The 288,358-nt window shown below is 42.5% G+C and overlaps 5 protein-coding genes across 5 annotated transcripts in view; all 5 read right to left on the bottom strand.

The window, feature by feature from the left end:
* Positions 1-18,758, bottom strand: part of LOC149455643 (cytochrome P450 2K4-like) — a 62,456-nt gene extending 43,698 nt beyond the window's left edge. The window contains exons 1-4 of the mRNA XM_089686034.1: positions 18,624-18,758; positions 10,912-11,104; positions 4,485-4,647; positions 3,308-3,457 (exon numbers count right to left, since the gene is read on the bottom strand). Of these exons, the coding sequence (XP_089542160.1) occupies positions 3,308-3,457; positions 4,485-4,647; positions 10,912-11,091 (493 nt within the window). The 5' untranslated portion in view covers positions 11,092-11,104; positions 18,624-18,758. The remainder of the gene's footprint in view (positions 1-3,307; positions 3,458-4,484; positions 4,648-10,911; positions 11,105-18,623) is intronic.
* An 8,762-nt stretch (positions 18,759-27,520) lies between these two features.
* Positions 27,521-84,158, bottom strand: LOC149455642 (cytochrome P450 2C5-like). The gene is made up of 10 exons (XM_089686032.1): positions 84,077-84,158; positions 76,021-76,217; positions 69,952-70,114; positions 47,157-47,306; positions 46,181-46,341; positions 42,044-42,220; positions 35,041-35,182; positions 32,015-32,199; positions 30,131-30,272; positions 27,521-29,405 (listed from the first exon to the last, which is right to left on the bottom strand). The coding sequence occupies exons 2-10, from the start codon at positions 76,201-76,203 to the stop codon at positions 29,227-29,229; spliced, it is 1,482 nt and encodes a 493-aa protein (XP_089542158.1). The 5' UTR covers positions 76,204-76,217; positions 84,077-84,158; the 3' UTR covers positions 27,521-29,226.
* A 37,785-nt stretch (positions 84,159-121,943) lies between these two features.
* LOC149455641 (cytochrome P450 2C29-like) lies at positions 121,944-200,551 on the bottom strand. Its single transcript, XM_089686031.1, has 10 exons — positions 200,394-200,551; positions 180,640-180,836; positions 178,794-178,956; positions 170,760-170,909; positions 160,533-160,693; positions 159,261-159,437; positions 154,057-154,198; positions 144,673-144,857; positions 123,551-123,692; positions 121,944-122,592 (listed from the first exon to the last, which is right to left on the bottom strand). Exons 2-10 carry the CDS (start codon positions 180,820-180,822, stop codon positions 122,414-122,416), a joined length of 1,482 nt encoding a protein of 493 aa, XP_089542157.1. The 5' UTR covers positions 180,823-180,836; positions 200,394-200,551; the 3' UTR covers positions 121,944-122,413.
* Positions 200,552-206,554: 6,003 nt separating this feature from the next.
* Positions 206,555-258,018, bottom strand: LOC149455640 (cytochrome P450 2C5-like). The gene is made up of 10 exons (XM_089686030.1): positions 257,888-258,018; positions 242,840-243,036; positions 237,733-237,895; positions 233,969-234,118; positions 229,390-229,550; positions 221,326-221,502; positions 218,019-218,160; positions 216,006-216,190; positions 214,486-214,627; positions 206,555-211,522 (listed from the first exon to the last, which is right to left on the bottom strand). The coding sequence occupies exons 2-10, from the start codon at positions 243,020-243,022 to the stop codon at positions 211,344-211,346; spliced, it is 1,482 nt and encodes a 493-aa protein (XP_089542156.1). The 5' UTR covers positions 243,023-243,036; positions 257,888-258,018; the 3' UTR covers positions 206,555-211,343.
* A 14,496-nt stretch (positions 258,019-272,514) lies between these two features.
* Positions 272,515-288,358, bottom strand: part of LOC149455639 (cytochrome P450 2C29-like) — a 23,613-nt gene continuing 7,769 nt past the window's right edge. Inside the window, exons 4-9 of the mRNA XM_089686029.1 lie at positions 284,872-285,032; positions 281,606-281,782; positions 281,018-281,159; positions 278,919-279,103; positions 277,545-277,686; positions 272,515-276,552 (exon numbers count right to left, since the gene is read on the bottom strand). Of these exons, the coding sequence (XP_089542155.1) occupies positions 276,380-276,552; positions 277,545-277,686; positions 278,919-279,103; positions 281,018-281,159; positions 281,606-281,782; positions 284,872-285,032 (980 nt within the window). The 3' untranslated portion in view covers positions 272,515-276,379. The remainder of the gene's footprint in view (positions 276,553-277,544; positions 277,687-278,918; positions 279,104-281,017; positions 281,160-281,605; positions 281,783-284,871; positions 285,033-288,358) is intronic.

The following is a 288,358-nucleotide window of genomic DNA, read 5'->3' as shown; positions in this document are numbered from 1 at the left end:
GGCTTTGTGTAATAAAAAAGGTCAGGCTTGATCCACTCAGTAGCTTGTTGACAATGTTTGGGCAATTTGGGGCAAAGTTTAGGCATTTTGCTAAGCCAACTCTGAAGAACCCAAACAGCACCCTGTTTGAAAAAGGCTGCTATATACTGTACAATAAAAGTAATACAAATCTGCTCCATGCAAAAAATCTAACCTGTGTAAAAATCTTTTTTCTTTGTAACATTTGTAATTATTTAAAGCTGAACTACACTGCATCTGAGCACCACAATTCAAAAACTCTATATAATTCACATTTAATATTCACTGCAAGCTCACCAACCCATCCATGTTTTATTTTGCTGAGAAATCACTATGTCATTTCTGGCAGTGGCCATCTTAGGTAAGGGCAGATGATTAATGTAGCATTTACTTCCTGGAATCTATCTGCCCTTGGCTTAGGCATACAGGCAGAAAGGCGTTCTTAACTGAGAAAACCCCTCCTCCCCTCCTGAAGACTCCTGTGATATATGACATAATTTGCCTAGGCATAGAAACCAGGAAGTAACTGAAGAAATGTAAAAATGAAAAAAGTTTAAAACAAGTAAATATAATATACTTTTTAATCTATTTACTAATGCTAGCAGCATAAGGATTAAAAATACTCTGTGTTGACTGAGAGAATGAAGTTCCACTTTAAACATAAGGAGCTGGCTTTATTTGCTCCCTAAATATGGAGACTCTGCTTGGCGGCCTAAAGGATACTTTCACCTTTCATAACATGTGTAGCACAACCCCCTTGGGGGTTGCTGTTCAATTTGGGTCTCCCTATCGCCCTGCACAGCCAGTCAATGAGCATTCTCCACACAGCATTCATCCACAGACAAGAAATCAGGCCTTGGTTTTTTTTCTCTATTTAGGGAATTTGAACTTGGATAGGGAATAGAGGTGTATAGGATGCCCAATGGACTGAACTTCGAGGACAACTTACTGACTATATACAGCTTCTCCTTTAAGGCTTTGAAAGCATGGTTGGAGTGCTAGCCAGCACCTCCAAAAGACAAAGTCTCTTTCTAATCCTGAGCAGGGGATCCGGATCCCTGTCTCCTATGTAAGGTGGACAGTCACTAGCAAGGAACCAATCTGGTTTTCCACCAGAGTGCACCTTCTCCAATCAGCCCAGGGGTTGTAGGTGTACTCACTCAGGGTGCTCTCCTATACAGCTCCACCCGACCATCTCCATCACCAACATCTCCTCTCCTCCTCCTTTAAGCCAGCAACTCCAGTTGTAATACCCCACACCCCAGATGAACTCCTCTTCCACCCAGCAGTCTGTAGGTAGTCTTTCCTTTCCTGAGCAGGGGATCTGGCTCCTGTTCCCTTTAGTAGGTGCGCAGTCACTGGAAGGTGGCTAATCTGGGTTCCCGCCAGAGTGCTCCTTCCCCTATTCACCCAGGGGATGTAGGTGTACTTATTCAGGGTGCTCACCTGTACAGTTTTTGGATGGCTGCAGTTACCAAGCTTGATAGCTGGATGGCTCCTTCCTGCCATACAGGGGATCCTCTCCCAGGGAACCAATGAGTCCTGAGTTTTCCTCCTCTCCAGAGCTAGGCTTGCAGGCAGACCCATCCGAATGGGCCTCCTGGCAGTCCTCCTCCACCAGCCTCCTCCTTTACTCCCCAAAACCTTCTCCCCACTCTCCTCCCACTCCACTACTCTCTCACTCATTCTCCTCCTGACTTTTCAGGCTCCAATACCTTTTTAAAGAGTCCAGCTCTCTTCCAACCCCATGTTTGGGCTTCGCTGAAGTCCCTAAAGAGGTGCAGCCAGCTACTCTTTAGATCCACCCACTGCCTCCAAGGCCTTCTTTGAGAACCTCAGAGCAGGGAAGAAATTCCAGAGAAGCTGGCCTGCAGAGTCTCTCAGTCCTGACCAAAGTTTGACAACTCTGGCTATTACACCTGAGATGCTAGCAGCTCCTGACTGACCATTAGGGATTCTAACTTCCCTTAGTGTAACTAGGAAGGTGTTATACATGTTACATGTTAAACCCATATTTACAATGTAACATGTAACGAATGGACTGCCCCCCACTCCTCTCTGCTCCCCGTTGTGACAGCTAGAAGAGGATCTTCTCCCCCCTACTAGTTGTCACAATTTAAAAAAAACACGGCTGCCCTCCCAGACGCATCACTCATTCACAGTATTGTGTGAATGAGAACAATACAAGTCCCAGCAGCCTTTGTGCTGTCGCCTTGTAGTTTGATTTGGAGCACTGTGGTAGTTCATTAAGCCTTCCTGTCAGTATCTACTTGCCCGTACTAGATGTATAGGCACACAGATGCACTGACAGATCTGTGGGAGATAGTGATCTGCTGATTGCTGATGCAAATGCTTTAGAGGCTCCAGAAACAAACGATAATAAATGCACATTTTTTTTACCTGCAAAACAAGTGCATTTATTATTTTTTGTTAAAAATTGAACTTATCCTTTATTTTCCAAAAAAGTATTTTATTGAAATATGAAAGTCATATCAAGTCATATACAGATACGGAGCACATTCTGCACATAGACATCTTGCATGTACTCCCGTAACGCAGACGCATCATAAGATGTTTGTTTAAAGTGCGATTCATCTCGAGGCAAGATATCATAATATAACAAATGAATAATACAAACCAGTAGATATAATGATTATAGTAGGTAAACTAGATAAGTATAATGGACAATGATCCACTAGGTAGGGAGTTCTCAGATTTACAGGACATTGAATTGCAAGGCAGAAATATCATCTGAAGGCTTGTATGTCATATCCATGTCTGGAAAATGTAGGTTACTTTTTGTAAAGAATAGTCACACCTGTATGTGAATAGATGCTCTGTTCCTTATGGAAAATATGATTATTTAGGGTATGAAAAAGGTGTGAGATAAAGAGAAGGGAGTGCCAATTGAAGAGAAATGTGAAAAGTAACCTCGTAAAGGGGAGGGGGAGAGATAAAAAAAAAAAAGGGAGAGGGGTGGGGGGGTGGGGTCAATGATTAGGTAATTGCAGGAAACCCAATCACATTAATAGATATTGGCCAAACTAACAACGACTCTACATCTAATTTAAGATACAGTCCAGTTAGACTCAATCCATGGAGTAATTCCTGAGGTAAAAGCCTTAAAGGTATTCCGTGCCACCAAATCTCCTCTCATTCATTCATTAAAAGGCGATAAATATTAGTAGTTTGGGAACTTATCCTTTAAGTTGGAATCAGGTTTACTTAATCATTAGGCAATTAGTAGAACAATGGCATCTTGGTTGGAGTGTACCTTGTGAATACATACCTCCATGTGATTTAATAGTCTGTACCAAGCATTCCGCTTCTTCAATAATCTTGTCTTCTATAGTTCTCTTCCCCATCCCATAATCCCGTAATGTTGAAAGTGCAAATCTTCTCATCACCTTCCAGGTTTCTCCATTGGTAAAGACAATGCCTAGATACAGAACACAAGCACTTAAAGTTTAACTCCACTCCAATCTTTAGTACTGCAAAGTAGTACAGGCTCTTCTCCTATACTTAAAATGCTTAGATACGCCATACTGAAAATGCTTAGTTCACATCAGGTACGCTGAACTGTAATGGTCAGTGCTGATCAACTTTTTCTAAGTGCCCTGTTCACATCATATATAAGCAGTAAAAAAGCAGCATGTATGCAGTGCAACACAAATCACCACATGTCAGCATACTGAAGCATGTTGCAACGTTCTGTGATGCATACAGTTAAAATGTAATTTTATGAAATTTTGATCACGCTAAAACAAAAAATGTTAACAGTGCAATTCATTGTAATAATACATCACACCGGCCCTACCAACGCAAAACAGACCTAACTGATTTCATTGCATATTGTACAACGTCCATTAGAAGTTGCAACAAGTCAGACAGAGCCTGTCTCATTTCCTAGCAGGAGGATGCCCAGCGTCTTCTAATTCTTTTTATCCTCAGCCTTGTCCCTGGCCCATCCCTTTCATTCACTGGCTTTCATTTCTTTCATGAAGTGTCAGCATCACATATTGTCATTATCCAGGGCAGTTGACATGCAGGTTTAGAAAATGTCCCCTCCTCCAGACCAATATCCACTCCTTATGGCACTTGAATATCTTCTCCCAAGAGCCAGTCCACTGCTCCTCAGGGGATTACTGAGGCAGGTGTGCTGTGTTGTTTTCAGGAAATTATATGTAACACCTTGCCAGATCCTCCCACCGACCATGGTCTACTTGCATTGCATAGAGCATAGGACATCACATAGAGTAGCACAGAAACTCAGTGATGATGTTACTAGATTTAAAATAAACTATGAAATGAAATGGGAAAGGCTTTATTTAAGGGGATTGCATATTCAGGGTTGCAAGCTGTTAGCATTATTCATCCAGTCAACTTATTCATATTCATTTTTTTAATGTTTATGTACTTTAGGCAATATGTTTTCATGTTGCTTCATTAAATAAAAGAACAGATACCATTTTCCCTTTGGAGTTTATTAAGTATTGGTGCCCTTGGCCTGTCAGAAAATTCCTCGGCATGATTAATTAAGGCATCTTTCACAGTGTCATATCCGCAGAGGGCAACCATCTTCTGCATGCCTATTTGAACACCTATCACCGGACCGTAAATTTTGGATAACTGAAAATAAAATAAACAACAGTAGATAAAGTGAAAAAGTTATAGTTTAATTTTAAAACTGATGTTTGAATAACAGTATTCAAATTTTTTTAAAGTCTCCTGTTGAAAGTTGAGGTCAGCAACTGTTGTTCTCCTAAAGTTGAACTTCCCCCTAAAATGGAAGTTTCCCTTTAACACCTCCTTCCCCCCATCCTCTCCAATTTTTGAAAGTTTGTTTGGGGGGTATTGCAGTATTTGTAGCTGCTGACTTTTCATTTTTTGTTAAGACTGAAGTATCGCTTTAAATATGAGTTCCTAAAAATATAACACCTTTTTAATAATATAGCATATAATATGTATGTAAATAAAAGTAAAAAAGACAAAGGAGTTAATTTATTAAAACTGGAGAGTGCAAAATATGGTGCAGCCCTACATGGAAACCAATCATAAATAATAAATGCGATTATACAGCAATGGTGTCTAGGATAGATGAGTTTTGCCTTTAATTTGTTCCTCTGGACTAGTGCATATATAATAGAAAATCCAGTAAATAAACAATAAATTACAGTAGGTGTAGCACCAATCAATATTTCAACAAATTATGCAAAACCATACATACAAAAAAAAACATAAATTCATAAATACTCCAAACCCCAATATTAAATAAATGGTGACAGTGATAAAATCATGCAAACAATGAGTCCTTTAATCTTCCTAAATTAATGTGCATCTAAAATTCATAGTGATCTGCAATTTATAAAAATTAGAATTCTTCTTCTAACACCCTCAAAATATTCAGAGAGTAGTGGTTAATGATTCATACTCTGAATGGTCTAGGGTTGTTAGTTGTGTACCCCAAGGGTCAGTGTTGGGACTCAACTGCCATCTCGAGTGCTCTCGTCCCGCCGCTGCCAACCAGTTGTCACCAGTTGAGAGCACACAGAGACAGATTGCACGGAACCCAATGTGCTTTTATTGGGGAGGTTTTTGGGGCACAGACAACAGTTCCTTTAGTCCATAGGTCCACACCAGACACAGCAACACAGTACAGTTCTCTGGAAGGCAATATGGAACACCAGGGGTATTGTAATCCACAGGGTTAATCCACACAGGAGGCTCCAGGCAGGGATGGGTTAAGTCCAGGCAGGTTCACAGAGAACAAGGGGTTAAGCCCAGGCAGGGGATAGATCCAGGCAGATTTACGGGGACAGCAGAAGATTCCTCCACAGTGCAGGGATTCCAGGCAGCACAGACAGTCCAGGAGATGAGGAGGAGGACGGGGGATTGTCGGATGAGAGAAGCTGGCACTCAGCGCAGCCTTCCCTCACACACACAGCCAGGAGAACACAGGAGGGTTTTCCTTGCTCTCTCTTAAGTATAGAGCTATGCGCCTTGTTGGTACCCGGATACTTCCTGTCGGGTTACCATGGCAACGGGCCCTGTCTCCCAGGTCTCCAGACCTGCCCAGGGAGCTCAGGAATTTGTGCATGAGGGGGAAGGGAGGAGGGGGCCTGTTTATGGATTCCTTTAGCAGGAGATCAGACTGCAAGCCAGGGGGGTGAAGGGCTGCCTGTGTCAGGGACACGGAGGACTAGAAGTCCCAGCATGGACGGGACAGAAGAGTGAGGGGCTGCTGAGGGGTGGGAGGCTGCAGCCAGCAAACCTGGAGTATGGGGAAGGAAGGACCAGCTCCGTGACAGTTTGGGATTAAAAGTATCATTTTAGTGTCTGTAGATGACACCAAGCTGTGCAGTGGAATAACGTCCTTACAGGATGTCTCCAATTTACAAGCCGACCTCAATGCACTGTTTAATTGGGCAACTATGTGGCAAATGAAGTTTAATGTGGATAACTGTAAAGTTATGCCCTTGGGGGCTAAGAATATGCATGCATCATACATACTAGGGGGGGTACAACTGGGTGAATCAATGGTGGAGAAGGATCTGGGAGTTCTGGTATATCACAAGCTTAATAATGGCATGCAATGCCAAGCTGCAGTTTCCAAAGCGAGCAAAATCCTCTCTTGTATTAAAAGAGGTATAGACTCCAGAGAGAGATATCATATTACCCCGGTACAAATCATTAGTAAGACCTCATGTGGAATATGCAGTTCAGTTTTGGGCACCAATGCACAAACAGAACATTGGGGAACTGGAGAAAGTACAGAGAAGGGCAACCAAACTGATAAGAGGCATGGAGGAGATCAGCTATGAGGAAAGATTAGAGGAACTGAATTTATTCTCTCTTGAGAAGAGGAGATTAAGGGGGAATATGATTAACAAGTATAAGTACATAAGTGGTCCACATAATGAACTCGGTGTAGAGCTATTTACCTTACGGTCATCACAGAGGACAAGGGGACACTTTTTAAAACTATAGGATGAGATTTTTGTTCTCCAAATACGGAAAGGCTTTTTCACAATAAAAACTGTGAAAATGTGAAACAGACTCCCTCAAGAGTTGGTTCTGGCCAGCTCAGTGGATTGCTTTAAAAAATAGTCCTGGATTCTTTCCTAGATACACAGAATATAACTGGTTACTAACATTTATAGGCAAAGTTCATCCAGGGAATATCTGATTTCCTCTCAGTGATCAGGAAGGAATTTTTCCCCTGCAAGAGCAAATTGGATCATGCTTTGCTGGGGTATTTGCCTTCCTCTGGATCAACTGCAGGAATAGGATTATAACATTTGTAGTGCCACCCCCAAAGGAGCCACTAATAGCTTTGGGTTCTCTGTTCTACGCCTCAATTCCAAAAACTATCTCGGACCCCCCCAATACACCAAGTCAAATAGGAAAACTGCAGACACCACTGCTAGAAACTTTCAGAAGGGTAGCTTTATAAGACAGTGCTTTACTACAGATAAATCAGCAGAAGACACAAAAGAACATTAGCTATGAATATTCTCAGCTTGCACAATATAAGATCAAATAAAATCACAAAGATATACAGTGGAGATAACTGTGTCAATAGACTCAATAGCAGGATCAAGCAACTCTTAATTGACCCTATGACTACAGGAGCAAGAGAGGGAAGAGGAGACCTTTAGTCAGTCAGCTCCCTTCACATTCTGCCACCACAGGCAAAGAAAGCAATACAACAACATTTTGGAGACTAGGGTAAGAGTTCCCTAATAATATAACTAGTACTATGCAGTCCCAAAACAACCCCAGTCAGTGTCAGGCTCTGTAGATTGATCTTTTTGATTGGAGGAACTCCTGAAGGTGATGTATCCATAGCACTTAGATATGAAAGTACATAGAGGTATCACTGTGTATCACGTACCTGGTGAAAGAGGCCAATGGAGAGAGGGCTTCCCTTGCGGTCCAGACTCCCCTGAAGGTGGGACAGCAGGAGTCAGGCCCAGAGCAGCACAGGTCACCTGTGTGAGTGCTTGTTTGGTGGTTCACCCAGGAGCACAGCTGATGCGCTGAGATGGGGTCTGCAAGCAGGGGCATCTGTGTGAGGTATGCAGGTCTTCCAGAGAACAGAGGATCACAGGATAACCAGTTCGAGCCAAGGTCGGGTGCCAGGTGGGGATCAAAGCAGATGTAGTCAAAAGGGATAGCCGAGGTCATACACAGAGAGCAGGAGAGAGGATCCGTTAGACCAGCCGGGGTCAGGTTGGGGTTAAACAGAGCAGACAGGTCCAGGAGCAAGTCGAGTCATTAAAAGGAAATCACAGATCACAATAGCACAGGAACAAGGTACTGGGAAGCCAGAGATCAACCAGCACCTGAGAGTAGTGCAGGGCTTCCTTATAAAGGCCATTTGGCGCCAAATTTGAGACAATGTGAACTTCTGCGGCCATGCAAGGTACTGGCAGGGGTGGATGCCATGTCTCCTAACACCTCTGCTGAAGACAGATCCCTGACACTGTGCTATGGCCGCTGACGGTGAATGGGATAACACAAATATATTCTCCAACAGAAACCTTCAGACAGATGAAGAATGGTGTCTGTATGCAGTGTCTCTACTGTATTAGGGAGAATGTTAGGCTCGCACTCACTCACCAGACCCCTGGGGTATGATACCACCATAATCAGCTGTGAAGGACCAAGCTCTTGTAGAGTGAAGTAGCTCTGGGTTCCCTCTTGACAGGTGACAAAGACCAAGAGTGGTAACACCTGCAGTGTGCTCACCCACAACTGACCCGATACCTGTGGTCCAAGAAACGTTGGAAGTTACTCCATAGTGCTGAGCAATAACGCATTGCTGAGCGGAGTTACTGCACTGGATGATGGAGATGTGGCCTAGTATTACAATGGAGGAAAGAAAGGCACGTTCACCTCTATCAGCATCCAGGTCCCTGCACCAAGAGCCCCAGCATGACTGCTGCAGAGGGATTGTATCTGCCTTCCCAGGATGCCCTTTGGTTTCCTCTCCTCTGGTAATTGTAGTCCAGCCTATGCTGAAAAACACAGTGTCCTCATGCGGTGGGACTACAGGTCCCAAGATCCTCTGCTTCTTTGACACACTCCCCATTCTATCAGCAGGAAATTATGTGTTTACTTTGCACTGAACACTAGAGGGGAAGAAGGGAGTGTCAGTCTGTGCAACAGATGTCCTGATTTGCAGAATGACCCTGCTTGAACCTAGCTACACTTTTTTTTTTTAATGGTTGAACTAGATGAACTTCTGTCTTTTTTCATCCAGACTAACCATGTAACTATGTAACATTAAATGTAATCACATTCCTGGAGATCGGGAACAGCCTTAAGCAAAAGCAAGTATGGGATCCGCTGCACAGCCGAATGTCACTCCTTTCATTCCACCCTTATGGGTTGAGTTCCTGGGTGGGGACCAGGGGCAGACTGACAACTCATGGGGCCCCCGGGCAATAGGGGATCATGGGGCCCCTGTGTCCTTGCCCAAACTCAAAAAAGCCTATGAAAAAGGTACCAGGGGCATCTCATGGGGCCCCCTACTGACCCCTGGCCCTCGGGCAGTGCCCGAGTTTCCAAATGGTCAGTCCGCCCCTGGTAGGGACTTCATTAGAGGGTTATTGCTATGGGAGCTAAATATGCTCTGAGTATTGCCAACATCTTTATAGCAAAATGGGAAGCTAAGTGTGTTTTGGGAGTTAGACCTAGGGAGCTAGTGTGCAATAAATGCTATACTGACAATATTTTGATAATTTGGACAGGCAGTGAGGTTTCTTTAAATAATTTTATGGCTGAATTGAACAGAAATGATAGACATATAGTACTAACATGGAGAAAGTTTTTAAAGACTATAGACTTTTTAGTTCTATCTATTAGAACAGCAGGGAGGAAAATTGTAACTAAGACTTTGTTTAAAGCCATGGATAGAAATACATACATTCCGTGGGACAAAAACAATAAATATCCTACACTTATATGACAAACCATTAAACTCAATAAGTGCCAATTAATGCTGCTGTTCACAAGGTGACAACACCATGACAAATAAATATAATAAATAACAAAGCGCAAACATGAAATAAATAAATACAAATAATTTTTATGTGATAAAGTCCACTGTCCCAAAAAACGGTGATTAAGTGCTCCAATCAAAAAATATATGCCAAAACGAAATGTGTCCTTTGAATATTTTCACCAGACAGTGCTCCGTGACCACTTTACAATATGATCCACACTCACTAGATTTGATGGACTCTTAGCTTGTAGGGCTTAAGAGTCATCAAGGCTTTTGAATGTGTTCCCAGGAATATCCCGGATTCAGAATGGGATAATGGTGCACTTCCTCAATACCTTCCAACAATCCTCAAGCAGGCAGAAGGAAAGCAAAAAAGGGGGACACTGATTGTGCAATACTGTAACACTCCTTTATTTAAATGAAACCAAAGTACATATTGCACTCACATGTTGTAAACAATAGAAAAGCCTTAAAATAGTACGTGCTCCGTGAATTCGTAAAGTATGCAGTAGGCATCCCGAAGAAGCAAATTAACAGAAAAAAATGTCGATCCTAAACGCCATTGCGGGATAATCCCATATATTACAGTCTGTATTGTCAGAATTGTTTTTAATATGGGATAACCATGTCTTTAAAACAAACAAAAAACAACCAGAGGCTTTGGCTTTTTACTTTTATTTATATTATAATAAAATTGTTAAATTTTTATGAACTTTTGTTTCCTCTGCATGGCATATTAAAATCCCACTTTTCCATCATCCCATTTAGGGTGTGAAGGGATGGTGCCTACAGAGAGTATTTGACATGTATGCACCCACCCTTTCTATCATTGTTGTTGGAGTTCCTATATTGCCTCAGATGATATAGGACAAGAAACATATTACCTCTATAAATGTCCTATGAGGTTTCTTCATGTCGATACTGAGCATATTTCCAATGATTGGCCATGGTTTGGGTCCAGGTGGGAAATTCTTGTACTTGTCTTGTTTCTTGTTGTATGCATAAGCCAAGAAAAGGATGACAACAACAGACAGAAGGATCGTCATAGGGTCAGCTGCAAACATTGTCCTGTGATATCTGCAGAAGAGGAACACAGACATTGTGGGTAATGGAGGGAATATTAAAGTAGGGTATATTAAATCTAACAATGAGTTTCACTTATTTGCTTCATTTTGGTCTGTTAAATATACAAGTGAAAGCATTTTGTTATATCTGTTTGCAAGAAGTGGAAACATACCTGTTGATTTTGCCAGAAATCCACTGCTGATATATCATATCAACTCTGCAGTGTTATCTTGAACAATGTGATCAGCCATGCAGAGTTCAGTAAACTACAAAACACCTTTATCCTATTTTGTGTGGATGTGGAGGATGGGGGGGGGGAGTTGTAGTCCTTACACAGTTTCTGTCCAAAATTAATGCTGCCCCTCCATAGATTCTGTACAGTTGTGAGCATTGTCACCATAGGGTGTGTTAGTAATAGGACCACCAGGTGAAAATAAAATGGAAACAAGCCTGCAAAGGAAGACTAATGCAGACATGGCATCCAAGGACTGGTAAGCTGCAGTACTGTATATTTCATTTTTGACATTGGGTTTAGATATTTAAACACCTGAAGACCAACATGTTAAATTCCTTTCTTGTCCATGCCCTTTTCCAGTTTCAGCACTGTTTTACTTTGAATGTCAATTACTCTGTCACTGTACCCAACACTGTACCCATGTGAATTTTATATTATTTTTAGAGACAGATAGAGCTTTTTTGGTATTTAATAGCCACTTTTTTTTTTACTATATAAAGGAAAAAAGACTGAACATTTTGAAAACAAAATCTTGGTTTCTGTTAAAAATAAACAAATATTTTTTTCATAAATTTAGACCAAATGTGTGTGTGTGTGTGTGTGTGTGTACTGTATACAGTTGTGACCAAAATTATTCAACCCCCACTGAAATTGAGTGTTTTGGCCAGTTTGACATTGCTTTTGATCATTCAGTCATCTTGCTTACATTTACATTAAAGAGGCACTTGTAGGTCAGACAAATATAACATAACAGTTATAATGAAATAACCACAAATGTCTTTTCTGTGCTCACAGCATTATCAGTTTTATTCAACCCCCAAGTGACATTCAATCTTAGTACTTAGTACAGCATCCTTTTACAGTTATAACAGCTTTTAAACGTGAAGCATAGCTTGACACAAGTGTCTTGCAGCGATCTACGGGTATCTTCGCCCATTCTTCATGGGCAAAGGCCTCCAGTTCAGTCACATTCTTAGGCTTGCGCACTGCAACTGCTTTCTTTAAGTCCCACCAGAGGTTCTCAATCGGATTTAAGTCTGGTGACTGCGATGGCCACTCCAAAATGTTCCAGCCTTTCCTCTGCAACCATGCTCTAGTGGACTTGGAGGTATGCTTGGGATCATTGTCCTGTTGAAAGGTCCAACGTCTCCCAAGCCTCAGGTGTGTGACGGACTGCATCACGTTTCCATCCAATATCTCCTGGTACTGAAGAGAATTCATGGTACCTTGCACACGCTGAAGCTTCCCTGTACCTGCAGAAGCAAAACAGCCCCAAAGCATGATTGACCCTCCACCATGCTTCACAGTAGGCAAGGTGTTCTTTTCATCATAGGCCTTGTTCTTCCTCCTCCAAACATAGCGTTGATCCATGGGCCCAAACAGTTCTAATTTTGTTTCATCAGTCCACAGAACACTATCCCACAACTTTTGTGGTTTGTCCACATGGCTTTTGGCATACTGCAGTCGACTCTTCTTATTCTTTGGAGACAGCAAGGGGGTACGCCTGGGAGTTCTGGCACGGAGGCCTTCATTACGCAGTGTGCGTCTTATTGTCTGGGCTGAAACTTCTGTACCCACATCTGACAAATCTTTTCTCAGTTCCTCAGCAGTCACACGGGGACTTCTCTCCACTCTACGCTTCAGGTAGCGCACAGCAGTCGAAGTCAGCATCTTCTTTCTGCCACGACCAGGTAGCGTTTCAACAGTGCCCTTTGCCTTGAATTTGCGAATGATGCTTCCTAAGGTGTCTCTTGGTATGTTTAACATCTTTGCAATCTTCTTATAGCCATTGCCCTTCCTGTGAAGAGAAATCACCTCTTCTCTTGTCTTCCTGGACCATTCTCTTGCCTTCACCATGTTTGTAACCACACCAGTAAATGTCTAGAAGGAGCTGAGTATCACAGTCATTTTAAAGCTGCCTAATTGGTGCTTATTATGCTTGATTGCTGCTCGGTGACATCCACAGGTGTTTTCAATACCTGATGGAAAGCACCTGTATGAACCTCTGTTCTTCAGAGTGGTAGTCTTTAAGGGGTTGAATAATTGTGGCAATGAAGAAACCACATAAAAACCATTTACTACTGTATTACATAAACAATTGATGTCATTTTAGTTGCATTTGGGTAGTTACAACGTCCTTGTAGGATTTGATTCTGAATACAATTCCAAATGTACACTATAGTCCCTAAACCCCTTTACAGCATTGGGGGTTGAATAATTTTGGTCACAACTGTATATGTGTATATATATATATATATTTATCCATTTTGATGTACTCAAATTTTTTGAGGTCTTAAAATGCCAGCATAGTACAAACACCCCCAAAATGACTCATTGTAAGAAAATAGACAGTCCAAAATATTTTGTAAAATGCATGGTGAGTAAGTTGTAATTGTTTTGTCTGGTCTAATGACATTCAGATTAGTGTGGGGGTGATTACGAACACTATTGATGGTTGCACTGGTCAGGTGCCACTGGGATTGGTGTGACAATGATCAGGAACACTGTTGCTGACTCATAATGGTCTGGCGACATTAGGAGTGGTGTATCAAAAATCCAAAATGCTAATTCTGGCTTATACTGATCAGGTGAAACTGGGACTAGTGTGGTGGTGATAAGGAATACTGTTACTGATATACTTTGGTTTGGTGACACTAAGACTGGTGTGGTGGCAATCAGGGACTCAGGTGCTGGTTTCACTTGCTGTGGTGACACTGGCACTGGTGTAGTAGCAATCAGGCTTACACTGGTCTGGTGAACTGGGACTTGTGTGGCAGTGATCAGTAACACTGTTGCTGGTATATACTGCTCTGGTGACACTGGGACTGGTGTGGTGGTGAACAGGAACACTGCTGATGGCATACACTGCTCTAGCAACACTGGGGACTGGTATGGCGGTGATCAGGAAAACTGTTGCTGACTTGCATTGGTTTGGTAACACCAGGACTGGTGTGATAGTGATCAGGAACACTGTTGCTGGCTTGCACTGGTTTGGTAACACCAGGACTGGTGGGATAGTGATCAGGAACACTGTTGCTGGCTTGCACTGGTTTGGTAACACCAGGACTGGTGGGATAGTGATCAGGAACACTGTTGCTGGCTTGCACTGGTTTGGTAACACCAGGACTGGTGTGATAGTGATCAGGAACACTGTTGCTGGCTTGCACTGGTTTGGTAACACCAGGACTGGTATGGCGGTGATCAGGAACACTGTTGCTGGCTTGCACTGGTTTGGTAACACTAGGACTGGTGTGATAGTGATCAGGAACACTGTTGCTGGTTTACACTGGTCTGGTGACACCAGGACTGGTATGGTGATGATCAGGAACACTGTTGCTGGCTTGCACTGGTTTGGTAACACCAAGAATGGTGTGGCAGTGATCAGGAACACTTTTACTGGCTTACACTTGTCTGGTAAAACTGGAAATGGTGTAGTATTAATCAGGAAATCTGTTGATTGTGAGCACTGGCCTGGTGTCACTGGGACTGGTGTGGCAGCAATCAGGAACAGTGTTGCTGGCTTACACTGGTCTGGTGACACTGGGTCAGGTGCGGTGGTAATCTGGGACATTGATGCTGGCTTATATTAGAGTTTGTTCACACTTGGCTAAATTTCTAACTCTTACCAAATACTCCTATAGCTTTAGTATGGGCGTTAGACAGGCATTAATGAGTCTTAGTATGGGCGTTAGACAGGCATTAATGAGTCTTAGTATGGGCGGTAGCCTGGTTTTTACAAGTGTTAAAAATTCTCTCCAAACTCCATATGTTAAGTTTTGAAGCATTTTATAAGCATTTGACAAGTGTTAAAACCACACCACAAACTAAATAAATAGTAATAACACTCTGCAACCACACCACAAATGCCCCGCAAATGCATGTCAGTGCGTTTATGGAGCTTCAACGTTGATTTAAATGGGAGGCGTTGAAAGGCTTCAAACTTCTCCTGACTCGACATGAGGCTTCAATTTTGAAGTGATGCAATGCTAACACTTCATGTTTTGATAATGTGAACAGCACTGTGTGCTGCCCATAGTATATTTTGCATAGGCATTTGAGGAGCATTAAAAAATGCCCCTCAACTGCCTGCTTTCAATGCCAGTGTGAACTAGGCCTTAGTCTGGTAACACTGGGACTAGTGTGGCAGTGATCAGGAAAACTGTTGTTGGCTTACACTTGTCTGGTGACAATGAAACTTGTGTGGCCGTTATCAGGAACACTGTTGCTGGCTTACATCGGCCTGGTGACTTTGCCACTGCTGTGGTGGTGATAAGGAACACTGTTGCAGGTTTACTCTGGTCTGGTGGAACTGGAATTGGTGTCGTAGTAATCAAGAACACTGTTGAATGTGTGCACTGGTCTGGTGACACTGGGGCTTGTGTGGGGGTGATCAGGAACACTGTTGCTGGCATACACTGGCCTGGTGACATTGGGACTGGTATAGCAGTGATCAGGAACATTGTTGCTGATTTATATGCTGCACAGTTAGGGGCACACTGGTTGCTATACTGCTGGAGGTTAATTATTGTGCAATGCTGGAGGTTAATTACTGTGCTGTGCTTGGGATTTATTATTGTGTTGAGCTGGGGGTTTATTATTGTGTCATGTTGCAGATGTATTCTTGTGTTGTTCTCAGGGTTTATTACTGTGTTGTGCTGGGGGATTATCACTGTGCCGTGCTGAGGTTAATTGTTGTGACATGCTGGGGCTTAACTATTGTGCAATAATGAGGGTAATTGCTGAGAAATTTTTAAGTTAACTGTTGTGCAATATTGGGAGTTAATTGTTGTTCAATATTGGGAGGTTAATTGTTGTGCAATGTTGGGGGTTAATTATTGTGAAAAGTTTGGGAATAATTATTTAGCAATGTTGGGGGCTAGTTATTGTGCAATGCTGGGGGTTAATTACTGTGTTGTGCTTGTAGTTGATTACTGTGCCATGTCCTGGTTAATTACTGTGTTTTACTAGGGGTTAATTACTGTGTCCTACCATGGGTTAATTATTGTGAAATGCTGGGAATTCATTATTTTGCAGTGCTGAGGGTTATTGATGAACTTGACACAAGCTGGGGTTATCATTTCTGGACCCAACTGGGCTTATTTTATTCCCACAATCTCTTCAGTTCATCCCCAGGGTCTTATTTGGTCTATACAAAGGAGAAAAGAGTCACACTACAAGCCATAGACCATGAAGAAACACTTACTTGCTGGCCACACCCACAGGTGTAATAGTACCCCCCCCCCCCTTGGAGCTGCCCCTGCGTAGTGGTAGCGCACTAAATCATTTGCCTCCAACACTATGACTGAGCTGTCAACAGGGCCAGTAGGGCAGGCTCCCAATCAGTTGACCACTGTGAGAGCCAGGAAAGAAAGTTGTAAAATAACAAGCTTACTGGCAGGATCAATAGGTAATGAAATTATGCTGCAGTTCTGACTCAGAAAAACAAAATCGGATTTATTAATTCTATTAACATACTGCACCATATGTAATTTTTTATTTTATTTTACCTGTAGTTCCACTTTAATTTCTCCACAGCCTAAAGCTACAAAGGTGAATGAGGACTTGTTCTGAATATTTAAATACTTTAGTGTTCACAGTCTGGGTACAGGTTCACTTTAACCACTTACTGTGGTTAAAGTGAACATTTTTTTTCACTTTCATGTTAAAATCAGCATTTTTGATAGAAAATAACTATCTTTTATCAAATGCAATTTCTTTATGGAAAAATATGCTAAAATGATTTTAAGTGCACACAAGCACAATATAATATCCAAATCTTATGTAAAGTATAAAAGATGATGTTCTGTCAAGTAAATACAGTAGATACCAAACAAGTCGAGACTCAAACTTGCATGCATTTGTGAAACTGTGACAAAATACGGTACCTACAATTTTTCATAGGTGATGCTTTAAAAGCCTTTGCAGGTTATCAGTGTCGAGTTAACTATGAATGATAGCCCTGGAATGATTGCTTTCCCTCTGATATTCACAGCAATATCTTACATGTGTAGTGCAATAACTGTTTACATACTTGTGAGGGATCTTACATGCATGTTTGCATGCATGTGTGCATGTGGAGAGACAAGTGTGCTTTTAATTTTTTTTTTCTGCTATTACAAGGGGGCAAACAATGTGATATCATGGGCAGATGACAGGTATTACTTTTGGAGACAACAAGAGTTTATTAGACCCCCAATTTCTCTCCCACTGTTAACAACCGCCTGGCGGTACCTCTAGCAGTCCACAGGACAGGATTCCCCAGAGTGTGGGGTCTAAGCCCCAGTCTGCTTGTTCACCAGGGCCCCTGATGGTGGGGATGGACTTGGAGCAGACAGGGACCAGGTTGCGGCCCCTGAGTACACCCGCCTGTGGTAGAGGGATCCGCCAGAGGTATATGCAGGTAGAGAGCCTGACGTGAAGAGGCAGAAGGCTGGAGCAGGGATGGCTGGATCCGTGCAGGATGGATGGATGGCAGAGTAGTGAGCGTGGTCAAACAGGCGGGGTCAGTAACAGTGGGGTCAGCGTAGTACAAGGCAGCAGGCAAAAGAGTAGTCAGGTCACTCGCCGGGGTCGGTAACAGGAGTTCAGATCAGATTAGGGATATCCAGGAGAGAGGTCAAACGAGCCAGGGGGTCAGAGCAGGAGAAGTCACCAGAGGTCAGGATCAGGCAGAGTCAGCAACAAATCACAACAGCAGGTATACAGGAACACAGGATAATCAGACCATACGGCAATGAGAATCTGTGCAGGGCAGGTTTAAATAGTGCGCCCTGCCCTGTCATTGGTGCCAGGCGAGTGTCCTCGATCGCGAGTGTCCTCGATCGCGAGTGCGCATGCGCGGCCACCGCCGCCCAGGTCCTAGTGCCCGCCGGCTAGTATGGATCAGCGTTCTGCGCATGCGCAGACCCGTTTGTCGCCGCGATCCCTGACACCCGCCCTTTAATGCAGGTAATCAAGCACAGTGTATACTTGATTAGCTTCTTACAGCCAAGCAATAAGAGCTCTGAAACTGGAAGCTGCAGACATGAATTTGTTTTAACCACTTAAATTCAGGATGGTTTTATACATCCTATGGAGAGAAAATATCTCTGTCCCAGTCCTAGGCTATTCAGTTGACCGCATGATGAGAGAAATGCAATAAATAATTAACTTCAGTTAAAACCACATGTTAAAATGATCTGTAGATTCAGAGATCAAAAGAAATAATCAGTGAGAATGCATGATAAATTCTGTTTCCTGTAGATCATTTATACAGAATTACATAGAATGATATACAATTTTATGAAAACAACTTACTGTGTCTTACTGCTGAAGATATCCCTTCTGGTTATCAGGTCTTGCCTCTCCTGTTATCCTTCAGTGACTCTTATACCTTTACTGTTATGGGAATAGTTGAACCTTGTACAGACAATGGCCTTGCGAATGTTCAACCCTTCCTCCACCCACATATATGATGAATGTGAACTAACTGCTTTTGAACTGCGATGCTTAGAATTGAAGATATACTTTAATCTCCTGTAGGTAAAAGATGATTCTTATCACAAGCTTGATTTTAAAGTGAAAACCTATAGATTTTAAATCATGATAAGGTGCATTTGATGGCTTCTTTAATTAAAATGTAACTCCAGTATTCTTTTCAGTCTTGCAGAGTTTTGCAGGCTCCTCTTATGGACTGCATATTCTTATTTCACTGCACACTGTGAGCTTCTTGAAGTATGCATTAGAAGCTGCAGCAAGTAAGACAGAGACCAAATCACTTCCTGGCTGGAGGACATCCAACATCATTGAGACTTTCTTCTACAGTCTCAAAGTAAAACTAAAGGCAAAACTTTTTTTAAAATTTTGTTTAGAGTAAGGGAGGGTTATAAACCTTGTAAGTCTTTTTTGCCATCTGTATTCTTCCTGATTCATAACAAAACAGGAAGTGAGGGGAAATCCATTCAAAATGAGGGAATTTCTGGCTGTTACTAGGGTCACTAGAACTAGAAGATTTGTCTGGTGACATCCCATAATTTGGAAATGTTATTCAGTTTCACTGTAGAAGATGATGGTAAACAGAACAAATAGAGAGGGAAAATCTCTATTACAGGGGCATAGGAAGCAAAAAAAACCTGACAGATGTTCTACTCCCTCTTTACTCTAAAACTAAGTGTTGCCTTTGGTTATACTTTAACCTCCCTAACGGTATGATTATTTCAGATTTTTGGTGCTGAAAGCGGTACCATTATTTTGCATGGAAATATGTATTTTTGTATTGTAGGCCTGTCATTTTTAGGAATAACTCACTGAAATCTGTCCGAACAAGAGTGTAGTAAACATCCCGGGTATGATAAAATTTGAACACGAAATCATAAATTATAATATAATAAATAATCATAAAAAAATATAATATTAATAAATTTAATTCAATAATATTATCAAACCAAAAACACTGAAATTTGAAATATAGCGCCAAGTTCGCACATCACTGAGCTTAGTTGCAAAATCGTTTTCAGTGTCTGATGATGAATTTCCCCACGAATCATTATCACTCAATTCTGCAAGTGGTTCTGATTTACTATCGCTGTTCTCTAGCTGGTCTAAACCCACTTTTGACCTAAAGGGACGCTTTTTGGACGCCATGGACGTTTCTCAGTTTCCAGGCAGAAAGAACAGTAAAAATGCAGGCAGGGCACAGGACAAAGCACTCGGGACAAAATGTATGTGAAATGGTTTGATACAGTAATGTATTACTATGTGATTTTAGTGTATTTAGTGAATGTCACTTTTTAACATTTTTAAATTTCCCTCCGGTCTCCGTACGTCCCGTATGTCCCGATGCTCTCAGGGACCGGAACCCGGAAGACGGATGCCGGCATCGGCCGGAGGAGATGGCCGGGGACGCTGCAGGGGGGACATCGCGGGAGCGCAGGACAAGGTAAGTGAAACAGGGAATCCCAGAGCAACGCCGCATGGTAATCCCGAGTGTAGGTCAGGGTTACCTCTTTTGGTACTGAAATTTAACCCCGAGCTACTGTCGGGAATACCCCCAGGGGGGTTAAAGTGGTTGTAAAGTCTCAAGGTTTTTTACCTTCATGCATTCTATATATTAAGGTAAAAAACCTTCTGTGTGCAGCAGTGCCCTCAGCCCCCCCTAATACTTACCCCTAATACTTACCTGAGCCTCATCGCAATCCATCGATCTCATTGGCTGAGACTGCAAGTGGGAGCCATTGGCTCCCACTGCTGTCAGTCACAGCCAGTCAGCCAATGTGGATAGAAAGGGGGTGGGGCCAAGCCATGGCCCATGTGTGAATGGGCACATGGAGCAGCAGGTGCTCATAGCAAGCTACTTGCTGTAGGGGCACCCTACAGAAAGGAGGAGCCAGGAGAGCATGCGTGGGACCCGAGAAGAGAAGGATCCAGGCTGACCTTTGCAAAACCATTGCACACAGTAGGTAAGTATAACATGTTTGTTATTAAAAACATATGAACCTTTAATATCGCTCTAAGCTGGCCATATACTAGTAGGACATAATGTGTACTTATTTACTTACCAATTGTGCATTCACATATACTTTAAGCATGATCTAATATTATGTTCAGTAATAGCATGCCTTAATCATGAACTAATGTGTTTAGTAATACACACCTTAAGCATGATCTATTTTGTTGAAACAGTTTAAACAGGTTTTTTGTAATGATTAGTGTGAAATTGTTTTATGTTGTTCTGTAGATAGTCCTACCCCTATGAACCTTTCCTTTAACTAGTTATACATTAATCTGAACAGTTGTGGTTTTTGCTTTGCTATTTTGCTTAATAGGAGCAGAATGTACAGCATGCTTTACAACCTCAAGGCAGTTTGAAGGCATTAAACAACCTGCATTTTCAGCTAGAATATGTTAAACACATATTAATGTAGGATGAAAGTTTAGTGTAACCCCCTTCTCACCCTGAGACAACCCTACCTGGTACTAAAATACCAAAAAAACAAACAAAAAAAAAACAAATCTATCTACACAAGGTGCATACCTGATCCCTAACCTTCCAGTGCCATCTACTGGAATATGTCCATGATTCCCAATGTAGAAACATGCAGGCAAGTTGCCAATTCAAAATGATAGTATTACAAAATCCCATAGGGAATAAATACAGTACATACAGATGAGCCATCATTTTTAGTCCTGGCCGATCCTTCTTCAAGACAAATCCTTACACAGTTATACATAATCTCATTGACCAAATATCTACTATTCTGTTGTGAGCATGAACAGAACAGTGCTGCAACGTCCTTGCTATAACTGGCCTGCCTGCAGCCCAGACCTTTCACTAACTGAAAATATTTGGTGCATCTTGAAATGAAAAATATGACAAAGGAGACCCAGAACTGTTGAGCAGTTGGATCTGATATCAGGCAAGAAAGGGACAACATTCTTCTCCTAAAACTCCAGCAACCGGTCTCCTCAGTTCTCAGATGTTTACAAAGAAGAGGGGGTGCTACATTGTGGTACACATGGCCCTGTCCCAACATTTTTGAGACTTTTTTTCTTAAAATGATATATTTTCCAAGTTTAAACATTTGATATGTTTTTTATTTTCTCTTGTGAATAAAATATGGGTTTATGAGATTTGCAAATCATTGCATTCTGTTTTTTATGTAGATTTTGCACAACGTCCCAACTTTTTGGGAATTGGGGTTGTGTATATACCATCTATATTTTTTTTTTTCAAAGGACTCCAGACACGTCCAGTGATGCCACTGTTTTTTCATCTTTTTTCATCATGCGATATTGTTGATGATGGGCAGTAATAATGTGTGAGTGCCCTGCAGTACAGTAATATTGTGAGCTATGCCATTCTTCAAGTAAGACCAAGGACGTTTAGTGGCAGAAAATAAGTACTGTGGGTGACAGCCAGGGGCGGACTGACCATAAGGAAATTCGGGCACTGCCCGAGGGCCCGGGGTCAGTAGGGGGCCCCATGAGATGCCCATGGTACCTTTTTCATAGGCTTTTTTGAGTTTGGGCAAGGACACAGGGGCCCCATGATCCCCTATTGCCCGGGGGCACCATGAGTTGTCAGTCTGCCCCTGGTGACAGCTTTTTTAATATTCATCTTTTAATACATACACTTTAAATCATTTATTTATTACCTATATTGTTATCTTATGCAAGGTTTTTAAATTTTCTAGTCCAGTCCTGTCGAGATTCTTCAGATTTAGTTTGTTGCCATGGTGTTAGTCTCTATCATTTAAAGCGTTACTAAACCCACAACAGTAAAATCAGTCTGTATTTGCAGTAAAGCATGCTTGTTATACTTACTGTGGAACCCAAGGGGTTAATCCTCTGCATTGTGTAACAATTCTGTTTGATCCTGACATCTCTGGTCCTCCTCTCCTTCCAGTCTTCCCCACTTATCTTCTGATAAGACATATTGTGTGGAGACACTCTGCACATGCTCAGTGTGTATTGCTTGAGAGGTCTTTCTGATGACGAAATTCATTGTGAAGAGCTTCAGCTTATGACTTCACCATGTTCTGGATTGACGGTGGCCATATTTTTGGTTTGAAACATTTCCTATTCAATGCTGGTTATTTTAAATTCTTGGTGTATGTGAATCTTTTAATTAATCTGCCAAAACTTTAATAAATTACTGGACTATGAGTTGCTTTTGTTCTTTATTCCTTATTTGAATATCGGATGGGAGTTTCTTCAGCTTTTGGAGATCTTTAAAGAGGAGGAACCATCCTATATCTGAGAGAGGATTTTCATTGAAGATTACCTGCCATACTGATTCCTTATCACACTGTGCATATTGACCTGTGTTTTACGGTATAAATGTCTGGTAAGGGGCTAATTTCTTCAGGTGTATGGTGACGGCTTATGACATCAGAATCTTCTCCTGCAACTTGTTTCAGTTACTTGAGGACTTATGTGGACTTTTATTTTTGATATTTCTATGCAATTTAATTAGCGCTGCATTTTTGTCATTTATTTTTAACCAGTGCTCGGCTGGACACTGATAGAAGTCACAAGACTGCTCTAACTGCTGAGAAAAGGTATTTAGTAGTTTATATTTACTAAAATAATTGCACTGCCATGTTGTGTGTACTGTGGGAGACCAGATCTAGTGAACTCAGGGTCCAGGGTTTAGTAACAGTTTACTGTGGAATGTTCAGGCAAACATGGCAGTACTGTGTATGTATCTGGAATCAAAATTGAAATAGTCTCAGCTGGCCACAGAAGAAACATCCAGATTCCATGTAAGTGTAGTTGAACAATATACATAAGCTGTAGTAAACTCCAACAGTAAAAAACAAAAGGGCTAGTATGCACCACAGGCCAGCACATTATGGTAGACCTACCTTAAAACGAAGCCCTCCGGGAGTGTTCTGTCACAGCCGTTGGAGCTTCCATCTTCACTCAGTCTTCCTTCCGGGTTCGTGCTCTCAGTCCATTTGAATGGCAGGGTCATAAAGTCAAAAAGTGGAGTTTGCTACCGATTTATTAATATTATTATTATTATTATACAGGATTTATATAGCACCAACAATTTGCTCAGCGCTTTACAATATAAAGGGAGACAATACAGCAGCAATACAGTTCAATACAAGAGGGTTAGGAGGACCCTGCTCCTTGGAGCTTACAATCTAGCTTTAAGGTTCATTGTTTTGCTGTCCTTGTTCAGAATATCAACTTCAGCAGACAAAAAAAAGTAAACATGGAATTACCCTTTAAAATCCTGGCTGCAGAGGTGGTAATGTAAACACTGTAAGAGGGGGTGAAATTACAAAATGATATGCCATAGAATTGGTTTCACTTTTAGGCTAGGTTCACATCTGTGCAGTTTGCATTTAATCAGTTTCTGCCGTGCTTTTTGCATTTTTGCCATGTTTTTCATTCGTTTTTTTTTTAACCTGTTGATGGACAGAATAAAACACAATACGCATAAAAAACGCATCAAAAATGCTTAAAAATGCATAAAAAATGCACTACATGCTTTTCTGCCCTCCATTGAAGTCTATAGAACCAAAAACGCAACTTATTGTGTTGAAAAAAGTCCCTGACCCTTTCCAAAAATACACCGAGTGAAAAAACGAAGATGTGAACCTGTCCCATTGGAAATCATGTTAAATAGACTGCTGTGCATTTCTGCAAAACGCAGCGGGAAAACGCAAAGGTGTGAACTTAGACTTAGGGTCACATGTTATAGAAAGGGACTGTTCTGTGCAATATCATTGCACAAAGCAGGTAAGTATAACCACTTTTTTATTTTAAAGCAAACAAATTACTTTAATTATTACTTTAAGCTACTTTTCCTCCAGGGATCGAATGTTAGGGGTCCTTACTACACATATTACCTGGATTCAGTTTGACTATGGTTTGGTAAACAGTGCCAAAGGCCAACTGTTGAATCTGAAGTTGATAGGAGCCAAATGTTAAAAACAGCTATGGCCATTTTCAAGGTTAATAGGTAAGGGCTTGTCAAACAGATAGTATGGGGGGTAGGGGGCTGCCCTAGGGGACATGTACTGAAGCTCATTTTTTTTTGTGTGGTTTTTTTTGTGTAAAAATGTATTTAATTAAGTTTGATATAGATGTTAATGAGGGACCACTAGACACAAAAATGAAGTAGGGTGCCTGTCAAATTTTAAACCAGGTCTGGGAAGAATTTGGAGGAGGAACCCCAGTCCTTTATCCTAGCAAGCATCCTGACAGGCCAGGCAAGGGGTAAACAAGCATGCATCACCCCTCCTCAACTATACAAGGCCATATGCCCTTAGTATGGGGTAGGGTAGCCTTCCGCCACTCATTTACAAAAAATGTAAAGTGTAAATAAAGACACATACACAAATATTGATATTCTGGCAAGCCCTTAAAGCAAAAAAGTCCCATAATATTCATCTGTCATCAAGGTCATCCAGTGATGCAGATACATGTCTATCATAATGCATGGAAAAAAAAAAATTCCCCAACTACCAACACACATCTCATCCATAGCTTCCCTTGGCCAAATGACAGCTCCTGTTCCCCAGGTAACATAATTTACCATATAACTACATTGCTATTTTAGGTCAACAATCTCATTGCAGTCCCCATTACATCACTGACCAAAATATGGTCATGTCTATATTTTGTCAATGATATCACCAGGAAGACCTTGCCCTAATGTTTACATTTTATTGGTAGGGACCCAAATGCAAAACTTTACATTTCTCAATATTTAACCTCATCTGCCGTGTAGCTGCCTAACCCCGTATTTTGTTAAGGTCTTCCTGTAATAATGCTACATCTTGCACCAAATATATTTTCCTGCATAGTTTGGTATTACCAGCAAGCAATGAAATTGAGCTCATGATCCCAACAACTATATCATTAATAAGCACATTGAACGACATTGGACCCAAAAACAGAACTCTGGGGCACACCACTTACAATTTTAGGCCATTCACGGAATGAGTCATTTCTCACTACTCTCTGAACATATTCATGTAACCAGTTTCCTATTCATGTACAAACACATTCTTCTATTCCAACAAAGCTTCTTTTTTTTTTACATTAAATGTTTATGAGGTGCAGTATGAAATCTAGCAAAATCTAGATAAACTAGATAAACATGGGCAGCGTGGTGTCTATATGGTTAGCACTTCCACCTGGCAGTACTAGGGTCATTGGTTCAAATCCTAACCACAGCACCACTTGCCTGAAGTTTGCATGTTCTCCCTGTGCCTGCATGGGTTTCTTTTGGGTACTACAGGTTCCTCCCACACTCCAAAGACATGCTGGTAGGTGAATTGGTTCCTGTCTAAATTGGCCCTAGTATGTGTATGTATGCATGTAATTTAGGGACCTTAGATTGTACACCCCTTGAGGGTTAGGGACTGATGTGAATGTGCAATATACATGTAAAGTGCTGCAAAAATTGACAGCACTATATAAGTACCTGTAAAAATAAACTATGTCCATTGGACCTCCACCGTACAATATCTCACTCAATCATAGAACAATAACAGGTTGATCTTACAAAAACAATCTTTCATAAATTCATGCTGGTTGTCACTTTTGAAATCTTTATCGCAGACATTATTCTACATATTACAAAAATGCTGGAAGTTTGTTTTTGCCTTGCTCCAGTTTAGCTTAGTAACAGCCACTCTGTTTAAACTGTGCACATGCACAGTGCGTGGTCTCCTTCTTGGGCTGAGCTCGGCTAGAGAAGAAGACTGCACACTTCCCAAATGCACAGTTTGAATGTCCTTCTGTGATCTGCTACTAAGCTCAGCTGGAGCCTGGAAGGGACGTACATATTTGAACAACCTGGGAGGGCAGCTAGGGGGTGCATAGTTGTGATATTCAGTACGCAAACAGCAGTACGGAGGAAAATAAGGTCCATTAGTTTTTCCTGGAGAGAACTGCCATCAGCTGCACCAGTAAATCAGCATTTAGAACAGGAGGTGCTCTGGTATGTACCATTCATTGGATGCAGAATTGCATAGAAGGATTTCTGGAACTCTTCCTGAAGATGGACATTTTACATTTCTCTTGTCTCTTTTGTGCCTGTCAGCTACAAAGGTACCTTTGGTAAAGCTTCATTAGTTATTGTTTCGTCCTAAGATGTAACAATAACTAATGTTATTCCTATCCAATGGAATACAATGCCTAATTTATTATTAAAACCCTCCCATTGGTCTTGTGTGCTCTTTGTAGTGTTGTGCAGTAATGAGAATTGTGCAATAGTACCATTGAGTGTTGTGCAGTAAGGATTATTGAAGTTGGGTCTACAAGGTGTCCCAAAAGTCTCAATACATAGGAAACATTAACAAAATTATATTGTATGTTATATTGTATTTTTATTACTTTTTATATTTATGTATTTTTTCTTTTTTGTGTTTTTTTGTTAATTGAGTAACAAATAATTTGTAAATAAAGGTATATTTAGCTTCAATCTCCCATTTTCCCTATGTATGGTGACTTTTGGGACATCCTGTAAATATGACATCTTCTGAAGTTGCATGTGGAATACTTCCCAGTGCAATATCTCCAAATATCGATATTTCATGAATGGCAGCATCTGCTTTCTGTGCTCAATTTGGGGTTCAGCTTAGTCCAGTACCCTGTTCTGCACTTTATCTATTAATACATTAATACTGATTAAATGTAGATACTATACAAGGTTTTGGCTATATTTGTCAAATAATAGTTTGAACAATTCATATTTTTTAAACTTTGTTTATTGTAAAAATACAATTTTACAATGGTCCAGCAGGACATTTATAAACAATAAGAAAGTCAAGCTTTAACCATAACAGTCTCTGGTGAATTATGGCATATATAAACTATAATTACACAATTTATATCACAATGCATATTCATGCAAATTTCAAGATATACAAAAATAGAACCTGGGGTGATGACCTGGGATCCATTGTAGATGTAAATTCTTAGTCCCATATTTTGTAAAATTTTGGGGGGCAATTTTTTTTCCATATATACCTTTTTCCTATGGAATGACCTGTTTTGCAAAGGCCTTCCATTGGAAAGGGGGTTGGGTTCATTCATCTAATGGGTTTGGAAGCCAAAAAAATTTAAAATTCTTGTATAGCTGGACCCGCTCTCTTCATCTAAGAGGACAAATTATAGGGTGCATGGAATCTGCAAGTTTCACAATGCAGTAAGAAAAGTTATCACCTGTTTCCAATAGTTATCTATGAGAGCAACCCCAAATTAAGGAAATTAAGTTTGCTTCAACACTCCTATATCACACCTCTGAGCTCATTTGATTGAGTGAGGACAAGATAAGTGACACTACGCTAGAAGGTCCACAAAAGGCTACTTCAGCTGGCCAGGGCAAGTGATATACCAGATTGGGATTAACTGCTTTGAACTCTACACTGCCAGAACCACAAATCAGGCAAAATCCTTGTTTAGTACTCTTCACTTTTGTTACCCTTTATTTTACTGTTGCTGTTGTCTGTATATTTTGTAATATTTTGTTTTCTGTAAATATTTTTCTTGCACTTATTTTCTTATCTCTTCATAAAATGAGATCTAAAAATCATTAGGCTTTTTCTCTAAATGCTCTCAACCAGAGCTTAAAGAACTCTTGCTCTTTGAATAAGTTTACTATGTTTTAACTTCAGTCATATTCCTATCTGGTGTGGCAGTGAATATTACAGACACAATTCTTAAAAATAGGAATTGCTACAGCAAATATCGGCAATGGCACATGTTTTTGTTACATTCTATGTTAACCAAATCCAGTGATGATCACTCTCAGTCTGCTGGCCATAGATTGTTGGCCAGTGCACTGGAAAATCTCTGCCCAGGGTGAGGCTGAGAAAGCCATCATCACATTTTAGTGGCTGTGGTGGGATAGTGAGACTACTATCATCACATGAATATTATAATTAAAACAGGTAGGTACAAAATGTAAAAACAACATTTCATAGGTGCTTTTGGAAGAGGGAGAGAAGAGTAAGGAAAAGAGAACTAATTCAAATTATGGTAAATTGTCTGCTTTGCATAGCTGTAAAATGACTTAATGAACTAATGTTAAAACCACTGTTAAAGTGTACTGTAGGTGGTTAAGATGTCTCTGTCTTATGCAGTCCTTTTACTATCTTCTGTGAGACGTTTCAGCCAAGAGACGTTTCCAGACACAGTGATCATCTGTCTTTTGAGATTTCTCCAGCTATACCATAGTGGCACAATAGTAAGAAGCAAACCCAATAATTAAATCAACAATCATCTTTTCCAAAGAGCAGTGCTGGAAATGCACAGAAATATCTGCAGAAATAACATTGTCTTATAGTGAAAAAAAAATATTTCACAACATTTGTTGTATAGACAGTGCTGTCTTTCCTGTTGTGTGGATGAAGAAACATGACATCATGATATCAGATTATCTTGGAGGAAGGTTTTAGTTGCGAGGTATAGCACATATTTCCTGAGGAAAAGGCGCATTTGTAGACCCCAGTGCAGGAGTGAGGTCCACAACAGTCCCGGGTGGAACCTGGAAGGTGAAGTTTTGCAGCAATGTGGTAAAGAAGAGGAAGAGTTCCATTTTGGCTAAACTTTCTCCTGCGCAACTTCTCTTACCTTAGAAAAAAAACCAGATACAATTTATTGAAATAAGTTCTTTAATGTAAAAATTAGCTTGCACCATGCCTTCCTTCCCACCTGTGGAGTCATCCTATTGGTCCTCTACTGTGATGGCGAGTCTCCCTAACCAATAGGGAAGTTCAAGCTCAATTTTTACATTATAATTTTTAATAAAGGTAATCTCTCTTTATGTGTTTGTGGCAGGTTAACTTTTATATACAGTATATTGTAAATATTCACAGGCCAGTGGTACTCTGAGTTAAATGAGAATGTGTCATTTAGCAGCTTCAGTATATGTGCTATCATAGGCAAGGTGTAACTATACCAGAACACTTCCTTAAGGATGGCCAAACAATAAATTTGCTCAGGTTCCATGGGTTGAATGGCCATGATTATTTAAACAGATACTCAACAAGATGCTAGATTTTGCAGGTTTCAGGGGTGCCATCCTTCTTTTACTACCTAGTGAGTGACTGACGTGGAATGAGCATGCAATCAGTAAAGTTAAAAAATTCTGAACTGCTGCCCTGTATATTCTCATATATTCTCATATACTCTCTACTCATTAGATAGAGAAGCCAAGATCAATATACCAGCTCCAAAGACTGCACATTTTAAAAACAGGTTAAGAATAGCAAGATTAAGGCAGAATAACAGATCCTATATTTTGTCCTTACAGATTCAATCTACGGTTAGGTCTGGAAAACTCAGTTTTAAATTACCTGCTGAGAAAGGTATAAATGCCTCATTCTTCTTGAAATTCCCATCAGCATCAAGGAAATGTTCTGGGTAAAACTCTTCAGGCTTTGTGAAGTAAGCTTTGTCTCTCAATATGGAGGACAGCAATGGAATAATAGTGGTTCCCTAGAGGAAAGTAATTACAAAGTAGATTAAAAAATATTGTGCAGTATACAGCATTTTATTATTACTTAACATACATACATACATTTGTTTGATCAATCAGCAGGGATTGTCAGAATTCCACCGTGGTCAACTGACTTAGAAGTCAAAATTGATCAAAAGGTCAGAAAGTCAATTGAATGAGGCATCTTTGCTTTGTGATTTTTATTCAGTCAATCAGATTAGATTTAGAAGCACTGAATTTGAAAGAATATTTTGATATGTGTGTAGCCACTATAAAACAGACTGGGACCAGTGAAGAGGTATGTGCCAAACTCACTCATGTTTACTTAGATAAAAACCCTTTCTGCCAAAACTGACTCCCCCAGTTTCACTTATTATATCTAATAGCACAACCTATGACAATCTAATATACAATATATAGTAACACAGTCTGTGCTAAATGGCGGAAACAGTGTAATTCGGCAAGTATTTACCACCCAGAATGTGAATTGGGGCAGTTGTGGGCTCTAAGCTAGACTGGTGAGGAAAACAGGTCAATTTTCCTTTAGGAGTTTGATTGAAAAATTCCTCTATTGGGATTGAAGTTCTGGCTACAGAAGAGATTGGGTGGGTCTGGATCGTGACCACCCCAGTCTACAAGTCCATCTGCTTGTCATAGAAGGGCACAAAAGCTTCACAATAAGGGAGCTGTGCAAAGGACTTTTGAAAACTGTGCATGTGAGAGGACATGGAGGTTTCACCTACCAAACTGTTTGTTCAGACTGAGTAAAGCCAGGGGTCCAGAAACACTGCTTATTTCCACATAACTAACACATGCATCTGAGTCTCCACCCCTCCATAAAGGTTGCAGGGCATCACAGATTGCTTAGCCCAAATCACATGCTGTAACATGCACAGATGCTGGTCTTAAACCTTCTCTTCCCATCCTGGTGGTCACCTCACAGTTAACCCGCCTGGAGTACTCACAGACATAGGCCTATGGTTGATAAAGACCGAGGCTGCAGAGACACAACTGTTCACCTGGGGCCAATGCAACACGAGAGCATTGGTCCCCTGAACCATGCTACATAAGGGGGTTCTCTCTCACTGTCAGGCAGGGACTCATTCTTCTCCATCATTACCCACTCCAATGCTCACCTGTAACACATGTAACCCACTCCACTTTCCAGGCATTGGCTGCACTTAACACACTCAGTAGGTCATCACACAGAGGCTTGTTGTTGCAATAAAGTCCTTTACTTGCATAAGTCAGCAAAACAAAACAGTCCTGATCATAAAAACGGTAACTACCAAATTATGGCTTGCAGTAGATTAGCATCCGATGTTTCATTAGCATGCAGGTACCTTGTGGTTTCAGACTTGGAGTCATATCTCTTTCTCTTAGTTCCTTTTTGTTAAATTCCCTCACAATCTCTGTCCACCCTCCACCAAAGTGGGGACACCAACTCCCAAATTCTATACAGGTCACACTCCCAGCTGTATTATCGCTCCACCCACCTTAGATAGGGGAACCCACACAACCAACTCCACCAGCAAAAGGGGCAACCCTTAAAGGGAACCTCCACCTGCTCACATGTAGGACTTTGTTTCTACTACTGAAGTGTAGTTTTTCTTTAATACGCTTCATGGGAATACATATGGGACTAGTAATCCCTCAAAAATGTTCCTGGTCACAATCTACAGTATATACACAAATACACATACACTCACTCAAACCCACAGATTTTATTTGAATCACTGACCTTTGGAATAAAATAGCCTCTGAATGTGATATCATGAGCCGTTGCATGTGGAAGACTGGCTGGGGCGATATCACCAAAGCGCTGAACTTCACATACAACAGCATCTGTATAGGGCATTTGCTTCCGGTGCTCTATCTTAGGTTGAGCCGTGCCTATAACTTTTTCAATTTCTTTTTGCACTTTTTCTGTTGGATATTTAAAATAAATATTCAGTATTGGTTTATATACTAACAATGTCTTCTGCAGCAGTTTACAAAACAATGACATCTACTGTATCAGGTCAATAATACAATTATGACATACATAATATATAACAAGCCAAACAAAACTAAATGAGAGGGGTCTTGACAAGATAGGGTGTCAGAGCCTCGGTCTTCTGCGGTGAGTGGCAATGTTTCTTCTTGCTGAGCCACCTGGAATGCTGAACAGCTACCTTGACAATTATTTGGATGATCCTACCCTGACCTTGTTTATCATGAACCTTGAACCCCTTGCTCCTCCCTTGAACTTCCTGATATAGGCCATGTCTCTGCACTTCCTGTTTGCCAGACTACTGTGCTCTCCAGCCAGTATCGTGCTCCTTATTGTCTCTGCTGTTATCCATATTTTGCTATCACTCGTTATTGACCCTTGGCTTGTTCTCAACTATGCTTCTGCCTGATCCCAACCTGCGACTGCTCCTTAACGATCTTGGCTTGTTTACTTACCATGCTTCCGTTTGATCTTTCCTGCTTATATGCTACTGGACCTCCGCTTGTTCACCTCCTGATGGGGTGATCCTGAGGATCGCGACCTGGTGCTAACATGCAGAAAAATCCATCTCCACCATCAGGAGCTCTGGTGAACACCGGTTGGTGCTTAGACTCCACACATCGAGTGATCCCACTCCTCTGCTACAGTGACCTGCCTGTGTACCTATCCTGCTGGTTTCAGGTAAGCCTTTCCACTGCTATAGCAACTGGTCTTTGAGCCTGACCCCTGATCGTGACATGGGGTGCTTTCCACATATATTTTCAAATGTATGCCACAAATACCTAGTCTTTTAATGGAAATTGTCAAAACCGCATATAATTTGTTTTTTGCTGGCTAGTTGGTATCAATATTGTGGTTTTTTGTAATCCATTTTTCTATAAAATGTCTTTTTTGGTGTGCACCTTACTTTAAGGTCTCTTGTACACGGCTGTCTGAGCCCATGCAACAAACTCTGAGATATTTCTCCCACCTGGAAAGCCCAGGTGCTGTGTACAACTGCCTATAGACATAAATAACTGTGTTCAGGGAAACAATGGAGGTCTTCAGTTGCCACTGAGCTATGCTGGGCTTCTGATGTGTCTCTGCTCATCTGCCTGGGCTACCTCTAGGCATGCCTGCTAGCAATGTATTAATTGCTATATTTGTACCAAGATAGGAGCATTGTTAAACTACAGTTAGGGATCACACTTCACAGAGGAGCCTTGACCAGGCAGTGTGGCTTCCACATAGGTTTGCAAATGTGGGCACTCTACAGGTAACTCTGATGCTAACCCTAAAGGTAATTGTAATTCCAAGGGTAAACCTAACTAACGGTAGCCCTAACGCTTTGTTTTGTGAACTCCACCACAACAAGGCTTTCATCTAGATCATATAACTTTCCTGATAAACAAAGCCATATGACCACTGTGCTCATCAATGGCTTATTCCTCAACAAAGCCATGAGACATAGTGATTGAACTATAAGGCTCAGAGCACTGCTAAAATCAGTGACCAGTATTGGCAAACATGAAAATACTAATTCTGCCTTGAAATCAAGTTTATTGAAAGCATTCTGCATCTCCCTAATCCTGATGAGAGGATAGAAAAATTGGTTAGACTTTGTCATATAATAAAGGCTTTGAACAAATCTTTCAATTAAGTAGCAAACTGTAATTCTCTGCAAACCAGGCAGGTTGGACAAATCTGATACTTCTGGGCAGGGGTGGACTGACCATTTGGAAACTCTGGCACTGCCCAAAGGTCCAGGGTCAGTAGGGGGCCCCATGAGATGCCCCTGGTACCTTTTTCATAGGCTTTTTTGAGTTTGGGCAAGGACACAGTGGCCCCATGACCCCCTATTGCCCGGGGGCCCCATGAGTTGTCAGTCCGCCCTGCTTCTGGGTAAGTAATTCCGTGATTTTTCTAGTCAGGTCACAGTGACAGTGTCTCCTGATTGACTATTCCTCCCTGGCAAGTGAATGCTTACCACCACCATTGTGACTTCCCTGCCACTGCAAAGCTCAGATGATTCTCTCTGGCAAATTATGTCACAGCTTGTGACTTGCCCTTTAGACCTGAACACTGTCACATGGGGGTAGTCACATGCTTCCTTTTACCTGGATGCCTTGCTCCATTAGTGCTTTGGGCTTATGTCAATGTCACTAGATTGAGTTTCTCCTATAGAATGCATTGACATGTGAATTTGAGCTTCTTCAAGATAATTTAGCATTCTCATGGACATACATGGGAATGCAAAACCTCCTTGAAGCAAAGAAAGGTACCTTGCTAGGTGGGTGTCCAGTGCATCCCCTCACCAATATATCAACAGTGCAAACAACTGGCCACCGCCCCAGTCTATCCATTATGATACATATGCTTCTATGATGGAGGCTCTCAAAATTTATAGAGTTGGTCGATAAGTTGAGCTGGGAATTTTTTCTTTTTTTTGTTTGAAATGCATTGCCCTTCCAGTTGCACCATGCTGTGAAGGCCAGTTACAGATTGGGTAAGTGGCCATTTGTTTGTTTTGATATATTGGTGAGGGGGTGCACTGGATAGCTTGGCTGCCATTGTGCTATATGCTGGGTACCCCATGTGCCCCTGTGCCTTTAAGGAGGGGTGGTACAAATAGCTCTCTCATGTGGTTGGTATATATATGTAGAATGCCTGTGACTTATAATTCAGTGAGATCTTATTTCCTATAAACTCTAGCAATATAAAACAATTTTGAACAGATCAAATAATTAACAGAATGTAAGCATACTCCGAGCCACTAGCATTTGTACTGCTCTTACTTTGGATTTCTGGGTATTTAATCATGATCAGGAGGCTCCATCTCAGAGTGGTGGATGTAGTCTCCATTCCAGCAGCAAACAGTTGGGCCACCAAGGCAGTTAAGTTTTCATCATGGTAATACAGTGTAGATTCTGGCTTTCCCTGGATAATAGAAAAAAAATACTTTTTTTGTGATCATTTAGTGTCCCATTGCTGTATCAGCTGCATGTACATAAAGGCCCAATTTCGGGCTCTGTAACCACCCCTCCTCCCAGAAGGTTCCCGAATAAGTATTGTATGCTCTTTATTTCTATACTTACCTTCTCTAGAAATGATAAGGTCAGTGGTGTACTTCCACAAAGTCCTTCTCTTCTCTGGGTCCGTCAATGATGCAAAAAGATGTCACAGCATGTTGAAGTCATTGTGGATTTCTGCATCATTGCACAGCAAATCCAAGGAGCCACACCTGTACATATTGCACACACAGTATGTCTTCTGTGTCTAGGACATTTTGTGGCCTCAGTTTTTTCTTTTTTTTTACATCTGCTGGGGGACATTAAAAAAAGCCTGGATTTGGGCTTTAAAAGATTGTGCCTAGATTCAGATTAGCAGACAGATCACAAATTATTCCAAACCGCTCTGCACTTTTAGCTGTAGAGTGATTAATTTAAACTTATTTACATTTATTTTATTTTATTTTAAAATTCAAATAGTATAATTATATAAAATATATATTTTTATTAATTTCCTTTCTTCACCGCACATCAAAAATCAAGCTTATTGCAATCACAGTGAGCAAGGGATTTTTTGTTATAACAGTACGGTTATCCTATGATTCAAGTAGTGGGAGCTGGAGGTGGTGGTATTGTAGTTTTACAGCAAAGGGAGTACTTCTTTCCAGTGGGGCAAAAGTATATCTAGATCCAAATATTTCATTTACATAGAGTACAGAATGGATAAAACACCTGTTTTTTTTTTTCTTTTTTTGCAATCAGTGTTCCTTGGGAGAGACTTCCCACCTATTCCCTTCCTTGTTGTAAAAAAACTTCCATTGTAAGATTTCTCCTCTATTCTCATTTTGACCAACAATGCAAAATTTTGGATTTTCCCCTTGGTAACATTGTACACCAGAGCACTTAGAGAAAGTAATTTCCCTTTAAGGGACACACACAGCAATAAAAATGTCAATGTAAAAAACAACCGGAGCACCACACCAAATGTTTAAAGTAAGTAGCGATAATAATTTATTGATTAATGGTTATATGATCACAAAATATCCAGTGCATTTCTGGGCTCAAAACACTACCCCCTACATCAGGGAAATAAAATAAATACAAAGAAGAAATAAAAATTCATAGTTTCACAAAAATGTATAATAACGTTCATAGTAAGGCTTCATGCCCATTGGGCTTAAAAAAAAATGCCAGTTCCCTTGGCAGAAGAAATGCTGATATAGAGCGTTTTTTGTACACAGTTTAGGTGACTTTAGACTAGTTTAGGAGAGTTTATCGTTTTTGTTTTTTTTACCACTAAAATCTCCAATCAAAAATGCAAACCAGAAGGATTTTCTTTCTGCCTCTAAACGTTGATCTTAAAATATGCCTCTAATTATCCTAATGTGCATGGACACATAGGATAACACTGAGCTGCTTCTACAGGCAAAACACAAAATTCCTGTAGAAGCAACAATTTTTACACCAGTGGGCATGGAGCCTAATACATTTAGTGAATATTTCTAGTGTCCATTAATTCATATAAAAAACTTTTTCTTAAATAATAAGTAGATAAATAGTTTGAATAGATATATATAACCCATAAATAGGATGATTATGGATCATTTAGACTCATAAAATGAACATTTGAAAAAAAAACAATTCATAAATAAAATCAAAAGCAAATGGATAAAAATAAATTAAAATCATAAAATCAATATGATTTAAATGAGAAGGTTGGGATATATAAAATAATATATAAACATCTATACTCACCTCTATGATTAGTGTGATGCTGCAGCTGTCCCATGTCAGCTCTAAGCCTGATAACTGAGCAATCACATGACCGCTGATCACTCAGTTCTCCGTCTGCTCAGAGCAGAGAGTAATGACAATCACTCACTGCTTTCAGCTCTGCTCCTCCAGCATTCACTGTAGCACTGGGTTGGGGAGGGGCAGATAAAGCTGGCTTCAGCTCTCAGCCATATGCTGAGAGCCAGAGCCAACTGTCAATCAGGCAGCTGGGTAGATTCCAACAACATGATTGGGATTCTTCTAGAGCCAGTAGCGGGTCTTTCCCATCATTTGATCAGCGGAAGTAATCGAATTCTTGTGACCCAGGAGACAAGTATGGCCAAATTGTTTTGGCCATGCTTCTCCTTTTAGCAGAATAAACTACTATTAAAAAATTACATCATAAGTTAGTTATAAAAGAATAACATGATCCTAAATGATCACTTTAAACCTATTTCTTGATCGAATGAGCAGAATGGAGGTGGAGCTGTAAATCTGCTGACTCTGAATAATGGTGTATCCATATAGTATGGAAATGTTTGAGAGTGGATTTGATCAGTTTGACTGTAATTCCACGTTTAGTTATCCTTTGATGTTGGGTATACCATAAATACAGTACATCCAGCCCATACATTATTCCCATATAAATCTACAAACAAGCTGGATGACTAAAACCACTGACAACTTTACAATGCAGCTGGCAATGCATTCAAGATGCAGCCACCAAACAATCTTTCTTATAAAAAGATCTGTCTTCAACCATTTACGTTCACCTTAGTGTAACATACGTGTGTTTGCCTATGGAGGGGTTGGTGCTGTAGTCATTCAACTTTCTTGGGAGTATCAATCCAGATTGGTGTGGAATAGGAGGAACTTTCCCCAATATGAGCATTAGAGTTGGGCTTGATGTTCAACTCGAACATTTATTATTATTATTATTATTATTATTATTATACAGGATTTATATAACGCCAACAGTTTGCGCAGCGCTTTACAAAATGAAGGTAGACATTACAGTTACAATACAATTTGGTACAAGAGGAAACAGAGGGCCCTGCTTGTTAGAGCTTACAATCTAGGAAGAAGGGTTGAATGATACAAAAGGTAATAGCTGTGGGGGTATGAGCTGATGGAGGAAATAAATAACGGTTTACTAGGTAGAAGCAGGATAAGCTTCTTTTAAAGAGAGAGGTTTTTATGTATCATCTAAAGGTGGATAGATTAGGAGACAGCCAGACAGATTAGGGTAGGGAGTTCTATAGAATGGGAGAAGCTTGGGAGAAGTCCTGGGGGCGAGCATGGGAGGAGGTGACACGGGAACTAGAGAGCAAAAGGTCTTGGGAGGATTGACGAGAGTGGTGTGGTTGATATTTTGAGACCAGGTTGGTGATGTAGCTGGGGCAGAGTTGTGGATGGCTTTGTAAGTTGTTGTTAGTATTTTGAATTTTATTCATTGAGTGAGTGAAGGCCAGTGGAGGGATTGGCAGAGAGGTGTAGCAGACACTGACCGGATTGGTAAGGTGGATCAGCCTGGCAGCAATATTTATGATGGACTGGAGGGGGGATAGCCTATGTAAAGGTAAGCCAATGAGGAGGGAGTTGCAGTAGTCGAGGCAAGAGATTACCAGGGAGTGAATTAGGAGCTTTGTGGTATCATTGGTTAAAAAGTGGCATATTCTGGAGATGTTGTGGAGGTTGAGGTGGCATGATTTGGACAGGGATTGGATGTGGGACTGAAAGGATAGTTCAGAATCCAGGGTTACACCTAGCACCTTGGTATGCAGGGATGGGTTGATAGTGGTGCTATTGATCCTGACTGAGAAATCAGGGGAAGAGGCATATGGGGGAGGAAATATTATGAGCTCAGTTTTGGATAGATTGAGTTTTAGGAAGTAGTGTGACATCCAGTCTGATATGTCTGTTAGTAAATCGGTGATACGTGTGAAAACTGATGGGGTGAGCTGAGGAGTAGAGAGATAGATTTGTGTGTCATCAGCATAGAAATTTTATTTGAAACCATGGGAAGCTATCAGCTGACCCAAGGAAGAAGAGTAGATCAAAAATAGGAGAGGTCCAAGGACAGAACCTTGGGGGACCCCGACAGTAAGAGGAGTAGAAGAGGAGGAAGTAGTGTTGTAAGTGACACTGAAGGTACGGTGAGATAGGAAAGATTCAAACCAACGGAGAGCATAGTCACAGAGACCAAGTAAATAGTTTTTTCAGGAGGAGCGGGTGGTCAACTGTGTCAAAGGCAGCGGAGAGGTCCAAGAGCAAGAGTAAGGAATAGTGACCATTGTTTATAGCGGTTAGTAAGTCATTTGTGAGTTTTAGGAGAACCGTTTCTGTGGAGTGTTGTGGGCGAAATCCAGAATAATTGGGATCGAGAAGGTTATTTTCAATAAGGTGGCAGCTCAGCCGGTTGTAGACTAGACGTTCAAGGAGTTTGGAGGCAAAAGGGAGTAAGGAGATGGGTCTTAGGTTGCCAAGATTGGTGGGGTCCAGTGAGGCTTTTTTAAGTATGGGGGTGACTAGTGCATGTTTTAGAGAGTTGGGAAAGATGCCAGTAGAAAGGGAGAGATTGAGATATGAGTTAAAGAATGAAGGATTGAGCCAGAGGGTGACCGTAGTATTTGTGAGGGAACAAGGTCCAGGGGACAGGTGGTTAGGTGGGCTTTAGAAAACAGTTTACCAGCCTCCTCTATAGGAGGTTGGGTTAAACAAGGGAAGTATAGATTGTGCAGGTGAACAAGGAGTGTTGGGTGAAGGAGATATCTGTACAGTGGAGATCTCATCAAAAATTGTATCAATCTTATTTTTTAAGTGATTAGCGATCTCCTGGGCAGTGAGTGAGTTAGTGGGTGGAGTAAGTTCGACTCAAACATCTGCCATTTGTGTGTTCGGCAAACACATGAATGGAAAGGGTGTTCGGTGGGCTATTCGCCCTCCGCGCCCCACAGTGCACTGCTCCTTGACAGCGTATTGTGATTAACCAAAGAAATGCACCTGACCACAAGTCAGGTGCAATGCTTTAGCCAATCACAGCACATGATCACATGATCACAGTAATTAAGAACCGTCAGGTCAGTGCAGCTGTCAGAAGGTGGGAGCCAGTGTCAAGAGCAGAACCTTTTTTTTTTTTTTTTTTTTTTAATCCGGGTTGGTGTTGGCAGGGGGGCATTGTGATTGACATGGATCTACTTTGGGGGACTTTTTCTTTTGTTTTTAATAAAGGACTTGTCAAAGACTGTCTTCCATCATTTTTTATACTACACTTTTATTTTTCTGAATGAGTAGCGGTACCATGTACCCCATATTAATTCACATAGGGGGGGCCAGGATCTTGGGCCCCCTTGTTGAAGGGGGCTTCCAGATTCTGATAAACCACCGCTCACAGACTCCCACAACCACCAGCCATGGTTGTTGGTAAAAGGCCCTTGTCCCCATCAACAGGGTATGGAGCCCCCACTATGTTGAAGGCATGTGGCCTGGTATGGTTCAGGAAGGGGGGACTCGTTCATCCCCCCCCTTTCCTGACCTGCTAGGCTACATGCTTGGATAAGACTGGTATAGACTTTGGGGGGCCCCCACGTCATTGTTTTAAGTTTGGCATGGGGGTTCCACTTAAAATCCTCACCAGACCTGAAGGGCTTGGTATGGATGGGAGAGGGGACCCCACACATTTTGTTTTACATTCAGCTGTCAGAGGGGAACCCTGAGACAGCTGAAACATTAAAGAATGTTTTCACTATTAAAATGCCACATAACTTAATAATACAACTCATGTGGTATTTTTGTAGCTGTGCAGTATCTTACTGCATACTCGAATGCTGTTTAGATACCCCTTAGTGAATTGTTCCAGTTCAAAGTTTGTGGTCAAACTTTCATTAGGTTCAAATGCTCTCCCACGAACCGAACAGGGGGGTGTTAGGCCCATTACTAATGAGCATCATCCAGGGATGGACTGCCATCTGAGCAGCCTCTGCTGTTTAGAGTTCCTCTTTTCACTGCCATTTTTTTCAATTTATACACATCTAAGACAATTGAATGCCATATCTATTTCCCCACACTTGTCTGTTCACCCTTGAAAGGGTTTGAAGAACTTTTAATCATTTTAACAGCTTTAACAATATGGACCTTTTTTTAGATCACTCTGCAAAAAGACGTATATGATCTAATCACAAGTGAAAGCCCCCAAGGTGGAGAAATTCCTATTTCTATGTGGAAATTGATCCGGTGGTCTGATGCTTACCTGGAGGTGTCCCTGAAAGCTGAGAGTGTCCTGTGAGTGAGATTGGAGTTACCTTGTGTGCTTACGGAGTGCCAGATTATTCCACCATCCTCACCTACACCCTGATGACCATACTGGGATATTATATGTATATATATATATATATATATATATATATGCGCATATCTTTTGCGCTTCTGGTGAGTGCATTCACATTATTGGTCTACATCAGAGATCACCAGCATGGAGCATGAATCCCCTTGAATTTTGGACTTTTTTACCCTGTTTATTTATATTGCACTTCAGTCACTTTATTATTGTTGCTTATAACAGGCACATGCGTTCGTTTATGACGGTTCACCATTTGCATTTTAATCACTTTTAGCGCTTTTCAGTGTCCACATTAGTACTATATATTATTGTTTATCTCAAGCGCTGCATTTATATTTATGAGGGTTACAGAGGTGCTTACAAACATATGAACTTTGTACATATTGTAGTGCACAATGGGGTTGATTTACTAAAGCTTTAGAGTGCAACATCTGGTGCAGCTCTGCATAGAAACCAATCAGCTTCCAGTTTTTATTGCCAAAACATAATTGAACAAGCTGAAGCTAGAAGCTGACTGGCTAACATGCAGAGCTGCACCAAATTTTATACTCTTCAGTTTTAGTAAGCCAACCCCAATGTGTCAAATCAGTTTGACTGTTGTTATGTGTTTCTTTCAATAAAAATTTCAGATCTTGTTCACCATGCGGACTTTTCATATAAAAAAAATCTCATCCTCACCTCTTTCTGTTTTGCCAGGTAAGCATCAATAAGATTTCTCTGATTATTCACATCCAGGTCATTCCTCTGCTTGGTAAATGTTTCTCTCATGAAATTGTGCATTTTTTTACTGTTTGCAGCAATTGTTTTGTGGGCTCCTGGTAGAGGATCTATCAATGTAGGAAACATGTTGTACAGCTGAAAAAAAAGAGGTCACCTTAAAGGGCATGAATATTTTATAAATGCCACTTAAAATAAAAGGGTAGTGAACATAAAGCAAGGAAAAAACTCTTTGGAAACTGTGATAACTTCTCATGGAACTCCCTGGAAACTGCGATAACTGAGGCACTTTGAAATAGACAAGGGGTTTGACAGGCTTAACCCAAACAATAATAGTTCTGACATGGATTGTTAAAAGTATTAAAAAAAACAAAAATAATCACTACACTATAGGAACTGCTTTGTCATGTCCATATATTTACTTATTGTGCACTACAATTGTTAAAAGCCATGGTAATTACCCATAAAATACCCTGTGCCCTGTGGATGGTGGTTTATCATTAATCTCAATAGTCTGTGTACAGTCTGAAGGTTCATTATTAAATAATAAACAGTGTTTAAAGCAGTAGTAAAGTTCGATTTGAATTGTATGTATGGGTACAATACCTACCTACATACCTTTTATAATAGGCCTCATTTATTTTTATACAGTATAGGCCTACCTATAATAGGCTTCATTTTAAATAGGACTGCTATCAGTCATTTTAAAATCTAGAAATCTTCATTGGAGTATAATTAATTTGAGGAAATGACAGCCCCCAAAATATTGCATATCTAGTGTGCATTATTAAATCAATTGTACCGGCTCCCCAGCTGTGAAGTTCATATCTTCAAACTACAGTATGCTGCTAGAACGGTATTCCATTCTCTCCTTGTTGCTTGGCTCACCACCAGACCTAATACTACCCAACCTAAAGTGTCTTGGAAACTCAATCCATTTTGGCTCCATTTATTTCCAGACCCAGCCGCTATTGAATTCCACATTGCTGATTACTTTCTCTGGCATGTAGTTTTCAGAACACTTTTCTTTCTTGGGATGCCTTTAAATGTTACCTTAGGAACCTTTTTATCTTAGAAATTTAAGTGGTGCAAAATGCAACCAGGGAGCATGAGCTGCAGGTTACCCAACAGGTTAGGGAAGTGGAGTGCCTTTTACATTTTAGATCCTTCTCCAACACTCCAGGAAACATGGCTGGAAGCCCAAAAGGTGATCAAACAACTATGTGTTTTTTTTTTTTTAAGATTAGATTTTTTAGGAATCAAGCATATTATGAGGAAGGCAAGCAGACAGGAAGCCTTTTGGCCAAAACTGTTAATGCACAACAAGTGGTAACTCCTATTTCTGCATTATGTACCTCTGATGGCACATTGCACAAATGCCCAGAGATGATCATGACCGAACTGGTGTGTTTCTATGCTGATTTATACCAGCCTAAGGCACAGACCTCTCTGCCCAAGCTCCAGGATTTTCTAGACCAGGTTTATCACCCAAAACAAGTGCTCTCTGGACTCCCCTAGCAAGAAGGAGGAGATAGTACGTCACAAGTTAGCCTGCAGTTTCGTTTGTGTTCTTATCTTCTTGCTGCAGCCCTGTTCCTGATTCCTTCTCATGTGTTTGTGCTCATCTATGGGTGTTGTCTGCTGTCCTCTGGGTTTTATTTCCTTCCCTTCCATCACTTCCTGGCCCACCTCCTTGTCTGCCTGTCTATATAAGATGTGCTCAGACTAGACCACTTTGCCTGAGCAACTTCTTAGTTGCTGGAGTTCCCATATGTTCCTGCTGCGAATCCTATATTGTATTCTTGTGTACCGACCCCGGCTTCGTTCCCGACCTTGCTTGCCTATTGGATTCCCTTTGTCTGCTCCCATTATACTCTGCTCCCATGAGTGGTCTCCTCCACCTCAGCCGGGTGTACCTGGGGGCCGCGACCTGGTCCTAGCCTGCTGCAAGTCCATCCCCACCATCAGGGGCTCTGGTGAACAAGCAGGCTAGGGCTTAGACTCCGCGCCCTTGGGAACCCCAAGTTGAGGATCAATAGAGCTCACTACCACAGGTGCTGACATAGTAACTGCCATTTCTTTCTTTCTCAAATGGCAAGGCTCTGGGGGAGGATGGCATTATCCCACAACTCCTCATCCAATGGATCAACACCTTGCTCCCACTGTTTTTTAGCTTTACAAGGTGTCCTTCCAGATAGGATAGGAGTAGCATTTCATAACATCTGGAGATGAACCCCTTTCTGTTTTGCACTGAACATAGTGAAAAATAGGTGTGGGAAATAAAGACCAATCAGTTTTGCGGCCTTAAGCGCAAACAGCATGGTGCATTGCTCTGTTCCCTTAACACCAACCAAAGGCTCTTGCAGTTATATATTGTTCTTTGTGTCCACCATACACCTCTTAAACTCAATCATATGGGTACTCTGCAGTCTTCTCTATGTGCCAAGTGTGCTGCTGAGCAAGGTGACCTTGTTCACCTTATATAGCATTGCCCCAAGCTCCACTGTTACTGTCAAACATTGTTACTACCATTAATGTAGTTTTTCAAATAGATATCCCTGCTGAACCTATCCGTTGCATTTTGGGTATACTGAATACCCTCCCACTAACTGATTTCAGAAGGCAGCTATCAGTAGAGCTTTGTTTCAAGCACGTCGGCTTATCCTTCAACAGTGGAAATCCAATAGGGCTCTCACTTATAAAGAATGGATCTCACAACATAGGGGGTGCCTGGGAAAAATAAACAAACTCTGGGAGGACTGGCTGGCTGTCCCAGGCCTTGCACCTGCTGATTTAGTGCTAGATAGAATTTTGGACTGAAGCTATGGTTTACCCAATAAGGGTACTGATGAAATCTACTTTAAGAGTGAATATATTTTTGCCATTAATGTATTCTCCCTCTGCTCTTTGCAGTATTGATTATCCTATCAGAGTGGATTTTTAGAGAGGACCGCTGCTGCCTAGACCTGCTATATCTTCTGTATTTTATGATTACCTCGTAACACCATTACTGATGTGCACAAAGGTTGTGAGTATTTTGTTTATTGGTTGTACCTCAGACTTTATTTCTGATTTAAAAAAGAAATGTACTGGCTCCATTTTGAACAAGACTCCACCTGCCATTTTAAAATCAAGAAATAAAGAGTGTCATCTATTCACAGAAAAAAAGTCCACAAAATAGTGCAGTACTTATGTGCGTATTATTAAAGCCCCCTATTATGTGCGTATTATTAAGTCACCCTATTTTGAACAAAACTCTCACCGGCCATTTTAAAATCTAGAAATCCAAAGTGTCATTTATTCAAACAAAAAAGCCTCCAAAATATTGCAGAATCTAAGTGTGCTTAATTAAATCACTTGTACTAGACCCTATTTAAAACAGGACCCAACCAGTCATTATAGCAATAAGAAATCAACTTTAGGATAAATTAATATGCTGAAAGTCCCCAATATGTGTGATGTATTACATTATTTGCATTAGACCAGTCAGCTTCTGATTAAAAATAATCAGCATTATACTGTACTTATTTCATTGTAAAGATGCCTCAAAATATTGCAGCCAGAATGAGTACTGTCTATGAAAACAATCAGTACCTTTGTTAACAGAGCAATACCAGCCAGCTTTTCAAATCAATATTTTCTGGAAAAGGGGCCCCATAATGCTCCAGTAAGTACATACACAGTCATGAAACACTTATTGAACACTAGATCCCCACCCTCTTTTTTTTGTTTAAGCCTAACTGATAGAGGAAAAAAAATGAAAACCTGAAATAAAAAGCCCCCCCACCCAAAAAAATAAAAAAATAAAAATAAAACAGCGGAGGGGGGTACAGCAATGAGATATGATTGGTAATTTGTTGCTTAGGCAGAGTAGTTTGCTATATTTTTTTAATTGAAAAACTACTTGGCTTCAGGTTCACATCAACCATGGGTTTGACCCAAAACTAATTCATAATGGTGTCTTTGAGGCGTAGAGTTATGAGAACATCTCCTTATGTTCATAACAGTAACATTCTAATCCAAGATATTTAAAACTAAAGTGTACAGCAAATGGTGACCTCACCTAGACACAAATATATGAATAACAAAACAGCTTACCCTGGCCATAGGTGTCCCCAAGAGTCTTATATTTTCTGTAACATGGTTCATAAGGCTTAACAGGGTTGGATCCTCATATTCAAACCTGTGATTTAGCAGCAAGGAAACTATTATATTGGCCACGGCAGCATTCAGGATGATCCGATTGTCAAAGGGCTTCCCTTAAAATGAAAGGTGAAATTCAAAATAAACAATGTTTTTAATAAAAAAAAAAAAAGACATTGAGCTCGAAGTTGCTCACTTGCTCACTGAAGTTTTGTTAAAAATTGATATAACTCATAACTGCCACACAAAATGAGGTACCATTTGTAACCATTAGAAAATTACTTTTTTTAGTTTGCAGCAATTCCTACTTATTGTTTATAGAATATGATAACTCAAGGTGAAATTTATGGTTTCAGAGAGACCGTGTGCCTGAATGGAAGTGGTTACTGCTATTCTGTCTTTTAGGCTAGCATATTATGCTTTGGGAATTCTTTGCCATATATTAAAATGTATGTCCCCCCCAAATATCTTTTGTTCTCTGTGTAAGTTCACATATGTGTATTTTATAACTCATAGCCTCTATCATTTTCATGTACTTCTTTCATCTGAAGTACCTGGTTGATCCTGCCAGTCATCTTTCTGGCAGGATCAGAACACAAAGCACATGAGCTATTTTGTACTTGTGTGGTCAGTTTACATCTTTTGTCTGGCCTTTCAGAGGTACAGGACACGGTGCAGTTACACAGCATGCCTGTATTCAGTAGTCTGCTTAGCCACCACACCCCTGTCCAATCACACCTGCCTCTGGAACACACTCCCTCCCAATCACAGCCTGCTATATGCACACGCCCCCTGCTCAATCATGTTCAGAACATGTTAAATGTTCATTTGTATATATATATTGACTCTTCACCTGCAATTCAAACCATTTTCTTGTTTTCATTTATTGAAAATCAAATAAAAACTATTGAAAAAAAGAATACCATCTTACCTCCATAGGATCTAAAGGTTTGCACTAAGCATTCAGCTTCTTCATTAATCTTGTCTTCTATTCCTTTCTTCCCCATTCCATAATCTCGTAGAGTTGATAGAGTGAATCTTCTCATTGCCTTCCAGCTTTCGCCATTGGAAAATACGATGCCTGATAAAATAAGTTGTCTATTTAAAGTGTTACTAAACCAAGGACCCTGCATTCACTATATCTGGTCTCCCACAGTACACAAGACATGGAAATGCAATTATTTTAGTAAATACAAACTGCTAAAGACTTTTTCTCATCAGCTGTATATAGCAGTCTTGTGACTTCTATCAGTATCCAGCTGAGCACTGGTTAATAGTGTAGGAGCAGTTTTCCTTCTACTCTGACTGTCCTATAAGGCTGCATAACCCCTGACCCTCTATCTGGACAGCACTGATTGACCCTGTGCTGATCACATGCACCCTCCCAAAGGAAAAAAAAGACTCTCTAGCAATACACACCAAACAGAGCATATGCAGACTGACTCCTAGAGTTTCTGTATCAGCAGGTGGATTGGGGACAATAGAAGAAGGGGAGGATAAGAGAAGAAAGGATCAAACAGCGTTTTTACACAATGCAGAAGATTAACTCCTTAGGATCCACAGTGAGTATAACAAGCATGCTTTACTGCATATATAGACTGATTTGATTGATGTGGGTTTTTTAACACTTTAACGTTAAATAGAGTTCTGAGCTAATATAAAACAAACCAAAACCTGTAAAGCTATAAATACAGATGAAAAAAACACCACGGGTTATAGTTATCAATAATATTGCCCAAAAAGTTCCTTGGTGAACATTTATCCAATGTACAGTATCAAGCCAAAGTAAAGTAAACACCTAATATTTATCAGTGAATATATTGGTGTACCAATAGTGTCTAAATAACCCCGAAGTCCAAACTATACAGTCCAAGTCTTTTAGCATCGAAATGTGCAAATGTCCTAAAAACCGTGAAAATGATTATTTTCTTCTTTAATAGTCTTCCTCCAAAGTGTAAGAATTCTTCTAATTTCAATAAACCTCAAAAGAAAAAATTACATTTGCACATAGTGCATGGAGATGAACCATATTCTGAGTGACGGAGACACATATGTAAAAATTGGAAATAATCCCACTAAAAAGTTCAAAAAACAATTTAGTAAAATAATTGTGGAGGCAAAAGATTTAAAAATGAATAATGAGAAAGAAGCAAAATATTTGATCCCCTTTTAGTTGTAAGGTCCCAATATTCTACTACTTGCCGAAGAGCCACAAAAGTTTAGATCGGCCCCCAGTTTAGCAATCATTTTTATGGCTAAATGGGAGCACACTGAGATTTTCGGCAAAGAATGGAAATTAGTTAAAAGCATGGAAAAGGTATATCAACGATATGCTGGTTTTCTGGGAGGATGACATGGAATTGTTACAAATGTTTTTGAAACATGTGGAAAATAATCAATATGGATTGGGTTTCTCACAAACTATAGATATGAAATCAGTTAATTTTCTACATTTGTACATTTTTCAAGAAGAGGGCAAATTATATACCAAAATATACGTTAAGACTACTGATCGGAATGGATACTTTCCTATCTCCAGTTGTCATCACCCACAGTGGATCCAAGGAGTGCCGAAAGGACAATTTTGGTTGTATTAAACGAAATTGCTCAAGGCTTATAGATTACATTGAACAATCTGAGGTGATTAGACAAAGAATTATTAAAAAGGGCTATGATCCAGTGAGGTTAGAACTATTAAGATTTGATATCAGTAGGGAGTATATAGGAGATGGTAAGAAGGCAAAGGCTAATAGGGTTAGACAAATCAAGGAAGGGAAATTTGAGTTTGCTTTTATCTCCAATTTTAATTGCCAGTATAGAGCTATGGAAATGATTATTAACAAATATTGGACTATAGTGAAAGAAGATAGAATTTTGGGCCCCATGTTGCCTAATAAACCATTTACAGAAAGGCTAAGAACTTACGTAACAAATTGGTTAAAAGTATCATCTCTCCTCTGAAGAGAAATAAAAATAACATGTTCAACCTTAGAGGTTTTTTTCCATGTAAGAAATGCAATATTTGCAAAACAACAAAGATAGGACTTAGAAAAATTGAAAGTTTTAAGTCACAGGTGACCATAAGGAAATATCAGATTAATCAATTTATAACATGCACTACTCTCTGTTACCTATCTGTTGGAATGTCCATGTAAATTCAATATGTGGGGTGGACAACCAGATCATTGTTCAAAAGGTTAAGAGAACGTGTCTCAAATATTATGAAAGGAAAGAAGGACCACAGTCTGTCCAGGCACTTCAGAGATTTCCACAAATGTGATCCATCAGTTTTCACATTTTGTGGGACTGATAGGGTAGAGGAACACTGGAGAGGTAGCAATAAAACCAGAGAGGTCTCTCAGAATTAAACTTTTTGGATTTTTGAACTAGACACGATGAAACCCAAGGACCTGAGTGTAGAGTTAGATTTTAACCGTTTTATTTCAGGTAAGTATAGGAGTTAGAGTGTTACTATCCCCTTTCCATTCTATTTTTACTACATCATTTTGGGTAGGGGGCCGAATATCTGTTTTATTTTATGTAGTTCATCATTAGAAGATTGTATAGTTAATTTATGATAATCCATGGTACAATTGTCTGCACAGGGCTATATTTCCGACTCTGATTGAAGGAATTTATTTTAGTGGCCGCACATAGTTTATTCCATGTGATTTTATATTGATATTTTATAAAGGATAATATAGTCAATATATGTATTTGCTCCCCTTAGGGCTCATTGTTATTGTGAAAGGAGAAAGTTTTTTATATGGGATAATATAGTCATTATTTAGTTTTTTTTTCCCCTTGATAATCTTGCACATGCCATTTTGACACAATTAAGCCCAAAAGGTTTTTAATATGGTCATATTTAGGTTTTAATCACACTTTGTTCCTGTCCTTATAATGTGTTTTCATATTTCAATTGCAATCTGATCCTGTTGTGAGACGAGCCGTCTGCTCTTGATTATCCCTTTGATTATCCCCTTGGTTGTTAAGCCGGCCCCTTCTGCCGTGCAGGTCTCCTATAAAATGGCCGATTGCTGGACTTTTCACAGACTTGACAAAGCGCATGCGCGCGAAACATGTTGTCCCAGCAACCGGCCTCTTCCTTCTAAAGCTGCGGCTCCAGCAAGAGTTCCCCCCCTCTGTCTCTCCACATCGTGGTGACGTCATCCAGGACGCTGGGACGTCGGGTAAACGTGGTCCCTGCACTGACAGGCATTCTACTCCACTGCTTCCCTCTGAGCGGACGGGCCGTCCATCTTGGAACCTGGCTTCCTAAAGCCACAGGCTGGTTATTTATTATTGTTTTACCATATGACTTATTAAAGACACACCTCCATACAAGGTGTATTATTTCTATCACAAAACTACACAGCGCCTGGCTCCTGTTCATTCATTCAGTCATTATTTAGTCACTACATTTATTTGCTCCCCCTAGAGCTCATTATTATTGTGGGAAGAGAAAGTTTTAAAGTCTTTATATTCTCTTAGGGGCCACTCATTGGATTTGAGGGGAGAACTCTAGGGTGGCTTGGTTGATAGGGGATTTTATGCCACAAATTATTAATTGCATAATACACTGATATCCACCTTTATTATGAGGCTAATATCATAGGTGAAATGGCCTCTGTGTACTCACACCAGCAATAATTCAGCTGGTGGGGTATGTGTTTATATACTGCCCTAAAGTATTTAAATTTCCTTTATGAGCTATTGACTATATGAGGTATAAAAATATAGTTTTAGTCATATATTTTATGTATATATATATATATATATATATATATATATATATATATATATATATATTATTGACATAGCAAGTCATATATTTACAGAGTCAGCCATATATATTTTATGCACATATTTTATTCACATAATTTTTCCATTCAGTCTTAGAAAAGGCATAATACAGGTATTTAATTTTAGAATAGTATTGATTTTATTTATTCGCAAGATATATTCAGCCATTAACACAGAAAAATAATAATATCTTTCCATTCATTGGAGCAGATCCACTATTTTACCACTAGATGGTAGTGTGCCGAGTGTATACACATTAGGTTATGATTATATGTGTAGAATCCGTATGTTATAGCCTGTTAGAGATATAGTTACATTACATCTCTTTGTAATCACATTGCAATGTTCTATATTGTCAATCAATAATCAATCATCAATCATTAATCAATAAAAAATGCAGTGCAGCAATAAACATAAATATAGTGCTAAAATATTAAACGTGCATATATAAATAGTGAAAACAGAAACTGTGCCAGTGACAATCAATATGTGCTTCACCAAATATCTTACCAATGCATACACATAGGTGTCCCCATAGAACTGCACATAACCAGGGCTAAAATTGAATTGTGCACACAAATACCAAATAAAATGTCCTTAATAGTGGACTGTCACTTTAAATCTAAATATCTTCACGTGAACTTGTGTGGTATATCTCCGATAGATTGTGATCCAAATACAACAGCAGCGAGTGTCTTATAAATATTGTCTCAAAAAATGGTGAACCGTCCCTTTAAATCCGCTGTACTTCAAGTGGACCAGTGTAAACACACTATTGCATAAATGTATATGGTGCTCCTGTGTCACCCCTTAGTGCTCATCCACCTCTGACACTCTATTGCGCTCACACGTAATGACAGGTCAAACTGCGATTTTCCCTTTAACCCGGGAGGGTATACTGGTACACAGATCTTCACCACCGTTAGCCAGCACTTTAAAATATCTCCAGATCGCTTCACATCCATGTGAAAAGAATGCTCAATATATTATAGTATTGCCAATAAAAACAGCCTAAATTTAAATAATCTAGTAAACTCACATTTAAAAGTGTCCTCCTGGGAAACTACAGGGTTAAATCTCACTATACAGTGTATTCTGTAAGCAATGTGCAGAAATCCCTTTTCCAAAATGGCGGCACGTGCACTTCCGCTTTGCTGTCTGACGTCATCTGCGTACCCTGTAGTACTTGGCGCTATATTTCAAATTTCAGTGTTTTTGGTTTGCTTATATTATTCAATTTAATGTTATGATTATTATATTATTATTTTTTATGATTATTTATTATATTATAATTTATGATTTCGTGTTTCAAATTTTATCATACCCGGGATGTTTACTAGACTCTTGTTCGGACAGATTTCAGTGAGTTAGGCTGGCCATACATTATACAATTATCTGCAGATTTTTGGTTTAGATTTACCAAAAACCATATAATAGGAGGACAAACCTAAACAACACTTTCAGTTGTATCCAATTAGGCAGGCCCTTGCACTACATAGTTGAAGGTAAATCTAAAGGAAATTGGGCAGAAAATCTGCAGATAATTGTATAATGTATGGCCAGCCTTATTCCTAAAAATTACAATAAAAAAAAAACAAATTTCCATGCAAAAAAATTTACCACTTTCAGCACAGAAATATGGACATAATCAGACCGCTAGGGAGGTTAAAAGTGGAACTGATTAAAGCTTTTTCCAAGTTTAAATAGGGTAAGAGTAAGGAAGACAGTTATTTAGAAGTGGTCACAAGATGGAATTTTTGCACGATTTGTCATGAGTTTGGAAGTGTGTTTTGTGAAACATATCACATGTTGGGAATAATGCATTATGTGCGAATATAATTTTTTATTTTGAGGTTTATTGAAATAAGAAGAATTCTTACGCTTTGGAGGAAGACTATTAAAGAAGAAAATTATCATATTCACGGTTTTTAGGACTTTGCACATTTAGACGCTAAAAGACTTAAACGCTTAAGATTTGCCCAAGATTCCCACAGTACAAATAACATTCCCTGACATCTGGTAACATCTGTTCTTCAATAGTAAAGGTCAAAGTTTCAGGTCCCAATCTGGAATCTGACCTGTAGGCAGATTGTAAAAATGACTGTGCTACCCAACCTAACCTAAGCTGTTGTCACATGATATTAGCCCTCCTATTCCTTCTCTACTGAAATGTATTCCAATTGTATTGTCTCCCTTTATATCGTAAAGCGCTGCGCAAACTGTTGGCCCTATATAAATCCTGTATTATAATAATGATAGCTACTGTATTGAAAATGCAAATAGTGCCGAAAAATATACACAGTGGAGTTGACTTACTAAATGCAAATGAACTGTTCAGTTTTCAAGAGAAGTTGCATTTCCCAAAGGAATTTTCCCCAGAGTTTAGCAAATTATGTGAAAAATGCTGTTTTTATTTTCTTGTATGTGATTGAGTATGTTTTGCAAAATGAAATTTCACCACGCTCACTAAGCTCTAGGGAAAATTCTCTTGAATGGTATAACTTCCCTTGCAAAGTGAAGAACCTATTTGCCTTAAGTAAATCAAACCAAGTGAACCAAATACAGACCTTTTATACATAAACATCTAGCAAAAGTTGATGTTACAAAGTGCAAAAAACTTGCTATCATAAAACAATTTTGCAAAGTGCATAAAATAAATCATCAAATGTTACATCAGGGACTCGTAAAACATAATAGCCCTATTCTAATGTGGTAAACATTATCTGTTCACAGCGGGGAGTAATTTGTGGATTTCTCCTTAAAGTGGTTGTAAACATGTCATGGAATATAAACAAAGCATATTCCTCTATAATGTGTACTTGTCTCAGTTAAGAGCACTAAGGGGTTTGGCTTATTAAAACTGGAGAATGCAAAATCTGGTGCAGCTGTGCATTGTATCCAATCAGTTTCTAACTTCAGCTTGTTAAGCTTTATTAAAAAAAAAAAAAAAAAAAAACCTTTTTCTACTGCTACAGTGTAACAAGACAGAAAAATTTGCAATGTTTTGATCTAATCCCCAAAGAGAAAAATGGTGGAAGAAAAAATATATATGTAATAACTAGAGATGAGCGAAGTATTCAAAAATTCGATTCGACTGATTCGGCGAATTCGTAGAAAAATTTCGATTCGAGTCGAATATATTCGCTGTGAATTTAACTTAAAAAAGGGTGTTTCTAGGCTTCAGAGAGACTTAATATTAGTGCTGAACACTGTACCTTTAATTTAAATGCCCTTGGAGTCTGCTGGGGAAGAGAAATAATACTGTCAGGCAGTATGACATGCAGATGAGTGCCGTCGATCTTAGAATCACCGCACACTTCACTCATTTGGGCAGTCACGGGGCCAAAACCAGAGTGTGGAGCCACAGTGTGGCGGTGGAGGCAGCAGCAATGGGAGGCCATACAGCACCCTATGACAAAAATGGAAACCACCAGCAGTGTGAGGAGACCTGAAAGTGGCACATGGCAGAGTGTGGCGATAGAGACAGCAGCAATGGGAGGCCGTACAGGGACCCATGACACACTCTGGACCTGGCAGCAGCATGAGGAGGCGGTACAGGGGCCCATGGCAGATTACGGGCCTGGCAGCAGCATGAGGAGTCGGTACGGGGGCCCATGGCAGATTACAGGCCTGGCAGCAGCAATGGGAGGCCGTACAGGGACCCATGACACAATCTGGACCTGGCAGCAGCATGGGGAGGCGGTACAGGGGTCCATGACAGATTACGGGCCTGGCAGCAGCATTTGGAGTCGGTACGGGGGCCCATGACACACTCTGGACCTGGCAGCAGCATGAGGAGGCGGTACAGGGGCGCATGACAGATTACGAGCCTGGCAGCAGCAACTTGGACAGGAGGACGTTCAGTTTCTGCACCGTCTGGTGCGTGCTCGCAAACTGTTGTCTCTTGGAAACGGATTCCAAGAAAGACTGCTGACGGAATCCGTGAAGAGGAGTAGCAGGAGAAGGAGCATCTGAACGAGCGGAATATGCCAACAAGCGACAACAGGGGCCCATGGCAGAATAGGGGCCTGGCAGCAGCTATGGGAGGCCCGTAATCTGCCAGCACCCTATGACAAAAAATGGAACCCACCAGCAGTGTGAGGAGACCTGAAAGTGGCACATGGCAGAGTGTGGCGATGGAGACAGCAGCAATGGGAGGCCGTACAGGGACCCATGAGAGACTCTGGACCTGGCAGCAGCATGAGGAGGCGGTATAGGGGCCCATGGCAGATTAGGGGCCTGGCAGCAGCTATGGGAGGCCCGTAATCTGCCAGCACCCTATGACAAAAAATGGAATACACCAGCAGTGTGAGGATACCTGAAAGTGGCACATGGCAGAGTGTGGCGATGGAGACAGCAGCAATGGGAGGCCGTACAGGGACCCATGAGAGACTCTGGACTTGGCAGCAGCATGAGGAGGCGGTATAGCGGCCCATGGCAGATTAGGGGCCTGGCAGCAGCTATGGGAGGCCCGTAATCTGCCAGCACCCTATGACAAAAAATGGAACACACCAGCAGTGTGAGGAGACCTGAAAGTGGCACATGTTTGGGGCATGATTCATGGCGGATTTAGTCAGTTGTGTCAGGAACTGGTGGTTTGAAATCCAGACTAATCCACGCCTGATTCATTTTCACAAACGTCAGTCTCTCCACACTTTGGGTGGACAGTCGTGTCCTCCGCGGAGTTGCAATACCTCCTGCCGCACTAAACACGCGCTCCGATGCCACGCTACTGGCCGGGCATGACAGCCTTTCAAGGGCAAATTCAGCTAGTTGGGGCCAAAGGTCAAGTTTCGTTGCCCAGTAGTCAAGGGGATTGTCTACCTCGGTTGGCAGGGTGCTGTCCAAGTAGGCCTAAGCCTGTTGTTTGAGGTCCTGCTCCAGGTCCACCTGATGCTGCTGCTGCTGCTGCTGCGGCTGGTTAGTAGTTTCCTCACTGCGCTGGTGAAGAAAGCTACTCATCATCGACTGCAGACTGAGGCAGCCGCTGCTGGTGGAGCTGCCACTGCTCCTACCACCCCACCCCTCCCCTGCTGCCATGGCAGCGGAACGCGAGCGCACAGGGCCCACAGTGTCTGAGGATGGACGTTGGCGCAGACAGGCAGAGACCAGCTGACTACATAGGTGGTTTTTATAGTACGTTATTTTGGCCTCCCTCTCAGCAGGTGTGAAAAAGGCCACCATTTTTGAACGGTAGCGAGGGTCCAACAAGGTGGACAGCCAAAAGTCATCCCTCTGTCTGATGGTTATTATTCGGCTGTCGCTACGCAAGCAAGCGAGCATGCTATGGGCCATTTGTGCCAAGGAATGCAAGGGACTCCCTGCCTCCATCTCCACAGCATACTGCCACGGTGCGTCTGGGTCCTCTGTCTCCTCCTCCTCCTCTACCAGATGCTCCTGCTCCTCCACTCCTGTCCGCTGAGTGGAAAAACCACCCATTTCACTCAATAATTCCTGAGCACCAATGTCCTCCTCTACCTCCTCCTCTTCTTCCTGTCCTGCCCCCACAGGGGTCATGTGGCGTTGAGATCTGTGCGCCACGTCTACCGCACCCTGACCAGCCATTGTTAACAGCATTTGTTCCAGGACGTGCAACAGAGGAATGACGTCGTTCATCCCATAGTCCTGCCGACTCACGAATAGCGTGGCCTCCTCAAAGGGCCTGAGCAAGCGCAGGTGTCACGCATGAGCTGCCAATGGCTGACATCTAAGTTACATAGGGAGTACCTTTATCCGCTTTTAACATCAGGAAATCGGTGATGGCCTTTCGCTGTTCGTAAAGGCGGTCTAACATATGTAGGGTTGAATTCCACCTTGTTGCAACGTCACAGCATGAGGAGTCGGTACGGGGGCCCATGGCAGATTACGTGCCTGGCAGCAGCAATGGGAGGCCCGTAATCTGCCAGCACCCTATGTCAAAAAATTCAACACACCAGCAGTGTGAGGAGACCTGAAAGTGGCACATGGCAGAGTGTGGCTATGGAGACAGCAGCAATGGGAGGCCGTACAGGGACCCATGACACACTCTGGACTTGGCAGCAGCATGAGGAGGCGGTATAGGGGCCCATGGCAGATTAGGGGCCTGGCAGCAGCAATGGGAGGCCCGTAATCTGCCAGCACCCTATGTCAAAAAATTCTACACACCAGCAGTGTGAGGAGACCTGAAAGTGGCACATGGCAGAGTGTGGCGATGGAGACAGCAGCAATGGGAGGCCGTACAGGGACCCATGACAGACTCTGGACCTGGCAGCAGCATGAGGAGGCGGTATATAGGGGCCTATGGCAGATTAGGGGCCTGGCAGCAGCTATGGGAGGCCCGTAATCTGCCAGCACCCTATGTCAAAAAACTGAACACACCAGCAGTGTGTGAGGAGACCTGAAAGTGGCACATGGCAGAGTGTGGCGATGGAGACAGCAGCAATGGGAGGCCGTACAGGGACCCATGACAGACTCTGGACCTGGCAGCAGCATGAGGAGGCGGTATATAGGGGCCTATGGCAGATTAGGGGCCTGGCAGGAGCTATGGGAGGCCCGTAATCTGCCAGCACCCTATGTCAAAAAATTCTACACACCAGCAGTGTGTGAGGAGACCTGAAAGTGGCACATGGCAGAGTGTGGCGATGGAGACAGCAGCAATGGGAGGCCGTACAGGGACCCATGACAGACTCTGGACCTGGCAGCAGCATGAGGAGGCGGTATATAGGGGCCTATGGCAGATTAGGGGCCTGGCAGCAGCTATGGGAGGCCCGTAATCTGCCAGCACCCTATGTCAAAAAACTGAACACACCAGCAGTGTGTGAGGAGACCTGAAAGTGGCACATGGCAGAGTGTGGCGATGGAGACAGCAGCAATGGGAGGCCGTACAGGGACCCATGACAGACTCTGGACCTGGCAGCAGCATGAGGAGGCGGTATATAGGGGCCCATGGCAGATTAGGGGCCTGGCAGCAGCAATGGGAGGCCCGTAATCTGCCAGCACCCTATGTCAAAAAATTCTACACACCAGCAGTGTGTGAGGAGACCTGAAAGTGGCACATGGCAGAGTGTGGCGATGGAGACAGCAGCAATGGGAGGCCGTACAGGGACCCATGACAGACTCTGGACCTGGCAGCAGCATGAGGAGGCGGTATATAGGGGCCTATGGCAGATTAGGGGCCTGGCAGCAGCTATGGGAGGCCCATAATCTGCCAGCACCCTATGTCAAAAAATTCTACACACCAGCAGTGTGTGAGGAGACCTGAAAGTGGCACATGGCAGAGTGTGGCGATGGAGACAGCAGCAATGGGAGGCCGTACAGGGACCCATGACAGACTCTGGACCTGGCAGCAGCATGAGGAGGCGGTATATAGGGGCCTATGGCAGATTAGGGGCCTGGCAGCAGCTATGGGAGGCCCGTAATCTGCCAGCACCCTATGTCAAAAAACTGAACACACCAGCAGTGTGTGAGGAGACCTGAAAGTGGCACATGGCAGAGTGTGGCGATGGAGACAGCAGCAATGGGAGGCCGTACAGGGACCCATGACAGACTCTGGACCTGGCAGCAGCATGAGGAGGCGGTATATAGGGGCCCATGGCAGATTAGGGGCCTGGCAGCAGCAATGGGAGGCCCGTAATCTGCCAGCACCCTATGTCAAAAAATTCTACACACCAGCAGTGTGTGAGGAGACCTGAAAGTGGCACATGGCAGAGTGTGGCGATGGAGACAGCAGCAATGGGAGGCCGTACAGGGACCCATGACAGACTCTGGACCTGGCAGCAGCATGAGGAGGCGGTATATAGGGGCCTATGGCAGATTAGGGGCCTGGCAGCAGCTATGGGAGGCCCATAATCTGCCAGCACCCTATGTCAAAAAATTCTACACACCAGCAGTGTGTGAGGAGACCTGAAAGTGGCACATGGCAGAGTGTGGCGATAGAGACAGCAGCAATGGGAGGCCGTACAGGGACCCATGACAGACTCTGGACCTGGCAGCAGCATGAGGAGGCGGTATATAGGGGCCTATGGCAGATTAGGGGCCTGGCAGCAGCTATGGGAGGCCCGTAATCTGCCAGCACCCTATGTCAAAAAACTGAACACACCAGCAGTGTGTGAGGAGACCTGAAAGTGGCACATGGCAGAGTGTGGCGATGGAGACAGCAGCAATGGGAGGCCGTACAGGGACCCATGACAGACTCTGGACCTGGCAGCAGCATGAGGAGGCGGTATATAGGGGCCTATGGCAGATTAGGGGCCTGGCAGGAGCTATGGGAGGCCCGTAATCTGCCAGCACCCTATGTCAAAAAACTGAACACACCAGCAGTGTGTGAGGAGACCTGAAAGTGGCACATGGCAGAGTGTGGCGATGGAGACAGCAGCAATGGGAGGCCGTACAGGGACCCATGACAGACTCTGGACCTGGCAGCAGCATGAGGAGGCGGTATATAGGGGCCTATGGCAGATTAGGGGCCTGGCAGCAGCTATGGGAGGCCCGTAATCTGCCAGCACCCTATGTCAAAAAACTGAACACACCAGCAGTGTGTGAGGAGACCTGAAAGTGGCACATGGCAGAGTGTGGCGATGGAGACAGCAGCAATGGGAGGCCGTACAGGGACCCATGACAGACTCTGGACCTGGCAGCAGCATGAGGAGGCGGTATATAGGGGCCTATGGCAGATTAGGGGCCTGGCAGCAGCAATGGGAGGCCCGTAATCTGCCAGCACCCTATGTCAAAAAATTCTACACACCAGCAGTGTGTGAGGAGACCTGAAAGTGGCACATGGCAGAGTGTGGCGATGGAGACAGCAGCAATGGGAGGCCGTACAGGGACCCATGACAGACTCTGGACCTGGCAGCAGCATGAGGAGGCGGTATATAGGGGCCCATGGCAGATTAGGGGCCTGGCAGCAGCAATGGGAGGCCCGTGATCTGCCAGCACCCTATGTCAAAAAATTCTACACACCAGCAGTGTGTGAGGAGACCTGAAAGTGGCACATGGCAGAGTGTGGCGATGGAGACAGCAGCAATGGGAGGCCGTACAGGGACCCATGACAGACTCTGGACCTGGCAGCAGCATGAGGAGGCGGTATATAGGGGCCCATGGCAGATTAGGGGCCTGGCAGCAGCAATGGGAGGCCCGTAATCTGCCAACACCCTATGTCAAAAAATTCTACACACCAGCAGTGTGAGGAGACCTGAAAGTGGCACATGGCAGAGTGTGGCGATGGAGACAGCAGCAATGGGAGGCCGTACAGGGACCCATGACAGACTCTGGACCTGGCAGCAGCATGAGGAGGCGGTATATAGGGGCCCATGGCAGATTAGGGGCCTGGCAGCAGCAATGGGAGGCCCGTAATCTGCCAGCACCCTATGTCAAAAAATTCTACACACCAGCAGTGTGTGAGGAGACCTGAAAGTGGCACATGGCAGAGTGTGGCGATGGAGACAGCAGCAATGGGAGGCCGTACAGGGACCCATGACAGACTCTGGACCTGGCAGCAGCATGAGGAGGCGGTATATAGGGGCCCATGGCAGATTAGGGGCCTGGCAGCAGCAATGGGAGGCCCGTAATCTGCCAACACCCTATGTCAAAAAATTCTACACACCAGCAGTGTGTGAGGAGACCTGAAAGTGGCACATGGCAGAGTGTGGCGATGGAGACAGCAGCAATGGGAGGCCGTACAGGGACCCATGACAGACTCTGGACCTGGCAGCAGCATGAGGAGGCGGTATATAGGGGCCCATGGCAGATTAGGGGCCTGGCAGCAGCAATGGGAGGCCCGTAATCTGCCAACACCCTATGTCAAAAAATTCTACACACCAGCAGTGTGAGGAGACCTGAAAGTGGCACATGGCAGAGTGTGGCGATGGAGACAGCAGCAATGGGAGGCCGTACAGGGACCCATGACAGACTCTGGACCTGGCAGCAGCATGAGGAGGCGGTATATAGGGGCCTATGGCAGATTAGGGGCCTGGCAGCAGCTATGGGAGGCCCGTAATCTGCCAGCACCCTATGTCAAAAAACTGAACACACCAGCAGTGTGTGAGGAGACCTGAAAGTGGCACATGGCAGAGTGTGGCGATGGAGACAGCAGCAATGGGAGGCCGTACAGGGACCCATGACAGACTCTGGACCTGGCAGCAGCATGAGGAGGTGGTATATAGGGGCCCATGGCAGATTAGGGGCCTGGCAGCAGCAATGGGAGGCCCGTAATCTGCCAACACCCTATGTCAAAAAATTCTACACACCAGCAGTGTGAGGAGACCTGAAAGTGGCACATGGCAGAGTGTGGCGATGGAGACAGCAGCAATGGGAGGCCGTACAGGGACCCATGACAGACTCTGGACCTGGCAGCAGCATGAGGAGGCGGTATATAGGGGCCTATGGCAGATTAGGGGCCTGGCAGCAGCTATGGGAGGCCCGTAATCTGCCAGCACCCTATGTCAAAAAACTGAACACACCAGCAGTGTGTGAGGAGACCTGAAAGTGGCACATGGCAGAGTGTGGCGATGGAGACAGCAGCAATGGGAGGCCGTACAGGGACCCATGACAGACTCTGGACCTGGCAGCAGCATGAGGAGGCGGTATATAGGGGCCTATGGCAGATTAGGGGCCTGGCAGCAGCTATGGGAGGCCCGTAATCTGCCAGCACCCTATGTCAAAAAACTGAACACACCAGCAGTGTGTGAGGAGACCTGAAAGTGGCACATGGCAGAGTGTGGCGATGGAGACAGCAGCAATGGGAAGTCTCCCATTGTCCCAACATGGCCCAAATAGTCCCAACATGGGCCCCCTGGCCACGCTTGACTTTCTGGCCACATAGTCGACATATGGCTACGTTTACTTCCTCGGGCGGCTTGACGAAAAATTGCCACACCGCCGAGTAGGAAACTTTGCCCCCGATACTCCTCACTGGCTGACTGCTGCTTCCTCCGTGCACACCGGCACCACTACTGGCCGTGGTGGTAGGCTGCAGTGGAGCTGGTGCTCTACTCCGTGGCCGTTTGGCTCCACTGACACTGCTTCCACTGACACTGCTGCGACCCTGCTGCTGTCTCCTGGGCAACCCACCGACTGTTTCACTCACTGCCAAGCTGCCACCCTCTTCTCCTGATGATGCGGAAGAAATTGCCTGATGACGACAAGGCTGCCAAGTGCGATCAACCTCCTCATCATCAAGTAGGGTCTCCGCCTCACTACTAGCCCCCTCGGCTGCGTCTGGGTCAGGAGACAGACCTGTCTCTAGACTGGCTACCGGGCCACTCTCCTCGCCACTACTTCTTCGCCTAGCTGCTGAAAAGGCGGATGTCTCCCCCCGTTCCTGACCGCCCTCTGTTAGCTCTTCCTCACTGTACAGTGGGGCTGAGCCCACAGCATGCGATACTTCGCTTGGTGAGGGAACACCAAAGGACAGGGGCAGGTAGAGGACACGTGATTTCAGTGGGCTAGGTCCCGGGCCATGCCAACTAACGGTTGTGTCTGACGTACCCACCGACCGTTGGCTGTAGGTGTCAGAGGTGACCTGGGAAGAGGAAGACGACCGAGCCAACCAATCGACGACGGCAGGGTTGTCGGTGGAGACACGACCGCTGGATGACACCGGGAGCACTGGCCTCTGGCTGCGAATAGTGCTGCCTCGACCCCTTCCTCTGCTGCCACGTCTGCTCGCTCCTAAAACATTGCCTCCTCTGCCACTCCTCTGCATGTTGTCTGACATACTCTTTAATTAAACGATTATGTGTCCCTGAGTAACAATTCTGTGTCCCTGAGTAACAATTCTGTGTCTGTGCGAGTAACAATTCTGTGGCCCTAAGTAACAGTTCTGTGGCCCTCAGTAACAATTCTGTGTCCCTGATTAACGTTTCTGTGGCCCCAAGTAACAGTTCTGTGGCCCTCAGTAACAATTCTGTGTCTGTGCGAGTAACAATTCTGTGTCTGTGCGAGTAACAATTCTGTGGCCCTAAGTAAAGTTTCTGTGGCCCTAAGTAACAATTCTCTGGCACTCAGTAACAATTCTGTCTGTCCCTGAGTAACAATTCTCTGGCACTCAGTAACAATTCTGTCTGTCCCTGAGTAAAAATTCTCTGGCCCTAAGTAAAGTTTCTGTGGCCCTGAGTAACAATTCTCTGGCACTCCGTAACAATTCTGTCTGTCCCTGAGTAACAATTCTCTGGCACTCAGTAACAATTCTGTCTGTCCCTGAGTAAAAATTCTGTGGCCCTAATTAAAGTTTCTGTGGCCCTAAGTAACAATTCTCTGGCACTCAGTAACAATTCTGTCTGTCCCTGAGTAACAATTCTCTGGCACTCGGTAACAATTCTGTCTGTCCCTGAGTAACAATTCTCTGGCACTCAGTAACAATTCTGTCTGTCCCTGAGTAAAAATTCTGTGGCCCTAAGTAAAGTTTCTGTGGCCCTGAGTCACAATTCTCTGGCACTCCGTAACAATTCTGTCTGTCCCTGAGTATGAATTCCGTGGCCCTAACTAGCGTTTCTTTGTCCCTAAGTAAAGTTTCTGTGGCCCTCAGTAACAGTTCTGTGTCTGTGCGAGTAACAATTCTGTGTCTGTGCGAGTAACAATTCTGTGGCCCTAAGTAAAGTTTCTGTGGCCCTAAGTAACAATTCTCTGGCACTCCGTAACAATTCTGTCTGTCCCTGAGTAACAATTCTCTGGCACTCAGTAACAATTCTGTCTGTCCCTGAATAAAAATTCTGTGGCCCTAAGTAAAGTTTCTGTGGCCCTGAGTAACAATTCTCTGGCACTCCGTAACAATTCTGTCTGTCCCTGAGTAACAATTCTCTGGCACTCAGTAACAATTCTGTCTGTCCCTGAGTAAAAATTCTGTGACCCTAAGTAAAGTTTCTGTGGCCCAGAGTAACAATTCTCTGGCACTCCGTAACAATTCTGTCTGTCCCTGAGTATGAATTCTGTGGCCCTAACTAGCGTTTCTTTGTCCCTAAGTAACAGTTCTGTGGCCCTGAGTAACAATTCTGTGTCTGTGCGAGTAACAATTCTGTGGCCCTAAGTAACAGTTCTGTGGCCCTCAGTAACAGTTCTGTGTCTGTGCGAGTAACAATTCTGTGTCTGTGCGAGTAACAATTCTGTGGCCCTAAGTAACAGTTCTGTGGCCTTCAGTAACAATTCTGTGTCTGTGCGAGTAACAATTCTGTGTCTGTGCGAGTAACAATTCTGTGGCCCTAAGTAAAGTTTCTGTGGCCCTAAGTAACAATTCTCTGGCACTCAGTAACAATTCTGTCTGTCCCTGAGTAACAATTCTCTGGCACTCAGTAACAATTCTGTCTGTCCCTGAGTAAAAATTCTGTGGCCCTAAGTAAAGTTTCTGGGGCCCTGAGTAACAATTCTCTGGCACTCAGTAACAATTCTGTCTGTCCCTGAGTAACAATTCTCTGGCACTCAGTAACAATTCTGTCTGTCCCTGAGTAAAAATTCTGTGGCCCTAAGTAAAGTTTCTGTGGCCCTAAGTAACAATTCTCTGGCACTCAGTAACAATTCTGTCTGTCCCTGAGTAACAATTCTCTGGCACTCAGTAACAATTCTGTCTGTCCCTGAGTAACAATTCTGTGGCCCTAATTAAAGTTTCTGTGGCCCTAAGTAACAATTCTCTGGCACTCAGTAACAATTCTGTCTGTCCCTGAGTAACAATTCTCTGACACTCCGTAACAATTCTGTCTGTCCCTGAGTAACAATTCTCTGGCACTCAGTAACAATTCTGTCTGTCCCTGAGTAAAAATTCTGTGGCCCTAAGTAAAGTTTCTGTGGCCCTGAGTAACAATTCTCTGGCACTCCGTAACAATTCTGTCTGTCCCTGAGTATGAATTCCGTGGCCCTAACTAGCATTTCTTTGTCCCTAAGTAAAGTTTCTGTGGCCCTCAGTAACAGTTCTGTGTCTGTGCGAGTAACAATTCTGTGTCTGTGCGAGTAACAATTCTGTGGCCCTAAGTAAAGTTTCTGTGGCCCTAAGTAACAATTCTCTGGCACTCCGTAACAATTCTGTCTGTCCCTGAGTAACAATTCTCTGGCACTCAGTAACAATTCTGTCTGTCCCTGAGTAAAAATTCTGTGGCCCTAAGTAAAGTTTCTGTGGCCCTGAGTAACAATTCTCTGGCACTCAGTAACAATTCTGTCTGTCCCTGAGTAAAAATTCTGTGGCCCTAAGTAAAGTTTCTGGGGCCCTGAGTAACAATTCTCTGGCACTCAGTAACAATTCTGTCTGTCCCTGAGTAACAATTCTCTGGCACTCAGTAACAATTCTGTCTGTCCCTGAGTAAAAATTCTGTGGCCCTAAGTAAAGTTTCTGTGGCCCTAAGTAACAATTCTCTGGCACTCAGTAACAATTCTGTCTGTCCCTGAGTAACAATTCTCTGGCACTCAGTAACAATTCTGTCTGTCCCTGAGTAACAATTCTGTGGCCCTAATTAAAGTTTCTGTGGCCCTAAGTAACAATTCTCTGGCACTCAGTAACAATTCTGTCTGTCCCTGAGTAACAATTCTCTGACACTCCGTAACAATTCTGTCTGTCCCTGAGTAACAATTCTCTGGCACTCAGTAACAATTCTGTCTGTCCCTGAGTAAAAATTCTGTGGCCCTAAGTAAAGTTTCTGTGGCCCTGAGTAACAATTCTCTGGCACTCCGTAACAATTCTGTCTGTCCCTGAGTATGAATTCCGTGGCCCTAACTAGCGTTTCTTTGTCCCTAAGTAAAGTTTCTGTGGCCCTCAGTAACAGTTCTGTGTCTGTGCGAGTAACAATTCTGTGTCTGTGCGAGTAACAATTCTGTGGCCCTAAGTAAAGTTTCTGTGGCCCTAAGTAACAATTCTCTGGCACTCCGTAACAATTCTGTCTGTCCCTGAGTAACAATTCTCTGGCACTCAGTAACAATTCTGTCTGTCCCTGAGTAAAAATTCTGTGGCCCTAAGTAAAGTTTCTGTGGCCCTGAGTAACAATTCTCTGGCACTCCGTAACAATTCTGTCTGTCCCTGAGTAACAATTCTCTGGCACTCAGTAACAATTCTGTCTGTCCCTGAGTAAAAATTCTGTGGCCCTAAGTAAAGTTTCTGTGGCCCAGAGTAACAATTCTCTGGCACTCCGTAACAATTCTGTCTGTCCCTGAGTATGAATTCTGTGGCCCTAACTAGCGTTTCTTTGTCCCTAAGTAACAGTTCTGTGGCCCTGAGTAACAATTCTGTGTCTGTGCGAGTAACAATTCTGTGGCCCTAAGTAACAGTTCTGTGGCCCTCAGTAACAGTTCTGTGTCTGTGCGAGTAACAATTCTGTGTCTGTGCGAGTAACAATTCTGTGGCCCTAAGTAACAGTTCTGTGGCCTTCAGTAACAATTCTGTGTCTGTGCGAGTAACAATTCTGTGTCTGTGCGAGTAACAATTCTGTGGCCCTAAGTAAAGTTTCTGTGGCCCTGAGTAACAATTCTCTGGCACTCCGTAACAATTCTGTCTGTCCCTGAGTAACAATTCTCTGGCACTCAGTAACAATTCTGTCTGTCCCTGAGTAAAAATTCTGTGGCCCTAAGTAAAGTTTCTGTGGCCCAGAGTAACAATTCTCTGGCACTCCGTAACAATTCTGTCTGTCCCTGAGTATGAATTCTGTGGCCCTAACTAGCGTTTCTTTGTCCCTAAGTAACAGTTCTGTGGCCCTGAGTAACAATTCTGTGTCTGTGCGAGTAACAATTCTGTGGCCCTAAGTAACAGTTCTGTGGCCCTCAGTAACAGTTCTGTGTCTGTGCGAGTAACAATTCTGTGTCTGTGCGAGTAACAATTCTGTGGCCCTAAGTAACAGTTCTGTGGCCTTCAGTAACAATTCTGTGTCTGTGCGAGTAACAATTCTGTGTCTGTGCGAGTAACAATTCTGTGGCCCTAAGTAAAGTTTCTGTGGCCCTAAGTAACAATTCTCTGGCACTCAGTAACAATTCTGTCTGTCCCTGAGTAACAATTCTCTGGCACTCAGTAACAATTCTGTCTGTCCCTGAGTAAAAATTCTGTGGCCCTAAGTAAAGTTTCTGTGGCCCTAAGTAACAATTCTCTGGCACTCAGTAACAATTCTGTCTGTCCCTGAGTAACAATTCTCTGGCACTCAGTAACAATTCTGTCTGTCCCTGAGTAAAAATTCTGTGGCCCTAATTAAAGTTTCTGTGGCCCTAAGTAACAATTCTCTGGCACTCAGTAACAATTCTGTCTGTCCCTGAGTAACAATTCTCTGGCACTCAGTAACAATTCTGTCTGTCCCTGAGTAAAAATTCTGTGGCCCTAAGTAAAGTTTCTGTGGCCCTAAGTAACAATTCTCTGGCACTCAGTAACAATTCTGTCTGTCCCTGAGTAACAATTCTCTGGCACTCAGTAACAATTCTGTCTGTCCCTGAGTAAAAATTCTGTGGCCCTAACTAAAGTTTCTGTGGCCCTAAGTAACAATTCTCTGGCACTCAGTAACAATTCTGTCTGTCCCTGAGTAACAATTCTCTGGCACTCAGTAACAATTCTGTCTGTCCCTGAGTAACAATTCTGTGGCCCTAATAACGTTTCTGTGGCCCTAAGTAACAATTCTCTGGCACTGAGTAACAATTCTGTCTGTCCCTGATTATGAATTCTGTGGCCCTAACTAGCGTTTCTTTGTCCCTAAATAACGATTCTGTGGCCCTCATTAACAAGTCTGTGTCCCTGAGTAATGGTTCTCTGTCCCTAAGTAACTTTTCTCTGTCCCCAATTATCGTTTCTGTGGCCCTAACTCTGTCCCTGTCCCTAGTACAGAGCGGTCTGCCTCTGTTCAATAACTGCAGGCAAATGAAGAATTCCAAAATGGCCGCTATTTATAGCTCGACCATTACACAGTGCTGGCTGGCTGGCTGCTGATTGGCTGATGCGATCACATGTAGTTGAGGAATGCATTATGGGTCAGCGCGCCTTGTCTGCGCGCCTTCCCAGACATCCCCGCTCCGTCGCCGCACATGTCAGCCGCCATTTTCTGAAAAATTTCGAAATTTTTCCGATATTCGACTCGAATTCCACTTCGGATACTTCGATTCGCTCATCTCTAGTAATAACAATAATCAAACTGTGCTGGATCTATGCCCTTGTAGCGGTACCACCGTAAGGGCCGCTGTTTAATAATGATGTTGATAAGAGTTCTCCCTCACTGGTGCATAGGCTACAACACACCAAAGCATTGTTCAGGCACATTGATACATGAAGCAGTCTAGGGGCATGTATTTTTGTGATTTATTACTAAAGAACTTAAAAACTTAAGAGGGTATAGGGTATCGGATACTACAGATTGTAAAGTTTACCAAGAGGACACTCCTCAGAAACAGTTGAGTACTGTCAGATACTTTTTTTTTATTTACACTGACATTCAAATGTTTAGGACAAGCTTTCAGGGTGTATCCTCTTCTTTAAGGTCCAAGCAGCACTAACACCTTATTACTATCCTCAGAAACAGATCTTCTGCTAAACTTGAGAGTAAAATCCCACAGGAGTAGAACTGCTTGGCCCAGCTATCCCAATATTACATAGCCACCAGGATCTTCTAACAAAGTCAGTACTTACGAGGCCAGAGGGAAGCTGTGCCCATTCAGTCTCCTCCAGATACCTTCCAGTGAGGCTCTGTGGACTGGATCCTTTACTCATATGTCTATAAACTCTTGAAAATGCCTATAGTGTGCATGGACACCTAGGCAAATATGGAGGGGCATTAACAGGCAGAGAAAGGTAAAAGCTCAAAACAGCTCAAACGCCTATAGGAGCAGCTTCTTTGAAATGCAGTGTGCATGGGCCCTTAAGATGAAGTCTCAGGGTGTTGGAGTTTCCTTTAGGTGTAGGCCCCCCAGTTCTGCCACAGCTCAGACCATGGTGAAAAAACAACTTGACTCAGTAGAACTGCTTGTGGGGGTAGTCACTTAAAAAAAAACAACTGGTGGAATCCCTTCAAGAGGAAGCCCCTGCTGTTCTAAAATTCAGACTATTTATGTGCCCTCTCCTACTGGGCCCACCTCCCTAGGAATTGGCTGCAGCACCATAAATGTTCATGCTGCCCATTTGACTTGCCCAATGTCATATGTTCTAGAAGCCTCTAGAAGGCAGGAAAGAGCAATCAAACCTACAGTCTGTGAGATCCAGAACAGCCCAAAGAAATTACCAGCTGCTACAATGATTACAGAAGGGCCAAAAAAAGAAATACATTTGACAATCATCCTAGCATGCTATCTATAAAAGTTCTACACACTGATACCCAGTATCAGCATGCACCACCCACACTTTAGCCTGGATCACATCACCTGGATCTCCACATAGTTTCCTTATAATGATGATCAATTGAAATGATAAAGACTAGACTAAGGGGATAAAAGGCCAGAAAAACATAAATGGATTCTAGAAATAAACATCTCATGCTTTGTTGAGTTCTGATTTCACTATATGGAGGAGAGGTGCTGTGAAATTAAATACAGACACTGAAGGAGACACCCTAGCAGCCACTCCAGGCCATTCAAATGGCAGGCATGTGCAATCTCTTTCTTTCATGTACATAGTCTGAACATCCTGAAGTGGCTACTAGGCGACACACAATTGTAGTGTTCAGTCCATCCCACTAATAATAGGATGGAGGGTGGTGGGTTGAAGGGCCTGCTGTTTTTGTAGAAGTCTCCCCATAGCTGCATGTGTAACGAAGCTATGGAATAGCATAGGGGGCAACTTCAGCCAAAACATTTCTGTGTTCTAAGAAACGTTAGGCAGGGTTAGGTCTCCTGACAACTATTTACTTCTCCTACAATTACAGACCATTAAAAATTCAAGCTACAACTGCCACTGGTCTGTGAGTTCCAATGTACTCAGTACAATATAATAATAATGACAGTTTTACATTGCTTGAGAACAAGATATTCTAAGACAAAATTCTTTTATAAAGAAACCCAGAAAGATTTACCGTGATCCTTTTGGATCTTATAAAATAATGGTGTTTTTGGTCTGTCAGCAAATTCATCTGCATAGTTGACTAGAGCTTCTTTTACAGCATCATATCCACACAGGATAACCATCTTAGACATTCCTAAATGGATGGTGTATACCGGACCATACTGCTTGGACAACTGCAAGGACATCAGAGAATAAGAAATTGGGTTAATCAAACTAAACAAATAAACTGTCAGTAAATGGCAAACATACACATATGGGGATTTTATTTTTTGAGAGCTTTAGCAGTTTATTTAGAGTTTCTTTTAGGTAAAACTACTGAACATCACACAGTTTTCTAAACACTAACACGTTCCTAAATAGCATTATAAAGTTGCTGATTAGGTAACTTGTAGCTTCCTTAATGTAGGTATTTACTGCATAAGACACATACTATGCCTCTTCTGTAACAAAGGATTCCTACATGCCTGTTCACATTCTACCTGACAATGTTTGCTAAGCTGTACGTGTGCAGATCAGTGCAAACGTTCGGCATATGCTAGGAAGATTGCACTCAAACGCAAAGTTATGTCATCCTGGCACAGCCAACCAAGATGGGAGAAGATCTCAAACCTGGAATAAGACTAGGTGAAGATGTTTGCACAAGGGAAGGAGCCCAACAAAAGACATTTCTTGTGGGGAATATAGTAAAACTTCAAAGTAAATATGTACAGTTGCAAGAAAAAGTATGTGAACCCCTTGGGATTACGTGGAGTTTTGCATGAATTGGGCATAAAATGTGCTCTGAACGTCTTCTAACTCACAACAATAGAAGAACACAGTCTGCTGAACATAATACTGCACAAACATTAGATGTTGCCATGGTTTGATTGCACATAACATGTAAACATTCACAGTGCAGGGAGGAAAAAGTATGTGAGGCCCTAGCTTAATGACTTCTCCCAGAGCTAATTGGAGCCAGGAGTGAGCCAACCTTGACTCCAATCAGTGTGATGATATTGGATGTGTTGCTGACAGCTGTCCTGCCCTTAAAAAACACACACCTGTTTTGGGTTTACTGGTTTCAAGAAGCACTGTCTGATGTGAACCATGCCTCGCAGAAAAGAGCTCTCAGAAGACCTACGATCAAGAATTGTTGACTTGCATGAAGCTGGAAAGGGTTACAAAAGTATCTCCAAAAGCCCTGATGTTCATGTGTCCACGGTAAGACAGACTGTCTACAAATGGAGGAGTTTAGCACTGTTGCTACTCTCCCTAGGCGTGGTCGTCCTGTAAAAATGACTGCAAGAGCACAGCGCAGAATGCTGCATGAGGTAAAGAAGAATCCCAGAGTGTCAGCTAAAGACCTACAGAAATCTCTGGCACATGCTAACATTTTTGTTGACACATCTACAATAAGGAAAACATTAAACAAGAATGGAGTACATGGGAGGACACCACGGAGGAAGCCATTGCTGTCCAAAAAGAATATTGCAGCACGTTTGAAGTTTGCAAAAGAGCACCTGGATGTTCCACAGCACTACTGCCAAAATATACTGTAGACAGATGAATCCAAGATTGAGTTGTCTGGGAAGAACACACAACACTATGTGTGGAGAAAAAAAGGCACAGCACACCAACATCAAAACCTCATCCCCACTGTGAAACATGGCGGAGGGAGCATCATGGTTTGGGGCTGCTTTGCTGCCTCAGGGCCTGGACAGATTGTTGTCATTGATGGGAAAATGAATTCCAGAGTTTATCAAGACATTTTGCAGGAAAACGTACAACCATCTGTCCGCCAAGTGAAGCTCCACAGAGGATGGGTGATGCAACAGGACAATGACCCAAAGCATACAAGTAATTCAACAAAACAATGGCTGCAACAGCACAGAATACGCCTTCTGGAGTGGCCCAGTCAGAGTCCTGACCTCAACCCGATTGAAATGCTGTGGCATGACCTTAAGAGAGCGATTCACACCACACATCCCAAGAATATTGCTACACTGAAACAGTTTTGTGAAGAGGAGTGATCCAAAATTACTCCAGATCGTTGTGCAGGTCTGATCTGCAACTACAGGAAACGTTTGGTTGAGGTTATTGCTGCCAAAGGAGGGTCAAGCAGTTATTAAGTCCAAAGGTTCACATACTTTTTCCTCCCTGCACTGTGAATGTTTACATGTTATGTGCAATTAAACCATGGCAACATCTAATGTTTGTGTAGTATTATGTTCAGCAGACTGTGTTCTTCTATTGTTGTGACTTAGATGACGTTCAGAGCACATTTTATGCCCAATTCATGCAAAACTCCACGTAATCCCAAGGGGTTCACATACTTTTTCTTGCAACTGTATGTCATTTTAACTTTCTAAATTTAGGCCTAAACTCAGACACCACCAGAGGCCTAACATTTAATTTAATAGGAAGAAAGCATCTTTTGTCCTTTTCATTGCATTTGAATCACTTTGTCATTGGGGCCTGAGTATCCCTGATGTCATGGTTAAGTCCTGACAACTGGCATTCGACTTTCCAATCAGACCCTCTAAGTGACCAACATGAGCACTGTCATTGGGCAGGGGGCATGAAAAGACAGGAAGATTTGGCCTGCTGCCCTAAGATAAAGGGAATTTTAGGTGGTATTTGGACAGACTATATATGGAGACTAGAAGGTAACAGCGAGGAGGAACTTAAAAACTCCCTAAGTGGTTGAATTGTAGAGCATCTGGAGGCATGGGTGTAGAAGTGTTCACCCCTCCTGAAGATATCTCAGCCAAGAGCAAAAAGTCTAAACCAGAACTTGTAGACCATATGATTACAACATCAGTTACGTCTCTAATGGCAGCTGTTCCAGAAATCTGGCCTAAACACCATACATAGGAAAGGCAAAAGGGAAGGGATAAAGAACACAGGGTAACAAATGAACATTTGAAAATTGCACCTAGGTGTACATGTAATTTTACAATCCATGCATACCTTTTAAAGGCACTAGTTTTTATGAGCATTCTGAAGTAAAATGTTTATTTGTCCAAAGAGTTAGTTATGCCTGCTTTGGCATACCATTCAGTGTATTTGAAAGAATTCATAAAAGACATCAGCTCTGATATTGCAGGGGGTGCTCCATGAACTAACGCTTGGTGGGAGTGTAGTTCTGTATCTCTGCATCTAATGTAGTTCTGATCTCTGCATCCCTATACATAAGCAAATTTGAGATCTTCATATCTGTAACATTTGGGGCTGACAAAACTGTCTATGTTTTTAGGATATTTTTATGAGCAGTTAATAAACAGATATGCATTCACTTAGGAAGCTTTCCACACAGTCAAGGGGGTTGCTGAACAGATATGTATATCCTTATTGTAGCTAAGTAGTAGCAGAAGTGGATCTTTGAAAATAATTATGCAGGTCACACCAAAAATAAAATTTATAACTTGATACCAAAAAGTGGAGATACATGGGCAATGCCAAATGCAATGGGATAAGGAAAGTCTATGGAGGTCACAAAGATGGTGCATGGAAAAAATAGAGGCGGGTGGGTCGAATTGACAAGTAAAAAGTGGGGCATTCATATGTAAATATCGACTGCATTCATATGTATATAATGCCCCCCTGTGTGTGCGCCTGCATGTGTGTGTGTGGTGAGTAGATGTAAGTCACCTATATTGCAGGCTATCCATTTCAATTGGCTGTTCTATGTGCTAGAAATGTGAAAAAAAAGTCCTTTTTCAAAATTACACCGAACCACAGCACCGTGAATTTTGGTGCATGTAGAAACGCACACGTCAGCAGATGTGTGAGGGTGTCATTAACAGTTGATGGCACTGCTGTGTATCTGCTAAAGGGCATCAAATTTCTGTGATGTCAGGAAAGAGATTTTGCATGGGTTCCCAACACATACAAATGTGAACATAGGCTAAATGACTTAATTACATTGGTGGTCAGTGTATATCTTATGATTACATTGGAGCTTGATGTAGAATCCTTTAATTCACACTAGTGGTCAGTGTGAATCCCTCCTCACATTTGTGGTCACTGTGAATGGTCCTATTTCATTAGTGGTAAGTGTAAATCCCCTTTACATTGGTGGCCACTGTAAAAGCTCCTCTTTATATTGATAATCGGTAAAAAAAATCGTAACTTGCATTTCTGGTCAGTGTTGAATCTTCCTTTACATTGGTAGTCCATGTAGAGGGCTAACTTAAATTGGTTGCCAGTTTAAATTCCTCCTTATATTGGTGGCCAGTGTAGACATGTATTGGTGTAAAAATTATTATTATTATTATTATTATACAGTATTTATATAGCGCCAAAGGATATGCTCAGCGCTGTACAGTAGCAAGGGGGACATAACATGAGACAAGACAGTAACAATACCCTACACGAGGGGTTCGAGGGCCCTGCTCTTTCGAGCTTACAATCTAGGAGGGAGGGGAAGGTGGCACAGGAGGAGATGGCTGTGGGAGATGGAGTGGTGGGTGGAGTGGAGGAGGTTAGTTGTTAGGTGAGGTCGGGTGTTAGGTGAGGTTGGGGTAGGCTTCCCTGAAGAGGAGGGTTTTCAGGGTGCGCCTGAAGGTAAGGAGGGTAGGTGACAGTCTGATGGATTGGGGTAGAGAGTTCCAGAGGATGGGGGAAGTCCTGGAGAGGTCCTGCAGTCGGGCGTGGGAGGAGGAGACCAGGGAGCTAGAGAGCAGGAGGTCCTGTGAGGAGCGGAGGGCACGAGTAGGGTAGTATCTAGGTATCAGGTCAGTTATGTAGTTCGGAGCAGCATTGTGAATGGCCTTGTAGGTCAGGGTTAGCAGCTTGAACTTGATGCGTTGGGCAAGCGGAAGCCAATGAAGGGATTGGCAGAGGGGGGAGGCAGATGTGGAGCGCTTGGTGAGGTGGATGAGTCTGGCCGCTGAGTTTAGGATCGACTGGAGTGGGGATAGCATTCGTTTGGGTAGGCCAGTGAGAAGGGAGTTGCAATAGTCCAGGCGTGAGATGATGAGGGAGTGTACGAGTTGTTTGGTGGTGTCTGGGGTGAGGAATGTGCGTATCTTGGAGATGTTGCGGAGGTGGAGCCTGCAAGATCTAGATAGCAGTTGGATGTGGGGTAGGAAGGAGAGGTGGGAGTCCAGGGTGACACCCAGGACTTTGGCGTGTGGGGTGGGAGAGATGGTGGCGTTGTTAGTAGTGATGGAGAGGATGGGGGGGGCACGGGGTGGGCACAGGGTGGGGGGAATACCAGGAGCTCAGTTTTGGACAGGTTAAGTTTGAGGAAATGGAGCGACATCCAGTCTATGTCGTTTAGGAGGTGGCCATTAGATGGAACTGATGATCATACAGACAAAATACAGGGAACATTTTTGTAAATAGGCCTTTTAAACCTTAACCATGTGCCCTCCAGAGGATTTACCCCACTTCCCGATCAGGCCATTTTTTGCAATACGGTGCTGCATAACTTTAATTGACAATTGCGCGGTCATGCAGTGCTGCACCTAAATTAAATTTATGTCCTTTTTTTCCCACAAATAGAGATTTCTTTTGGTGGTATTTGATCACCTGTGCATTTTTTTTATTTTTGCGCTATAAAAAAAAGGACGACAATTTTGAGAAACAAAAACAATATTTTTTACTTTTTGCTATTAAAAATGTCCAGTAAAAATTTTTTAAAAAATCAAATTTTGGCATAAATTTAAGCCAAAATGTATTCTGTGACGTCTTTGCTAAACAAAAAATCCCAGTACGTGTAAATTAATTGGTTTACGTGAAAGTTATAGTATTTACAAATGGTGGTATATATACTGAGCTTTTTAATTTTTTTAAAATTTTTACTAGTAATGGTGGCATAGCAGTGTGTAGGAGCTGACTGGAAAGAACTTTATTGTTTACATACAGTTCTCTCCCTCCGTCGGTAATGCTCCTCTGTCACCGGGTGCTGGTGAGTAATCACCAGCCAGGACCCGGTGATTGCCAGCTGAAGCCGCGAATAGCGGCGCGGGTAGGGTTCCTACCCAGAAATGCAAAATCACGTATATATACATGATTTTGCGCATCCGTGCCACCCTGTAGCAGTATTACTTCTATAGGGCAGATGGGAAGCAGTTAAAGATAAGTAATACATTACCTCCATAAATGATTTATAAGGTTTCTTCAGGTCAATTAGGTGAATACTTCCAATGAGGGGTAAAGGCCAGGGTCCTGGAGGGAGGTTTTTGCTTTTCTGCTGCTTCTGATTGTTGTAAACTTTGGCCAAGAAAAGGATGACAATGATGGAGACAAGAATCGTCACAGGGTCCATGGAAAACATGTCTGCAGCAATACCTGGAGCAGGAAAACAAATTAAATATTTATATTTATTTCTGCTTGGAAGGTGTCACTAATATTTGTGGAATTAAACACTTAGAAAAAATAAATCGCACCTTTGATCAGTTAATGCCCCTTCAATAAATGTCAAAGACTCAAACAGAAACATAAATTTTGTCATTGCTATGTGTGTAACTCCTCATCCTACATCATAATCTCACTCATGCAGGTCAATGGAACAGGTGTGCTTTAAATGTGCTCAAGGTATCAGATGCAGTAGATGTCAGTACTGCGGCGTACATAGCACCAGACGATGTCTACACTCCATCTCCTGCACTTTTCCCCTGACAGGACACATACAGCATCAGAGTGAAATGGGCCTCTACAGGTTACAATTCAGCAATGGTAAAACAATATGTTGTACAACAACCATACAGTAAATAATTAAATTATTTGACTGTTTAGTATGTGATATATCTAACATGTATAGCAGCAATATTTGTTATTATGGGAACAAATATTTTTTTTCAAAACAAAGCAGTCTTATATAATATGTGGCCAAAATACAAAGTAAATGAAAAGAATATACTGTAATACAATCTTCTGTGCAGTACACTAAGGGTTCTGTTTATAAAAAATAAACACCATATAATGAAAATGCACATACACTCATTCTGTGCAAACTAACTGGCTATTATGAGAATGAAGCAAAATCGAATGTTCTTTATTTTTTGAGTATTCTTCTACTATTATATATAGGCAGGGCTTTCTTTCTGCCGGAACGCGGCGGTACTGCGTTCCGCCACCTTTTTCTTCTTGTCCCCGCTCACCGACTGCCTCTGCAGAGCTGACAAGCTATGCAGAGCAGCGAAAGTGACAGGTGCCGGACGCGGCTTGTTTATGTCATGCTTGCGCGTGCCCGGCACCTGTCACTGCCGCTGCTCACAGCCGGTGAGCGGGGACATGCACGCTTCACCCCCCCCCCCTCTACCGCCAGCGTGTAAACATCGGGGGCGCGGACGATGGGCGAGGACACTATGCACGCTTCACCGCCCCCCCCCGCCGGCGTGTAAACATCGGGGGCGGCGCGGCGACATCAACGGCAGTGACAGCGTGGACGCAGGGGCCGTACAGCTTGGAGTAGGTAAGCTGCGCTCGGCTCCCTGTCACTGACTGCAGTATCATGTATTGCTCTAAATTTTTACTCTCTCCCCAGCCTGTGCCCACCTAAACTATCCCAACCACCTGTGCCCACCTAAACTATCTGAGCCCACCTAAACTATCCTCACCCACCTGAGCCCACCTAAACTATTTCAGAACGCAATTGCTCAGCGCTCAGCGGCGCCGATCGAGAGCGCCCCTCCTGTGCATGAGGAACAGGAAAGATAAATTCAGTGATGGACGGTATTTTTTGGAGGAAAAGGTGGCAACCCTAGGGGAGCCTGTAGGAGCAGGCACATCTACCAGACAGGGTACACATGCATGCTAGACTGATTTTATATCTATGCTGGACGTTTACAAACGGCCTGCCATGATTTTATATCTATGCATGTGTTCCTGGTGTCAGTACGGTACTGATTTTATATCTATGCATGTGTTTCTGGTGTCAGTACATTAGTCATTTTATATCTATGCATGTGTTTCTGGTGTCAGTACGGTACTGATTTTATATCTATGCGTGTGTTTCTGGTGTCAGTACGGTATTCATTTTATATCTATGCATGTGTTTCTGGTGTCAGTACATTAGTCATTTTATATCTATGCATGTGTTTCTGGTGTCAGTACATTAGTCATTTTATATCTATGCATGTGTTTCATGCAGATCATGCAAGAGGCAGCCGGGGGTCCGATGACATCATTTCCCTTATATGGTATGTACGGGAAATGATGTCATCGGAAGCCCCTCCCAAATTTTACTTGCATTCCTGTTCTCTAAAGGGGTGGTCCTAGGGTTTGATGGGGGCGTGGCCAGGTTTGGGTGGGGGAGTTCCACCACCTTTCCTCTGAGAAAAAAAGCCCTGTATATAGGGTGTGAATCATTCAGTGCTAGCGGGCTATTTACATTGTTTTGTTTAGGGTGGATGTGCAGACTGTTATTCTGTTATTAGTTGTTACAATCTATCTTTTCTAAGATATAGTTATTCCTTATGATCCTTTGCTCCATCAAGTAGCCATCATACAGTATTTTCAAGATTTAATGTTCCCTGTGTAGAACAAATGCACAAGTGTTTTTTTCTGAAAGAATAGCAAGGGTTTTTTTTGTTATAAATACACCCTAACATCTGTTAAGTTTTCCCCAGTTAAAGTTTGTACCCTTATTTTATATTAGCTAGCAGTTTATGTGTTTAGCTGCACTTTACTGGGAAACCATACACCGAAATATTCAGATGACTACTATAATACAACAATATAAAATGTACATCATAGTTTACTTTGTTAACCTCTTCTTGCCTGACCACTATATTAGACACAGCAGATCACAGATCATGTTCCATAGTGTCCCTACTCACTGCCACATCAGTCCTAGTGTCTCTGATCACTGTCACACCAGTACCAGTGTCCCTGATCACTGCCACACCAGTACCAGTGTCTCTGATCACTGCCACACCAGTACCAGTGTCTCTGATCACTGCCACACCAGTCCCAGTGTCTCTGATCACTGCCACACCAGTCGCAGTGTCTCTGATCACTGCCACACCAGTCGCAGTGTCTCTGATCACTGCCACACCAGTCCCAGTGTCTCTGATCACTGCCACACCAGTCCCAGTGTCTCTGATCACTGCCACACTAGTCCCAGTGTATCTAATCACTGTCACACCAGTCCCAGTGTCTCTGATCACTGCCACACCAGTCCCAGTGTCTCTGATCACTGCCACACTAGTCCCAGTGTATCTAATCACTGTCACACCAGTCCCAGTGTCTCTGATCATTGTCACACCAGTCCCAGTGTCTCTGATCACTGCAACACCAGTTCTAGTGTCTCTAATCACTGGCACACCAGTCCCAGTGTCTCTGATCACTGCCACACTAGTCCCAGTGTCTCTGATCACTGCCACACCAGTCCCAGTGTCTCTGATCACTGCCACACCAGTCCCAGTGTCTCCGATCACTGCTACACCAGTTCTAGTGTCTCTAATCACTGGCACACCAGTCCCAGTGTCTCTGATCATTGTCACACCAGTCCCAGTGTCTCTGATCACTGCAACACCAGTTATAGTGTCTCTAATCACTGGCACACCAGTCCCAGTGTCTCTGATCACTGCCACACTAGTCCCAGTGTCTCTGATCATGGCCACACCAGTCCCAGTGTCTCTGATCACTGGCACACCAATCCCAGTGTCTGATCACTGAAACACCAGTTCTAGTGTCTTTGATCACTGGCACACCAGTCCCAGTGTCTCTGATCACTGCCACACTAGTCCCAGTGTCTCTGATTATGGCCACACCAGTCCCAGTGTCTCTGATCACTGCCACACCAGTCCCAGTGTCTGATCACTACAACACCAGTTCTAGTGTCTCTAATCACTGGCACACCAGTCCCAGTGTCTCTGATCATGGCCACACCAGTCCCAGTGTCTCTGATCACTGCCACGTTAGTCCCAGTGTCTCTGATCATGGCCACACCAGTCCCAGTGTCTCTGATCATGGCCACACCAGTCCCAGTGTCTCTGATCATGGCCACACTAGTCCCAGTATCTCTGATCACTGTCACACCAGTCCCAGTGTCTGATCACTGCAACACCAGTTCTATTGTCTTTGATCACCGGCACACCAGTTCCAGTGTCTCTGATCATGGCCACACCAGTCCCAGTGTCTCTGATCACTAGTATACCAGTCCCAGTGTCTCTGATCACTGGCAAACCAGTCCCAGTGTCTCTGATCACTGGCACACCAGTCCCAGTGTCTCTGATCATGGCCACATCAATCCCAGCATCTCTGATCACTGCCACACCAGTCCCAGTGTCTCTGATCACAGCCACGCCAGTCATAGTGCCATCATAAGGCCTTGTACACATGTGCAATGCTCTTATGTGTGGAAACAGTCCCATTCATGTATTATCCACATACTTGGGAGGAGTAGCAGAATGTGTTTTTTTCAAAATTTTCAAAAAATTCATCATGCCTCTTACTAAATACCATTTCATAAAAGGATCATCGGGGTGTATTTATACTGCCTTGGCATTTTAAAATATATATATTCAGTACATTACATAACAATACAGTAATACATTTATAAGAAATATTATTTACTTGCAAATTTTTGCAACAAAATTAAGAAAATTTTTTTTTCAAAAATGTTTTGTTTTTTCCCTTTTATAGAGCATAAATAAAAAAAACACATTGGTGATTAAATACCACCAAAAGAAAGCTCCATCTAAAATAAATGTGCACTGAAGTCTAAAAAATGTCCTAGGCAGGAAAGGAGTGACACAACCGGTCCTGAAGTGGTTAAAGTATGTTTTTTTTTTATACTGAAGCTTGAAATTCTATCATATACATTATATGCATGTGCAGCCATATTTCCTTCTTTCATAGTCAGCCTGTTCTTCCTGCTGCACAGTGATTGTGATTTATTCGTTTTTCTAACTCTTTCATACCAGACCTCATTTCATGTATTTTTAAGGGCAAGTGTTGCCATATATTTTGCAGGACATATCTATCAGTCAGATTTGACTAGTAAAAAATACAATTTCTAGTTCAGCAATCTGCTGTCTCAGCAATCCTTTGTCAAGTTGCTATCAGAACTTGTCTGGCAAACTGATATCCACTAGAGTGAATGTCACAATCTGTATATACATTACCAATGCAAACAAACTAAACTACAGTTGTATAAAAATGCACCAAATAAATCAAAACCTCATTTTAGGTATATACTAAAATTATTATAACTTTCTTAAGCACTTTAAAAGGAAAGCATAAACTGGTCAGGACTAGAAAACATAGTTCCCAGCTGTCCCTGATTGTGAGGGACTGTCACTGATTTGGATCAAAGCCCCTCTGTCCCTCTTTCCTCCTCATTTGTCCCTCATTTTGATCTGATCTACATAGTTGTATATACAATGCACTATTTATCTTTTAAAAAGTGTTTTGCAGGGCTAAACCGTTCATCCAAATTTTAAATTTCTACACTTGTAAATTTCCAAAGCCAGTATATAAGAATGGTAGTGGTAAAAAAAAGCACTTGTGGGTTTAACTAATAATTTTCTTTGTACAATTCTTCTTTAAGGGGGCGTGGCAGGAGGTGTGTCCTATGCCTACATACTTTTGCTAATAGGTGTCCCTCTTTCCCATCTCAAAAAATTGAGATAATACAATTTTAAAATAATGTTTTTTCTAGTGACGTTTATATGAAATAATGAATACAAATATAAAATAAATATAAAATGAAATATTAAAGTGTATGTAAAGTCATTTCTTTGTGTTCTGGATAGAGTAGAGAAGAGTTAGACCAGGGGTTCTCAATCTTTTGAAGAGTAAGGGCCACTTAATTGATTTGGTAATTGGTCACAGGCCACAATGAAATTCAAAAGTTTAGAATTTCTGATTTTTTTAAATTTTGAATAGCATAATGAACATTTTCCTCCTGGAACCACTAAATGTCGACAGGGAGGAGAGGAGAAGTTGTCTTTCAGCAGTTGCAGGAGGAAAATGGAGAGGATTGGTTCCTGTAAATGCCACCCCTTCTGTCCAAGTCTAAAACAGAATGTGACAGGGTGGCCACACGGCCCCCCTGGAGCATGGGGTGAGATTTTCATTGCGACCTATGACGTTACATCAGTGGTTGGGGGTGTGTGGTAAAAACACGTCTCAACTATGGGGTTTTGCCACCCCCAAATGTAAGCAAACCTTTACTGTCCTGAGAGCCCCCTATAAGTCTGCTTTCACACTGATGTGCTGCAGTTTAACCACACTGCTGGTGAAGGTCAAAGGTCCACGTCAGAGGATTCTGAGTGCAGATGTGGCCCACGGGCCACAGGTTGAGCACCCCTTAGTTAGACCCTCTACCACGTTTTTATGTTTGTGTTACCTAAGGAAAGATTCATATTTTCTGTTTGTCCTGGTGACCACTGACCACTGTCAAGAAAGTTTTTGCTTTACATACCATCAGCATGGGCATCTCTCATAGTATACTTTGAAATTATTCTCAAATAATGTAAAACATTGTCAGATTGGACGAGCTGGAGATTGAGATGTTACCTCCTGTCCCCTCCTCCAATGATAGAATGCCTTGCATTCATTGAGAAAAATTCAAGGCATTCTGTAAAGTGGGTGGGTGGCCCTATTGGCAAGGGGCTCAGAAGACAGTGGTATCAGAGACTACTACAATGACTTGCAGCTTCCACAGTGGACCATCAGGTATGGCATAAGTTGGACAAATATAACTGTACAAAAAATCCATGCTCGGAGTTCAGATTTAGGGAGAATAAAGCATTGCAAACTAAATATGAGTCTCGTCTTATATCAATAAGCAGTGCAGTAGTGTTTCCTAACACGAGCAATGCATTCTGTGAAGGAAGTCTGTGCTGAGCAGGTAACTCTTTGTTTAACCATTTGCCTACTGGGAACTTTTACCCCCTTCCTGCCCAGGCCAATTTTCATCTGTCAGAGCTGTTGCACTTTGAATGAGTATTGCACGGTAATGCAACATTGTACCCATATGAAATGTTATCATTTTTTGAGACATATACTGTAGAGCTTTCTTTTGGTGGTATTTAATCACCTCTGGATTCTTTATTTTTTGCTAAACAAACGGAAAAAAACAAAACAAATTTTGAAAAAAATATTTTTTCTAAGTTTCTGTCATTATTATATATTTTGCAAACAGTTAATTTTTCTCCTTCACTGATGTGTGCTGATGAGGACACTGATGCACTAATAGGCACTGATAGGCTGCACTGATGGGTACTAATAAGGCAGCACTGATCACTGAAAAACGGCACTGATGGACACTGACTGGCGGCACTGATGGAAACTGACTGGCAGCACTGATGGACACTGTTGGGACTGCACTGATGTCCCCTTGGGGCTGCAGTGATCTCCTCTGATGTGGGATGAGGAAACTGCAGCCAATAACCATAGGTACATTGTGATCAGCTGTGTCATTGGACACAGCTGATCACGTGGTACAAGGGCGCTGTGATTGGCCCTTTACCATGTCATATGATCAGCTGTGTCCAAAGGACACAGCGAACAGAGCTCACTGGGTGTGCACCTCAGAGCTCGCCAGGTGCGTGGGAGGCTTGGTTCTGGAGGACATCCTATGACGCCCTCCCTGAACTAGACAACTGTGGTGTAGCTGTCATTTGGCTATAGCCTGGTCGTCAAATGGTTAATATGCAGCAAGGCAATTGCTCGCCACGTGACCCAGAAGACACTGGTGATCACTGTAGTAATGATGACTACTACAGTAATTTCCAACTTTAGGGCACACACATACTTTATATATGCTGGTCCAAGCTGGATCAATGTACTGTAACCAGGGGCGGACTGACAACTCATGGGGCCCCCAGGCAATAGGGGATCATGGGGCCCCTGTGTCCTTGCCCAAACTCAAAAAAGCCTATGAAAAAGGTACCAGGGGCATCTCATGGGGCCCCCTACTGACCCCGGGCCCTCGGTTTAGCCCTGCAAAACACTTTTTAAAAGATAAATAGTTTCCAAATGCAAAAAACTATGCAATGCAAACATATCTGAAATTCAGCTTTAGCTCAGTCATATACTGATTTGTATGTTTATTATATTTGTGTACATCTGTGTCCTGAATAACTGTGATTGTTCTGAGTCATAAGAATAAAAGAATTTTCCAAAAAAACTCTTCACTCTGCTATGCAATGTGTACATTTTCATTGAATAAAATGAATTCAGCAGCTACTTACTTTCAGTGGTGTCAGTATTGTGGTCTTCTCTTTTCCTTGGTGTCAGAACAAGTTATTTGTCCTATACAAACCTAGTCTTTACTGCAATCTGTTCAGACCAATTGTTACTTGGCTTTATTATTACAACAGTCACAACTTTGCTCCACCCTCTGATACAAAGAGCAAAGTCAACCGAGTTCTTCTGAGCACTGCAGTCTGCTCACTGGAGAGATTTATAGAGAAATTATAGAGAAGTTTCAATGAGGATGTACGTGTTGTTCTCAGGGTCCACTTTATTAAATGCATGTAAACCTGGCCACACATTACAATTTTTAAAGTGAACTATACTTACCTCAACTCTACCAATGTAATATCCAGGAACTCCTTTGCCAGCTGTTGACATCTTTGGCTGGTCTTCTTCTGGGTTTCAATCTTCAGCCATTTTGTCTAAGATGCCTTCAGTTCATTTATTTTGGCAATGAGTGACAGGCAGGTAAAAATACCTTGACCTTTACCAAAAAACTGCCCATGCAGGTAAGGGGTGCCTGTAGATAAAAACAAACATTCTATAGGTGTAGGCAATTTACTTACCTCCTGAAGCCTGGCTAAAGAACTCCCAAAGAAGTTTTCTAAGCAGTGGCATCGCTGTGGAGGTGCGGGCGTGCGGACCATACTCAGGTGATACCCACCAGAGGGGTGATCAAGGAGGTATATTGTGGGCTGTGACTGGAATGAGGTGACAACACCAAAAGAGGGGCAGTGAACCCCTGAGGAGGGAGGACATGAATTTTTGGTTTTCTGTTTGCCCCTCCTTCCCTCCCTCATTGCAGGACAAGTCTGGCTTGCTCCTCTTCCTGAATGTAGTGACATCATCACGCTTCATATAGACCCCAGTTGTTCTGGTAATGGGTGGTTGGTTACTATCCAAAGCTTTACGGAGTGATGGCTGCCAGGGGGAAGTGAGAGACAATCCTGGGGGAAGAGGGTGAGGGGAATTGTATGCAATGTAAGATTGTGGGGTGCGGGGGGAATTAAAATTTAGGAATTATGATTGTGTAGAGGAGGGCAATTATAATTATAATAATGAAGTGGGGGAGGAATTACAGGGTCATTTTAATGTGATGGGGGCGGGGGAAGTACCATGGGGTAAATATAGTAGTGGAATGGTTTTATGTTGGGGAAGTATGTAATTGTAAAGGAAGAAATACTCTGGGGTAATTATGATGGGGGAGGAGGGTTTGTGGGGTAATTAGAACTATGAAGTGTGTGTGAGGGGAAAGTGAAGTAATCATATGTAATGTGGGGTAGTTATAATTGGGGAAGAGGTCCAGGGTATTTATAATGGGGAAGGAGAGGTTTCAGGGTAATTATAATTGGGGGGTATTGCACAGAGATTATATGTAATAGAGGAGGATGTGGAAGATAATTATAATGGGGGTGGGGTCTTGTGGGGCAATTATAAAAGGGCAATAATAAAATTATTAGATGGTGACACCATGTTTTACCACACCAGGTGACACCAACCCTAGTGATGTCACTGTTTCTAAGGATGTTGCTAAGACACTTCCAGCCAATTCAAACACCCCTCTGTCTCAAACAACCATACTTCTCTCTCTCCCCCCTATCGCAGTAGCTCTGAACTCGGTGAAGCTGCTGCAGAAGAGATAGGGAACCATACATGTGCACGGGCTTGAGAACCCAGTCCTGTGATAATGGAGTAATATCTTAAAGTGTCTTCTCTGTTGCAAAAACATTTAAAGTTCTAGTCACTCCTTCAGCCTGTGACTGGACAGTGGAAGAAGAAGCAACAGACTGATGAGGTCATTTCTCTGTTACTTTACTCTCCTCTCCCATCAGCTTGTCCCTTGTTAGTGCATGAGCACCGGAGCAACCCTAAGTGGTTCCTTGGACTGCTTCTCTCTCTCTCAGTCTGAGCCCTGCCATTCAAGGGACTGCAAGATGCTGATCCTAAATTAAATTCTGTTATTTACATTGCTTGCATTTAACCACTTTCCAACCGTGCTATAGCCAAATGATGGCTACAGCGCAGTTGTCCAGTTCTAGGAGGGCGTCATATAATCAGTGCCCTGCAGTGCCGCCCAGCAGTGCCACCCACCAGTGCCTAGCAGTGCCACCCACCAGTGCCCAGCAGTGCCACCCAGCAGTGCTGCCAGTCAGTGCCATCAATCAGTGCGGTCAATCAGTGCTGTCACTCAGTGTCGCCCATCAGTGTCGCTATCAGTGCCAATCATTGCTGCATATCAGTGCAACATCATCAGTGCCTCCTCATTAATGCCTCCCAGTACCATCTCATCAGTGCCACCTCATCAGTGCAGCCTATCAGTATCCATAAATGCTGTCTATCCATGCCAGTCATTAGTGCCCATCAGTGCTGCCTATCAGTTCCCATCAGTGTTGCCTATCAGTGCAGTCTCATCAACGCACATCAGTGAAGGAGAAAAATTACCTGTTTGCAAAATTTTATAATAGGAACAAAGAAAAACCTTTTTTTCAGTATTTTTGCTCTTTTTTTTGTTTATAGTGCAAAAAATAAAACACCCAGTGGTGATTAAATACCACCAAAAGAAATCTCTATTTATGTGAAAAAATGATAAAAATTTCATATGGGTATAGTGTTGCATGACTGCGCAATTGTCATTCAACGTGTGAGAGCGCTGAAAGCTGAAAATTGGCCTGGGCAGGAAGGGGGTAAAAGTGCCCGGTTGGCAGATGGTCAAAGAAGAATTCCAGGCATGGCATATGGTCCAGCTTGGACAGATGTAACTATGCATATACCATACTTGGCTGATGCCCCTATGAGCTGGAAATCACTGCAATAGACTGCAATTTGACTAATCTCCACTTCTTGGTCCCATGCTGAGTAGGGACTTCTATGCACAATTGCAACGCACTGCCACGGGCATGTAATGTGTTGTTGAGAGTTGCATTTCTATAAGATGCAGACATGCTGCTTTGTTTACAATGAACACCAAACATCTTGTATAGGTTGAATGAAGTCATAGCAAACAACAGTTCTCTTACCCTGGGTTCACACTAGTCTGCAGGCTGCGGGCTGGTTGCTGGTGCAGGAATCGTATCTTTTCCCACACCCATAACCACCAGCCGAATCGCATTGCTCTTGCCAGATGTGTGGGGTTGCCAATCTGAATGGCAACCCCATACATCTTAGCCCACAGCGCGATCGCTGGTGTGGGAATCGCAGGAAAACCGTATGATCAAAAAGAGCATGCGGTTTCCCTTCGGATGGGTTTTTGAAAAGGTGCATGCATTTTTTTTGTGCAGGACACGCGGCACAGCAGCACATGGTGTGCACTGGTGTGAACCGGGCCTTAGTGTTTTTTGCATTGATCTAACAGGTCAATGTAGCGCAATGCACCTAGTGTAATTGACCCTTATGTATAAAACCCACAGCTTTAATGAATATATAGAGGCAGTAGTTTTATGTCATCTTATCTGCTTGAAGTTCAGCTTTAACCTGGTCAGATAGAAAACTCACTTTACCTCTTAGTGGGTTGATTCTAGTTACATATTATCACCAGCAAAAACTCACATGATCTTTTCTCTACTTGTGTTCATTGCGTGTTATAGTTCATCTCCCTTTTAATCCACAGGTAATGCAAAACTTCAGCTGCAGAGTCTGTTCAGGTTTTCTATACAGTCTACTGACACTTAAAACCCAGTCCAGCCTCAGAGCTAAACACACAACATATATAGGACCATTCTATCAACCACAAAAACTAATTTAACCCATGTACTCAGTTGTTTTCTGAAAGAGGCATTTCAGATATTCTCTGTGTTGTGTCTTTGTTGAAAAATTTCAGGTTATGTCTATAGAAATAGCTCAGTATAGCAAAAGACAAAGGGATTTAATATTTTGCTGCAAATAGTATGTAGATAAGCTGATTTTCTAATATGAAAATTATAAATAAAAACTCAAGTGAATACAAAAATATATAAATAAATAAGTCTGATAAGTGAAATGCTGTAGCTGCTAGCGCACACAACTCATGTCTTATTGGGTTAAATGATAATATATATATATATATATATATATATATATATATATATATGTACGCCCCTTGAGGGTTAGTGACTGATGTGAATGTAAAATATATATGTAAAGCGCTGCATAAATTGACAGCGCTATATAAGTACCTGTAATAAATAAATAAAAAAAATTATATATATATACAGTTGCAAGAAAAAGTATGTGAACCCTTTGGGATTACGTGGAGTTTTGCATGAATTGGGCATAAAATGTGCTCTGAACGTCATCTAAGTCACAACAATAGAAGAACACAGTCTGCTGTACATAATACTACACAAACATTAGATGTTGCCATGGTTAAATTGCACATAACATGTAAACATTCACGGTGCAGGGAGGAAAAAGTATGTGAACCTTTGGACTTAATAACTGGTTGACCCTCCTTTGGCAGCAACAACCTCAACCAAATGTTTCCTGTAGTTGCATATCAGACCTGCACAACGATCTGGAGTAATTTTGGACCACTCCTCTTCACAAAACTGTGTAGCAATATTCTTGGGATGTCTGGTGTGAATCGCTCTCTTAAGGTCATGCCACAGCATTTCAATCGGGTTGAGGTCAGGACTCTGACTGGGCCACTCCAGAAGACATATTCTGTGCTGTTGCAGCCATTGTTTTGTTGATTACTTGTATGCTTTGGGTCATTGTCCTGTTGCATCACCCATCCTCTGCGGAGCTTCAGTTGGCGGACAGATGGTCGTACGTTTTCCTGCAAAATGTCTTGATAAACTCTGGAATTCATTTTCCCATCAATGACAATAATCCGTCCAGGCCCTGAGGCAGCAAAGCAGCCCCAAACCATGATGCTCCCTCCGCCATGTTTTACAGTGGGGATGAGGTTTTGATGTTGGTGTGCTGTGCCTTTTTTTCTCCACACAGTATTGTGTGTTCTTCCCAAACAACTCAATCTTGGTTTCATCTGTCCACAGTATATTTTGGCAGTAGTGCTGTGGAACATCCAGGTGCTCTTTTGCAAACTTCAAACGTGCTGCTATATTCTTTTTGGACAGCAATGGCTTCCTCCGTGGTGTCCTCCCATGTACTCCATTCTTGTTTAATGTTTTCCTTATTGTAGAAGTGTCAACAAAACAGCAGATCATCAGCAAAAGCTGCCAGTTTATGTTCTACACTTCCTATCTGAATTCCCCTTATATCTCTATTTTTCCTTATTGTTGATAGAAGAGGCTCTAATGACAAAACATATAATAAGGGGGACAAAGGGCATCCCTGCCTTGTTCCATTTGACATCCCGATGGGCTCTGTTTTTTCCCCATTTACTATTACCACTGCAGAGGGTTTGCTGTACAGTTTTCCAATCCATTCCCTCATTCTACCTCCAATTCCCAGGTCTTCTAAGGTGTCCATCATGAAGCCCCAGTCTACTCTATCAAAGGCCTTTTCTGCGTCAATTGAAAGGGCCACCACCGGTACCTCCCCTTTTTTACTTCTCTGTATCAGCATCAGGGATCTTAGCCCATTGTCCCTGCCCTCTCTTCCTGGGACAAAGCCCACCTGGTCTCGATGTATCCATTCAGACATAAACTCCTTCAACCTATTCGCTAGGACCTTTGCATATATCTTAGTGTCTAAATTCAACAGTGAGATGGGCCTATAACTCGAACATTGCGAGGCGTCTTTCCCTTCTTTATGTAACAGTACCACATGAGCCTGTAAAGATTCTCCCGTCATGTCCATCTCTCCTCCCAAGGCGTTCATATATTTTTCCAATTTGGGGTTTAATATTTCACTAAATTTTTTATAATACCCTGCTGTATAACCATCTGGTCCTGGACTCTTCCCCATCTCCATGCTTTTTACTACTACCTTTATCTCTTCTTGTGTAATCTCTGCTTCAAGGGAATTTAGTTGGTCCTCTTTTATTTTCGGTAATCCCGCATTTTTTAGGTAAATCTTCCTTTTTTCCCTTTTTACCTTTTCCATAATATTTACTTTATCGTATGGGGTGATGTTATATAACTTCCTGTAATACTCCACAAACATCTTTGCGATCTCTTTATTTGAGTGGACCAATTCTCCCTTAGGGTTTTTTATTTTATCTATATAATTCCTATTTTTTTTTTTCCTTAAGGTTCTCATTAGATATTTTCCCGGCCTATCTCCCCATTTATAGTTTTCACTTAACACTTTGTTATACACTCTCCTTCTCTCCTCTTCCATCAGAGTTTCCAATTCCTCTTTCTTTTTTATTATCTTCTGCTTAATTTCTTTTAGCGTTCTATTTTTGTGTATCTGTTCTAGCTCCGATATATCCTTTAGGAACCCACTAATTTTTTCTCTTCTTTCTCTTTTCTTTCTTGCCCCAATTGCAATCAGAATTCCTCTTATATATGCCTTGTGAGCCTCCCATACTGTTGCCTTAGACACATCCTCAGTCTCATTCTCTCTAAAGAATCTCTCAATTTCCTTCCCAATCCTCTGTACAATATCCTTGTCCTTAAGAAGTGCTTCATTCAGCCTCCAACCTACCCCTTCTGTTCTCCTCTTTCCCCATCCCATCCTCAGTACAACAGGGGCATGATCCAAAAGAGTCATTACTCCTATATCTGCTTTAACCATTGAGTCTATGAAGTGATGTTCTATCAGTACATAATCCAACCTTGAGTACATCTGATGTGCATTTGAGAAGAATGTGTAGTCTTTATCTTTCATATGCAAGATTCTCCATGCATCTATCAATTGGCATTCATGGATCACCTTCTTTAATAGTCTCAAAGATCTACTCCCCTCTCGCTGCACATTAGAAGTTGTATCATTTTGTGGATCCATACAAAAATTAAAATCTCCCGCCACAATTATACACCCCTCTTTAATATCCATCAACTTTTTTAACACACCCTTCAAGTACTCCTCTGGTTTTTTATTTGGACAATATATATTAGCTACTGTACACTCCACCTCTTGTATTTTACCCTTCAAAAACAAATATCTCCCCTCTGGGTCCACTTTCCTGTCCTTCAGTTCAAATCTTATATTTTTTCTGAACCCTATTGCCACCCCTTTAGCTCTCTTAATCGGGGAATCTGCATAATACCATGTTGGGTAATCTCTGGATTTCAGCTTCACCTTAGATTCTATCTCAAAATGTGTCTCCTGCAAAAAAAACACAGAAACTGCTTGATGATGTAATTCCTTAAATAACCTAAATCTCTTCCCAGGACAATTTAACCCCTTTACATTATAAGTGATGACTTGTAAATCTTCCATCCTTTTTATATCCTTCTTTTTTGCTTTTTAACTAGAGACCTCATAGCTATCCTTCTCTTTACCCTTGCTTTGAATACCTCTCTCTATCCTACAGAGTATTATCTTTATCATCCATTTCCCTCCCTCCCTCACCTCTCCCCCTCCCCCACCCTCCCAAACCCTCCCCCCCACCACCTCCCCCTCCCCCTCTCTCCCGCCACCCCACCCCCCTGGCCTGTTATGCCTTTGGATCATAATCTGCTTTTGATCCCTCTATAGGGGTTCAACTCTGCTCATGGCCGCTTACCTCCCCCCCCTCCTCCCCAAAGTCCCCCTATCTATTGATTCTCTATTTCCTCTTTTAACCAGCTGCCACTTTCCTGATCCACAAATGTCCAGCTCTCCCTCCTCCACTTCCCAACCAGGTATCACTTGTCTCTGCAGTCGAAATTTATCACAAAATTCTTCTATATCCTCCGGGAATCTTAAGATAGCTGTAGTTCCATCCCTCCACCCAATTAAACTTAAGTCACGGCCCCATCTGTATTTCACACTTTGTTTTTTCATCTCTTCTAGTAGGGGTTTCAGTGATCTCTTCCTTCTCAAAGTCTCTGCTGTCAAATCTGCAAAAATTTGGATATTTTTCCCTCCATATGTAATATTTGTTCTTCCTTTAATCTTTTTCCATATCTCTTCTCTGTCTCCATAGTTATGGAATTTAACAATTATATCCCTTGGTTTTTCTACCCCTTTTCCTTGATGATACTTCCCAATCCTGTATACTTCATCCAGTTTGAACATCTCCTCATCCGATTTATCCATTATAAAGTTCAAGATTTTACCAGATAGCTCTTTCAGATCTTCCCCCTGTGTTAGTTCCGGAACTCCTCTTACTCTGATATTACTTCTCCTTTCTCTATTTTCTTGTTCTTCCATCTTATAGAGCAATCTCTTATGTTCTTTTCTATCTTCAGTTATCCATTTCTCTAATTTTGGGATGGTCTGAGCTTGAGCTTGTACCTTCTCCTCCATTTCCTCCACCCTAATTAACAATTGTCCCAGATCATCCCGGATCATCCCCATCTCTTGCTTTATTGAATTTTCCAAACCTTTAAACATCTCCGCCATTTCTTTTTTATTGGGTATTTGCATATCTCTTTCCAACTCTCTCGGTTCAATACCGTCCATTTGATTATTGTATACTGGGCCCAGGGATAGTCTCGGGCTATTATCCATACTTATTTCCAAATCACTTTTTTCACTTATTCCCTGGGTTCTTTCTGGGGTAACATTTCCTTGTGACACATACTTCTTAATCGTGCTAGTTTGGGTGTTCTTAGACGCGCCCCCTTTGATATTTTTGCCTTTCATCTTCAGCTCTTCCAGGCCCTCCCCAGGGGACCACTTTTCTTTACTTCCACTTAGCTACTATATGTATATAGTGTCTTATTACAGACTCAAGGAAATCCAATGCATATGTCCCATATATGTGAGAAAAAAAGTAAAAAAGAACAATAAAAAAAAAAGAAACAAAGAATCCAGCAAATATATCCAGTGCATAAGGAGAGTTATGAATAAGGAGTTCAAGGAGACCTACTAAGAGGTCCCAGTTAATCACTCACCCTCCACGTTGGGGTATACTGACCTCTCCTATCTTCTCTTGGTGGGATTCTTATGATAGTTTCTTTAAACCGTATTCTCCTGGGTTATAGATGGTAATATAGTTGGAGATGGGTTGGATGTGTTGGTATGGAGGTGTTGGTATGAGAGCAATCTGAGAGTAATATGAGAGTAATATGGAGGTAATATGGGGATGGTAGTATAGGTATGGAGGTAATATAGAGGCATATAGCGATGCTGGTATAGGGGTGAAGATAATATGGAGGCAATATGGAGACGTTATTAATGAGTATAGGTAGAATGCCAACGCTATTGTCAGGGATCTCCTCGATCCCTGCCGCGATGGTCCCGGCGCAGGCGCAGTGCACCGCCCTGTGCAGGGACACGGGCACTAGGTCCGGGCCGGCCGCGGCGTTCGAGTTTGAGCATGCGCAGTAGAAGCCGCAGCCGCCCGCTGGGCACCAATGGCAGCGCAGGGCGGGATATTTAAATGGCCCTGAGCTGTCATTCAGTGCCTTCTGGTCTTCCCTGCATCCTGTGAACCTGTGATCCTGTGCCCCTTGTAAGTTTTGACCCGGATTGTACCTGACCTTGCTGCTTTCTCCTGCTCTGACCCTTGCTTTGCCTGACCTCTCTCCTGAATGCCCCCTATTGGATTTGACCTGCTGTTGCTGACCTGGCGTATGACCCGACCATTCTATGCCCGCTGCCTTGTACCTTGCCGTCCTCTCTGTTACCGACCCGGCCCGTCTGACCTTGCTCATCCATCCATCCCTTGCAGCGGGGTCTTCTGACCTCCTCACATCAGACTCTTCCCCGTGGGAGCCCCTTGCGCATACTACTACCACTGACGGGCGCACCCAGTAGTCACGACCTGGTTTCAGGGAGCTCCAAGTCCATCCCCACCATCAGAGGCCCTGGTGAACAAGCACCCTGGGACTTAGACTCCGTGCGCTGGGGACGCCTATTCAGTGGAGTGCTAGTAGTACCGCCGGGCAGTCCCTTACAGTACCAGAAGGCCATGACTGAGTCTAGAGGAGGTCCCTCACCGCTGGAGGAGATCTGCAGGCACCTGTCCAATTTGACACAGGCCGTATCGGCCCTGCAGGATAGATGCCAGCAGATTGAAACTCAATTCCAGACCTGCACTATATCCGTTCCCGCCCCACAGGCCACGGCCCCCGCACCTCCAGCCGTAGCAGCCCCTGTGCTGGTGTCTGGGGCATCCGCACCACTCCCGGCGGCCGACCCCCGAGTACCCTTACCGGAACGTTTCCACGGGGACCGCACACGCTTCAGATCATTCCGCGAGTCCTGCCTCCTCTATTTTGAGCTACAACCCCGAACCTTCGTGACTGAATCCGTGAAGGTGGGGTTCGTCATCTCCCTCCTGCAGGGTGAACCCCAAGACTGGGCCCATCGATTACGGGGAAAAAATGACCCTCACCTCAGTTCGGTTGACAGTTTTTTTGATGCTATGGCCATCCTTTATGATGACCCGCAGCGGGCAGCTTCTGCTGAAGCTACTCTGTACACGCTCCGGCAAGGCCGCCGAGCGGCCGAGGAGTACGCATCTGAATTTAGGCGGTGGATGGGGGATACTCGCTGGAACGAGTTCGCACTCCTGCATCAGTTCCGTATTGGCCTATCAGATGGCCTGAAAGACGAGCTCGCCCGGGTGGAGGTACCTGAGACTTTAGAGGACTTAATAGCACTGACCATTAAAATAGACCGTAGACTGCGGGAACGCAGGTTTGAGAGGTCCGGCCAGGGTCATGGAAATCCCTGGGGATCATTTCAAGGTCCCAGTCAAACACCTAGGCCAATCATCCAAAACCGGCCACCTGGAGACAACCCCGAACCCATGCAGCTCGGCCTGGCACGGCCTAAACTATCCCCAGAGGAACATCTGCGCAGACGATCCCAGAACCTGTGCCTCTATTGTGGCGAAGCTGGTCATATGGCACGTTCCTGCCCACAGAAAATGAGTAAGTGCACCTCTTCTTCCTTATCCATTGGCAATGTTGGTCCATCCCAATACTTAGTGGTACCCCTTTCCTTTCAGCTTCCAGAAAGGACCGTGGAAGTATCGGCCATAATTGACTCTGGGGCATGCAGCTGCTTCTTGGATATTAATTTTGCTCACCAGCAGGGTATTCCCCTTCAATTGAAACAGAAGGGGTTCAATATTTATTTGGCCGACGGTTCCCGGATAAAATCGGGGGTAGTGAACCAGGAAACCCCCTCCATCACCACTGTCATTGCCGGCCAGCACCAGGAACTCCTCCGCCTGGATGCTATAGCTTCACCCCTCTTCCCAGTCATTCTGGGGCTCCCATGGTTACGGGCCCATAACCCCCAGATTGACTGGGAGACCGGAGTAATCACGTTCCCTTCCCCATACTGTCGGATATACTGCCGCACTCCGGGCCCGGGGGCCCCCCAAATCCTCCTGTGCTCTGAGGGGGAAGCTGAATTAAAACAAGTAATCCCTGCAGTCTACCATGGGTTTCTAGATGTGTTCAGCAAACGGGGAGCCGATACTCTACCCCCCCACCGCCCTTATGACTGCCCCATTGACCTGTTACCCGGCTCAGAAATTCCTTTTGGGCGAATCTTCCCCCTTTCAGAGCCCGAATTGGGGGCTCTAAAGGAATATATCGAGGACAGCCTCCAGAAGGGGTTCATCCGACACTCCACTTCACCGGCGGTCGCGGGAATCTTCTTTGTTGAAAAGAAAGATAAAACCTTAAGGCCGTGCATCGATTACAGGGAATTGAACAGGGTCACGATAAAAAACCGTTACCCACTACCATTAGTACCAGAGCTGTTCCAAAGTCTAAAGTCAGCAGTGGTTTTTACCAAGCTGGATCTGAGGGGGGCGTACAACTTGATTCGCATAAGGGAGGGGGACGAGTGGAAGACGGCCTTCCGCACCCGCTTCGGTCATTTTGAATATCTGGTCATGCCGTTCGGGTTGTGCAATGCTCCGGCCACTTTTCAACACTTTGTAAATGATATGTTTAGGGACTTTCTGGATGTCTTTGTGATCGTTTATTTAGACGATATTCTGATTTTCTCCCCGTCTTTGGGGGAACACAGAATACATGTAGCAAAAGTATTGGGGCGGTTGCGGCAGCATGGGTTGTACGCCAAGGCAGAAAAATGTTGTTTTGAACAATCCAGCATTGCCTTCTTGGGCCTGATTATCTCCACCGCGGGGGTCGCGATGGATCCCCAGAAGGTCGCTGCAATACTGGATTGGCCTGAACCCACAGACAGGAAAGGCGTCGATTTATCGGCTTTGCAAATTTTTACCCGAAGTTCATCAAGAACTTCTCGGGTCTGGTCTCCCCCATTACTCAGCTAACCAAGCTGGGAACCCGATTCAGATGGACACCAGAAGCGCAGGGAGCTTTCGAAGTCTTGAAGAAGCTGTTCACTTCGGCACCCATTTTGGGTCACCCAGACGCCGCTCTGCCCTATATCTTGGAGGTAGATGCGTCGGAGAATGCGGTAGGCTCCATCCTCTCCCAACGAAAAGGCACCAAGGAACTGCTCCACCCTGTAGCGTTCTTCTCACGGAAGCTTACCCCAGCGGAGAGGAACTATGATATCGGTGATCGAGAGCTACTAGCGATCAAAACGGCGTTAGAGGAATGGAGGTACCTGCTGGAAGGTGCGGTGCACCCCATCTTAATATTTACTGACCACAAGAACTTAGAGTATCTGAGAACCGCCAAGCGTCTACGCCCGCGACAGGCGAGATGGGCACTATTCTTTTCAAGATTCAACTTCCACATTACGTACCGGCCGGGATCAAAGAACACTAAGCCGGATGCGTTATCACGGATGTACGAAGACGCCAAGGAGACCCCAGTACCCGACACCACCCTGTCCTCGGGTAACTTCTTGGTCCTTCAGTCGGACCTTCGTTCCAGACTAATGGAAGCATCCACAAACTTCTCTACCCCAGGCGGAGGGCCGCTCCAGAACAAAGGGGGACTCCTATGGAGGGAAGATCGAATTGTGGTGCCGGACGAAGCCCGAACCCTGGTCTTGGGGCATTGCCACGACCACCCGATGGCGGGGCACTTTGGCCCAGAAAAGACCCTGGAACTTCTCCGACGCTCATTCTGGTGGCCAGACATGGCTAAGGATTGTAAGGGCTATGTAAGGTCCTGTGTCACCTGCCAGAAGAACAAGCCATCAAGAAACAAGGTTTGGGGTCTGCTGCGACCCTTACCTATTCCTGAACGGCCTTGGCAAAAGATCTCATTAGACTTTATAGTCGAGCTTCCGCCATCCCGAGACCACACGGCAATCCTGGTAGTCGTGGACTGCTTGTCCAAGATGGCCCACTTCATCCCGTTGAAGAAAACCCCCTCGGCGGCCGAGACCGCACGAGTCTTCATTCGTGAGGTAGTCAGGTTGCATGGGGTCCCCGAAGACATTGTCTCGGACCGAGGGGTCCAGTTCACGTCCAGATTCTGGAGAGCACTGTGCAAGGCCCTGGACATCAAATTATCTCTCTCCTCTGCGTTCCACCCTCAAACTAACGGTCAAACCGAAAGGACCAATCAGACCTTGGAGCAATACTTGAGATGCTATACCTCGTTTACTCAAGATGACTGGCTGCCACTTCTACCTCTAGCGGAATTTGCGTATAACAACGCCCGCCACTCAGCAACAGGGCAGTCCCCGTTCTTTGCCAACTATGGCTTTCACCCAGTCTTCCTCCCGGATTTGGTGTCGGAATGCCCAGTACCAGCAACACAAGATGTGGTAACGTTCTTCGCTGCGAACAATAAGAAGCTTCAAGTGGCCATCAGTCGGGCCCAGGAAGACTACAGGAAAGCATCCAACAGGAAACGGAGGGGAGATCTGGTATTGCGGCCTGGGGAGAAGGTTTGGCTGGCGACGTCCAATTTAAAGATGCTTTGCCCGTCAAAGAAATTGGGGCCCAAATTTATAGGCCCCTTCTGCATTAAACGGATGATTAACGAAGTAGCCTACGAACTCGCCCTCCCTGACACGCTCAAGATCCACCCGGTCTTCCATGTGTCCCTGCTGAAGCCAGTGGTCCCAGATGCCTTCCCTGACCGGGAATCTAGACCCCCAGAAGCGGTAACGGTCGAAGGAGAAGAAGAGTTTGAGGTTGAAACGATCCTGAAGTGTCGGAGGAGGGGAGGCCAGACCCAATTCCTTATCAAATGGAAGGGCTATGGCCCTGAGGACAATTCTTGGGAACCAGCCCGTAATGTCCATGCACCCAGACTTGTCCGGAGGTTCTTTCGCGATCACCCGTGGTGGAGAGATCGGGTGGGCATCCGGAGGCTGCCCGTAGGGGGGGGCAATGTCAGGGATCTCCTCGATCCCTGCCGCGATGGTCCCGGCGCAGGCGCAGTGCACCGCCCTGTGCAGGGACACGGGCACTAGGTCCGGGCCGGCCGCGGCGTTCGAGTTCGCGCATGCGCAGTAGAAGCCGCAGCCGCCCGCTGGGCACCAATGGCAGCGCAGGGCGGGATATTTAAATGGCCCTGAGCTTTCATTCAGTGCCTTCTGGTCTTCCCTGCATCCTGTGAACCTGTGATCCTGTGCCCCTTGTAAGTTTTGACCCGGATTGTACCTGACCTTGCTGCTTTCTCCTGCTCTGACCCTTGCTTTGCCTGACCTCTCTCCTGAATGCCCCCTATTGGATTTGACCTGCTGTTGCTGACCTGGCGTGTGACCCGACCATTCTATGCCCGCTGCCTTGTACCTTGCCGTCCTCTCTGTTACCGACCTGGCCCGTCTGACCTTGCTCATCCATCCATCCCTTGCAGCGGGGTCTTCTGACCTCCTCACATCAGACTCTTCCCCGTGGGAGCCCCTTGCGCATACTACTACCACTGACGGGCGCACCCAGTAGTCACGACCTGGTCTCAGGGAGCTCCAAGTCCATCCCCACCATCAGGGGCCCTGGTGAACAAGCACCCTGGGACTTAGACTCCATGCGCTGGGGACGCCTATTCAGTGGAGTGCTAGTAGTACCGCCGGGCGGTCCCTTACAGCTATTGTAGACACTGTGGAGACGATGGTATGGGTCTGGACATAGTTATGGAGCCAGTGTGGGGTTTATGTTCTAAGTGTAGGCAGGGGAATCCCAGGACAACACTCCCAAATTTAATGAAACTTCTGAAGGAATATGGAGAACTATCAAACTTAAAAATCAATCCAACAAAAACTGAGATCTTAAACATAAATATCCCAAAGAGTGAACAAGAAAAAATACAAGAAGAATTTCTCTTTATTTGGAAAGAAAGAGATATAAAATATTTGGGAGTAAGGCTTAGCGCGTCGTATAAAAACTTGTATAAGCTAAACTATATTTCTTTATTAAATGAAGTAAAGGGGGAATTAAAAGCATTAGAGAGAGGAATTCCATCGTGGTTAGGACGTATAAACCTGGTAAAAATGATAATTGTACCAAAAATCTTATACAGATTCCAAATGATACCAATTAAACTCCCGGAAGTTTTTTTCAATGTAATAAAAAGAATGATAACGGGATATATCTGGAGGAAGAAAAAACCGAGGGTGTCCCACGAAATACTAAGTAGAGATAAAGAGAAGGGTGGTCTGGGAGTCCCAGATATAAAGAGATATTATAAAGCAGTATTATTATGGAGAATTTTTGATTGGACGTTTAATTCAGAGGGGAAAAGTTGGGTAAAAATAGAAAATACACTTAGTGGAACCAATTTGAATAGAATAATATGGCTACCGACACAATATAGGGGATTGAAGGAGGATTTAAGTTTGTACACTGTAAATGTATTAAGGGAATGGGATAAAATACACAAATATATGAAATGGGAATTTAATTCTATACTTATGCCACTGAGAAACACAGAGTTTTTTCCACCAGGTAGAGAAGAAATAACAGGTAGATGGTTTATAAAGGAGGATGTCCAACTCAGAGATATAATGGGGGATGGGAAACTGAAGACCTTTAAAGAGTTGGAAAAGGAAAAGGGAAATATATTCACTAGGCTAGATGAGTGGCGTTACTATCAATTAAAACGTTTTTGGGGAAACCTTCCAAAACCCCTGAGAACGAAAAAAGATTGGAATTTGTTTGAAAGGTTGCTGGATTCACGGGGTGATGGGAAACATGGAATAGCTAAAGTATATGGAATTCTCACAGATCTAGACACAAACACTAAACCATTGCACATTGTAAATTGGGAAAGAGATATGGGGGTGGTATTAGATGAAGGGAAACAGAAGAAAATAAATAGATTAGTCCACGAAAATGTAAGTTTGAGGGATGTAGAATTAAATTATAAATGTCTGACAAGATGGCACATTGTTCCGAGTGTGGAAGGTAAGATAAGTGCGGAGAAATCACAGTGGTGTTGGCGAGAGTGTGGGGAAGTGGGGACAGTTTTTCATATTTGGTGGGAATGTCCAAAGATTCAAATATTCTGGAAAAAAATATTATATTTAATAGAGAACATCACTGAAATGAATATCGGGTTAGATCCCGGGTTGTGCCTGCTACACAGTTCAGAGATATCAGTTAGTAAATATAAGAAATTAGGTTTAGGGTACTACTTGAACGCAGCAAAAAGCCTGATCCCCAAATATTGGAAGAAAAAAGAAATACCGAAAGAGGAGGAGTGGATAGAGAGAGTAAATTGGACTAGGAAGATGGAGAAGACATATTATATACAGGAAAATAAACTGGAGATATATATCGAGAAATGGGAAAAATGGGAAAACTTCGTAATAAGTATGAGAAAATGAAGAGTAGAATGTCATAGAGAAAAATTTTGGGTAGGATATGCTTGCTTTGGATACAAGTCAAAGAAATGCAGAGTGGGGGGGGGGAGGGGTCAAGGTTTTAAGAGGGGGGTAATTGAAATAAAAAGGAAAAACCGTATATTTATGATGATTGAGATGAAATTGTTTATTGTTATTTTTGTGATAATTATTAATAAATATTTAAATATAAAAAAAGAAGTGTCAACAAAAATGTTAGCATGTGCCAGAGATTTCTGTAGGTCTTTAGCTGACACTCTGGGATTCTCCTTTACCTCATGCAGCATTCTGTGCTGTGCTCTTGCAGTCATTTTTACAGGACGACCATGCCTAGGGAGAGTAGCAACAGTGCTAAACTTTCTCCATTTGTAGACAGTCTGTCTTACCGTGGACACATGACCATCAAGGCTTTTGGAGATACTTTTGTAACCCTTTCCAGCTTCATGCAAGTCAACAATTCTTGATCGTAGGTCTTCTGAGAGCTCTTTTCTGCGAGACATGGTTCACATCAGACAGTGCTTCTTGAAACCAGTAAACCCAAAACAGGTGTGTGTTTTTTAAGGGCAGGACAGCTGTCAGCAACACATCCAATATCATCACACTGATTGGAGTCAAGGTTGGCTCACTCCTGGCTCCAATTAGCTCTGGGAGAAGTCATTAAGCTAAGGCCTCACATACGTTTTCCTCCCTGCACTGTGAATGTTTACATGTTATGTGCAATTAAACCATGGCAACATCTAATGTTTGTGTAGTATTATGTTCAGCAGACTGTGTTCTTCTATTGTTGTGACTTAGATGTCGTTCAGAGCACATTTTATGCCCAATTCATGCAAAACTCCATGTAATCCCAAGGGGTTCACATACTTTTTCTTGCAACTGTAGATGCTGCCAGACACTACCTTGGACCTTCAGGAAGGATAAACAATGCAATTTGTATGTATTTTGTTGTTAAGACATATTTGAATTCATTTTTGCACACCATCATGTTGTATACTTAGTTTTATGTTTATATGTTTCAGAAAGCAGTGCTACTTTATTTATTTTCAAAATAGTGCACATTTATGTGGGAATACATATAGATGTCAGTGGCAGAATTTATTTACTGACACTTGAATGCACATTATTTAGTTGGCGCAGGAGTTTTTCTCTGTTTTAATGCAATTGACTTGATTGCAGCAGCCAATTTTAAATACATATATCTTGGCAGCGTGCACCATATCCAGTGTGAAGAGTATTGTCTCCCAGTGAGGGGAAAAAAAGAAGAGAAAGCAAAACAACATCCTGACTAAGATAAAAGGACAAAACTACTTTTGGCAAAAATGATGGTTGAAGTTCAAGAATTACCTTCTCATGATGGAGTACCAGACATAGCTCCTTGCAGGAAGGAGCCACCAATTCTGATAGCCTTCTTAATAGCCAGAAGAAAAAAACAACCTTCTGATTCAAAAGAACTAACGGAAGATCCCAGTTTGGCTCAAAAGGTGGTTTATGTAAAACAGACAAGGCCAAATTTAGATCCCATGGAGACCAGGGTAGCCTAACTGGAGGAACCATATGGGCCAATCCCTGAACATAAGTATGTACCAAAGAATGTGGTCTGTAAAGACATGAACGTCATCAACCGGAACAAGTAAATTTTCTATTAAGATAGTAAACAGTCACATATACCGAGGGCATGCTTTATCGTTTCCTCCACTGGATAAAGTTGACCAAATCTCTTTGGAGGTGCAAACACCCTATCTGAGTTGTACCACTTTGCGTACAACATCAGCAAAGGAAAAGCGTGGTGGACATAAAGATCCCAGAGATGAATTGTTATTGGATGCAGATTTGAAAGGCAGTAAATTAAAATCAGCCTGAACCATCTCTGTCAGGGAATACACTAAAATCCTCTGAGCCTGATACGTAGTCAGGCTCTGGTTTTCTTCAGGTTCAGACAACTCCAATTCACTCTGACTCTCCTCATGTTCTGCTGCACTTCTGCCTCTTCATTTATGTCTGCCCACTACTTACCAACAAAGGGAGAGAGGGCAGACAAAGGGGTCTTCCTTGCATTTTACTGCCTTGCCCTATGGAGGTGAACATGCCAGCATGTTTATATTCTAAATTAGCTAAGGAAGGTGTCATGTCCCCCTTCATAACCTAAGCTAAAGTAGATGCCCCTGTAGAAGCCACCATGCCAGACAGACATAATGACTCTGAAGTACCTGATGTGCCTGGTCTTTTTGGAGAATCCACATCCAACGGAACTACATCCAGTGTCTTCAGGACTTGATAGTGGTGTACATGCACCCTTCTCAGTTGTGCTCCAACCTCCCCACTTTCTGGAAGACATTTAAGCTCACTGAAAATATAATGGGGCTTGCGACTCCCTAACAGCCCCAGTCAGCTGAGGACACATGTGCAACAGCAACAGTGTATAGATATCCCTAGGGACCACCCAGATTGTAGTGCCCCTCCCTAGTGGTGTACTCATGTGCTCTGGTATAAATGAAGAGACTGCCCTGTGCTCTTTCTAGCTCCCTCGCTGCTGTTGCTGCCTCAGATCCCCTCCATATATATGCAAACACTTAACCAGATTCTGCCTTTGTTCCTTTACCAAGATAGCTTCTGGCCTGCCCCCTTGAAGCATTTCAGCTTCCGGATGCGCATGCCCACACATGCGGATGCTGCCGCCACAGCTGCAGTTCTACACAATGCAGCCATAACAGAGAGGGGAGAGAGGAATACTAAGGACAGCAATCATTGTACAAAAAAAAGACAGTCTTCCCTGACATATTTAAATCAGCATCACAGGGCACAAACAGGTTCCCCATTCTGATCATCCTTGCCCCTATATTAGCGTTACATCTGTAGGAATGGATCTACACAACACCAATCTCCTGATTTTAATGGAACCATTTGAGAACATGGCAATACTGTACAGAATATTGCACAGCTACACAACCGTGATCATCACCTTCACACACTGAAAAAAAACTGAGGGTTATATATGGGGGTTTCCTTCTGTTTTTTATGCGTGTCTATTCACCTACAAGTGGCACATAACCCAGGTAATGTTGTGCTTGATAACATCGGCTGTTCATGTGTTCGGCGTATACATGAATGGTAAGGGAATTCGGCAGGCTGTTCGCCCACTGCGTCCTACAGTGCGATGTGCTCTGAAAGTGCATTGTGATTGGCCAAAGCAATGCAAGTCAGGTGTAATGCTTTGGCCAATCACAGTGCATGATAACATTACAAGGGGACTGGTCACCTGGTTGATGTCACTGGGTGGCCCTCCCTGAGGTTAGGCACAGCTGTCAGACGGCCGGAAGACAGCGTCGAGAGCAGAACTTTTTTTTTCAGGTTGGCGGTGACAGCAGGGATCGTGATTGACATTGGATCTACTTTGGGGGACATTTTTTTTTATTTTTGTTTTTAACAAAGGTCTTGTCAAATACTGTCTTCTGTCATTTTTTACACTACACTTTTTTTTGTGAATGAGTGGCGGTACCATGTACCCCATACTCATTCACATTGTTAAAGGGGGCTTCCAGATTCCAATAAGCCCCCCCCCCATCTGCAGACCCTGATTTTGGAATCTGGAATTTGATTTGCCGCTTAGGGTATAACTCACAGTTCAGTTCAATGCAGCGAGAAGAGATGCACCAAGAGCATCTGTATTTTAGAGGACAGAATGCAGCCTGGCTGGTCCAGTTCAAAAAGGTAGGTTCAAAATGGCAAGTCCCTAGCTTGTCCTTACTTGTCTAGAACCTTTTCCTGCCATTATCACTTTCCCTACACTAACCACTTTGCAAAATGCATACCAAAGCATGGGAGCAGGTCTAAAGACTCTGCTGATCCAAGATCAACAGAGCCCAAGGTCAAGCACCACCTACAGTGAAAAATGCAAACTGCACCTGCCTGCGAGCCAATAAACTGTGCGAGATGTGTTGAATTGCAGGAACCCATTCCAAGCACATAAACTTTTCTTTAATTAGGGCTAAATGAAACTTTTGGGTGTGTTGTGGTATTTTTGTTTGCTTTAGCACAATGCAGTTTGATTAATTTTTTTGATTAATTGCACCTCAATGCAACGTAGGTAACACAGCGCAGATGCACATATTTGGCAAAATACCACAATGCAAATTAAGGCACTTCAATTCCTTGTAGTGCACTGTGCAAAACTATGCTGTATGTGTGTACTGTATATCTAGGTCCACTGAACCTCCACCATTTAATTTCTTACTTCCTCATGTTAACAAGTTGGCCTGACATAAAACAATCTTTCATACATTCACTCTGGTGGTCACTTATGATACCTTTATAGCAGACATTATTTTAAATATTACAAAACTGCACAATCTTGTGGCCAGAAGTGCGTTCTTGCCTGGCACCTGGCTCAAGCATAGTAACAGCCACATTGTTTTAAACTGTGCACGTGCACAGTGCGTGGTCTCCTTCTCTGGCTAAGCTCAGCTAGAGAAGGGGACTGCACACTGCCCAAATGCACAGTTTGAATGTCCCTGAGCAATCTGCTACTAAGCTCAGTTGAAGCTTGGAGGGGATGTACAAGAGCAGTTTGAATGGTCCAGAGGGGCAGTTAGGGGGTGCAATATTGTTATATTCAGTCTGCAAACAATGGTATGGAGGGGAATAAGGGTCCATCAGTTTTTCTAGGAAGAGGACCGCCAACAGCTGCATCTGTAAATCACCATTTACAAAGGAGGTGCTCTGGTATGTACCATTCATTGAATGCAGAAATGCATACAGGGATTACTGGAAAACGACTGGAAGGTGGACTTACATTTTACATTTCTCTATACTCTTTTGTACCTGTCAGGAACCTTCAGTAAAATTTAATTAGTTATTGTTAAGTTATTATGATGTAACAATAACTAATGTTATTGCTACCCAATGTAATACAATGCCTAATTCATTGTTAAAACCCTCCCACTTGCCTTGTGGGCTCTTTGTTACAAAATATTTGGTCCCATTGAATGTTGTGCAGTAAGGGTTATTGAAGTTGGGTCTAAATATGACATTTTCTAAAGTTGCATGTGGAATCAGGGGTGGATTGACAACTCATGGGGCCCCCGGGCAATAGGAAATCATGGGGCCCCTGTGTCCTTGCCCACAATCAAACCACACCCAAAAAAGCCTATGAAAAGTACCAGGGGCATCCCATGGGGCCCCCTACTGACCCCAGGCCCTCGGGCAGTGCCCGAGTGGCTAAATGGTCAGTCCGCCCCTTTGTGGAATACTTTCCAGTACAATATCTGCAAATCTCTGCATTTCATGAATGGCAGCATCTGCCTCCTGTGCTCAGTCTGGCTTTCAGTACAATTTCAGTTCAATTCTTTCATTCAAGTTTATCTGTGAAGAAATTAATATTGGTTAAATGTAGATTCTCTTCAAGATATTGACTATATTTTTCCATTAACAGTTTTAACAATTCACATTTTCTAAAATCTGTTTATTGTAGAAATACAATTTTATAATGGTCCAGCAACAGTAATAAAGTCAAGCTTTAACCATAATAGTCTCTGGTGACATGTGACATACTGTTTATAATCTATACTTACACAATTTTCAAAATAATATTCATGAAAATATCAAAATATAAAAACATAGAACCTGGAGTGGTTATCTGGGAACCGTTGTCGATGTGGATTTTGAGTCCCAGATTTTATACAATTGCTGAGGGAAATGCTATTCCCATAAATAATTTTTCCTATGGAATGACCTGATTTGCCAAAGCTTTCCATCAAACTATACTGCAGGGGTGTCAAACTGGCGGCCCTTCAGCTGTTACGAAACTTCAATTTCCATCAAGCTTCTGCCTTTGGGAGTCATGCTTGTAACTGTCAGCCTTGCAATGCGTCATGGAACTTGTAGTTTGGCAACAGCTGTAGGGCCACCAGTTTGACATCACCACGGGTATGGATTTATTCATCTAATGGCTTTGTGAGCCAAAAAAAAGTATTTTCCATAAAAATATTTGTGTAAAACAGAGCCCTTTCTCTTCATCTGGGAGGCCAAATAGGCAAATTATAGAGGTGCATTGAATCTGCAAAATTAACAGTGTGGTAAGAAAAGTGATTACCTGTTTCCAATCGTTATATATAGAGATGAGCGAATCGAAGTATCCGAAGTGGAATTCGAGTCGAATATCGGAAAAATTTCGATTCGTGCCGAATCCGAAAAACAGCCTAATTCGGACGCGCTAATCGAAATTTTTCGAAAATGGCGGCTGACATGTGCGGCGACGGAGCGGGGATGTCGGGGAAGGCGCGCAGACAAGGCGCGCTGCCCCATAATGCATTCCTCAACGACATGGGATCGCATCAGCCAATCAGCAGCCAGCCAGCCAGCACTGTGTAATGGTCGAGGTATATATAGCGGCCATTTTGGAAATCTTCATTTGCCTGCAGTCATTGAACAGAGGCAGACCGCTCTGTACTAGGGACAGGGACAGAGTTAGGGCCACAGAAACGAGAATTGGGGACAGAGAGAAGTTACTTAGGGACAGAGAACCATTACTCAGGGACACAGACTTGTTAATGAGGGCCACAGAATCGTTATTTAGGGACAAAGAAACGCTAGTTAGGGCCACAGAATTCATACTCAGGGACAGACAGAATTTTCACTCAGTGCCAGAGAATTGTTACTTAGGGCCACAGAAACGTTATTAGGGCCACAGAATTTTTACTCAGGGACAGACAGAATTGTTACTGAGTGCCAGAGAATTGTTACTCAGGGACAGACAGAATTGTTACTGAGTGCCAGAGAATTCTTACTCAGGGCCACAGAATTCATACTCAGGGACAGACAGAATTGTTACTCAGGGACAGACAGAATTGTTACTGAGTGCCAGAGAATTGTTACTCAGGGACAGACAGAATTGTTACTGAGTGCCAGAGAATTGTTACTCAGGGACAGACAGAATTGTTACTGAGTGCCAGAGAATTGTTACTCAGGGACAGACAGAATTGTTACTGAGTGCCAGAGAATTGTTACTCGCACAGACACAAAATTGTTACTTGCACAGACACAGAATTGTTACTCGCACAGACAGAATTGTTACTCAGGGCCACAGAATTCATACTCAGGGACAGACAGAATTGTTACTGAGTGCCAGAGAATTGTTACTCAGGGACAGACAGAATTGTTACTGAGTGCCAGAGAATTGTTACTCAGGGACAGACAGAATTGTTACTGAGTGCCAGAGAATTGTTACTCAGGGACAGACAGAATTGTTACTGAGTGCCAGAGAATTGTTACTCGCACAGACACAAAATTGTTACTTGCACAGACACAGAATTGTTACTCGCACAGACACAGAATTGTTACTCAGGGCCACAGAATTCATACTCAGGGACAGACAGAATTGTTACTGAGTGCCAGAGAATTGTTACTCAGGGACAGACAGAATTGTTACTGAGTGCCAGATAATTGTTACTCAGGGACAGACAGAATTGTTACTGAGTGCCAGAGAATTGTTACTCGCACAGACACAAAATTGTTACTTGCACAGACACAGAATTGTTACTCGCACAGACACAGAATTGTTACTCAGGGCCACAGAATTCATACTCAGGGACAGACAGAATTGTTACTGAGTGCCAGAGAATTGTTACTTAGGGACAGACAGAATTGTTACTGAGTGCCAGAGAATTGTTACTCAGGGACAGACAGAATTGTTACTGAGTGCCAGAGAATTGTTACTCGCACAGACACAAAATTGTTACTTACACAGACACAGAATTGTTACTCGCACAGACACAGAATTGTTACTCCGGGCCACAGAATTCATACTCAGGGACAGACAGAATTGTTACTGAGTGCCAGAGAATTGTTACTCAGGGACAGACAGAATTGTTACTGAGTGCCAGAGAATTGTTACTCAGGGACAGACAGAATTGTTACTGAGTGCCAGAGAATTGTTACTCGCACAGACACAAAATTGTTACTTGCACAGACACAGAATTGTTACTCGCACAGACACAGAATTGTTACTCAGGGCCACAGAATTCATACTCAGGGACAGACAGAATTGTTACTGAGTGCCAGAGAATTGTTACTCAGGGACAGACAGAATTGTTACTGAGTGCCAGAGAATTGTTACTCAGGGACAGACAGAATTGTTACTGAGTGCCAGAGAATTGTTACTCGCACAGACACAAAATTGTTACTTGCACAGACACAGAATTGTTACTCGCACAGACACAGAATTGTTACTCAGGGCCACAGAATTCATACTCAGGGACAGACAGAATTGTTACTGAGTGCCAGAGAATTGTTACTCAGGGACAGACAGAATTGTTACTGAGTGCCAGAGAATTGTTACTCAGGGACAGACAGAATTGTTACTGAGTGCCAGAGAATTGTTACTCAGGGACAGACAGAATTGTTACTGAGTGCCAGAGAATTGTTACTCGCACAGACACAAAATTGTTACTTGCACAGACACAGAATTGTTACTCGCACAGACACAGAATTGTTACTCAGGGCCACAGAATTCATACTCAGGGACAGACAGAATTGTTACTGAGTGCCAGAGAATTGTTACTCAGGGACAGACAGAATTGTTACTGAGTGCCAGAGAATTGTTACTCAGGGACAGACAGAATTGTTACTGAGTGCCAGAGAATTGTTACTCGCACAGACACAAAATTGTTACTTGCACAGACACAGAATTGTTACTCGCACAGACACAGAATTGTTACTCAGGGCCACAGAATTCATACTCAGGGACAGACAGAATTGTTACTGAGTGCCAGAGAATTGTTACTCAGGGACAGACAGAATTGTTACTGAGTGCCAGAGAATTGTTACTCAGGGACAGACAGAATTGTTACTGAGTGCCAGAGAATTGTTACTCGCACAGACACAAAATTGTTACTTGCACAGACACAGAATTGTTACTCGCACAGACACAGAATTGTTACTCAGGGCCACAGAATTCATACTCAGGGACAGACAGAATTGTTACTGAGTGCCAGAGAATTGTTACTCAGGGACAGACAGAATTGTTACTGAGTGCCAGAGAATTGTTACTCAGGGACAGACAGAATTGTTACTGAGTGCCAGAGAATTGTTACTCGCACAGACACAAAATTGTTACTTGCACAGACACAGAATTGTTACTCGCACAGACACAGAATTGTTACTCGCACAGACACAGAATTGTTACTCAGGGCCACAGAATTCATACTCAGGGACAGACAGAATTGTTACTGAGTGCCAGAGAATTGTTACTCAGGGACACCTAATCGTTGAATTAAATAGTATGTCAGACAACATGCAGAGGAGTGGCAGAGGAGGCAATGTTTTAGGAGCGAGCAGACGTGGCAGCAGAGGAAGGGGTCGAGGCAGCAGTATTCGCAGCCAGAGGCCAGTGCTCCCGGTGTCATCCAGCGGTCGTGTCTCCACCGACAACCCTGCCGTCATTGATTGGTTGGCTCGGTCGTCTTCCTCTTCCCAGGTCACCTCTGACACCTACAGCCAACGGTCGGTGGGTACGTCAGACACAACCGTTAGTTGGCATGGCCCGGGAGCAAGCCCACTGAAATCACGTGTCCTCTACCTGCCCCTGTCCTTTGCTGTTCCCTCACCAAGCGAAGTATCGCATGCTGTGGGCTCAGCCCCACTGTACAGTGAGGAAGAGCTAACAGAGGGCGGTCAGGAACGGGGGGAGACATCGGCCTTTTCAGCAGCCAAGCGAACAAGTACTGGCGAGGAGAGTGGCTCGGTAGCCGGTCTAGAGACAGGTCTGTCTCCTGACCCAGACGCAGCCGAGGGGGCTAGTAGTGAGGCGGAGACCATACTTGATGATGAGGAGGTTGATCGCACTTGGCTGCCTCGTCGTCATCAGGCAATTTCTTCCGCATCATCAGGAGAAGAGGGTGCCAGCTTGGCAGCGAGCGAAACAGTCGGTGGGTTGCCCAGGAGGCAGCAGGGTCGCATCAGTGTCAGTGGAGCCAAACGTCCACGGAGTAGAGCACCAGCTCCACTGCAGCCTACCACCACGGCCAGTAGTGGTGCCGGTGCGCACGGAGGAAGTAGCAGTCAGCCAGTGAAGAGTAGCGGGGGCAAAGTTTCCTACTCGGTGGTGTGGCAATTTTTCCTCAAGCCGCCCGAGGAAGTAAACGTAGCCGTATGTCGACTATGTGGCCAGAAATGCAAGCGTGGCCAGGGGGCCCATGTTGGGACTACAGCGTTGCGTCAGCATATGCAGCGTCACCATTCGGTGGCCTGGGAAAACCGTGATAAACATACGGCGGTTCTGCCTGCCCCAGCCCCCGCTCCATCACCCGCTCCGTTACTTGCTCCGTCACCCGACGTCGTCAATCGCCCTCTATCAGCCAGTCAAGGCTCCAACACCTCTGCTGAGGGGAGTTGTCACTCGTTGGCATCTTCCGCTCGTTCAGATGCTCCTTCTCCTGCTACTCCTCTTCTCGGATTCCGTCAACAGTCTTTCTTGGAATCCGTATCCAAGAGACAACAGTTTGCGAGCACGCACCCGACGGTGCAAAAGCTGAACGTCCTCCTGTCCAAGTTGCTGGTGCTGCAGTCCCTCCCTTTCCAACTGGTGGACTCAGCACCTTTCCGAGAAATGATGGCTTGTGCCGCGCCGCGGTGGAGAGTGCCAAGCCGTCATTTCTTTGCCCAAAAGGCAGTGCCAGCCCTGCATTCACATGTAGAAGAGATGGTGGGCCAGTCTTTGAGCATGTCGGTCTCTGCCAAAGTGCACGGCAGCGCCGACGTGTGGAGCTGAAACTACGGTCAGGGACAGTACATGTCATTTACGGCCCACTGGGTGAACGTGGTGCCGGCACAGCCGCACCAGCAACTTGGACAGGTCACGACGCTTTTGCCTCCACGTTTGCACGTCCTTGGTCCAGCAAGCATGTCCGCCTCTACCACCTCTTTTTCCGCCGTGTCCTCAGCCGCCACCCCCGTGCCAAGTCCCATTACCCGACCGGCATATCACATGTGCAGGGCGCAACGGTGTCACGCTGTGCTGCACCTGGTATGCCTTGGCGAACGTAGTCACACAGGGGAGGAACTGCTGAGTGTAATGAACAGAGAAATCGACAGATGGCTGTCTCCGCGCAAACTAAAAATCGGAACCATGTTGACTGACAACGGAAAGAACATGGTGTCTGCTCTGCGTCAAGGAAGGTTGTGCCATGCGCCATGCATGGCTCACGTGTTCAATCTGGTTGTCAAGCGGTTCCTAAAATCCACCATCCCACTGCAAGACATCCTTAAAATGTCACGTAAACTGTGCATGCATTTCAGCCATTCCTACACCGCAAAGAACACCCTCATTGAGCTGCAGCGGCAGAACGGAATTCCACAGCATCGCCTGATCTGCGACGTTGCAACAAGGTGGAATTCAACCCTACACATGTTAGACCGCCTTTACGAGCAGCGAAAGGCCATCACCGATTTCCTGATGTTACAAGCGGATAAAGGTACTCCCCTGTGTAACTTAGATGTCAGCCATTGGCAGCTCATGCGTGACACCTGCCGCTTGCTCAGGCCCTTTGAGGAGGCCACGCTATTCGTGAGTCGGCAGGACTATGGGATGAACGACGTCATTCCTCTGTTGCACGTCCTGGAACAAATGCTGTTAACAATGGCTGGTCAGGGTGCGGTAGACGTGGCGCACAGATGTCAACGCCACATGACCCCTGTGGGGGCAGGACAGGAAGAAGAGGAGGAGGTAGAGGAGGACATTTGTGCTCAGGAATTATTGAGTGAAATGGGTGGTTTTTCCACTCAGCGGACAAGAGTGGAGGAGCAGGAGCATCTGGTAGAGGAGGAGGAGGAGGAGACAGAGGACCCAGACGCACCGTGGCAGTATGCTGTGGAGATGGAGGCAGGGAGTCCCTCGCATTCCTTGGCACAAATGGCCCATAGCATGCTCGGTTGCTTGCGTAGCGACAGCCGAATAATAACCATCAGACAGAGGGATGACTTTTGGCTGTCCACCTTGTTGGACCCTCGCTACCGGTCCAAAATGGTGGCCTTTTTCACACCTGCTGAGAGGGAGGCCAAAATTACGTACTATAAAAACCACCTATGTAGTCAGTTGGTCTCTGCCTTTGTGCGCCAACGTCCATCCTCAGACACTGTGGGCCCTGTGCGCTCGCGTTCCGCTGGCATGGCAGCAGGGGAGGGGTGGGGTGGTAGGAGCAGTGGCAGCTCCACCAGCAGCGGCTGCCTCAGTCTGCAGTCGATGATGAGTAGCTTTCTTCACCAGCGCAGTGAGGAAACTACTAACCAGCCGCAGCAGCAGCAGCAGCATCAGGTGGACCTGGAGCAGGAGCTCAAACAACAGGCTTGGGCCTACTTGGACAGCACCCTGCCAACCGAGGTAGACAATCCCCTTGACTACTGGGCAACGAAACTTGACCTTTGGCCCCAACTAGCTGAATTTGCCCTTGAAAGGCTGTCATGCCCGGCCAGTAGCGTGGCATCGGAGCGCGTGTTTAGTGCGGCAGGAGGTATTGTAACTCCGCGGAGGACACGACTGTCCACCCAAAGTGTGGAGAGACTCACGTTTGTGAAAATGAATCAGGCGTGGATTAGTCTGGATTTCAAACCACCAGTTCCTGACACAACTGACTAAATCCGCCATGAATCATGCCTCAAACATGTGCCACTTTCAGGTCTCCTCACACTGCTGATGTGTTTAATTTTTTGACATAGGGTGCTGGCAGATTACGGGCCTCCTATAGCTGCTGCCAGGCCCCTAATCTGCCATAGGCCCTATATACCGCCTCCTCATGCTGCTGCTAGGTCCAGAGTCTCTCATGGGTCCCTGTACGGCCTCCCATTGCTGCTGTCTCCATCGCCACACTCTGCTGCCATGTGCCACTTTCAGGTCTCTTCACACTGCTGGTGTGTTAAATTTTTTGACATAGGGTGCAGGCAGATTACGGGCCTCACATAGCTGCTGCCAGGCCCCTAATCTGCCATGGGCCCCTATATACCGCCTCCTCATGCTGCTGCCAAGTCTAGAGTCTCTCATGGGTCCCTGTACGGCCTCCCATTGCTGCTGTCTCCATCGCCACACTCTGCTGCCATGTGCCACTTTCAGGTCTCTTCACACTGCTGGTGTGTTAAATTTTTTGACATAGGGTGCAGGCAGATTACGGGCCTCACATAGCTGCTGCCAGGCCCCTAATCTGCCATGGGCCCCTATATACCGCCTCCTCATGCTGCTGCCAAGTCTAGAGTCTCTCATGGGTCCCTGTACGGCCTCCCATTGCTGCTGTCTCCATCGCCACACTCTGCTGCCATGTGCCACTTTCAGGTCTCTTCACACTGCTGGTGTGTTTAATTTTTTGACATAGGGTGCTGCAAGATAACGGGCCTCACATAGCTGCTGCCAGGCCCCTAATCTGCCATGGGCCCCTATATACCGCCTCCTCATGCTGCTGCCAAGTCCAGAGTCTCTCATGGGTCCCTGTACGGCCTCCCATTGCTGCTGTCTCCATCGCCACACTCTGCTGCCATGTGCCACTTTCAGGTCTCTTCACACTGCTGGTGTGTTAAATTTTTTGACATAGGGTGCAGGCAGATTACGGGCCTCACATAGCTGCTGCCAGGCCCCTAATCTGCCATAGGCCGCTATATACCGCCTCCTCATGCTGCTGCCAAGTCCAGAGTCTCTCATGGGTCCCTGTACGGCCTCCCATTGCTGCTGTCTCCATCGCCACACTCTGCTGCCATGTGCCACTTTCAGGTCTCTTCACACTGCTGGTGTGTTTAATTTTTTGACATAGGGTGCTGCAAGATAACGGGCCTCACATAGCTGCTGCCAGGCCCCTAATCTGCCATGGGCCCCTATATACCGCCTCCTCATGCTGCTGCCAAGTCCAGAGTCTCTCATGGGTCCCTGTACGGCCTCCCATTGCTGCTGTCTCCATCGCCACACTCTGCTGCCATGTGCCACTTTCAGGTCTCTTCACACTGCTGGTGTGTTAAATTTTTTGACATAGGGTGCAGGCAGATTACGGGCCTCACATAGCTGCTGCCAGGCCCCTAATCTGCCATAGGCCCCTATATACCGCCTCCTCATGCTGCTGCCAAGTCCAGAGTCTCTCATGGGTCCCTGTACGGCCTCCCATTGCTGCTGTCTCCATCGCCACACTCTGCTGCCATGTGCCACTTTCAGGTCTCTTCACACTGCTGGTGTGTTAAATTTTTTGACATAGGGTGCAGGCAGATTACGGGCCTCACATAGCTGCTGCCAGGCCCCTAATCTGCCATGGGCCCCTATATACCGCCTCCTCATGCTGCTGCCAAGTCTAGAGTCTCTCATGGGTCCCTGTACGGCCTCCCATTGCTGCTGTCTCCATCGCCACACTCTGCTGCCATGTGCCACTTTCAGGTCTCTTCACACTGCTGGTGTGTTTAATTTTTTGACATAGGGTGCTGCAAGATAACGGGCCTCACATAGCTGCTGCCAGGCCCCTAATCTGCCATGGGCCCCTATATACCGCCTCCTCATGCTGCTGCCAAGTCTAGAGTCTCTCATGGGTCCCTGTACGGCCTCCCATTGCTGCTGTCTCCATCGCCACACTCTGCTGCCATGTGCCACTTTCAGGTCTCTTCACACTGCTGGTGTGTTAAATTTTTTGACATAGGGTGCAGGCAGATTACGGGCCTCACATAGCTGCTGCCAGGCCCCTAATCTGCCATGGGCCCCTATATACCGCCTCCTCATGCTGCTGCCAAGCTTAGAGTCTCTCATGGGTCCCTGTACGGCCTCCCATTGCTGCTGTCTCCATCGCCACACTCTGCTACCATGTGCCACTTTCAGGTCTCTTCACACTGCTGGTGTGTTTAATTTTTTGACATAGGGTGCTGCAAGATAACGGGCCTCACATAGCTGCTGCCAGGCCCCTAATCTGCCATGGGCCCCTATATACCGCCTCCTCATGCTGCTGCCAAGTCCAGAGTCTCTCATGGGTCCCTGTACGGCCTCCCATTGCTGCTGTCTCCATCGCCACACTCTGCTGCCATGTGCCACTTTCAGGTCTCTTCACACTGCTGGTGTGTTTAATTTTTTGACATAGGGTGCTGCAAGATAACGGGCCTCACATAGCTGCTGCCAGGCCCCTAATCTGCCATGGGCCCCTATATACCGCCTCCTCATGCTGCTGCCAAGTCCAGAGTCTCTCATGGGTCCCTGTACGGCCTCCCATTGCTGCTGTCTCCATCGCCACACTCTGCTGCCATGTGCCACTTTCAGGTCTCTTCACACTGCTGGTGTGTTAAATTTTTTGACATAGGGTGCAGGCAGATTACGGGCCTCACATAGCTGCTGCCAGGCCCCTAATCTGCCATGGGCCCCTATATACCGCCTCCTCATGCTGCTGCCAAGTCTAGAGTCTCTCATGGGTCCCTGTACGGCCTCCCATTGCTGCTGTCTCCATCGCCACACTCTGCTGCCATGTGCCACTTTCAGGTCTCTTCACACTGCTGGTGTGTTAAATTTTTTGACATAGGGTGCAGGCAGATTACGGGCCTCACATAGCTGCTGCCAGGCCCCTAATCTGCCATGGGCCCCTATATACCGCCTCCTCATGCTGCTGCCAAGTCTAGAGTCTCTCATGGGTCCCTGTACGGCCTCCCATTGCTGCTGTCTCCATCGCCACACTCTGCTGCCATGTGCCACTTTCAGGTCTCTTCACACTGCTGGTGTGTTAAATTTTTTGACATAGGGTGCAGGCAGATTACGGGCCTCACATAGCTGCTGCCAGGCCCCTAATCTGCCATGGGCCCCTATATACCGCCTCCTCATGCTGCTGCCAAGTCTAGAGTCTCTCATGGGTCCCTGTACGGCCTCCCATTGCTGCTGTCTCCATCGCCACACTCTGCTGCCATGTGCCACTTTCAGGTCTCTTCACACTGCTGGTGTGTTAAATTTTTTGACATAGGGTGCAGGCAGATTACGGGCCTCACATAGCTGCTGCCAGGCCCCTAATCTGCCATGGGCCCCTATATACCGCCTCCTCATGCTGCTGCCAAGTCTAGAGTCTCTCATGGGTCCCTGTACGGCCTCCCATTGCTGCTGTCTCCATCGCCACACTCTGCTGCCATGTGCCACTTTCAGGTCTCTTCACACTGCTGGTGTGTTAAATTTTTTGACATAGGGTGCAGGCAGATTACGGGCCTCACATAGCTGCTGCCAGGCCCCTAATCTGCCATGGGCCCCTATATACCGCCTCCTCATGCTGCTGCCAAGTCTAGAGTCTCTCATGGGTCCCTGTACGGCCTCCCATTGCTGCTGTCTCCATCGCCACACTCTGCTGCCATGTGCCACTTTCAGGTCTCTTCACACTGCTGGTGTGTTAAATTTTTTGACATAGGGTGCAGGCAGATTACGGGCCTCACATAGCTGCTGCCAGGCCCCTAATCTGCCATGGGCCCCTATATACCGCCTCCTCATGCTGCTGCCAAGTCTAGAGTCTCTCATGGGTCCCTGTACGGCCTCCCATTGCTGCTGTCTCCATCGCCACACTCTGCTGCCATGTGCCACTTTCAGGTCTCTTCACACTGCTGGTGTGTTAAATTTTTTGACATAGGGTGCAGGCAGATTACGGGCCTCACATAGCTGCTGCCAGGCCCCTAATCTGCCATGGGCCCCTATATACCGCCTCCTCATGCTGCTGCCAAGTCTAGAGTCTCTCATGGGTCCCTGTACGGCCTCCCATTGCTGCTGTCTCCATCGCCACACTCTGCTGCCATGTGCCACTTTCAGGTCTCTTCACACTGCTGGTGTGTTTAATTTTTTGACATAGGGTGCAGGCAGATTACGGGCCTCACATAGCTGCTGCCAGGCCCCTAATCTGCCATGGGCCCCTATATACCGCCTCCTCATGCTGCTGCCAAGTCTAGAGTCTCTCATGGGTCCCTGTACGGCCTCCCATTGCTGCTGTCTCCATCGCCACACTCTGCTGCCATGTGCCACTTTCAGGTCTCTTCACACTGCTGGTGTGTTAAATTTTTTGACATAGGGTGCAGGCAGATTACGGGCCTCACATAGCTGCTGCCAGGCCCCTAATCTGCCATGGGCCCCTATATACCGCCTCCTCATGCTGCTGCCAAGTCTAGAGTCTCTCATGGGTCCCTGTACGGCCTCCCATTGCTGCTGTCTCCATCGCCACACTCTGCTGCCATGTGCCACTTTCAGGTCTCTTCACACTGCTGGTGTGTTAAATTTTTTGACATAGGGTGCAGGCAGATTACGGGCCTCACATAGCTGCTGCCAGGCCCCTAATCTGCCATGGGCCCCTATATACCGCCTCCTCATGCTGCTGCCAAGTCTAGAGTCTCTCATGGGTCCCTGTACGGCCTCCCATTGCTGCTGTCTCCATCGCCACACTCTGCTGCCATGTGCCACTTTCAGGTCTCTTCACACTGCTGGTGTGTTAAATTTTTTGACATAGGGTGCAGGCAGATTACGGGCCTCACATAGCTGCTGCCAGGCCCCTAATCTGCCATGGGCCCCTATATACCGCCTCCTCATGCTGCTGCCAAGTCTAGAGTCTCTCATGGGTCCCTGTACGGCCTCCCATTGCTGCTGTCTCCATCGCCACACTCTGCTGCCATGTGCCACTTTCAGGTCTCTTCACACTGCTGGTGTGTTTAATTTTTTGACATAGGGTGCTGCAAGATAACGGGCCTCACATAGCTGCTGCCAGGCCCCTAATCTGCCATGGGCCCCTATATACCGCCTCCTCATGCTGCTGCCAAGTCCAGAGTCTCTCATGGGTCCCTGTACGGCCTCCCATTGCTGCTGTCTCCATCGCCACACTCTGCTGCCATGTGCCACTTTCAGGTCTCTTCACACTGCTGGTGTGTTAAATTTTTTGACATAGGGTGCAGGCAGATTACGGGCCTCCCATAGCTGCTGCCAGGCCCCTAATCTGCCATAGGCCCCTATATACCGCCTCCTCATGCTGCTGCTAGGTCCAGAGTCTCTCATGGGTCCCTGTACGGCCTCCCATTGCTGCTGTCTCCATCGCCACACTCTGCCATGTGCCACTTTCAGGTCTCCTCACACTGCTGGTGTGTTTAATTTTTTGACATAGGGTGCTGGCAGATTACGGGCCTCCCATAGCTGCTGCCAGGCCCCTAATCTGCCATAGGCCCCTATATACCGCCTCCTCATGCTGCTGCTAGGTCCAGAGTCTCTCATGGGTCCCTGTACGGCCTCCCATTGCTGCTGTCTCCATCGCCACACTCTGCCATGTGCCACTTTCAGGTCTCCTCACACACTGCTGGTGTGTTGAATTTTTTGACATAGGGTGCTGGCAGATTACGGGCCTCCCATTGCTGCTGCCAGACATGTAATCTGCCATGGGCCCCCGTACCGACTCCTCATGCTGTGACGTTGCAACAAGGTGTAATTCAACCCTACATATGTTAGACCGCCTTTACGAACAGCTAAAGGCCATCACAGATTTCCTGATGTTAAAAGCGGATAAAGGTACTCCCTGTGTAACTTAGATGTCAGCCATTGTCAGCTCATGTGTGACACCTGCGCTTGCTCAGGCCCTTTGAGGAGGCCACGCTATTCGTGAGTCGGCAGGACTATGGGATGAATGAGGTCAAATCGGCCATGGGCCCCCGTACCGCCTGTTCACGCTGATGCTGGTCCCACAGTGTGACCTGGGTCCCTGTACGGCCTCCCATTGCTTCCACTCTGCCATGTACCTCTTTGAAATCTCCTCACACTCCTGCGGTTGTCCATTTTGTCATAGGTTGCTGGCAGATTAGCGGCCTCCCATAGGTGCCGCCAGGCCCCATATCGGCCATGGGCCCCCGTACCGCCTGGTCACGCTGCTGCTGGGCCCACAGTGTGACCTGGGTCCCTGTACGGCCTCCCCTTGCTGCTGCCAGGAGGCAGCAGGGTCGCAGCTGTGTCAGTGGAGGCAAACGGCCACGGAGTAGAGCAGCAGCTCCACTGCAGCCTACCACCACAGCCAGTAGTGGTGCCGGTGTGCACGGAGGAAGTAGCAGTCAGCCAGTGAGGAGTAGCGGGTGCAAAGTTTCCTACTCGGCGGTGTGGCAAGTTTTCGTCAAGCCGCCCGAGGAAGTAAACGTAGCCGTATGTCGACTATGTGGCCAGAAAGTCAAGCGTGGCCAGGGGGCCCATGCTGGGACTACAGCGTTGCGTCAGCATATGCAGCGTCGCCATTCGGTGGCCTGTGAAAAACGTGATAAAGATACGGCGGTTCTGCCTGCCCCAGCCCAGGGTTCCATTTTGTCATAGGGTGCTGGCAGATTAGCGGCCTTCCATAGGTTACGCCAGGCCCCATATCGGCCATGGGCCCCCGTACCTCCTGGTCACGCTGCTGCTGGTCCCACAGTGTGACCTGGGTCCCTGTACGGCCTCCCATTGCTTCCACTCTGCCATGTGCCACTTTGAGGTCTCCTTACACTCCTGCGGTTTTCCATTTTGTCATAGGTTGCTGGCAGATTAGCGGCCTTCCATAGGTGCCGCCAGGCCCCATATCGGCCATGGGCCCCCGTACCTCCTGGTCACGCTGCTGCTGGTCCCACAGTGTGACCTGGGTCCCTGTACGGCCTCCCATTGCTTCCACTCTGCCATGTGCCACTTTGAGGTCTCCTTACACTCCTGCGGTTTTCCATTTTGTCATAGGTTGCTGGCAGATTAGCGGCCTTCCATAGGTGCCGCCAGGCCCCATATCGACCATGGGCCCCCGTACCTCCTGGTCACGCTGCTGCTGAGCCCACAGTGTGACCTGGGTCCCTGTACGGCCTCCCATTGCTTCCACTCTGCCATGTGCCACTTTGAAATCTCCTCACACTCCTGCGGTTGTCCATTTTGTCATAGGTTGCTGGCAGATTACAGGCCTTCCATAGGTGCCACCAAGCCCCATATCGGCCATGGGCCCCCGTACCGCCTGGTCACGCTGCTGCTGGGCCCACAGTGTGACCTGGGTCCCTGTACCGCCTCCCATTGCTCCCACTCTGCCATGTGCCACTTTCAGGTCTCCTCACGCTCCTGCTGGTTTCCATTTTGTCATAGGTTGCTGTATGGCCTCCCATTGCTGCTGCCTCCACCGCCACACTGTGGCTCCAAACACTGGTTTTGGCCCCGTGACTGGCCAAAGGAGTGAAGTGTGCAGTGATTCTAAGATCGACGGCACTCATCTGCATGTCATACTGACAGACAGTATTATTTCTCTTCCCCAGCAGACTCCAAGGGCATTTAAATTAAAGGTACAGTGTTCTGCACTAATATTAAGTCTCTCTGAAGCCTAGAAACACCCTTTTTTAAGTTAAATTCACAGCGAATTTATTCGACTCGAATCGAATATTGTCCACGAATTCGCCGAATCAGTCGAATCGAATTTTTCATTTCTTCGCTCATCTCTAGTTATATATGACAGAGCAACCCCAAATTAAGTAAAGGAAATCCACTTAAGCCCATATTTCACAACTCTAAGCTCTTTTGATTAAGTGAGGGTTGGCTAAGTGACACCACGTTAGAAGGTCCACAAAAAGCTTCAGCACTTGGCAGTTGGAGCTTGCAGTTTCCCATCAAAACTATGCAAAAATGCTAGGAGTCATCACTGAAGGTTAGTGATACACCAGATCAGACTAACTTCATTGAACTCTACTCTGCCAGATCTACAAATCCATCAAAAGTTGTGTTAACTGTAGTACTTTCTGTGTTTGTTCCCATTTATTTTACTGTTGTCCAACTATTCTTTAATGATTTTTTTCAGTAAATGTTGTTCTTGTACCTATTTTCTCATCTCTTCATTAAATGATATCTAAAAATCAGTGAGCTCTTTCTCTAAATGCTCTCACCCAAAACTTAGAGAATTCTTGCTCTTCGAAGAATGTTAAAATATTTTAACTTCTGTCATATCCCTATTTGGCATGATAGCGTGTATCACAGACAATTTTAAAAAATCAGAACTGGTACAGAAAATATTGGACATGGTGAATGTTTTTGTTACATTATGTGTTAACCAACTCCAGTGACGATGAATCTCAATCTGCTGGCCATGGATTGTTCAGCCATGTGCTGGAAAATCACTGTGCAGGGTGAGGCTGAGAATGCTATCATCACATATTGGTAGCAGTGGGGGGACAGTGAGACTGCTGTTATCACAAGAATATCCTCATAATGAAAAACAGATATGTACAAAATGTGAAACCAAAATTTTATAGGTGATTTTGGAAGAGGGAGAGGAGAGTAAGGAAAATACCAAATTATGGTATAAAGTCTGCCTTAAGTAGCTGGAAAAGGAATCCATGAACTAAAATTTTTGCTAAAGTGTACTGTTTAGCTTTCTGTCTTATACTGTTCTTTTTCCATTTTCTGTGTGACTTTTCAGCCAATCAAAAAAGTTAGGTAGCTGCTGGTATTTTCGAGACACGGTGGTTACCAGGCTTCTGGGATGCCATAGTGTGACAACAGTCAGAAGCAAATCCATTAATTAAACCCACAGTCATTTTTTCTAAAGATCAGTACTGGTAATGCACAGCAATATCTGCATAAATAGCATTGTTTTGTACTAAAAAAAGGATAGTTTAAACAATTTGTTATAAAGATAATGCTGTATTTCCTGTTGTGTGCATGAAGAATGCTATCATGATATCAGATTATCTTAGTTTCGAGGTATAGCACAGATTTCCTGAGGAAAAGGAGCATTTATAGATCCCAGTGCAGAACTGAGGTCCACCACAGCCCCAGGTGGAGCCTGGAAGATGAACTTTTGCAGCAATGTGGTAAAGAAAATGAACAGTTCCATTTTGGCCAGACTTTCCCCAGCACAACTTCTCTTACCTGAGAAAAAAAATAGATAAGATTTATTGAAGGAATTTCTGATCAACCCAGGTTTTAGAATGTATAAACTTCATACTGGACACAATATGCGTAAATACAATATACCAGGGGTGGCCAACCTGCGGCTCTCCAGCTGCTGCAGGACTACAAGTTCCATCATGCCTCTGCAAGTCAGTAACTTCCCATCTTTGCAATGCCTCATGGGAAATGTAGTTCCACAACAGCTGGAGAGCCACAGGTTAGCCACCCCTGCAATATACTGTAATGGCAGCTCAGGTCTCATAAAAACTTTTACTTTTAGTGTAAAATTGAGCTTGCACCATGCCATCTCACCCACTTCTGAAGCCTTCCTATTGGTCCTTTACTGTGATGGCCAGCCAGCCTGACCAATAGGGAGCTTCATTAAAAAGAGTGGGACCTAGCTCAATGTGTACATTGTAGTTTTTACTGAAGGTAATCTGTCTTTATGTGTTTGTGACAAGTCTACTTTTAGATATGTTGTAAATTTTCACATGCCATTGGTATTCCAAGTGAAATGAGAGCATGTGGCAGCTCTATGTGCTATCATAGGCAAGGTGAAACTATACCAGAACACGTCTTAAAGGATGGCTAACTGAGGAATATGCTCAGGTAGGTGCCATAGGTTGGATGGCCATGCTTATTTAAACAGATGCTCAACAAGGTGCTGGGTTTTCCAGGTGTTAGGCCTGTCTTTGTTTCACTACCTAGCAAGTAACTAAATTGGAACAAGCATGCAGGCAGTGAAGTGGAAAACATTTTTAAAAATTCTGAACTTCTGCCCTGTATAGTTACTCTACTGACTCACTGGGTAGAGAAGCCAAAATGAAGTTGGCTGCTCCAAAGACTGCACATTTTAAAAACAGATTAGGAGTAGCAGATTTATTTTCTCTTTACAGATTCAGTCTATAGTTCAGTTTTAAACCCTGTTTTAAATTACCTGCTGAGAAAGGTAAAAATGCCTCATTCTTCTTGAAATTCCCATCAGCATCGAGAAAATGTTCTGGGTAAAACTCATCAGGCTTTGCAAAGTAAGCTTTGTCTTTCAATACAGAAGACAGCAATGGAAGAATAGTGGTTCCCTGGAGGAAAGTAATTACAAACTAGACTTTAATTTAAAAAACAAACAAACTGTACAGTATACAGCATTTTATTATTACATAAAATACAGACTGTATATTTTTTGATCCACCAGGAGCAGTTGTCAGAATTCCATCATGACCAATCGACTTTTTTCAAAAAATGTTTTATTAATTTTCAATATTTCAGCTTAACATCAATAAGTTATTATATTATTCGAATACAAAAACAATTTCATTTAAACAATTCCCCTACTGGATCCTCCCCCTTTCCCAACCCTCCTCCCCCATCCACCCTTATCTACCTCAAGTTCTCCATTCCTCTTCATTTCAAAATACTCTTGGGACTCCCTTCTCCTTCTTCCTTTCCCACCTATCTCCTTTTCCTTCTCAATTTCCTCCTCTTTCTCTATCTCTTCCATTATTTAATCTTCTATACACATCCCATTTTTCCCACCTTTCTCAAAATCTCTTCATTTTATCCTCCTCCATATGGTGGAGCTCCTCCATCTTATACACATAATCCACCCTGCTTATCCAGTCCTTTATTTTCGGCACCTCCTGTTCCTGCCAAAATTTACGTATAAGTCCCTTTGCCTCATTTATAAGATGTAATATCATCAAATTTTTATATTTTTATACTGTGGTCTCTGTTTTATGAAATAAACATGTACCTGGATCTCTCGGGATATTGACCTTGGTAATCTCCTATATTTGGTGAATTATTTCCCCCCATACTTCTGTATTTTAGGACATTCCCACCAATAATGTGCCATTGTGCCCTTAATCTCACATCCCTTCCAACACAGGAGTGATTTGTCTACACGTTGCTTATGTGCCACACTCAGTGTGATTTACCACCTAGCTAAACATTTGTAATTAATTTCCATTACTTTCATATCAAAAGCCCCATGTGCCAATCTAAATATTGTCTTTCTCTGCTGCTCAACGAATGCCATTCCCAATTCCATTTCCCATTTTACCATATACGGGGGGGGGGGGGGGTAGTCATTTCTATTTTTACAGTAATTATTTTATATATTCAGGAAGTACCATGTTTCCATACCCTACTTATACTAAACAATTGTTCAAATGGGTTAAAATCCACCACTGTCCTTAGGGGGCTTAGGGAGCATTGTGATAAAGTGTTTTAATTGAAAATATTGCCATTCATCTAGCTTAAGAAACAACTCCTTCTTATTTTTGAGCTTCTGAAAGGAGCATATTTCTTCTCCCCTCATTACATCTTTTAACTGTATATCCCCTTTTCTTATCCATTTAGCTGAGATATTTTCTTTCCCTGGCAAGAAAAAATCTGAGGCCACCAATGGCATCAGCATGGAATTAAACTCCCACCTCATTTGTTTGTAAATTATATCCCAACCCTAATTATATTTTGTGTATGAGTGCTCGGCTTCTCTGCCAAGTTACGGTGCTGGTGCGGAAACCATACCATCTTATTCAACTGTGTCCCACTTTAGGTGTTTTCTATATTCACGCAACTCTTCCCTGGTGCGTTGCGTGTCCAATCACAGATATGCGACAATAGTACTGAGTGATAATATCTCTTAAAATCAGGCACATTTAACCTCCCATTCTCCTTATCTCTACATAATACTTCATAACTTATTCTCGGTCTTTTATTCCTCCAGATAAACTTCGGTATAATTTTTTTAATTACATTAAAATAGGTTCCCAGGAGCTGTATAGGTAACATGAAATTTATACAGTATTTTCAGGACGATTACCATTTTTAAAGGTGAATAGTGCAAAATAGAATAGGAATGCGCTGTAAATCACTAAATATGCACATATAACAAAAAGTCCATATATAAATTGAAAAAAAAGTCACTTTAAATTTGGTGAAGAAAATATATATATATAATCATGCTCATAATCCACCACCAGAAGAAATAAATAAACTCACCAGAGGTTATTGCTGATTAATTAAAACCAGCAAAAGCGCTATTGCTCTGGGAGCGATGGTAATAAATGAATCCAGATATTCAAAGCAGTACTCTGTAAAGGAATGGAATATCCAAGCTTGGAAGCAATACTCTGCAGCAGCAACATCAAGCCAGCATCTAGGAACCTTTAATTAAACGTCTCCTCCATTCATGATCATGGAACCACACTCGGGAATAAAGAAAGAGAATGATGGTGCAGCGTGTTTTAAAACATCACATTTATTCAAAAGTAGGTAAAACACTCACAAATAAGGTGTCACGCCGACACCAGCATGATGAGCAGCCAGCAATACCATCAGATTGCCAGTAGCGTGCACACCCCGCTTACCGCAGATACCTCGGCTACTACCAGGGAGCGTCCTGACGTCACGAACATCCAGGTTCCACCCTTACGCGTTTCGTCACAAATGACGCCCTCACGGAGCGGCTCAGCGAGGACGGCATTTGTGACGAAACGCGTAGGGAAGAGTCTGGATGTTCGTGACGTCAGGACGCTCCCTGGTAGTAGCCAAGGTATCAGCGGTAAGCGGGGTGTGCACGCTACTGGCAATCTGATGGTATTGCTGACTGCTCATCATGCTGGTGTCGGCGTGACACCTTATTTGTGAGTGTTTTACCTACTTTTGAATAAATGTGATGTTTTAAAACACGCTGCACCATCATTCCCTTTCTTTATTCCCGAGTGTGGTTCCATGATCATGAATGGAGGAGACGTTTAATTAAAGGTTCCTAGATGCTGGCTTGATGTTGCTGCTGCAGAGTATTGCTTCCAAGCTTGGATATTCCATTCCTTTACAGAGTACTGCTTTGAATATCTGGATTCATTTATTACCATCGCTCCCAGAGCAATAGCGCTTTTGCTGGTTTTAATTATTCAGCAATAACCTCTGGTGAGTTTATTTATTTCTTCTGGTGGTGGATTATGAGCACGATTATACAGTTGTGACCAAAATTATTCAACCCCCAATGCTGTAAAGGGGTTTAGGGACTATAGTGTACATTTGGAATTGTATTCAGAATCAAATCCTACAAGGACGTTGTAACTACCCAAATGCAACTAAAATGACATCAATTGTTTATGTAATACAGTAGTAAATGGTTCTTATGTGGTTTCTTCATTGCCACAATTATTCAACCCCTTAAAGACTACCACTCTGAAGAACAGAGGTTCATACAGGTGCTTTCCATCAGGTATTGAAAACACCTGTGGATGTCACCGAGCAGCAATCAAGCATAATAAGCACCAATTAGGCAGCTTTAAAATGACTGTGATACTCAGCTCCTTCTAGACATTTACTGGTGTGGTTACAAACATGGTGAAGGCAAGAGAATGGTCCAGGAAGACAAGAGAAGAGGTGATTTCTCTTCACAGGAAGGGCAATGGCTATAAGAAGATTGCAAAGATGTTAAACATACCAAGAGACACCTTAGGAAGCATCATTCGCAAATTCAAGGCAAAGGGCACTGTTGAAACGCTACCTGGTCGTGGCAGAAAGAAGATGCTGACTTCGACTGCTGTGCGCTACCTGAAGCGTAGAGTGGAGAGAAGTCCCCGTGTGACTGCTGAGGAACTGAGAAAAGATTTGTCAGATGTGGGTACAGAAGTTTCAGCCCAGACAATAAGACGCACACTGCGTAATGAAGGCCTCCGTGCCAGAACTCCCAGGCGTACCCCCTTGCTGTCTCCAAAGAATAAGAAGAGTCGACTGCAGTATGCCAAAAGCCATGTGGACAAACCACAAAAGTTGTGGGATAGTGTTCTGTGGACTGATGAAACAAAATTAGAACTGTTTGGGCCCATGGATCAACGCTATGTTTGGAGGAGGAAGAACAAGGCCTATGATGAAAAGAACACCTTGCCTACTGTGAAGCATGGTGGAGGGTCAATCATGCTTTGGGGCTGTTTTGCTTCTGCAGGTACAGGGAAGCTTCAGCGTGTGCAAGGTACCATGAATTCTCTTCAGTACCAGGAGATATTGGATGGAAACGTGATGCAGTCCGTCACACACCTGAGGCTTGGGAGACGTTGGACCTTTCAACAGGACAATGATCCCAAGCATACCTCCAAGTCCACTAGAGCATGGTTGCAGAGGAAAGGCTGGAACATTTTGGAGTGGCCATCGCAGTCACCAGACTTAAATCCGATTGAGAACCTCTGGTGGGACTTAAAGAAAGCAGTTGCAGTGCGCAAGCCTAAGAATGTGACTGAACTGGAGGCCTTTGCCCATGAAGAATGGGCGAAGATACCCGTAGATCGCTGCAAGACACTTGTGTCAAGCTATGCTTCACGTTTAAAAGCTGTTATAACTGTAAAAGGATGCTGTACTAAGTACTAAGATTGAATGTCACTTGGGGGTTGAATAAAACTGATAATGCTGTGAGCACAGAAAAGACATTTGTGGTTATTTCATTATAACTGTTATGTTATATTTGTCTGACCTACAAGTGCCTCTTTAATGTAAATGTAAGCAAGATGACTGAATGATCAAAAGCAATGTCAAACTGGCCAAAACACTCAATTTCAGTGGGGGTTGAATAATTTTGGTCACAACTGTATATATACAGTATATTTTCTTCACCAAATTTAAAGTGACTTTTTTGCAATTTATATATGGACTTTTTGTTATATGTGCATATCTAGTGATTTACAGAGCATTCCTATTTAATTTTGCGCTATTCACCTATATTAAGGGTTCAGGTTTGCTGCGTTTAGGTAATTAATTTTGTATTTTGCATTTTTCATCCGGCGCTTTTCTTTTCTTTTGATTACCATTTTTACCAATTTTATTCATCCTATCCAGGATAGGGGTCCTACTGATAAACTCAATTCCTCCTTAGTCTCGTTTAATAGTGGGATATCATTTATTTTATTTAAGTTCTTTGGGGAGGAAGTCAATTTTATTCCTAAATATTTTAGTTCTCTTTCCCTCCATGAAAAAGGGAATTCTCTATAAAGAGCTTTCTTTTCAGTTATCGAGACACTAACATTTAAAATTTCCGATTTTACCAGATTCATTTTTAAATTTGACAGCTCTCCATAGCATTTCATTGTTTTTATTGTTAGATAATGTCAACCCCAGGATTAGCCACATAGAATAGCATATCATCACCATACGCACTTTGTGTTCTATCCCCCCTATCTGTATCCCCCTCACGTCTATACTATTCCTTATCGTTGATAAAAGGGGTTCCAGAGACAAAACAAACAACCCCTATCTTGTCCCATTATACATCCTGAAAAACTCTAACAATGAGCTGTTGACCTTTACCGCTGCTGAGGGTCGACTACATAGCTTTCCTATACACTCTCTCATTTTGGGACCAATTCCCAGAAATTCCAATGTATCTAACATCAAATCCCAATCCACTTTATCAAAAGCTTTCTCTGCATCTACTGATAATATCAGGACAGGGGATTTTTACTTTTTACCTTTTTGTATGAGGAATAATGATCTCAGCCCATTATCTCTTCCCTCCCTCACGGGGGCAAACCCTCCTGATCTACGTGAATCCAGTCAAGCATTAGGTCTTTCAACCAATTTGCCATGACCTTTGCACCTAATTTGATATCTGTATTTAACAGTGAGATGGGCCTATAACTAGTGCATTGAGTTCAATCTTTTCCCTCTTTCTGGATCATTGTAATATAATCTTGCAATGACTCCTCCCTCATTTCCATCCCCTCTCTTAATGCATTCATGTATAAACTCAGCTTAGGGAATTGTTCTTTAAATTTGTTGTAATATCTCACAGTATACCCATCTGGCCCCAGGCTCTTTCCCATCACTGTACTCTTTAGTGCCACCTGAATTTCCTCCTACGTTATTGTTTTTTCTATTATTATTATACAGTATTTATAGAGCGCCAACAGTTCGCTCAGCGCTGTACATTACAATGGAAGACAGAACACGCGACAGTACAATAACAATACAATGCGATACATGAGGGGTTCGAGGGCCCTGCTCTTTGGAGCTTACAATCTAGGAGGGAGGGGATAGTGGTACAGGATGAAATAGCTGTGGGGGATGGAGTGGTAGGAAGAGTGGAGGAGGTTGAGAATTAGCAGGGGGTGGGGTAGGCTTCCCTTAAAAGGTGGGTTTTCAGGGTACGCCTAAAGGAGAGGAGAGTAGGTGATAGTCTGATGGACTGGGGTAGGGAGTTCCAGAGTATGGGTGACGCCCTGGAGAAGTCCGGGAGGTGGGCATGGGAGGAGAAGACTAAGGAACTAGAGAGAAGGAGGTCTTGAGAGGAGCGGAGAGTGCGTGTAGGGTGGTACTTGGATATTAGGTAGGTGATGTAGTTTGGAGCAGTATGATGGACAGCTTTGTACGTCAGTGTTAGGATTTTGAATTTGATTTGTTGGGCAATCGGAAGCCAGTGGAGGGATTGGCAGAGGGGGGTGGAGGAAACGGAGCGGTTGGTAAGGTGGATGAGTCTGGCTGTCGTATTCAGGATAGCCTGTGGTGAGGCAGGCCATTGAGGAGGGAGTTGCAATAATTGAGTCGTGATATGATGAGGGAGTGGATGAGCTGCTTAGTGGTTTCTGGGGTTAGGAATGTGCGTATTTTGGCAATGTTGCGGAGGTGGAGTCTGCATGAGTTTGTTAGTGATTGGATTTGGGGCTGGAAGGATAGATTGGAATCCAGAATGACACCAAGTACTCTGGCCTGCGGGCGGGCCTGATGGTGGCATTGTTGGACGTGATGGAGTAGTCAGTGGGGGGTGGTGTGCGGGCTTGGGAAGACTAGGAGCTCGGTTTTGGAGAGGTGCAGTTTAAGGAAGTGGAGTGACATCCAATCTGATATGTATAAAAACAAAACCTCAGCGCTCAGGACTTCCTATTTACCATACAAATCCCCGTGGGATGCTGCTGTGCACAGGTACAAAGGACCAAAAACTTTTAACAATGAAAACCAGCGCAAACCCACATGATCAATTACATTACTCAGTTTAAAAAAAACATTAATGTGCTAATAAAGTAAATTATATATAAAATATATTGATATATAAAAATTGAAAATTATAAGTCCAGTGACAAAAAAGCAAAGTGACAAAAAATCAAAAAAATAAAAAAAAAACCCCAGAAAATATATATATATATATATATATAATTACAGTCCCGTGACAAAATTAAATCAAATTAAATTATAATATATTTTCCATTTGATTCTTCCGTGTTACTGATCCCTTCACCATCCACCAGTGCAGAAATCAACATTAACCGCACTCACCAGATAATGGTGAGTCACACGCCTTTCAGGATTGTTAAGGGCTCCTGGACCCCCTTTACTTTGTCTGAGACCTCCAAGTGCTGTTTCCTCTTATGTCTAGGTACCTCTTCTGCTTACTCCTCTCACCGAATCCCCCAAAGGAAAATCAGGAAGAAGAAAAGACCATAGCGTGATACCGCAGTAACTTCTCCTCAAATTAATCTCTCCAGACCACTCACATTCTTTTGCGGGGTATAGCCCACTTTTTATTCAAAACAACAGCGATTCTCTTCAAGAATGATCCACTTTTCATGTACACCGATTATACAAGGACCCCACAGTTTAGTGTGCAGCAGGATGGCAGACCTCAGCTACAGACTCTTCTACTTAGGCTAAGATGGCCCCTTGGAACGCACCGCTCGGCGTGCGCTCCACTCACCGGAAATGACGTCAGACGACGGACCAGGCAACCGGAAGTGCGTCAACGCGTTTCGCCCCACCCACAGGGCGTTATCAAGACGCTCATTACCACTTCCCAGCCGCTTATAAAGCTTTGGGAGATCCCTCCCACTAATTCCTCTGGCACAAAAACCTGGATACAAGCATGTCAATCACCGCCATCCATCTGCACACCCATGTGGGGTCCCTTTACATCAGAAACCATTACAAGAAATATATTGCTTAAAGGACACATTACTTCAAAAACATACTTTACTTAAAAAACATTCTTTAGATAAAAAATAATACTTTTAATCCTAAGTCTTCAACCCCACACACAAGGGAGAAGACCAATAAAAATAAATGCAAGTAAAAATAAATAAAAATAAAAATAAAAATAAATATAAAAATAAAATAAAATAAAAATAAAAATAAAAATAAAAGTAAAAATAAAAATAAATAAAAATAAAAATAAAAAAATTTATTAAAATAAAAAAATTTAAATAAAAATAGAAAAAAATATATAAAAAATAAATAAAAATAAAATAAAAATAGAAATAAAAATAAATATAAAAATAAAAATAAAAATAAAAATAAAAATATAAAAATAAAAAGAAATAAAAATAAACATAAAATAAATATAAATCAAAAATAAAATAAAAAAGAAATAAAATAACCTAATTAAAATAAAAACCTAATCATGAACACGCACTACGGACCTATAACTGGATATTACCAATTCGACAAGAAACAGTTTATATCAATATCTACATTCAACCCATTGGGATGCAATGTACCCATTTGATAAATCCACTTCGTTTCATTTTGGGACACATTTATTACCATATTACCTCCCCTCCATGGGGCTTCTACTCTATCTATCCCACAAAATTTCAATGATGCCGGATCTCTATTATGATATCTTCTAAAATGATATGATAAACTATGATGTTTGAATCCCTTCTTTATGTTCCTAATATGTTCTCCCAATCTGGTGGCAAGTTTCCTAGTTGTTCTCCCTATATACTGGAGCTTGCAGGGGCACTCCAGCAGATAGGTCACATGCGTACTATCACATGATATGAATTTATTGATCTTATGGGATCCTCCTTTATAACAGGATTGAAAAACCTTTATTTGCTTCTTTTTATCCCCTTTCAGGGTTCTACAAACCAAACACCTCCCACATTTGAAAAAACCAGCCCTATCCAAGAAAGTAACCAATTTTTTAGGTACATCTGGAACATTTTTAACAAGTCTAGACCTTAAAGTAGTCGGTTTTCTATATATAAACAAGGGTTTACTAGGTAACACTTTCCCAAGCGTTTCATCCCTCATCAAAATAGACCAATATTTTTTAATTATGTTTTCAACTAATTTGTAATGCTTAGAATATCCTGTGATAAAAGCCACATCCCCCAACTTGTTTTTACTTGCTTTTTTCTTAAGAAGTTCATCTCTACTAATCTTTTTAACCTGTTCTAATGAAACAGCCAAATTTTCTTCTCTATATCCTTTCTCCCTAAACCTTTGCAATAACACCTCAGCCTGTTCCAAAAAAAACCTTCATCATCACAATTACGTTTGATCCTAATAAGCTGACTCTTAGGGATGGATTTGAGCCAATTTTTATGGTGACAACTAAAACTTGGGATATATCCATTCCTATCTACTTGCTTGAAATAAGTCTTAGTGTAGAACCTGTCATCTTTCTTGTAAATTGTCAGATCCAAAAAATCAACTGCCACCTCACTAATATTTTTAGTAAATGATATGTTATAAGAATTAATCCCCATTTCTTGGATAAACTCCTCCAGTGTCTCTCTTGTACCTCTCCAGATTATAAAGATGTCATCGATAAATCTTCTATACACCAGCAACTCTGTGGTTTGTTTCTTAAAAATAGCTTCATTTTCCCACCTACTCATGAACAAGTTAGCCACCGATGGTGCATACTTGGCCCCCATGGCCACGCCTCTTGCTTGCCTATAATATTTCCCAGAGTACCAAAAGTAGTTATGTGACATAGCTAAATTTAAACTATTAAGTAAAAATTCAGTTTGTTGTGGTTTTAAGCCTGCCTTAGCCTCCAAGGCCCATCTAACAGATCCTAATGCATCCGTATGCCTTATGTTAGTGTACAGGGAATTAACATCCACACTCGCCATCACACATTTCCCCTCTTCCCTTATTCCCTTAATCAGATTAATCAGATCACCACTATCCCTCAGGTACGCTGGAAACATTGGAACTAGAGGTTGTAGAAATGTATCCACATATTCACCCAGTCTACAAAACAATGAATCTATCCCACTAACGATGGGTCTCCCGGGGGGTTTATTAAGATCTTTGTGAATTTTTGGTAATTGGTAGATCACAGGTGTTATTGGAGCAGAGGGTACCAGATATTTAATCTCTTTTTTGTTAAGTATACCTTTTCTACCCCCTTCTTTAACATGTTTTACTAACAGACTCTTATATTTATTGATAGGGTTACCCCTTAACAACTCATATGTTTCAACATCATCTACCAATCTACTTAGTTCTGTATAGTAATCCACCTTGTTTAGTACCACCAGGCCACCACCCTTATCGGCTGGCCTTATAACAATATTTTTATTTTCCTCCAGTCTTTTTATACCAATTTCTAAATCTTGTTTCTTTCTCATAAAGGGAATGGCTAAATCCTCCAGATCATGTTCCACCATTTTTTTAAACGTTTCTACACAACAATTATTAGAGATTTTCGGATTAAACACCGATTTATTCCTCAACTGCGTATGCAGAAAATAATCATCTCCTTTTACACTATTATACCCAAAATTAGTTTTATTCGCCCAATACTTCTTTAAATTTATTTTCCTTACAAACTTATGTATATCAATATAAGTTTCCAGTTTATTCAGTTTTTTGTCCGGTGCGTATTTCAATCCTAATGCTAAAACTTTTAACTCTTCTTCATTTAAAACAGAATCACTCAAATTGAAGATCCCTTGATTTAAGTTGACCTCTTTCTTTTTCCTTGTCCCCCCTCTGCATCCCCTCCTTTTGGCCAGTAGGGTTCTTGTTGGTTCATAGGAGGTCTCCACCCTCCTCCTCCCCTCCTCGGTGGATAAAAAGGTCCACCTCTTCCCCTCATCTGAAAAGACCCTCTTCCTCCTCCCCCTCTCCATGGGGGTCCCCCATACCCCCCCCCCTCTGAAAATCCTCCCTCATTGGAGGGTAACCATATTCCTGAGGTGCTAGGTTGCCCCAATTGTTAAATGGCTCAAACCTATTATATACTGGCACATTATATTTTGGTGTCCCATTTTGTCCCTTGTTTTTTATGGGGGATTTTCTTGTATCCTGAGGGGATTTATTTTTATTTTTGACCATAGGTGATTTCCCTGTCGTCCTCTCATTTCCTGTTCCTGGTGAGGAGCTCCTCGATTCACTATTAATACTTGTAACATCTTCCTGCCATTTATAAACATTATTATTTTTATAATCCTGCATATCCCGATAGTATTTCTTAATTTTCTTTTTCTGTGTATCTTCATCCACTTTTTTAACATATTCCTGAATTTGTTTAACCTTATCTCCAAACTCACTGGAATTATTGAAAGGTGTCATTTTATCTTTTAATTCTTTTAATTAAAAGATAAAATGACACCTTTCAATAATTCCAGTGAGTTTGGAGATAAGGTTAAACAAATTCAGGAATATGTTAAAAAAGTGGATGAAGATACACAGAAAAAGAAAATTAAGAAATACTATCGGGATATGCAGGATTATAAAAATAATAATGTTTATAAATGGCAGGAAGATGTTACAAGTATTAATAGTGAATCTAGGAGCTCCTCACCAGGAACAGGAAATGAGAGGACGACAGGGAAATCACCTATGGTCAAAAATAAAAATAAATCCCCTCAGGATACAAGAAAATCCCCCATAAAAAACAAGGGACAAAATGGGACACCAAAATATAATGTGCCAGTATATAATAGGTTTGAGCCATTTAACAATTGGGGCAACCTAGCACCTCAGGAATATGGTTACCCTCCAATGAGGGAGGATTTTCAGAGGGGGGGTATGGGGGACCCCCATGGAGAGGGGGAGGAGGAAGAGGGTCTTTTCAGATGAGGGGAAGAGGTGGACCTTTTTATCCACCGAGGAAGGGAGGAGGAGGGTGGAGACCTCCTATGAACCAACAAGAACCCTACTGGCCAAAAGGAGGGGATGCAGAGGGGGGACAAGGAAAAAGAAAGAGGTCAACTTAAATCAAGGGATCTTCAATTTGAGTGATTCTGTTTTAAATGAAGAAGAGTTAAAAGTTTTAGCATTAGGATTGAAATACGCACCGGACAAAAAACTGAATAAACTGGAAACTTATATTGATATACATAAGTTTGTAAGGAAAATAAATTTAAAGAAGTATTGGGCGAATAAAACTAATTTTGGGTATAATAGTGTAAAAGGAGATGATTATTTTCTGCATACGCAGTTGAGGAATAAATCGGTGTTTAATCCGAAAATCTCTAATAATTGTTGTGTAGAAACGTTTAAAAAAATGGTGGAACATGATCTGGAGGATTTAGCCATTCCCTTTATGAGAAAGAAACAAGATTTAGAAATTGGTATAAAAAGACTGGAGGAAAATAAAAATATTGTTATAAGGCCAGCCGATAAGGGTGGTGGCCTGGTGGTACTAAACAAGGTGGATTACTATACAGAACTAAGTAGATTGGTAGATGATGTTGAAACATATGAGTTGTTAAGGGGTAACCCTATCAATAAATATAAGAGTCTGTTAGTAAAACATGTTAAAGAAGGGGGTAGAAAAGGTATACTTAACAAAAAAGAGATTAAATATCTGGTACCCTCTGCTCCAATAACACCTGTGATCTACCAATTACCAAAAATTCACAAAGATCTTAATAAACCCCCCGGGAGACCCATTGTTAGTGGGATAGATTCATTGTTTTGTAGACTGGGTGAATATGTGGATAAATTTCTACAACCTCTAGTTCCAATGTTTCCAGCGTACCTGAGGGATAGTGGTGATCTGATTAATCTGATTAAGGGAATAAGGGAAGAGGGGAAATGTGTGATGGCGAGTGTGGATGTTAATTCCCTGTACACTAACATAAGGCATACGGATGCATTAGGATCTGTTAGATGGGCCTTGGAGGCTAAGGCAGGCTTAAAACCACAACAAACTGAATTTTTACTTAATAGTTTAAATTTAGCTATGTCACATAACTACTTTTGGTACTCTGGGAAATATTATAGGCAAGCAAGAGGCGTGGCCATGGGGGCCAAGTATGCACCATCGGTGGCTAACTTGTTTATGAGTAGGTGGGAAAATGAAGCTATTTTTAAGAAACAAACCACAGAGTTGCTGGTGTATAGAAGATTTATCGATGACATCTTTATAATCTGGAGAGGTACAAGAGAGACACTGGAGGAGTTTATCCAAGAAATGGGGATTAATTCTTATAACATATCATTTACTAAAAATATTAGTGAGGTGGCAGTTGATTTTTTGGATCTGACAATTTACAAGAACGATGACAGGTTCTACACTAAGACTTATTTCAAGCAAGTAGATAGGAATGGATATATCCCAAGTTTTAGTTGTCACCATAAAAATTGGCTCAAATCCATCCCTAAGAGTCAGCTTATTAGGATCAAACGTAATTGTGATGATGAAGGTTTTTTTTGGAACAGGCTGAGGTGTTATTGCAAAGGTTTAGGGAGAAAGGATATAGAGAAGAAAATTTGGCTGTTTCATTAGAACAGGTTAAAAAGATTAGTAGAGATGAACTTCTTAAGAAAAAAGCAAGTAAAAACAAGTTGGGGGATGTGGCTTTTATCACAGGATATTCTAAGCATTACAAATTAGTTGAAAACATAATTAAAAAATATTGGTCTATTTTGATGAGGGATGAAACGCTTGGGAAAGTGTTACCTAGTAAACCCTTGTTTATATATAGAAAACCGACTACTTTAAGGTCTAGACTTGTTAAAAATGTTCCAGATGTACCTAAAAAATTGGTTACTTTCTTGGATAGGGCTGGTTTTTTCAAATGTGGGAGGTGTTTGGTTTGTAGAACCCTGAAAGGGGATAAAAAGAAGCAAATAAAGGTTTTTCAATCCTGTTATAATGGAGGATCCCATAAGATCAATAAATTCATATCATGTGATAGTACGCATGTGACCTATCTGCTGGAGTGCCCCTGCAAGCTCCAGTATATAGGGAGAACAACTAGGAAACTTGCCACCAGATTGGGAGAACATATTAGGAACATAAAGAAGGGATTCAAACATCATAGTTTATCATATCATTTTAGAAGATATCATAATAGAGATCCGGCATCGTTGAAATTTTGTGGGATAGATAGAGTAGAAGCCCCATGGAGGGGAGGTAATATGGTAATAAATGTGTCCCAAAATGAAACGAAGTGGATTTATCAAATGGGTACATTGCATCCCAATGGGTTGAATGTAGATATTGATATAAACTGTTTCTTGTCGAATTGGTAATATCCAGTTATAGGTCCGTAGTGCGTGTTCATGATTAGGTTTTTATTTTAATTAGGTTATTTTATTTCTTTTTTATTTTATTTTTGATTTATATTTATTTTATTTTTATTTTTATTTCTTTTTATTTTTATATTTTTATTTTTATTTTTATTTTTATATTTATTTTTATTTTTATTTCTATTTTTATTTTATTTTTATTTTTATTTATTTTTTATATATTTTTTTCTATTTTTATTTAAATTTTTTTATTTTAATAAAAAATTTTTATTTTTATTTTTATTTATTTTTATTTTTATTTTTATTTTTACTTTTATTTTTATTTTATTTTATTTTTATATTTATTTTTATTTTTATTTATTTTTACTTGCATTTATTTTTATTGGTCTTCTCCCTTGTGTGTGGGGTTGAAGACTTAGGATTAAAAGTATTATTTTTTATCTAAAGAATGTTTTTTAAGTAAAGTATGTTTTTGAAGTAATGTGTCCTTTAAGCAATATATTTCTTGTAATGGTTTCTGATGTAAAGGGACCCCACATGGGTGTGCAGATGGATGGCGGTGATTGACATGCTTGTATCCAGGTTTTTGTGCCAGAGGAATTAGTGGGAGGGATCTCCCAAAGCTTTATAAGCGGCTGGGAAGTGGTAATGAGCGTCTTGATAACGCCCTGTGGGTGGGGCGAAACGCGTTGACGCACTTCCGGTTGCCTGGTCCGTCGTCTGATGTCATTTCCGGTGAGTGGAGCGCACGCCGAGCGGTGCGTTCCAAGGGGCCATCTTAGCCTAAGTAGAAGAGTCTGTAGCTGAGGTCTGCCATCCTGCTGCACACTAAACTGTGGGGTCCTTGTATAATCGGTGTACATGAAAAGTGGATCATTCTTGAAGAGAATCGCTGTTGTTTTGAATAAAAAGTGGGCTATACCCCGCAAAAGAATGTGAGTGGTCTGGAGAGATTAATTTGAGGAGAAGTTACTGCGGTATCACGCTATGGTCTTTTCTTCTTCCTGATTTTCCTTTGGGGGATTCGGTGAGAGGAGTAAGCAGAAGAGGTACCTAGACATAAGAGGAAACAGCACTTGGAGGTCTCAGACAAAGTAAAGGGGGTCCAGGAGCCCTTAACAATCCTGAAAGGCGTGTGACTCACCATTATCTGGTGAGTGCGGTTAATGTTGATTTCTGCACTGGTGGATGGTGAAGGGATCAGTAACACGGAAGAATCAAATGGAAAATATATTATAATTTAATTTGATTTAATTTTGTCACGGGACTGTAATTATATATATATATATATATATATTTTCTGGGGTTTTTTTTTATTTTTTTTATTTTTTGTCACTTTGCTTTTTTGTCACTGGACTTATAATTTTCAATTTTTATATATCAATATATTTTATATATAATTTACTTTATTAGCACATTAATGTTTTTTTTAAACTGAGTAATGTAATTGATCATGTGGGTTTGCGCTGGTTTTCATTGTTAAAAATCTGATATGTATGCTTGTGATTCGGGCGGAGACTGAGGGGGTGAGGCGAGGGGTCGAGAGATAGATTTGCATGTCGTCGGCATGTCGAAGGTGGTAGTTGAAGCCGTGAGAGTGTATGAGTTGGCCAAGGGAGGAGGTGTAGATGGAGAAAAGAAGGGGCCCGAGGACAGAGCCTTGAGGGACCTCAACAGAGAGGGGGAGTGAGGGGGAGGTGGTAGCGTTATAGGTAACGCTGAAGGAGCTTTGTGATAGGTAGGACGAGAGCCAGGAGATGCCAAGGGAGTGTAGTTTTTTGAGGAGGAGGGGGTGGTCGACTGTGTTGAAAGCCGTGGAGAGGTCGAGGAGTAGGAGCACTGAATAGTGGCAGTTAGCTTTGGCAGTTAGCAGGTCGTTGGAGAGTTTGATTAAGGCGGTTTCGGTGGAGTGTAGGGGATGGAAGATGGACTGTAGGGGATCGAGGAGGCTGTTGTCATTGAGGTGGGAGCTTAGGAGATTGTAGACTAAGTGCTCGAGGAGTTTAGATGTGAATGGCAGCAGGGAGATGGGTATAAGGTTGTTCGAGTCAGTGGGGTCCAGGGAGGGCTTTTTAAGTATGGGGGCGATGTGCGCGTGCTTCAGAGGGGAGGGGAATGCGCCGGAAGAGAGGGAGAGATTAAAGATGTGGGTGAAGGAGCGTAGGATGGAGAAGGAGGGAGGTCGTAGGACTTGTGAGGGGACAGGGTCGAGTGGGCAGGTGGTGGGACGGGCTTCAGAGAAGACCTTGGTGACCTCCTCAATGGTAGTAAGGTCAAAGGAGTGGAGTGCTGAGGGGGCTTCAGTGTGAGGAATGTTAGGTATGGTGGAGGTCTGAACAGTGGTGAGGCCGAGGGAGAGGGGTGATGAGGGGGTTGCTGTGTGAGAGGGGATGGGTGGGGAGGAAATTTGAGCAGCGGCGATGTCCTTGCGAATTGCGGCAATCTTGTTTTTGAAGTGATTGGCAATCTCAAGGGCGGTGAGTGAGGTGCTGGGTGGAGGTGGGGGTGGAGAGAGTAGAGGGTAGAAGGTGGAGAAGAGCTGGCGAGGATTGGAGAAGAGGGTCTTGATGAGGGTCAGGAAGTAGGCTTGTTTGGCAGCGTGGAGGGAGGAGGCGTAGGTGTGGAAGGCACATTTAAAGCGGGTGAATGCTAGTTGAGATCTGGTTTTGCGCCATAGTCGCTCCAGTGCACGACTGCGTCATTTGAGAGTTTTGGTGTGATCAGTCTTCTAGGGATGGAGCGGTCGGGGTCTGATATTTCATGTGGTTAAAGGCGCTAGCGAGTCAAGGGTGGTTGACAGCAAGTTGTTATAGGCGGTCATGGTCAGGTCGGGGCAGTACAGGGGAAGGATGCTGTCGTAAAGTTGATCAGCTGTAGAGTGGAGGGGGGCAGGGTTCAGGTTGTAGTATGACATTTAGAGGGGTAGGCGTTAGAGGACGAGGAGACAGAGAAGGTAATAAGGTTGTGGTTAGAGAGAGGGAAGGGGGTGTTTGTGAGGTTGTGGGGAGCACAGAGATGGGAGAAGACAAGGTGCAGGATATTCCAGTCGGAGTGGGTGGTGGATTGTATGCGCTGTGCGAGTGCAAAAGAGGAGGTTAAGTGGAGGATTTGGGATGTGGCCAGGTTGTCGATGTTGACAGGGATGTTGAAATCCCCAAGGATGATGGTGGGTAGCTCGGAGGAGAGAAAGAAGGGTAGCCAGGCGGAAAAGTCATCAAGGAAGCGGGATACGGGTCCAGGAGGACCCCACCACCTTTACGACCGTTGGGTTTGGGTGAGTGGGTCCAGATGAGACCTCCATAGGAGAGTGCTGCAGGGGAGTTGGAGTCAGTGGCTTGGATCCAGGTTTCCGTGATCACTAGGATGTTGAGGGAGCGGGAAACAAAGAGGTCGTGGTGGCCCGAAAACGGGGGGGGGGGTGGTTTTAGGGAGCAGGGGGACAGATACTAAGTTGAGGGGGTTGTGGCAGGACGTGGAAGTGGGAGGGTGCCGTGTGTTCTAGACAAATTAATCATTCCTCTTCCACTCTCGGTAGTGCCGCCTCTTTCAAGTACATCTGTCTCTTCCTAGTTCTTACTTCTTCCCCCACTTTTAACTGTTTCGGGTTAACATCATATAATTTACTATAATATTTTTTAAATACATTCCTTGATTTCTTATTTCTCAATGCTCTAATTAAATATTTACCAGGTTTATTACCCCACTGATATCTCTCTCTTGCCATCATATTAAATGTTCTCCTCGTTTATTACTCCATTAAATTACATAATTCCTCTCTCATATTTATTATATTCTGCTGTGGCTTTTGTGTTATTCTATTTTGATGTAACTGTTGTAGTTCGTATGGATCCCTTAGATGTGTATTAATTTTCTTTTTCCGTTCCTTGTTTTTTACCTATCAAAATTCCCCTGATTTATGCCTTATGTGCTTCCCACACCGTGGCCGTTGAAACTCCTTCAGTCTCATATTTTCAAAATATTATTCGATATCTTTTTTTATTCTTCGTTCCATCTCATGATCCTGAAGGAGTGTGTCATTTAGTTTCAACATGTTTCTCTTATTCTGCTCTCTTCCGCATAATAATTACATTGTAACAGGTGCATGGTCCGATATTGTTGTAACTTCTATATTTGTTTTGACCTCCGACTCCATGGGGTTTATTTACTAAAGCTGGAGAGTCCAAAATCAGACTCCCTTCTGCATAGAAACCAATCAGCTTCTAACCTCAGCTTGTTCAATGAAGCTTTGGCAATGAAACCTGGAAGCTGAATGGTTTCTATGCAGAAGGGAGTCTGATTTTGGACTCTCCAGCTTTAGTAAATAAACCCCCATGAGTCTATGTTCTAGCAGTATATAGTCTAATCTAGAGTACGTTGCACGTGCCAGAGAGTAGAACATATAGTCTCTGTCTCTGGGATGCTTCACCTTCCAGACATCCAAGAGTTGACATTGATTATAACACTTTTCACATAGATTTCAAGCATCTACCTTCCTTTATCTGCCCATGCAACGTCTTATCAATCTGAGGATCCATGCAAAAATTAAAGTCTCCTGCCACAATTAATTTGCCCATTTTAAAATCCAACAACCTTCTCAGTATACTTTTCAAATAGGTCATCGGGTTTCTATTGGGGCAATAGATATTTGCCAATGTACACTCTATTTCCTGTAATCTTCCCTTCAAAAACAAGAATCGCCCTCAGGATCAATCACCTTATCTTCCAGTTTGAATCTTACATGTTTTGCTATGTCAATTGCCACAACTTTAGCACATTTAGTTGGTGAATATGCATAATATCAGGTTGAGTGATACTTAGAGTACAGCTTTGCATTTGTTTCCTGTAATAAATGGGTTTCCTGTAAAAACGCTACTGCAATAGATTGTTGTTGTAGTTCTCAAAGAACCTTGTGCCTTTTTCCAGGGCTATTCAGCCCTTTAACAGTATACGTCATAAAATTAACTTCTTCCATTTCCCGTATATATATATAATTATATTATTATTATACAGGATTTATATAGCGCCAACAGTTTGCTTAGCGCTTCACAATATAAATAAATATATATATATATTTTTTTTTTTCTCCTTTCCTCTAGTTTCTTCCCAACGAGAGTACCGTCATCCCCCCAAAGGAACATGGAGCTAACTCCTACTCAATTCCCCTCCCACCCATCTCATATCCCACCCCCACTCCCCCTAGGCAATTAACTTGCATTGGATCATTTTTGGTCCTAGTCCCACTATCGATCCCAAGCTAGGGTGGAGCTCCGAGCACATATGCCCCTCCAGACCTCCAGACCACGTTCCTCTTCCCTGGGCCTTTCTTTTAAGATTTTAACTTTACCTAGGAGAAGGTGGAGGAAAAGGAATAAAAAAAAACAAAATTTCTTCTATCATTCCTCCTTCCTCTCTATTTTATCTTTGGTGCCTTTTTTCCGAGGGGCTAACTGCCAATTCTCGTGTTCTATTTACCTATTCTCTTTTACCCCCCTCTCCCCAGCCTGGAATGTCTATTCTCTGTAATTAAAGTCTCTCGCAGAAGTCTCTCAAATCTTCTGGACATCTCAGCCTTGCAGAGTAACCGTCTTTCCATCCTATTAAGCATGCAGGAAATCCCCAGCTATATCGTACGTTCTGTTTCCTCATCTGTTCCAGTAATGGTTTCAGCATTCTTCTTTTAGCCAATGTTTCCTATGATATGTCAACAAAAATATGTAGATTTGCTTCTCCATATTTTATTACTGGTCTTCGCTTTATTTTCCTCCATAGCTCCATTTTATCTCTATGGTAATGGAAACGTATGATCACATCTCTAGGATTGTCTTTACCATTTCTGCTTCCTTGGGGTCTTCCTATTCTGTGTACTCTATCAATCGATAAGGATTTTTAGGGGTTACTGCACACTGAACAGTTTTTCAGGTAAAAATATGGAAATAAATGCATCCCTTTAAATCCTATGGAACTCCTCACACTGGTCTGTTGTGTTTCAGTTGCATTTTTAAAAAGTCCTTGCTGCATTTTTGGTGCATATTTAGTGCCGTAAAGAATAACACAACAAAAAAATGCAACTCTCCATTAAAAAGAATGGAAAACACTGCAAAATGTATAAAAAATGCTGTGCACCTGTGGGAAGTGCTTTCTCCAGTCACATGTCCAGGGGAAAAATTCAACACGAATGCATCAAAAATGCAAAGCTTATCACAGTTCACTGTCCTCTCATAGGGTTCATGTACATAGCAGAATAGAATAGGATAGAATAGAACAGAATAGAATAGAAGTCAGGATCCACCCAGATGCCTGGACCGGCAGCTAGCTCAGCCTCTCAGTGAGCCACAGAGAGCTTGAGCCAGCCCCTTCCGCCCCTCTGTTGGCACTCCAGTGAGTGCTGGAAGGGCTGAGCAGAGAGCTGATGACTGAGAGTCACTGGCTTTCTGCAGGCTGATGACTAATGATCTGGAGACAGTGTTTGATCACTCAGTTCTCCGGAAGTAGCAGCGGAGAGGGAGAGGTCTTATGTTGCTGGCTGCTGAAGGGTCTATTGTTGCTGGTTGCTGGGGGATCTGTTGTTGCTTGTATGGATCTTTTGTTTCTGGGGTGGTATTTTGTTGCTGAGAGTCTATTGTTGCTGGACTGGGGTCTATTGTTGCTGTGGTGGAGTCCATTGTTGTTGGGGGGATCTATTTTACTGCTTTTTTTGTTATCTTCCAAGAGACAGTGCTTGGAGGTGGGTAGGGAGCGGAGACAAGGGGTGGCTCAGAACGAGTTCCTGCACCTATTCTCTGAGAAAAAAAGGCACATATATATATATATACACTGCATACACACACATACACACACACTGACCTTTGGAATGAAATAGCCTCTGAATGTGATATCACAAGTCGTTGCATGTGGTATGTTAGTCGGGGCGATATCACCAAATCGCTGAACTTCACAGACAACAGCATTTGTGTAGGGCATATGCTTCCTGTGCTCTAGCTTAGGTTGAGCCGTGCCCATAACTTTTTCAATTTCTTTTTGCACTTTTTCTGTTGGACATTTAAAAATAATGACAATCTTCAGTATTGGTTTATATATTGACAATGTCTTCTGCACTACCTTACAACATAATATATAATGAGCCAAACAAAACAAGAAGGGCCTTGCCAAAGCAGGGTGGTTTCCACATATATTATCAAAAGTATGGAATAAATACTGTACCTAATTTTCCTAACAGTGAAACAGTGTAGAACTATTATTATTATTAGTTTTTGTTGCCTAGCTTGTATGAATGCTAGTATATTCCTGTATTCTATAGTTCTGTAAAATGTCCTTTCTTCATGTACCGTACTTTGGACCTTTTGCGCACCAGTCCCTGAGCCCATGCAGTGTTCATTCTGGCTTATTTTCCCTGCCCAGAAAGCCCATGTGCTGCATACAACGGTAAAATAAAGAATAACCTAATATAACCTCAATAACACTTAAGTGTGGTGCTTAAAGTTTTACTAAAGTCTGAATTATTTTTCAATAAAATAACAAACATATATATATATATATATATATAACAACAAATATATTGTAGTTATTGTAGTGCCCTCCTAGCTAGCTAGGGGGAGCTAGTAGCCTGATTGTTAGAGAGGAGGGCTGAGTAGCAGCTTGGGTATGATAGTCAGGAGGTTAAATTTGGGTCAGAGCTGAGAGGCTCTGTAGGGCAGCACCTGTGGAATTTCCCCCTTCTCTAGAGCTTTGGAGGAAGGTCTAGAGACAGTGGGTGGATCTGACGAGTGGCTGGCTTGTACTCCTGGCAAGGGGCCAGGACAACCCTTAAGGGTAAAGGAGCTTGCTCAACAGCAGGAGTGGAAGGAGGAAGGTGATGGAAGAGAGTCCAGGCTGGAAGGGGCTCACCTCCAGGGGAGATTCTGGAAAGGAGGAAAGCTGTGGACTTCACTGGCCCCCTGAGAGAGGACCACCTGGCAGCAGGGAAGGAGCAGCCCAGCTTAAATGCCTGGCAGTGGCCACCGACCTAACAGAAGCACAGGAGAAGGACTCAGTGAGGACACCTACACCCCCTGGGCCAGAAAGGGGAGAAAGTGTTTGGATGGGAAACCTAACTCACTCGGTAGCTGGAACTATTGCCCTTCTAGTAACTACTGGTTCCCCTGTCCAGAGATTCCTCCATACAGCCGGATTGAGGAGCATCTGGGGTTGGTGAGGTAACTTGGGAGATGCTGTCTAGCTCTCCAGAAGATGATTTCTGTGTAAAGATTTGTAATATAGTTCAGGAAGTTTGTCTTCAGTTGCCATCCCCTTGGGCATCCCATATACCCCTTACCCCATCCAAGTTATAAACCCTTAATAAAACTTCAAAAACAAAGTTTAAGGACTGTTTTCTGTCTCCTGTTACAAGTCTGAATGGAAAATGTTGTGCAGGACTACAGGCAGACCCAAATCTACAGCATCTCCTAAGGTGGTAGTGCTACATTATACTCACCTGCTCTGTGGAGTGATATTGCACAGATCGGCCCTGATCCTCCTCTCTTTGGGTTCCCTTCTAGTGATCTCAGCTCCTGTTCTTCTTTGTGTGTCCACCATAGCAGGCTGTTTGCTATATATTTTGATGCCTGAAAAATCTCTACCTCCTGTGATTTACTTATATTTGTGTGCAATAAACTGTTACTGTAAGGGACCACCCGGCGGTACCACTAGCACTCCACTGAATAGGCGTTCCCAGAGCACGGAATCTAAGTCCCAGGGTGCTTGTTCACCAGGGCCCCTGATGGTGGGGATGGACTTGGAACACCCCGAGATCAGGTCGTGGCTACTGGGTAAACCCGTCAGTGGTAGTGGTATACGCCGAGGGCTCCCACGGGGAAGAGCCTGATATGAGGAGGTCTGAAGACCCCACTGGGAGGGACGGATGGATGGCTGAGCAGGTGCGAAGTCAGACAAGCCGGGTCGGTAACAGAGAGGACGGTACGGTACAAGGCAGTGGGCAGAGAGTAGTCGGGTCACACGCCAGGTCAGTAACAGCAGGTCAGATCCAATAGGGGGCATTCAAGAGAGAGGTCAGGCAAAGCAAGGGTCTGGGCAGGAGAATACAACAAGGTCAGAGCACAATCCGGGTCAGCAACTTACAATTCACAGTTTCGCAGGTACAGGATACAGGGAAGACCAGAAGGCACTGAATGACAGCTCAGGGCCATTTAAATATCCCGCCCTGCGCTGTCATTGGTGCCACGCGCGCGCCCGCGGTCCCTACTGCGCATGCGCGAACTCGTTCGTTGCGGCCGGCCAGGTCCCAGTGCCCGCGTTCCTGCACAGGGCGGTGCACTGCGCCTGCGCCGAGCCCATCGCAGAGGTGATCTCCGACAGTTACTTTTATACTACACTTAGTCTGGTGCACCTCTCTCTTCTCTAATTGTTTGCTTTGGGGACACATGCTGAATGCATGCTCCCGACCTGTGTGTCTACGCAGCCGAGCTCCATAGACATACACAGCTGGACTTAACCTCACCCCCCACTTTCTGTTCACTACATTTGATCGCCAGACGCAAGAGCCAATGCCCCTCAGGACTGTGGGTATCCTTTAATATACACTAGTTGCCAAAATTGTGGATACACCTTACATTTTTACAATCTTTTGCAGTTTAAAGTACTTTTTATATAAAAATCTCTAAAAATGTCATAGCACAAGTAAAATTTAATATAGTAAATTAATACCTTAACAAAAAAATCTTTAAATAAGTTCAATTTTGGCTGGAAATGTACCATATGATGCCCAGAATTGATTATTACACGGCCTCGAGCAAGAATCCAAGCAACAAGCAAGGACTGATCCTCGCTTGTTGCTTGGATTCTTGCTCGAGACCATGCATTTCAATCTTGACCACAGATTTTTGATGGCATTCAAGTCAGGGCTATTTCCGGGCCAAGGAAGCAGAGGAATTTTCTTGTCATTGAACCATTTAAGGCATTTACTAGCTATATGGCATGGAGCTCCATCCTGTTGAAAAATAAATTCTGTGGCTTTGTCCGATAAGTCGCTTATTGATGGGATCAATTTTGGTTTCAGGACCTCTTTGATGTATCGCTGTGCATTGATAATGCCATCAATAACCTGCATTCGTCAAACGCCATACTAAGACATGCAGCTCCATATCATGAAGCTTTGAGGGTGTTTCATTGTTGCTGTCATGCACTCAGGAAGGCATTCTTTGCCTGACCTTCTTCACACATATCGAACACCATCGCTTTCGAAAATAGAAATTTGTGTTTCATCACTCCAAATAATTTTTTTCCAATCTTCTGTTGTCCAATTTTGATGTTCCTTGGCCCATTCGACTCTTTTCTTTCTTTGTTGGCAGTTTAAAAACAAGGGAGTAAGTAAAGATATCAACCAAAACTGACAAAATCAGAAGGTGTATCTACAATTTTGTCCACTAGTGTACTAGAAAACAACAACAAGGAAAGGACGCACAGACCTAGCGCATTACCATAACACAATTTATAAGAAAAATAGAACAAATTATGTGTTCACAAATGCATGACATGTGTATCTAAAAGGTACAGATGAGACTACCTCTAAATCCAGAGTGCTCAACTGATGGCATGTGAAGACCTCATAGCATTCAAAATGGCGAACGCGTTTCAAGGGTCAATCCTTCTTCCTCAGAGCCAAACATGAGGATGATTGAATACAGCTGCCCAAAAACATACACAGTATATGTAAACTGCGAACATTACAAACATTCGATAATAACAATAATAAAAATTTCATAAACTGTAACTAAAACGAAGAAAATGAAAGTCCAATTAAAGTCCCGATGTGAGAAAAGTTCCAGTGCTCTTAAAGTGCTGTTGGTGCCCCACATAGACTATTACTCACCATATCCAGGTGACCAACTATCTCTAGTATGGTCAATAGCGCTTATGGGGCATTCCCATGTAGGATCACCACCAATTAATTTTGCTAGAAGACATGCAGCATACAAAAAGGTTCCACTCAAAGGGAATGATGACAGGAAGATGATCTCATAGCGTAAAACCACTGCAATATGTTTGTTTAATAAAATACATAATTCTACACTCACATATTTCAGTGCCTTTTGGAACTGAACCTGGTGTAAACAGCTTTGTTTAATAGGGGAAAGATGGCAGCTGCCCATTTTGGTAACGGCAGTGGTGTGCGTCCCCCCCTCCCCCCCAGAAGTGACGTCGGCAGAAGTTGCATCACCAAGCCTCATTTAATTGGACATTAATTTTCTTTGTTTTAGTTACAGCTTATGAAATATAATTTTAACTGTTTGTGATGTGCTCTGTTTACATATAGTTTTTATGGCATATTGTGTTTAAGATATTTTTTTCATATTTTATTACTTGAGAGCACGAGTTCACCGAAGGCACACAGCTATATTTGTATTATTTTTTCTGTGTATGGAGACACTAGAGGTCCTCAGCTGCCATTGAGCTATGCCGTGCTTCTCCAGGCATACAGTCAGGTCTATAAATATTGGGACATCAACACAATTCTAACATTTTTGGCTCTATACACCACCACAATGGATTTGAAATGAAACGAACAAGATGTGCTTTAACTGCAGACTGTCAACTTTAATTTAAGGGTATTTACATCCAAATCAGGTGAACGGTGTAGGAATTACAACAGTTTGCATATGTGCCGCCCACTTGTTAAGGGACCAAAAGTAATGGGACAGAATAATAATCATAAATCAAACTTTCACTTTTTAATACTTGGTTGCAAATCCTTTGCAGTCCATTACAGCCTGAAGTCTGGAACTCATAGACATCACCAGACACTGGGTTTCATCCCTGGTGATGCTCTGTCAGGCCTCTACTGAAACTGTCTTCAGTTCCTGCTTGTTCTTGGGGCATTTTCCCTTCAGTTTTGTCTTCAGCAAGTGAAATGCATGCTCAATCGGATTCAGGTCAGGTGATTGACTTGGCGATTGCATAACATTCCACTTCTTTCCCTTAAAAAACTCTTTGGTTGCTTTTGCAGTATGCTTTGGGTCATTGTCCATCTGCACTGTGAAGCGGCGTCCAATGAGTTGTGAAGCATTTGGCTGAATATTTGCAGATAATATTGCCCGAAACACTTCAGAATTCATCCTGCTGCTTTTGTCAGCAGTCACATCATCAATAAATACAAGAAAACCAGTTCCATTAACAGCCATACATGCCCACGCCATGACACTACCACCACCATGCTTCACTGATGAGGTGGTATGCTTAGGATCATGAGCAGTTCCTTTCCTTCTCCATACTCTTCTCTTCCCATCACTCTGGTACAAGTTGATCTTGGTCTCATCTGTCCATAGGATGTTGTTCCAGAACTGTGAAGGCTTTTTTAGATGTCGTTTGGCAAACTCTAATCTGGCCTTCCTGTTTTTGAGGCTCACCAATGGTTTACATCTTGTGGTGAACCCTCTGTATTCACTCTGGTGAAGTCTTCTCTTGATTGTTGACTTTGACACACATACACCTACCTCCTGGAGAGTGTTCTTGATCTGGCCAACTGTTGTGAAGGGTGTTTTCTTCACCAGGGAAAGAATTCTTCGCTCATCCACCACAGTTGTTTTCCGTGGTCTTCTGGGTCTTTTGGTGTTGCTGAGCTCACCGGTGCGTTCCTTCTTTTTAAGAATGTTCCAAACAGTTGTTTTGGCCACGCCTAATGTTTTTGCTATCTCTCTGATGGGTTTGTTTTGTTTTTTCAGCCTAATGATGGCTTGCTTCACTGATAGTGGCAGCTCTTTGGATCTCATCTTGAGAGTTGACAGCAACAGATTCCAAATTCAAATAGCACACTTGAAATGAACTCTGTACCTTTTATCTGCTCATTGTAATTGGGATAATGAGGGAATAACACACACCTGGCCATGGAACAGCTGAGAAGCCAATTGTCCCATTACTTTTGGTCCCTTAACAAGTGGGAGGCACATATGCAAACTGCTGTAATTCCTACACCGTTCACCTGATTTGGATGTAAATACCCTCAAATTAAAGCTGACAGTCTGCAGTTAAAGCACATCTTGTTCGTTTCTTTTCAAATCCATTGTGGTAGTGTATAGAGCCAAAAATGTTAGAATTGTGTCGATGTCCCAATATTTATGGACCTGACTGTATCTTCCCTCATTGTATTAATTGTTATACAGCATATGTCCCAAAATAGGATATGTTAAACTAAACTTGGGGACCATACTTCTGTAGCACTACCCTCTTGAGAGCTGCTGGTTTTGAGTCCCTCTATTTTTCTGCACAGCCAGGCAACACACATTTTCCACTCATGCTTCTAAAGTCAGTAAACAGTCCATGAGCTTGGTTTTGTTGTTTTATTAGGGGTTAAGGTACTTGGATGGGGTCTAAGGGTACAGGTGATGCCTAATGGAACTGAAACAACTTGGAGGACAAACTGCCTATATACAAACAGCAGAAAATTTTGATCTGAACTTTATACTCCCTCTGGAGTGGCTCCTGGCTCTTAATAGATCAGCACACAGTCCTTACTAGGAGCTCTCAAGCCCCTTAAATGAACCTTCTTCAGATCCCTGGCTGTCATAAAAAGTAACCCAAGGCAAGGGCTTCCAAGACACATAGGAATGCTATCCCAGGGAGAACTAGTTGGGCATGGGACCTGACTGCTTTCTCGCTTGTAGGCCCAGGGGGCGTAGAGGTGCTCACACTGTCCTGTTCTTGTAGCTTGAAAGGTGAAGCTGTTTTCAGGCCTTATGCTGTGCTGGCTTCTTTCCTTGCTGACAGGTTGTCCTTCCCCGGAAGACTGTAAAACAGTGGAGGTCCCTCTTTCCAGTTCCTTGCAGGTAGATTCCCCTTCTCTGGGGCCCCAGCCCAGTCTTCACACCAGCAGCACTTCCTCACTCCATCTTCCACCTGACTCCCCTGCAGGCCAGGCTCTCTCATATTTACAGACCGATCTCCCACACTGCCAGGCCTCCTGTCTGGGATTGGTCAGACTCCCATAAATATGCAGATCAGCCCCTCCTCTCCTTCACCCACTGGCTTCTAGAAACTTCTCCAAGTTTCCAGAACATGAACAGGTACCAGAGGACTGACCCGTAGAGCCCTTCAGCCCCAACCTAAAGTAACCTTGCTGTCTCACTCCCAGGCTGACTCACACCCAGGCTCCTAGCAATCCTCTAGCTATACACTGTCATAAATTATATGAGAAGAAATTATATTTTATTTTCTCTTCGACTCAAACTATAGAGATAGTTTGCTTTTGTAAATTAAGTGAGCACAGAATTGAGAAAAGCAAGGACACCTTGCAGCAATGGGTTTCTGTCCTACTTACTGCACCCGGAGCAAATTAACAATATTAACCAGCCTTTCCAGGCCCCATAAATGTAAACTGTGGAGACATCTTGTATGTAGACTCTGGATTCAACAAATTAGCAGTCTGGCCATTCAATAACTTACCATTGTTTTAGCTCTGGGAAGGGTAAGCAAGAGACAAACACCTTTCATAAAACTTCCTCTGAACTAAATTCTTTTTCTGGACAAAACCATTACAAATATCACAGACATATTTAGAAATAAATTATTTTAAATTATAACACAATATCGCAAGATATCTATAAAAGATTTTATCTTGACACAAGATCCCATTGTTAGAAAGGAATACTGAATATTAACACCAGTTGTTATGTGTAATCCAATTATATTTAGTGTGTTGAAATTTATCTTAAAGCAGAAATAGTGTATGTGTGATGCCATATCTCTAACCAATCAGTAGTGAAGTATGCAAAATATTAGGTTTATATGGATATATGTTTATCTATATATATATATATAGTGTGTGTTTCTGTCCTAAATGTACATGAATAATAGTGGCTTACAGCCAAAGTTAAAAAAGCTAGAGATAATAAGAAAAGAGCTTTTATTAAATATAAAAATGAAGGAACTCTATCATCATTTAACCATTACAAAGAATATAACAGAATATGCAAAAAGGAAATAAAGGCCTCAAAAATTGAAAACGAACGACAGATTGCAAGAGATAGCAGGACCAACCCCCAAAAATATATTAATAGTAAAAAGGTCCAGTCCGAGCATGTAGGCCCTTTACATAATAATCTAGAGTGGGTGATGGGGACAAAGAGAAGGAAAATGTATTTAAATACCTTCTTCAGCTCTGTTTATACAAAGGAGCATGGGGGAGCTCTTGTCCATAATGGGCATGATATTGACACAGCTCAAGATGATCTACACTGGCTCACAACTGATATGATCCAAAATATTTAGACAGAATAAAGCACCTGGACTGGATGGCATACACCCACGGGTCCTTAAAGAACTGAGCTCTGTCATTTCAAAGCCATTGTTTCTAATTTTTAAGCACTCTTTAATGACTGGCAAAGTACCATTGGATTGGCGTAAGGTCAATGTGGTGCCTATATTTAAAAAGGGGTCAAAATCAAGTAATTATAGACCTGTTAGTTTAACTTCTATAGTTGGGAAGATACTGGATAGTTTAAGAAAAGACCACGTAGATGAGTTCTTGCTGCAAAAAAATATTTTAAGCAACAGACAGCATGGATTCATAAAAGACAGAAATTGTCAAACAAATCTGATTTCTTTTTATGAGGAGGTGAGCAAAACCTTGGACAGAGGGGTGGCGGTAGACGTGGTATACTTGGATTTTGTAAAAGCGTTTGACACAGTTCCCCACACACAGCTAATGTGTAAAGTAAAAGTCTACAGACTTGGAAAAAAACTTATGTAAATGGATAGAAAACTGGCTAAAAGACCGTGCACATTCACATCCTGGGCTCTACTTCCTGATCCTATGGACAGAGTTTGCTGCTGGGTGGCTGGATGTTACACCTGGATCTTATTACACCACACGATGAGTCTTTTTAACTATTTATTTTGTAAGTGCAATTTATCTATTGTTTATTAATAAATTGTCAATACTGCACTTAGAGGTGCCTTCCTCTCTTTTTATGCTGGTTAGTGGAGAAGGGAGTTCTTTTAGCCCACTTTACTAAACCTGTCTGGTTATTCTTTCTAAAATATATAAAAAATATATGTGCACTTGGTGAAAAGGGACATGCCATGTAGTTGGTATATCTGTAGAGTGCCTGCAACTTTCAAATTCTATTGAGTAAGACCTTATTTTTTTTAACGCTATGAATTCTATTAATTTAAAATAATCATGAACAAATCAAGTAATTAACAGAATGTGAAGAAACGCAAAGCCACTATTTCTCTTACTTTGGATTTCTGGGTATTTAATCATGATCAGGAGGCTCCATGTCAGAGTGGTGGATGTAGTTTCCATTCCAGCACCAAACAGTTGGGCCACCAGGGCAGTTAAGTTGTCATCATGGAAATAGAGTGTAGATTCTGACTTTTCCTGAATGATGGAAAAAAAGACAAAATATCCGTGAGCATTTATTGCCTCATTGCTTCATCAGGTGCATGTACATATCTTTGGGCTCTTGAATTCTCCCCCAGAAAGAAGCTCTAATGTATGCTGTTTGCTTTTATACTTACCTCTCCTAGAAGTCTCTAGGTCAGTCATCTTCTCTTGTCTTCTTTGCATTATTCAATGATACAGAAAACATTGACATATGTAACATTACTACCTTGGGGTGCATTGACTAGACTGGAGCTTTGCCTTGGATAACTTTGATATTGGGATAGAATGGGCCTAATTTCAGGCCCTACTGATAAGAGCTAATCCAGACAAATGAGGACTTGAAATAGGTGGTTCCCACCACAAGCTTTGCCTTTTTGCGGATGACGTGTTCCTCTTTCTCACCTCCCCTTTGACCTCCACTCCCATCCTCCTCCGGCTCCTTGATGGTTTTGGCTCTATTTCTGGCCTCCATGTCAACCCCCAGAAATTGTTAGCTCACAATGTCTCCCTAGGACCTGGCTCGCTTACACCAGGAAATGCCCTTTTCTTGGTCACAGCTCTCAATCCCCTTCCTAGGCATTAAACTAACTTCTAGCCTATCGACTTTTTAAGCTGCTAACTACTCACCCATGTTGACCCACCTTACGAATCTCATGACCAAATGGTCTTCTTTGTCATTGGCCTGGATGGGCAGTATTACAGGTCCATTCTCCCTAAAATGTTTCACCTGTTTAGAGTTCTGCCCATTCCAGTACCTACACATTATCTTCGTATCCTACAATGGCGCATATATATACCTGTGTTTAGGGCTCCATCTGTCCTCGCATATCGAGTTCTACCATACACAAATCTAGACTCAGAGGTGGCCTTGGCCTTCTGGACATTTCTAAATATTACCAAGCAGCAAATCTTGCACAAATGCCTAAATATCATGCGGCTCATGAAATTCCTCAATGGGTTGTCCTTGAATCAATCGATTGTAACCCTCTTTCAACTGCCAATCTTCTATGGCTGCGGCCATCGAATCCCCGCCACTTTGTAACTCCATAACATCTCACTATATCTCTCTTTGGGATAAACTAAAATCCCGCTACTCCTTTCAGTCACCACACAACCCCCTGCTCTCCTATCTTTGAAACCCGGCCTTTCCCCCGGCCTGGTCCTCCCCGCGATCCTTTAGACACTGGTCCTCAGCCAAACTCCTCCGTACCCACCACTTTTTGACCAATAGAGGTTTCAAATCTTTCCCTTCGCGAGACACACTCTTTACCAGCGTCAGAACTCTTTAGATACCTCCAGCTACCACACTTTTACGCACCTCATACTGTCCAACCCCGTTTGACTTACTCAATGTCCTCCTTTGAACAATCTTGTGATAGAGATCTGCATAGGCCTAATCTTTGATATCTACACCCTCCTCTCCACCCCTGAGTCCTCATTACACCCCTCTTATGTCAATAGATGGGAGGCAGATCTGGGCCATCAATTGGACTCTGCATTTGGACTGCACCAAGTCCTCTTCACAAAACATAATAGCCCTAGAGACTAATTATAAAGTCTTGACCCTATGGTACCTGGTCCTGGCGAGGATTGCCAAATATACACCCAGCTATTCCTCTGAATGCTTTCAGGGTTGTGCGATGGCAGGGACCTACTTTCATATCTGGTGGACTTGCCCGGTAGCCCAAGCCTTTTGGGTCGACATCTTTCATATGTTATCCAAGCTCTTCATGAAATCAATACCACCTGACCCAATTGTAGCCCTCCTAAATGTGAGCCCTTCCAGCTTTTCTAAGCCTCAATTTAAACTCCTCTTGCAAGTCACCATAGCAGTTAAACAGATCATAGGCAGATCGTGAAAATCTCCATCTTTGTGTACTGTAGCAGTTAGAAACAAGTTTACAAAGGCTATGATTCATGCTAAAGTGGAAGCCATCATTCTAGATGTCGTTCCTAGGTTTTTGTCAATCTGGACCCCATGGGTGGAATATTTCCTCCCACCGAACTTTGACGACTCATTACGCCTTCCTTGATATTTCCTAATCCACTACTTTGACTATCCAACATACTAAGTTATGCATTGATATGGTCTAGAGTCTCTCTACTTCCCCCTAGAAGTCACACGTTCTTTCTCCCCCTCTTCCACTCCTTCTTTAAGCGCTCTCACTTTTCTCCCTTTTTCCTTTGTAATAGCATGTTTATGTCAGTGTTGATGTCTGCATCATCGCACAGTTAATGAAAGGATCTATGACACAATGCATATACTGTATACAGTGTGTTTTCAATCTTATGGGTTGAATGACACTCAGCATCACTCAACCCAGAAGATGGCAGACATCTTGTGGCAAAAAGAGTTTATTATGTGCTCTAGAGTGGTGGTGAATATTGCAGTCTCAGCTGTTTTTTGGGCTTTTTTTGTGTAGCACCTGTCTAGTGTAGAGTAGGCTGCTAGGCAAATGTAGTTATCTCCACTATAATCAGAGCAGGGGCTGATTATTTAGCACTGCTCAGAGTTTCACAGGCTGCTGTTCTGTTACTTTCCCTGTCTTCTGGAGCATTCTAGAACTATAGTGGGTGGGAATGGCAGAACAAGCAGTCTGAATATTTATGGGATTCCAGACAATTCCTGGGGAGGTGTGTCCAGTAGGTGGTGAGAGAGCCCATAAGTAGTCTGAGGCTTGAGCAGCAAGGACAGTCTCCTGGGTCCAGTCTTGCAGGAGAAGACTCCTGTGTAGGGGCTCTGCCCCCTTGGGCAGAAGTCTCAGAAGAAGCCATCAGGATTCAGGAAGACACCAAGGTCCCAGCTAGGCTTAGCTGAGGGGGCCTATTTGCAAGTTTAAATCCTGAAATCAAGTTGGGTCTGGAGAAGCTCACTGGAGAGAACCAGGAGGAAGTTTGGGGGGAATGAGTCCAGCTGTCCTATGGTGGTGTGAGTCTATCTCCCCCTCACTAGGAATAGACTGGTGGATAACAGCAGGTGGAAACTAATGATTCTGTGGGTTAGTGAGTAAGAGACCCTAGTGCTGAAAAGTGGTGACTGTGTTAGATTTTAAACTCTGGAGGGAGTACAGGTCACCATCAGCATAGGGATCCTGTGGGACATTCATTTTTTTGCACAGTGCAATTCTTCAGGGGGGTGCGCTACAATTAAATCTTCTGGGGGACATTAACAAATAGCCTGGAGTTGGGCTGTAATAGACTGCACTAAAATTCAAATTTGTGGGCAGATCACAAATTATTCTAAACACCTCTGCACTTTTAGAGTCTATTACATTTTATTCAAGTAGTATAAATGCCTCAAATTTGTCTTTTTATTAACTTCCTTTCTTCCCTACAGAATCAAGTTTACTGAGATCACTGTGAACAAGTTGAGATTTCTATTAGGACAGTGCTCTGTCTGGGTTTATGTACTGGGACCTGGAAGAGGCGGTTTTGTAGGTTTACAGCAACAAAACTTTTTTTTTAATTTTGGGAATGGTCAAAACTCCTGTCTTTTTCCAATTTCTGTGCATTGGGGGAGATTTCCCTTTTCTGCATGTCCTAAAGACACAATGTGTGTGGTTGTGGCATGGTTGTACGGTATTTAGGGGGTTAAAGCAGGTGGTTAGGAGGCGATGCAATGCTTCCTCACAGGATGTCTAATGCTGTCTGTAGAGCATATGTAGTTCACTCTTCAGAGAGCAAAGCAGATTTAAACAAGCCCATAGAGAAAGTAAATCTCCCTGAGGCTCAGTTCACGCTAGGGCCATTTTGCGGGGCGTGGCATGGTACGGCACCCCACCCCACAGCTGCAACCACCCACACACAAATCGCGGGACTGGCGGGTGGGTGGCATTAATCTTAATGGTATACTACCCATACTGGAAATTGCACTTACACTGGGAAGCACACTGTAGTGTGGGCTGCGATTTCTGGAAAGTTGCAGATACCTTTTCCCTGCGTTTTGCAAAGCACGGCAGCTCATTCAAATGAATAGGCTGCCGCGCCTTGCAAAATGCAGGGAAAAGGTCTTTGCACACACAGCTATATAAATTGCAGGGCTATAAAATAATGATAAAGAAAAAAATAAAAATAAATAAAAAAATTCTTATTGTCAGAACTATTTTTATTCAAATTCATAGTATTCATCAATTTATATAAAAAAGCAAAACAAGCAAAAACAGTCAAAATTGCCAGTGTCCATAAATTCATTTGAAAAGCTATTGGTCCATAATAAACTATCTGATTATATAGTTAGAATTCATAATGAAGTTGATCAGGGTCCACAAATTTACAAAAAAAAACACCCATAAAATTCATTAAAAATAAATTTAAATAATACATTATTATTTATTAGAATACATATTGGTACTATTAAAATATTAAAGCATAATTTAGTCCCCGTTCACATCAATACAGTTTGTCATGTGATTTGACTGTTCAGAATCGAATGACAAGTTGCACAGTGTTTGTGCCTATGTATCCATTCAAATCGATGCGATTCTGACTTTGCGGTGCGGCACTGGTTTTTCCACAAATTTACAAAAAGAACCCCATAAAATTGATTAAAAATACATTTAAATAATACCTTATTATTTATTAGAATACATATTGGTACTAATAAAATATTAAAGCATAATTTAGTCCCCGTTCACATCATTGGTACTAATAAAATATTAAAGCATAATTTAGTCCCCGTTCACATCAATACAGTTTGTCATGTGATTTGACTGTTCATAATCGAATGACAAGTTGCACCGTGTTTGTGCCTATGTATCCATTCAAATCGATGCGATTCTGACTTTGTGGTGCGGCACTGGTTTTTAAAAAAGGTTCCTGCACAATTTTTGGCGATCTCATGCGCGTCTTGCCTAGACATAAGTCGAACTAAACTGATTGTATTATATTATTTTACATTATTTATCATTACTGTCTTGTATTCCTTATTATGTTACAGGATAGTCTATGAAAACATAGCATAACCTATGTAATCATTTTAAGTACGAATACATAAAAGACTAGCTGCATTTAGTCCAACGTTACTGCAGTGGATCACCGTGTTGCCTGAACCCCTCACCTCTTGCTGTTTTGCCAAGTAAGCATCAATAAGATTTCTCTGATGATTTACATCCAGGTCCATCCTCTGCTTGGTAAATGTTTCTCTCATAAAATCATGCAATTGTTGAGTGTTTGCAGCAATTTTGTTGTGGATTCCTGGTAGAGGATCTATCAATGTAGGGAACATGTCATACAGCTGAAAAACAGAGAGGAAGTGACGTCAAAAGGCATAAATATTTAATAAATACCACTTGAACCAAAAATGTAGCAAACTTGAAACAAGGAAATAACTATCTGGAAGCAGAGATAACTTTGTCTTTTAAAAACAGTCAAAAAATCCAGATAGATCAGATTACACAGAATGCTAAATGGCTAATACTCCTGCTTCTGCTTGGTCTTGTCTAGACGGTTTACATAGGGTGACTTCATGTATGGAAGCAGTGGCTGATTTTCTATTAGAAAGTCAAAATGGTGTAATCTGTGAATAAAGTGTAATTTATCCACGGAAACAAAGCCCACAAAATTTTGCAGTGCTAGAATTAGATACACAGTATTGGAGCAGTAAGGTATCATTCCAACCAGTAGCCAAATACTCTATCAGTATTGTGGACCATATGTCACCTGATAGAGTCCAAATTAGTCCTCCTATAAATGGCAGCATTATTGCAAAGAAGAAGAAACAGCAAAGCAAGTAGTTTGTTACATATGAAAGTCAGATAGTAGTACAGGTAGCCCAAAGGGCACGAAATCTTGGAAACATAGTAATTCACTCAGAATTTTTTAAGACACAGACCACTGATTGGTTCTCAGACTATCCAAGAACACAGGGGATGTTCCCTTGCTGGCATCTTGTGACATATACATTTTCCTACTGGATGTCCGGACACTGATGTCCGAACGTCCAGATGACTTTGTTTTAATGCATTTTATATGTGTGTGTCTTTATGGAAAAACTAAGCAGTATGTCCATGTATTTCATAAGTAACTTTTTTACATTTTCTATTCTCACTTTTTGATACTTCAATAAAATTTTGATATTCACAATAGTAGATCTCAGATGCCATTATATTAACCACTTTTCACCCATCCATGGGGCTTTACAGGGTGGGTATTTTTCTTTGAACTTTACTAAATCAACCCTACAGAGTTTTGATTACATCTCCCTATATTCATAATGACAATATTCTAATATAGGGCATTTAAAGCTAAGGTACCCTCTTATGTGCTGTACTAAAATGTTTAAAGGGTGACCTCACCTGGACACAAATATATGAATAAGGAAATAGCTCACCCTGGCCATAGGTGTCCCCATGAGTCTAATATTTTCAGTCGTAAGGTCCATAAGGCTTAACAAAGTTGGATCATCATAGTCAAACCTGCGATTTAGCAGCACAAAAACTATTATATTAGCCACGGCAGCATTCAAGATGGTCCGATTGTCAAAAGGCTTCCCTTAAAATGAAAGAAGAAATGCAAAATAAGCAATATTTGTAGTAAAAAAAAAAATAGACACTGAGCTGGAAGTTATTCATATGAAGTATAACACAAAACAATAATAAACAATAATAATTAATAATGTTTATTAAAATAATTATCAGGAGCGTCTAGCGCTCTTGGTCCATCACAGCTACTGATCTCATTCGAGTATCCTGGTTTTGAATGTGATACATTCTCCCTGTCTGTTTGTCTACCTGCAAGGTGATTGATGTGGCCAGTCTGTGGGTGAAGGCCACACCTGATTTAAGCCAGCCAAGCCTGCAGTCCCATGCTTTTGATATTGTGTTTGAAAAATGTGCTCCAAGCTCCCTGTCTGTTGGTCCTGCTGTGCTCTTTGGATTCCCTCATTGATGACCTCAGATTGGATATTGACTACTCCCGGAGCCCTGCCTGCCTTTTGACTATGGATCTGACCCTGACTATCCTGAACTTGCCTGCCTTATACCTGGACTGACATTTAACCACTCTGCCTGTCTGGCAACTGCAAGTAAATGCTTGCTGTGCTCAGTTTGTGCCTGCCCCAGCATGGTAGCCAAGCACTATAGCATTGTGCATAAGACCTGGGGGCAACCGAGTACCAGTAGGACTGCTTGCCTTATAGGAAAGGGGGCTGCTATAGGTGAAGAACACAGAAGCAAGCTATAGTGCTTGATCACCTGCATTAGGGGTAAGCATGACAATAATGTAAAAACATATTGCTGACGGTATAGATTGTTATATTAGATTTCCTCTATATTCAAAATTGGCCCCAACCCACATCTATCTGCTTTTCAAGTACTCCTATCTGTAGCATCCTCCTAGTTAGATGCTAGGATTGGCATAGTTTGGTTAAGCATAGCTGTGTTTCTCTGCTTAACAGAGAGACTGTTAGGAAAAGCTGTTTGGACTCTCTGCTTAACAGAGTGCTGTGATTGATTAGTTAGGTCTGCTCATGATACTCTGGTGTTGTTTGAACTTGTCTGAGTTCTGTTCACCTTCAAGAAGCTATGAGATCCTTCTAGAACATGGGTGGGGACTAGGCAAAAGAACAGCATGAATGTAGATACAGCCCTGGCCAATTGCAGGTGAGGGCAGCCCCATTGCATGCTGGGAGTGATATTTATGTTCTGTGAGCACATGGGTTCAGTATCTTTCCTGGGAGAGCTGACTGAAGGGAGCTGTCTGCCAAATATCCATCTGGTATCACTGGGGAGTTTCGCTTGGAAGATTGGAAGGAAGCTACAATTCTGTCCTTGGGCCTTGTGAGTACAGACACTGAGAGATCTTGGGGACTCTGTGTGCTTTCCTATCCCTCTGGTGCTTGATAGTCAGCTTGGGTATGAGAAAAAAAAGGGAACACTGGCTTGTGTTCTGAAGAGCTGGTCCAACTGTTGCCACTGCATAGGACTTTGCTCAGCTACGTTACCTTTGGGCTGTTGCAGTTTTTAGTAACTGGTTTGGATCTGAAAAGCTCAGCCCTATAACTACTACAACTGAAAAAAGAGACCCTGCTAACTCCTAAACTACTTGTTGCTACAAACTAAAGACACGTTTGCTATCTACTTACAGCCAGGACTTCAATAGTGCTCAGTTCAGAGATCAGCTAGATGTCCTTTGTGTGAATAGTTCTAATTTTGGACTATCCTACTAAATTTCTCATCCCTATCCCCAGTTCTGTAATAACATTCCAACACTGAGCTGTCACCAGACTGAGCGAGGGAGGAGGAGGAGAGCACCTTCCAGGAGCTGGTACTGCTGTCATTGGGGAGGTAAAAAGATACTGGTCGGATCCATGCAGAGAAAACACACATACTGCCCCACCCCTTCCAGGAGCTGGTACTGCTGTCATTGGGGAGGTAAAAAGATACTGGTCGGATCCATGCAGAGAACACACACATACTGCCCCACCCCTCCCCACAACTCCTGCTAACACTAACACAAAATTTCTCACAAAATCCTGTAACACCTCCTGAGAGACCCCCAAGGCGCTGATGGCTCCAGAAGCTGCAGATGTTACTGTGACAGTTTAAGCAGGATGAGTAGATGAGGAGCTGGATGGGGAATCTGTCATTGTCAGCATGGGGGGTGGTAATGTGACATTGCCAGGATGGTGTGTGGGGGGGGGGATCAGTAATTTCCTGGGGGGCCATGTGTTGTTACTTGGAGGAGGGTACCTGATGTGGGGGTCATTTGTCATTACCTGGTGAGGAAGGGGGTCATCTGTCATTACCTGGTGTGGGAGAGGAGGGTCATATATCATTACCTGGTGGGGGGGGGGGGTCATCTGTCATTACCTGGTGGGGGGAAGGGCCATCTGTCATTACCTGGTGTGGGGAGGGGGTCATCTGTCATTACCTGGTGTGGGGATATGTGTCATTACCAGGGGAGAAGTCATCTGTATTTACATGAGGAGGGGTTCATCTATGATTAGTTGAAGTGGGGGGCTCTTAAAGAAGGGGTCATCTGTCAAGATCAAGAGGAGGCAAGAGGGCATGTGTCATTATCAGTAAGAGGGGTGTTACTTCCCTAATATCCTGCACCTCCATTTCACTGCAGCCTGGGTATGAAAGAGGTAACTGGGTGCTGTTTAATATCATATGAAAGAAAGGTGTTTAAAAAAACAAATTGTGATATCTGTAGTGGCACACTCTCTGATCAGTCCCCCCACCCAGCCAAGTACAGTACTCCCCTCCCGCCCCTGCTCAGTCCTGCACATGCACAGAAGGTGGGGGCAGGCAGGCCACACTGTGAGGTGAAAGCGGAGGACTTGTATGTGGATCTGGAAGTCGGAGGGCCTGCTGAGTTTCTTCTTTTACATAAAACCTACTGCTTTCACCTGACAGCTCAGAGTATGGCCTGCCTGCCATCACCTTGTGTGCATGTGCAGACAGCAGCAGGAGAGAGAGAGAAAAGAGAGACAACCCCCATACAGCTATCATATCTTGGCATGCAGTGGGAGCATGTTGGCGCATGGTGGAAAGTAGTGGGGGACCCCAGGTCAATTTTTGCATCGGGGTCCACAACCTTCAAGCTACACCTCTGGTTTTGCACCTCGACCACAATAACAACCCCAGCCCCTCTGACATACCTGTTTAATGAAAGTCACTGCAAGTACACAGGTATAGATACATGTAACTTGGTTTTGAGTTAGTACCAGGAAATAGACACAAGATTGTTTAGTGGTAAATGAACTCAATGTATCGGTATGGGTTAAAATAAATGGTGGTGTGAGCATGAATAAGCACACAGAAGGTTGGTTTAGACTCTATTAGACAGTATACTAGTAGACAGTAACACTATGCCAAAGTAACTTAGAATAGAATTCTGTACCACTAAACTGGAATCAACTCATAAACAGGGGCGGACTGACCATTTGGAAACTCGGGCACTGCCCGAAGGCCCAGGGTCAGTAGGGGGCCCCAAGAGATGCCCCTGGTACCTATTTCATAGGCTTTTTTGAGTTTGGGAAAGGACACAGGGGCCCCATGATCCCCTATTGCCCGGGGGCCCCATGAGTTGTCAGTCCGCCCCTTCTCATAAATGAGCAAAGTCAGCAATAAACAGTGCATATAAGCATTAACTGCAATGTGAATAATAATTCTATAACTAGGCTAGAGTGCGCTCTAGGAGAATGTCTAGGATATGGTGCTATATCACCTGGTGCATATGAGAACAGTTCTAGTCAAGCCTGAAGGCAGCAATAAAGCTACTAGATGGCTGTATGGTAAGTTCCTAAAAGGCTCAGTCTCTCTCTAGTAGCAGATAGTGAATTTCCACAGCAGAAGCTCACCAGTCCCAGTGATATTGCAGCTCACCATCTAGTCACACATGGCAATAAATCCACTCACTGCTCTGCACCCAGTTGACTCTGACTGTTGGCACCACTGAACTCAGAATCTTTATTGAAATTTTGTAAATTGCAATAATATCAGAGAGATATTTCAAAAACTTTAACTTCTGAAAAATACAAAAAGAAACATATGTTTTCATACAGAAACATAACCAAATGAGCATTGCATTATCTTCCTAAATTCTCAAAATAACAGTTAAGATATTGCTTAACAGACTAATTGTCCAGTACAGGGCTTATCGTGCCAGGATTCAGAAGATTATATGTTGAAGGTAGTAAGGGTGGAGAGGTGTGTCGGCCATGAATACTCCGTCTCAAGCCGTGACTTGATGCTTTGTGGAGAAAGCCTCTCCGTTCATGGGGCAGGTTCTAAACAGGGAGCCATAATACAGCCAGTCTAAATCTAAAACTGTATCCTAAAAGAGTCTACACTGATTCCTGGGAGCAGGTGGAGTGTAGACCTCTAATGTAATCCTGAGGAACAGAAACATTTCTGGGTGTAGTGAGGGAGGGGGGGGGTCATTTCCTAGGGCAGGGGGAGAGTCAGGTACCTTAAGTTTGCCCTGGGTGTTGGCAAGATTGTATTTGGCATACCAGTTGGTGAACTGAAAGGTGGTCATGAGATGTTAAATTTCATTTAATGTGAAGTTATAGTCTCCAGCGTGTAAAGATGCGTTTGGTGGGTCCAAAGTTCTGTACCATAGCATCCAGTTTTTCCAAATATAGGAATGCTTTGAGGTCTTTCTTGATGGAAGAGAATGTTGGGCTTTGTGGGGAGGTCCAGGACTGTAGTATAACTCTCCTAGCCATTAAAAGGCATAGGTGTATCCATGGGAGCAAAGACATTGGTTTTCCTTTAGTTGGAGTGATTGTGTTTGTTGATAGTGCACAACTGAATAGACAAAGAAGAGGGTCTTTAGGTAGGGTTGTCTTCATTATCCCATATATATATTGGATAATTTGGTTCAAGTAAGTCTGTATAGATGTGCATGACCAAAACCAGTGAAAAACAGTAGGTCTAGGAATCCCACACCAGGGACAGGCAGCCAATGACGGAGTAGATGCATCCATCAGGGCTGGTACAAACGCCCTGTGAATGAGTTTAAATTGGGTCTCCCTCCATTGCTCCTTGATGATGATTTTGCAGATCGTATTATATCCCTCCACTAGTTTAGTGGTGTCATCCAGCTCCGGGATATTTTTGGACCAGCCCTTAAATAGGGAGAAGGTCAGCAGGGAGGTGTTGTGTTGCAGGATCTGAGAGTGACAAGATAGAATAATGCTTCTGTCTTATTGCAGTATCCACCATTGGGTGTGCCAATTCCAACCTGCCCCTACCTAACAGAGATTTGATGAAGTTTACCAGCTGAAAGTAATAAAAAATGTGATTGGGGGGGGACTGTTGGAATATCTCTGTAAAGGAGCGAATATTGCCAGATCCATGATGAAGTAGAGAGGTAACACGCCTTTAGAGGTCCAGTAGATGAAGGCCTCACGAGTCATTCCTGGGGGGAACAAAGGGTTTCCCTGTATGGGAAGGTGGTTTGAGATGGTGGAGATGGGCACCAGTTAGCCTGCAGATTTCTAACATGCTACCACTGTGTCTCAAATGAGCAAATTAGTTTTCAAATGTGTGGGTAGGACTTTAAGTGGTGAGAGTAGAACCACTGATGGATTGAGAGGATATACCAGGGCTGCCTCTAGGGCATAGTTAGAAAATGTAGACCTATGTATCAGCCAGTCTATACCCTGCCTAAGAAGACAGGCCAAGTTGTATAAGTACAGATTAGGTAAGCCCATACCCCCATCGTTCTTCGGAAGATGTAGTTTGCAGAGAGCAATATAGGAGCGTTTGGAGCACCAGAGGAAGTTTGTCAGGGACTTGTTGAGATTTTGGACATCCTTATGTTTGAGAAATAAGAGTAGTGCCTGTAAAGGGTATAATAGCCTGGCAAAGGATACCATCTTATAGAGATGGCATCTTCCGAACAGCGAGATGAGAAGGGAACTTTGCCAAAAAAGAAATCTTTCCACTAAATCCATCCAGCTCCCAGCTATGGGCAAAATCTTCTTCACTCCAAGTAGCCACCCACAATAAAACATAGCTGGGCATCAGAATAGGGAGAGGACCTTCATCCCTATATCAATTAAATTTTCCTCCGATTTTTGAAAGAATCACATGGGAACTGGAAGCGTGGACCTGATACACAGATCCGAACACTGCTGAAAAGTGGAGAAGAGATCTTGAAAGATGGGGAGATAAGGGGGGACTGCTGAGTAAAGAAATAAAAATGTCATCTGCAAAGAGAGCTGCGCACATGTTGACGTTGCCAATTTTGATCCCTGTAAGGAGAGGTGAGCGTTGAGCAGTCGGGAAAGGGTTCTATAGCCAAATTGAAGAGTAATGAGGAACCCTGGCGTGTTCCCTTTTTTAGATGAATGGGGGTGTAAATATTACCTGGGGTGAGCAAGCAGGTCATGGGGGAGGAGTACATTGACTGGAAGAAGTTTGTTATCGACCCCTGAAACCCAAACTTCTAGAAACACCATAAATAACCACTGAAGGTTGCAATTGTCAAAAGCTTTTTCTGCATCGAGGGATAGGATGGCAGTGTCTTAGTCAGGAAAAAGCTTGGCCATCCTATCCCTATCTTGGTATCATGTGCTGATTTTTTCTGCACAGAAATTTGCAAGGTGTATGCAGTTTCCAGCATGGAAAAAAACTGAGATGACATAAAAATCATGGTGTGAACTGGCCAGAGGAGAAAGTGATGTCTATCTGTGCATAAAAAAAATGTGCATTGAGCCCTCATGCAAACTTGATGTTTTTACAGCTTCTGTTTTTTGCTTTTGGAATTTTTTTCTACAGCTAGCAAACCCCCCAGCATGTTATCCTATGTGTCCATGCACACAAAGACTGTAATCAATGATTTTTGTCTGAGACGTTTTTTGGCTGGAAAAAAACCCAGGACTAGTGGGTTTCTAGAGGAGTTTTTTAGCTATAAAAATACTGTAAAAACACTGAAAAACATGGCAAAATGTGGTAAAATGCCGCAAACCGGCTTTTTTTGGATGTTTTTTGACCAAAAAAACCCGCTAAAAGCCACAAACACAGAAAAACGCCCCTAAACGCTAAAAAAAGCAGGAAAAACTCACGACTTTACACAGCTAATGTTACCAGCATTATCAAAACGTCAAGTGTGCACGAGGGCTAAAATTGATGTTGATGTGTATAAAAATTTACTGAAAGGCGCATGAAAACTGATATAAACTCTTGTCTCTGCAGGTGAAATCTGCCCATTTTTTCCATCAGTTTTCAAGCAAGTATGGTGTGAAGAAGGCCTGAATCCTTCCAATCCAGTACATCATGTAATGTAGTATTGATTTCGATCTTGTACACTGGGGTCAAGTTTCTCCACTGGTAAAACCCCTGCGCTCACCCAGGCAATGTTTTTAGTGATGGTGCCACAGTGTAAAGTGCACAGGGGTAGACTGACAACTCATGGGGCCCCTGGGCAATTGGAGATGATGGGGCCCCTGTGTCCTTGCCCACATTCAAAACACACCCAAAAAAGTCTATAAAAAGGTACCAGGGGCATTTTATGGGGCCCCCTGCTGTGCCCGAGTGCTTGAATGGTCAGTCCGCCCCTGAAAGTGCACACACAGTACATGCATACTATGTAAAAACCAACATTTTGGTAAAAAGGATGCATATTACACTCTTATTCTATCTACGAGGAGTTAAGTTCAGGGAACTGTGTTGAGTCAAATCTACACCCTCTCACCTGTGCTAATCTATAATACTTTGTGATGGCATCATTAATGATCTGGTTATAGTGTATAAATGATACGAGTACTAGCAGGAGCGGACTGACAACTCATGGGGCCCCCGGGCAATAGGGGATCATGGGGCCCCTATGTCCTTGCCCAAACTCCAAAAAGCCTATGAAAAAGGTACCAGGGGCATCTCATGGGGCCCAAGTTTCCAAATAGTCAGTCCGCCCCTGCTCTGAACGTCATCTAAGTCACAACAATAGAAGAACACAGTATGCTGAACATAATACTACACAAACATTAGATGTTGCCATGGTTTAATTGCACATAACATATAAACATTCACAATGCAGGGAGCAAAAAGTATGTGAGGCCCTAGCTTAATGACTTCTCCCAGAGCTAATTGGGGCCAGGAGTGAGCCAACCTTGACTCCAATCAGTGTGATGATATTGGATGTGTTGCTGACAGCTGTCCTGCCCTTAAAAAACACACACCTGTTTTGGGTTTACTGGTTTCAAGAAGCACCGTCTGATGTGAACCATGTCTGGAAGAAAAGAGCTCACGGAAGACCTACGATCAAGAATTGTTGACTTGCATGAAGCTGGAAAAGGTTACAAAAGTATCTCTAAAAGCCTTGATGTTCATGTGTTCACAGTAAGACAGACTGTCTACAAATGGAGAAAGTTTAGCACTGTTGCTACTCTTCCTAGGCGTGGTCGTCCTGTAAAAATGACTGCAAGAGCACAGCGCAGAATGCTGCACGAGGTAAAGAAGAATCCCAGAGTGCCAGCTAAAGATCTCAGGAAATTAGAATATTGTGAAAAGGTGCAATATTCTAGGCTCAAAGTTTATCACTCTAATCAGCTAATTAAGCCATAACACCTGCAAAGGGTTCCTGAGCCTTTAAATGGTCTCTCAGTTTAGTTCAGTAGGAATCACAATCATGGGAAAGACTGCTGACCTGACAGTTGTGCAGAAAACCATCATTGGACCCCTCCATAAGGAGGGAAAGCCTCAAAAGGTAATTGCAAAAGAAGTTGTATGTTCCCAAAGTGCTGTATCAAAGCACATTAATAGAAAGTTATGTGGAAGGGAAAAGTATGGAAGAAATAGGTGCACAAGCAGCAGGGATGACTGCAGCCTGGAGAGGATTGTCAAGAAAAGGCCATTCAAAAGTTTTGGGGACTTTCACAAGGAGTGGACTGAGGCTGGAGTCAGTGCATCAAGAGCTACAACACACAGACGGATCCTGGACATGGGCTTCAAATGTTGTATTCCTCTTGTCAAGCCACTCCTGAACAACAAACAACTTCAGAAGTGTCTTACCTGGGCTAAAGAAAAACAGACCTGGTCTGTTGCTCAGTGGTCCAAAGTCCTCTTTTCTGATGAGAGCAACGTTTGCATCTCATTTGGAAACCAAGGACCCAGAGTATGGAGGAAGAATGGAGAGGCACACACTGCAAGATGCTTAAAGTCCAGTGTGAAGTTTCCACAGTCTGTGTTGATTAGGGGAGCCATGTCATCTGCTGGTGTTGGTCCACTGTATCTCACTAAGTTCAGGGTCAACGCAGCTGTCTACCAGGAGATTTTGGAGCACTTCATGCTTCCTTCCACAGATGAGCTTTATGGGGATGCTGACTTAATTTTCCAGCAGGACTTGGCACCTGCCCACACTGCCAAAAGCACCAAAACCTGGTTCAATGACCATGGGCTTGATTGGCCAGCAAACTCGCCTGACCTGAACCCCATAGAAAACATACGACCATCTGTCCGCCAACTGAAGCTCCACAGAGGATGGGTGATGCAACAGGACAATGACCCAAAGCATACAAGTAATTCAACAAAACAATGGCTGCAACAGCACAGAATACGCCTTCTGGAGTGGCCCAGTCAGAGTCCTGACCTCAACCCGATTGAAATGCTGTGGCATGACCTTAAGAGAGCAATTCACACCAGACATCCCAAGAATATTGATACACTGAAACAGTTTTGTGAAGAGGAGTGGTACAAAATTACTCCAGATCGTTGTGCAGGTCTGATCTGCAACTACAGGAAACGTTTGGTTGAGGTTATTGCTGCCAAAGGAGGGTCAAGCAGTTATTAAGTCCAAAGGTTCACATACTTTTTCCTCCCTGCACTGTAAATGTTTACATGTTATGTGCAATTAAACCATGGCAACATCTAATGTTTGTGTAGTATTATGTTCAGCAGACTGTGTTCTATTGTTGTGACTTAGATGACGTTCAGAACACATTTTATGACCAATTCATGCAAAACTCCACGTAATCCCAAGGGGTTCACATACTTTTTCTTGCAACTGTATATATATATATATATATATATATATATATATATACATATACACTGTATATATATATGACTGTTGAAATTAGAAGGCTGCAAGAATACCATCTTACCTCCATAGGATCTAAAGGTTTGCACTAAGCATTCAGCTTCCTCATTAATCTTGTCTTCTATACCTTTCTTCCCCATTCCATAATCTCGTAGAGTTGATAGAGTGAATCTTCTCATGGCCTTCCAGCTTTCACCATTGGAAAAGACGACTCCTGATAGACAAAGTATGCTATTTACAAAATGTACTGGAAATATATTTAAACGTCTTACACCTATACCTGTGAAACCATAAATATATGTAAAAACAAATATTTTAACTGTATTTTAATTATAATATTGCCCGGAATTTTCATAAAATTCACTCAACATATCAAGCCAAATTAGGAAAAGTTAGCACATGATTTGACCAAGATTCACAGAGTGAAAATAACATTTCCTGACATTCAGGAACATCTGATGTTCAATAGTGAAAGGTCACAGTTTCAGCATTATGGCGAGCTAGGATGGTAAATTCCATCAAATCTCACTTGGGAGGATGCCTATTAATGCCTATTAATTATTAATTAGGAAATTGCTCAGTGAATCTTTGATAAATAATCCCCTGTATACAGATTGTAAAAAACACTGTAATGCCCTATCTAACATACTGTCACACGATAGCTGCTGTATCAAAAATATAAACAGTGCCAACATATACACAGTGGGGTTGAATTGCTAAGGGCAAATAGGCAGTTTACTTTGCAAGTGATGTTGTATAAGAAATATATATTTACTTACCTATTTTCAGGGCGCTCTGGTCTGGTGACGTGACCTCTCTTGTGTCAGCCAGACCTGGCTGCAGGGGAGAGAAGAGATCACTTGACAATGGATGGTAATGCTTGGGAGCATTGATGTTGCTCATAGGCTCCTATGGCCCATCCATTGTCACCACTTTCTCCTCTCCCCTGTATAGAGAGGAGCTGGATCACGTGACCAGACTGCAGGGTCCTGGAAATAGGTATGCACATCTTTCTTACACAGGTCATTAAATGTAGGGGTTAGGAGGGGGGAGCAAACATTTTTCAAAGTAGTCAGGCTTTGGCTGGAATTTGACTTTAAATAATTTGTAAAAAAAATATTATTTAACGTGTACTTAAATCTGGAGCCTTTTTTAAATCTTGGTTTAAGTAGTAAGGGCTAAAGAACCTGTATTATTTATTTATTATTATTATTTATTTTTTTTTGCTATTTGCATCCCATTTTGGATATTATCTTTCACCTCCTGCCATAGAGATAACATCTCTTTCATTGACTTTGATAAGGATTGCAAATAGACATGGCCTGCCCCATTAGTCAACAGCTGCCTACATCTTCCCTTGTGAAGTGACAAACAGGTACACAACTTTGACCAACTGCAGCATCCTCCTGGTTTGCTGCAGGAGTATCATATTTTAGTTGGGCCCCTGAGCATCCATTGGGCCCGAGGCTCCTGACTAGGTTACCTTGTGGATGATCCAACATTAAACTTTGCTCTTTTGCAAGAGTTTCCTGTAATGAAATCCAATCAGTAGATATGTAGGATTAATTTCATTACAAATCAAAATTCAGATTTAATTTTCATTATTTGGAGATTTAGATGCATCGAAATAGTAACAAATTCAGAATAAATTATAACGAAACTACTAATTAATTCATATTCATTAGTTTCATTCGGATGGCATGATGCCATTGTTTGGGCCTTTTGTTAATGTTTGAAGTGAAGGAAAACCGAGGGCTGGGCCCACAGATTCAGAGGGTACACGATGCTACACAGACACAGACAGCTGTTCTTTTAAAACAATTACGTTTACTGACCAGTTATAGTGATCATGTAGTTGAGCATACGTGAACAGAATGATAACAGTGCATAACCATACAGTAAGAATAATACTGTCTAACACTAACCCCGTACTTTCCCCAATGTCCAGAAAGCAGCCTGGCTGCGCCTGAATGTTCCAGAGCAAGATATAACGTTGGGGTGCACCCTAAGTATTGCGCAATACTATATGTAACCCGAAGGAAAGTGGAGTGTGTCTCTTGTAACTTTCTGGTATATCCAAAATGTCACTGACCACGTGTGGTGTGATGTGCTGCGGCAAAGCCGCACTTACGTTTTCCCTGGCAGGCTCTTGGTGCTTTCTCCTGACCCACTCCGGAACCGGACCATACAGTCACTTGTTTCCTGGTCTCGTTGTGGATCTGCCTTAGGTGCCCTCGCCAGATTCCACTGTGAGCCGTAAATCCTCTTCCAGGCCCCACACAGATTCTCCAGATGTCCTCAGCATCCATCAGCCAGATCCAGACTCCACTTCCTCCTCAGCACAGGAACTCCTCCCCTTCCCATAGAGTTTGTGATGCAGTAAGTAATTTCTTAATTGCAGCCTCAAACCTGCATTTACAGTTCACTATGACCCTTCTGAGGGTCCTACTCGGCCCCTAAATTAGTATTCATTAAACTTTATAGGGTAAATAAGCATTTATCTTGTCTCAGCAAAAGTCACTACAAAATCGATTCTTGTACTTTGCTGCCATCTACTGACCAAAGAGCATATTGCAGTTTAACATTACACACCAGTATTAATCCATGCGTCACACTCTTACAGAAGCATCTGAAATAAGAATACAACGAATGACCCGAATTGATTCAGATCCATTTCAATTTAATTTTGTATTAACATTTTTCAGTATTTGAAAAAATACACTACATTTGAAATGGAAACATATTGCAATAAATGCAGTAAGGTATAAAAGTGAAGTAAGTGATTCGTCCTTTTTTGTGTTTGGGTTGGATGGAGGTGGATCCATCAGAATCTCTGAATCATATCATAAGGAATAAATCTGAAATTATTTTTGTTCCATACATTCTTTCGGATGCACGTGACTCCAGTCAATATCGTCCAATCGGCTCATTCTATTTCTTTTTGTGGGTTGGACTAGCAAGGATGACTCAGAGTGCATAAGTAATTTCCCGAAATAACGAATTAACATGTTAAAATGAACATAGCCAATGTTCTGTAATAACTTCTGAAAATACGAATTGATTCGGAACAATGAATGTATGTAACAATCTGTATCTGAATATACAAAATGAATTCTGAAAATGAATTATTCTAACATAATGAGTATGAGAAAACAAAATAATTTACTTAACAAATGAATAAAAAGAAAAACATTTTTTTTCGTCGTGCACATCTCTACCAATCAGTGCTACTCTTTTTCCTTATGCAGGGTGACTGGTCTTGTCTCCACCCCCTTCTGTAGTTTTCTGAAGGCAGCCTGTAGTGGGTGGACCTGTTGGGCCCCTCCCACAGCTCTGCTCTCTGTGCAGGCTATGCACAGCACAGTGATGATGTCACTGCTACATTTACAATGCAATTCCCGTGTTTGCAAAGGCATGTGGTGGGCACAAAGTGAATTTAAAGGATAAGTTCACCTTTTGGACAAAAATAATAAATGCACATTTTTTTGCAGGTAATAAATGTGCATTTATTATTTTTGTCCAGAGAAGCCTGTAAAGCATTGCACCAGAGATCAGTAGATCGCTGATGCCATGCAGGTCTCCTGCAGACCTGTCAGGATATCTGCTTGCCGTATAGAATGTATGAGCAAGCAGATATTCTGACACGAAGCTTCAATGAACAATTCACAGCGCCATAGTAGTCAATCGAAAACTACAAGCCCACAGCCGCTGGGGCTGTCTGGACTTGCAGTTCATTCATTCATACGTGGCTGTGTGGCCGGAGCCCCGCACGACCATGCTGTTTTCAAAATTGACAGATAGCACAGGGAGACTTTTTCGGGAGGGGGAGGGGGTGGGGGGCGCAGCTGTAGCTATGGAAACATGTTACATGTTCCACCCTAAAACAGGTGGAACATGTAACATGTTCCCAAAGGTGAACTTATCCTTTAAGTTCTTTGAGGCTATTGTGCAATTTATATAAATTAAAGTTTTTGTGCCTGGAGTTCAGCTTTAAGATGACTTAAAGCTAAAATGTGAAGGCTGAACAATGAGAATTCAGCATTCTCTAGTGTCTAGGGAAGCATTAACCAGTTGCCGACCGCAGATAGCCGAATGACGGCTACACTGCGGCTGGCCAGTTCTGGCGGGGCATCATATGACGTCCTCCCAGAACGCGCTCTCCTGCGCGCCCCCGGGGGCGCACACTCGTCGATTTCCGTGATCGTTGTGTCCTAAGGACACAGCTGATCATGTGATGTGGTAAAGGCCAATCACAGCGGCCTTTTATCACGTGATCAGCCATGTCCAATGACACGCTGATCACAGGGAAATGCAATTGCCGGTTCTCGTCTGCACTTTCCTCACGCTGTGAGATCGTGAGGAAAGTACTGCCGAGAACCGGCAGTTGTTAGAGCAGGGATCAGCACCGATCATCAGAGCACTGATGATCAGTGCCCTGATGATCGGTGCCCAGCAGTGCCACCTACCAGTTCCGCCCACCTGTGCCCAGCAGTGTAACCACCTGTGCCCAGCAGTGCCCACCAGTGCCACCCAGCAGTGTCACACACCTGTGACCAGCAGTGCCATCCAGAAGTGCCACCTATCTGTGCCCAGCAGTGCCACCCACCTGTGCCTTCCTGCATGTGCCCACCAGTGCCACCCACCTGTGCCCACCAGTGCCACCCACCAGTGCCCTTCAGTGCAGCCTAGCAGTGCTGCCATTCAGTGCCACCAGTCAGTGCCCAGCGGTTGTGCCAGTCAGTGCCCAGCAGTTGTGCCAGTCAATGCCTAACAGTCAGGGGTGGACTGACCATTCGAGCACTCTGGCACTGCCCGAGGGCCTGGGGTCAGTAGGGGACCCCATGAAATGCCCCTGGTACCTTTTTTATAGGCTTTTTTGAGTGTGGGTAAGGACACAGGGGCCCCATGATCCCCTATTGCCCGGGGGCCCCATGAGTTGTCAGTCCGCCCCTGCTAACAGTGCCGCCAGTCAATACCTAGCAGTGCCGCCAGTCAGTGCCCAGCAGTGATGCCAGTCACTGCCACCTATCAGTGCTGTCTATCAGTACCCATCATCAGTGCTGCCTATCAGTGCAACCTATCAGTGCCACCTATCCGTGTCACCTCATTAGTGCCGCCTATCAGTGTCATTCAGTGCTGCCTATCAGTGCCCATTAGTGCTGCCTATCAGTGCCCATCAGTGCAGCCTCATCAACGCACATCAGTGAAAGAGAAAAATTACCTGTTTGCAAAATGTTATAACAGAAACTTGTTTTTTTTTCAATTTTTTTGCAATTTTTTTGTTTATAGCGCAAAAAGTAAAACACCCAGTGACGAGTAAATACCACCAAAAGAAAGCTCTATTTGTGAGAAAAAAATTATAAAAATTTCATATGAGTACAATCTTGCATGACCGCACAATTGTCAATCAAATTGCGACAGCGCTGAAAGCTGAAAATTGGCCTGGTAAAGAAGGGGGTTTAAGTGCCCGGAAGGCAAGGGGAGCCAGTTCAGCCATAACATTTATTTGTTGCATTTTTGATACGTTTTATGTTTTTTTTGTCATTAGGCAGATTTAGAACACAAAATGCATCCAAAATGCAGCAAAAACACAGTAAAAGCACAATGCATGCTTATCTGCAGTGTTTTCATTGAAATCTATAGGACCAAAAATGCAACTTTTTGCGTTCAAAAATTCACCTGGTGAAAACACACAGGTGTGAACATGTCCCATAGGAAATCATGTTAAATGGACTGTACTGCATTTCTGCAAAACGCTGCAGAAAACACTTAGGTGTGAACCTAAGGTCAATGAAGGCAGGCAGGATTGGTTCTCCTGTCAGCTGTTCACATTGCTCCCTAATTACAGACCATTGAAAATCGGCTCAGACTAGTATCAAACATCCAACTGTTACTGACCTGTGAGCTTCAATGTGCTTTTTGAGATGGTTTTTTATGTTTTTGATGCATTTTGCATTTTTGTTCTTGTTGCTAGGCAGATTAAAATGCAAAATGCATCAAACATATGTCAAAAACACACAACATTCTTCTCTGCAGCATGCTCCGGGTGAAACGCAGAGATGTGAACATGTCTCATAGGAAATCATGTTAAATGGATTGTAGTGCATTTCTGCAAAATGCAAAACGCTGCAGAAAGTGCTTAGGTGTGAACCTAGGGTAAGACAGAATTCCTGTTATCAATGCATGGAGGGCAGACTGCAGCAGAAACAGGTGGCATGTGTTTCTGTGAAACCTCTCCTAAATCCCCTGCTCCCTCCTGGCACCTGCCGCTCAGCCAATGAGCAGCAGGAGGAGGACACAGCAGCTGCAGTGCACATTGGGACATGTAGTTTTGTGGACAGGTCACTGCACTGTGTAGGATGGCTGTTAAACTACAAATTCCACTAAACTATGGGACAGGAGGAGTTAAGGAAGAATTGTTATGCTGCCTGAGAACATTCAGGGCTTTTGGAACCCAGTGTCTGGAAGAGAGAGGACCTCTGCCTTAGTGCTCTTGGTCCACTGGAAGTTTGGCCAGAGGGGACCTGATTCTGTGATTGAGGGCGTCTGTTGCAGGGGAAATTCCGCCACACCATCAGCACCTGCACCACTGCCACCAGGGTATTGGAGCATTCATCTGCCATGAGTTCCCACCGCTGTTTTTTGGAGGTTTCAGATAGAGGCTGAGGGGGCCCGTTCCACTGTGAATGTCTGCAGCCGTATTCTAGGGACCAGTGAGAGGGCTACCTCCTCATTGCTAACACTGCTAACAGAGAATGAGTTGCTGAGAGCAGGACACCAACTGCACCCTGCACATTCTTCATCTATACCAACTCTACACAGCACCTCTACCAATGCTATACTGCACCCATACCAACCCTATACCACCGTTATACTGAACTGACACTGCTTTGACCCACATCTACTCTTCATTCCTTTACTGCATGCAGGGTCATTAAGTCTGTCGTTAAGTGTACCAATGCTTCTTAAAGGGCCCCAACGATAGCCAGCAGAAGAAACATCTAAAGGACTGTCTCTATCACATATTCTTCTGGAAATTCCCTCTGCCCCCAAATACCCATTCTGGTCTTCTCAAATACTGAGGGTGTTCACCAGACAGTCTTAAGTCTAGTATACCCACCAGTAGTGCCCTCTGGCAGTATACCTCCAGTGGTTTATAGTTCCAGTCTTATTACTGCTCACTGAAGCACTTCAGGTGGCCTTGTTCCTGTTTATGGTGAGCTGGACCGCAAGTGTCACTGTCCTTATTGCTAATTACTCTGTATACTAAAGTCTGTTATTACCATTGCTATTAAATTTTACTATTTTTCTTTGCTTGCCTCATCGCTAACTCTTTGGGTATTAATATATTAAAGTGTTACTATATGCACAACAGTAAAATCAGTCTGTATATGCAGTAAAGCATGCTAGTTATAGTCACTGTGAAACTTAAGGGGTTAATCCTCTGCATTGTGTAAAAAGAATTTTGATTCTGTCTTCTCTGTTCCTCCCCTTCTTCCATGTTACCCATTTCATCTCCAGATAGAAAACAGCCTTGGGGACACTCTGCACATGGTCAGTTTGGTGTGTACTGCTAGAGAGTTTTTTTTCTTTTTCTTGGGAGGGTGCATGTGATCAGCCAAGGGCCAATCAGTGCTGTCCAGACAGAGGGTCAGGGGTTATGCAATCTCATAGGGAAGTGAGAGGAGGATGAAAACTCCTCCTACAAGCTGTAACCAGTGCTCAACTGGACACTGATAGAAGTCACAAGACTGCAATATACTGCTGATGGGAAAAGGTATTTAACAGTTTATATTTACTAAAATAATTTCATTCCCATGTTGTGTGTGCTGTGGGAGATCAGATATAGTGAATGCAGGGTCCTGGGAGACCGGATATAGTGAATGTAGGGTCCTGGGTTTAATAACACTTTAGATTTGCCCTTACTGATTGATTTGGTGCCTGTTTTTTGAAACAGCATTATTGCTGGATACTGGGGTATCAGAGGGATGAAGGTCTTTGAAGAGGTCGAGGCCAGCAACAGAAAGCCTATCTTAACCAGCAGCTCCTTCGGGGGGGGGGTGGGCAGCCATTAATCAAGAAACAAAGAAAGATTTACCGTGATCCTTTTGGAGCTTATAAAACAACGGGCTTTTCGGTCTGTCAGCAAATTCATTTGCGTAGTTGATTAGAGCTTCTTTTACAGCATCATATCCACACAGGATAATCATCTTAGACATCCCTAAATGGAGGGTGTATACTGGACCATACTGCTTGGACAACTGCAAGGACATCAGAGAAAAAGACATGGAGTTAATCAGATGAACTGTCTAGAAATGGCTAACCTACATCAGTCCAAGTAATGGCTATTTTATTTTTTAAGAGCTTCATCAGCACTGTATATGCATCAGTTTTGAGTGTTTATCTTAACTATTGCAGTTTATGCCTAGTTCTTTCATGTCACATTTCATGACATTTCCACAGTTGCAGCATTAGCAAGCAGGTGCAGCACTAACTAGTTGCTGATTGGGTGACTTATAGCCTCTTTGACATGGACGTTTACATAAAATATATAAAAAAATGTGAAAAGGTGGGCTTTTGTTGATAAAAACAGAAACATACTAGGGTTGTGCTACTAAAACTGGAGATTGCAAAATCTGATGCAGATCTGCAAAGAAACCAATCAGGTACCATGTTTTATTGTCAAAGTTTAACTGAACAAGCTGAAGTTAGGAGCTGATTGGCTACCATGTACAGCAGCATCAAATTCTGAGTGAATCACTTTTAGTAAAGCTACCTCACAATGTCTTTTTTGTAATCAGTGATTCAGATCTGCCTATTTATAGTCTTCCTGACTTGGGTGTCCTTTTATGAAACTGAGATCAGCGGCGATCCTGATTATCATTGCTGAGCTCAGATCATTAGTGGTTTAGGAAACAGATGATCAGCTGGATATCAAACCAGCCAGGAATTGGGAGCCACAATCTGCAGTGTGTGCATATGCTAAGTGACGTACAGGACCATCACTTAGCCTGTAGCTGCTGCCCACCCGCAGTATACATACTGCGGGCAGTGAATAACTGGTTAAGTCAAGAATCAGAAGGTGTTTGGATCATATACATAAGAATTTTATGCAACAAACACCAAGGGGTCTATTTTTTTTTTTTTAAATCACTGAATGAATGTCTAAGCATTCATTCAGCCATAATGATTTTCCCCATATTTGTGGGCAGCACAGTGGCTAAATGGTTAGCTCTTCCACCTGGCAGTACTAGGGTTGTTGGTTTGAATGTGAACCACAGTACCGCCTGCCTGGAGTTTGCATGTTCTCCCTGTGTCCGTGTGGGTTTCCTCTGGGTACTCGGGTTTCCTCCCACACTCCAAAGACATGCTAGTAGGTGATTTGGCTCTTGTCTAAATTGTCCCTAGTATTTGTATGTATGAATGTGAGTTAGGGACCTTAGATTGTATGCCCATTGAGGGTTAGGGACTGATGTGAATGTACAATCTATATGTAAAGCGCTGTATAAATTGATGGAACTATATAAGTACCTAAAATAAAATAAATATTTTGTCTAATACTATTTCTTTTGAATGTAAACCTTCTCTAGTGCTCATAATGTGGTATTTTTCCTGAAGTACCCCAATCTTGAAAATACTAAATTATGGTCACTAGATGTAGCTGAGTATCATAGGAAAAAAATCACATTAGACAGGATCAGGGGCAGACTGACCATTTGGAAACTCGGGCACTGCCCGAGGGCCCAGGGTCAGTAGGGGGCCCCATGAGATGCCCCTGGTACCTTTTTCATAGGCTTTTTTGAGTTTGGGCAAGGACACAGGGGCCCCATGATCCCCTATTGCCCGAGGGCCCCATGAGTTGTCAGTCCACTCCTGTACAGGATAAAAGGAAAACATTTAGTATAAATGGACCCCTTAAACCTCAAGAATAAGTAGAATATTACCTCTATAAAGGATTCATATGGTTTCTTCAGGTCCATTAGATGCATACTTCCAATGAGGGGTAAAGGTCTGGGTCCTGGAGGGAAGTTTTTGCTTTTGTGCTCCTTCTGGTATTTGTACACTTTGGCCAAGAAAAGGATGACAACAATGGATACAAGAAATGTTACAGGGTCCATGGAAAGCATGTCTGCAGTAATATCTGGAAAAGAAAAACAAATTAAATATTTACTTTGTACAACAAAACAATAAATATTAAATGATTTGATTCTTTAGTAAGTGTGAAAAATGTGCAAAATATCTGACATAGCAGTTGGGATGGTAATGGGAAGAATGTTTTTTTTTTCACAACTGATACAGTTTCCTATATTATTATAATGAGACATGTTTGTGGTCAAAATAAAAAGTAGAATAATAATAAAAAAATGCTGTGCCTAGGGTGTCTGTTTATAAATCAAATTGCACAGCAAAGCTGCATGTACATTTGTTCTGTACACCACCTATTGTGAGAATGAGGCAAAAGTGAACGTTCTTATGATATTTTCTCTGCTGGTTCTTCAAATATTCTTCAAATATTATGGGCAGTGGTAAAGATAGTTTCAGTCATAATGAACATAGAGCCAACCATGAAAATACTATATTGTGTCCACTAGATGGAACTAAGGATCATAGGAAATACATCCTAGAAGAGTTACAATGTTATCATTTAATGGAAAGAATGGAATGGATGGGGATCTTGTATTAACAATGGGTACATTTATTTACAATTCCTTCCAGCTTTTATTACAAGTTTTACATTGTGTCTCTTCCTACTAGGATATATTTCCTGTGATCCTCAGTTCCATCTAGTTGTCATATGTGGTATTTTAAAGAATCCCTCTTTGAGAAGGAAATACACATGCAATTTTGCTGGCAGAATAACAATGCATGTTTTGTATTATAAATACACCCCAATATCTGTTATGTTTTCACCAGGGTAAGAAAACACTTATGAAGGTATAAAACAATACTCAAATTTATTTTGCAGTATTTATTTATTACAGGTACTTGTACAGCACCATCAATTCACGCAGCGCTTTACATATATATTATACATTCACATGAGTCCCTAACATTCGTGAAACATACAATCTAAGGTCCCTAACTTACTTAGGATCCAATTAACCTACCGACATGTCTTTGGAGTGTTGGAGGAAACCGGAATACCTGGAGGAAATCCACGCAGGCATAGAGAAAAAATGTAAACTCCAGGCAGGTGGTTCCATGGTTAGGATATGAGCCAATGACTCTAGTACTGCCAGGCGGAAGTACTAACCATTTAGACACTGTGCTGCCAATGCTATATTCTCCCTAAAGCTGAACTCCAGGTATGGATTTATTGTAAAGTTTCATTTGTCCAGCTTGTGTCATACCTGATGGACCACTGTGGAAACAGAGAATCACTATAGTGGACACTGATACATGCGTAAGCTACAGAGCCTCGTCATAGCGCTCTGATATTCAAAATTTGTAGAGTTAGGACTACAGAATATCGGGGTGCAGTGACGAGGCTCTGTAGCTTATGCATGTATTTGCAAATGTGTGCTAACTAAACCCCTGTTTTTAATGTATACTGTTAGACAGGCTAATCTGGTTTGTTTGCAGGCTGGTTGGTAAGCTGAGCTGGGAATTCTTCTTTTTTGTTGTTTGACATGCGTCAACCTTCCATGTGCTCCTTGCTGTGAAGGCCAATAATAAAAAAAAAGAATTACCCAAATATGGGGCGGACTGACCATTTGGAAACTCGGGAGCTCCCCGAGGGCCCGGGGTCAGTAGGGGGCCCCATGAGATGCCCCTTGTAACAAGTGTACACACAGTGAAGGACGCAGCGCTCCATTTTGTTAAGAAATCTCCATTTTGTCCCATCATTCTCCCCCTTCCTCCCTGTTCATACACATTGACATATGGCCTGTGTGTTAAAAAGTGTCACAAGCCGACCAGGGCACTGCAGGGAGCCCCAGAGCTATAAAACATTTTTGAGCTGAAGCGCCTGGTTGTCTAAGAGAGCTGTGCAATCTAGCACGTTGTAAAAGATAACACAAGCCTTCCCAGGAGTTCAGAGACATTCCAGAGAAGCACGAACCAGATAACACTTTTAAAATCCATTTTCCCCTATGTCTCATATCTTGGAATATGAGAGACTTACATAAAAACCAGGCATATCTTCAGATTGGCCACAAGGAGACAAACAGTTTGATAGGTCACACTCCCTGACTGGAATACCTAGGAAAGCAGAAAATTACATCTCTGGAACCCTTCAAATATATATTTCATATTTCATATCTGCCCGTTCCACAGGTGTGTCTGCAAATTAATCTACCCGTGGGTGGAATGTCACTTGCGCATAGGGAAAGTTATGAGCCAAAATATGAACTACAAGATTTTGGCTCTAGCTTAGGTCTACGCCCAGACGATCCCTCCCTAAACGGGGTATTGGTCCTTGACTTCAGAGACACCCCCTGCTGGGAAACTACAAAATGGGTTGTCAGGCCTAAGAAAGGGAAGTTGAAGAATTTTAACATCAGAACCACCTGGGGAGACCCGTGCCCTTTCGCTCTGAAACTTGATCTGCTAACCTAGAACTTTGGCAAGTACTTTACTACTCTAACTTCTCTCTGTTATCTCTTTGCTGTTCTGTTGTTCTCTGTATATTTATATATATATTGGTTACATCTTTTTTCTGTAAATATTTTTATTGCACCCTTTTGACCTTTTAGTAATAAATCTTTCCTTCTGAAAGTGTTGAACTGTTTCTATAGCTCTTTATTGCAACCTACAAATTCCTGCCTCTAAAAAGAGCACTACTGTGTTTGTTTAGCCCTCTGTATAACTGGCCTGCGGTGACCGTGTTGTACAGATGATTATCTCAACCATTATAGTGTTATAGCAGATACCGCCGAATTTCCTCTTTCTCTGTACAAAAAGGAGGTGGTGGCAGTGTGAAGGGTTAATTGCGTAATTAACCTGACCCAATAACAATCACTCTCGGGCTGCCGGTACATCGATTGTGGTCCAATTAGCTGGAAAATCGTTGTGCAGGGTGCAGCTGGGCATGGCATTGTTACGCACGTGAAATTGTGGTTTTAGATTGGCTAGTCCTTCAGTCACAGGTTTGGTGAGGAGGTCAGGGGTCTGACGCCGCGATCATCACTCCCCTGGTACCTTTTTCATAGGCTTTTTTGAGTTTGGGCAAGGACACAGGAGCCCCATGATCCCGTATTGCCCGGGGGCCCCATGAGTTTTCAGTCCGCCCATGTGTACAACCTTATACAAAGTAGATTCTAGTGTCATTACGTAACTGCTGTACCTAAAAACAGACTATTATCAATAGAATGCCAAGCTGGTTGGGAGAATAAAGGGCAATTACAGTCTCTTAAAGCGTGAAACAGTTATAGCAACAACATTTTTATGCCAAGTCCTCATGCACACTGGATGTTTTTACAGCTGCTGTTTTTGGCTTTTGATGGTTTTTTCTACAGCCAGTAAACCCCCCAGCATATTATCCTATGTGCCCATGCACATAGACTGTAATCAGGGGCGGACCGACCATTCGAGCACTCGGGCACTGCCCATGGGCCCGAGGTCAGTAGAGGGCCCCATAAAATGCCCCTGGTACCTTTTGTAGGCTATTTTGGGTGTGTTTTGAGTGTGGGCAAGGACACAGGGGCCCCATGATCCCCAATTGCCCGGGGGCCCCATGAGCTTTCAGTCCGCCCCTGACTGTAATCAACGTTTTTTGGCTGGAAAAAAACCCCAGGACTAGTGGGTTCCTAGAGTTTTTTAGCTGTAAAAACGCTCTAACGCTTGAAAAATGCAGAAAAACACCGCAAACCAGTGTTTTTGGATTTTGTATTTACCAAAAAAAAAAAGTGGGAAAACGCAGCAGAATACCAATGGAAAAACGCTAAAAAAAGCTGAAAAACTCACGTTAGAACGTGACTTTACACAGCTAACATTACCAGCGTTATCAAAACGTCCTGTGTGCATGAGGAGTTAAAACAAAAAAGGTAGTAAAGTGAGAAAAGAAGAATAAAGTAAGAAAAAAATATTCCTGGTCCCTTGGCCCTCCAATCAAGGCACTTAACACAGATATCCTAATAGAATAGTTCTAGACATAAAATTCCACACTAATGCGGGTCCCTCTTGGGATGCCATAATTCCCATACTTTGTTGAAATATAAAACCAAAAATAAAATGAATAAAACCTTTGCACACACTTGTGTATTGCTTTGCATGAGAAAACAAAAACAACCAATATAAATCGAGCTGCTGCACGATTCAATAAGGCCTGGTTCACACCTACTGTATGTGAATTCCAAACTGCTGCTGTAAAAAAGTCCCTGACCCTATCCAAAAAAGCAGCGACTAAAAACAAATAGATGTGAACATGTCACATAGGAAACCATGTTAAATGGACTGTAGTGAGTTTCTGAAAAATGCAAAAAACACTACGGCTCCATTCACATCTGAACATAGTATTTTTGTGCATGTGTTTTTTGCACGTTTTGTCGTGCATTTTTCTGCACATTTGCAAATGTTTGTGCATGATTTGTTCAGGAGTTTTCAGTTCTGGCGTTTTTGTATTAGCCAATAGAGAAAATTTAATATGTGACATTAATTGTTGTCATGTATTGCCATGCCAGAAAAACACTCTTGTGAAAAAGCACAATTTGCGTGTTTCGATGTACTTCTATGGGAATAAAAATGCAGAATTGCATTCCCACTTACATCATACTCCACAGAGTTCTTCTTTATATCACTGTTCACAGTGTTCCCTTTTACGTCAGAGTGCAGAGTTCCCCTTTGTACTGTAAAGGGTATCCCTGCAGACTCTGATGTAAGGGGGAAGTCTGTGTTGGGTTATATTAACCTGACCTTCATTTACAGTAAATGGAGAAATTCGTTTTTTGCAATTTTTAATCCTTAAATAAATTGCTAACTGCACTAGCTATGTTTGTAACTTGAATTTTAAAAAAAAAAACCCTCTATTGCTGCCAAACCTAATATGATAAAGTAAGAGTGGCTGCAAACACCAAATTGTGTTCACACAACACTAAAAAATATTTGAATAAATAAACTATTTATTTATGCATATATTTTGTAGCTTGAATATTGATATTTGGACTCTGTCAGTATATTTCATGATTAGTGCCAACCAAAAAATATTGGTGCTGTCAGTAAATTCTTTGGCATCTGGCCATTAAATTTCACTTTGGGAGGTTGGCAATACTGGTTGAAAGACATGTATAGGACTATTCTATTGACCAATAGAAATGTAAATTAAAGTGATTGTAAGATTTTTTTTTTTTTATTAAAATAAGGCATCCTTACCTGCTCCGTGCACTGATTTTGCAATAATTTTGTACAGAGCAGCCACGATCCTCCTTTTCTTGGCTCTTCTACCCCATTCCTTCTATCACATTCCTCCCCTTCCCCGGCTGAGTGTCTTCACACCAAGCCACTTGCTATGAGGGCACTCATGCATGCTTTCTCCCAAGCCCTGCTTTGTTTGTCCATAAGACACACAGAACGAGGCTTGGTCCTGTCCCAGCTCTGAGTCACTGGCTCTGATTGTAAGCAGCGGGATCCAATTGCTCTGCTGTAACTGAGCCCATGAGGAGCAAGAGAGCTGAGAGAGCCTTCTTCTCTCTTATGCACACTGCTGGATCAAGATTGGGCATATGTATGTATGTATGTATTTAGAGAAGGCTGCGGGGGAAGCTGTATGCAGGAAACAACTTCTACCTGTACAACCATTTTAATCCATCTACTCAGTTATTTTCTCAAAGAGACAGTCCATATTTTCTGTGTGTTGTCTTTGCTCTTTGTTGAATAATTATTTCAGGTTATGCCTATGGAAATAGCCCAGAGTAACAAACGACAAAGGGATTTAAACATCTTTTGCTGCATATAGTATGTAGAGTTCTTATAGGCTGATGAGTCTGTAGGTACCTTGTATTGGTATGAAATACTCACACACAGTAATGGGGTGTAGATGTTTTTAGGTAAATGTACAACACTGACAATTGTTCTTTAGCAATGCTATATGCAATCCACAAGGTATACAGTCTCAGTTTTTTATAGGAGATATTATTGGAGGACAAATTCCATTTTCAGGGGTAGTGTTCCTTCTTCAAATAGGCTAAAGATGTTTTGGCAGTCTGTACCAGCTTCATGCCTACACAATGTATATGGTGAAGAACAGGGGCGGACTGACAACTCATGGGGCCCCTGGGCAATAGGGGATCATGGGGCCCCTGTGTCCTTGCCCAAACTTAAAAAAGCCTATGAAAAAGGTACCAGGGGCATCTCATGGGGCCCCTTACTGACCCCAGGCCCTCGGGCAGTGCCCAAGTTTCCAAATGGTCAGTCCGTCCCTGGTGAAGAAAGAGCCTTCCCTGAGCTATCCCTCCTTGTCCTGATACTATGCTAAAGTGGGTTCCTCTCCCTACCACACTCTCACCAGAAGCACACCAAAATGATATGGGGTCCCTTGTTTAAAAGGTTCCCTCACACAAGATGACTGCAAAACTCTCAGAGTTTAGTGCCCAATCAAGCTACTTCCCTCTCTCAAGACACTAAGAAAGCTTTAAGCCAGTGGTCTCCAAACTGCGGCCCGGGGGCCAGATGCTGCCCTTTGCTTGCCTGAATCCAGCCCTTGGGGTACTATTCATCCCACTGATACGAGACACTATTTAGCCCACTGACACCAACAATATGGCATCATTTCTGCCACCAACATCAACAATGGTGTGCTATTTCTCCCATTGACAATGACATTGTGGCACTGTTCTATCCTAAATACCAAAGATGGGGCACTATTTACTCCCACTGATGCCAAAAAAAATTATATTCCCTCCTGGCCACAGTCCAGCCCCCCTAAAGTCTGAAGGACAGTTAACTGGCCCTTTGTTTTAGGAAGTTTGGAGACCCCTGCTCTATGGAACCTATTTCCTATTAGACATCTCTTCCCGTGTAATCATGGCAGAGAGATATCTACATTTAGGGAAAACTTAACTGCACTTGCCTATAATCTATTTGCTGTTATCCTTGGTTCAGAAATATTTTATTATTTTATTTTATTTATTACAGGTACTTATATAGCGCTGTCAATGTATGCAGCGCTTTACATACATATATATTGTATATTCACATCAGTCCCTAACCCTCAAGGGGCGTACAAACTAAGGTCCCTAACTCCCATTCACACATACACATACTGGGGACAATTTAGACAGGATCCAATTAACCTACTAGCATGTCTTTGGAGTGTGGGAGGAAACTGGAGTACCCAGAGGAAACCCACGCAGACACAGAGAGAACATGCAAACTCCAGGCAGGTGGTTCTGTGGTTTAGATTTGAACCAATGACCCTAGTACTGCCAGGTGGAAGTGCTAACCATTGAGCCATACATTTAGAAATACAGCCTTTTTGCCTTATTCAAGTTTACTTTTACTTGATTATGAAAACCTAAACTTAGAGCATATAAGTCCCACCAACCTCATATCCTATACACACTTAATGTATATGTAACCAGTTAAAGTGATAGTAAACTGCCACTGGACACTTGTTCCTACAGGTAATCTTATAATAAAACTTACCTGTAGGTACAAGGAATATCACCTATACATGCACTGTTTAGGAGATATTCAGTATCCCTGCAGCTGATGATGTCACTGGTGCATGCGCTCTGAAGGAACAGCACACCCATGCCATTCCTTCAGAGCTCTCTGCTGAGGCCAAGACTCCCGCGCACATGTGTGCGAGTGATGTTATCGTGGGTTGGCCAATCGAGCGGCCAGAGCCTGCGAACCCAGAAGGAGGACCGGGTGAAGATGTAAGCCCTGTCAGTGGTGACAACATGCCGCTGGAAGGCTTTGTTCTAAGGTAAGTATTTCATACTGTGCTAATATACGATGCATACTAGCACATTATGCCATTATTTTGCAGGGTTATTTTATTGTTTTTTTTTGCTAGGATTTCTTAACTTAAGGACAAAAAAATCATTAAATTACATCTTATCAGTCCTTAGATATGGTGGCTGCATTTTTTTTCATTTTTCAGGTTGAAAACATTTTCTGCAGTAAACTTCCCTTTTGATCTTTCTAGAAATGTAGCGTCCTCACTTTCTGCGAGCTGAACTGAAAGTACAAATAATGGTTTGTATGTTTGAAGTCAAACCTGGGCGACATCTATACCTGTCTACATCCATACAGTTGAGTGAATGAGCATAGCCACCCAAGGACACAGAGTTTGTTTTTCAAAGGATTGCCAAGGAAAAATTAAGGAAAGAAGCCTGAAAACAAAAAACTATTGCAGTTGCTACATCTGGGAAGCTGTAATGTATTACATTTTTATTTGTATGCTTAGATATGCCTTAAAGACTGAAGGAAGGATTTACTTAAGAAAAGTCCCCCTAGACTTTTATTTTTTATGTTTAGTATCTCCCTGTGCCTGCGTGGGTTTCCTCCGGGTACTCCGCTTTCCTCCCACACTCCAAAGACATGCTGGTAGGTTAATTGGCTCCTGTCTAAATTGTCCCTAGTATGTGTATGTATGAATGTAAGTTAGGGACCTTAGATTGTACACCCCTTGAGGGTTAGAGACTGATGTGAATGTACAATATATATGTAAAGTGCTGCGTAAATTGACGGTGCTATATAAGTACCTGAAATAAATAAATAAATATTCTTGTTTTTAGAGTGACCATGCTCCGCCCACACGGCCACATCAATCATTCACGGACTTCCGTGAATTAATGAACTGCAAATCCCGAAAGCCTTAGCAGTTGTCAGCTTGTAGTTTTCAATGAACTACCACGGTGCTGTGGAGCACCGTGGTAGTTCATTGAAGCTTCCTGTCAGTATATCTGCTTGATGTCCCGTATGCAAGAAGATATTCAGACAGGTCTGCAGGAGACCTGCATGGCATAAGCGATCTATTGACTGCTGCTGCAATACTTTTCAGGCTTCTTTGGACGAAAATAACAAATGCACATTTTTTTACTTGCAAAAAAATATTCAGTTATTATTTTTGTCCAAAAGGTGAATTTATCCTTTAATTCTAAGCTTTCAAAGCATGTAATTGAAAACATAAAATCACAGGACTTGCAATTTAACTTCACCTGTTTTGAATCCCTATATTGAAGTATAGGATTATAAACAGTTTCAGTGCCTTCACTTTGGTAATAAACTCAGGTAACCTTTTCTAAAGCCAGAAAACTCCTGTCATTTCTGTCAGTAAAAAAACTCACTTGACCTTTGTTATACTGTTTGTAATTGTAGAACAAGATAACCAGAAAAACTTCTCTGACCTCTTCTCTGTACTTCCTGATCATTTATTAATGCAGTAGACTAGGGTGAAGAGTAGACCGTAGATGGTGCTAGATACATGCCTGTCAGTGTTGTTTTCCTGTTCCATATGTGTAGAAAAATTGCACTTAGACACCAGATATATGAAGAGCAAATTTCCAGGTAGATGGAAGTATGCCCCTAATAAAGAAAACCATAAAACTTTTTAAATTTATATAAACCCTTCTTCCCACACCACTGAATCAATAGCCAAATAAATTTCTTCTGAAACTGACATTTTGGTGACTGTTAATCTCCCATGTCCCCCACAGCTCGCTGGGACAACAGATTTATTTTTTTTTTTTTTCGGAAAGACAAGATGATCCACTTTTTTGTATAAAAGACCAAAGAAACAGGCTGATACGGACACAGCGGGGAAGATGATGGTTGATGCATTTTGGGCTTAGCAATTCATGGATGCGGACCAATCATTTGTCCATTAAGAACAGCTGTATGAAGTTTATGTAAGTGTATTTTGTGTCTGGGTCCAGTAGGTTATGAGTAAGTGCTAGTAGTGCGAAATGCGTCAACCATCATCTCCCTCACTGTGTCTGTAATAGCCTGTGTCTTTGGTCTTTAATGCAATAAAGTGGATCTTCTTGTCTTTCCTAAGTGCAGTCTGTGAGCTGGGCTGGCACTCATTTGGAAGGTGTTTGTGGGGTTTATCACAGGGAGCCTACCTGGAGCAACGTCTTTTGGCTATAGAAATGTTTCTTTTCCCTAGGGAAGGTGTTCCAGATCTAACGCTGCCCGATCAAAGGGTCAAAGAGTGTGCTGTAGGTGTGCAGGGATATTTTATTATGCCCTACAGACACATCTTTAATGACCGCTATCCTGTGTACATCTGTATTTCCATATGATAAGGTTTTACAATTTGAAAACCAACATATTGTTTAGCAGAATTACATTACAATTACTTAGATACCAAATATGATATAGATCTGATGTATAGCACTTGTTAGAGGTCTAATGTATGTTATTATCCTTCCGGACCTCAAAATATACTGTAGGTGTCTTTGGAGTTTAGATGGATGGTCTATTCCTCTACCTTAGTGTAGACACTTTATAGGAAGGCAACTTCATTATTGTAGGAATTGTGGAATATGAATTGAAGTTGAGAGTTTGAGATGTATTAATTCTAGATTAACCGCTTGCCGCCCTGCCACTGTGTATATACGTGTGCAGGGCGGCAGTGGAACGCAAAACCACGTTTTAAAACGGGTTCCGCGCTCCCGACACTTTCGCCGGCAGGGGGCGCGCGCGCGCGCTCCCGCCGACCCGCGGGTGACACTATTTGATCCAGGAGGGATCAATCATTAGATTTCAGCCAGTGATTTCTGGCTGAAATCACATGATCGGTCCCTGTCCTATCCTGTCCTGTGTTGACATACACAGGGCAGGATATGATGTCATTCTTCTCTGCCTGGACACATTCCGTTCCAGACAGAGAAGAAGACATCCAAAAAGTGAGTACACAAGCACTACACTACAGTTAGAACACTCTAGGACACATTTAACCCCCTGATCGCCCCCCCCCTCCAGTTAACCCTTCACTGCCCTGTCACCAGTGTTACTGATCAGTGAAGCGATTTTTACTGATCAGTGTCGCTGGCGACTTCCGATAGAGTTAGCGCCCCTCCCAGATAGCGCCAGATTGCCCGCCAGTACACCAGTAATCCCGTTTAACCCCTTGATCGCCCCCCCCTCCAGTTAAACCCTTCACTGCCTGTCACCCAGTGTCACTGATCAGTGAACCAATTTTTACTGATCACTGTATCAGTGTCGCTGGCGACTTCCGATAGAGTTAGCGCCCCTCCCAGATAGCGCCAGATTTCCCGCCAGTACACCAGTAATCCCGTTTAACCCCTTGATCGCCCCCCCTCCAGTTAACCCCTTCACTGCCCTGTCACCCAGTGTCACTGATCAGTGAACCAATTTTTACTGACCACTGTATCAGTGTTGCTGGCGACTTCCGATAGAGTTAGCGCCCCTCCCAGATAGCGCCAGTTTGCCCGCCAGTACACCAGTAATCCCGTTTAACCCCTTGATCGCCCCCCCCTCCAGTTAACCCCTTCACTGCCCTGTCACCCAGTGTCACTGATCAGTGAACCAATTTTTACAGATCAGTGTCGCTGGCGACTTCCGATAGAGTTAGCGCCCCTCCCAGATAGCGCCAGATTGCCCGCCAGTACACCAGTAATCCCGTTTAACCCCTTGATCGCCCCCCCCTCCAGTTAAACCCTTCACTGCCTGTCACCCAGTGTCACTGATCAGTGAACCAATTTTTACTGATCACTGTATCAGTGTCGCTGGCGACTTCCGATAGAGTTAGCGCCCCTCCCAGATAGCGCCAGATTGCCCGCCAGTACACCAGTAATCCCGTTTAACCCCTTGATCGCCCCCCCCCTCCAGTTAACTCCTTCACTGCCCTGTCACCCAGTGTCACTGATCAGTGAACCAATTTTTACTGATCACTGTATCAGTGTCGCTGGCGACTTCCGATAGAGTTAGCGCCCCTCCCAGATAGCGCCAGCTTGCCCGCCAGTACACCAGTAATCCCGTTTAACCCCTTGATTGCCCCCCCAGTTAACCCCTTCACTGCCCTGTCACCAGTGTCACTGATCAGTGAACCAATTTTTACTGATCACTGTATCAGTGTCGCTGGCGACTTCCGATAGTGTTAGCGCCCCTCCCAGATAGGGCCAGTTTGCCCGCCAGCACACCAGTAATCCCGTTTAACCCCTTGATCACCCCCCCCCCAGTTAACCCCTTCACTGCCCTGTCACCAGTGTCACTGATCAGTGAACCAATTTTTACTGATCACTGTATCAGTGTCGCTGGCGACTTCCGATAGTGTTAGCGCCCCTCCCAGATAGCGCCAGATTGCCCGCCAGTACACCAGTAATCCCGTTTAACCCCTTGATCACCCCCCCCTCCAGTTAACTTCTTCACTGCCCTGTCACCAGTGTCACTGATCAGTGAACCAATTTTTACTGATCACTGTATCAGTGTCGCTGGCGACTTCCGATAGTGTTAGCGCCCCTCCCAGATAGTGCCAGTTTGCCCGCTAGTGCACCAGAAATCCCATTTAACCCCTTGATCGCCCCCCCCCCAGTTAACCCCTTCACTGCCCTGTCACCAGTGTCATTGATTACAGTGAACAGATTTTTACTGATCACTGTATTAGTGTCACTGGTGACTTCCGATAGTGTTAGCGCCCCTCCTAGATAGCGCCAGTTTGCCCGCTAATGCACGGGATTTTTTTTACCAAAAACATGTAGCAGAATACATTTTGGCTTAAATTTATGACTAACTTTGAGTTTACGATATATTTTTTATAGCTGAAAGTAGAAAATATTGTTTTTTTTCAAAATTTTTGTGGTTTTTTTGTTTATAGCGCAAAAAATAAAAAGCGCACAGGTGATCAAATACCACCAAAAGAAAGCTCTATTTGTGTGAAAAAAAGGACGTAATTTTCGTTTGGGTGCAGCATTGCATGACCGCGCAATTATCATTTGAGTTAGTGCAGCGCTGTATAGCAAAAAAAGGCATAAATTACAGTATCTATACCATAGTTTGTAGACGCTATAACTTTCACACAAAGCAATCAATATACACTTATTGGGATTTTTTTTACCAAAAACATGTAGCAGAATACATTTTGGCTTAAATTTATGACTAACTTTGAGTTTACGATATATTTTTTATAGCTGAAATTAGAAAATTTTGTTTTTTTTCTAAATTTTCGTGGTTTTTTTGTTTATAGCGCAAAAAATAAAAAGCGCACAGGTGATCAAATACCACCAAAAGAAAGCTCTATTTGTGTGAAAAAAAGGACGTAAATTTTGTTTGGGTACAGCATTGCATGACCGCGCAATTATCATTTGAATTAGTGCAGCGCCAAACAGCAAAAAAAGGCCTGGCCATTAAGGGGGGTAAATCCTCTGGGGCTCAAGTGGTTAATATAGGTCACTATGCCCCATTCTCAAAGATATGTATTCTTTAAACTGCTCATCAGACTGTGTATTACTTGACCATTTATAAAATAAGTCCATCAGAGGTTCTTTGAAGACCCTGGCTAAGTAAGTTTTATGATGCTCTGCCTCTTTGTAGGCTGCAATGTTGAATGTCAAATGTGCCACTCCACTGACTCCCTAGCTTAGACATGACAAGGGTAGAATATATGCCTTCCAACCTAAACCTGGCCTGCTAGTCCATACCCTCCACCAACCCAGATATACAAAATAACACAAACCAGGTTTTGGAGTCAAATGGCCAAAGCAGCCTTTTATTAACCAATAAAATATTTCAATATAAATAACATAACATTCCTAAAATAGAAACAGAGGAAAAAATGTGGTAGTCTTTTGAGGGGAACAAACCCATCTTATCTTTTGCGGAAAACTTTTCTTAAACTTAGGCCCCCAGCTGCAACCCACTGACTCGGGGACAATCCTACTTATCCCCAGCTGCAACACTCCAGCTCAGAGATAACCCTACTTATTCGCAGGGACCACCATTTTACCTATTCCGAGTTAAGCCCTTGTTAACAGGAATGTACCGAGGTCCCCATACAAACGATGGGTCCCGAACCATTCTACATGCAGATTTCTTTCCTCCTCCAAAGACCAACCACCGCCAAGGGTGCCTTGACAATATGAGCCCAAGAATGAAGGGGAGGGAGGGTGGGAAGCATCTCCTTCTTCAAAAATTCCCGACTGGACTTCCTGCGGATCGGACTCTCCCCTACCTTCCTGTGACCCCTCCTAGCAAAAACCCTCCAATCAGGTAAGCCAGAACTATTCCAACTTCCTACACTTCTCTAATCATATTAGGTTGTCCCACTATTCACCCACCGTCCTGTCATCACTGCACTTATTCTTTTATTTTTTGCTCTGGGCCTACCTTGAAATTTAAAGTTGAACTAAAGGCAAATCATCCTAATTTTGGGTATATTGCAGGAGGGTTATAACCCCTGTAAATTTTTTTTTCTCATCTATGTCACTTTGGAGAGATTTCCCTACACTGCCTGTCCTATACCCACATCAAAAAGTGATAGGAAATTCCTCTAAAATTAAGGAATCCCGGATTGTTACCAGAGTCACCAGAACTAGGGTCTTTATTGGAAGATTTTCCCTTTATTAATGTTCTGATGTCATACCAAAATTTGGATTTTCTTTCACTTTCACTATTGGTGTAAGGGCCAGTTTGCACCATGTCCACATCTTATTCACACAGGAGCGCGCTCTGTATTCCTGTGCAGTTCACGTGCGGTTATGTGAGGTGTGATTTCAGCCCATTCATTTTGGGAGGGCTGAAACTGCACCTCACCGCACCTAAAATAGTGCATGCACTACTTTTTAATATGCACTGCAAATGGATCACATGGTACAAAAGTACCATTTGATCCAGTGTGTCTAAACGCACTGTGTTTGTGATCTGAATTTGGGGTATCATTAACTTTTTATTGACATCCGCTGCAGATTGCAAATGTAGTACATTTGGCATGCAATTTGAATCATACAGGAATGCACAGCACATTTTTATGTAATTCAGATGTGGGCATGGTGTGAACCAGCCCTTAAAGGATAAATTCACCTTTGGAACATGTTACATGTTTCACCTGTTCTTAGGGTGGAATATGTAACATGTTCCAGCTCTTGCACCTTCTCAGCCTGATTCCCCCTTTACTGTGCTGCTGCAATAATTTATAAAGAGTACAGCTGTGCGGGGCTCCCCCCCACAAAACCCCATTATTCATTTACAGAAATCAGTGAATGAATGAACTACAAGTACCTTCGGCCGCGTCAGCTGATAGCTTGTATTTCTCAATTATCTGTGAGGACGCTGGTGAGCAATTTTTTAGTTCATTGATTCTTCCTGCCGCTCAGTAACTGCCGGCCCATATGGGAGGTACGGGCAGACAGCTGATTGAGTGTCTGTAGGATCCTGGCTTTGCACCCGAGATCTGCTCATCATGGGTGCAATTGTTTACAGGCTACATAGTGAAAAATTAACCATTTCCATTCCGGGCACTTTTACCCCCTTCCCTCCCAGGCCATTTTTCACGTTTCAGTGCTCTCACACTTTGAATGACAATTGCGCGGTCATACAACATTGTACTCAAACTAAAATTTTATCATTTTCTTCACACAACTAGAGCTTTCTTTTGGTGGTATTTAAATGGTGGTTTTTATTTTTTGCTAAATTAACAAAAAAAGTCCGAAAATTTTGAAAAACAAACACGTTTTTCTTTGTTTCTGTTATAAAAGTTTGCAAATAAATAATTGTTCTTCATAAATTTAGGCCAAGATGTATTCTGCTACATGTCTTTGGTGAAAATAACCCAAATTAGGATGTATTTTTTAGTTTGTAGGAAAATTATAGAGTTCACAAACTATGGTATAGATCTGAATATTGATCAATCCTGAAGTACTGACAGCCAATCTAATTTCTTGAGGTCCAAGAATGTCAGAACAGTGCAGATATCCCCCAAATGACCCTTTTTTGCAAAGTAGACAGTCTGACGTACTTCATAAGAGGAATGGCGAGTTTTTTGAAGTTGTATTTTTTTTGTCATAATTTTTCGGAAAATGAAAAAATGAAAAAAATTATTTTCACTATTTTTTTTTACATACTGTCACCAGTGCAGTACAGCGTCATCATATAACTGGCATGGCGGTGATCAGGGACACTGACTGGTGACAGTATGAAAAAAAAATGTATATATATATATTTTTTGTATTTATTTTATTATTTTTAATTTTTTATTACATTTGTTTTCTTTTTTTTAAGATTTTTTTTTCATATTTCACTATGTCCAAAGTAGTACAATGTTACCATAGTAACATTGTACTACTTCGGGGAAGTGATCAGTATTATTTATTTTTTTTTACACAATTTGCTTAAAGCAAAGAATTACTTTGCTATAAGCAAGCATTTACCTGAATGACATCGATTCATTCAGGCTTTTTTTTTTGTGCTAAGCTGTGATTTGGCCACAGCTAATCACATGACATATGCATGTGATCGCTGTGACCATTCACAGCTAGGCACTAGTATACAATGGATGTTATGAATGAAGCCATCCATTGTATACAACTGTCATGTGACCTGCTGTGATTGGTCACAGCAGGTCACATGGTACCGGCAACAGGGGCCGGTACTCAATATCTGTCATTGGCAGTGTCCGTGGTACATGGCCGGTGAAAGATCGCAAAAACTGTGCATGCCCGGGAGTACGCCATATGGCGTCCACCCGGAAATCTACAGCATTTTGCCATCCGCCAAACGGCTATTGGTTAATACATGCACATTTTTGTACCCTGCAAAAAGATGTACATTTATTTATTCATTTATTTTTTTTACATAACGTGAACTTATTCTTTAACAATAGACATGAGAAATAGAGAATAGAGAGGGCAAATCTCCCTAAGAGGGCATCAATAAAAACCGGATGGGTATTTTAACCCTTCTGCACTCTGTTCAAAACTAAAGAAAAGGTTTTGCCTTTAAAATTAAAAAAAAATTGATTTGACTTTAAATCTCACTTTTTTTTGTTACTTAGTTGCAAATTATGAGGAAAATAAGGGTGACACTCTCTACGATCCCATGGATTGGGGTTCACCAGACCTCACTATTGCCACACAGCCATTATTAGAGTGCATGTAGGCAGGAAGTGGCTGCGAAGAGGCTCCAGGAGATCAGCACCACCATAATGCAACAAGGGATTAACCACTTGCCCTCCAGATGATTTTTCCCACTTCCTGACCAGGCCATTTTTTGTGATACAACAGTGCATTAATTTAACTGACAACTGTGAGGTCATGCAACGCTGCACCCAAATGAAATGTACGTCCTTTTTTCCCACAGAGTGGTGATATTTGATCACCTTTGCGGTTTTTATTTTTTGCTCTATAAACAAAAAAAAACGATAATTTTGAGAAAAAACATTTTTGACATTTTGCTATTAAACATGTCTAGTAAAAAAAATTTTAAAAATCTAAATTCGTCATAAATTTAGGACAAAATGTATTATGCTAAATGTCTTTGCTGAAAAAAATACCAATACGTGTAAATTAATTGCGTGAAAGTTATAGCGTCTACAAATGGCGGTATATATGCTGGATCTTTTTTTTTTTTACTAGTAATGGTGGCATTCAGCAACTTATAACAGGACTGCAGGACTGTGGTGGGCATTCTGACACTGAGGGGAACTGACTCGGTGTCACTGACATCCCCAGTGACACCAATACAGTGATCAGTGCAAATAAAAAGCACTGACACTCAGGGCTGCTGTTAGAAACCATGGGCCCTAAACAGCCAACCTGACAGGGCCCCCTCAAAAAAAGAAAAAAAAACACAGTTTCTATGCTTCAATTATGAATGAACACAATGAGTAAATGGTACCGATCACCAGGGCCGCTGTTAGTAACCATGGGCCCCATACAGCCAACCTGAAAGGGCCCCCTAAAAAAACACAGTTTACTATGCTTCAATTATGAATGAACACAATGAGTGATTGGTACCAATCACCAGGGCTGCTGTTAGAAACCATGGGGCCTCATACAGCCAACCTCACAGGACCCCTAAAAAAAAATAATAATTTGACCCCCTATGAATGAACACACTGAGTGATTGGTACAGATCACTCATTGTGTTCATTCAGGAAAGGAAGGGGTTGGTAAATCTGACATATTTATCGGAGCCTTCCCACAGTCTCCATCCTGATGGATCCTATTGTGTGCTTGCAGAGAAGGAGAGGAGGGAGGTCAGCAGCACTTCAGGGGTGGGGGCACGGGCAGCAGAGGGAAAGGTATGGTGCACATGAAGGATGATGGGAGCAGCGGGGGGATTACTGGATCCGATCTCCTGTATGGCTCACTCTGCAGCAGCTTAAAGGAGGGAGAGGAGATGAAGCCAGCTTTCAGCTGCTGCAGAGAGCGCCATACACGAGATTGGTTCCAGTAATTGCCCCCCTGCTGTGATGATCACTCACCCTGCCAATATTCAATTCACCAAACTGCCTGGACCCCCCTGCTGTCCTGGGCCCCATACAGAAGGACTGGTGGTACACCCTTATCCACGGCCCTGCTGGCACTGTACTAATGGCACTAGTCAGGAAGGGGTTAATATGTGGGATGATCAAAGGGTTAATTGTGCACTGCGTGTTTTTTACTATGTGGGCTGTGTGTGTGTTTCACTGTAAGCACACTGCTTTGTTTGGCTCTGCTATGCATGACGGGAGAGATCTGTGTTGTTTATACACAGGTCTCTCCTCCTTTGAAGATACTTGGCGATCATCCAGTGCCAAGAAATCACCAGACGGGACCCGGTGATTGACAGCCGAGGTCACGAATGGCGGCGTGGGTAGGTCACCAAAAACTGCAAAATCACGTTTATTTACGTGATTTTGAGCACTCATGCCGCTGTGCAGCAATATTTCTGCTATAGGGTGACACGGAAACGGTTAAAAAGGGAAAACAAGTGTTCTGTAGAAATAAAATGGCAATTGTTTATGATACATTCAGTTAAGGTTTCCTTCCACTTTGGGGTAAACACTACAATCATGACTCAAATGGGTGCTCAGAATTTCACTTTACTTTCCCTTTAAATGTGAGGAGCCTCACTGTGCAGCAAATTCCAGAGACATATAGCATTTCCTGAATGTGTGAAAGAGGCAGCCAAGGGGGTTTGTTCAAGTTATAGTACAAACATACACAAAGAAAGATTTTCAAGCAAGGGGCAGTATAGGACATAATGTTATATCTGTGTGTCTGCAGAGGAGAACCAGTTTGTAGTCTAGAAAAGCAAACTATATCTCCGCAAAGTCTTGGTGATGGTTATTTGTATACCATATTTGTGGCCCCTACATCTATAATGTTTGCAGTAGATTTATCACTGACTATAAGATAGATTTTCATTATAAAACACACATAATTAAGTACTGGAACAAAGTTATCATAAAATTTAAATGGACATTTGACATGGTGGGATTTTCAAGGCACAGTACAACCATTCTCAGAAAATATACATTTTATTGATACATACACAATAAAATAATTTTTGACATCAAACTGTATAATTAAAATCTCAGTTGCCTCAAAAGCAACAACTCAAGTTACATTACAAATCACGAAATGCAAACGCAAGTTCTTTTAAATTTTAATAACTGGGATGTAGCAGCTTTCAGCTCAAGAAATGTAAAGTTATAATAAAATCGCTCTCATGTTCATCATTAACTTGCTGTGCAACAGAATTAACACCTGGCCCATCACAGCTGACACTTAGAACAATGCCACTTAAACTGCTACAGGCCTGGAATCATTGTTGGCATTGTGCCATCTTATTTCTTAGCACTGGAACTTACCTTTTCTTGTGGTGAAAGCCAAACCAGATATAATAACTGAGGACAGAGAAAAATCGTTAGGATAGACTGCAACGGCAAGCCTGAGAAACCCATATGAATGCTGGGGGAGTAACCTGAGATGTTGTTATGAAGAGTGTTCAGTCCCCTCCTAACTAGTTTGTCAAGCATTGAGTTTAGAGGAAGAGAAAAAGTTACAGAAAAGGGATAAATAGAAAGGAAAGTTAGGGGAGGGGGAGGCAGAGATGGATATCTTGATGCAAGAGTGGTAAAGGGTTGGTAGAGGGAGTAGGCCATTAGATTTACTTTAAAGTCCAGCTGCAGCCAACCTTTTTTTATCTGTTTTTGGCAGCATTAGCAAGGATGAAAACTTCTTCAGAGTTTTATTGCTGCTTGTTTTTCCATTGGAGAGTCTTTCCCTATTTTCCTGTCCCAATGACACACTGTCTTGCCTGGGGTGCAAGGTGTCACAGAACAGGCAGTTAGAGAAATTATCCCCAATGGGAACACAGCTAGCAATAGCAACCTGGCGTAGGTTCTAACCCTTGCCCCCTCTGTCCAAAACCAAACCTTTTTTTTTTCTTTCAGTAGTTGGCTTTTAAACAAAATTATTTGCAAATAAATATTTTTTCTTTCATAAAAGCTTTATTGAAACATAGAAACAGTATAAATGTCATGGAAAACAAGCACAAATAATACAGTGACAAAGTGCATAAAAACATACCAAAATGCTGTGCTGGGATCATGTGTAAGAAATAAAACAAGTGTACAATCCAAACGCACATGTTCCTGCGTTAAAAATGTCTGTGTGTATAAGTGGGTGCTGCAGCGACTGTCGGCTGGAACCAAACAAAATCAGCAAGGGAGAATGTCACCAGCACACTGAGTATCACCAATATGGGTCCAAAAGTTTTAATGAACGATCACATAGTTACAGCAAGGCAACGTTTCGGAGTCTCGCAGGACCCCTTCATCAGGGGTGTCACATGTCACATGCCTGATGAAGGGGTCCTGAGAGACTCCGAAACTTTGCCTTGCTGTAACTATGTGATCGTTCATTAAAACTATTGGATCCATATTGGTGATCCTTGGTGTGCTGGTGACATTTTCCCTTAAGAGATAAAACAGACACAATATTCCAGAGAGGCATACAGCCAAACATACTATACATTAGCGGTTTAAAGATAGCTAACAGACACCGAGAAACTGAGGAAGACAGCCTAGCCGAGTATAAGTAAGGAGCATAAGAATATGCACAAGGTCAAAAAAAGCCCCCAAAGGTTGCTGAGTCCCATGAGGACAGATGGTGGTGGGAGGCTGAGGACCGTAATGGAGTCACTGAGGACATTAATAGAGGGGGGTTGAGAACAATAATAGAGTGGCTGAGGATAGTAATGGGGGGGGGGAGCTGAGGACAGTAATGGAGAAGAGGGACTGAGGACAGTAATGGGGTCACTGAGGACATTAATGGAGGGGGGCTGAGTTCAGTAAGGGGGGAACTGAGGACAGTAATGGGGTCACTGAGGGCAGTAATGGGGGGTTTAAGTAGAGATGTATTTACCACAAAGCAAACAAGGCATTTGCCTAGGGTGCTATTTTTCAGAGAAGCAGCACCCCCCCCCCCCAGAAGAAGAGATGGAAGAAGGGGCACATTCGGCATGAGGAGCAGATGGGATCCGAAAGAGGTTGCGGGCTGCTTGATGGTGTATACAGAGCCTGACTCTCATTCCCGGGGATGTCCAGAGCTGTGAAGGTGAGTGTCTTTCGCTCTCTAGCCAGGTGGGTGGGTAGTGGAATGCCTCAATGCCAGGTTCTCTCCGTGGGGGGCGCCCGATTTGTGTGTTGCCTAGGGCAGCACAAATCCTAAATACACCACTGGGTTTAAGACAATAATATGGGGGGCTGAGGGCAGTAATGTGACAGGGAGTGAATGATGTGAAGGGGGGACTGGGGATGCTGCTGCAAGAATGGGATTGTGATATAAGGCATGCTTCAGGTCTGTGCATGCACATTTGCACACACACATCGCGGGTAGGGCAGCCTATTCATTTTAATTGGCTGCCTTCCCTGAGAGAAATGCAGGGAAAGAAGCCCCAACCCTTTTTTTTATTTTGCCATGCCAAGCCGCATGGTGCTGCAGCACCATGTGGTTTGGCATGCAATAAAATGTGCCGTAGATGCTGTTGTGTGGGGGTGATATTAAGAGGTCAGCGTATGACAGCTCCAGACCACACAGAGTCTGTTGGTCAATCAGTCATTCTGTTTGGGGTCACTGATGTAAGGGGAACACTGATATAAAGCTTCCCCTTATATCAGTGTCCTCACTCCTCTTAATTCCCTTTATCTTGGTGTATTCAGTCTGCAGACTTGGGTGTAGGAGGTTCTCTGGTCACCAGAGCCTTCCCTCACATCAGAGTTCCCAGCATCCCTCCTTACCTCATAGTCAGCAGAGTTCACCCTTACAGCGCAAGAGGAAACATTGTGGACTCTACTCTGATATACGGGGGCTCTGGTGACCAGAGAGCCTTTTACATAAGAATTCTCCTTTACACCAGAGTCTGCAGCATTCCCCCTTACATCATAGTTCACAAAGTTCCCCTTTTCATCAGGGTCTGCAGAGTTCCCCCTTGCAGTGTAAAGGGGAACTCTGAAGTAAAGAGGTCTCTGGGAATGCTGGGAACCCTGATGTAAGAGGGGACTCTAATGTAAGGGCAGGAATGTCCACAGGACAATGTCTTTTGGCACACTGACTTATAAAGTCTTTCAAAAATATGCTGGCATAATATCCTACTTTAATAAAGAAATTAAAATCAAGTTGACTTGGCTTGACTTGTTGAGACTCCTGTATGTTTGTGTAGTGAGACACCAGAGTAAAAACAAGGCTGTGGTTGGACATAGTCTTGGGATCTCTAGTCCTTAGGAGGGCATTGGTGATATAAGCTTATGTGAATACCTGCTGTAATATTTAACTTGGAGCAGGGGCGGACTGACAACTCATGGGGCCCCCGGGCAATAGGGGATCATGGGGCCCCTGTGTCCTTGCCCAAACTCAAAAAAGCCTATGAAAAAGGTACCAGGGGCATGCTTTCCATGGACCCTGTAACAATTCTTGTATCCATTGTTGTCATCCTTTTCTTGGCCAAAGTGTACAAAAACCAGAAGGAGCACAAAAGCAAAAACTTCTCTCCAGGACCCAGACCTTTACCCCTCATTGGAAGTATGCATCTAATGGACCTGAAGAAACCATATGAATCCTTTATAGAGGTAATATCCTACTTATCCTTGAGGTTTAAGGGGTCCATTTATACTAAATGTTTTCCTTGTATTCTGTCCAGGGGCGGACTGACAACTCATGGGGCCCTCGGGCAATAGGGGATCATGGGGCCCCTGTGTCCTTGCCCAAACTCAAAAAAGCCTATGAAAAAGGTACCAGGGGCATCTCATGGGGCCCCCTACTGACCCTGGGCCCTTGGGCAGTGCCCGAGTTTTCAAATGGTCAGTCCGCCCCTGACTTGGAGTAGGTCCAAGGATTCGCACCTGAGCAAACCGAATTTCAGGTGTTTTTATTTGAGAGTTTTGCAAGTGTGTTATAGAGCCCAAAAACTATGGTATATGCACTGCTGAAAAAAAATAAAGGAACACTTTTTAATCAGAGTCTATCATCAACTTAATTAAACTCCTGGGATATTGATCTGGTCAGTTAAGTAGCAGATAGGGTTGTTAATCAGTTTCAGCTGCTTTGGTGTTAATAAAATTAACAACAGGTGCATTAGATGAGCAACATTGAGACAACCCCCAAAACAGGAATGGTTTTACAGGTTAAGGCCACTGCCATTTTTTCCCTACTCATCTTTTCTGACTGTTTTTCACTAGTTGTGTATTTGGCTAGGATCAGTGTTACTACTGGTAGCATGAGGCGATACCTGGACCCTACAGAGGTTCCACAGGTAGTCCAACTACTCCAGGATGGCACATCAATACGTGCCATTACCAGAAGGTTTGCTGTGTCTCCCAGCATCGTCTCCAGAGCATGGAGGAGATTCCAGGAGAAGGCAGTTACTCTAGGAGAGATGGACAGAGCTAGTAGGTCTTTAACCAATCAGCAGGACCGGTATCTTCTCATTTGTGCAAGGAGGAATAGGACGGGCACTGCCAGAGCCCTACAAAATGAACTCCAGCAGGCCACTGGTGTGAATGTCTCTGACCAAACAATCAGAAACAGACTTCATGAGAGTGGTCTGAGAGCCCAACATCCTCTAGAGGGCCCTGTGCTCACTGCCTGACACCATAGAGCTCGATTGGCATTTACCATTGAACACCATAATTGGCAGGTTCACCACTGGTGCCCAGTGCATTTCACAGATTAGAGCAGGTTCACCCTGAGCACATGTGACAGACGTGAAAGGGTCTGGAGAAGATATGATATGGAGAACGTTATGCTGCCTGTAATATCCTTCAGCATTACTGTTTTGGTGGTGGGTGAGTGATGGCTGGGGAGACATATCCATGGAGCAATGCACAGACCTCTATAGTCTTGACAATGGAACCCTGACTGCCATTAGGTATTGGGGTGAAATCATTGGACCCATTGTCAGACCCTACACTGGTGCAGTGGGTCCTGGGTTCCTCCTGGTGCACGACAATGCACGGCCTCATGTGGTGAGAGTATGCAGGCAGTTCCTAGAGGATGAAGGAATTGATACCATTGAATGTACCCCACATTTGCTTGACCTAAATCCAATAGAATATCTCTGGGATATCATGTTTCGGCCCATCTGACACCATCAGGTTGCACCACAAACTGTCCAGGAACTCAGTGATGCCCTGGTCCAGATCTGGAAGGAAATAACCCAGCACACCATCCGTCGTCCCATTAGGAGCATGCCCCGACGTTATCAGGCATACATACAAGCATGTGGGGGCCATTGACCTACTGAGTACCATTTTGAGTTGCTGCGCTAGTGATCAAGATGACGTTGCTGGATCTGAAAGCGGAGGAGCTCCTTCCTCAGGATGCAATGATCACTCCGAACGCACGCTGCCCACAAGCTGCTCCTCCACTTTTGGATTCGGTTATGTCCCTCTGTATAGTATTTTTTTGGTCTCGCCCCAATCATTTGATGTTGTATACTTTCAAGAAATACAGTGCCTTGAAAAAGTATTCATACCTCTTGAAATTTTCCACATTTTGTCATGTTACAACCAAAGACATAAATGTATTTTATTGGGATTTTATGTGATAGACCAATACAAAGTGGCACATAATTGTGAAGGAAAATGATAAAGACATCCCAAAAAAGACTTGCAGCTGTGATTGCAGTGAAAGGTGGTTCTACAAATTATTGGCTCCGGGGGGCTGAATACAAATGCACGCAACACTTTTCACATATTTATTTGTAAAAAATTTTGAAAACCATTTATCATTTTCCTTCCACTTCACAATTATGGGCCACTTTGTGTTGGTCTATCACAAAAAATCCCAATAAAATACATTTACGTTTTGGTTGTAACGTGACAAAATGTGGAAAAGTTCAAGGTCTTTTTAAATAAACATTTTATTTGCCTTTTACCTATGCATTTGTGTAGCTGATTGTAATATCTATTTAATACATCATTTATCATTTATTGAGTTATTTACAAAATATTGTTAACATACTTACCACATCTGCTCTAGAGCAATTTTTTTTATTTTTTGCACACATGTAAAAAATCTGCATTTTATTCCATAAAATGAATTCAACCTCAGAACGTTAAATATTTTCTGAATGTAGAGGCCTTTTACAATAAAAGATAGTAGTTGTAGTTCTTTATGCTGCACAATATTTGTTTATCAAACACACATTTTCAGGAAAAAAATTATTAAAACAAGTTTTAGTGCACACAAACTCAATATAACACCGAATTTTTTGGTGAAATATAAAAAGTGGGGTAATGTTGAGTAAATAGGTAGCAAACATGGCAAGTCCTAAAATTGCATGTGTCCATGATATCGCAAAATCAGTGGTACCCACAAATCTCCACAGGTGACGATTTAAAAGCCTTAACTGTTCATCAGTTAACCACGTTCTCTGGTGCTAGAATTATTGCTCCCACTCTCACGTTCACAATGCTACATTGTACATGGTACATACAGTTGTGTTCAAAAAAATTAATAAAGCTTAAAATCCTTCTAATAGCTTTTATTTCCATACACACAAATGCATTGGGAACATTACACATTCTATTCCAAATCAAAACATGAAGATATGAAAAAACATGAATATATCAAATTTGTGTTGTTCCTCTAAAAAAATTGAAGAAAAGTGAATATTAGACTGTTCAAAAAAATAGCAGTGTTTGTATTCTTCTTTACAAACTCAAACATTCACTATATGAACTGAAAAATGTTTGAAGATTTTGCTTTCCTTTGAATCACTTAATGAATATTTTGTTGTATAAGCACTGTTTCTGAGAACTGCTGTACATCTGTGTTGCATGGAGTCAACCAACTTCTGGCACCTGTGAACAGATATTCCAGCCCAGGATGATTGGACTACATTCCACAGTACTTCTCTATTTCTTGGTTTTGCCTCAGAAACTGCATTTTTTATGTCACCCCACAAGTTTTCTATTGGAATAAGATCCGGGGATTGGACTGGCCACTCCTTAACGTCAATCTTGTTGGTCTGGAACCAAGATGTTGCACGTTTACTGGTGTGTTTGGGGTCGTTGTCTTGTTGGAACACCCATTTCAAGGGCATTTCCTCTTCAGCATAAGGCAGCATGACCTCTTCAAGTATTCTGATGTATTCAAACTGATCCATGATCCCTGGTATGTGATAAATAGGCCCAACACCATAGTATGAGAAACATCCACATATCATGATGCTTGCGCAACTGTGCTTCACTGTCTTCACAGTGTACTGTGGCTTGAATTCAGTGTTTGGGGGTCGTCTGACAAACTGTCTCCGGCCACTAGACCCAAAAAGAACAATCTTACTTTCATCAGTCCACAAAATGTTGCGCCATTTCTCTTTAGGCCAGTCAATGTGCTCTTTGGCAAATTGTAACCACTTCAGCACATGTCTTTTTTTCACCAGTGGGACTTTGCGGGGGCTTCTTGCAGATAGCTTGGCTTCACATCGGCGTCTTCTAATTGTAACAGTACTCACAGGTAACTTTACACCTTCTTTGATCTTCCTGGAGCTGATTGTTGGCTGAGTCCTTGCCATTTTGGCTATTCTTCTATCCATTGGAATGGTAGTTTTCTTCCACGTCTTTCAGGTTTTGGTTGCCATTTTAAAGCATTTCCAATCATTTTAGCTGAGCAGCCTATCATTTTCTGCACTTCTTTATATGTTTTCCCCTCTCCAATCAACTTTTTTAATCAAGGTACGCTGTTCTTCTGAACAATGTCTGGAACGACCCATTTTCCTCAGAATTTCAGAGAGAAATGCACTGTAACCAGCATGTACATTTGCTGCCTTCCTTCCTTAAATAAGGGTAATAACTGCCACCTGTTTTTCAAAGAATGAATGACCTCACTAATAGAACTCCACACTGCTATTATTTTGAACATGCCCCTTTCAATTAGTGATTCAATTACACAGAATCAGTAGCATGCATGTCATGACTGTTGGATCTATTGGATTTCTATTACTCTACTACACCTGCTAGTAAATTATTTGCCATGTAGAAATGTAATTTCTACCAAAAACAGTGATTGATCAGGTTAGTGATGTCTGACTGCTATTATTTTGAACACAACTGTATGTGGTGCAGTCGTGGTTTACATACTGTACATTTGTACACCCTGTGCATGCATTTGCATTCGTGGGTGTGCTTATGGCTACAGGGAGCTATAGAGCCTCTCACCCTCCTAATAAGAGCCAATCCCAACATACGAGGACTTGAGATAGGTGGCTCCCATCATAAACTCTGTCTCTTTGCAGATGACGTACTCCTCTTTCTGACCTCCCCACTAACCTCAGCTCCTAATTTACTCCGGGTCCTCCAAGATTTTGGCCATGTCTCCAGCCTTCAGGTTAATCCCCAAAAGGTGATGGTATTAAAATTTTCCTACCCCCTCGTGAGTTGGATCATCTACAACAGGTTCTATCATTCTCCTGGTCCCCCCGTTCTATTTCTTATTTGGGCATCATACTGACATCTTGCTTGTCGGATCCTTATTCGACCAATTACCTTCCTATGCTAGTCCATCTTACTGGCCTAATGACTAAATGGTCTTCATTGCCGCTGGCTTGGATGGGTAGGATCACGGTAGCAAAAATGTCTATCCTGCCTAAGATACTGTATTTATTTAGAGTCCTACCCATCCCAGTGCCAGCGCATTTTCTCTGCATTTTGCAATGACAAGCTTACACATATGTTTGGGGCCCTATCCGTCCTCATATTCCTCGCTTGATCATACACAAATCTAAACCTATGGGCAGCCTAGGTCTCCCCGACTTTGCTAAACCACGCATCTTGCACAATTGCCTAAGTATCACGTGACATCCGAAATTACTCAATGGGTCGCTCTTGAGGCTGTCGACTGTGACCCTCTCTCAGTTCCTAATCTTTTATGGTTCCAGCCTTCAGACCGTTGGATACTCCAGAATCCAGTCACTTCCCACTTCATGTTGCTTTGGGATAGACTCAGATCCCGATATTCCCTCCAATCGCCACACAATCCCCTACTCTCGTACCTCCAAAATACGTCCTTCCTTCCTGCCTGTTCTTCCTCTCGTTCAGTCTCACAATGGTCCTCAGCAAACCTTCTCCATGCCCACCAATTTTTGACTAATACCGGGCTTAAATACTTTCCTTCTCTTCGTAAATCTCACTACCTGCCAGTGTCTGAAATTTTCAGATATCTTCAACTCAAACACTTTTTTGCTCCTCTGGCTGCCAAATCCCCAACTCCTCGATCCATTACCTTGTTCAAGTGCGGTTGCAAAAGAGACCCTCATAGGTGAGGTCTTATTTCAGCACTCTATGCACTTCTTTTATCCCCAGAGCCCTCCCCTAGCCCTACCTATGTCACTAAGTGGGATGAAGACCTTGGATGTCAGCTGAGACCTGCCAATTGGGAATAAGTTTGGCCAGCAATCAAATCCTCTTCGCAGAACATAGTAGCTGTTGAGACCAACTACAAGGTTTTGACTCGTTGGTACTTGGTCCCGCAAGGATTGCTAAATATGCCCCCAGTTGTTCTCCCAATTGCTTTCGGGGCTATGCGATGGTGGGAATGCACTTCCATATTTGGTGGTTGTGTCTGGCCGCCCAAGCATTTTGGACTGCAATCTTCAACCTTTTATCTTCTCTTTTGCGAAGCCCCTTTGCCCTAACCCTACTCTGCTGAATCTTCAGCCTCGTTCCTTATCTAAACCCCAATTCAAACTCCTTTTACAAGTCACCACAGCGAAACAAATTTTAGTGAAATCATGCAAGTTTCCGTCCCTTTGTCTCCTAGCAGTTAGAAATAAGGTGACACAAGCAATTATTCATGCTAAAGTGGAAGCGACCATTACAGACTCCGTCCCTAAATTCACTTCTATCTGGGCTCCCTGGGTGGAACGATACCTTCCTCCTAATTTCAACAAATTATTGCTCCTCCCCTGACAACCTCTGGCCCAGACCTCTGGTGGTTCTATGTGCCATCCCTTAGCCAGGTTTGGTCCTGAGATCCTCCCCCTCCTTTTCAGTAGTCACACATCCCCCCTCCTCATTCTTTCCTCTGGGCCCCCTGCCCTACTACACCTTCTCCCTCTTCTATTCTCTTTCAGACTTTTTTCCCTTTCCTTTCCTCTTACCTACTCCTATTCTCTTTCTCTCTCTTTTTCATCCGCTGCCATTTTTTCTTTTCATGGAACCCCATATTGCTCACGAGAGCTACACTCTCATGACTGGTCATTACTATGTTTTGCCTCTCTTTGTAATGCAACACATTTCCTTGCTTAGATGTGGTTCCTTATTGTTTCTACTTGGATGACACTTTCATCAGGACTTCTGTCTCCCTTTCTTCTATGCATTCTGTAAGCTCTATGTTTGTTACTGGTAGGGAGAGGGAAAGTATAGGAAATTAGTTCAAATTAAGGTTAAAGGTATGCTTTAAGTAGCTGGACAATTAATCAAAAAATATTTAAATATCTGCTAAATTGGCCTATGGAGCTTTACTCATAACAACTGATAAAAAAATAATGTTCTTTAGCAAGGAACATACAATCCACATGTATAATTATGCAACAAAAATTAGTGTGTGCTGTAGATTGCCTCCAGCATTGCTCCTGTTTCTTCTTGTTGGAGGCTGCCATTTTGTTAAAGCACAGAACCCTAAGCAACAGTTAAAGCAGAACTAAGCACTCCTATCCTTTTCAGCCAATGAAGCTGCCATCTGTTTGATCTGCAACTGCCATGGTGCTGCACATGTGATCAGTTAAAACACCAGTCAATTGATGGTTTGATAGTTTGGGAGAGAACACAAGCAAATGTAACAGCATTCCTAGCATGCAAAAAATGTAACTGTTTTTCTGAAGCTGTTAAATAGATTTAGGTTTAGTTCCGTTTTAATCTTTAGACCGTTAGTAGATGGATCTCTACAAGTTCGGCACAGTGCCTAAAAATGCCTAAAATGGAGAGCAATTGAGCATGTGCAGAGCAAGGTGAGACAGTTTATTATTGGATTTTAAACAGCATAGGCACTTATTTTTAATGTTTTACATATCTATACTTGCAACAGGTGCCAGTTTAAAGTGATCTAGCAAGACTTAATTTTCTGATTAAAGTTCCACTTTAAGTTATTAATAGGTTAAGCATCAGAGGGTATTTTCTAAACACAGTGGCCACTTGGTTTCAGAGATTGGTCTATATATGCCGTAGTAGAACAGTCAGCAGCAGCAACAATCATCGTTCCCAAAAATCAGTGCTGGTAATGCACAGCAATATCTTAAGAAACAATCTTGGAGGAAGATTTTAGTTGCGAGGTATAGCACAGATTTCCTGAGGCAAAGGAGCATTTGTAGACCCCAGTGCAGGAGTGAGGTCCACAATAGTTCCAGGTGGAGCCTGGAAGATGAAGTTTTGCAGCAGTGTGGTAAAGAAGAGGAACAGTTCCATTTTGGCTAAACTTTCCCCAGCACAACTTCTCTTACCTGGAAAAAATAAAAATGGCTTACTGAAAGAATTTCTTTAACAACCCATGTTTTAGAATGTATACTTCATGCTGGGTATGCTAAAAAATACTAAATATAAGCAACTGACTTTTAATGAAAAATGCGAGCTTGAATCATGCCATCCTACCTTTGGAGCCTTCCTATTGGCCAGAATTCTATGACCAATAAGGAAGCTCAAAAAGGGAGTAGGGCCAAGATCAATATTTACATTTCATTTTTAATGAAGGTTTAATTTTAGATACAGTATGTTGCAAATACACTATATTGCCAAAAGTATTGCCTTTACACGTACATGATGGCATCCCAGTCTTATGCAGGCCATAGATGGGTCGAAAATCGGCCGATTTTTTTGGCTGAAAATAAAATCGGCCGATTTTCGGATCGTTAGTGGACTATTTGTGCGGCTGTTTTTCGGTATTTTGGCCGTTTTTTTTTTCGGTAAAGTTGGAAAAAAAAATCGGCCGATTTTCGCGGCAATAATAGGCAAATCGGCCGATTTTTTACCGATAAAAAATCTGCGCATGAGCAGTGACCTGCAAGAGGAAGACAAAAAGAAGAAAAAGAAGAAGATGAAGATGATGAAGAGGAAGAAGAAGTAGAAGAAGAGGATGATGATGATGAAGAGGAAGAAGAAGTAGAAGAAGAAGAAGTAGAAGAAGAGGATGATGATGATGAAGAGGAAGAAGACGTAGAAGAAGAAGAGGATGATGATGATGAAGAGGAAGAAGAAGAAGTAGAAGAAGAGGATGATGATGATGAAGAGGAAGAAGTAGAAGAAGAAGAGGATGATGATGATGAGGAAGAAGAAGAAGAGGAAGAAGAGGATGATGATGATGAAGAAGAAGTAGAAGAAGAAGAAGAGGATGATGATGATGAAGAGGAAGAAGAAGTAGTAGAAGAAGAAGAAGAAGAGGATGATGATGAAGAAGAGGAAGAAGAAGTAGAAGAAGAAGAGGATGATGATGATGAAGAGGAAGAAGAAGTAGTAGTAGAAGAAGAAGAGGATGATGATGAAGAAAAAGAAGAAGAAGAGGATGATGATGAAGATGAAGAAGAAGAGGATGATGATGAAGCAGGAGAAGAAGAAGAAGGATGAAAAATTAGAGGAAATCCAGTACGGCAAAAAGTGTCCCTGCAGAGAGCTCCGCTATTTCTTTGACAGTTCCTTGACATTTACAGCGGTTGCAACATTGTATCTATTTGTTTCCGAATAAAAACATCTGTATCCTAAATGGATACAAATAGATACAATGTTGCAACCTCTGTAAATGTCAAGGAACTGTCAAAGAACTGTCAAAGAAATAGCGGAGCTCTCTGCAAGGACACTTTTTGCCGGCTGTAGACAGGATGAAAATCGGCCGATTTTTTTTTACCATTGATGGTAACGTCGGCCGCTTGAACGACCGATTTTTCGTTTTTTAAAAGAAAAATCTGCCGTTTTTCTCCCCATCTATGGCCTGCATTAGTCTGTAGGGTTCAATGTTGAGTTGGCCCACCCTTTGCAGCTATAACAGTTTCAACTCTTCTGGGAAGGCTGTCCACAAGGTTTAGGAGTGTGTCTGTCTATGTTTGACCATTCTTCCAGAAGCACATTTGTGAGGTCAGGCACTGATGTGGGATGAGAAGGCCTGGCTCACAGTCTCCACTCTTATTCATCCTAAAGGTGTTCTGTTGGGTTGAGGTCAGGACTCTGTGCGGGCCAGTCAAGTTTCTCCACCCCAAACTGTTCCTACAAAGTCGGGAGCATGAAATTGTGCAAAATGTGTTGTTTTCTGATGCCTTAAGAGTTCCCTTCACTGGAACTAAGGGGCCAAGGCCAACCCCTGACAAACAACTCCAAACCATAATCCCCCCTCCACCAAACTTTACACTTGGCACAATGCAGTTAGGCAGGTACCGTTCTCCTGGCAAGAGCCAAACCTAGACATGTCCATCAGATTGCCAGACAAAGAAGTGTAGTTTTTCACTCCAGAGTACACGTCTCAGATGCTCTAGAGTCCAGTGGCAGCATGCTTTACACCACTGAATCCTACTCTTTGCATTGAACTTGGTGATGTAAGGCTTGGATGCAGCTTCTCGGCTATGGAAGTCCATTTCATAAAGCTCTCTACACACTGTTTAATCTGAAGACCATATGAAGTTAGGAGGTATTTAGCTATTGATTCTGCAGACAGTTGTCGATTTCTGCGCACAGTGCATTTCAGCTGTTGTTCCCAGTTGCTTCCATTTTGTTATAATACTACTTACAGTGTACTGTGAAATATTTAGTAGCAAGGAAATTTCATTGATGGACTTATTGCACAGGTGGCAACCTATCACGGTACCATGCTTGAATTCACTGAGCTCTTGAAAGCAACCCATTCTTTCACAAATGTTTGTAGAAGCAGTCGGCATGCCTAGGTGCTTGATTTTATATACCTATGGCCATGGGGGTGATTGGAACACCTGAATCCAATGATTTAGAGGGGTGTCCCAATACTTTTGGTAATATAGTGTATTTACAGGTCAGTGGTATTCTAGGTCAAATGAGAAATTCAAATGTGACTTTGGATAGGCAGCCCCAGGGTATGTGCCATCATATGAATGGTGTAACTATTCCATACTTCTTAAAGGATGGATAACCAACCAGAATGCTCAGAGACATGCCATGGGTTGAATGGCCATGCTTATTTAATCAGGTACTCAACTAAGTGCTGGTTTATGCACGTTTCAGGGCTGTCATCTTTGTTGACCTAGAACAAGCATGCAACCAGTGAAGTTAAAAAAAACTAACTTCTACCCTGTATATTTACTCAACTGACTTACTAGGTAGAGAAGCCAATATGAAGATAATGGTTTCAAAAACTGCACATTTCAAAAACAGGTTAGGAATGACAAATTCTCTATTGTGGTCTTACAGATTCAATCTACAGTTCTGTCTGGAAAACTATGTTTTAAATTACCTGCTGAAAAAGGTATAAATGCATCGTTCTTCTTGAAATTTCCATCAGCATCCAGAAAATGTTCTGGGTAAAACTCATCAGGCTTTGCGAAGTAAGCTTTGTCTTTCAATACAGAAGACAGCAACGGCATAATAATAGTTCCCTAGAGGAAAGTAATTACAAACTAAAAAACATACTGTACAGTATATAGCATTTCACTATTACTCAACATACAGACATTTGTTTGATCAATCAGGATCAATTGTAAGAACGCTATGGCCACAATTGCCAATCGACTTCGAGTCAAAATTGATCAGGAGTCAATTGAATGGAGCATCTTTGGTTTGTGATTTTTATTTAATTTTATCAGTTTGGTCACACTGAATTATCTGTTGAATGAACATAATAATACATGTGTGGCAGACCAGACAGATTGGAACCAGGAAAGGGGTGAGGCAGTTTGTAGGTTGTCTTAGAGCCAAAAGTTGTATACTTTTGGGCCATAGTAATGTGCAATTTGAATCTTTCTGTTAGGCCTCCTTTACATGGGCAATCATATGCATACATCTGATTTCAGCAGATTTCTGTGGCTGGGATGACAGGTGTTTGTGAATAGTGGCAGCTGCTCAGCCTGTACAAAATAATGTTAAATGGACAAAGGCCATCACTGTTTGCATGTATGATCACATAAACTGGTTACCTGTGGTTAGGGACACATGTCTGAGCCTGGACCCATCCTACTGCATCTAGGCTTGGACATCCATTATCGAATGCAGTCTCTCCTCTTTGTGGGCCAAATTCACCTGTGCTTGTTTAGAATCTGTCATTGTAAGCTTTTACTAATAGATGTGGCTGTTTTTTCACAGTCGATCATGAATCATCAGCCTGCTGACAAAATCATTCTGTGTGCAACCACAATAGAGCGCAGCAATGGGCATGCATGCCCCGGACCTGGAAACAGGCTCACAATGTTTATTTACGTTGTTGACCCTGCTACTGCTGCCCTGCCAAAGTAAAGCTATTATGATGGGATTGCAAGTCAATATAGTGAGTGTCTGTACTAAAATGGCACACAAGGTGGTAGATGGAAGATATTTGCTTCCCAAAATTCAGATTTGGGGTTTGTGGGCTCCACACTAGCTTGTTGACAGAAATATGGTCATTCCCTAAGAGGATAATCCAAAAATTATTCCATTGGGCCTGGAGTTGAAGCTGCAGAAGATTGGGTGAGTCCGCAGCCTGACCACCCCAGGCTACAAGTCCACTTGCTGCGATACCAGGCTTGTTGTAGAAGGGCTGTGCAAAGGACTTTGTAAACTCTGTGTAGTGGGTAAAGACAAACTGTTTTCTGTACAAGAGCACATGGTGGTTTCACCTACCAAACTGGGAGTTTTTTCAGGCTGAGTAAAAGCCTACAGTATGGACTAATGAAGTTGCTTAAGTATGCATCACTTTGTTTCTTTGTTTTTGTTGCTGAAGTGAAGCTATTTTTATATAATTACTGTACTTACACACATACAGATTTTATTGGAATCACTCACCTTTGGAATGAAATAGCCTCTAAATGTGATATCATGAGCCGTTGCATGAGGAAGGTTGGATGGGGCGATATCACCAAAGCGCTGAACTTCACATATGACAGCATCTGTATAGGGCATGTGCTTTCTGTGCTGTATTTTAGGGTCAGCCATGCCTATAACGTTTTCAATTTCTTTTTGCACTTTCCCTGTTGGATGTTCAAAAATAAATCACCACTATTGGTTTATACTGTTTATACGTATTATGTATACTTATGCTGACAGTGCCTTCTACAGCAGTTTACAACATAAGGACATCAGTGTTCTGAATAATATTTATTTATTTTTATTTCAGTTACTTATATAGCGCCGTCAATTTACGCAGCGCTTTACACATATATATTGTACATTCGCATCAGTCCCTAACCCTCAAGGGGCGTACAATCTAAGGTCCCTAACTCACATTCATACATACACATACTAGGGACAATTTAGAAAGGATCCAATTAACCTACCAGCATGTCTTTGGAGTGTGGGAGGAAACTGGAGTACCTGGAGGAAACCCAAACAGGCACAGGGAGAACATGCAAACTCCAGGCAGGTGGTGCCGTGGCTGGGATTTGAACCAACGACCCTAGTACTGCCAGGCGGAAGTGCTAACCATTTAGCCACTGTGCTGCCCATAAAATAATATCATGACATACACTCACCGACTACTATTAGGTACACCTTGCCAGTACCGATTTGGACCCCCTTTTGCCTTCAGAACCACCTTAACTCTTCGTGGCAAAGATTCAACAAGGTGTTGGAAACATTCCTCAAAGATTTTGGTCCCTATTAACATAAGTTACTTTTGCCTTTCTGTCATCTCAAACCAGTCTGCTTAATCTCCTCTGACCTCTGACATCAACAAAGCATTTTTGTCCACAAAACTATTTTCTCATTTTTGGACCATTCTCTGTAAACCTTAGAGATGGTTGTGAATGAAAATCCCAGAAGATCAGCAGTTTTTTAAATACTCAGGCCAGCACCAACAACCATGCCACATTCAACATCACTTAAATCCCTTATTTTCCCCATTCTGATGCTCCGTTTGAACTTCAGCAAATCGTCTTCACCATATCTAGCTGCCTAAATGTATTGAGTTGCTGCCATATGATTGGCTGATCAGCAATTTGTGTTACCAAGCAATTGAACAGGTGTACCTAATAAAGTGGCCGGTGAGTATATATACAGACAGATCCATAGCTCCACTCCAGATTGGTTTCTCTTATACGTGGACAACCTGGGTGCTGGCCATTTTAGTCCCCCCTTTAATCATTAATGACTTCACTGCATACAGTGATGTCTCCACCTAAAAACCAAGCATCCTTGAAACGTTTCACCACTCCTGGCATACTCACAAGGATAGGAACATTCATCTATCTTTGTCAGCAAGCCAGGAGTAGTGAACCATGTCAAGAAAGCTTGGTTTTTGGGTGGATACATTATTTTGGTTTTAGCTTTATATGTATATGTGTAATATGACCTTTTATGATTTTTTTATACTAATAAAAACAATGTGATTTTTTTATTTTATTGGTTGAAAAGTGTTTAATACATATAGGCCTGGTGGCATACCTACAAAGTCCCTTTCTATTTGAAAATTTGCTGTATATTTCTAAGTTCTTCTATCATGAAAGGAGGAATAAATCCATTGTTTCCAGGATTTGTGATGGAGTGAGACATGTAGATACCTTCTGTTCTAAGAATTCTCTACTGCACTTCGTAGTTGGTTATTGGAGAAAGGGGAGATGTGATGCATGTAGCAACCTTACCAAACGTGTTTGGGTATTCTTTTTAAAATATATAAAATATATACATGGACTCAGTAAAAAAGGACCTGCCATGCAGATAGTATATCTGCCGAGTGCCTGAGACTTTCATATACTTTAGTGGGACATTATTTGCTTTCAATGCTTTGAATATAAAATGATCATGATTCAGATTAAAAAAAATAAAATATGAGCTCAGTCAAAGCATTTGTATTTTTCTTACTTTGGATTTCTGGGTATTTAATCATGATCAGGAGGCTCCATCTCAGAGTGGTAGATGTAGTTTCCATTCCAGCAGCAAACAGTTGGGCCACCAGGGCAGTTAGGTTGTCATCATGGAAATACAGTATAGATTCTGGCTTTCCCTAAATAATAGAAAAAAACACAAAATATTGGTTAGGAATTATTGGCGTATTGCTTCATCAGTTACTTCATCAGTTGAATGTACATTAAAAACGGATTTTGGGCTTTGGACTTCCTCCCCCTCTCCTCCCAGAAGGTCCCCTAAGCTGTATTGTGTGTGATTTATTTTTATACTTACCACTTGAAGTTTTGGGGCAAGTCATATAATATCACAGGGTCCTCTTCTCTTCTCTGAGATTCTCTGGGTTCAATGGAGAAGAAAGCTGCACTGACATGTTGATGTCAGTGCTGATTTTTTTATTGTTGCACAGAGAATTCTATGGATCAAACCTATGACACATTGCACACACAGTGGGGTTAATTTGGTAAAGGCAAATAGGCTTCACTTTGCATAGGAAGTTACACTTTGCAATTTGACTCAGAGTTTAGTGAATGAGTTGAAACTCTGCTGACTTCCATCTAAACATATGCAAGCAAAAATTTTATTTTTTTGCATTTTGCAAAGTGATACTTCTCCACATTCACTATGTTCTGGGGCCACTTCCATTGGAAAGTGCAACTTACTTTGCAAAGAGAAAAGCCTATTTACCTTTAATAAATCAGCCCTATTATATATTCAGCCTTATGACACCAATCAACCTGGAGGACGAAGACATCTTGTGGCAAAACAAGTGTAATATGTGCCCTTGTATGAAGGCAAACATTGCAGTCTCAGCAGATTTTCCTTTTTTTTTTTTTTTTTTTCTTTACATCTGCTGGAAGACATTAAAAACAGCTTAGAGATGGTCTTTAGTAGATTCAAATTCTCAGATCACAAATCATTCTAAACAGTTCTGCACTTAAAATTTTTAAGTGATTTTGACTACATTTATTTACATTTCATTTTTTATTTACATTTATTATATCACAGCTTACCAGATCTTAGATGTGATGGCTGCATTTGTTTTTTTTTAGGCTTGGTTCTATTTTTATCTGGAGAGTCTGTTGTTCTTCTAAAGGACAAGCACTCTTGAGGTTACAGGGTATGAGCCAAACCGTTTATCACTGACAGGGGTGCTTACAATGATCAGCTTTTATTTATTTATGTAAACACTTTATCCCAAAAGGTAAGAAAAAACTGTTTGCTGTAACTGCTTATAAAATATAAGCTGAATTTTGGCTTCAATAAGTTAGTGTGTCTAAATATGCTAGTAAATCTAATGCTCCCCTCCCCCAGACTGACAATGCTGATGTCCAATTGTGCCCCCTGTGCTCTTTCATTCAGAGTGGGGGCACTTTTATACTGGATGTGTGTGACTGAAACGATCACCAGGTGAAAATAGAGGGGGGAAAGCAAAAAAAAATAATGCAGCCACCATATCTGAGATTTGGTAAGCTGTAATATAATAAATTGTGGTTTTTGCTTTAATTTTAATAGTATATTTTTATAAAAATATGTTTTTTTTGTTGACTTTCTTCCCTACAGAAGCAGTCAAGCTCTATGCAATCACTGTGAGCAAGTTGAGATTTATTTCATAACAATGTGCTGCTTCCTAACAGGATTCAAGTACTGGGGGCTGAAGAAGACATTGTAAGTTTACAGCAACAGAAGTGCTTAGGAAAAATCCTGCCAGTTGGGTGAAAGAGCCCAAGCTTTTTTTTTTCTCAGTTTGGGTACAGTGGGGAATGGTTAAAACCCCTGCACGTGTGTCCCTTATGGAAGAGTTCCCTTCTTTTCATGTCCTGTAGAAACAATGAGAATTTAAAAAACTCTCGATCATTATTGGATTCCTATTCTGGTTACAATTCAAAATGCTGGATAACTTTAATTCTTGTTAATAATGTAAACCAAAACAAAGAGAAGAAGTAAATTTCCCTTACAGAAACACACATAGCAATTAAAATCTCAAAATGTAAAGCCACAACAGGAATGTTAGACCTAATGATGAAAGAGTCTTTATTCATATGATCATACTGTATACAATGTAAGATATTAAAGGTTGTTATGGTCTCAAAAGACTCCCCCTTCATCAGGGCTATAAAATAGATACAAAGAAAAAATACAAATACATGTTAAAAGAGAAGTATGATAATAGAAAAAAAAAAAATATGTGTACTCACCAAGGTTTATGCAGGATCTGTCTGATGCTGCATCTGTCCCCCACTGCTTTTATGACTGAGAAACAAGCAATCAAAGACAATTGGTCATTTCATTCTTGGTCTTCAGTGAGCAGAGAGCTGGAGACTGACATTCACCGGTTGTCTACTCTGAACCTTCAGAGCTCACTGGAGCATAGGGCTGTGGAAGGGATGAGAGCAGCTAGCTCATGCTCTCAGTAGCGCTTTGAGAGGCTGAGCCATCGACCATTCTGATGTCTGGGTGGATCGTTGAGATCTCTGCAGAACCTTGACCTACTGAGCAATGTCAGCCAAAAGCAGACTTTAACATGCTGTTGGCAGAATACGGGTCACAGGAGTGCAGAATGAAGTGTACTCCTGTGACCCACAGTAGAAGTAGGGCCAAAATATAAACCTTATGGAATATAAAGCCATCTACAACAGTACATGGCAGCTGACCATACATTCAAGACCCAGCCACCAAACAATCCTTCTAAAAAAAATATATATTTTTTCAACCATGCAGGTTCACTTTGGTGCAATATATGTGTTTTTGCCTATGAAGAGAGGAGTGTTCAGGGCTGCAGTCATGACCTTCCTTGGGAGTATCAATCCTGATTGGTGAAAAATTGGTAAACATCTTGGCATATCAACTTTCCCAAAGTAAGAATCAGCCAGGGTCACATAGATCTTTACAAACAATGAACACTGTATATACAAGGATCAACCAATCTATTTAACAATGGTACAAATACATAGAGGCTGATTGACTAAAACTAGAAAAGTGCAAAATCTGGTGCAGCTCTGCATAGAAACCAATCAGGTTCCACGTTTTCTTGTCAAAGTCTAAATGAACAAGCTGAGTTTAGAAGCTAATTGGCTACCATGCACAGCTGCATCAGATTTTGCTTTCTCCAGTTTTAGTAAATTAACCCCATAGTATTAGACTTATGATTCGTAGTGCGCAATGTGTCCATTCAGTTTGATTGCTGTTATTTGTTTCTTTCAATAAACTTATTGGTTCTCTTCCTCACCATGTGGACTTTTCACGTAAAAAATGTCATCCTCACCTCTTGCTGCTTTGCCAGGTAGGCATCAATAAGATTTCTCTGATTATTTACATCCAGGTCTTTCCTCTGTTTTGTAAAGGTTTCTCTCATAAAATTGTGCATTTTTTGAGTGTTTGCAGCAATTGTTTTGTGGACTCCTGGTAGAGATTCAATCAATGTAGGGAACAAGTCATACAGCTGAAACAGAGAGAGGAGGTCACCTCAAAGGGAATGAATATTTCATAAATACCACTTGAAACAAAAGGATAGTGAACCTGAAGAAAAGAAATAACTCTCTCGAAGGTGGAGTAAATTGGCTTGAGACAGACATGGACAAATCCAGATAGATCAGATTACAGTCTGCTAAATGGCTATGAGAAGGTATGCTCCCTCCTTTTCTCTGTCTCACGTAGGGCTCTTTCATGCTCAAGGTGTAGTGTGGTGTCCCCCGAAGAAGAGCAAATAATGTTAGGAGGGCATTAGCCAGTTAAGAGCCAGAATCATTAGCCAGAATGTGACAGTACCATGCCACAATCATATTCATTGCACCAGGGGTGGACTGACAACTCATGGGGCCCCCGGGCAACAGGGGATCATGGGGCCCCTGTGTGCTTGCCCAAACTCAAAAAAGCCTATGAAAAAAGTACCAGGGGCATCTCATGGGGCCCGCTACTGACCCCGGGCCCTCAGGCAGTGCCCAAGTTTCCAAATGGTGAGTCCGCCCCTGCATTGCACACAGTTGTGGCATGGCCCCATTGAACTCAATGGGCATGTTTGACAAGCAGTGCCACTTGTCAAACTCTGCACCCCAAGTTAAAAATCCAGTGGCATTGTGGCCTTGGCATGTATACCTGTATGGCTTTTATTTTAACAGTTCCAGTGGGTGGCCAAAGGGGCAGTAAAACCACAGTTCAGCCACCCGTTTTTTTTACCCCCCAACTGCCTGTCTGAAAGAGACCTTAGAAAGCCAAGAATATGTTTGCAAATACATGTGGAAACTACAATGCCACAGTGAGGCACCTCAAATAATGTGGTCCTTAACTAAACTATCTGAAGTCACAACTATAGGACATATATTTATTTATTATTTATTTCAGGTACTTATATAGCGCCATCAATTTACGCAGCACTTTACATACATATATATTGTACATTCACATCAGTGCCTATCCCTCAAGGGGTGTACAATCTAAGGTCCCTAACTCACATCCCTACATACACATATTAGGGCCAATTTTAGACAGGAGCCAATTAACCTACCAGCATGTCTTTGGAGTGTGGAAGGAAACTGGAGTACCCAGAGGAAACCCACGCAGGCAGAGGGAGAACATGCAAACTCCAGGCAGGTGGTGCCATGGTCAGGATTTTGAACCAGCGACCCTAGTACTGCCAGGCGGAAGTGCTAACCATTTAGAAACTGTGCTTTTTTTTTTTTTTTTTTTTCTTTTTTTTAATTTAAATATCCATCAAATTTTTCATGTTAATACAAAAACCCATAAAGGGGAAAAGATTCTCATACACATAGACATTTATAACATTTCTACCTTTCCCTTACTAAAAACTCTTTTCTTTCCCATCCCACTACCCCCCCTTTCCACCCCTCCTCCCCCCTCCTCCCCCTCTGCAGACTCTAGCCCATTCTGCTCTCTTGAGGCTTATTAATTTTTTACTAACATCCTAGTTCATATTTTCCTATATTTTTCTTTCAATCCTGCTCTTTCCCACTTTTCCCATCTCCTAAAATAAACTCTCATCCTATCTTCCTGCATATGGTATGATCTTTCCATTCTACCTATCTGGTTCACTCTGTTAATCCAGTCATCCTCCCTCGGTACCTCAGATTTCCGCCAAAACTTGGGTATCAACCCCTTCGCCGCATTCAATAAGTACCATATACCTGAATCTTTATATTTATTTACAGATGTCTCCACATTGTGTAGGAGGCACATCATTGGGTCTAACCCTATGTCAATTTCAGTTATATCTTCAATCAATTTGACTATTATCTTCCAAAAAGCCTGGATTTTCGGACATTCCCACCATATGTGGAACACCGTGCCTATCTCTCCACATCCTCTCCAACACAAATTTGAATTTTCACCACTCATCTTGTGCTCTACACTCGGTGTAATGTGCCAACGTGTCACACACTTATAATTAACCTCAACCTTTTTCATACTAACATTATCGTGTATCAATCTAAACATCTTTCTCTGTCTATCTTCATCAATCTCCACTCCCATATCTCTTTCCCATTTTGTTATAAAGATTAACTTTGTGTTTGTGTCTAATTCTGTGAGTATTCTATACACTTTTGAAACACCGTGCTTCCCATCCCTTCGGGTCTCTAACAACCTTTCAAACATATTCCACTCCTCTTTTGATCTCAGGGGTTTCGGTAGATTTCCAATAAAACATTTCAATTGATGATGTTTCCACTCATCTATTCTAATAAAAATATCTCCCTTCTTCTCTATTAAATCTTTTAGTGATCTCAATTCCCCCTCCACCAAAACATCTCTCAGTTGAGTATCTTCCTTTCTAAACCATCTCCCTGATATCTTAATCTTTCCCGGGGGAAAGTACTCAGTATTTGTGAGAGGCATTAATATAGAATTAAAATCCCATTTCATGCTTTTGTGTAAATTATCCCATACCCTAAAGACATTTAAAGTGTAGATACTTGTGCTTTCTTTAATTCCCCTGAACTGTGGTGGAACCCATATCATCTGACTCAATCTAATGCCACTAAGATCATTTTCAATTGTTACCCAGCTTTTCCCCTTATGGTTAAATGTCCAGTCATATATTCTTGCTAAAACCACTGCTTTATAGTATCTCTTGACATCTGGTAGACCCAATCCCCCTTTCTCTTTAATCCTACTCAATGTTTCATATGCTATTCTAGGTATTTTATTCTTCCATGGCCAATGAGGGTTTCATGGTAACTTCAGCCTTGACTATGACAATGTGATGTTATGGGATTTTGACTTTTTTAAGATAGGGTATTGATTTTCCATTCATTTTTCATCCCCCATTTCTGTTGGGCAGGGGAAGCCAGAATCTACTTTGTACTTCCACAATGACAACTTAAGTGTGCTGGTGAGTGATCTTTTTGGTGCTGGAATGGAGACAACATCCACCGCTCTGCGATGGGGCCTCCTACTAATGATCAAATATCCAGAAATACAAAGTAAGAAAAAAGAATTCAAGATGTGTCAAATTACAATCTGTGATACAGTCTGGATTTTATTGTATTTTTTGCCTCTAGTGACATTCCCATCATAGAAAATATCATAGAGGCAGTCAACGCTAACCATTCTATCTGAAACAACTTTGAGCTGTGGCATTTAAAGCTGAACTCTGGTTAGAAAAACTTGTATTTAAAAATATTCCTTAATAACCATACAAGACATATGTCAAGTTTGTGTGCACCAAATGTCTTTACAAACCCAGTATTACTGTCAGGACTTGAGCCATTACCTGGGTCACCTGCTGGTGGCACTGTGGTCACAAGAGGGTGACTTGCTCCCTGTACCCTTCATCTAGCTCTCCCGGTACCTTGCTCCCTACTCCTCTTGTTTCCTGCCTTAGGCTATGTTCACACTAGCGTTGTGTGCAGGCAGCAGAGAGGCATTTGGGAAGCATTTTTACCGCTTCCCAAATGCCTTGGACAATATTGCACATTGCAGCACATGGTGCTGTTCTAACGGGAGTGTTAGCATCGCATCGCAGGAAAACAGACTCCTCTGGTCGTGTCAGGAGGCATTGAAGCCTCCTATTCTAGTCAATGGTGTCGCTCTGCAAATGCCCGGCCGGCATTTGTGGCGCGGTTGTGACGCGGTTGCAGGGTGTTTGCGGAGCGGTAACACCATTTAAACTTCATTATAGGCATTTGTGGGGCGCTTTTAATGCTCGGCAAACACCTAGCAACCACCGCTAAACCGCGCATGCGGCGTTTGTGGAGCATTTAGAAACTGTGCTGCTCATATATCAATGCAAAGAGGGTAAGCTCCCTGGAGGCATCGCTTTGCTCCTTAAAGGTACAGTACTTAAATAGCCCTATGCAAGGTAGGCAAGGTAGCTGAAGACTTCTAGTGTGTGACTGTACCATAAGAAACACTTGAAACATTAGTTATGAGCTGTAAATCAAACCACACAGTGGCTTTTAGTTGTGCTCTCTTTGTGCTCAATCACAATGGGGCTTGATATACAGCTCACCTGATAGTACAATTGATGGGAGTTGGACTATTGCTCCCTCAATACTCATTTTAAATTCAAATGATCCAGAGAGGTTTCAAACCAACACTTACTAACAGGCCTGGACTGGGACAATAAAAAAGACCTGGGCATTTTGGACTGAGCAGCCCAAAGCCCGGGGACCCTTTCCTCTGAGCCTGGTGGCGGAATGCCAGGGCCTAGTCGCAAGAGCGACCTTTGCGACCCTGATAATTCCACTAGTCTCAGTAGGTTTATATTTTTATTTAATTTTTTACAATTTTATATTTTATTATTTGTTTACATTTTTTTGTAGGCAGATTGATAGGAGGGAAAGAAAAAGAAAGGAGGGAAAGAAAAAGAATGGAGGGAAAGAAAGAGAAAAGAGGGAAAGAAAGGAGAAAAATAAAGAAGGGAAAGAAAGGAGAAAAAAAGGAGGGAAAAAAAGATAAAGGAGAAATAGAAAGGAGGGAAAGAAAGCAGAAAAAGAAAGGAAGGAAAGAGAAAGAAAGGAGAAAAAGAAAGGAGGGAAAGAAAATAAAAAGAAAGGAAGCAAAGAAAACAGAAAAAGAAAGGAGGGAAAGAAAGGAGAAAATGAAAGGAGGAAAAGAAAGAGAAAGGAGGGAAAGAAAGGAGAAAAAGAAAGGAGGGAAAGAAAGAGAATGGATGAAAAGAAAGGAGAACAAGAAAGGAGAAAGAGAAAGGAGGGAAAGAAAGTAGAAAAAGAAAGGAGGAAAAGAAAGGAGAGAAAAGACAGGAATGAAAGAAAGGAGAAAAATAAAAAGAAAGGAGGGGAAAAAAAGAAAAAGAAAGGAGGGAAATAAAAAGAAAGCAGGGAAAGAAAGGAGAAAAAGAAATAAGGGGAAAAAAAGAAAGAAGGGAAAGAAAGGAAAAAAAAGAAAAAGACAGGAGAGAAAGAAAAGAAAACAGGAAAAGAAAGGAGAATAAGAAAGGAGGGAAAGAAAAAAGGGAAATAAAAAGAAAGGAGAGAAAGAAAGGAGAAAAAAGAAAATAAAGGAGGGGAAAAAAGGAGAAAAAGAAAGGAGGGAAAGAAAGAAAGAAAGAAAGAGAGAGAAGTATAAAAGAGAAAGAGGAGACAGAGAGAAAGAAAGTGGTGGAGAGAAAGAAAGAAGAAAGGGGGGGGGGGAGACATAAGACTGCTGGAGAGTGTGGAAGGGGCAGACACAGGAGGAGATGGCTGGAGGAGGAGGGGCAGAACCAGCTTTCTCTCTCCTCTCCCATCTGTGGAGGGTGGGGAACTGTCAGTACTCCTGACAGATCCCTCTCAGCACTCCGGGGGATCAGGGGGGGCCAGCAGTGGGGAGCATACAGGAGCCCAGGACATGCAGCCTGCAGGAGATGGATAGGAGAAGCAGCCGGGTGGAACATAGAGGAACTGAGATATGCATGATTCTCTATGTGCCGTACGGTGCCTCTCCTGTCCAAGCGGCCATGACCCACCTGGCAAATGCCCAGTGTGCCCTATGGCCAGTCTGGGCCTGCTTACTAATGTATATTCGGAGAATAGTATATCTGATGGCAGCACAGTGGCTAAATGGTTAGTACTTCCGCCTGCCAGTACTAGGGTCATTGCTTTGAATCCCAACCACAGCACCGCCTGCCTGTAGTTTGCATGTTCTCCCTCTACCTGCATGGGTTTCCTAAAAGGTACTCCAGTTTCCTCCCACACTCCAAAGACATGCTGGTAGGTTAATTGGATCCTGTAAAAATTGGCCCCTTGAGGGTTAGGGATTGATGTGAATGTACTAACAAAAATTATACTCTAATGTGGATTTCTAGATTTTAAAATAGCTTTTGGGACTTCCCTTCAAATTGCAGGCAATTATAAGTGATTTAATAGTGTGCATGTGGCTTTTGCAATTATTTCTCAGTAAATAGACTCACCGGCCACTTTATTAGGTACACCTGTTCAATTGCTTGGTAACACAAATTGCTAATCAGCCAATCACATGGTAGCAACTCCATGAATTTAAGCATCTAGACGTGGTGAAGACTACTTACAGAAGTTCAAACCGAGCATCAGAATGGGGAAGAAAGTGGATTTAAGTGACTGAATGTGGAATGGTTGTTGGTGCCAGATGGGCTGGTCTGAGTATTTCAAAAACTGCTGATCTACTGGGATTTTCACACAACCATCTCTAGGGTTTACAGAGAATGATCTGAAAACGAGAAAATCTCCAGTGAGCTGCAGTTGTGTGGACGAAAATGCCTTGTTAATGTCAGAGGTCAGAGGAGAATGGGCAGACTGGTTGCTGCGACATTCAGATGGTAGGGTCAGAATTGGTGTAAACAACATAAGAACATGGATCTATCCTGCCTTGGATCAACGGTTCGGGCTGGTGGTGGTGTAATGGTGTGGGGGATATATTCTTGACATTAGCAAGGTGTATCTAATAAAGTGAGTGTAAATTACACTGCAATGTTAAATTCTTGATTTTATTTATTTATTTTTTGCAAGGGGCACCCCTTAAAATCCATACCAGATTCAAAGGGTCTGGTATGCATTTTGGGGGATACTCTATGCAATTTGTCTTCATTCTGTCTGTAGGATGTGCTACAGAAAAAGCGGTATTAAAAAAAAGTATAATACAGTTTAAGTTACAGGAAAATTACATTTCATTTCAGGTTTCTTTATAAGAAAAAACAAAAAAAAGGCAGAGAGACTTAACTTCTGGCTTATCCCTAATCATTAGCACCTAACATCCCCTGCAGCCTAATATCTGTACCTAAGTATTCTGTGTCTCTTCCATGACAAACTGGGCGCAGGCTGCTGGAAACTTTCTCAGGGAGAGGGCTAGCACATAAGAAAACCCCTGTGATTGGCTCTTCCAAGTCAATTTACCACAATTTAGCACACAGGAAGTGTACAATTAGTAATTGGCTGCTATGGTGGAGTATGATCGCAATAGTTCACTATTTTCTTGAACTAAAAATAAGTCTCAAAATTTTTTGACACTACCTTGTGTATGTGTGTGTATATATATATATATATATATATATATATATATAAAATAACTTGACTTTGGGTTCAAATCAATCATGAGATTGACCCAAAGCTTACCTCTAATGATGCTTTAAAGGTAAAAAGTTATGATAACATATCCCTATACTCATAAAGGCAACATTCTAATCCAGGACATTTAAAACTTTGAGGTATCCTCTTGTGTAATGGTATAGGTAGTCATACAGAACAGTCCATGCGTCCTTTTGCTGCCAAGTTTATCCCCTGGCTGCTGACCCAGGGGTAGAAGGAACACCTTGTCAAAGTCTGCCAAGAACTTCTTCTATGTGTCGTAGATGACCCGTCCTTCATGCCGAGGATCATTATCGGTGACAAACCTTGGGTATATGGGTTTCACCAAGAATTTCACGGTTGCTCTTTATTGTAACTTTTTGTCCACGATGAAATAACAGACCTGGTAATGCACTGGATCATAATAGCACCAGTTGCACAGCTCCCAATGTACACAGGATGATGTCTTTTGGCACACTGACATATGAAGGTCGGTACTCCCTGTGTGTGGCCTTGTGCTGCCATCTCTTGGCGTGTTATAAAACTAGTCTCAAAATTTTTTGACATTACCTTGTGTATGTGTGTATATATATATATATATATATATATATATATATATATAAAATAACTTGACTTTGGGTTCAAATCAATCATGAGATTGACCCAAAGCTTACCTCTAATGATGCTTTAAAGGTAAAAAGTTATGATAACATATCCCTATACTCATAAAGGCAACATTCTAATCCAGGACATTGAAAATTCTGAGGTATCCTCTTGTGTAATAGTATAGGTGCCTTACTGGACACAAATTTATGAATAGAAAAATATCTTACCCTGGCCATAGGTTTCCCCCTTAGCCTTATATTTTCACTAGCAGAGTTCATAATGCGTAACAAGGTTGGATCGTCATATTCGAACCTGTGATTTAGCAGCATGGAAACTATTATATTGGCCACGGCAGCATTCAGGGTGGTCCGATTGTCAAAGGGCTTCCCTTAAATTGAAAGGAGAAATGCAAAATAAACAAAGCTTTTAGAACAAAAAAATCAGATATTGAGCTGCGAGTGAATAACAGAGGTACCGTATTTATTCGAGTATAACGCGCACTCGTGTATAATGCGCACCCCTAATTTTCGATTAAAAATCGGTATAAAATTTTTGTTTCACTTTTCCTCGGCTCAGACCAAGCATTGTAATTGACAAACGTTGTTGAACACGTGCGGCCATGATAAAAATCATTTATTGACAAGGTAAACACAATACCGAAATAAAATTACCGGTAACAATATTTATTTAAAATGCTTCAAAGTCAGATTCATCATCATCAGATACACTAAAGAGTTGTTCCCATTCTTCTAGAGTTAATGTATCATCAGTGTCCCAGTTGGCAGGAACATCTGTTTCTCCAGCTTCTTCGCTTTCGCTTTCTTCTGAGTCTGAATTCCACAGCAGGTCGTCTTCTGTGCCGTCCAGTTTATTGCTGATGCCTGTTTTTAAAAAACTCTTGATGATCATTTCTTTTGGCATGTCTTCCCATGATGTTTTAATCCAAGATGTCACGAGAGATAGGCCAGGTTTCTTGAGGTTTCCTTTTGCAGTCAATTCTTTGTCTTCGGATTTCATCCAGGTAATCCACTTTTCCCTGACTCTGTCTTTGAAGGGTTTGTTTAAAACAACATCGAGTGGCTGAAGAATAGAGGTTAGTCCACCTGGAATCACAGCTTGAAATGTCTTTAGACTTTTCAGTTTGTCTTTCACAGTGTCTGTCAGGTGTGAGCGGAACTGGTCCCATACAAGCATGGATTTCTTCAGTAGTGCGCCTGGTCTAGTATTCCAAACTTTATTTAACCATAAAATGATGCCCTTCTCATCCATCCATCCTTTAGGATGACAATGGATCACGACACCTGGTGGAAATTTAACTCCTTTTGGAATAGTCTTTCTTTTAAAAATCACCATTGGTTTAAGTTTAAAACCGTCTGCCATACAGGATAACGCAACCGTAAAATGAGTTTTCTCATGGCCTGTGGTTTTAATCTGGACTGTGTGCTTCCCTTTGCTGTCAATTGTCCTGTTGCCTGGTAGGTCAAAACACATGGGGGTCTCATCCATATTGCCTATCTGTGAAATTTCAAAATGAATCTGCTTGCGTTGTTTGATTATAAAGGTATGGAATGAAGTGATCTTCTCTGCTAAATCATTTGGCAGCTTCTGCGCTATCTTTGTTTTCTGGCGTATTACAAGTCCATGCCTTTTCATAAACTTTTGTGTCCATCCATTAGAGGCTTTGAAGGTTGAATCTTTGCAAAACTTTTGGGCTTGAAGTCTAATGTGGAGTGATGTGACAATGTACCCACTACTTCTTTGGTCAATGATCCATTCATAAAGTTCCTTCTCCATGTCTGGGTACATGGCTTGTCTCCCTCGTTGTGCTTTTTTGCTTTTATTCATATCTTTCAGGACGACTTTCTGTTTTCTCCATTCTCTAACATTCGTCTCTGGTACAGTGAATTCTCGGCTAGCTGCTCGATTTCCGTGAATTTCAGCATGACCAACAACTTTGAGCTTGAATGAAGCGTCATATGCAGAACGTTTTCTCTTGATTCCCTGAGTTGCCATCTAACGGGTACCAGTATATCAATAAATAATATGAACACTGAATATGATTATCAAATGAAGAACACAGCAAAACAGCAATGCTTACCGTAACGCGTGGGTGAGGAAAGGAAATGAAGAAGCGACCATACGAAATGAAGAGGCACAGGGGACGTTTTTTCTTCTTCTTTCTTGTGAGCACATGCGCCCTCAATGGACCGGCCGCCACTGCGTCACCCCACCAGTGCATCTCGCCAGTTCGGGCCGCCCACTGTACGCGACAAGGGGACGTAGAAAAAAAAACCGATCCCCTGCTTAAAGGGGCGGGGCCGGCACAGGGGCCGTTTTTTTTTTCTTCGCGTACAGTGAGAGCCTGCGCCTGCGCCCTCAATGGATCGGCCGCCACCGCGTCACCCCACACCAACCCTCGTTTATAACGCGCACCCAAACTTTGAGTTCTTTTTTTGGTTGAAAATTTTGCGCATTATACTCGAATAAATACGGTAGGTATGAATTATATACTCTCGTGTCTAATGCTTATGGACGTTTTGTTACAAAATTGATATAACTCATAACTGCCACACAATATGAGGTGCCATTTGTTACTATTAAACATTCTCAATTCATTTTAGATTGTAGCCATCAAATACTTTCTGTTGAAGGAGGCCTATTGCTTACAGAACACAATAGCTCAAGGTGAAATTTACAGTTCCATGGAAATTGTGACTGAAAGGAAGAGTTTATTGCTGTGTTGTCTTTTTGGCTAATCAATGTATTGAGAATCCTTTGTCATATGTCTATTTGTAAATCAAAGATTGTATAACTATAGTAGATATATAAAGCAAACAAAAAACAAAACACTCAAACATGATTAATCCAAGACTATTACAATTTCACATCAATGTCAATGAAAACTTGAAACTGAAAGCTTAACATTTGCTCTCTTCTTGCGATCGGAACCTTTTCCGATCATGTGACTGCCATTACAGCCAATCACAGCAGTCACATGACCCTAAACCCCGCCCCTGCCTCCCAGCATCAGAAACCCCTTAAAGGGCTGGGAGGAGCCGGCACAAAGGGGATAAAGTAGTGAAAAGAAAAAATATATATATTTATGTTTAGAAATGCTAGTAAAGTGTGCTCATTTCAAAACAAATAAAAAAAAATAGGATGTTGGCTTGCACATGATTGACCTACTCCTCATTCACTAAGCTTGCAGGCAAATTCCCTTTCAAAATGCAACTTCCCTTACAAAGTGACCAGCCTATTTGCCTTTAGCAAATCAACTTCTGTGTGTATGTCTGCCCTGATACCGTATGTGTGCTCAACATTTTCTGTTTGCTGTAAGCAGGGATTGGTTCAATGCATTTACATCCTGCAGTCCTTCCATCCAGAGTCTGTGTTTTCAAGAACACAGGATGACAATAAAAAGGGAAAGAACCAAACAGGAGAAGAATAAAACACTGCAGATAAGTTGTATGGGTGAGGAGAGGAGTGCTGAGCAGAAGTGAAAAGCAGAGAAAGAAGTGCTGAGCAAGCAATGAGAACGCAAATGTGAAAGTGAAACTGAAGACCTTCTCAAAATATCCAGTATAGGTGAGCCCTTCTACAAAGGAGAGCTGGGATGGGGAGTGGTCAATGAGGAGCAGAGCAGACAAGAAGGTGGAGCGTGCTCACTGACAGTGCAAAACTGTACAGGCACAATATACCTTTAGTGCTTCTAATAGGATACAGGAAATTCTCTTCTCTGTTTATATTTTTAGGCCCCATTCACGCTTGAGAATGGAGCTGTCACTAATTACATGTGGGAATTTTGCCTTAAGGAACACGAGGAAAAAAAATAAATAAATATATATATATATGTGGTATCAAAATGTTTTGAGACTAGTTATGTAACACGCCTACAGATCGCAGCACAAGGCTGCATGCACAGTCACAGGGAGCACTGACTTTCATAAGTCCCATTGCCAACAGACACTATCCTGTGTACATCGGGAGTTGTGCAACTTTTGCTATTCTGGCCACATGCATTACCACGTCTGCTATTTCATCGTGGGTAGCAAGTTAGAACAAAGAGCAAACAGAAAATTCTGCCACAGAGACATTTGACAATGAGTTATTCGAGGTGTTTTGAGTGGCACACGGGCTTTAAGAGTGGAAGAACATCACTGGAAGATGAGAGATCAAGATGACCTTCAATGAGCTCAACCCCCAAAAATATCAAAAACATTCGGCAACTTGCGCATGATGATCATCAGAGAACAAACATTGCTGCTATTGTTGGTGTGTCATACAGAACAATACATGTGCCATTTTGCTGCCAAGTTTATCCCCAGGCTGCTGACCCAGGGGTAGAAGGAACACCTTGTCAAAGTCTGCCATGTGTCGTAGATGACCCCTCCTTCATGCCGAGGATCACTATCAGTGACAAACCATGGGTGTATGGGTTTCACGCAGAACTTCACGTTTGAGCTTTATTGTAACCTTTTGTCCACGATGAAATAGCAGACCTGGTAATGCACAGGGTCAGAATAGCACCAGTTGCACAGCTCCCAAAGTACACAGGACGTTGTCTTTTGGCACACTGACTTATGAAGATCGGTGCTCCCTGTGTGTGGCCTTGTGCTGACATCTCATGGCGTGTTACAAAACTAATCTCAACATTTTTTGACACTACCTCGTATATATAAAATTTTAAGTATAAAAATAGGCAATTTAAATAAATTAAAGTCAAAACATAATTTTCTGTATCTAATAAAAAATAAATATTTTACAAAACACTTCTGAACATACAGGAACACAAGAATATCATCTTACCTCCATAGGATCTAAATGTTTGCACTAAGCATTCAGCTTCCTCATTGATCTTGTCTTCTATACCTTTCTTCCCCATTCCATAATCCCGTAGAGTTGATATTGTGAATCTTCTCATGGCCTTCCAGTTTTCACCATTGGAAAATACAATGCCTGATAGAATTATCACATATCAGAGTAATTTGTCTATTTACATATTGTTAAATAGAGTGCTGAACGATTATAAATCTCTTTTGTTTTCTGTGTCCTATTGGGGAGATTTCGCTTCACTTCCTGTCCCATAACCCAAACAAGAGGGAAGGGGAAATCCCTGCAAATTAAGGTAATCCTTTGTGGCCCCCCAGGTCACCAGAACTAGAATCCCAATTAAACGGTATCCCCTCTATTACTGTTCTGCAATACAGGATCCTGGCATTGCACTTAAAATCTGCTGATCGTGGTGCAGTGCTTTAAAGGCTGCAGAGTAAATAAATAATAAATGCATATTTTGTTACCTGCAAAAAGATGTACATTTACCCTTTAATACAATATGGTGCTACTGACACTTTCACATTGTTTGAGAAGAATATTATCTAAGACAGAATTGCTTGTGTAGCCAGGTGTCGGCTATATCATTAGGCCATTCAGGGACATTTACAGATGAGACTGGTTAATCCCTTTCCCCCTAGTGGAGAGGGGTCTGGATCCAGACACTCTAGGCAGGAAACATGTCCTCCATTCAAGGTTTTATTGTTTTTGTTTTTTTTTATCAACTTTAATTTGACAAACAACCAATAGACACAATAAATCTGAAAACTAAACATTTTTCATTCTTTCTTATAACCTCTTTAGCTTCAGAAAATTTTCATGTAGCTTAAAGACAAAAAAAATGTTGACACTTTTGTTATGTCTGTGTTAGACCATATTTTTCATACTGCTTTTTGAAATGACAAAAATGGCTTTATTTGATGTTACATATAACATCCTATTTATTATGAAAAAAATTAAAAAGAATCTCTGAAAAAAAAAATATATATATTTTTCACAATTTAGGCTGCAATAAAGTGTATATAATTACTGCAGATTAAGAATAGTAGTGGAAAATAAATTATTTTGTCCTGATTTAAAGGGTACATCATATACAATGATGGGGGGGGGGTTAATTTTACAAGATGAGAGAATTTAATCTGTCACCCATCAAGAACCATTTGAAAAATAATCCGTCGGGAAGGGGTTAATGTTTATTCACAATGGTTCACATTTGATTTTCATTTATAAGGTTAAATACACTGATTAAGATATGTCCTGTTTCAGAATGATTGATTTAAAAAATAAAGCAAGGCAAAAAAACCCTTTGAGTGAAGGTCATGTGTTTCCTGTCTACTCGAGTAAGTAGAGGTCAAAGTTTTCCTGTCATATCTACATTTCTGAGTTGTATGTATTGGTTATTTAGTCAATACAAATGAAGGGATGGGCACCGATCAACCGACCCCAGGAGCCCAATGTTAAGGAATGGTGCCAGCCGTCGTACTGGCCATGGCATGGCTGAGGCCATTCCTAACATTGGACTCCTGGTGTCGGTTGAGCGGTGCCCATCTCTTCACTTGTATTGACTGACACTGGAATCGCTTGGATTCATGCTCCCCTCTTCTCACTTGCCAGTGGGGTGATCTTTTTCCTTCCATCGATAGTTTGGAGTGGCGCCATGAGGTATACTTTTCACTGTGTATTGGTTGTTTGTTACATTATAGTTGATTAAAAAAAAAAATTAGTGGAGGTCATATGTTTCCTGTCAAAAGTGGAGCTCCAGTCTGCAGGAAACCTTGTGACAGGAAATGCAGATATGGCAGGAAACATGTGACCGCCACTTACTTAGTAGTTTGTTTGTTAAATTAAAATTCATTTAAAAAAAAACTTTCAGTGGAGGTCACCTGTTTCCTGTTGAGAGTGGAGCTCCAGTCGGCAGCCAGATACCCTTGCCCTAGTGCCCAGTACTGGGACCTCTACATCACTTCCTCTTAGCAGAGTGGCTCTAATTTTTCTGACAGCAGAAGATCTTGGGACCTGTAGTCTTTTAGCCAATACATCCTGTATTCCTGAGTGTTAATTGAACTACAACTTCCAGAGAGCTGGGGAACCAGAAGGATGCTGGGAAAGCAGATTATATTCTATAGCAAGGGGCTGCCTCTCTCTCTTGGTGTGGGATTCAGAGCTGAACACAGGGGGACTACTGTTCTTCTCCAGAGACAGACTGTTTGCCTACTGCTGCTGGACTCTTCACATTAGTTCAGCACAGCGGTGACACCTATCACCACTCCGGGATCAAATCAGTTTCTCTGCATCTGGACTATCACTGTCTAGTCTTTACACAGACATCTCTGCTCATTGTGCTGAGAGTCCATCAGGACACAGCTCTACACATCCCTGAAAACAGCCAAGAGCCCGGGCAAGAACTCTTGTTCCCAGGAGGTCATGCCATCCATGGGATTGTTGAGTGGGCTGATGCCCAACCTCTTTCTGCCATCACTCTAGAGACACTGCATGCAGACACCTTTACATCTTAGTACCAGGAGATCTTTGTTTTGAACATTACCACAGCCTATCAGTATAACTTTATTGAATTACCAGTATTCACTAATGCTTATGGACCCCACCATTGCTAGCAGAAGACAATGGACACGGCCATATCAGAAACTTTAAACATCGCAGGACTCAAGTTGCAATCTCTAGTTAAAAGGACCTTTCCTCTTGTAAGGCCATTGTTAATCAACTTAAGTTACTTATATTTATTCATGCCAGAGTATACATTTACATAATTCTCTGCATTCCACCCCACATGGAAGAAAAATATATTTGAAATATATTTTAAAAACATTCTTCCCAAATATATTGCCATATATTTGAAATATTGTAATTTTGGCCATATTCAATATACTTCAAAAGATATTTCAAAAGATATTTCAATAAATATATATATATATATATATACAGTATATATACTGTATGTTGATATGCATTTTTATTACAAAATATATGAAAAATATTTTTAACAATACATTTTCAAATATACTGTATGTCTTTAAAAATACAAATTTACATTTTTGGAATGAATATACAAATATATGTAAAATATATGTTAAAATTACTTTTTTATATGTTAAAAACAATCTGAAGAATATATTTAAAAAATATATATTTTTAAAAATATTTAAAAAATATATCTTTTTCATATATTTTTAATATATAAATAACGCATTCCTACAGTGCATGCAATATATATATATATATATATATACTGTGTGTATATATATATATATATATATATATATATATGTGTGTATATATGTATATTTCAAATATATTTTTCTTCCAAATGGGACGTTGCGGTTCTGGTGGCACAGAGGGAGCTGATAAGTTAATAAGCTTTTTCTTCCCCCTCTTGCTGCTGGTGTTGCAATTAAATAGTTGAAGCTTACTACTCATGACTGTATAACCTGTTAAATGTTGCTAATTGATTATTCCTATATTACCAGTGTTCTTTTTGTATGTGTTAACTGGGGTTGTATATTCTAAACCCATTATTCCTGAACAAGACTAATATAGAAGTGTTACTAAGAATTGTGTCTCTTGCATTATTATCCAATACTGTTGAAATATGTCTGAACCCAGAGTGTCAGAGGTGTCGGGAGGCTTGCAAGGTCAGGGCGACCACTAGGGACAAGCAATATCAAGCAGACCCCTGGGGGGTAGAGCATTACACTTGGACAAAGATGTCAAGAAATATTTACCGTGATCCTTTTGGACCTTGTAGAACGAAGGTGTTTTCGGTCTGTCAGCAAATTCATCTGCGTGGTTTATTAAAGCCTCTTTTACAGCATCATATCCACACAGAATAACCATCTTAGACATCCCTAAATGGATGGTGTATACCGGACCATACTGCTTGGATAACTGCAAGGACATCACAGAATAAGAAGTTAGAGTTAAACTGACACTAAGCAATATATTTATTCTCCAAAAATAATTCATACACATCCACTACTGAATAGCACTGTATTTTATTTCAAGAAATTGTTTCTTAACCACTTGCCCTCCTGAGGATATACCACCCTTCCTGACCAGGTTTTTTTTTCGCATCATGGAGCTGTGCACCTAGTGATACCAATACAGTGATCAGTGCTATGCAGAGCCATACAAAGCAGTGTGCAGGAGCCGACAGGATATGTAAACAATAAAGTTCTTTCCCCCTGTCGGTAATGCTCGGCGATCACCGGGTGCCCAGTGATTGACCGCTGAGGAGGCAAATAGCGGCACAGGTAGGGCTTGCGTGCGGCTCGCTTGCGCCCCCTACCCGGATATGCAAAATCACATATATATATATATATATATATATATATACAGTAGGGCAAAAAAGTATTTAGTCAGCCACCAATTGTGCAAGTTCTTTCACTTAAAAAGATGAGAGAAGCCTGTAATTGGCATCATAGGTAGACCTCAACTGTGAGAGACAAAATGAGAAAACAAATCCAGACAATCACATTGGCTGATTTGGAAAGAATTTATTTGCACATTATGGTGGAAAATAAGTATTTGGTCACTTACAAACAAGCAAGATTTCTGGCTCTCACAGACCTGTACCTTCTTCTTTAAGAGGCTCCTCTGTCCTGCACTCATTACCTGTATCAATGGCACCTGTTTGAACTTGTTATCAGTATAAAAGACACCTGTCCACAGCCTCAAACAGTCACACTCCAAATTCCACTATGGTGAAGACTAAAAAGCTGTCGAAGGATCATGTGGTCTCATTCATAACAGCTGTGCTTCCTATACCAATGAGCTGTGATTGGCCCACAGCTATCACATGGTACCTGGGCCAATCACAGCACCCTGTACTATGTGACAAGCTGTAGCCAATCATAGATCACTAGTAATCACAGCTGTTGTGAATGTAACCCATTCCTGACAGTTCAAAACATTACTATTACAGTGATTTTCATTATAACAGCTATCAAAGTGTAAAAAGAAATCCTTGAGCACCTCCCCCAGAGTAGTACAGTGGTGACACAACTTTTCTTATGAAAGTATGTTAAAAAAAAATAGTAAAAAAAGAAAAAAAATTAAAAAAAAGGTTTTACAAATTATTTATTTATTTATACATACTATCACCATTTAGTGTTTCTGGCCAATGCTACACTAGCCATATGATGATGTTGTACTGCACTGGTGACTATGTAAAAAAAAAACACAACACATTTTATTTAATTTCTTCATTTTCCAAAAAAAAATGTATTTCTGTATTTTACATTCTCATCTCAGATCATCCCCCACAGTTATTACCTTTTGTATCACCTGCCTCTCCCTTTTAGCCTGTAAGATCTCACAGGGCACTCCTCATCCCCTTGTCTTAAATTGTAATGTAACTGTACTATCTTCCTTTTTTTTTTTGGAAAGTGCCGTCCAAACTTTTGGCAGTATATAAATCCTGTATAATTATACGATGATATCGGCAAATATTTGCATCAACATCTGAAAGGTTTCAAATGCAACGCTTATGGTTAGCCTCTCATGTTCCAGTTATTACTACTCCATGAACATATTGCCAATGCTTTGCTGAGATCTCTTATGATAGGACGCTATTCAGGTGACAAATAAATTACAACTTCAAAAACTCACCATGCCGCTAACTGAATACTTCAGACTGTCTACTGAAGGGGTAATTGAGAGGGGTATTTGTACTGTCCTGGCATTTTAAGGGTCTCAAGAAATGAGATTGGCCGTCATAAATATACTGTATATACCACAGACCAATTAATATACATTTATTTGGATTTTTTACCAAAGACATGTAGCAGAATACATTTTGACCTAAATTTATGAAGAAATTCCATTTTATTTTTTCATTGGATATGGTCTACAACCAAAAATAGAAAAAAAACAGTGGTGATAAAATGCCACAAAAAGAAAACTCTATCTGCGTGAACAAAATGCTATAAATTTGCATAAAGTGTTGCGTGATTACGCAATTGCCAGTTAAAATAGCGCAGTGCTGAATAGAAAAAAATGGCCTGGTCATGAAGGAGGTAAAACATTCTGAAGCTTAAGTGGTTAACATTTCCAGTTTAGCAGGAGTTTACGTTGGCACAGTGTTTCCTAATCAGCACTAGCAAGTTTCTGATTGGGAAACTATTGATTTTGTGATATTAAAGAGCTATTGAACCCAAAACCAAAAACATTGCAGCTTGATATTACTTGCCTGTCCGGCAGATGTTTTGCTGGAACATCTCTTTTTTGAAGAACTCCCCATTCCAGGTGTGTGGAATATCATGGCCTCCTAAGAACCCCTAGTATGTCATACAGTGACTAGAAGGAACCGGAGCACCCATCAGGGGGGACATGCTATACAACACATGAGACATGGGACATTGGGAGAAGATGAAGAGTGGAGCTGTTTTTCTGAGACTGCTCAGCTAGGTTCTTCCTCTTGGAGCTGAGGATGCTGAGGAGAGCACAGCTGCTGCATACTGACCAGACTACTGAGAGGCCAGACCAGGGGAGACACCTGAGACAGTGCAGCAGAGACCACAGAGGTCGCATCTAGACTGGACCAGAGACCAGAGCATCTTCCCATTCCCCACTTCCCACCACTGAATTTCCATAAGCATTCTGTGGAGAGACTAAGGGGGCCACTTCTTGAGAGGTTACTGCAACATCCTGAGGACTGGTGAGCTATTTGCCCATTGCTGATACTGCTAGCAGGGACTGAGCCACTGAGGGCAGGACACTAATACTGCACTCTATACCACACTTCCAAACCTAGACTGCACCTATACAACCCTATACAGCCTTATAAGAAACCTTTACCGCATCTGAAACACATCTATCTTGCACCTGTTCTGAAACTATACTGTACTTATACTGTACATATACTGCATGCAGGTTAACTGGGATTGTTGTTAAGTGAACTGACACTGTTAAAGGGCCCCAGCGATAGCCATCAAAAGAACATCTCAAAGGATTCCCCCCATAATATTCTGGAAGCTCCTTTTGTTCCCATGTCCCCTCCACTACCATCCTCTTTTTCCTTTCGACAGTCCATACACAGCCAGTATAGGACTAGCATCATGGCCATAAATATGCCCTGGCAGTATAGTTCCAGCACTCGGTAAATTAAACTTTACTACTGCTCACTGCTGCACTTGAGGTGGCCTTGCTACTGTTTATGCTTATCTGGATGCCAAATGTCATCTTATGCTTGCCTAGTTACCAGCCATATTGGGTGACAATATATTGAGTTTGCCTTTACTATCTGGTTTGGTGCTTGTTTTCTCTGGAATAGCACACCTATTGGATACTAAGTATTACTTACAGTGATTTTCTGTGAGATTGTATGTTTGTACACTCAACCTAGTGTGTCAGAGGGGCTGAGGTTCTGGAAAAGATTGAGGCAAAGAACAGAGGACCCATCCTATCCAGAAGCTCCTAAGGGGATAGCGATGCATGTTTATTTCATATGATCGTAAGCTTCAACCAGTGCCCATAATGCAGTTGTAAGGGACCGCCTGGCGGTACCACTAGCACTCCACTGAATAGGCGTCCCCAGCGCACGGAGTCTAAGTCCCAGGGTGCTTGTTCACCAGGGCCCCTGATGGTGGGGATGGACTTGGAGCCCCCTGAGACCAGGTCGTGGCTACTGGGTGTGTCCGTCAGTGGTAGTGGTATGCGCCAAGGGTTCCCACGGGGAAGAGTCTGATATGAGGAGGTCAGCGGACCCCACTGCACGGGATGGATGGATGAGCAAGGTCAGACGGGCCGGGTCGGTAACGGAGAGGACGGCAAGGTACAAGGCAGCGGGCATAGAATGGTCGGGTCACACGCCAGGTCAGCAACAGCAGGTCAAATCCAATAGGGGGCATTCAGGAGAGAGGTCAGGCAAAGCAAGGGTCTGGGCAGGAGAAATACAGCAAGGTCAGGTACAATCCGGGTCAGCAACTTACAATACACAGGTTCGCAGATACAGGATACAGGTAAGACCAGAAGGCACTGAATGACAGCTCAGGGTCGTTTAAATATCCCGCCCTGCGCTGCCATTGGTGCCCAGCGGGCGGCCGCGACTTCTACTGCGCATGCGCGAACTCGAACGCCGCGGCCGGCCCGGACCTAGTGCTCGAGTCCCTGCACAGGGCGGCACACTGCGCCTGCGCCGGGACCATCGCGGTGGGGATCGAGGGGATCCCTGACAGCAGTACTTTTCCTGAAATGCCTCAAACTTGAAAGTACTGAATTAGGGCCACTAGATGTAGCTTACGATCATATCAAATATTCTACTTAGAAAATATGCAGGGAAAATTTGTCACAGCTGGGAAAATTCGTGTGGCATTGGTCCAGCATCATCAATTTTTGTTTTAATATACAGACCCCTTAAATTTTTAATTTTTTATTTGCTTTCTCTTTTAGTGCATGTATGTATCTGTGTATATGTGTATATGCATGTGTATATATGTATGTATATGCGTTTATAAAAATGACAAAAGATTGCACTTTAAATAACCCCCTCCAACTCCTCGTCCTATAACAAGTAGAGGAGGTGGAGCTTTGCTCCCAAGGCATTTAGCCCTGGTTATTTACTGCTTGACCTTCATACAGGCTGGTCATTAGCTCTGAGGAAAGCAATTCGTCCCCGAAACACGTCAGCCATTTGACCGCACTGACAGTGAGGACACCTTGCCTGCCATTGTGGCCATCATCATTTTTCTATGATTTTTAGATACATGCTTCGTTTGTGAGTATGTTTTTATTATTTTTTACTCTTTACAATAAACCTTGGATAATGCACTAGGTGTGTGCGCCACCTGTTTTCTCTTTATCCTTAGACCTCAAAGAGAAGTAATATATTACCTCTATAAATGATTTATAAGGTTTCTTTAGGTCAATTAGGTGTATACTTCCAATGAGGGGTAAAGGTCTGGGTCCTGGAAGGAGGTGTTTGCTTTTCTGCTGCTTCTGGTTGTTGTAAACTTTGGCCATGAAAAGGATGATGATGAAGGAGACAAGAATCATCACAGGGTCCACGGAAAACATGACTTCAGCAATAACTGGAGTAAAAAAAAACAAATGAAACATTATATTTGGTGCTGCAAGGAAGGTGTGTTATTCTCACTGTTGCTAGTTTTTTCCTGGATAAAAAACTTGGAAGAAATAAACCCCACCCATGAGTAACCCAAGTCTCTCCAATAAATGCCATGAGTTCATACAGAAACATGGAAATACTGGCACGTATGATCAATGCTACTCAGCATTCGGCCCATTCTCAAAACAGCTGATTATTTTACACAGAACAAATGCACATGCAGTTTTACTGCAGGAATGGCAATGAACATTTTTATTAAAAATACACCCTAGGGATGGGTCCAACTGCCCTGGGTCCAATTTGCACAGGGTTCGGCAAACTTCAAAGATGTTTGTATGCTGAACTTGAACCTTACTGAAAGCAATGGGAGCTGAAATTGTCCAATAAAAATGCATATCTTCTGGGCTAATAGGCAAGGGGGTGTAAAAATAGAATTGGTTGTGGGCGCTAACTTAGGGAACATGTACCAATGCAAAAAAAGAAAAGTAAAACAATGTAATTCACCAGGGGCTGTGGTTTAAATGCTTAAAGTGGAACATTACAAATGTCCAAATCCTTTAAATAACAAACCTGGGGGTGTCCTAATCCTGTCTGTGAACAGGCACATCTCTGTGATGTACAGAAAGACATTTACAAAGGAAAAAAGTGTTTTAAATTGTTGAATAGCATCTCCAACTACAACATTATGCAAATTGCCAAACAAAGGAAGTGGTTTACATGCTTACCTGTTAATGTGGAGCTTTTTATATGGTGCCGCATATATAGACATACAGTATACATAGTATGCAAGTCTGTAATCCAGATCTTCCAGTGGGAAGACATGCTGCCCTTCTACACGAGCATAAACCTCCTAGAATTAAGTTTACAGCTATTGATCGAGTTCATATACCACAGACAAAAGGCGATTGGAATAAAACTCTTTTGCAATTAGAAAAGAAATGGATATTTAAACTAAAAGCGACATGTCCCCTGGGGTTGAATGATATCATTACTTTTAAACCCTTCTTGGAAGAGTTTGTATCAGGAAAAACTGATTAATTTTTTCCTTCCTTTCTTCCCTTTCTTTTTTTTTTGATAGGTATGACAAAATAGCATACATATGATGTAATGATGTATGTAATCTAATGCTTTATTCTCTTTTGTATAAGAAAAATTGGCTAAAATACCCCCTTTGTTGTTCAAGCATGGATTATGCTGTAAGTAATGTATGTATTTTAATACTTTGCTGATATAGCTGTGAAAAATACTGTTATACTTGTCCTTTGTGGTCAGTTTTGAGGTGGAGGGAGTTGTGCAGTGGGATTCCTCCCTGGTCCTAAATTTTTCAGTGTCCCCTTGTTGCGGATGTAGGGGAGCTTCCAGTGCAGGATGTCTCCCTTATTTGCATCCGCCGCACAACGCTGTGCTGGGCGTAGCACATGTCTGCACCATTGATTGTCCCCTGCTGGCAGCCCATTGCACTGGTGCGGTGGCTATGCTGTTACACAGTGTGATGGCGTCATCATGTCAATAGAGGTCCCCCTCTAGGAGGATGGGTGTGGCTTGCACCATGTGTATGTGCGTGTGTGATGTTAGTGAGCTTCACATTCGTGGTGCTGTCCACGAGAACGCCAAGGGAGCCATTGGTGTGGGTTAGGGAATGATTGGCGGTCTCACCCACAACTGTTATTTATCTATCGGGCCCTACATAAATCCTTTAGAACAGCACAATTCTCTGTTTTTGTATGCTGCTGAAGCACTTTGACATGTATTCTTCAAGGTGTCTCATGGTAAGCCAAAATATCCATACCCATCATGATGTATTCATGTTATTTATCCTATATATAGACATGAGACCTTATGAAATTTTTGGGTACACCAATCTTCTACCTAGGAGTCTCTCTTCTTTGAGATTTTTTGAGATCATTGAACAAACAACAAAGATAATTAATTTAGTCCTTTTGGTGTTCTTTGTGGCTCGTTTGTGACAATATCATTGAAATTTAAGATGATACTAGTATTCTGCTATTTTTTCATCTGTAATGTTACAGATTGTGCTGTGGATGCATGCAGCCGGTTGCTCCTGGCCTACACTAGGGCTCTTAGGGGGCCCCAAGAGTCTGGGTAGGGACATGGGTACCTCTGGGCAATTCACTCATACAGGGAAAATGGTCTCCACATGTTGATTGTAAGTTGTCTTAATACTATTGTTGTTGGGTTTGTTCATTGCACTTTATTTTATGTTATGTAGTTTACATTGTCATTACCCGCATGTATATATTTTTCTATCTAGATATGCAGGTATCTCCCCAACTTTCCCTGATGAAGACTTGTCTGTAGTCGAAATGCATTGGCAATTATGTACTGGAGACATATCTATGACACTGTATACTATATTTTATTCTTTGGAATCTCACTCTTGTATACATGTGAGGAGATAGCCATTGGGCATTGCAACATGCATGTTACTTTTGGATGATATGCTGTGCAAATTACTGTTATAACGAGCATTAGAGTGTAATTGTATTACAACGAGTTGCACACAATATTCTAATTGTGATTTGAGACCAATATTTTTCGACTTTTAACGAAGGATTTTTTATATGGGAATCTAGTAAAACTTGATTATAAGGAATTTGGATGATTTATATTAACTGTATACTTTAATTTGTGGCTGCTGAAAACTCCCAGGGGAAACATGTTTTTTTGTTCTGTAACAATAACATTTAATTGCCACCTTTTAAAAAAAAAACACACTTAGGGTCTGCTATGTATTTTGGGAAACCTTTGAGGTCTCTGTGTGCAGTGTTATTTCTTTGTAAATGTCACTTTTGCTGTAGCACATCCTACAGCAAGAATGAAAAAAAAAGGGTTGTATCCCAACAAAATTACATACCAGACCCTATGGATCTTAAAGGGGAACCTCACACAAAATATGTGAGATTCCCCAGAAAATCCAAACCAGTTGGGGATTCTTGTGCAAATACCCTTTTCAAGATATGCTAGACCACACCAGGAAATGGTACACCCTCTTCCTGAGCCTTACCAGGCCACATGCCTTCAACATGGAGGGGTACCTTGCCAGGGGAGACACTCCCTGGCTAAGCACCTTTTTCCCATGTTTATGAGCCCAGTGATTGTGGAGGTCCAGTGATTGTGGAGGTCTGTGGGAAGGGGGATTATCCAAATATGTAACCCCCTTTAAATATAAAGGGGGATCTCAGATATCTAACCCCAGACCATGTGATTGAGTAAGAAGTACCCAAATGTTTGACAAGCCCTTTATTAAAAAAATAAACATTACGAAAAATTACCTACATTGTAAATTCATTGTCAATCATGATGCCCATCAACTTGCTATGGCTGATCCCAACAGTACTATTAGCTGATTATAGTTTACTGAGCTGTCATCAGCTATATGATTGAAGGGGTGGGGATAGTGGTGACATCTTCCCAGATCCCCACTTACAGGTGAAACTCGAAAAATTAGAATATCGTGCAAAAGTTCATTTATTTCAGTAATGCAACTTAAAAGGTGAAACTAACATATGAGATAGACTCATTACATGCAAAGCAAGATAGTTCAAGCCATGATTTGTCATAATTGTGATGATTATGGCTAGAGATGAGCGAATCGAACATGACGAAGTGGAATTCGTTCCGAAGATTTGGAAAAATTCTATTCGCGACGAACCTGAAGATTAGCAAACTTCGGATGCACGAATCGAATTTTCCCAAAAATGGCGGCGACATGTGTGGCGACGGAGAAAATGGACAGAGAAGATGGGGCGGGGATCTTTGGGAAGGCGCGCAGACAAGGCGCGCTGACCCATAATGCATTCATGACATGTGATCGCATTAGCCAATCAGCAGCCAGCACTGTGTAATGGTGGAGCTATAAATCGCGGCCATCTTAGAATTCTCCATTAGCCTCCGGTCATTCAAGAGAGACAGACCTGTGTGTATTAAGGGACAGAGTTAGGGCCACAGAGACTTTAGGGCCACAGAATCGTTACTCAGGGACACAGAATCGTTACTCAGGGACACAGAATCGTTACTCAGGGACACAGAATCGTTACTCAGGGACACAGAATCGTTACTCTGGGACACAGAATCGTTACTCAGGGACACAGAATCGTTACTCAGGGACACAGAATCGTTACTCTGGGACACAGAATCGTTACTCAGGGACACAGAATCGTTACTCAGGGACACAGAATCGTTACTTAGGGCCACAGCTATCAAAGAATCGAAAATTTAAAGTGACATACACCCTTTTTTTTTTTGGTGGCTGTCGTGCACAGTTGGTGCTGCAGTTTGCCGATTGTGCAAAATAAACTGACTTTCTGCTTCACAACCACTATTGTACGTTCAAAGAGTTAAATCCATTTACACGCAGGCTGGCGGTAATATTTTTTGGGTGATTAGTGCATTCCAGTGACACAAATGTACAGTTTCCAGCCAATGGTAAGCTGCAATTGACCGATTGTGTACAATAAACTGACTTTCTGCTTCACAACCACTATTGTACGTTCAAAGAGTTAGATCCATTTACACGCCGGGTGGCGGTAATATTTTTTGGGTGATTAGTGCATTCCAGTGACCTAAACGTACAGTTTCCAGCCAACGGCAAGCTGCAATTGACCGATTGTGCTAAATAAACGGACATTCTTCTTCACAACCACTATTGTACGTTCAAAGAGTTAAATCCATTTACACGCCGGCTGGCGGTAATATTTTTTGGGTGATTAGTGCATTCCAGTGACAGAAACGTACAGTTTCCAGCCAACGGCAAGCTGCAATTGACCGATTGTGTACAATAAACTGACTTTCTGCTTCACAACCACTATTGTACGTTCAAAGAGTTAAATCCATTTACACGCCGGCTGGCGGTAATATTTTTTGGGTGATTAGTGCATTCCAGTGACCTAAACGTACAGTTTCCAGCCAACGGCAAGCTGCAATTGACCGATTGTGCTAAATAAACTGACTTTCTGCTTCACAACCACTATTGTACGTTCAAAGAGTTAAATCCATATACACGCTGGGTGGCGGTAATATTTTTTGGGTGATTAGTGCATTCCAGTGACATAAACGTACAGTTTACAGCCAACGACAAGCTGCAATTGACCGATTGTGTACAATAAACTGACTTTCTGCTTCACAATCACTATTGTACATTCAAAGAGTTAAATCCATTTACACGCCGGCTGGCGGTAATATTTTTTGGGTGATTAGTGCATTCCAGTGACATAAACGTACAGTTTACAGCCAACGACAAGCTGCAATTGACCGATTGTGTACAATAAACTGACTTTCTGCTTCACAATCACTATTGTACATTCAAAGAGTTAAATCCATTTACACGCCGGCTGGCGGTAATATTTTTTGGGTGATTAGTGCATTCCAGTGACCTAAACGTACAGTTTCCAGCCAACGGCAAGCTGCAATTGACCGATTGTGTACAATAAACTGACTTTCTGCTTCACAACCACTATTGTACGTTCAAAGAGTTAAATCCATATACACGCCGGGTGGCGGTAATATTTTTTGGGTGATTAGTGCATTCCAGTGACATAAACGTACAGTTTACAGCCAACGGCAAGCTGCAATTGACCGATTGTGCTAAATAAACTGACTTTCTGCTTCACAACCACTATTGTACGTTCAAAGAGTTAAATCCGGTTTTATTTTTGGGGTGCTTATTGAATTAAAGAGTATGTCAGACAACACGCAGAGGAGTGGCAGAGGAGGCAATGTTTCAGGAGCGAGCAGACGTGGCAGCAGAGGAAGGGGTCGAGGCAGCACTAGTCGCAGCCAGAGGCCAGTGCTCCCGGTGTCATCCAGCGGTCGTGACTCCACCGACAACCCTGCCGTCATCGATTGGTTGACTCGGTCGTCTTCCTCTTCCCAGGTCACCTCTGACACCTACAGCCAATGGTCTATGGGTACGTCAGACACAACCGTTAGTTGGCATGGCCCGGGAGCAAGCCCACTGAAATCACGTGTCCTCTACCTGCCCCTGTCCTTTGGTGTTCCCTCACCAAGCGAAGTATCGCATGCTGTGGGCTCAGCCCCACTGTACAGTGAGGAAGAGCTAACAGAGGGCGGTCAGGAACGGGGGGAGACATCCGCCTCTTCAGCAGCCAGGCGAAGAAGTACTGGCGAGGAGAGTGGCTCGGTAGCCGGTCTAGAGACAGGTCTGTCTCCTGACCCACACGCAGCCGAGGGGGCTAGTAGTGACGCGGAGACCCTAATTGATGATGATGAGGCTGATCGCACTTGGCAGCCTCGTCGTCATCAGGCTATTGCTTCCGCATCATCAGGAGAAGAGGGTGCCAGCTTGCCAGCGAGCAAAACAGTCGGTGGGTTGCCCAGGAGGCAGCAGGGTCGCAGCAGTGTCAGTGGAGCCAAACGGCCACGGAGTAGAGCACCAGCTCCACTGCAGCCTACCACCACGGCCAGTAGTGGTGCCGGTGTGCACGAAGGAAGTAGCAGTCAGCCAGTGAGGAGTAGCGGGGGCAAAGTTTCCTACTCGGCGGTGTGGCAATTTTTCGTCAAGCCGCCCGAGGAAGTAAACGTAGCCGTATGTCGACTATGTGGCCAGAAAGTCAAGCGTGGCCAGGAGGCCATTGTTGGGACTACAGCGTTGCGTCAGCATATGCAGCGTCGCCATTCGGTGGCCTGGGAAAACCGTGATAAAGATACGGCGGTTCTGCCTGCCCCAGCCCCCGCTCCATCACCCGCTCCGTTACTTGCTCCGTCACCCGACGTCAATCGCCCTCTATCAGCCAGTCAAGGCTCCAACACCTCTGCTGAGGGGAGTTGTCGCTCGTTGGCATCTTCCGCTCGTTCAGATGCTCCTTCTCCTGCTACTCCTCTTCACGGATTCCGTCAGCAGTCTTTCTTGGAATCCGTTTCCAAGAGACAACAGTTTGCGAGCACGCACCCGACGGTGCAGAAGCTGAACGTCCTCCTGTCCAAGTTGCTGGTGCTGCAGTCCCTCCCTTTCCAAGTGGTGGACTCAGCACCTTTCCGAGAAATGATGGCTTGTGCCGAGCCGCGGTGGAGAGTGCCAAGCCGGCATTTCTTCGCCAAAAAGGCAGTGCCAGCCCTGCATTCACATGTAGAAGAGATGGTGGGCCAGTCTTTGAGCATGTCGGTCTCTGCCAAAGTGCACGGCAGTGCCGACGTGTGGAGCTGTAACTACGGTCAGGGACAGTACATGTCATTTACGGCCCACTGGGTGAACGTGGTGCCGGCACAGCCGCACCAGCAACTTGGACAGGTCACGCCGCTTTTGCCTCCACGTTTGCATGTCCTTGGTCCAGCAAAGATGTCCGCCTCTACCACCTCTTCTTCCGCCGTGTCCTCAGCCGCCACCCCCGTGCCAAGTCCCATTACCCGACCGGCATATCACATGTGCAGGGCGCAACGGTGTCACGCTGTGCTGCACCTGGTATGCCTTGGCGAACGTAGTCACACAGGGGAGGAACTTCTGAGTGTAATGAACAGAGAAATCTCCGCACAAACTGAAAATCGGAACCATGTTGACCGACAACGGAAAGAACATGGTGTCTGCTCTGCGTCAAGGAAGGTTGTGCCATGCGCCATGCATGGCTCACGTGTTCAATCTGGTTGTCAAGCGGTTCCTAAAATCCACCATCCCACTGCAAGACATCCTTAAAATGTCACGTAAACTTTGCATGCATTTCAGCCATTCCTACACTGCAAAGCACACACTCCTTGAGCTGCAGCGGCAGAACGGAATTCCACAGCATCGCCTGATCTGCGACGTTGCAACAAGGTGGAATTCAACCCTACATATGTTAGACCGCCTTTACGAACAGCGAAAGGCCATCACCGATTTCCTGATGTTACAAGCGGATAAAGGTACTCCCCTGTGTAACTTAGATGTCAGCCATTGGCAGCTCATGCGTGACACCTGCCGCTTGCTCAGGCCCTTTGAGGAGGCCACGCTATTCGTGAGTCGGCAGGACTATGGGATGAACGACGTCATTCCTCTGTTGCACGTCCTGGAACAAATGCTGTTAACAATGGCTGGTCAGGGTGCGGTAGACGTGGCGCACAGATCTCAACGCCACATGACCCCTGTGGGGGCAGGACAGGAAGAAGAGGAGGAGGTAGAGGAGGACATTGGTGCTCAGGAATTATTGAGTGAAATGGGTGGTTTTTCCACTCAGCGGACAGGAGTGGAGGAGCATCTGGTAGAGGAGGAGGAGGAGACAGAGGACCCAGATGCACCGTGGCAGTATGCTGTGGAGATGGAGGCAGGGAGTCCCTCGCATTCCTTGGCACAAATGGCCCATAGCATGCTCGGTTGCTTGCGTAGCGACAGCCGAATAATAACCATCAGACAGAGGGATAACTTTTGGCTGTCCACCTTGTTGGACCCTCGCTACCGTTCAAAAATGGTGGCCTTTTTCACACCTGCTGAGAGGGAGGCCAAAATAAAGTACTATAAAAACCACCTATGTAGTCAGTTGGTCTCTGCCTTTCTGCGCCAACGTCCATCCTCAGACACTGTGGGCCCTGTGCGCTCGCGTTCCGCTGCCATGGCAGCAGGGGAGGGGTGGTAGGAGCAGTGGCAGCTCCACCAGCAGCGGCTGCCTCAGTCTGCAGTCGATGATGAGTAGCTTTCTTCACCAGCGCAGTGAGGAAACTACTAATCAGCCGCAGCAGCAGCAGCATCAGGTGGACCTGGAGCAGGACCTCAAACAACAGGCTTGGGCCTACTTGGACAGCACCCTGTCAACCGAGGTAGACAATCCCCTTGACTACTGGGCAACGAAACTTGACCTTTGGCCCCAACTAGCTGAATTTGCCCTTGAAAGGCTGTCATGCCCGGCCAGTAGCGTGGCATCTGAGCGCGTGTTTAGTGCGGCAGGAGGTATTGTAACTGCGGAGTTATATTTAGTAATAACCTAGCCGTTCAAGCCGCTCACTGAACACCTCGGGAATTGCTTTGTATATCTGTCGCCTTAGGGGCCGCTGTCTGGCGAGATAATTTTTTGTCACTGTGTAGACATCTATTTATAGGCCGATGTTTGGCCACAAAAATATATTTAGTAATAACCTAGCCGTTCAGGCCGCTCCCTGAACACCTCGGGAATTGCTTTGTATATCTGTCGCCTTAGAGGCCGCTGTCTGAACAGCTCATGAATTGCTTTCTATATGTGTCGCCTTTGAGGCCGCTGGTTGGACAGCTGATGAATTGATTTGTATATATGTACTTATTGTCCGCTGTCCGGACAGCTCATGAATTACATTTTGTATATAGCCTTCCAAACCACTCTCAGAATAAGTCATGATATTCATGCTGTGTATAGCCTTACAGGCCAATGGTCAATCAAGTCATGATTGTTATAGTGTGTATAGCCTTATAGGCCGCTGTCTTTACAACTTTATAATTCCATGCAGTATATAGCCCTATCGGCCACTTTCTGGCATCCAGTTGCTGTAGCCCCCATCACCACACTGTGCCACGGGCCCCTGTACCGCCTTCTCATACTGCTGCCAGATCCATCCTCTGCCATGTGCGTCTTTGTCGTCTGCTCACGCTGCTGGGTTCCAGTTTTAAACCTAGGCCTGTGTATGGCTTCCGAATACTGCTGCCTCCACCGCCACCCTGTGCCATGTGCCTCTGTCGTCTGCTCACGCTGCTGACGGCTTCCGCTTTTTAACCTAGGCCTGTGTATGGCTTCCGAATACTGCTGCCTCCACCGCCACCCTGCGCCATGTGCCTCTGTCGTCTGCTCACGCTGCTGACGGCTTCCGCTTTTTAAACTAGTCCTGTGTATGTCTTCCGAATACTGCTGCCTCCACCGCCACCCTGCGCCATGTGCCACTTTCGGGTCTCCTCACACTGCTGCCAGGTCCATACTGATTCATGGCCCCCTGTACCGGCTCCTCATGAACGTGGTTCAGCGGGTTTGCATCACTTAACGGCAAATCGTTGACAAACGCTGGGACGTTCAGTGTTGTGCGCATTAAGCCAGACACCAAAGGGCAGCACAGACCTGTTATTACTCGCTCAAGCATGGCTCAACAAAACCAGTCTCTACCACAAATTGGACCCAGACCTGCCCAGGGTCTCGTAAGTAGATTGCACGGAGGAGTAGAGTTCGTTATTGGAATTAACTGTGAGGGACTTTTAAACCTAGGCCTGTGTATGGCCTTCAATTGAAGCTGCTTCTGCTCCGCCACTCTGCCATTGGACTCTTGATAGTCGTCTCCCCACGCTGCTGCTGGGGGGACTTTTTAACATAGGCCTCTGTATGGCCTTCAATTTTAGCTGCTTACGCTCCGCCACTCTGCCATGGGCCCCTGTACCGCCTCCTCATGCTGCTGCCAGGCCCGTAATCTGCCATGGGCCCCCGTACCGACTCCTCATGCTGCTGCCAGGCCCTTAATCTGTCATGGGCCCCTGTACCGCCTCCTCATGCTGCTGCCAGGTCCAGAGTGTGTCATGGGTCCCTGTACGGCCTCCCATTGCTGCTGTCTCCATCGCCACACTCTGCCATGTGCCACTTTCAGGTCTCCTCACACTGCTGGTGGGTTCCATTTTGTCATAGGGTGCTGTATGGCCTCCCATTGCTGCTGCCTCCACCGCCACACTGTGGCTCCACACTCTGGTTTTGGCCCCGTTACTGCCCAAATGAGTGAAGTGTGCGGTGATTCTAAGATCGACGGCACTCATCTGCATGTCATACTGACTGACAGTATTATTTCTCTTCCCCAGCAGACTCCAAGGGCATTTAAATTAAAGGTACAGTGTTCTGCACTAATATAAAGGCTCTCTGAAGCCTAGAAACACCCTTTTTATAAGTTAAATTCGCAGCAAATATATTCGGCTCGAAGCAAATTTATTCGGCGAATTCGGCGAATCAGCCGAACCGAATTTTTGAATAATTCGCTCATCTCTAATTATGGCTTACAGCTCATGAAAACCCTAAATCCACAATCTTAGAAAATGAGAATATTACATGCAATCAATAAAACAAGGATTGTACATAGAACAATATCTGACCTATGAAAAGTATAAGCATGCATATGTACTCAGTACTTGGTTTGGGCCCCTTTTGCAGCAATTACTGCCTCAATGCGGTGTGGCATGGAAGCTATCAGCCTGTGGCACTGCTGAGGTGTTATGGAAGACCAGGATGCTTCAATAGTGGCCTTCAGCTCTTCTGCATTGTTCGGTCTCATGTCTCTCATCTTTTTTTTTCTTGGCAATGCCCCATAGATTGTCTATGGGGTTCAGGTCAGGCAAGTTTGCTGGCCAATCAAGCACAGTAATCCCACGGTCATTGAACCAGGTTTTGGTGCTTTTGGCAGTGTGGGCAGGTGCCAAGTCCTGCTGGAAAATGAAGTCAGCATCCCCATAAAGCTCGTCTGTAGAAGGAAGCATGAAGTGCTCCAAAATCTCCTGGTAGACGGCACAGTGGGCCAACACCAGCAGATGACATGGCTCCCCAAATCAACACAGACTGTGGAAACTTCACACTGGACTTCAAGCATCTTTCAGTATGCACCGCACCCCAGGCAACAGCAGAAATTCTCTCTGCAATAATTTTTATACACAGTCCCTCCATTTTCAGGGGCTCAAATATAATTGGACAAATGAATATAATCATAAATAAAATGTTCATTTTTAATATTTTGTTGAGAATCCTTTACTGGCAATGACTGCCTGAAGTCTGGAACCCATGGACATTACCAAAGACTGGGTCTTTGGTAATGTCCATGGTACTGTACTTTCTAGTTAGTATTATAGCACAGTGATGGTGATTTATTGGTTCTGTTTACCTCACTTTGTGCTTGTACATACCAGGTCTCATGTTATGTATTTTAAAGGGAAAGGATTGCCATGCATTGAAACAGTACATATCTATCAGTCAGATATGACTACTAGAAAAATACAATATCTAGTTCAGCAATCTACTGTCTCAGCAATCCTTTATCAAGCTGCTTTCAAAACTTGTCTGGAAAACTGATATGAATTTCACAATCTGTAAATAAAATACTACTGCAAACAAACCAATTACATCAAAACATCATTTTACACATATATTTCAATAAGAACACGAGGTGGTATCAAAATGTTTTGAGACTAGATTTGTTTTTACAGTGCATCATTGGGACAGGAAAATAGGGAAAGTCTCCCCAATGGAAAAACAAGCAGCATTAAAACCCTGAAGAAGAAAAAAAAATAAGTTGTCTGGGGTTTGCTTTAAAGTAAATCTAATGGCCTACTCCCTCTACTAACTCCTTACCTACTTTTTATCCATATACAAGGTAGTATCAAAAAGTTTCAAGACTAGTTTTATAACGCACCAACAGATGGCAGCACAATGCTGCATGCACAGTAAGAGGGAGCACTGACCTTCATAAGTCAGTGTGCCAAAAGACATTGTCAAAAGACATCAAAACATCATTTTACACATATATTTCAATAAGAACACGAGGTGGTATCAAAATGTTTTGAGACTAGATTTGTTTTTACAGTGCATCATTGGGACAGGAAAATAGGGAAAGTCTCCCCAATGGAAAAACAAGCAGCATTAAAACCCTGAAGAAGAAAAAAAAATAAGTTGTCTGGGGTTTGCTTTAAAGTAAATCTAATGGCCTACTCCCTCTACTAACTCCTTACCTACTTTTTATCCATATACAAGGTAGTATCAAAAAGTTTCAAGACTAGTTTTATAACGCACCAACAGATGGCAGCACAATGCTGCATGCACAGTAAGAGGGAGCACTGACCTTCATAAGTCAGTGTGCCAAAAGACATTGTCCTGTGTGCATTGGGGGCTGTGCAACTGGTACTATTCTGACCATTTGCTTTACCATGTCTACAATTTCATCATGGACAGCAAGTTAGAACAAAAAACAAATGTGAAATTCTGCGTGAAACCCGTACACTCAAATTTCAGCACTGGTAATGATCCTCAACATGAAGGATGGGGCTGTTCCATCTGCCCCTGGGTCAGAAGCCTGGGGACAGGGGCGAACTGACAACTCATGGGGCCCCCGGGCAATAGGGGATCATGGGGCCCCTGTGTCCTTGCCCAAACTCAAAAAAAGCCTATGAAAAAGGTTCCATGGGCATCTCATGGGGTCCCCTACTGACCCCGGGCCCTTGGGCAGTGCCCGAGTTTCCAAATGGTCAGTCCGCCCCTGCCTGGGGATGAACTCGACAGTAACACGGCACATGTTCAAATCACTCGTGAGGATTGCCTGGACCGTTCCATATGACACACCGACAGTGGCAGCAATGTTGTGGATTGTTCTATGATGATCATCATGCACAAGTTGCCAAATGGTTTCAGCATTTTCAGGGGTTGAGTTCATTGAAGGTCTTCCTGATGTTCTTCCGCTCTTGAAGTGTGCGTGCCACTCAAAACACCTCAAACAACTCATTGCAGCATCGCTGCCGAATCATATCAAACATCTCTGTGGCAGATTTGCCCAGTTTTAAGCATTATTTCATGTTTGCTCTTTGTTATAACTTTCTGTCCATGATGAAATAGCAGATGTGGTAACGCACATGGCCAGAAAAGCACCAGTTGCTTAGCTCCCAATGTATACAGGACAATGTCTTTTGGCACACTAAAATATGAAGGTAGGTGCTTGCTGTGACTGTGCATGCAGCTTTGTGCTGCCATTTGTTGGTGTATTTACAAAAGTCTCAAAACTTTTTTATACCACCTTGTAATTTAATTGAGGTGTACTTACCCTTTAAAAAATACACTTTAAAGGGAAAGCACAGTGGTTTTGTACATAAACTGTTTCTTCAATAGGATCAGAACTAGAACACACAAGGTTTAAAAATATTTGTCCTAGTAAGGTTAATTTGAACCATTAAAGTGGTTGTAAACCTCAGACATGAAATATGAACAAAGCAAACCCCTCTATAGTGTGTACTTCAGCTCCCTACCCTGTTTTTATGAACTCTCTGACAAGCTTTATAAATTCAACACTTTGAATGGATGTAGAGAAGAGAATAATTCAGATAAGCAGATACAACTTATGTAGGAGGATTTGTTCCATTTCTGTATCACCCGAGGTCAGTCACTACACTGGGTATACAATTGTGCTCAAAAGTTGCATACTCTGACAGAAATCATTAAATTTTGGCATTGATATTGAAAATATGACTGATCATGCCAAAAAACTGTCTTTTATGTAAGGATAGTGATCATATGACGTAATTTATTATCACATAGTTTTGTGGCTCCTTTTTAAATCATAATCAGAATGATAACAGAAATCATCCAAATGCCCTGATCAAAAGTTTACATCTCCTGGAATGTTTAGTCTTGGTATAGACACACAAGTTGACATACACGGGTTAAAGTGGCAATTAAAGGTTAATTTCCAACATCTGTGGCTTTTTAAATTGCAGTTCGTGTCTGTGTATAAATATTCTATACGTTTATTAGTTCTCATGTGGATGTACTGAGCAGGCTAGATAATGAGCCATGGGAAGCAGAAAATAACTCTCAAAAGACCTGCGTAACAAGGTAATGGAACTTTATAAAAATGGAAAAGGATATAAAAATCATATGCATTTCTTATTTTTTTACTTAAGGTAAACTTAGCCTTTAATTCATGTCAAAAATGCTGATTTGAACTGACTATATCTTTTTATATCTGTGAACTGTTTTACACTGTGTCCTAAATTACTGTTTTTGCTATGAGTCATAAGAATAAAAGAACTTACAAATAAATTTAACAAATTCCATTCTAGTTGTGCAGGTATACACTGTGCAATGTGCAAATTTTCACTGAATAAAATTAGTTCAGCAGCTACTTACTTTGAACGGTGTCAGTATTGTGATCTTCTCTGTTGGTGTCACAGTGAGTTATCTCTTTTATACAAATCTGGTTGAATGCCCAGTAAACTGCGATCTGTCCAGACTGGTTGTTATTTGTCTTAAATAGCACAACAGTCACAATGTTTCTCTACCCTCTGACACAAAGAACAAAGTCAAACATGTTCTGCTTTGCAGTGCAGTGTGCTCACTAGGGGGATATATAGAGAAATTAAAGAGTAATTTCACTGAGCATATACAGTATGTAGTTTTATTGAGTTTATTTTAGTTTTATCTTAAAGTGTTAGCTTTATTAAACATTTGTAAACCTTGCCATGCATTACAATTGAAAGCTGAACTATGCGGTGTCCTGCAGCCCCCTTCAGCCATTTTGATTGGCCAGGCTGAGAAGATGTCACGCATGTGCAGAGTTCATTTATCTAGTAGTAGTGCGAAAAAGCTGATAAGAATACTTTAATGCAGAAGAGACACATTGGGGTTGATTTTATAAAAACTGAAGGGTGCAAAATCTGGTGCAGCTCTGCATAGAAACCAATTAGCATCCAGTTTTTTTCTTTATAGCTTAATTGAACAAGCTGAAGCTGATTGGCCAGCACAGCTGCACCAAATTTCACACGCTCCGATTTTAGTAAATCAGCCCCATTATGTTTCTTATATATTAAAAAACAAATTTTTACTTTTTTTTTAGTAATGTTCACTTTAGTTGTTGCCCCAAGGAAAAAAGAACAAAAAATGCCCTACAAAATGTATACTATTGTTAACACTCATAGTAAACTGGAAACACCCAAAAGTGGAACCTTTTGCATCTAGGGAGATAAAGTATTATTTTGATTGTTATTTACATTTGGCTAACCGTATTTTTGTAGAAACACCCAATGTTGCATAATAAAATACAAACATAACCCCTTTCCCCACCGCATTCACAAAATTTATTAAAAACAGATGTACCTTTCATTGTTACCCCAAGGAAAAAAAGAACAAGAAATGCCTGTATAAAAAAAATGCATTGGAAAATGTACTGTATACTATTGTTAATGCACAGTAAACTGGAAACACCCAATGTTGTACATTAAAATACAAACATAACCCCTTTCCCCACAACATTCATTAAAAATAGACGGATCTGTTTTAAAAACAGAAGTACCCCACTAAATCCAGACCTAAAATTGTAAGAGTTGGCTGCTATCACTGACAACTAGCACAACAAGAATACATTGTAGGATATAACTGGTTGCCGATCTGAGTGGGAGTCTGGAAGGTGAACTATGCGGGTACTGGGCCAATTCAGCTGATGGGGGTTCAGAGGTTATAGATGGCTGCTGGAGGAGATGGAGGGATACATTGGAAGGAGTTTCAGCCAGCTCATCATCACCGCACTACTTGTTTATTCTAAAGAAAATTAGAGCACTTTAAATCCCATGTTATGTGTGTACTGAAGTGGACACAAAAGCCACATTTTCACGCACAAATCACAAAAACATTATCCTTGCTGTTCAACATCATCCTGATTTTATAGCAAAGCTAGGAGAGATTTACCATCCCGTGTTCCTGTGGTTGGTACACTTTCATATATAAGAGACAGTGGAAATGTTTTAATATATTCAGTATCTCATGTAGACTATCCAATGTATGAGTTATAAGCCCTCATTTTGCAAGTCCCCACTTACCCCAGCCCTGCCACATAGCAAAGTCGTATCTGGCAGAGAGGAGACCTGTTTTTTTTTGCCTTAGTTGCAGTAACCTTTAAAGTTCCTGTCCCTCCTCCAGACTGTGACTGGACAGTGAAAGGAGAAGAAGCAGACTGAAGAGTCCATCTCTTTGTAACTTTGATTTCTGATCCTACAAGCACACCCCTTGTTAGAGCATGAGTACAGCAGTATCCTTGATTGATTCCTTGTACTTCTTCCCCCTCTACTAGCGTGAGCTCTACCCTACAAAGATCTGCAAGATGCTGATGCATAATTAAATTCAGGTACTTTCATTGCTTGAATATAAAATGAAAATACATTCTTAGGTCTCCTTTCACAGAGAGTGCTTTCCGTTCCGATCATCAAGGGATCAGCTAACAGATCCCCTACTGATCGGAGCAGCGCAGGCAGATGATACATCCAGGTTTGCTCAGTTGCTGTAGAGTGGACATGGACAGAGACTACCCTCCAATCCACTTTGCCTAAACAGAAGAGGGCGGATCCCCTTCCTTTTTTTAGTGAACCGGATGAGCCCCAGAGGTAGGTGGTTATAAACGCACACAAGCCCGTTTACACCCACCTATCAATAGAAATGTATTAACTTTCTGCACTCATAGATGTACAGGTGTAACAATAATCCACAAAACTAACCCACACTTTTCGGATATGGAAACATAGGACATATATGCCTTGAGATGACACTTTTGTCTTGCACTTCACAGTCCTGTTATTTGAGCTCTCCCTACACAAGGACTAGTGTACACCGTATTTATCTAAATTACATATTGTTATCATTATTGCTATGGTTATATATTTTGCATCTGCCTTACTGTGGGACTTCGTTTCAGGATGATCTACAATTTACTTAAATGTCCTGATCCCGTCTGCGTTACGGGAGAACATGTAAGAGGATGTGCGCGGACTGCGATCCGTATCTGTCTATGATTTGTTTTGCCTTTCATACTTCAATAAAACTTTTTGGAAAAAAAAAAAAAAAACTTTCTGATCAAGTCTGCCTGGAAAACTGACAGGTAGACCTGATTGGACCACCCATGTGAAAGGGACCTAAAGGAGAAAACGTTACCCTTCATCAGGTGTGTTAAATACGCAGATATTTTGGTTTACTGTAAAATTCATTCATCAGCGCTGTTTTCTGGCCACAGCAACCATGAGATCTGTGGCTCTCTTACATTGAAGAATTAGTGCCATTTGTAAGCCCCTTCTTGTCCTCGGGCCATTCACAGAATGCCTAGGGGAAGATTAACTAAAGCTAGAGCGTGCAAAATCTGGTGCAACTCTGCCCAGAAACCAATCAGCTTCCATGGTTTATTGTCACACTGAAATTAAAAACTGACGCCGCTAAACCAGATTCTGAGTGCTCCAGTAAACAATCCTGATATATAATACAAAGCGTTCTGTAAAAAGGGGAGAGGAAACATCACTAAGGGTCCATTAACATCAGCTGGCATGTATTATGTATTATGATGTGTGCATTTTCATTTTTTCTTTTTGTTTAACTTATTGAAAGTTCATTCAATTCTATGCACCACAGCACGTGCTATGTGTTGTAAAGTGTTGTTGTGAATTGCATTTCATAAAAAAGCTCACGTGCTGTATTTTTATGCACTGCACACTAGCCACTTGCAGGGGCTGAACAGAGAACATAGAAAACAATTACTCTTTCATTGTTCTTTAGTTGGTCGAGCTGATTGATGCACCTAGGGTGCATGACCCCCTTGTATGTGAGCTGCAGCTTTAATTAATCAAAAGATGCAGTAATTGTAAGTCTTTTTTTATCTGCCTGAAGTTCAACCGAGGTTTCAGATAGAAAACCTGCTTTACCTCTTACTGTGTTGATTCTAGTTACATATTATCACTCAACCTCTTTTCTACCTTTGTTCATTCTGTAACTAAACCAGCAAACATTTACTGTCAGTGCTCAGACTCTTAATCATCATTTGGAAGTATATTATGGAATTTGTGTTATTGGTCTACTCTTGACTAGGGTACTAAAGATGAATTTGTCCATGTTTTGTACGTGCTTATTGAGTCTGCTCAGGATAACAGGATGATACTATAAGATTCTTCAGTTTTGAAACACTAGCGTATACTGCTTATTTACTGTATATTACATGCTTGATTGGTTTCATGTACCTTGGATTGTTTGTACCCTTGTACTATTTCAATAAATGCAACTGTTAAAAAAAAAAAAAAGATGAATTTGCCTCTCATATTGTCTGACCACCACTCCACTACTTCATCAATACCAAAGTAACCCTCGCGAGACAAAAACTAGAGTTTTATGGTACCCCATACTCATTCAATAAGGGGTGGTAACTAGGGGGCCCCTTATTATTAAAGGGGTTTCAGATTTTGATAAGATCTCCTCCTTTAGTCTCCCCAGCACCACCGGGCAAGGGTTGTGGAGATGAGGTTTTTGTCCTCATCAACATTGGGACAAGGTGCTTACCCTTTAATGCAAAACTTCAGCTGCAGAGTCAGTTCAGGTTTTTTAGACAGGGTATAAAATATTGACACTTTAAGCCTACTTCAGTCTCACACCATTCCAAGACATGAAGGAGAATATTCTGTTGACCAAAACAATTTTAAATTCATTTAGAGCTTTATAGGCAGTATATTCTTTCTGTGTGTTGTGTGTTTGTTAAATAAATGTCAGGCTATGTCTATAAAAATAGCTAAGCATTCGTACTTTTTCAAAATAAAAAAAATGTTGTTAAAAAAAGAAAAATAACCAAATTTCATGCTGAGAACATTGGGCTCAAAACTTTGGCTTTTATGCCATTAAAATGAATTGAGTTTGAACATGTTATCTGAGGTGTAGTGGGTTGGTCAGGTGGCACGATATATATGTCTTGCTTGGTAGCTCATTGTTTTGTTTTTTTTTCTTTTTCCACCCCCCCCCCTTTTTTTTTAACACAGTTGCTATTGAATTTTTATATAGCTCTGTACTAGTTCCTTATTCTCGCTAGATCTGTTGGGGCACAGTTCTTGTAAATTTGTTTTACTAAGGGCACAACTTGGTTGGGGTTTTTGCCCCAGTTGTATTCTTTATTTGTTTTCTGGTGTTCATTTGTATGTATAATTTCTTAATAATATTATTATGGAAAAAAAAGAAAAAAAAAAAAAAAAATAGCAAAGAGTAATAAAAGAAAAAGTGATTTAAATATCTTTTGCTGCATATTGTATGTAGAGTTCCTGTGTGTTTGGAAACTGGCACACTTTTTTTTTTTTTAATACATTGCAAGAAATGGACCACAATGCCAGAAGAATTTGGTCATAAACGTTAGAAACAATTGAGTACTGTCCGTGATACTTTTTTTATTTGCACTAACATACAATTTTGAGGACAAGCTTTCGGGGTATGTCCCCTTCTTCAAGGTCTAAGCAGTACTATTACAAATCACAAAGTTTAAGCAGAATGTTAGAAGGGATTGAGAAAAAAAAAAAGAAAAAAAAGGGGGCTACAGATAAGATACATCAAAAGCGAGGGGGGGAGGGGGGGATACAACACTCACACAGAGGGGGTCAAGTTTTAGCTAATAGATAGTCATAAAGCTGTCGGATAATGGTTGAGGAATCCCATGTCCAAATTAAGGCCGTTATCTTTTGTGTCAAATAGAATTATCATTCTTAGTTCAAATGTTTTTCTTTCCTGGATGGATTTAAATTTTCCTTTCAGAAGTAAAATATTCAGGTCTTCCATATTGTGGCCTGGTTGTGAGAAATGGTGTCCTACAGGTGTGCAGAGGTCATCTTCTTTATGTTCCTTGATGGTATGTCTGTGCAAATTCATCCTTGTTTGCAACCTCTGTCCTGTTTCACCAACGTAAGATCCTTTGATGCATTTTCTGCACTGGATAAGGTACACAACATTACTGGAGGTGCAGCTGTATGATCCGGAGATATTGAAGATCCCTTTTGAGTGTCTGACACTTTTTGATGGATTGATTTGGTTGCACAGTTTGCAGTGTTTCTTATTGCAGGGTTTGCTTCCATTATTTGTGGCATCATAATCAGAAGGAAGTTTCCTACTGATTAGTTTATTTCTGAGGTTGGGGGGTTGTCTGAAAGCCAGTATTGGGGGTTGCTGGAATATTTCTTTCAGAGTTCCATCCTCTGTTATGATGGGTTGTAAATCTTTGATCACCTCAAGTCATAAACGTTGCAATTTTAAAATCACATTGTAATTCCCATTTTTTTGGCATCAAGATCAACTGCTCCAATCTTCTGGTGCTAAAAACTGATATGTTTTTGGAGGCTAAGAAACATGTGGCAGCTCACTATTCTTACAATACTGTTACAAGTAGAAATTAAAAATTCTGAAGGTATGTAGGCGTGGATGTAATGTTATACATATTAGCGCGCTATATTACCATTCATTTTGGCAACACAGCTCCAATGCACATGCGTTGCCACACACCAAGGTGTACAGTAAGTTACCATTGCGCATTCTTTTGAATACATTATAATATTTGTGCATTGTTATGAACTGTCAGCTCATTGAAACTGAATTAACTGCCTTATTACAATGCATGGTATGACACAATGCGCATTAGTACATGTGTGTTAATACAGTACACAAGGATGGCAAAGTGTGACTGCACCCTTAAAGTGAACTTTTTGTCCACACTTTCGTACATTTGGACAAACTCTTGAATGTTTATCCATTCAGTGGGAGCAGAGCGTCATGCATAATAGCAGTCCTGCTTCCACTATCATAATTGACAGCTTGTCAATAATTGTTATGGATGCTGTCAGGTGCAGGCATCACAAGTTCTTAACAACTCACCAACTCCATTTACTTATATGACTAGAAATTACATTCCATGTAAGCAAAGGTATAGGGACAGTTTTAAACAAAAAACAGCAGCCCATTGGGTCTGGTATGGATTTAAGAGGGAACGTCTCAAAAATCAATACCAGACCCTTATCTGAACATACAGCTTTCACCCAGAAACTAGTTAGAATTACATATGTTTAGTCATGTTTTCTCATGTTTATTTCTTTTGTTCATATTAGTATGGAGAAACAAAAAGTCAAATCTGACACATTCCATGCAAAACTCTGAAAATGGACTGGATACAATTATTGGCACCTTCTCTAAATTGTAAAAAAATAATTGCATTCCAAGTTTGTGATTCTACTGTAATTTGTAATTAAGCTCACCTGTATCAATTAACATGTGCTGACAACATAGAAATCACACCAGCAACCAGTTCAAATGGTGAAAAATTGACTTAACCTTTCTGTTGTTTGTCTCTGTGTGCCGTACGCAGCACAGAGAAGAGAAAGAGCAGCAAAGAATTTTCTGAGGATTTGAGAACAAAATTGTGGGAAAACATGGATAATCTCAAGGTTACAAGTCCATCTCCAGAGATCTTAATGTTCCTGTGTCCACTGTGCACAACATTGTCAAGAGGTTTACAGCCCATGGCACTGTAACTAATCTCCCTGGACATGGATGGAAGAGAAAACTTGATCAAAGATTGCAACGAAGGATTGTTCAAATATTGGCTAAAGAACCTCGATCAACTTCCAGACAAATTCAAGTTGACCTTCAGACACAAGATACAACTGTGTCAGCTTGCACTATACACCACCATCTGAATGAAAACGGACAATATGATAGGAGACCCAGGAAGACCCTACTGCTGACACAGAAACATAAAAAAATCCAGGGTGTGCCAAAACTTAAAAGAGGAAGCCAAAATACTTTTGGGAGAATGTGCTATGGACAGATGAAACAAAATTACAGCTTTTTGATAAAGCCCATCATTCTACTGTTTTCAGAAAAAGCAAAGAGGCCTTTAAAGAAAATAATACAGTACCTTCAGTCAAATATGGTGGAGGTTCACTGATGATTTGAGGTTCTTTTGATGTCTTGACCATGTGCATTATGAAATCTGAAGACTACCAAAGAATTCCGGGGAGCAATGTAGAGCCCAGTGTCAGAAAGCTGGGTCTCCATTAGAGGCCATGGATCTTTCAGGAGGACAATGACCCAAAGTACACATCAAAAAGCACCCAGAAATGGTTTAACTAGTTGCCGACCGCAGATAGCCGAATGACGGCTGCACTGCAGCCGGCCAGTTCTGGGTGGACGTCATATGACGTCCTCCCAGAACGCGCTCTCCTGCGCGCCCCAGGGGGCGTGCACCCGGCGATCTCCATGATCGCTATGTCCTACGGACACAGCTGATCACATGATGTGGTAAAAGACCAATCACAGCGGCCTTTTACCACGTGATCAGCCGTGTCCAATGACACGCTGATCACCGGGAAATTCAATTGCCGGTTCTCGGCTGCACTTTCCTCACGCTGTCAGATCGTGAGGAAAGTACTGCCGAGAACCGGCAGTTGTCAGAGCGGGGATCGGCACCGATCATCAGGGCACTGATGATCAGTGCCCTGATGATCGGTGCCCAGCAGTGCCATCCACAAGTTCCGCCCACCTGTGCCCAGCAGTGTGCCCACTAGCTCTGCCCACCTGTGCCCAGCAGATCACCCACCTGTGCCCAGCAGTGCACCCACCTGTGCCACTCTGCAGTGTCACACACCTGTGCCCAGAAGTGCCAGCTACCTGTGCCCAGCAGTGCCACCCACCTGTGCCCACCCACCTGTGCCCACCAGTGCCACCCACCTGTGCCCACCAGTGCCACCCACCTGTGCTCACCCACCAGTGCTGCCCACCAGTGCCACCCACCAGTGCAGCCCAGCAGTGCTGCCAGTCAGTGCCACCAGTCAGTGCCCAGCGGTTGTGCCAGTCAGTGCCACCAGTCAGTGCCCAGGAGTGATGCCAGTCAGTGCCGTCTATCAGTACCCACCATCAGTGTCACCTATCAGTGCCGCCTATCAGTGCTGCATATTAGTGCCGCCTATCCGTGACACCTCATTAGTGCTGCCTATCAGTGCCACCTATCCGTGCCACCTCATTAGTACTGCCTATCAGTGCCCTTTAGTGCTGCCTATCAGTGCCCATCAGTGCCACCTATCAGTGCCCATCAGTGCTGCCTCATCAACGCACATCAGTGAAGGAGACAAATTACCTGTTTTAAAAATTTTATAATAGAAACAAAGAAACTTTTTTTTTTTCAAATTTTTTGCAATTTTTTCGTTTATAGCGCAAAAAGTAAAGCGCCCAGTGGCGATTAAATACCACCAAAAGAAAGCTCTATTTGTGAGAAAAAAATTTCATATGGGTACAATGTTGCATGACCGCGCAATTGTCAATCAAAGTGCGGCAGCGCTGAAAGCTGAAAATTGGCCTGGTAAGGAAGGGGGTATAAGTGCCCGGTAGGCAAGTGCTGGAGAGTACTGAACTGGCCAGCAATGATTCCAGATCTCAATCTCATAGAGCAACTGTGGAGAGATCTCAAAGCAGCAGTTGGGAAAAGGAACCCTTCCAATCTGAGAGACCTGGAGCAGTTGGTGAAAGAAGAGTGGTCTAAAATTCCAGCAGAGAGGTGTAAGAAACTTATTGATGGTTACAGGAAGCAATTGATTTCACTTATTTTTGCCAAGGGATGTGCTACCAAATATTAAATTGAAGGTGCCAATAATTTTGTCTAGCCCATTTTTGGAGTTTTGTGTGGAATGTGGCAGATTTGTCTTTTGGTCTCTTTTTTTGTGCCATACTAATACAAACAAAAGAAATAAACATGAGAATGCCTAAACATATGTAATTGCAACCATTTTCTGGGCAAAGTGGTCCATTATCTGACAGAAATGCAGGGGTGCCAATATTTTTGGCTATGACTGTAAATCCATGTCAATCATGATGCCTGCTGACCTACCAAAGGATAAAAAAACACTGCCTGTTGAGACACGGCTAACCCACTCACTCACCAATGATGACAGCTGTTATATACAAAGGGGTGGGGCTCCAGGATTGTGTCATTGACAACCAAATGTGGTCAAAGACATCATCCAGGAGATTCCGTCCCTTTATTTTTAACAACTGTCATCAAATGGATCTATCGTTTGGAGCAAGGAAAATAAAGGATGTGCGTCAACAACATTTTTTTATCTTTCAGAGGGTTATTGGACATTGCCAATAACATTGATTTACATCACTGTCATTGATGGTGGATATACATAGTGGAACTTTTATTTTTTTCATTAAATAGCTTGTCAAAAAATGTGTATTTATTTCTATTTACATTTTGCATTTTTTATATTTCTCTTCACTTCCTGTCCCATTGCCGAAACAAGAAGTCAGCTGAAATCTCTCCAAAGTGAGGGAATCCTTGAGTGTCACCATGGTCACTAGAACTAGTTTCCCCATTAGAAGATTTTTCCTCTATTACTTTTTTGGTGTCAACTGAAATTTGGGATTTTATTTAACTTTCACTGCAGGTAAATGTAATTGTAAATGTAATTTTAAATTTGCAATTTAAAAATATGTTTTACCTTTCTAAATGCCGGTGCTTTAAAAACTCACTGCTCCTAGCCAAATAGAATTTTTAAACTTTTTTTGCAGTGGTACATCTTCCCCAGTGACGACCTGTGTGCAATTTGTTTTGGCTCTTAGCCCAGAAAATGGACATTTTTGATTTAAAAGATTTGGCTGCCATTAATTTCTGCTCAATCCAAACCCAATGTAGTTTGGCTCATCACGAATTTCCTAATTATACAGACCTCTATATTGGAGAATACATCCCACCCATCTGATGCCCTATATATTCCCACTGTATATGTAACTATTTAAGGGATATCTAAACCCAAGAACAAAAATGTAGTATATCACAGCTAACCAGTCTTGAGACGTGATGGTTGAATTTGTTTTCCTTTCTCAGAATAAGAACGTTTTATTCAAATACAGAAAATACTTGTTGATCTTGCCACAAATGTAGTGTCCTTGTCATTTCCTGCAAGCACAATATTATATATGTTTGATATTCACCCTGGGTGATGTGGCTCCCTCAGTAGATACAGTGGAGTGTGTGAGTGTAGCTACCCCAGGGACAGGAAGTGTGTTATTTGTAGAATTACCAGGTGAAAACAAATGAAAAATGTCTGAAAAAGGAAAACTAATATCACTATCATATCTAAAGACTGGGAAGCTGAAACATACAAAAATTTTGTTTTTTGTGCTTACGTATACAAATGAAAGAAGGCTTTACATTACTAAAGACCCCAAAGGCTACATTTTATCCATTTGTTTACCATGATTTTTTAGATTGTATTATGTTTGGTGTGCTAAAGATTTTTATGATTTTTAAATTTTAAATCAAAAGTATTTTTATGACGAGATATGATTTGTGCAATTATAACAGCACATACTGTACTTCATGAACAGTGCTGCCTTTCGCTTCATCATTTGATTTCATGTGAAAAACATTTTGAATACATTTCTACCTAGTGAAGCATGAGGCTTTAAAGTTATATATCCTTCATGTTTGTAATAAACTCAGACAACCTTCGCTAAAGCCAGGGAACTCCTGTAACCACAGTCAGCAAATAAACATGCTTCACCTCTCTATTACTGAATGTAAATACAGACAATATTACCAGAAAAACTCCTCTGACCTCTTCCTTGCATTTGGAATGCAATGGAATATGTGTTTAGTAAAGGAAACCATAAAGTGCCTGTATTAGGAATTTTACATTTAAATAAAGTCTTCCCCCCCCACAACACCAAACTCTGCTCCAATCAAGAGGACCAACGGATGAAATTTCTTCTGAAATCAACAATCTCCTGTGTCCCTTACAGCTTTCAGTGGATCTGCTCTCTGACTCCTGCTTACCTATAGGACACAGTGGGGTTTATTTACTAAAGCTGGAGAGTCCAAAATCAGACTTCCTTCTGCATAGAAACCAATCAGCTTCCAGGTTTCATTGCCAAAGCTTCATTGAACAAGCTGAGGTTAGAAGCTGATTGGTTTCTATGCAGAAGGGAGTCTGATTTTGGACTCTCCAGCTTTAGTAAATAAACCCCAGTAGTGTATTCAGGCTCTGACTGGCCATAGGGCACACCGGACATTTGCCCACTAGGCTGGGCCACCTGGATAAGAGGGGCGGTGGGGGTGGCATATATAAGAACTGATCCATCCATTTTCCACCTGCCAATGCTGAATGCTCTCCTCCTCTACCTCTTGCAGGCATTCAGCGGCTGTAGCAGAGAAATTGACAGATCGGTTGCTCTGTATGTCACCCCCCGTCTCCCCTCCTATACATCTTCTTTCCGGACCCCTGTGTGCTCTCTCCTGCCCCCCTCCCCCCGCAGTGCTGCCGGGTTCTCCCCTCCCCTCTACTGCCGGGTGCTGCAGGGGATCTGTCAAGATGGAGAGTGAGGAAGGGACCGATAAATATGTCATTTACAAGCCCCTTCCTTGTCTGAATGGACAGTCAGTGATTGGTACCAACTACTGACTTTGTTCATTCATCACTGGGGCAAACTGTGTTTACTATACTTCAGTTTATGAATGTACAAGAAGATCTGTACAGACCTATTCCTGTCCATTCATTCTGTGCTGCTGAGACTGCAGAGATGGAGATTGAGGGCCTCAATCTCCTCTCTCTGTGTCAAAGGCGATATGGCACGGGTCTGCTTAGACCTTGATATCTCACCAAAAACCCCCAACGGAGCTCCTAAAAAAATTGTAAAAAGCAATAAAAAATACAATTGTAAAAAAATAAAAAAATTAAATGGTAAAAGATAATAATAAAAAGATAAATAAATGCAAAACTACTGACACCAGGGGCAGAACTACCAGGGTTGCAATGGTTGCATTTGCAACCATACCATGGCGTTCTGCCACAAGGCTCCAAGAGAAGGGCCCCCAGGCTTGGTGCTGCTCAGTCTAAAATACCCTATTCACTTACACAAATTCCTAGCCATGTGAGCAGCGGCAGAGTGGTGATGACATCACTGACCAGATAAGACCATCATCAGTGATCTCACCATTTCTCCACCATCTTGCATATAGACCTAATTACAGGTCCAAAGAGTTTTCATTAGCAGCAGGAGTGCTGCATGAGCAGGCTTGTCTGTGTATTGACATTTTTTTCTTTTGACCTTCATAATGAATGATGCTGGATTTACACTAATGTGTTTCTTTTTACTTTTTTAAATAAAAAAAATCATCACAAACTTTAGCATGTTTATTTGCAACTGACCTCATTCACATGGGGTAGTGTCAGGGCAGGAACGATGGAATGGGCAGGCATGCCTATGGTACGGTCACGCCACGACTGATGACAGCCACTACCCACAGACCAGAGTCCCTCAGGGTGCGGAGTCTAAGCCCCAGGCTACCCTTCACCAGGGCCCCTGATGGTGGGGATGGACTTGACGCAGCCTGAGACCAGGTCACGGCCCCCGAGTAACCCCAGCTGCGGTAACGACTGCCGCCAATGGCGTACAGCTGGTGGGAACTAGATGGGAACACATGTAGCGTAGTCAGACAGGCTGGGTCAATAACAACGGAGCAGACAGTACTAGACAGTAGGCAAAGAATACTCAGGTCACGGGCCGGGTTCAGCAACGGGAGGTCAGGTAAAGGGTTAAAGCAGCGAATAGTCTTGTCCAAGCCGAGTCGGTTACCAGGAGAGCAAACGAGAACAGAACAAGAGCTTGCGACAAGGAAACATACAATTCAGAGAGCACTTGCAGACAGCAGGTTTAAATGTGCTCAACCACACCCTTCTGAGGAGGAGCTGCAGAAGCCTGAAGGAATAAAGGTTTCCACCATTCTTTGCAGAAACCCAAGATGGATGCCAGCACATGGAGATGCACAAGCTCTGAAGAAAGGTAGGACCTTGACAGGTAGTGCATATCTGGGATCCTTTTATCCTAAAGGGGGCTTCCAGATTCTGATAGCTTCTCTCCCCCTGAACCCCAGCAATCTCTGGGCCAAGGTTGTGGGAAAACGGTCCTTGTCCTCAATGTAGCTTAGTATGGTTCAAGGGGGCAGTACAGCTGACCTCCCTTCCTTTCCAGAACTATCAGGCTGTAAGCCTAAAATAAACATCTGGCATGGATTTTAGGGTCCAGGGGCATCGATGATCTTATAATAAAAGGCTATAATCTTAATCCCCCCAATAATCCTTTTATATAGCACACTCTTATTAAAGAGAACCCATGGAAGTTGTCCCCAAAAAAGGTTTACCTGGTGTCCAAAGAAGGTTTACACAATTGCCCGTAGGCTCCCTGCATCACATCCTTTCCCCATTACTGATTTAACATGTTTTTTGTTTTGCATTTGTGTCTCTGTGTGGAAGTGGCCATGTTAGTAGAGGCAAGGCTTTGCTTCTTCATGTCAGAACTGCCCCCTAATGACTAATAATCTGATGAATATAGGGAGAGTATTCAAGAAGCAGTGGGAAAGTTGCAGGAAGAACAGATCCATAGGCTGAAAAAATCTGAAGTAGGAAACTCCTTGAATCACAGGTCCACAGGTACAGCTTTCTTTTTAGCAAAAAAACAGTGAGCAGTGCATCACCAAATCAGACTACATATCTTTGGAGACTAGCAGTCCCTTAAATGATTTCTCACCAGGGGCAGACTGACCATTTGGAAACTAGGGCACTGCCCAAGGGCCCGGGGTCAGTAGGGGGCCCCATAAGATGCCCCTGGTACCTTTTTCATAGGTTTTTTTGAGTTTGGGCAAGGACACAGGGGCCCCATGATCCCCTATTGCCCGAGGGCCCCATGAGTTGTCAGTCCGACCCTGTTTCTCACACTACAGATATAGAGCTATTGAAGCTGTAGACAGCAGGGCATCTAGACACAGAAGTACACTGCTATTTTTCAGGAGTAATCCAAGAAATAAGGAAAACCTTTTGGGTTACATCTTAGGTACAAATAACACTTCTAGATACTCCCTATTAAAAAAGCAAATGTTCACAGTTTCTCATTTTCCATGACAGTACAATCATTTGAAATACTGTATGCAGAAAGCCTTTGAAATGTTTAGTGTCACTGGGTTACACAATTTGCATTAAATCAATTTGTCATAAGCTGGCTTCACATTATTTTATGTATTGAGGCGATCAGCTGCTTAAGGAAAAAAAGGACTGCAAAAAGTTGGGTTTACCATAAACAGATAGATGTTAAGAGGAATTAGGCCTACTCTTAGTGGATTGAGTTGCCACCAGGGGCGGACTGACCATTTGGAAACTTGGGCACTGCCCGAGGGCCCGGGGTCAGTAGGGGTCCCCATGAGATGCCCCTGGTACCTTTTTCATAGGCTTTTTTGAGTTTGGGCAAGGACACGGGCCCCTTGATCCCCTATTGCCCGGGGGCCCTATGAGTTGTCAGTCCACCCCTGGTTGCCACCACACTTTATTTATGGCTTCAGAACTATCCTGTGAGCTCTAAAGTGAGTGGAAATCTGTCATACACTAGAATTAAAAAAATACATATATTTTGATTTCTTTAATTATTTGTGTTGACTTTTTCTTACCAGTTGTTCAATACACAATATATCATATTTTTATCTACAGTCAAGTAATTTTATAACAGTAAAATGATTATAAAAGTGTTACTATTATCCATCAAAACATAAAGTAAAAAAAAAATACCAATATTAAAAGGTAATAAGCGTAATGAACATGATGAAGAAACTACAGGCGTTTACTGTAGTTACTTAAAAAAACATAAACAGGACCAGCTTATACCTTCAACCTCCAATGGAATAGCAGCTAATATTCTTCCTAGAACTGCAGCTGGACTAATGTCTTTGAATTTATTTCATTCCTTCCTCGCAACGCCAATGCAGTCTACACATATCAAAGACCTAAGAAAATTTCTGATTCTGGGACTACAGTGCTTTATATCAGCTTCTCATTGAGATAGTATATGAGAATGTCAGTTAGTTTTTCTTTCCAATATTTCTTTATGAAGTTTAAAAAAAGGTTCATACAAGTATATGCCAGATTATACAAAAGGTAGTGTATATTGGTTACATCGTAAGCATCAAAAGAACACAAATGAACACAATGGATCAGAAAAACTTTTTTAACTGGGTCAGTTGCCTTGGAAAAAAAGATAGTGATATGAGCAAGATATTGCCTCTTTTTGTAAACATTTTTGCCTATAAAGTAGGGAATAAGTAAGAACTCAGTTTTTGGCTTGGTTCACACCAGTGTGGGCTGTGATGCTCGTGTTTGCTCTGGCATTTGAATGGGCTGCTGTGTAGTGCGTCCCGCACAAAAAAGGTGCATGCACCTTTTTAAAAATGTGGCTGCACGGAAATCACATGGTTTTTTTGACCATGCAATTTCCCTGCTGTTCCTGCACCCACGTTCGTGCTGCAGGCTGAGATGCATGGAGGTGCCAGTCATTCATGAGAGCAGCATGATTCAGTTGCGGGAACGGATGTGATTCCTGCACCCACAACTGACCCGCATAGTGAGAACCAGGCCTTCATGTTCTGTCAGTGAGATTTTTTATAAAGAAGAGTCAGATGTGTGAAAATTAAAGGTCAGCAGCTATAAAAACTGTAGCTGCTGACTTTTAATAAACAGAAACTAACTTACCCAAGGGACCAGCTTTGCCCACACCCGAGTGAGTTTCTTCACCGGACGTTGGTCCCCGGCACTGGCGTGTTAACAGTGGGCAGTCGGCTGTGACTCTTTGCGGCTTCACAGCTGGCTGCCCACTCTGTATGTGCAAGCCACACGGCTCTTTATGAATGGTCCCACAGCCTTATGGGACTTGTGATATGTTCCAGAAGATTGCGGGTGGGGAGAGGTGGGAGGGAGTACCTGTCTAAACAAAATCATAATTCAAACATGGCGGGGGGGAGCAAGAAGAGCAGAACTTCCCTTTTTGGGTGAAGATCTGCTTTGTCTTCCTGTCTCGGAGACACAACAGAAAGGAAAAAAAATCTCTCTCCTGCTTTATTCTCTGATATTCATGATACTATTCAGATTGTGTACTCTTTTATGTTCTGCATGATAGTAGTGAAGAATTTGAAAATGTTAGAGGGCTTTGGAGTAAAGTAATTGATTCTGAACTGAGAAATACCAATTTATGTGATGTTAAAAAACATTTTTTTTAAAGTGGTAGTAAACTCTTTTTTTTAACTTTTACCTACAGGAAAGCTTATAATAAAACTTACCTGAAGGTAAAATGAATATCTCCTAAGCGTGCACCATTATATGTAGGCCGGCGCATGCACTTTGAAGGAACGACATACCCGTGCCGTGCCTTCAGAGTACTGTGCCATGGCCTGGGACTCCCGCATGCATGCAGGGGAGAGACGTCACCATGGCTTGGCTAGTCAGACAACTGGAACTCGTAAACCTGGAAGGAAGACTGGGTGAAGATGGAAGCCTCTGCAGCAGTGACAGCGTGCTGCTTTAAGGTAAGTCCTTCATAATGTACATACAATCCTCCTAGATTGTAAACTCGAAAGAGCAGGGCCCTTGAACCCCTCGTGTAGTGTATTGTTACTGTCTTGTCTCATGTTCTGTCCCCCTTGCTACTGTACAGCGCTGAGCATACCCTTTGGCGCTATATAAATACTGTATAATAATAATAATAATAATAATAATAATGTGCTGCTATGCAATGCATACTAGCACATTATGACATTACCTTACAATGGATTTTTTTTTTTCACCTGTGGTTTACTACCACTTTAAAATAGCAAACATGTCATACTTACCTGCTCTGTGCAGTGGTTTTGCACAGAGTAACCCCGATACTCCTCTTCTCGGGTCTCTGTCAGCACTCCTGGCCACTTCCTCCTGCCAAGTGCCCAAGCAGGTTTCTCTCCAGACCCTGCTCTGAGGGCCCATTTACACACACAAGGCCATGGCTAAGTCCCGTCTTCTCTCTCTTCTCATTGGTTCACTGGTTGTAATTTACAGCAGAGGGAGCCAATGGCTGCTATCTCAGCCAATGAGGGAGAGTCCCTGGAGAGCTGAGACTTTTGTGGATATTGCTGGATTGCGATGGGGCTAAGGTAAGTATTAGTGGGGCTGGGGGCCTGCTGCACAAAGGTTTTTTTACTTTCATACATAGAATGCATGAAGATAAAAACATGCCAGCCTTTACAATCACTTCAAGGTAGTTTGGACATTTTATATGGATGCCTCCTGGGATTCTCTCTTAGAGGTTGCATCCATCATATCAAAGTGTCAGTAGGGTCAGGCACATGTACAACAGTCTGATGAATTTATATATTTCAGGGGGCTGAAAACCAATGGAAGCCTCCCATTGTTATACACTGTGGGAGGGTAAAAGGAAATGTTATTTAAATTGCTCAGCCTGTCTATTCTGCATCTTCAGGGTTAAAGAGTGCCTCCGACCTACACTTGCCAGCATTATGACATCTACTTGTATCTATAAAGCTGAAATACACTTACTAATGGCCCAGTAAGAAAGCACAATTCCATATCCCATTTCCCGGTCCATTCCAGGCTCTACAATGCTGTGCCACCATTTTTTTTATGTTATCAGTGACTAGCTTTTTCCTGTTTTTTGGAGCCAATGAGCCCTTTCTCTCTCATCTTCTATGTGACCTTTCAGGTAATCAAAAATGTTTCAAATGTTAGGCATCAACTAATACTTTGCAGGCACAATGGCCACCTGGTTTCCAAGATATGTCTAGCTATGCAATGGTTGAACAACAGTCACCAGCAAATCCACTAATTATTGCAACATCTTTTCCAAAAATCAGTGCTGATAATATCCACAGAAACAATGTCTTGTTTTTGGATACTTCACACTATTTGTTATGAAGATATTGCTGTCATTTATGTTGTGTGCATGAAGAAGCATGCTATCAAATTATCCTAGAGGAATATTTCAGTTTCAGGGTATAGCACAGATTTCCTGAGGCAAAGGAGCATTTGTAGAACCCAATGCAGGAGTGAGGTCCACAACAGTCCCGGGTGGAGCCTGGAAGGTGAAGTTTTGCAGCAGTGTGGTAAAGAAGAGAAACAACTCCATTTTGGCCAAACTTTCCCCAGCACAACTTCTTTTACCTAAGAAGAAAAAACATAGCATTGGCTTTAGAATCTCAATGTATACTTCATGCTGGACATGCTACGTATAAATTCATAATATAAGCAGCTGACGTTACTTAAACATCTTGACCTTTAATGTAAAATTTGAACTTGGACTATGCCATTGTGCCTCTAGAGCCTTCCTACTGGTCCTTTCTTCTGATGGCCAGCCTCTCTAACCAATAATGAGGCTCAGAAAATGGTGTGGAACCAATCTCAAGTACTACAGTGCAGTTTTTTTAAGGCTATCTCTGTTTATGTCATTTTTTTCACCATCATAGCTCCCAACTGTCCCTGATTTTGAGGGACTGTCCCTGATTTGGAACAAACCTTTTATCCAATTTTTTAATTACTGCATTTGTAAATTTCAAAAGCCAGTATAAAGGAATAGTAGTGGTAAAGAAAGTAATACTGGGTTTAACTAATCATTTTTTTTGCCGAATTCTCATTTAAGGGTGCATGCCTACATACTTTTGCTAATAAGTGTCTCTTGTTCCCATCTCAAAATGTTGGGAGGTATGCCATATGCTCAGTTTCTTTTGTCCAGTTTTGTAAAAGGTTTACTTTTAGATATGCTGTAGACATTCAGAGACCAGTGGTACTCTGGGTAAAATGAGAAAATCAAACGAGACATTGGATAGGCAACTCCAGTATCTGTATTATTATAGGCAAGGTGTAATTACACCGCACGTCTTAAAGGATGGCTAAGTAAGCAACATGATCAGATGCAATGGATTTAATGACCAAGCACAATAAAATGGGTCCTCAATAAGGTACTTGTGCTGGTTTAAGGACTGCCCGGTATACTTGCTTTATTGACTCACTACATAGGGAAGCCGGAATATGAGAACTCTAGAGACTGCATATTTTAAAAACAGCTTGTAATAGCAAATCCTATATTTTTCCCTTACGGCTTCAGCTACAGTTCTGCCTTTAAAGCTTTGTTACCTGTGGAACAGTTGAGAAGTTACCTGCTGAGAAGGGTATGAATGCATCGTTCCTTTTGAACTTCCCATCGGCATCAAGAAAATGTTCTGGATAAAACTCATCAGGCTTTGCAAAGTAAGCTTTGTCTCTCAATATAGAGGACAGCAATGGAATAATAGTGGTTCCCTAGAGGAAAGCAATTGCAAACTAGAATTTAATTTATTTATATATATATATATATATATATATATATATATATATATATATATATATTTGTACAGTATACAGCATTCTACCATTATGTAAAGTACAGGCATTTGTTTGATCGATCAGATGTGACTGTCAAAATTTCATCATGGCCTATTAACTTCGAATCAAGACTGACCAAGAGCTCACTAAGTTGTTCAAATAGAGGATCTTTGATTGGAGATTTGTTTTCAATTCAATCACATTGAATGATTAATTCAATGTACATGTGTGTGTGGTGACCAATGAATAGGTGAGGTAGTTAGTAGGCTGTCTTGGTGTCAAACGTTGACGGCTTTTATGCTTCAGTAATGGCAATCTGTCCTTGTCTGTCACTGTTTATAGCTATATTTGGAGACTGTCAATAGTTTCTGTATTCATCTACTGTAAACATATTTGAAACTGAAACTACCCCAGAATTCTAAATAATTTTTTTTATAGTAAACCTCTTGGCTTAAAAAGATTTATGTTTGCCTTTAATATGTGTCTTAAAAGATGTTAGCTCTTCAAAGCACACCTTCTTCTACAGAGCTTAGATTAAAGCTTCAAAATATTTGTGTAATATCCATCTGCAAGTATAAAGAAAGCAGCTCAGGCTTCATTACTCACCTTCAGTCTGGAGCTGTCCCAGAGTTTTCTACACAAAATGTCTTCAGTTTCCTGTGTTAAGCGGTGCCCAGCTTCACGTAACGTGAAAGTTTGAGGAGATCCTGTTTGTGAAGGACATCATGGCTCTAACCCTTGAGGCGGTGTCACCATGGCACTTTGTATTCAAAGGGCAGTGGGATCACTGGGGGTGGAAGAGCTAAGCCCAGAGTTGGGCTTTAAACACTGATAGCACAGACTACAGGTACCACAGACTTTCAGGCAACAGGGTACAACAGCTTGTCACTTTGTCAGATCAGGCAATGGTCTCACTAAGCCTCCTGTCCATCCAAGAAACAGAAAGTCCTAGACATGCACTTCAAAGCTGTCCTCCTCCAATGTTGCAACACATTACAAAGATGCACTGCCTGAGGGCAGTTTCCCTCTTTGTGGGCCAAACTTTGTTATCCTTACTTAGATTCTTCTCTGAGAGCCCTCAGACATCCGATATTACTTTTAAATTTACTGGTTCAACCAGCTGTCCTATCACAATACAGTATATTACACAATCTATATTAATAACTCACCTTTGGAATTGAATAGCCTCTGAATGTGATATCACAAGTCGTTTCACGTGGAAGGTTAGTTGGAGCAATATCACCAAAGCGCTGCACTTCACACACAACAGCGTCAGTGTAGGGCATGTGCTTTCTGTGCTCTAGCTTTGGTTGTGATGTGCCTATAACTTTTTCAATTTCTTTCTGTACTTTTTCTGTTAGATATTTAAAAATAAATTAGTATTGGTTTTTATACTGGCCATGTCTTATGTAGCAGTTTATAACAAAAATACATACTTAAGTAACAATTTTAACATCATGGCATACATAATACCTAACAAACAAAACAAAAAGAGAGGGGCCTTAAAAAAGCAGTGTGGCTTCCACATTTGCAAATTTATGTAATAAAAACCTCAGTCTTCAGGTGCCATTGAGTTGAGTATTATCAAGCGTATAGCCTTTTATACAAAGCTGGTTCTTCTGAATGTGCTTAAAAACTTGGCCTGTCTTTCAATGTCTGAGGACATGTGATACAAAATTCCAGAGAATTAGGACAGCACGAGAGAAACATTGAAAGTAACAATTATATAGTGAATGGGAGTTAGCATTGTTCAAACTGTTCTTGTCTGTTTTGTCAGCAGTTTGGCTGAAGATGCCACAAATTGGCTAAAACCTGAAATTGAATCTGAACACAATTAAAATAATCCTTTACTCCTGTAAGCTTGTTGGGTTGGTGGCTGTCTTCAGGCTTTCTGCTGGGCTGGCTCTTGCCCTGCTGCACAGGTGGTTCTCTCTCAGGGGACTCCTGAGGTTGAGCGATCTTCTATTCCAGCAACTCTGCCTGGAGGTTGGCTCCTTTCCTGGGCCCCCTGCCAGGCTCCTGCATCTCAGCCTTTCACTTCATCTTGCACCCAATCTCTCCTACTGCTGAGCATGCTCAGTCACACTTAAAGGCTGATCTGACCCCATGCCAAGCCTCCTGTTTGAGGATTGGCCAAAGTCCTCTAAATGTGCAGGACAGCCCCTCCTCACCCCTGCCCACTGCTTCTAGAATCTTCTCCAAGTTTCTAGAACAGGGGAAGGTATCAAGGACCTGACCTGCAGAGCCCTCAGCCCTGGCTTAATTTTACCCACTGTCTCAAGCCTGGGGCTGCTACTCAGCCTTTCCATCCAAAAAACATTAACTAGTTCCCCTGGGTATCTAGATGGGTGCTACATATTTAAATGTTGCATGCATTTCCAATACATTATTTTCCTTGGTACTGCACATATTTTGAAATTAAAAGTCCAAAGTGGTTCTATTAGATTTAAATCTGGATGGAAAAGTTCGCTTTTTGTTTTTCCCAGTGCTGCCTGGGATATCTCATAACTGCAATACCTACAAAACAAAGTGAAGCTAAAGCTGAATAAAAGCCTCTCAAAAGCTGCAGGTGCTGCAAGTGAGGGTTGTCATAGACTTTTATGGAAGCTTCTGAGATGCTTTGGAGCACCATGAAAGCGACATGGGGTATAATTTGTGAAGCAAAGCAAAAACAACGTGTAAACAGGACTATAAACTAACCATTTTATTTATTGACAGGGTCTTTGATTATCATTCAGAGCACTTTAAAATAGCTTGTCCTAAGCCATATTTGAAGCATGTGTAAACAAGCCCTAAAAGTGGTGCAGCATGCACCAAATTCATGCACCTGTCTAGAACATGTACTTGAACTTGGCTTATCTATCTGCCCTAGTCTTTTTGAATTTCAGGGAGTATCTTTCCAAGTTCCACTATCCTAAAATGAGGAATAATCCATTCTTTTCAGAATTTGTGTTGGGAAGAGTAGATGTAGATACCATTGTTCTAAAAAGGTTCTACTGTTCTTCATATTGGTTCAGTGGGGAGGTTTGGGTTTGATTCATTTAGCTCATCTCACCAAGCCTGTGTGGTTATTCTTTCTAAAATATATAACAATTACATGTTCAGTTGGTGAAAAAAACTGCCATGTGGTTTGTACATCTGCACAATGCTTGTGACTTTTATATACAGTAGTTCAGTGAGACCTTATGTGCTTTGAATGCTATGAATTTAAAATAGCCACGAACAGATCAAGGAATTAGCAGAGCCATTAGTATATGCATTTTCTTACTTTGGATTTCTGGGTATTTAATCATGATCAGGAGGCTCCATCTCAGAGTGGTGGATGTAGTTTCCATTCCAGCACCAAACAGTTGGGCCACCAGGGCAGTTAAATTGTCATCATGATAATACAGTGTAGTTTCTGGTTTTCCCTGAAAAATGAAAAATAAATATCTTTGAGCATTTATTGAATTGTTGCTTTTCATAAGTCAAATTTGCATTATACCCAACTCCAAGCTCTGGAATCTACCCCCCCCCCCAAAAAAAAAAAAAGACTCTCCACGCTGTATTTTATGCTATTTGTTATTATACTTATCTATTCCAGAAGTCTTCAATCCAGACATGTAAAGTTGCAGGTCCTCTTTCTGACATGAGCACTGATCTCGCACCATTACATAGTAATGGAACATGTGTCAAAAAGAGTTTACTACATGATCTAGATTGAAGGTTTTTTTACACCTGCCAGAGGGCATTAAAAATGAGTCTGAAAAGAGAAGTTTTGCCTGGATGGTGCAGAGTGGATCTAGAATATGTCATTGCCCAAAGCATGCATGTCCCCCCTTGCAATTCCTTTCACATCAACTATTGTCATCCTCACCTCTTGCTGTTTTGCCAAGTAAGCATCAATAAGATTTCTGTGATAATTTACATCCAGGTCTTTCCTCTGCTTGGTAAATGTTTGTCTCATAAAATCGTGCATTTGTTGAGCATTTGCAGCAATTTTGTTGTGGGCTCCTGGTAGAGGATCTATCAATGTAGGGAACATGTCATACAGCTGAAAAAGAGAGAGGGAATGCATACTGCTTTAAACGTTTAAATATTTTCTTTTTATTTGAACATACACAGATTATTTATATATATATATATATATATATATATATATATATATATATATATATAATAAAATCAAGCACCTAGGCATGCAGACTGCTTCTATAAACATTTGGGAAATAATTGGTCGTTCTCAGGAGCTCAGTGAATTCAAGCGTGGTACCGTGATAGGTTGCCATCTGTGCAATAAATCCATCCGTGAAATTTTCTTGCTACTAAATATTCCACAGTCAACTGTTAGTGGTATTATAACAAAGTGGAAGCAACTGGGAACAACAGCAACTCAGCCACAAAGTGGTAGGGCACATAAAATGACAGAGTGGGGTCAGCGCATGCTGAAGCGCACAGTGTGCAGAAATCGCCAACTGTCTGCAAAGTCAATAGCTAAAGACCTTCAAACTTCGCGGGGCCTTCAGATTAGCACAACAACAGTGTGTAGAGAGCTTCATAGAATGGGTTTCCATGGCCGAGCAGCTGCATCCAAGCCTTACATTACCAAGTGCAGTGCAAAGCATTGGATGCCGTAATGTAAAGCACACCGCCACTGGACTCTAGAGCAGTGGAGACGTGTTCTCTGGAGTGACGAATCATGCTTCTCTGTCTAGAAATCTGATGGATGTGTCTGGGTTTGGCAGTTGCCAATAGAATGCTACTTACCTGACTGCATTGTGCCAAGTATAAAGTTTGGCGGAGGGGGGATTATGGTGTGGGGTTATTTTTCAGGGGTTGTGCTTAGCCCCTTAGTTCCAGTGAAGGGAACTCTTAAGGCGTCAGCATACCAAGATATTTTGGACAATTTCATGCTCCCAACTTTGTGGGAACAGTTTGGGGAATGGCCCCTTCCTGTTCCAACATAACTATACACCAGTGCACAAAGCAAAGTCCATAAAGACATGGATGAGTGAGTTTGGGGTGGAGGAACTTGATTGGCCTGGACATAGTTCTGACCTCTACCCGATAGAACACTTTTGGGATGAATTAGAGTGGAGACTATGATCCAGGCCTTCTCATCCGACATCAGTGCCTGACCTCACAAATGCACTTCTGGGAGAATGGTCAAATATCCTCATAGACACACTCCTAAACCATGTGGACAGCCTTCCCAGAGGAGTTGAAGCTGTTATAACTGCAAAAGGTGGACCAACTCAATATTGAACACTACGGACTAAGCCTAGAATGCCATTAAAGTTCATGTGTGTGTAAAGGCAGGCATCCCAATACTTTTGACAGTATAATGTATATAGGTATACAGGAATTAGACAAAAAAATGGAAACACTATACGATTTGCAGGTGTGAAAGTGACAACATGTTTTTTATTGAAAGCAGAATTGATGTAACATTCTTTTGCTCCCGCTGTATGATGAGACACCTAACTAACATGTGGGAAGCCTCACTTTTGTCATTCACTGTGTGCACTGCTAGTAATACAGAGTCATGTCAGAGCTTACAGAGCTTCAAAGAGGGCATGCTGTCGGTGCCTGCTTAGCTGGTGCCTCTGTGACTGACGTTGCCAATGTATTTGCCGTGTTGTGAGGTACAGTATCAAAGGTTATGAATATATAGGCAAGTCAAACATTGCCTGCTAAGCATAAGCGTGGTAGACATGGCCAACTGACCAAAAGAGATAAAAGGACATTGTGCAGGAATAAAACAACTGCTGCAAAAGTCACTGCAGAGCTCAATCTCAGTCTTTCAAAGCGCATGTCCACAAAAACTGTGAAGAAGGAACTCCATAAGCAAAATATTCACGGGCAAGCTGCAATTGCCAAACCACTAGTGACCGATATTAATGCTTAGAAGAGGAAAGAGTGACACAACACCCATAAATCCTGGACTATCAATCAATGGAAGACTGTAATATGTTCAGATAAAACAAGCTTCACACTGTCCCCAACCACTTGATGTGTTTATGTGTGGCAAACACCATGCCAAGCTTATGACCAAGACAGTCTTGTGCCAACGGTAAAGCAGGGTGGTGGCGCAATCATGATTTGGGCAGCCATTTCTTGGTATTTTGCAGGCCCCATCATCACTTTGAAAGGTAGAGTCACTGCCAGCAACTATGTACTAATTGTGGCCAACCATGTGCACCCTATGGTGTAAACATTGACAGCACCATTTACCAAGATGGTAATGTTCCAATTCACACAACTGGGGTTGTCAAATCGTGGTTTGATGAGCATGCAGATGAAGTCCCGCATCTTTCTAGGTCACTGCAGTTGCCAAACCTCAATTTAATAGTGCCACTATGATCAATTTTGGAGAACAGGGTTCAAGCTTATTTTCTGCCTCCGGCATCTCTGAGATAACTGAACTGATTTTTGCATGAAGAGTGCTATCAGATTCCATTATCCACCATCCAAAACTTATATTAGTCAGTTCCCAGGAGAATTCAGGTCGTCTTGGATGCCAAAGGTGGTTCAACACCCTATTAGTAGGTAACAGTGTTGTCTCCATAATTTTTTCCAACCCCATATATATATACACACACACACACAGTATATACAGCATATATATATATATATATATATACATATACACTGTATATATATATATATATATATATATATATATATATATATATAATTTTTTTTAAGGCAATATCACCTGTGAGTATTTCATATGTACCACTTGAAGGCTAAGATAACTTCTGTACTTTGAAACAGGCAAAAAAAAAAGGGAGATCAGATTACACACACTGCTAAATGGCTGCAATGCTACTTCCTCTTCCCCTCTGTCTCGGTTTATGCTTCAAGCATGCAGACAGTGCTAGAAATGGTTATCAGAAACTTGAGTAAGCTTTGCAAACTGAGTTTCATGGATGTGCACAATATCTAATGTTTATGGCAAAAAAGTAAACCTCAGTGAATAATGATGTTTTTGAGGCATAGAGTTACAACTCCCAATATCTATATTGCAATATTCTAATTCAGGACACTAAGCTATCCTCCTTTACTAAAATGTATTTTGTTCTTCTATGCAACTGGTGTAGGTAACCTGAAAACAAATATATGAATAGGAAAATAGCTTACCCTGGCCATAGGTGTCCCCAAGAGTCTTATATTTTCATTTACAAGGTTCATGAGGCGTAACAAGGTTGGATCATCATATTCAAACCTGTGATTTAGCAGCAAGGAAACTATTATATTGGCTACAGCAGCATTAAGGGTGATCCGATTGTCAAAGGGCTTCCCTTAAAATAAAAAGAGAAAAGCAAAAAAAACAACATTTATAAATTGATGCATATAAAATGCAGCATAAGGCAATGATACTGAGCTGGAAGTTACCCTCGGATGTAAGGTATACCCATGGGGTTTAATTTCTAAAATTCTTGAGAGCAAAATCTGGTACAGTTCTTCATAGAAACCAATCAGCCTCCAGGTTTTATTGTCAAAGGTTAATTAACCAGATCTTATCACACACCGGAGGATTCACACTGGAGAGAAGCCATATTAGTGTTCTGAATGTGGCAACGTTTTTACACGGAAGTCAGATCTTATCACACACCAGAGGGTTCACACTGGAGAGAAGCCATATCAGTGTTCTGAATGTGGGAATGTTTTTACACAGAAGTCAGATCTAATCACACACCAGAAGAGTCACACTGGAGAGAAGTCATTTTAATGCTTTCAATGTGACAAAACCTTTACAGTTATTACCGGTCTAATCTATCATTAGAGTATTCACAAATCTCAGCATAGATTAAATTCTGGAAGAAAAGAGATATTAAAGAAATGTCAGGTGTCACAAGCTAGTTTCACATCCCCAATGTCATCCCACAAGCTGGAGAAGAAGGGAAAAGATAAAATGCTACTTAAAAAGAAACAAACTAAAATCTGTGAGCAAACTGGAATGTAATGATCAGATGAACTGAGTTTAGTGCTTATGTCCATCAAGCACACAACTAGAAGGGATTTGAATATTTTATATTTTACCTTTTGACAATTTTTTTTAAGATAAGCATCAATAACTGAACAGTGTTCCTCATGATTCTCATCTTTATCTTTTTATGGAGCTTTGACTGAACATGCAATGCATTCTCATGATTAACCAACTGAGTTGTGTTTCCAAGCATTTTCTTCATTTCTGGATCCTGAGGTAATATATGACCAACACTGCCTCAGTACCAGAGACTAGGATGGGGTCAATTGTCATCTTACCAAGCCTCTGAAGCCTCAGTGGGGGAGTCCATTCTAGGTTCTTTTGACTATTGATACATCATCAGCCAGGCTTGAGGTATCCAGCTAAGCCCACCTTGTCCAATCCACCCATTACATGTTCCATCTCCTCTCCCATTATCAATGCCTTCTTTCCACATTTCATCCCCTCTCATAGGCGACAACTTTTCAGGCAGGTCTGCGGCTGTGACACCAGCTAGAAAGAAGTTATTCAGTGAGAAAACAACATCCCAAGCTGATGCAGGCCTTCCAATACTGAGTTACTGCTTTTTTAGGGGATACTGTATATTCAGCAGTAAAACTTAAGCCCAACTGGCCACTTGTGTTCCATGTGGTTCTGCCAAATGGGATTCCATCAGATGAAGATCAGAAATCCTTGTTACATTTTTTTCTCTTTCCAGCTATTACTCATCTCCATAGACTAATCACACAATACAACTGCCAGAGATCTGAACTTACAAAGTGCTGAGTGTGCAGTCATATTCTGCCCCAAATTACATCAACGATCTTGTCTCTAAATATCACCCAAACTGTACTCTCCGCTCCTCGCAAGACCTCCTGCTCTCTAGCTCGCTTGTCTCCTTCTCCCATGCTCATCTCCAGGACTTTTCCAGAGCTTCCCCCATCCTCTGGAACTCTCTACACCAATTTATCAGACTATCGCCTACTCTGCTCACTTTTAGGAGATCTCTGAAAACCTATCTCTTCAAGGAAGCCTATCCTGCCCTCAGCTAATAATGGAATCTTCTACTCTTCCAACCAGTCCATCCCCTACAGTTACTACCTTTTGTACCACTAGCCCCTCCCTCCTAGATTGTAAGCTCCAAGGAGCAGGGCCCTCCTTTCCCTCTTGTATTGAACTGTATTGTTCCTGTATTGTCTCCCGTTATATTGTAAAGCGCTGAGCAAACTGTTGGCGCTATATATATCCTGTATAATAATAATAATAATAATAACCAAGCTAAAATTAGAAACTGGTTGACTACCATGCACAGCTACACCAGATTCTGCACTCTCCAGTTTTAGTAAATCAACCCCACTGCTGAAGGTTTGCAGATTTGCTGAATATTTATATAAGTAAGAACTGCTCTGCCAGTATAAGGTGCCATTTGTTACTATTAATCTCATGAGTCCTCAACATTTTTCTCTCATCATCACAAGTCCCAGATATATTATTTCATTTTGACATTGTCTCTGTTCTGCACATTATATGTGTTTTGTGTTTGTATTCTACTCTGACATTGTATACATTGTTTTTTCTACTCTAACATTTTACACTGATAGGGCTTTACATTGGTAGAAAATGTTAATGCATTTTATTTTGTATTTCCTTTTTTTTAATTGGAAATTAAAAACGTTTGAAAATAATGCATTTTGCCTATGTAAATTTTCCATAATTTGTGCTACTGAGTCCAGGTGCCATTTTTAAAACAATATTGGGATAAACAACCACAGTCCTGTGCTGTTTTAAAGCTGCACCAGGAACTTAAGTAGTTAACAATTTTTATTTTAGTCTGCAGTCAGCCAAAATTGTTTGTGCCTGCTCTTAAAGGTTGTTTACAGAACACAATAGCTTAAGGTGAAATTTTGTTTCAGTGAGTCAGTGTGCATGAAAGGACATGGAAATCCCATGTCCTGTGTTGAATGTTCATTTATGAAACACAGATTGTATAACTATAATACAATGATAAAAAAGGTTTAAAACCATAACACAAAGAATAGAACTCAAATGTAACTGATACAAAACCTTTATAGCTCACATTTATAAATGCTAGTAAAGTATGTTCAATTTTAGAAACACCAATTTAGAATGTTGTGTTTTATGTAAGTGTCTTCTTAGTTATCTGGCTTACGTTGTGTTGTATATTACTTCAGTGTTCAGTGTAAGCAATATTTTGATTCAGAAACATGGAGGTGTGAGGAGGAGTAGTTGTGACAGTACAACATTATGGCTGCTCCAAAGTTACACAGCCATCTGCTATGGTGCCTAACAGGAAAAACAAAATGGATTTTATGGGGGACCTCCACACACAAAAAAAAGAAAAGAAACAGTGTGAGCCCCTCAAGTTCTATACTAGACCCTTAGACTGGTATCTGGAAGGAGACCCCTTATTTTTCTAATCCTCCAGATTCCGATAAGCCCTCCCCACACTTCCAGACCCCCATGGCCACTGGTTTAGGGTTATGGGAAAGGGATTTTTGTCCTAATCAATATAGGGACAAGGTATATTTACCAGGGGGGATTTGAGAGCATGTGACCTGCTATGGTTCAAGAGGGATGTTGCACACTCAACCCCCCTCACCCCCTTTCCTGGCCTGTTAGTCTGCATGCTGAATGAGA

This window comes from Staurois parvus, unplaced genomic scaffold (genome assembly GCF_062004578.1).
Source record: "Staurois parvus isolate SC_StPar_1 unplaced genomic scaffold, SC_StPar_1.0 ptg000390l, whole genome shotgun sequence".
NCBI lineage: Eukaryota > Metazoa > Chordata > Amphibia > Anura > Ranidae > Staurois > Staurois parvus.
The sequence above is the reverse complement of the archived record's forward strand: the minus strand, read 5'-3'. Positions and strand labels throughout refer to the sequence as shown.

What these genes read in the sequence shown, in the direction of transcription:
- LOC149455642 (XM_089686032.1), bottom strand. Translation starts at nt 76,203, where the DNA reads ATGTTTTCCATGGACCCTGTGACGATTCTTGTCTCCATCATTGTCATC. An exon ending in CTTATAAATCATTTATGGAG is followed by an intron (nt 70,115 to 76,020) that starts GTAATGTATTAC and finishes ATGTCCTTGCAG; the next exon opens with TTGTCCAAGCAGTATGGTCC. An exon ending in ATTTATACCTTTCTCAGCAG is followed by an intron (nt 29,406 to 30,130) that starts GTAATTTAAAAC and finishes TTTTTTTCTAAG; the next exon opens with GTAAGAGAAGTTGCGCAGGA.
- LOC149455641 (XM_089686031.1), bottom strand. Translation starts at nt 180,822, where the DNA reads ATGCTTTCCATGGACCCTGTAACATTTCTTGTATCCATTGTTGTCATC. An exon ending in TAAATACCCAGAAATCCAAA is followed by an intron (nt 144,858 to 154,056) that starts GTAAGAGAAATA and finishes AATGTCCAACAG; the next exon opens with AAAAAGTGCAAAAAGAAATT. An exon ending in GAGGCTATTTCATTCCAAAG is followed by an intron (nt 123,693 to 144,672) that starts GTCAGTGTGTGT and finishes ACTTTCCTCCAG; the next exon opens with GGAACCACTATTCTTCCATT.
- LOC149455640 (XM_089686030.1), bottom strand. Translation starts at nt 243,022, where the DNA reads ATGTTTTCCGTGGACCCTGTGATGATTCTTGTCTCCTTCATCATCATC. An exon ending in CAAGGTCCAAAAGGATCACG is followed by an intron (nt 234,119 to 237,732) that starts GTAAATATTTCT and finishes TAATTCTATCAG; the next exon opens with GCATTGTATTTTCCAATGGT. An exon ending in TAAATACCCAGAAATCCAAA is followed by an intron (nt 216,191 to 218,018) that starts GTAAGAAAAATA and finishes AACATCCAACAG; the next exon opens with GGAAAGTGCAAAAAGAAATT.